Here is a 245,476-nt window from a genome sequence, read left to right on the forward strand (position 1 = left end):
AGAGATTTCTGTGAAAAACTTGAGTTGCAAAGAATGGAGATTGCTGGATGGGAGGAGGAGGAGAGAGAAATAGGAGTGATAAGACAAGAGGACTGGCAGTCAGTTAGAGGGAGGAATTGGGGGGGGGGGGGGGGGGAGAGAGGGGAGAGGGATTTTTTTTTCTCTCTCCCTCTCCCTCCTCCTTCCTCTCTCTATCTCTCTTCCTTGCCCATTTTTCTTCCTTATAGTATGTTACTTGGAGTTCTGTTTCAGGGGGCATGTGAAATTTTAAAGAGTTAATTAAAAGTTGGAGGGTACTGGGGAGGTGGGAGGGAGGAGGAGCTGTCCATGGGCGGAGTTTGACCCCAAGTATTAAATCAAAGGTGGGGATCTTGACCTACAAATGATTAATAGGTACATTAGTAGCCTAAAAATGGGAAGGGGGCGGTTGGGGGGATGGGAGGGGTATTAGGGATAACACTCTGCAGGATTGAGGGAGGTACAAAAGTAAGGGAAAAGAGGAGGAGGGATGGATGGGAGAGGGGGGAGGGGTAGTATTATTGTTAGGGTTAACACTCTGTAGGATTGAGGAGGGTGCTAAACCAAGGGGAAAAGAGAAGGAGAGTCGGAGGGGAATAGGAGGGACATAAGAAGGATGGAAGAACTACAAGTTGTTACATATAATGTAAAGGGGTTGAATTGTCTTGGGAAGAGATTTAGGTTATTTAAACAACTTCATCATAGAGTATCTTCAGTGGTTTTTTTTGCAAGAGACACATTTTGAGATAGAATCCAGGGTTAAGTTAAAATCAAGATATTATCCAACATGGTATTGAAAAGATGAACAAAACAGAACCAGCGCTCAAATCTTCATGCAAACCAAGGACATGTCAAAATGCCAACCGAAGAGGTGCTGCCCTTCTGAGATCGGGTAATCTGGCCACTGGTGGAAAAAAAAACAAACAAGGGCGCACTCTCATCATGCATTACCATGGTAATCCACGTATTTATTAATAAAAAAAAGGATTATATACTCACAAACCAACGTGATAAAAAGCAGTAAGGTGGTCCACAAAAACAGTCACAATATGGCTGTGTCTAATGATGCGGATATGCTAGCGCGTTTCGGGAGCTCATGGTACATGGTACTATGCAGATTCCCCGATTAGGAGAGGAAAAGGGGTGGCAATACGGTTCAAAAAAAATATAAGGTTTGAGTTGGAGGATAGAAAAGTGGACCCAGAGGGGAGATATCTGTTTTTGAAGGGTAAACTGCAGGAGGCGGAGTGTACAGTAGCAAATATATATTGTCCAAATAAGAAACCGGAGATATATCTAAGAGGGGTGCTAAAAGAATTGATGGACTTTAAAAAGGGTCGTTTGATATTGGCCGGGGATTTCAATTTTTGTATGGACCCAAAAAAGGATACAACCTCTCCTGTGCAGCGTGAGGGGAGTAGGTCTCTGAGAATATTAAAGAAGGTGATCCATGAGTCCCAATTGGTAGACACATGGAGAATTATGCATATGAAGGATAGAGACTATACATTCTTCTCAAGTGCACATGAGACGTATACGAGGTTGGATTACATATTGATAGAACACCGATTTATTGAATCAATGGTTGAAGTAGAAATAGGAGCAATGACTATCTCAGATCACGCCCCTGTAGTATTAAAGATGGGGTGGGGAAGGGAGAAAACAGGTGGTGTAGGATGGAGGTTGAATGAGGAACTTCTCCAGGATAAGGGTACTGTCCAGAAGATTGGGAAAGAAATTGAGAGATTTTTTGGAGAGAATGAGACAGAGGATGTGTCTGTCGATAGCTACAGTATGGGAGGCTCATAAGGCATATATAAGAGGTATAATGATCGCAATTGGGGCAAGAAAGAAAAGAGAAAGGAGAGAAAAAATTAGTAGACTTTTAAAAGACATATCTGATCTGGAGCAGACACATAAAAATAGTATAGCAAAAGAAATCAGGCAGCAGATGATAAAAAAGAAAGAAGAGCTGGAGACTTTAATGGAGGAGGAGAGATGGAGAGTCTATAATAAAGTGCTAAGTGAGAGATATAGGTGGGGAGATAGGCCTGGAAAACATTTAATGAGAGCCCTAAGGAAAAAGAAAAATAGGAATTATATTGAAAAAATAAAAAGCTTCAAGGGAGAACTGGTCCACTCAAATAAGGAGATTGCAAAGGCGTTTATGGATTATTATAGAAAGTTGTATAACATCAATCCCTATGACTCAGTAAATAATATGGAAACCGAAAAAAGAGAAAAAAGAAGGATATATTTAAAAAATGCGGGTCTACCGAAATTAAAGGAAGATCAATTAAAATCCCTAGAAGTAGAAATTACACAAGAAGAAATAAAAGTAGCACTTAAAAGCACAGAGATGGGGAAAAGCCCGGGACCAGATGGCTACACGGTGAGGTATTATAGAAAATTTAGCGAATTACTAGTTCCCAAGCTGGAGAAGTATATGAATGCTTTGGGAGGAGAGATGGACATGAGGAGAGAATCTATACAGGCTCATGTGGTGTTGTTACATAAGAAAGGAAAAGACGCTACACAGTGTTCTAGCTATAGGCCAATTTAATTGTTGAACTCAGATACCAAGTTATATGCAAAAGTCCTAGCAAATAGGTTGAAAGAGCTTATGCCTGAATGGATACATGAGGACCAGGTGGGTTTTGTCCCAGGGAGGGGAGGGACAATGGGCTGAGAACCCTGATGCTTATTCAGAAAAGTAGAAAAGGGGATGTACCGACTGTAGCTCTTTTGATCGATGCTGAAAAGGCCTTTGATAGAGTAGATTGGGGCTTCATGATGGACACCTTAGAAGCCCTCGGAATTGGAGTTAGAATGAAAGAATGGATTAGAAAATTGTATAAGGAGCCCTCCGCAGTAGTTATAGTAAATAGGGAAAAAACAGAGCCCATTGGGATGTCAATGGAACAAGACAAGGATGCCCTTTGTCCCACTTGTATGTCATGTCATTGGAGCCCTTATTGTCTACAATAAGGAAGAATATCGATATAAAGGGGATTCGGGTGGCAGATATAGAGCATAAAGTGGCGGCCTTTGCAGATGACTTGCTATTTTATGTGGGGAATCCCAGGTTAACACTCCCAAACTTAATGAAATCGCTGAAGGAATATGGGGAATTATCAAACTTAAAAATCAACCCAACAAAAACTGAGATACTAAATATAAAGATCCCAAAAAGTGAAAAAGAGAAAATACAAAAGGAATTCCCCTTCATTTGGAAAGAAAGAGATATAAAATACTTAGCAGTAAGGCTCGCCGTGGCGTATAACAACCTGTATAAACTAAACTATATTTTATTATTAAATGAAGTGAAGGAGGAATTAAAAACTTTAGAAAGAGGAGTCCCGTCATGGATAGGACGTATAAACCTGGTAAAAATGATAATTGTACCTACAATCTTATATAGGTTTCAAATGATCCCAATTAAACTCCCAGAAACATTTTTCAAGGTAATAAAAAGAATGATAAGATACATATGGAGAAACAAAAGACCGAGGGTGTCTTATGAAATATTAAGTAGAGATAAAAGGAAGGGAGGTCTGGGAGTTCCAGATATCAAGAGATATTACAAAGCAGTAATATTAGGGAGAATTTTTGATTGGACATTCAATTTAGAGGGGAAAAGTTGGGTAAAAATTGAAAACGCACTGAGTGGAACTAATTTGAATAGAATTATATGGTTACCGACACAATATAGAGGATTGAAAGAGGATCGAAGTATATACACTGTAAATGTATTAAGGGAATGGGATAAAGTACACAAATATATGAGGTGGGAATTCAATTCTATATTGATGCCACTAAGAAATATGGAATTCTTTCCCCCAGGTAGAGAGGCGATAACAGGTGGATGGTTTAATAAGGAAGATATCCAACTGAGAGATATAATGGGGGAGGGGGAATTAAAGCCCTTTAAGGATTTGGAAAAAGGAAAAGGGAAAGATATTTAATAGATTAGATGAGTGTCGTTATCACCAATGAAAAAGTTTTTGGGGAAATCTCCCAAAGCCTCTGAGAATGAAAAAGGATTGGAATTTGTTTGAAAGGTTGTTGGATTCACAGGGGGATGGGAAACACGGCACAGCTAAAATATATAGAATTCTCACAGAACTAGACACAAACACAAAACCAATGCACATAGTGAAATGGGAAAGAGATTTGGGGGTGGTATTAGATGACGATAAACAGCAGAAAATAAATAGATTAGTCCATGAAAATGTAAGTTTGAGGGATGTGGAAATAAATTATAAGTGTTTGATAAGATGGCACATTACACCAAGTTTAGAATATAAGATAAGTGGAGAAAAATCACCATGGTGTTGGCGAGGATGTGGAGAAGTAGGGACAGTTTATCACATGTGGTGGGAATAACCAAAAATTCAAGTATTCTGGAAAAAAATAGTACATTTAATTGAGATCATAACTGAGATAAAAATTGGGATAGACCCAGAGATGTGTTTGCTGCATAGTTCAGAGCTATCAGTTAGCAAGTATAAGAAATTAGGTTTAGGGTATTATTTGAATGCTGCAAAAAGTCTAATCCCTAAGTATTGGAGGAAAACAGAAGTACCGAAAGAGGAGGATTGGATAGAAAGAGTGAACTGGATTAGTAAGATGGAGAAGCTTTATTACATGCAAGAAGATAAGATGGAGATATACTATGCGAAATGGGAAAAATGGGAAAAATCTGGAGTAAACGTGAAAATGTGAAATGTAGGACGATATAGAGTGGGTGGATGGGTAGGATATTCTTCTTGCTTTGGATGAGATGCTGGCAAAGAATGCAGAGTGGGGGGTGGTGGGGGGAGGGGGGAAGGGGGAGAAGTTTTAAGAGAGAAAAAAGAAAAGAAATAAGAAATAGTTATGTGTATTTATTATGAATATGATGAAAGTGTTTGTTATTATTTTTGAAAAATGTATAAATATTTAAATTAAGAAAAAAAAAAAGAAAGAAAGCAGAAATAGAGGCTCAGGCTGCAGATAAGAAAACAGAAATGGAGGCTCAGGCTGCACATTAGAAAGCAGAGAAATAAGCTGAAGCCACATGTCAAAAGGCAGAAATTGAAGTTTTGGAAAAACAATGTGAGCATGCCACAGCCATGGCAAGGTTATGGGTCTTAGAACAAGCTGCTAGTGAAAATGAAAGAAACAACAGTTCCAGACACTCAGTTGTATCTTATGTCTCAGATTCTTCACACACCTCTCTAGAACGTCAACTTCCTGTCACAGCAGCCAAAGTACTCAAAGTCTCTTCTCTGCACCTTCTGTACCTCAAGACAATTTGCCTTTATATCCTCCAATACATCAGACTGCAGCATCTCAGCTAGCCGCAGACACTGGTATGTATTTAATAGACCGGCCACCTTACTTTGGCACCAACAGAGTACCTCCTAGCAAACGCACTACTCTACAAACTAACATGCCAATGGAATTTAAGCCAGTTCCAGCATTGAATGCCTTAGCAGCAACATATGTTCCCAAGTCATTCCACAAACCATCACAACCAACTCTGTTCCACCTGCAATCATGCACCCAAAATCTGAAAACACGGACATTTCACAGTTTGCTAAATACATGCTCCGTAGAGAGTTTGTTAAGACAGGCCTCACCAAGTTTGATGACAAGCCTGAAAATTAGAGGCTGGAAATTCACCTTTAAGGTCACAATGAGTGACCTAGACATCAATGCCACAGAGGAATTAGATCTGCTCATCAGATGGCTAGGCCCCCAGTCCACTGAACGCATCAAGAGGCTCAAAGTAGTTCATATAGACAACTCTGCTGCAGGCCTTAATGCTGCTTGGGGCAAACTTGAACATACCTTTGGCAGCCCAGAGGCCATTGAAGATGCTTTATTCAGAAAGTTGCAAAGCTTCCCAAGGATTTCTGCTAGCGACAAGCTAAAGTTTCAAGAACTCAGCGATGTTCTATTAGAGCCTCAACTTGCTAAGGCTGACATCAGCTTACCTGGTCTCAGTTACCTTGACACCTCATGGCATCAAATCTATTGTTCTCAAGCTACCATACGGAATTCAAGAAAGATGGGCAGCACTTGGATCAAAGTATAAGGAAGAACATAAAGTTGCCTTTCCTCCTTTTTCCTACTTCTGCGAGTTCATAAAAAGAATTGCAGACACTAAGAATGACCCAAGTTTCTCATATGGGGACTGTAACCTTCTCAGTATACTCTCTCCAAGACCTACAAACACACGTATGTCGCACAGAGACCATAGAGGTCCAGCGTTAGTGAAAAGGACTAATTTCTACCTGCGCCTGCTACAGTTCTTGAAAAGACTGATCAAAACAAGGAAATTGAGGACCCAAATCGCCAGTGTCCAATACATAACAAACCACATCCACTTAAGAAATGTATCGGCTTCAGAACGAAAACCCTCCAAGAACATAAGGAACTTTTGAGGAAATTTGGTGTTTGCTACAAATGCTGTGCCTCCACGGAACACTTTGCAAAGGACTATAAAGAAATCATCAAATGTATAGAGTGTGATAGTGATGACCAAGCTCTTCATGAATATTTGCACAACTCTACTATGCTCACAAACAGTCTTCCTGAGGCAAAACAAGGCGGGGAGCGCCCAGATCAAGCAGCACCCACCACCCCAGTGTTCTCTGTATGTACAGAGGTCTGTGGAGAAGGATTCTGCGACAAATCCTGTGCAAAGATATGCTTGGTACGTATATACCCCAAAGGTCAACCTGAAAAAGGCCATAAGACTGTATACTATTCTGGATGATCAGAGTAACAGATCTCTTGCAAGAACACAGTTTTTTGAATTGTTGAACATAACTGGAGATGCTCTGCCTTATACCCTAAGCACATGTTCCGGCACTGCAGAAGTCTTAGGTAGGAGAGCCAGTGGTCTTGTAGTTGCTCCTCTGAATGACACTGTGGAAATATCTTTGCCCACTATCACTGAGTGCAACCAGATTTCAAACACCAAAGACGAGATCGCTACTCCTGAAGCTGCTTTTCACCATTGTCACTTAAAGCACATAGCCAACCAAATACCAGCCCTCGATGAAAGTGCCGATATCCTGCTGTTACTCGGTTGAGACATCCTAAGGGTGCACAAAGTTCGTCATCAAATCAACGGTCCACACAATGCACCATATGCTCAGCGTCTGGATCTAGGATGGGTCATCATAGGCAATGTCTGCCTAGACAAGGACAGGAGGTCCTAATCAGTCGCTTCCTTTAAAACACATTTCCTGTCAAATGGACGAACTTGTTCTGCACAATGACCACATAAATATATTGTAAAAGAAAGACTGTTTGAAAAAGGTGCACAACAGCACATCATACAAGACAATAAGAAAGCTCTTAATCTCTGGGATGACAACATCGGCAACAAAGTGTTCGAGGTAACCACTAAAGACAATGAGTTGGCAGCTACCATAGAAGACAAAGAATTCTTGAAAACCATGAGTAAAGAATTCTACCAAGATGATTCCAACAGTTGGCTAGCACCTCTACCATTTTGTACCCCAAGAAAGAGACTACCAAACAATAGGGTACACACAGAATCACGGTTTGTTTCTTTAAATCGCAGTTTGAACCAGAAGCCTGAGATGAAAAAGAACTTTGTGAACTTCATGAAGAAGGTGTTTGAGAGAAATCAGGCTGAGCCTGCACCTTCTCTTACGGAAGGAGAAGAATGTTGGTACCTACCATGCTTTGGTGTCTACCATCCTCGCAAGCCTGATCAGATTAGGGTGGTCTTTGACTCAAGTGCTAATCTGAACAACAATCTCATAGGAGTTTTACTTCGCTTAAGACAAGAGCCAATTGCTGTTATGGCTGACATTTAGCAGATGTTCCATTGTTTCATCATCCGTGAAGACTACAGAAACTTCCTCAGGTTCCAATGGTACCACAATAATGATGTCAATGATGAAATCATAGACTACCAAATGAAGGTACATGTTTTGGGTAACAGTCCTTCTCCTGCAGTAGCAATTCATGGACTGAGGAAAACAGCTCAAGAGGGTGAGAAAGTATTCGGATCTGATGCAAGACAGTTCGTCAAAAGGAATTTCTATGTAGATGACGGTCTCAAATCTCTGCCCAATGAAGAAGCTATTGAGCTTCTTACTATAACCCAGAACATGCTTGCCACTGAAAACCTCAGACTTCACAAAATCATCGCTAACAGCGACAAGGTCATGATAGGCTTTCCTTCTGATGACCATGCTGGCAGTGTGAAGAAATTCCAACTAGGATCTGACCTTTCTGTTATACAATGGAGCCTTGGATTGCTTTGGAATGTTAAACAAGACACATTCACATTTCAAGCATCAGCCTGTGACAAGCCTTTCACAAAGCGAGGAGTATTGTCTGCAGTAAACAGCATTTATGATCCATTAGGTTTCATTACACCTCTCACCATTCAGGGTAAGATACTGCTGAGACAACTTACTTCTGAAAGCTCAGACTGGGATACCCCCTTACCCAAGGAGAAACAAAAAAGGTAGGAATCCTGGAAACAGTCTCTAAAAGCATTAGAACAACTCCAGATACCACGCTCTTACACCCAAGCATCCTTAAAGAATGCCACCAGAAGAGAGATTCATGTCTTCTCTATGCCTGAACAATGGCACTATGTTCCCACAAGCCTCAACCCTGCTGACTGCGGCAGTCGTGAAGTACCTACTTCTGCATTTTGGGACACATCTTGGCTATATCCACCATGAAAGAAGGTTCTGCACACCTTTACTTCAGGCCTATAAAGGAACTAGTACTTCTTTTGCCCAAAGAGGAAGACAAGTCATCAACCTGATTTAAAGGGAGGTAAGAAGGAATCGTGCATGTTGCTTACTTCCCATCTGAATATGGATTTCCAAGTCTCAGATGGACTTTCAAGACCAACATCTGCTAGTATTATGCTAAATGTTTGCATTGTTTTCCTTTGTTCTTTCCTTCCCTCTTGTTTTGCAGATGTTCATGGAAAGAATCTTCATTATATTGGACTTCATATTTCAGAAATCATAGATTTCTATTATAATAAACTTTATAATAGAAATCATAGATTTCAACGGAGAGTGTCATGTTTCACATGATTGTCATATTGACTGTCATATGCCTTTGGGTGTTTTCTGTGTTTTGTTTTTACTCCTCCCTTTCCTTTGGTTTAGTTAATGCTGTATAGATAGCCCTCCCCCTTTCCCAGAAATTCATTGCAGCTCTTGCCTCATGTCATGGAGCAGGAAACATTATGATCTTTTGACCTATCGAATGTTCATTGTTGTAAGATTCTCTCAGTTTATGGAATAAACTTCACAAGATCTACAAGATGTGTTATCGATTCAGTCACTGGCTGTGGTATCCAACTGAGCTTGAAGTTATCGCTATCTCATCACAACTGTAAGTTACAGAGATCACACTATCAATGCTTAGATTGGAGAGACAGAACAATTTCCATCATCCAATCATGTGCAAGCAAAAATGCTGTTTTTTTTTTATTTTCCTTGCATGTGATTGGATATTCTTTGCAAAGTGAAGCTTTATCTAATTTACTAAGCACTGGAGTAACTGCACTTGCAGAGTGCACAGTCTATTTGCCTGCATTATTAATTTTTCTGGCCGCCTTGCATTCAAACAATTTCTCCCCAGCAAGCGTGCCAGATATGGGGTCAAGATGTAGAAGACCTGTGAGAGGACAACAGGCTATACTTATAAGTTTCAGATTTGCGAGGGAAAAGATAGTCACATGGAGTCCCCCGGATGCCCAGATTACATGGGGAGCAGTGACAAGATAGTTTGGGACTTGGTGTCATCCTTTTTTTTTTTCATTCAGTCCACAAGCTGCATACAAAAAAAAAAAGAACATAGCATATATACCCAAGGACCAGCGACGTACTGGTACATCACTGAACTTTGAATGGTTATATCAGGATGATGCCTACAGCTGCAGGCATCATCCTGGTATAGTTTTTTTCAGCCAGCGATCGGTTTTCATGTAAAAGCAATCCTAGTGGCTAATTAGCTGCAAGATTGCTTTTACAAGCAGCAAGAGATGATGCCCCCTCCCCCGCTGCCTTCCACGGCCCTCTCGGGCAGTCCCGTGCCATCGGGGCAACCTGAGAATGCAGCCGGTGTTTCTGCTAGCTGACCATAGAACTGATTGGAGACTGGAAAGGTGCCAATCATCTCTATAATCTAAGAAATCGGCAGCTACAAGTATTTCAGCACTTCAGTTTCGCAGGATATAATATAAAAAATATAATGTTTTGGGGTTTCAATTAATTTCCTAGCAAAAAATACAGATTTTTTTTTATGTGAACAAAAAGGCCCTGATTTACTATTGTGCCTGGGCGCATATTCGTGGGCGAACGTCTACTTTATATGAGCGACCGTCTACTTTTACCCCACAACGAGATTTACTATTGAGCAGCGTCCATAAATAGACGCCCAATCAAATTTACTAACGAGACACAGACCAGGAATCAGACTCACAAAGCAGACTTGCTAAGAAGCACATCTAACACCATGAAAAATCACTGCAGAGACGTTCACATTGAAATTTGCTTTGCCAAATATCAGGACTTCATTTTAAACAATATCTGCCATTTCAAAAAAAATTAAGAATGTGTTAAAAATAGTTTTTTTAAAGCAAATCGACACAGTAAAAAACTAGAGGCCCGTGCAGTGTCTTTGGCCGATATAAATGCGCATGTGCAGAACACATTTTAGATGTCCTCTGTGGGTGCTTGCTTTTTAGCCACTGCTCAATAGTAAATCTCAGTGTGGATTCCTCTGACAGCCGATACTCGGTCGCGTCTCTTGTGTGTGGATTCCTCTGACAGCCGGCACTCGGTCGCATCTCCTGTGTGTGGAGTCCTCTGACAGCCGGCACTCGGTCCCGTCTCCTGTGTGTGGATTCCTCTGACAGCCGGCACTCGGTCGCGTCTCCTGTGTGTGGATTCCTCTGACAGCCGGCACTTGGTCGCATCTCCTGTGTGTGGAGTCCTCTGACAGCCGGCACTCGGTGGCGTCTCCTGTGTGTGGATTCCTCTGACAGCCGGCACTCGGTCGCGTCTCCTGTGTGTGGATTCCTCTGACAGCCGGCACTCGGTGGCGTCTCCTGTGTGTGGATTCTTCTGACAGCCGGCACTCGGTCGCGTCTACAGTGTTTAACAAACAGCACTCGGCATATCTTTATGTATTCTAATTTGATTTCCTTAGTTCTAGTGATTCTATTTTTGTTTCTTATCCTTTATAATTATTTCTGTAATGATTTTACTTATTTCGAAGGTCTAGATAATATTTATTTTGACAGCTGAATGTAAAAATAAAGGTCCGCAATAAAAAAAAAAAAAAAAAAAAAAACAAAAAAAAAACAGCGTGGGTCCCCCCTCTCATCCATACCAAGCCATTCAGGTCTGGTATGGATATTAAGGGGGAACTCCACGACGAAATTAAAAAAAAAAAACAGCGTGGGGACCCCCTCAATATCCATACCAGACCATTATCCGAGCATGCAGCCCGATAGGTCAGGAAAGGGGGGGGGGGACGAGCGAGCGCCCCCCCCTTCTGAACCATACCAGGCCACATGCCCTCAACATGGGGGGTGTGCTTTGGGGCAGGGGGGCTCCCCCCCCAAAACACCTTGTCCCCATGTTGAAGAGGACAAGAGCCTCTTCCCCACAACCCTGGCCGGTGGTTGTGGGGGTCTGCGAGCGGGGGGCTTATCAGAATCTGGAAGCCCCCTTTAACAAGGGGGCCCCCAGATCCCGGCCCCCCCCTACCTGAATGAGTCTGCGGTATATGGTCCTGCGACTCATTCACAAAAAAACAAAGTGTGGTGTAAAAAAAACACAGCACAGGGTCTTTGACAAGTCCTTTATTAAAACCAGATTCCAGATTCTGATAAGCCCCCCGCTTTTTTCGGGTCCCTGCCGCCGCCGCCGTGATTGACGTTGGATCTACTTCGAGGGACATTGTTTTAATAAAGGACTCGTCAAAGACCCTGTACTGTGTTTTTTTTACACCACACTTAGTTTTTTTGTGAATAAGTCTGCGGGACCATGTACCGCAGACTCGTTCACGTAGGGGGGGGGGGCCGGGATCTGGGGGCCCCCTTGTTAAAGGGGGCTTCCAGATTCTGATAAGCCCCCCGCCCGCAGACCCCCACAACAACCGGCCAGGATTGTGGGGAAGAGGCCCTTGTCCCCATCGACATGGGGACAAGGTGCTTTGGGGGGGAGCCCCCCCTGCCCCAAAGCACCCCCCCATGTTGAGAGCATGGGGCCTGGTATGGTTCAGGAGGGGGGCCGCTCGTTCGCCCCCCCCCCTTTCCTGACCTGCCGGGCTGCATGCTCGGATAAGGGTCTGGTATGGATATTGAGGGGGACCCACGCTGTTTTTTTTTTTTTAATTTCAGCGTGGAGTTCCCCCTTAATATCCATACCAGACCTGAAGGGCTTGGTATGGATGGGAGGGGGGACCCACGCTGTTATTTTATTATTTATTTAATTAACGGAAATAATTTAAAATCAGTGGGAAACCCCGATGACAACTGAAACATTCCTTCTGTCCCTGCAGGGAGCTCCGCTATTATATTTGACATTAAAAAGTATAGAGACTGCAGCATTGTATCTATTTGTATCCATTTCGGATATAGATGTTTTTATTCGGATACATATAGATACAATGTTGCAACATTTTATACTTTTTAATGTCAAATATAATAGCGCAGCTCTCTGCAGGGACAGAAGTAATTACTTCGCTATTATATTTGCCAGCCGTAGACGCGGCGAAAATCAGACAATTTTTTACCATTGGTGGTAACGTCGGCCCATTGAACAACCGATTTTTCGTTTTTTTTTTTTTTTTAAACGGTCAGTTTTCGCTTCATCTATGGCCTGCATTTTTCTTTTTCTTCTCTTTCTTATTCTTTTTTTTATTCTTCTTTTTCATTTTCTTTTTCTTCTTTTTCTTGCAGGTCATGGCTCATGTGCAGATTTTTTATCTGTTAAAAGATCAGCCAATTTGTCAATCATTGCAGCTAAAATCGTCCGATCTGCAAAATCGGCCAATTTTTATCCAAATTTACCAATTAAAAAAAGTGGCAAAATCCCCAAAAATGGCTGACCAATTATCCCACTAACAGAAGAGGCCCTTGTCCCCATTAACATGGGGACAAGGGGCTTTGGGGGGGGAGCCCCCCTGCCCCAAAGCACCCCCCCATGTTGAGGGCATATGGCCTGGTATGGTTCAGGAGGGGGGGCGCTCGCTCGTCCCCCCCTTTCCTGACCTGCCGGGCTGCATGCTCGGATAAGGGTCTGGTATGGATTTTTGGGGGATCCCCAAGCTGTTTTTTATTTAATTTTGGCGTGGAGTTCCCCCTTAATATCCATACCAGACCCGAAGGACTTGGTGTGGATGGGAGGGGGGACCCCATGCCGTTTTTTATTTATTATGGTGCTGGTTTTTAAATGTAATTCTCCCTTTTTTTTCTTCACTATAGCTCAGAAATTCACCTGTCACTTCTCCAGCTAAAAGAGAAAGTTTTCTTGGAATTTATATCCCTAAAGGAAACAATGTTTACTTTGAGTTTATTAAAAGATACAAAGTTTTCTGTAACTTCGGGGAAAGTGACTTCTAAGCTTGTGAACTATAGTGAAGAAAAAAAAAAAGGCTGGCATTTGCATTTGAAAATCGGTGCCGACATACACTTTGTATTGTGAAAAAAATTATTAACAATTGTGTAAACCGAGGCATTATTTTCAATGGATTTTCATTCGTAAACCAAAAATTACGATAACCGAGGTACGCCTGTATTAGTATTGAAATCCTTTGTATTGGGATACATAGAACCAACATACATCTGAATTGGCAACATAGCACAACATTTGTGTCTCATTTGAGATATCTGGCTAGTTACACTGACCTTGCCCAGGGACCTAGGATTGATTCACACCACTGAAATACAGGCAGGTTTAGTGTTCAACAGCTGCGTGGATTAGTGGTTAGCACTACTGTCTCACAATGCTAGGGTTGTTGGTTTGAATCCCAACCACAGCAATGAATTTGCATGATCTCTGTGTGACTACCCTAACATACATGTGCTAGTGGCAGCATCTTTGCTTTCTGTTTAAATGATCCCTAGAATGTGAATTAGAATGAGGCCTTGTCTGTTCAAACACCTTTAAAGTAGCACCTTATGTGAATATCAAACCATGGGATGAGATAAGGGCCTGGACTAATGATTGATTGGATAATGCTGGTTTGCACTCCACCTCCTTTTGGGAAATCCATAACAGACCCTTATCTGAGCATGCAGATACCACATGCCTTCAAAGATTTATTTCCTTTGTTGAATTGCCTGCTTGGTTCACACTAGATGTGATTTAAAATTGTGCTTTTTGTTGGCAATTTCACCGTGTTTTCTGTAGATTTACCAATGAGCTATTGCGTTTTCAATTGTGTTTTGCATTGCAATTTCTATTGTAGTCTATATGTGAAATCGCTGCAAAATGCTGAAAAAGATAGACGAGAACTACTTTTGAAATTGTGCTGCAGCAAATCGCTTACGTTAAGACACTCACATCCACATTCATTAGATCGGATATCAGGTACAATTTCAATTCCCAAATCGCACCTGAAATTGTGCACCCTGGATGCGACTGGGCATGTGATTTGCATGGCATGCGACTTGCAAATCGTATGCCAAGTCACACCCTATTGTCTGCTATTAGAGCAGTCACATGGGTGCGTTTCCGACACTGATTTCTAAAGTAGTACATGTACTACTTTTGTGATGATTTGCATAGATATCTGTGTCATATGTCTTGCAAATCGTAAGGAAATCAGCATCTTCACTGTACGTCGCACAATTTCTAAATCGGCTTTGATGTGACCGTGGTGTAAGGCCTTTTTATGTTTGATTTCCTGAGTGTTTTTCCGATTTATGGGAAATGCTGCATACTAGCAAAAGTGAATTGACATTTTCAGTATTGCATGCGAGATGTGGTCATGTGACTGCCTTAACTCATGCAATAATCTGGAGTGAATTGTGCCCATAGGGCCAAGAAATATTGCCAATAGGGTTCCCTTTCACATCCTTGTTCAATGTTCTGTTGTATGCTGCACAGGTACACGTCACTGTGGCTTTCTTTCTGACTCTGATTTGTGGGGCCTGTATACCAAGGGTTAACGCAGGTGGGAAGAGGATTCATCAGGTGCAAACACTTTCTCTGACCAAATGAATGACAGTGGTGGGTGTGGCCTACCTTATATATAGAGATGCAGTAGCAGCTGATTTTTTGCCTGGTACAGGCACATTATTTCTGCAAGTCCTTGTCTGTGGTGGTTTGGGGAGGAAGAGAAATTGTGGTGAATTGCCCCAGGCCACACTCACGCTGTGTTTTGATGTGGGCTGTAAATGTTTTGCATGTTCTTCCTTCTAAGGTGTTTGTGTGTTATTGTACAATGATTGTGTTTATTATCTTTGCGTTGTAATCCTAACACATGTCCATTGCTCTGCTCTTCCAAGTTTGCTTTATTTAGAATGAAATGCAGTTTTCAGACAAACATGGTGAGAAATGTATGTGTGGTGGATTTTGGGAGGGGGGAGGTGTTTATATTTTGGCATGTATGTTTTTTATATTGATATTTCGATCTGCAGCTGCTGTGAATAAGCCCAAGTGATTAATATTAACCGTTTGTTTCCTGCTGTAACCTGTGAAAGCACAGTTCATTATAAGTATAATCTTTTAGATTGTAAGCTCTTATGAGCAGGACCGTTCTATTTTAACAACATCAATCCTGCTTTTTTTTTTTCCACACCAAGATATTGAATGTAGCTTTTTGTTGCTGTCCAAATAAATGTGGAATGTGTATTTGATCAATAAACATTTGTACTATGTATTTTTTGGGGGGATTATTTCATGTTCTAGTTGTATGTTGCACAGTGGCTAAATGGTTAGCACTTCCACCTGGCAGTACTAGGGTCATTGGTTCAAATCCCAGCCACAGCACCTCCTGCCTGGAGTTTGCATGTTCTCCCTGTGCCTGTTTCCTCTGGGTACTCCGGTTTCCTCCCACACTCTAAAGAAATGCTGGTAGGTTAATTGGATCCTGTCAAAATTGGCCATAGTATATGTATGAATGTAAGTTAGGGCTCTTTTACACCCCTTGAGGGTTGGGGACTGATGTGAATTTACCACATCTATATGTAAAGCGCTGCGTAAATTGACAGCGCTATATAAGTATCTGAAATGTACTAGCAGCCCTAACACTTATTTTTGCTAGCTATATAATATGCCCAAATCTTCCTTGTTAGAGCGCACATGTGCAAGTATGTCCAAAATATCAAACCAAAAGCCCTCTATTGCACCACAAGACCATGTTCTGTACCAATGAATAGGTCGTGTTCAATGTGCAGCTAGCTATTCTTTTTCTACAATGCTCTTAACAGTAATAAATTGGGCCCCCAATTTATGTTGACTTTGGGTCTTTACTGGCAAATATATATTTACCAATGTCATATATACACAGTATAGCTGCAAGCATACATTCACCAATGTCATATACACAGTATAGCTGCAAGCATACATTCCCCAATGTCATATACACAGTATAGCTGCAAGCATACATTCACCAATGTCATATACACAGTAGAGCTGCAAGCATACATTCACCAATGCCAAATTTACAATAGAACTGCAAACATATATTTGCGAATGTCATATACACAATGGAGCCGCATGTAAAATTGCTATGGTGCACAAATAAACACCAAGACGGCTGTTGGAGGAGGCGCTAGAGCAGCTGTCATACTGGAAATACGTCATGACATTTGCGGAAGGACGTTTGCACACACCCGGAAGTGGGGAGTGTGAGTGGATAGGAGTATATTTAGGAGAGTTTGGTGGTAATTTGCAAGTCTATTTTTTAGTTTTGTGAATTGTTTTTGTGGAATTCCAGACCACATCTGGACATGGCGAGATCGCTGTTCTCCACCGAGGAGCTGATCCTGATTTGCTGGGGAAACATTACTAATAATTGTTGTATTTTCAGTTGAAAACATGTCCAATTCCTAGATCCATTGAGGTACATAGCAGAGGTTCAAGGTTCTTCCTAACCATACAGGTGGCACAGACACAAGCATACACCACTGTTAGATATCATGGGGCCCCGTACAGCATACCTGACAGCCACCCACCACCAGAGAAAATATCCAAATTATATTTATGGTAAAAATACACTAAAAACATTATTAATGGACATAATCCCAACCATATTCCTGTGAAATCTAAATGATAAAACTGTACTGAGTTCATAAATAAAGCTGTGTGTGTAATTGAGGTGTAATTGAGGTTTTGGGGCTCATGGGTGCTGTGGCCTGTAGAGTGGGAATCAGTGGTTGGTTTTTGTGGCTATCGCCGTTTGCAGGCAACCTATGTTACACTATGGAATTGCTGCAGTTCATAATTTGACAAGCATTAGAGTGCAGGTGTACAGCCCTGAACACAGACAGTGAGCATTCAGGGCAACTTCCCCACACCTTCACACCTGTCAGATTAAAACCTGTGTTCATACAGCTGCTGTGTCCCCATAGTGTAACAGGTGGCTCTAGCCACATAAACAACCCACTCATTCATGCTGTACAGGCCAGAGGACCTGTGTGAATGGGGCATTTTTTACTCTTTTTTTTTTTCCTCAGCTCGTTAATTTCAATGGGCTGCCTAATGTGTGGGAACATGCAAAAATACTGCAGGCATATTATTTTAAAAGTGTGTTGCACCTAACCGTGCACATCTGCAAAGGGCATTGCATTTCTTTGCTGTGCTGGAAAATGTGTGTTCTTGCATGCGTTTCTGCACCACCAATTGTGTGAACAAGTCCTAAGGGCCAGTTCACACTATAGAAACAGTCTAGATGTGTTCCTGATGCGTTTTTGCATGCCCTTTTGGCATGCATGTTTAGTGTGTTCCAGTACATTTTGGATGCGTTTTGGACATGTTGCATTGCATTTTTGTATCCCTTCCAGTTAGTTTTTTCTACTTTCTTTTTATTCAATTTAATTAGGGACGTGTGCGTTTTAGTACATTCAAGGACATTTCAATGTGTTCCAGTACAGTTCTGTGCAGAAACAATGCAGCGTGGTCAACTTTGTTTACAGCACCTGCAATGCACTGAAAATGCAAGCGCTGATGTGAACTATGACATTGACAACCATATAACCTTCTTTCTGTGCGTTTGTGATGCCGAAAAAGCAACTGAAACACATGTAGTGTGAACTGGCCCTAAAGGTTATTAGAGGTCAGGGAACGGGACTGACCAGGGATTGTGAATTCAATCAGACTAGTGGTGATATACAATCAGCAATCGTATAATAATGTGAGATCTGAGCTGTAGCTAATAGAAAATGAGACACATTCACTTGATCAGTAAATAGTTAAAAAGAGTGGGGAGGTGATCCATAGATTTGCATATGGGACAGGTGATGATGGGGTGGGGGAGGGGGTCAAGTTGTATAAGGAGACAGATTTAAAAGAAGAGCAAAAAGTTACAATGAAATATACACAGCATGAAACTTGCACATTTCCTAATTGGCAGAAGAACAGGACGCAGGTAACATTCATCCACTTTCTAGTCATTAGGCAAAATCATAATTGATAGATCAATATTCCTGGCACTGACACCCCAGAAAATTGATCTCCATTTTTTTAACGTTCATAAATGTCAAGGAGCTTATAATCTAAGGGCAGAAACTCAGCCATGTAACTAGGTCCAATGAACCTAACAGCATGTCTTTTAAGTGTTGGCAGAAACACATCCATACAGGGAAAGCATGCAAACTGAGATTCAAACCCATGACCCATCTGCTGTAAGTTCTGAGCTCTAACCACTAAACCACTGTGGGAGATACAGTTTGAGATACAATGTAGAATAGTTACATTGTTTAAAAATGATAAAGCGAGCGCTGGTCAAATTATATAGACTACTAAAATGGTATTACACAAGATAACTATAACCACGAACAGCAGTGCATGAACTCGTGAAAGGTCATCCACCCTTGTGACAGTGTACTACACTATTAAGCACCTTTCTGGCTCCTGTGGCTGAGCTAATTTCTCCCCAGGACCATTTGGGCACCCACCCTGATGGATGAATGGATGGATGGAGCTGGATGACTAACCCATAGCTGCCAGCATACCGCTGCACCCCCAGATGTGTGATGTGTATAGCCCATGCGCATTAATACTTTTGTTCTGGTGAGTGTAGACCAGTCCCAAGGGTGGTTTACCTTTCACGAGTTCATGCACTACTGTCCGTCACGGAGAGACCACACGTGCCATTCATGGGCACTCTCTGAGTTGGTACTCTCACACCAAGGACATTCCATTATTCAGGAATGATTATATGAACTTATTTTAGCACCATTTACCATTTTACATCATTGTTGCAATTCTTTGCACTTTTTGGTTTTTACATGCGTTCATTATTGATCACATGCATTTATAGCGCTGCACTTGTCTTTAACATAGAATAGTTATGTGATTAAAGAGAATGAAGATATATAATTATATTGGGAACTTAGAACTATCCAAATTATTTGAGATATAAGTGTGAAAATGTTTAACATTTGAAAATAGATTGTATGACATTCATTAGTAAATGCATTAGTTTCCTAATCATTTAGGAGAAACAGCAAAAAAAAAAAAACAAACAATTCTAATATAGGTGTACTATTTATTACATTCTAAAGATTCTCTTTCGCTAATACAAAAACGCCAATGTTAATAAAGCCCGCGCTTGTGCGCCATCTAGCGAACATATCCAGTATTGCACCTAAAAATGTGCCAGACGCGATTCCACATTTACTAATAGCAAAGTAGACGTTGGTTAATGAGATTGCTAGACGCCGCTCAGAAGACTGACAGGTCTTGATTGATTTAATTGAATCTACCTGAATGTTCAGAGTCTGCTAGTAGACTCACGTCTTAGTAAATCAGGGCCAAAGTGTCAGAAAAGGCTTGATCTTCAGGTGGTTAGAAGAGTGAGTGATGTGTGGCATAAACTTCTAATGCTGGGCATAAAATGCCCCCACCCCCCAAAACAACCCCTTTTTGGAAAGTAGACACCCCAAACTATTTGCCGAGAGGCATGTTGAATTAATAGAAGAATTAATTTTTTTACAAGTTTTTGCAAAAAATGACACAAAATTTTTTTTAAAAAAACAAAAACAAATTGTCACTTTAATAATTATTATAATTTATTGCTCACACATGCCATAGGTATATGTAGAATTACTCTCCAAAATACATTCTGCTACTTCTCCCGAGTATGGGGGTACCACATGTGAGAGATGTTTTGGCAGTCTAGCCAAGTACAGGACCCCAAAATACAGTAAGCACCTTCAGGTTTTTAACCTCCCTAGCGGTCTGATTATGTCAGTATTTCTGTGCTCAAAGTGGTACATTTTTTTTGCTTGGAAATATGTATTTTTTTTATTTTAGGCCTGTAATTTTTAGGAATAACTCACTGAAATCTGTCCGAACAAGAGTCTAGTAAACATCCCGGGGAGTATAAAACTTGAAACACGAAATCATAAATTATAATTCAATAAATAATCATAAAAAATAATAATAAAATAATACATTTAATTCAATAATATAATCAAACCAAAAACACTGAAATTTGAAATAGAGCGCCAAGTTCGCACATCGCTGAGCAAAGTCGCAAAATCGTTTTCAGTGTCTGATGAGGAATTTCCCCCACGAATCATTATCACTCAATTCTGCAAGTGGTTCTAATTTACTATCGCTGTTCTCTAGCCGGTCTAAAACCGCTTTTGACCTAAAGGGACGCTTTTTGGACGCCATGGACATTTCTCAGTTTCCAGGCAGAAAGAACAGTAAAAATGCAGGCAGGGCGCCGGACAAAGCACTCGGGACAAAATGTATGTGAAATGGTTTGATACAGGAATGTTATACTATGTGATTTTAGTGAATGTCACTTTTTGTCATTTTCAAATTTCCCGCCAGTTCCGTCCCCCGTACATCCCGACGTCGCAGGGGACGGAACCCAGAAGACAGATGCCGGCATCCGCCAGAGGACATTGCTGGGGACACTGCAGGGGACACATCGCGGGAGCGAAGGATTTTTCAGATCTCGTTTGTTGCCACAAGTTTTTGGAAAATTAAGAAAAAAACAAACATATTTTTTCTTTTCTTTTTTTATAATTGAAAACCTTGTGAGAAAAAATGAGATCAGCAAAATACTCACCATGCCTCTTTTTAAATTCCTTGGGGTGTACAACTGGAGTGGGCGGAGTAACTGGATGGAGTGGCTTGAGTAACTGTTGTGTGGTTGGAGTGGCTGGAGTAACTGTGAAAAGGTTGGACTGGGCAGTCCCACTCTACCCACTCTAGTTTTGAACATTCTGCCATTCATTCCCATGGGACAAATTTCACAAAAACGCCGCTATTTCGTGAACTATTTGGCGAAACGTTCCACAAAGTAATAGCACACCAATCGGGAACAATCCGCACGTTTCGGTATATTACTGTCTATGTAGTGTAAAAACTGTGGGAGGAGTTAGGGGGGTAAATTTGGCTATAATAATAAGAATATATATGTGAGATAACAGGAAGTGGTCTGCCATGCAGGAACACTTAATAATCACGTTGTTTTGGAGTGAGGTCTGATTTAGGATTAGAATATTGATTCTCATGATTATGTAAGCCTTAATTTGCTTAATTTTTGTTTGCCTGGAATTTGTTTTCTCTCAATTCAGCACTTTACTTGAAGTTTTTTTGTTTTTACTGGGTTCTCTCATCACAGTAAAATGTTGAAATCATGCTTGCAGTGCAAAAATGGCATCTTATTTTGACAACAGACCCACTTTAACTTTGCTTACCCATTAAATACTTTCTGCCTGGACTTTAGCGTTGCTCCTCTTCTTTTTGTATTTCTTTCTAGCTGTTAATAGAAATAAATCACTTGTTTAAACAGTAATTACATCACTAATGCAGTTGTTCAAAGATAAAAAATTGTAAGGGCTCATTCACACAGACAGCCTGTGTGTCCGGGCCTTTGCACTTTCTCCTTCATACCTGTCAAACTTGGGTCTGTTGGTGAGGCAGTTTAGCACCTGTGTGAATTAGCCCAAAGAGAGGAACTGAGATTCATTGCCTGCCCAATGTACTCATGAAGTGTGCATGTTTGTTCACTTGCTAAATAGTGTGTGCAGACTCGTGTGAACGCACACAGTCAGTAACTGTTGGGGATGCAACAGCATGTACTATATACAGTATTGTGTGTTAATATCACTTGACCAGTAGATGGCACTGTACACTAAGGTTACCAGTTGTGCATATCTGTAAAACTTGTTGGTTCTTTCCTCTCTCTCTCTCTCTCTCTCTCTCTTTATAACCAAGATGTCTGCTGTTACAGTTTGCTGAAATCTTTGCAACTTAAGCCACACAAGTAAACCAAGTTCTGCCTCATCACAAGCTACTAGTGTCTTCTCTAACACATAACCAACAGGTTATGGGCCCAGCTCCAGACACTGAAAAAAGGAAAACTACAAGCAAGTATGTGCTGCATTTCCAATCCTACCAAATCCTGTGTGAGGAAAAAAGAGCTGTATCCAATTCACTGAAAGATGGCAAGTGCTTCAGATATGAAGTTTACAATAGCAAAGCTCAACAATACCAACTACCAGCTATGGAAGTTTAAGCTTGAAATGCTGTTATCCAAAGATGACTTGTGGCCGGTACTAGATACACACAGACCCAATGACAACCCGGAAGAATGGGACAGAAAAAACAGGCAAGCAAAAGCAGTCATAAGCCTGTTAGTGGAGGACAATCAACTCATTCATATAATGAAAGAAAACACAGCTAAAGGTATGTGGACTGCATTACAAACACTGCATGAATGTGCAAACCTAAACAGTAAACTATATCTGCTACGCAAACTGTATAAGATGAGGTTGGAAAAAGGGCAGGAAATGGGTGAACATGCAAATGCTATGCTAGAAATTGTGGACCAGCTGGGTGCAATAGGTGAAGAAATGAAAGACAATCATGTAGTAGCACTAATGCTATGCAGCCTTCCAGAATCATACAGTGCTCTTATAAATGCTCTAGAAACTAGACCGGAAACTGAACTGACGCTAGAATATGTTAAGGGGAAATTAATTGATGAATACAGCAGAAGAAAGGAAAATTTGCATAGTGAAGAGAACGAGAGACCAGAGGCAGCTCTGAAGGTGCATGAAGGCAGAAGACAAAGCAAAGAAACTAGGGTATGTATTCGCTGCAAAAAGGCCGGTCACCTGAAAAAGAACTGTTCAATCTGGAAAGCTGAGCAGCGAAAGCAGGAGCTACCCACAAGAGAAAGAGCTAAAGCAGTCATGAAAGAAAATGAAAGTGCATCATGGAGTGGTACTTTTAAAGTGACTCAGAATAGTACCTCACATGGATGGTACATTGATTCAGGGGCAACAAGTCACATGACAAGCGATGAGACATTCTTCACAGAAATTGATTTTAGTGTAAAAGATAAAGTCTTCCTAGCAAATGGGAAAAGTATTACAGCAGAAGGTAAAGGTCAGGGATTTCTGAACTGCAAAACGCCATCAGGGGGCAAGCAGAGCATCCTTGTAAAGAATGTTCTATATGTTCCAAGCCTAGAAGGAAGCCTCCTATCAGTTAAAACCCTTGCAAGCAATGGACTCACTGTCCAGTTCAGAGGTAATGAATGCACAATTCAAAATGGAAAGCAAATTCTAGTAAGAGGAAGATTAAATGAACATCTGTACAAACTCGTCACTGAAAGTAAGAAGGCTAATGCGGCAACTCATAACCCACATGACAAGTGCATCCACCTGTGGCATAGAAGTTTGGGGCATCGAAACCCAGAAGCTATAAAGGACTTTGCAAAGAGAGGTCTATCAGAAGACATGAAAATATTGCCTTGCCACACACTCAGCAAGTGCACGTGTTGCATCAAAGCAAAGGCCACCCGAACCTCTCTTCCACAGACCAGTCAGAGTAAAACCATTAAACCCATGGAACTGATACACAGTGATGTGTGCAGACCAATGAAAACCATCACACCTGGCTGGAACAGATATTTACTGACTTTCATCGACGATTATTCCAGGTACACAATAACATATCTAACTAGAAAATCTACAATTTCTGGAGAAATTGTGTGAAGTGTTCTTGCATCCAACCGTAACCAAGTGATTGATGAAATGTAAGCAGTGCACATGGCAAGCCTGCTAGACTGAGAAATGAATTTCAACTTGGTGACTCAGCTGCCTGTGAGTCATCGTTGGTTGCTATAGCAACTCACTCAGTCAGGAAGCTGACAGGGGCTGTTCTAAACACACTGCTCCAACTTGCCAACTTCACTGGCGATTGCCATCTTCAAACGCTTGTTTTAAAAGTATAAATACTACTGTGAAGAGCTTGATATTGTGACAATCACAAGAAGCAGAGCTAAATTTTGATGTATAGTATGTCTCTGAAATATTAAAAATGAAGGCACAGTCGCAGTTTAAAAATGTCCCTTAACATTTCAGGTGGCTGTGAGTGAAGTTTCAATGAAAGTCAATGGGAGGGGTGAGTTGCAAACAAATGGTCATATTGTGAAAACTATCAGGACTATGGCTTAGCCGTGAACATTTTTAGTGACAGAAGGGTTAGCTGAACGTTAGCTGAACGTTTTGATATAAGATATGTGTAGGTGAAAATGACAGAGTGATGGCAGTTTACAAATCATGTTCTGATTTTTCCTTCCACACTGTAGCTTTGTCAGTTCTCACTGTAGTTGCTCCATTCATTCCTATGGTAAAATTTCACCACAAAAACTGCAATATTTCGGGAACGATTCGGCGAAACGTTCCACAAAGTAATAGCAATCCGATCGGGAACAATCTGCACGTTTTGATATATTACTTGTCTTTGTAGTGTAAAAACTGTGGGAGGAGTTAGGGTGGCAAATTTGGCTATAATAAGAATAAGAATATATTTGTGAGATAACAATAAGTGTTCTTTGCAAGAACACTTAATGAAGCACAAAAGTGAGACATTAGAAAAACTTCAAGATTTTGTAGCTATGACAAGCAACAAGTTTCAAAGGAAACCTGGAATAATACACACTGACAATGGAGGGGAATATATGAATAAAGAGATGGAATCATACCTAAAGAAACAAGGTATTATACACCAAACAACTGTACCATACACTCCTGAGCAAAACGATGTAGCGGAAAGAAAGAATCGCACTCTTGTAGAAATGACCAGATGTATGATTTCGGACGCTGCCTTACCTAATAAATACTGGGGAGAAGCAATAATGACTGCAACATGCCTACAAAACAGGCTCCCATCAAAAGCTATTGAGAGTACACCATATGAAATGTGGAATGGATCAAAACCTAACGTAGGACACATCAGAGTGTTCGGCTGTAAAGCATATGCCTACATTCCAAGTCAGAAAAGTTGGAGAACAAAGCCATAGAAGGCATTCTGGTTGGCTACAGTGAGCAGGGTAAGGGATATAGAATCCTTTGTCCAAAGACCAACAAGGTCACAGTAAGCCGCAGTGTTTATTTTGATGAAAGTGAACACCAGATAATACAATTCTTGAAAAATGTGGAGAGGATTTACGCGCTGAAATGGCAAGAGACACTGACCCATGCGAAGCAGGACAAGAGCCAGAACATGAAGTGGAACTTACAATCAACGAGCCAATAGAACCCACTGAACAACAAGAAATCAGAAAATCCTCTCGAACGACAAAAGGGATATCACCCCGCAGGTTATCATACGCTGCTAAAACACATCAAACACAGGAGCCAACATCCTGGGAAAACATAGAAACTTTGCCGAGAAGGGAAGCCGATCAGTGGAGAAAAGCAGCTGAAGAAGAAATAAAATCACTTCAAGAAAATAAAACTTGGTCACTAACAGAACTCCCTCCTGGTCGCAAAACCATCGGAAGCAAATGGACTTTTAAAGTGAAATATGATGCAGAAGGAAACATCTATAGATACAAAGCAAGATTAGTTGCCAAGGGATACTCCCAGAAATTTGGAGAAGATTACGATGAGACATTTGCTCCAGTTGTGAAACATTCCATCACAAGGACACTCCTTAGTATTGCTGCCGGAAAGGGAATGCAAGTAAAGCACCTAGACAAAACTGCCTTTTTGTATGGAGACATCAAGGAGGATCTGTACATGGAACAGCCACCAGGATTTGAGAAAGAAAAGAACCTTGTATGCAAACTGCAAAAGAGCATTTATGGGCTCAAGCAAGCGGCGAGAGCATGGAATGAAAAAGTGAACGAAACACTCAGAAAAGAAGGGTTCTCAAAAAGTAAAGCAGATCCATGTCTGTATTCAAAGAATCAAGAGAACAAATGAACATACATCCTAATATACGTCGATGACATCTTGACGTGTTTTGAACAAGAAGGGGACTATGACCAAATAGTTCACAAACTGAAACAAAATTTTGAAATTAAAGAGTTGGGGAACATTACTTACTACCTAGGAATTCAAATAGAGCGGGAAGAGGATGGAAGCTATCTTCTTAACCAAAGTCAAAAAATTACAGAAATGTTAGAACAGTTTCACATGCAAGATGCAGAGGAAGCGAAAACACCAATGGAACCAGATTATCCAAAAACCAATGGAACAGAAAACTTGTTACCTAACAATGATTATTACCGCAGGGCAATCGGAAAATTGCTATACATCGCCACCGTGACAAGATCAGACATCGCCCTAGCAGTGGGAATACTTTGCAGGAAAGTCGCAACACCGTGTCAACGCGACTGGAATGCAGTAAAGAGGGTAAATGCAATACCTAAAGGGAACAAATCGGATGAAGCTGCGACTTCCAGCATCTTCAAGCCCAAAACTGATTGGATATGTGGACACCGATTGGGCTGGAGACACCACTGACCGCAAATCTACAAGTGGTTACATCTTCCAGTATGGACAAGGAACCATAAGCTGGTCTAGTCGGAAACAAGTGACTGTTGCACTCTCTTCAACTGAAGCGGAATACATAGCAACAGCACATGCACGTCAAGAAGCCATTTGGGTTCGTCAACTTCTACTAGACATGGGACTGAATATGTCACAACCCACACCCATCTTTGAAGACAATCAGGGAAGCATAAAGCTTACACACTCTGAGAAGATTAACCCAAGAACCAAGCACATTGATGTAAGATATCATCTGCTCAGAGACATGCAAGAACAAGGGGTTATCGACATCCAGTACTGCCCATCAGAGGAGATGACTGCAGACGCACTCACCAAACCTTTGACAAGGGAACGTCATTGTTTTCTACAAAAGAGACTAAATGTCTTATAATTATGCACATGCCATTGAGAAGGGGTGTTGGGGATGCAACAGCATGTACTATATACAGTATTGTGTGTTAATATCACTTGACCAGTAGATGGCACTGTACACTAAGGTTACCAGTTGTGCATATATGTAAAACGTGTTGGTTCTTTCCTCTCTCTCTCTCTCTTTATAACCAAGATGTCTGCTGTTACAGTTTGCTGAAATCTTTGCAACTTAAGCCACACAAGTAAATCAAGTTCTGCCTCATCACAAGCTACTAGTGTCTTCTCTAACACATAACCAACAGGTGCCAGACATCCTATTCTTAACTTAGTGCCAGTGCTGATTGGTCTTCAGCTTGCTCTCTGTGTTTTGACCTCTGTGTCCTGCACATTCCTGTTACTGACCTGGCTTTCCCCTGACTTGATTTCAAATCTTGCTTGGTACCACTTCCTGCTAATTACTGACCTTAGCTTCATCCATGACCTTGATTCAGCTTATGATTTTGTACTGTGTTGCCCACTTGTTGCTAACTCCAGCTGTAACATAAATGTAAGATTCGGGCAGTTGAGATGTGATCAGTGGAAATATGTAATTGTATATCTAGCTTAGTTCCATGTTATTAAAGATAAGTTAAGTGTTCAGTAAGAGACATATGTTCACCAATTAGCATCTGAAAGGACAGAGCAGCTTCTAGACTGGAGGTGACACCTAGATGCCAATAAAACATTGTCACCTATGTAGTCACCTACAGTTGTGTCCAAAATTATTCAACCCCCACTGAAATTGAGTGTTTTGGCCAGTTTGACATTGCTTTTGATCATTCAGTCATCTTGCTTACATTTACATTAAAGAGGCACTTGTAGGTCAGACAAATATAACATAACAGTTATAATGAAATAACCACAAATGTCTTTTCTGTGCTCACAGCATTATCAGTTTTATTCAACCCCCAAGTGACATTCAATCTTAGTACTTAGTACAGCATCCTTTTACAGTTATAACAGCTTTTAAACGTGAAGCATAGCTTGACACAAGTGTCTTGCAGCGATCTACGGGTATCTTCGCCCATTCTTCATGGGCAAAGGCCTCCAGTTCAGTCACATTCTTAGGCTTGCGCACTGCAACTGCTTTCTTTAAGTCCCACCAGAGGTTCTCAATCGGATTTAAGTCTGGTGACTGCGATGGCCACTCCAAAATGTTCCAGCCTTTCCTCTGCAACCATGCTCTAGTGGACTTGGAGGTATGCTTGGGATCATTGTCCTGTTGAAAGGTCCAACGTCTCCCAAGCCTCAGGTGTGTGACGGACTGCATCACGTTTCCATCCAATATCTCCTGGTACTGAAGAGAATTCATGGTACCTTGCACACGCTGAAGCTTCCCTGTACCTGCAGAAGCAAAACAGCCCCAAAGCATGATTGACCCTCCACCATGCTTCACAGTAGGCAAGGTGTTCTTTTCATCATAGGCCTTGTTCTTCCTCCTCCAAACATAGCGTTGATCCATGGGCCCAAACAGTTCTAATTTTGTTTCATCAGTCCACAGAACACTATCCCACAACTTTTGTGGTTTGTCCACATGGCTTTTGGCATACTGCAGTCGACTCTTCTTATTCTTTGGAGACAGCAAGGGGGTACGCCTGGGAGTTCTGGCACGGAGGCCTTCATTACGCAGTGTGCGTCTTATTGTCTGGGCTGAAACTTCTGTACCCACATCTGACAAATCTTTTCTCAGTTCCTCAGCAGTCACACGGGGACTTCTCTCCACTCTACGCTTCAGGTAGCGCACAGCAGTCGAAGTCAGCATCTTCTTTCTGCCACGACCAGGTAGCGTTTCAACAGTGCCCTTTGCCTTGAATTTGCGAATGATGCTTCCTAAGGTGTCTCTTGGTATGTTTAACATCTTTGCAATCTTCTTATAGCCATTGCCCTTCCTGTGAAGAGAAATCACCTCTTCTCTTGTCTTCCTGGACCATTCTCTTGCCTTCACCATGTTTGTAACCACACCAGTAAATGTCTAGAAGGAGCTGAGTATCACAGTCATTTTAAAGCTGCCTAATTGGTGCTTATTATGCTTGATTGCTGCTCGGTGACATCCACAGGTGTTTTCAATACCTGATGGAAAGCACCTGTATGAACCTCTGTTCTTCAGAGTGGTAGTCTTTAAGGGGTTGAATAATTGTGGCAATGAAGAAACCACATAAGAACCATTTACTACTGTATTACATAAACAATTGATGTCATTTTAGTTGCATTTGGGTAGTTACAACGTCCTTGTAGGATTTGATTCTGAATACAATTCCAAATGTACACTATAGTCCCTAAACCCCTTTACAGCATTGGGGGTTGAATAATTTTGGACACAACTGTATTTGAAGTCTAAAAGAGGAGCTCCAGACATTTTGGCTTCAGTAAGCAGCAGGAGACCAGCAGTGGCTCCTTAGTGTCTGGGAGCTGAGGTATATACACAGATCAAAGGAATATATTTCATCTCTCATAAAATCTAAAGTATTAGTTGCAGAGAGATGAAAATACTTCCTTCTGATTGGACACACTGTAGGCTATATCTGCATGTAAAACTGTATTTGTAGCCTCTGTAAAATCTCAGAGAAATGCAGAAAATGGTTATATGGCGCCTGATTGCGACAGCTGAACAGCAATTGGTACTGCCGCGATTGGACTGATGCGCTGGTGTTGGAAATTCAATCCCTGACTTGGTGATTCAAACCGGTCCTGGTCCATTCAACTTCGGACACTTCAGTACCCAGAAGGTCCTGTGGGCTGGTACAGGAACACCCCCCAGGGTTGATTGGCCAAGGGCTAATGTCCAGCCTACGTCCATATCTCAATAAATTGAGGACCCTGAGATATGGACGTTGTGATTTGTACGGAGCCGGTTCTATTTGACTGGTGAATCACGGACTTTCTCTGACTTGCTCCAGTTGCAGGATATCTCTTGATAAAAGTTTTATTTCAGTTTTTATTCCCTTTTATTTTATAGTCAATAGCCAATTGTGTGTCTTTTTGCATTTTCTGTAATTGTTTTTTTCTTTGTACATATTTTATGCACTGCCCACTTTCGGGATATTAAATCATAAAATTAATAAGTGACTTCTGGGTACTTAAGCTCGGGCTCATATCTCCAGAGAGATTGTATTGCGGTGTCTTTATATGCTCGGTCAAGTTCATTGCCTATCTGTATGCAATTGCACTGCGTGTTGGCAGATTGCATGCAGATTGTAAAGTAGTAGATCTGCCAGATGGAGATCTGTGTGTGTGTGGTGGCCCAGCAGACCAGTCTGCGGATAAACTGTCAGGTAGTGGCAAGCTACCATTTGTGGTGTGTCTGGTGTGGGGGGGTGTGGACAGTGGAAGAGTGATTTAACACCGGGATTCTAGCTTGTAGGATAGCTGGAAATATTTTTATTCAAAAATAGATCTTGCAACCAGCAAACATATTTTTTACAAAAGTATGAAAAATAAATAAATAACATAACATAAACTTCCTACCAGAAATAAACAAATAAAAAAACTGGATACATCTCCAGGATATGATATGGCCTACCAGCATACATAAATAACATATCCCTTATGAGGGGAAACCTCACACACTTTAAATTATTCACCTATATGGCTTTAACAAAACTAGAAAACTTACTATACTACCCAACAAAGGCTAAGAAACCTAGACCTTCAGGTGTCCGTGACCATTCTCAAAAAGAAACCTTCAACCAAAATCTAAGGGGGTGAAAAAGAGGAGAAAAGCAGGAGAGCAACCACACCAAGAGACTGCCGCTACAGGCCTGATATTCCTCCACGCCTTTATCCAGACCCTTCGCCTCAGCCTGTCTTTCTCAAGACCCCGAATTTTCCCAACCTCACCAAGGATGTCACACACCACCACCTGAACAGGAAGGACTTTCTGCCGAATGGAAACCTGACACCGTGCATTCCAGGTGTAGTAACGAACAACTAAACAAACTAGAAACCGTGTGTCCAAATCAAAACCAGCATGACTTTCCAATGCCCCATATGCCCACTCTGCATAAGACATGCAGTGTAGGAAGGGGATGTCTAGAGCCCTCCCCACCTCTTTATACACCTCTACATTGAAGGGACATTGAAGCAAAAAGTGGTCCATACTTTCCACCTCGCCCCCACACTCCTCGGACAACCACGGTTATCCAGAGAACGGCACTTCAAATTTCCCCTCACGTAGAGCCTGCCGTGGAACGCAAGCCAGGCCTGGTCCCTAAACTTTAAGGGAATCCTCTCCATATTTAGCAATCTCAGACCCTCCCGCAAAATATGGCCTGGGCAATCCTTCAAGGCCAGAGGTGCATGCAATGCCGAGGCCACGACCCTCTCCCTCAGGAGCCTCCCAGGGAGTGACCGGACCTCCTCCGCAGTCACACACCACCGCCTAAGTATCTTCAAACAGGGGGCGACATAAGCCGGGAGCTTACTGTGCTTGACCCTCAGGCTTCTCACTGGCCCACCTCTCTCCCAACAGTTCAGAAAAGGCCTAAACCAGACTTGGAAAAAACCTACCCATGCAGGCGGTCTCTCTTTTAACATGCTACCAATATTATGTTTAATAAACAGCAGAGAGAAGAAAACAACTGGGTTGACCATACCTAGGCCATCCTCCCGCCTGGATCGGTACGTCACATCCCATCTCACAAGGTTCAGCCTGTTTCCCCACAATAGCTAGAAAAAACAGCTGTAGACTCTCGTATAGAGAGATTCTGGCAAGAAACAGACGAAACTGACGTACAAGAAAATGGGGACCAAGTACGTTTTAATTAGGTCAACCCTTTCCCTTAGGGACAAACGCCACCCCTTCCAGCATCTCTCTTTAACATCAGCATCTGACAGCTTGGATTCCCAATTTGCTTTGCTATAATCCTCCGGGCCAAATTCGATGCCTAGCACTTTGATCTTCTGTCGGGGCTCTGGGAAGACTTCTGGAATCTCGAAGCCCTCACCTTCCCTGCCCATCCAGAAAACTTCACATTTATCCTGATTGATCTTGGAGCCTGATGCTTCTGCATCCTGTTCCATCACCGAGACAACCTCCTTTGCCTCTCTGGCCCCGGAGATGAAAACAGACACATCATCAGCATAGGCCACGACCCTCAAATGCGGCTCACCAGTTTCACCCACTGGTACCCCGCCCAACACCCCGCCATCGAGCCTCCTAATAAAGGGATCGATGGCAAAGGCATAGAGCAGAGGGCTCAGCAGACATCCCTGGCGTACCCCCGAACCGACCTCAAAGGGCCGCCCAACCCAACCATTGACCAACATGAAGCTCTCAGCCCCTTTGTACAAAGTCTGCAACCAACCAATGAACCTCCCCTCCAGACCATACCTGTAAAGGAGATGCCAGAGATACTTGTGGTCCACCCTGATCAAAAGCCTTAGCTTGATCCAATGCCAGCAAGTACTTCCCACAGCCATCAGCCCTGCACCGCTCCAGAGCCTCCCGGACAGCTAACACCGCTGAGAAGGTGCTCCTGCCCTGGACCGAGCAGTGCTGCTGCTGTGAAAGTAGACCAACTGCCACTGACAAGCGCCAGAAAAGGATCTTGGCCAGGATATTTCTATCGACGTTGAGCAGGCTAATGGGGCACCAATTCTCAATCATCGTAGAATCCTTACCCTTTGACAGCAAAATCACAGCTGACTTCCTCATGGAGGGAGGGAGTGAGCCCTCTTCAAGACAGCAATTAAAAACCTCCGCCAGGAGAGGTGCCAAGCGAGATTTGAAGGTCTTAAAAAACTCCGCTGTCAAGCCGTCTGGCCCCGGTGTCTTTTTAATGGCCAAACTGTCTATCGCTTTGGCAACCTCTTCAACTGTGATCTCACCTGTCAAACTTGTAGACGGGGTGTTATTCTCCAACCCAGGTGTAGAGTCCAGGAAGCTTGACATCCCTGCCCGGTCAAGGTGCTTCTCACTCAGAAGATTTTCAAAAAAAGCCCTCGAGACCTCCAAGATCCCTGACCTGGATTTTGTCACGGATCCCGCACTATCTTTTAGACCACTGATCGTTTAGCTGCTATGCTCTGTTTGCAGTTCTGGTAAGGGTCGGGCGAGTGATATTTCCCATAATCCCTTTCCAGAACCAAAGAGGCATGCCGATCATATTGATGTTTCCTTAAGAGAAGCTTAACCTCTGAGATTGCCCCAGAATCTCCACCCACTGAGACAAGGCGGTCAAGCTTCCTCTGCAACTGCTGATAGGCAATGTATTTCACAAGTTGTTTCTTCTTACCTAGGGCCTTGAAAAACCTGCTGATCCGCACTTTGGTAAGCTCCCACCACTCCGACTTACTGCCGTAGAAATCCAGGATGGTCTCCTGTGCTTGAAGAAAATCCTCAAAGGATCGTCTCACTTTTTCGTCCTCCAGCAGAGCCGAATTCAACCTCCAGACACCCCTTCCCTTCAGCGGCGCATCTGAAGCATTCAAAGCCACAGTCAATAAAAGGTGGTTGGAAAACTCCACTGCCCGACACTCAGGTGCCGAGAAAGCAGAGTTCCCCTTTAAAAAAAACCTATCTATCCTACTCTCACATCTACCTCTTCTAAAAGTGAACCCTGTGCTGTCCGGGCTGCACTTAATCAAGGCATCCACCAGACCTGCTTCCCTGACTATCGCATTTAAAAAAATGATGTCATATCCCAGCCTGTCAGTGGAGCCTTTCCTGTCTTTGAGCCTAGTGATGGTGTTAAAATCACCTCCAAAGACAACCTGCCGGGACGTAAAAAGGAATGGCTTAATCTTTGTGAAAAGGCATTTCCTATCCCACGTAGACTGGGGACCGTATATATTAATAAGACGTAATTCCTGCCCCTTCACAAGGACGTCTATGACCAAACACCTTCCAATCTCCACCTCAAGGACCTGCCGACACATTACCATGCCGGAAAAAAGTACCGCAACTCCGCTGTAAAGCTCAGCCGCAAGAGACCAAAAAGATGGGCCACACCTCCACTCTCTTTTTGCCAGATGTAAATCAGCCAGGCAATTAAGCCGGGTCTCTTGCAAAAACAAAACATCAGCACCAATCTTACTGAGCAAAAATAAGGCTGTACTACGAGCACTTACAGATTTAATGCTGGCAACATTAATGGTTGCCACCTTTATCGGAGCGGGAACTGCCATTAGGATACTTGAGATGGCCGTTTCTTAACCTTTGTTTTCCCACCCTTTCCCAGAGGCCTAGACCTCTTTAGGGAACCCCCAGCATCCTCATCCTCCATTGGGGATAGGAACTCACTTATGTCCCCATCCTCCCCCGACAGAGTCCCAAACCTGTTGGTCAGATGTACCTCCTCTACATCTAAAGAGGAGAGGGAAGATGCAGGGGAAATTAAAGGCCTATTCCTATTTCCCTTCCCCACTACAGACCACCCATCCCCCTTATTCTCTGTCCCAGACCCCTCAACCCCAGGACCTGAGCCTGAACACTCCTGCTTACCTCCCGACACCCCATTCCCCTTCACCTTACTCCTCCGTCGACGAGGGAGCAAAACTGAAGAAGACTCTGAGGGCCCCGCAACCCCTGCTCCTTGATTTTTGATTGGCCGGAGGAGGGAGACACACGAGGAGGGGCAGATGACAACTGGGAAGAGACAGAAACAGGGGGAATACTAACAACAGGGGGAATGACAGACACATTGGGGGACACACTAGGCGCCCCTGAGGCTGGCCCAGCATCAACTGTTGGTTCAACCAAAACCCGACCTGCTTCTACTTCCTTAGCCTCCTCAGCCTCCATTCTAGCCAGCTCATCCATCACCCCTGGCAGGTTATGCAGAGCCTCTGGGCAATTACTGTAAGAGTGACCCAACTCCTGACACAGATTACATCTGATTTGATTGCAGTCTTTAGCTACATGACCAACCTCTTGGCACAATGAGCATTTCAGTACACCCAGAGTCAAAGTGCCCTTTGTTCCCGCATCTGTGGCATACTTTAGGCTGGCCCGCATAAAAAATGACCAGCCTATCTTTGCCAATGAAGGCCGATGATGGGATATGACTCACTATGTTACCCTGCACTCGCAGCTTCACCACCGCTGTCCATCCCCCCGTCCATATACCCCTGTCGCAAGCTGTTTTGTCAGTGGACTCAGCACTTCCCCGAAGCGACTCAACCATACTACCAGGTCTGCCGCCAGTATGGACTCGTTCCTGACGAGTATTGTGATGTTTTTGACTACCTGCTGCCTGGAGACCACCTTTGGCCTCAGTCCCTCCCACCTGGGGGTATCCCTCCACCCCCCTTCATACCTCTGCCAGAACAGATCAAGGCTCTCTGGCCTCACAAAGGAAACATTGTATTCACCTGTGCCATTGGGTGCAATAAAGGCGAATATGTCCCTGGCACAGAAGCCCATGTCCAATATACGATCAATAACCTCCCTTCTAGTGGGGGTGGGACTCCCACCCTCCCACTTTATTTGTACCACATTCCTTCTCTTTATTACAGTACCTGCCTCCCCAACTCTTGCCTCTGAGGTCCTCACTGCACTCTGCCCACCTCTCATGGGTGCAGAGTAACTCAACACTGGCTTGGGAGCTGTGACAGATGCAGGGTCAGAAGGATCAGCTGAGCCGTGAGCTGGGATGGGTGCAGAGACAGGACCAGGGGCGGGACCACGGGCGGGTGCAGAAGCAGGAGCCTGGCTGGGGGTAGGGGCAGGACTAGCAACGGGAGCTGAGACCGGAGCAGAGGCGGGATCAGGGGTGGGTACACAGACTGCTGCCTGCACTGTTGTAGAGACGGGAACATGGGTGTGAACACTGGCAAGAGCCGTGACCGGGGCTGAGGCGAGAACATGGGTGGGTACTGAGACGGGAGCCGCCATAGCAGAGGCGGAAACATGTGCGGGAACACCACTGGGAGCCATGACTGCAGCAGAGGTGGAAACATGTGCGGGAAAACCACCGGGAGCCATGACTGCAGCAGAGGTGGAAACATGTGCGGGAACACCACTGGGAACCATGACTGCAGCAGGGGTGGGTACTGAGATGGGAGCCACCATAGCAGAGGCGGAAACATATGCGGGAACACCACCGAGAGCCATGACTGCAGCAGAGGTGGAAACATGTGCGGGAACACCACCGGGAGCCATGACTGCAGCAGAGGTGGAAACATGTGCGGGAACACCACCTAGAGCCATGACTGCAGCAGAGGTGGGAACATGTGCGGGAACACCACCTAGAGCCATGACTGCGGCAGAGGTGGAAACATGTGCGGGAACACCACCGGGAGCCATGACTGCAGCAGAGGTGGAAACATGTGCGGGAACACCACCTAGAGCCATGACTGCAGCAGAGGTGGAAACATGTGCAGGAACACCACCTAGAGCCATGACTGCAGCAGAGGTGGAAATGTGTGCGGTAACACCACCGGGAGCCATGACTGCAGCAGAGGTGGAAACATGTGCGGGAACACCACCGGGAGCCATGACTGCAGCAGAGGTGGAAACATGTGCGGGAACACCACCGGGAGCCATGACTGCAGCAGAGGTGGAAACATGTGCGGGAACACCACCTAGAGCCATGACTGCAGCAGAGGTGGAAACATGTGCGGGAACACCACCGGGAGCCATGACTGCAGCAGAGGTGGAAACGTGTGCGGGAACACCACCTAGAGCCATGACTGCAGCAGAGGTGGAAACATGTGCAGGAACATCACCGGGAGCCATGACTGCAGCAGAGGTGGAAACGTGTGCAGGAACATCACCGGGAGCCATGACTGCAGCAGAGGTGGAAACGTGTGCGGGAACACCACCGGGAGCCATGACTGCAGCAGAGGTGGAAACGTGCAGGAACACCATCAGGAGCCATGACTGCAGCAGAGGTGGAAATGTGCGGGAACACCACTGGGAGCCATGACTGCAGCAGAGGTGGAAATGGGTGCGGGAACACCACCGGGAGCCATGACTGCAGCAGAGGTGGAAACATGTGCGGGAACACCACCGGGAGCCATGACTGCAGCAGGGGTGGGTGGAAACATGTGCGGGAACACCACCGGGAGCCATGACTGCAGCAGGGGTGGGTGGAAACATGTGCGGGAACACCACTGGGAGCCATGACTGCAGCAGAGGTGGGAACATGGGTGGGAACACCACTGGGAGCAATGACGGCAGCAGAGGTGGGAACACCACTGGGAGCCATGACTGCAGCAGAGGTGGGAACATGGGTGGGAAAAGCAGCGTCAGCAGGGATGGAAACACTGTCAGAGCAAAGACCTGGAGTAGACAGAGCTGCAGCTGAGTCCGGCACACACATAGGATCCAGGCCATCTAATACCACAATAGGCACAACATTACCAGCAGACATGACAGAACCGTCCATAGCTTTACTTACAGTCCCCGGTGCTTCCTGCAGCTTCACTGCCGCACCGCTCTCCTCACTCAAGCTGGCTACCTTCTCTATCTCACTGGGCAAACGCTCCAGTAGAACAAAAGCAGCTCTCTCCCTCCTCCTGGGTCTCACAGGTTTGGGAACCACATCATCCTCTGGGTCAGTGTCTGCTGAGGAAAATGCAAACTGTCTCCCCTGCAGGGGGGACTTCAGATCCCCAATAAACTCCATCACCTCCTCTGTAGCTTCATCTGGCACCTCTGAAGCCCAATCCCGCACCGGCTGCTGGGGAGGGATAGATCCCTGCTCCTCTTCCACCGTCACGGCATCCATGGCTTCCTCTGCATGCTGACACTCTGCTGCTGGGGCTGCTGCTGCATGATCGGAGGAATCCTCTGATGACAGGGTCTCCACCCGGCCTCTCCCAGATGCAAAGGACTTTTCCCAGGCAAGTTTAAATCGCTCCTCATTGACATACCGCTCTCTGAGGGCGCCGCTCGCAGCTTTGAGCGTGGCCACGAGGTCTCCTTGCACCCGGACGGCTCGCTCCATTTCCTCCAGCTTTGGCCGCATGGCCTGACGTTTTGTGCTCCATACACGATCATAGGCAGCCTTAAAATGCTTCAACTCCATCTTCATTTGCTTCAGCTTCTCCCCCTCTCTCCCAATCCTTCTGATATGAGATGTTACTCTTCCCCTGTAAGCCGCATAGTTTTCACCTGCTTTAGGACCTTTTCCCAGGTCCTCCACTGGCATAGCATCAGGACCGGTACTAAGTGTCCCTGGGGGGTCACCTCCACCCGGATCACGGCCGGGCTCCGCCATCCTTTTTGGGATAGGCTCCAAAATTGAGCCCCAGGCTCCAGATGAGGCATGTAGAGCTCAGGACAGTCCACACACACAGCAGTCTGCAACAACCACGCCCACTTCCTTCTAACGAGGCCCAGCTGTAGGATAGCTGGAAATATTTTATTGAAATAAAATCTTGCAACCAGCTTTCATTTTATACAAAAATACAAAAAATAAATAAATACATACAGTATTCAATAAACTGGAAACATAAACAAAAACAAGAACAGGATCCATCTCCCTAAATCAGATATAAACTTTCCACTGAATAATAACAGCCTTTATTGCTTTACTAACTGGGCAGGTAAGAAGCAGAAAAAGAGTAAAAAAACATCACCAAGACCCTTATGGCCTACTTATCAAGCATTAAATTTATCCTCCCCTTGTAGGGGAATCAACTTCCACTGAATAACAACAGCCTTTATGGCTTTAAAAAACACTACTTGTCTACTCAACCAAAGCTAAGGAACCTAGACCTTCAGGTGCACATAGCCTTTCTTCAAAAAGACTTCTTACCAAAATCTAGGGGAGTGAATGAAGAGGAAAAACAGGAAAGCAAACGCACGAAGAGATCAACAGATTGCAGCTACAGGCCTGATGTTCCTCCACGCCTCTATCCAGGCCTTTCGCCGCAACCTGTCTTTCTCTAGACCCCGAATTTTCCCAACCTCACCAAGGATGTCACACACCACCACCTGAACAAGAAGGACCTTCTGCCGAATGGAAACCTGACACCGTGCATTCCATGTGTAGTAGCAGGTCACTAGACAAACTAGAAAAAGAGTGTTCAAATCAAAACCAGTATGACTTTCCAATGCCCCATATACCCACTCTGCATAAGACATGCAGTGTAGGAAGGGGATGTCTAGAGCCCTCCCCACCTCTTTATACACCTCTATGTTGAAGGGACACTGAAGCAAGAAGTGGTCCATAGATTCCACCTCGCCCCCACACAACCACGGTTATCCAGAGAACGGTACTTCAAGTTTCCCCTCACATAGAGCCTGCCGTGGAATGCAAGCCAGGCCTGGTCCCTAAACTAAAGGGAATCCTTTCCATATTTATCAAACGTAGCCCCTCCCGCAAAATATGGCCTGGGCAATCCTTCAAGGCCAATGGTGCATGAAACGCAGAGGCCACGACCCTCTCCCTCAGGAATCTCCCAGGGAGTGATCTCACTTCTTCCGCAGTCACACACCACCGCCTCAGTATCTTCAAGCACGGAGCGACATAAGCCGGGAGCTTACCATGCCTGACTCTCAAGCTTCTCACTGGCCCGCCTCTCTTCCAACAGTTCAGAAAAGGCTTAAACCAGACTTGGAAAAGGCCTACCCATGCAGGCAGTCTCTCTTTTAACATGCTACCAAGATAATAAACATCAGAGAGAAGAAAACAACTGGGTTGACCATACCTAGGCCACCCTCCCGCCTGGATCGATAAGTCACATCCCGCTTCACAAGGTTCAGTCTGTTCCCCCATAATAGCTGGAAGAAGCAGCTGTAAACCCTCGTGTAGAGAGACTCTGGCAAGAGACAAACGAAACTGACGTATAAGAAAACAGGGACCAAGTAAGTCTCGATTAGGTCAACCCTTTCCCTTAGGGACAGCCGCCACCCCTTCCAGCATCTCACTTTAACATCAGCATCTGCCAACCTGGACTCCCAATTTGTTTTGCTGTAGTTGTCAGGGCCAAATTTGATGCCTAGCACTTTTACCTTCTGTTGGGGCTCAGGGAAGGCATCCGGAAGCTCGAAGCCTTCACCTTCCCTGCCCATCCAGAAAACTTCACACTTGTCATGATTAATCTTGGAGCCTGATGCCTCCGCATACTGCTCCATCACCGAGACCACCTCCTGCGCCTCACCGGTCCCAGAGATGAATACAGATACGTCATCGGCATAAGCCACGACCCTCAAAGGTGGCTCACCAGTAGTGCCCACCGGCACCCCACCCAACACCCCGCCATCTAGCCTTCTAATGAAGGGGTCGATGGCAAAAGCATAGAGCAGAGGGCTCAGCGGACACCCCTGGCGCACCCCCGAGCCGACCTCAAAGGGCCGCCCAATCCAACCATTGATCAACATGAAGCTCTCAGCCCCTCTGTACAAAGCCTGAAGCCATCCAATGAACCTCCCCTCCAGGCCATACCTGTCAAGGAGATGCCAGAGGTACTTGTGGTCGACCCGATCAAAAGCCTTAGCTTGATCCAACGCCAGCAAGTACTTCCCACAGCCATCAGCCCTGCACTGCTCCAGAGCCTCCTGGACAGCTAACACCGCTGAAAAAGTACTCCTGCCCTGGACCGAGCAGTGCTGCTGCTGCGAAAGTAGACCGTCTGCCACTGACGACAAGTGCCAGAAAAGGATCTTGGCCAGGATCTTTCTATCGACATTGAGCAGGCTAATGGGGCGCCAATTCTCAATCATCATAGGGTCCTTACCTTTTGACAGCAAGATCACAGCTGACTTCCTCATGGAAGGAGCGAGCGAACCCTCATCCAGACAGCAGTTAAACACCTCCGCTAGGTGAGGTGCCAAGCTAGATTTGAAAGTCTTAAAAAACTCCGCTGTCAACCCATCTGGCCCCGGTGTCTTTTTAATGGCCAGACTGTCTATCGCTTTGGCAACCTCTTCAGCTGTGATCTCACTTGTCAAACTTGTGGGCGGGGTGTTATTCTCCAAACCTGGTGTAGAGTCCAGGAAGCTTGACATCCCTGCCCGGTCAAGGTGCTTCTCTTTCAAAAGATCCTCAAAAAAGCCCTTGAGACCTCCAAGATCCCTGACCTGGATTTCGTCAGGGATCCTGTACTATCCCTCAGGCCGCTGATCGTCTTAATTGCTATGCTCCGTTTACAATTCTGGTAAGGGTCGGGTGAATGGTACTTCCCGTAGTCCCACTCCAGAACCAAAGAGGCATGCCGATCATACTGATACTTCTTCAAGAGAAGCTTAACCTCTGAGATTGCCCCAGAATCTCCACCCTCTGAGACAAGGCGGTCAAGCTTTCTCCGTAACTGCTGATAGGCAATGTATTTCTCAAGTTGTTTCCTCTTACCTAGGGCCTTGAAAAACCCGCCAATCTGCACTTTGGTAAGCTCCCACCATTCCGACTTACTGCCGCAGAAATCCAGGATGGTCTCCTGAGCCTGAAGAAACTCCTCAAAGGATCGTCTCACCTCTTCGTCCTCCAGCAGAGTTGAATTCATCCTCCAGACACCCCTTCCCTTCAGCGGTGTATCTGAGGCATTCAAAATCACAGTTAACAAAAGGTGGTCGGAAAACTCCACCGCCTGACACACAGGTGCCGAGAGAGCGGAGTCCCCCTTTAAAAAAAAACCTATCTATTCTACTCTCACTTCTACCTCGCCTAAAAGTGAATCCCGTGCTGTCCGGGCTGCGCTTAATTAAGGCATCCTCCAGACCTGCTTCCCTAACTATCGCATTTAAAAAAACGCTGTCATACGCCAGCCTGTCATTGGAGCTCTTCCTGTCCTTAAGCCTAGTGATAGTAATAAAGTCTCTTCCAAAGACAACTTGCCGGGACGTAAAAAGGAAAGGCTTAATCCTTGTAAAGAGGCATTTCCTAGCCCACGTAGACTGGGGACCATAGATGTTAATGAGCCTTAGCTCCTGCCCCTTCACAAGGATGTCCAAGACCATACATCTTCCAATCTCCACCTCAATGACCCGCCGACACGTTACCATGCCGGAAAAAAGTACCACAACTCCGCTGTAAGGCTCAGCCGCAAGAGACCAAAAGGAAGGACCACACCTCTACTCCCTTTTTGCTAGATGGACGTCAGCTAGGCTGGTAAGCCTGGTCTCTTGCAAAAATAAAATGTCAGCTCCAATACTGCTGAGCAAAAATAAGGCCGTACTTCTTGCACTTACAGACTTTATGCTGGCAACATTAATGGTTGCAACCTTTATCGGAGCGGGAACTGCCATTAAGGTAGTTGAGATGAGCGTTTCTTAACTTTGGTTTTCTCAGCTTTAGCTGGGGGTCTAGTCCTTTTAAGGGACCCTCCAGCCTCTTCCTCCTCCATGGGGAAAGAGACTCTCCAGTGTCTCCCTCTTCCCCTGAAAGAACCCCAAACTTATTCTCAAGAGATATAACCTCAACCTCCAGTGAGGAAACTGAAGAAGAAGGGGACAGCACTGCCCTATTTCTACCTCCCTTCCCCACTAAAGACCACACACCCTCCTTATTCTCCTTAGATGTTCCATCCTTCCCAGGGACTAAGCTCTCCTGCCCAGCCTTCACCTGACCCTTAGATGCCGCCGAGCCCCCTGTCCGACCTCTGCGACGCTGCGGGAGCAAAACTGGTGGGGGGACCACAAATAGTTTACACACCCCTGCCCCCTTAGCCGCCTCACCCAACTTGGAACTAACGGGGGGCACACGAGGAGGGGCAGACACCTGGGAGGACACAGAGACGGGGGAAGACACCACAACAGGGGGGGTTACAGGCACACTAGGGGTTACACACGGTGCACCTGGCACCAGGGCATCCGGAGCAGTTGCCCCATCAGGAGCTGGGCCCGCACCCGCCTCCTCTGCATCCATCCTGGCCAACTCCTCAGCAATATCAGATAAATTATGTAATGCTTCAGGGCATTGGTTGTAGGAATGCCCCAATACCTGACAGAGGATACACCGAATTTGATTACAATCACGGGCTACGTGACCAATACCCTGGCATAATGAGCACTTCAGGACCTCACAACTTGAGGCGAAGTGCCCCTTGTTGCCACACCGGTGGCAGACTTTCAGCTGCCCGGCGTAAAAGACTATTAGTCTGTCCTTCCCAAGGAAGGTCGAAGATGGGAGATGCTTCACCATGTTATTCTCCACCTGCAGCCTTACGGTCGCCGACCATCCCCCAGTGCAGATCCCACGATCGTCCAAGATTTTCCTAAGGGGGGCTAACACTTCCCCAAACCGATTTAGCCATACAATAATATCCGCCGAGGGGATCGACTCATTCCTGACCAGGATTGTAACATTTTTGACAAGGGGCTGCCTAGAAATAACTTTTGGTGTCAGGCCCTCCCACCTGGGGGTCCCCTTCCACTCATTTTCATATTTTTGCCAGAACAAGTCTAGGCACTCCGGCTTCACAAATGACACATCATACTCGCCGGTCCCCACCGGGGCTATAAAAGCAAATATGTCTACTGCTTTGAAGCCCATATCCAGAATTCTGTCAACAACATCTCTTCTATTTGGGGGGGGTGCTTCCTCCTTCCCATTTTAGCTGGACAACGTTTCTTCTTTTTATAGTTGGTGGTGATCCCCCTGCCTGACCCGCTGGTGGTCTTGCTACCCCCTGTCTATTTTTTAAAGCCGCTGAATAGCTCAGGGCTCCCTTGGCAACCGGGGCTGAAACTGGGCCTGCAGCTGGGGCTGAGACTGGGCCTGCAGCTGGGGCTGAGACTGGGCCTGCAGCTGGGGCTGAGACTGGGACTGGGGCTGAGACTGGGCCTGCAGCTGGGGCTGAGACTGGGCCTGCAGCTGGGGCTGAGACTGGGGCTGAGACTGGGCCTGGAGATGGGGCTGAGACTGGGCCTGGAGATGGGGCTGAGACTGGGCCTGGAGATGGGGCTGAGACTGGGCCTGGAGATGGGGCTGAGACTGGGCCTGGAGATGGGGCTGAGACTGGGCCTGCAGCTGGGGCTGAGACTGGGCCTGCAGCTGGGGCTGAGACTGGGCCTGCAGCTGGGGATGAGACTGGGCCTGCAGCTGGGGATGGGGCTATACTGGCCGCAGCAGATACTGCACCAACCAAATTGGCCTCACATGAAGCACCCATAAAATCAATATTTGCATTTGCTGCAGATTTGTCACACACAACCACACAAGTGTCCGACACATCACTTACAGTCCCCGCAGCCGGAGAGGCTTTCAACTGCGGCTGCACCACCTTCCCCTCCTGCGACTTGCAACTGTTTTCCAGCTTGCTGGGAAATTTTCCCCCTTTACAAAAACCGATTTCTCAGTCTTTTTTGGCTTCAGTGGCCTAGGGCACTTGTCTGCCTCATCACCAGTGTCATCAGTGAACTGCCGTCCGTGCAGGGGGGACTCTAATGCAGTCACAAATTCCATGGCACCAACCTCCTCCTCCTGCTCCACCTGGGATCCCCAATCTAGCCGCTGTTGCTGAGGGGGGATGGGTTCCGACTCACCCTCCGGTATTAAACATTCTCCAGCATGCTGAGAAGCAACTGTGCAACCTTCTCCAACCTCACCTGGGGGGTCTGACAGGTCCCCAGATGACACTGCCTCTCCGATCTGGCCCCTCGCGACCGCTAGGGATCTGTCACGGGCCTGCCTGAAACTCTCCTCATTCATGTATTTCTCCCACATGAAGCCACTGGATGCTTTCAGGGTCTCCACTAGATCACATTGCTGGCGCACTGCCTGCTCCATACACTCCAGCTCAGGCTTCATAGCTTGCCGCTTTGTGCTCCACACACGATCATAAGATGACTTGAACTTCCGGAGGTCATTTCTCATTCTGACCAGCTTGTCTTCCTCCTTCCCGATCCTTGCCACATGGGCAGCCACACGGCCCCGATAAGCTGCATATGATTCGACTCCTTTAGGGCCTTTTCCCAGGTCCTCAATAGCTGGCATGTCAGGACCGGTATCAGGAGCCCCAGGGGTCCCTCCTCCTGGATCATGGCCAGGCTCGGCCATCCTCTCCTGGGTAGTGCCAGAAATTTAGTCCCTGGCTCAGACTGAGGCCTAGCAGGACCTCACACACCACACACTGTCTGTGCTGCACCACGCCCACTTCCTCCTAACGACACTCAGCTGTAGGTAGCTGGAGGGACCCTAGAAGGGTGTGTGATTGCTGGACTGCTCCTCAACCCTTAGCATGCACCAGATTGTATGTAAGATTTGTATTTTCCTGTGTGTGGTCAGCCAGCTAGATTGGAGTGGGGTCTCTCTCTAGTGGTGGCCAGAGGTAGTGTGGGCTGGGAAAGTACAGTCAGGTCCATAAATATTGGGACATCGACACAATTCCAACATTTTTGGCTCTATACACCACCACAATGGCTTTGAAATGAAACGAACAAGATGTGCTTTAACTGCAGACTGTCAGCTTTAATTTGAGGGTATTTACATCCAAATCAGGTGAACAGTGTAGGAATTACAACAGTTTGCATATGTGCCTCCCACTTGTTAAGGAACCAAAAGTAATGGGACAGAATAATCATAAATCAAACTTTCACTTTTTAATACTTGGTTGCAAATCCTTTGCAGTCAATTACAGCCTGAAGTCTGGAACGCATAGACATCACCAGACGCTGGGTTTCATCCCTGGTGATGCTCTGCCAGGCCTCTACTGCCACTGTCTTCAGTTCCTGCTTGTTCTTGGGGCATTTTCCCTTCAGTTTTGTCTTCAGCAAGTGAAATGCATGCTCAATGGGATTCAGGTCAGGTGATTGACTTGGTCATTGCATAACATTCCACTTCTTTCCTTTATAAAACTCTTTGGTTGCTTTTGCAGTCTGCTTTGGGTCATTGTCCATCTGCACTGTGAAGCGTCCAATGAGTTGTGAAGCATTTGGCTGAATATGAGCAGATAATATTCCCGAAACACTTCACAATTCATCTGGCTGCTTTTGTCAGCAGTCACATCATCAATAAATACAAGAGAACCAGTTCCATTGGCAGCCATACATGCCCACGCCATGACACTACCACCACCATGCTTCACTGATGAGGTGGGATGCTTAGGATCATGAGCAGTTCCTTCTCCATACTCTTCTCTTCCCATCACTCTGGTACAAGTTGATCTCGGTCTCCTCTGTCCATAGGATGTTGTTCCAGAACTGTGAAGGCTTTTTTACATGTTGTTTGGCAAACTCTAATCTGGCCTTCCTGTTTTTGAGGCTCACCAATGGTTTCCATCTTGTGGTGAACCCTCTGTATTCACTCTGGTGAAGTCTTCTCTTGATTGGTGACTTTGACACACATGCACCTACCTCCTGGAGAGCGTTCCTGATCTGGCCAACTGTTGTGAAGGGTGTTTTCTTCACCAGGGAAAGAATTCTTTGGTCATCCACCACAGTTGTTTTCCGTGGTCTTCCGGGTCTTTTGGTGTTGCTGAGCTCACTGGTGCGTTCCTTCTTTTTAAGAATGCTCCAAACAGTTGTTTTGGCCACGCCTAATGTTTTTGCTATCTCTCTGATGTGTTTGTTTTGTTTTTTCAGCCTAATGATGGCTTCACTGATAGTGACAGCTCTTTGGATCTCATCTTGAGAGTTGACAGCAACAGATTCCAAATGCAAATTATACAGTTGAAATGAACTCTGGACCTTTTATCTGCTCATTGTAATTGGGATAATGAGGGAATAACACACACCTGGCCATGGAACAGCTGAGAAGCCAAATGTCCCATTACTTTTGGTCCCTTAACAAGTGGGAGGCACATATGCAAACTGTTGTAATTCCTACACCGTTCACCTGATTTGGATGTAAATACCCTCAAATTAAAGCTGACAGTCTGCAGTTAAAGCACATCTTGTTTGTTTCATTTCAAATCCATTGTGGTGGTGTATAGAGCCAAAAATGTTAGAATTGTGTCCATGTCCCAATATTTATGGGCCTGACTATATATCACGGCCGGTCTTAAATATATATTCAGAATAAGTCCCCCTCATTCCCTCTTCACCCCAAGTTACGGCTGGACGTGCACTCCTCGGTTAGCTAGTCGCTGTGGGCGTGTGCGTGTGGGTTGGATCCGTGACACTGGCTTTCTCTGTGATTCCACTACTGTCTCTTATTTTGTTCCAGGCAATCACATAGTACCAGGTCTAGTCTCCTCTAGAACCACCTACATTCATCTATGTGTTCATGTCACCTGCCTTCTGGGATCATTGGTGGAATCCTGAACCTGTGGCCCAACCAGAGTTCCATTGTAACTTGTGCCAGTTAACCTCATGGTGCTGCTGATCCATTAACTGACACTTCTGGCAGTATGTTCTATTGGATCTTCTTGATCTGAACTCCCCAGTCTGAAGTTCTGCAATCAACATCTTCCAGTGCTCGAGTTCCTCCTGTCTCTTGGCACTGTCCGTTCGTTTTCCAATGGTGCTTGGGCAGGAAAAACAAGAGAGGCCGCACTTGTCATTTCAATCTCCTATCAGGTATGTGACAGCCTCTATCTCACAATGCAAGCAGAATTCTAAAGAGCTTTTTGACATTTTCAATATCTTACTCTTAGACGTTATTGCATCTTTCCTTCTGTACCTACAATCTATGTCACAAATTGCTTCTGTATTATAAGATTGACAACCTATCCAGGGGCAGACTGACAACTCATGGGGCCCCTGGGCAGTAAGAGATAATGGGGCCCCCTGTGCCCCCACCTACACTCAAGCCACACCCACACAACACCCTGCCTACATATTGCAGCTCAGCTGCATAGAAGGGGCATTTAAATATTTACTGCAGCAAAGACTGCATGAATGTTCTCGGCTTCTTTCTGTAGAAGCCACTGGGAACTTCCAGGTTTAAAGATGGCTGCCACGTGGGGGAAGTGAAAGAGAGAGAGGAGTGAGAGAGAGGAAGGGATGAGAGAGGAGGGGTGTGTTTTAAATTGCACTAAAAATTGGGCATGGCTTAAAAGGGGTGTGGATAGTGACTGAATGACTTATATAGTGCAGAATGAGGTAATGTTAAATAGCGAATGTACAGTGTGGTGTGTATGACAGTGGGCAGTATGTACAGGGACAGGAGTGAGGACTGTATGGCTGTGGCACTATGTGTAAGGTGGTGTCAGTAGTTCTTTTTTATTAGTATTTTTTTTTGCAATTTTATGATTTTATTTACAAATTAATGTTTTATAATTTTTATTTTTTATCATTTTGTTTTCAAAATGCTTTTGGGTTGCCAGTGGATGGTGTCAGTAGAGCAATGATGAGGGTGTCAGAAGTTTTTAATTTTTATTATCTAATTTCTAAATTATTTTTTACAATTTATGTATTTTTTTTCACAATGCTTTTGTGGGGGCAGCGGACAGTGTCAGTAGGGAGTGAACAGGGATCACTAGAATATGTTGGGCTGTCATTATGAATGAAGGGAGGGGATAGAGGAAGGAAGGGATGGATGAAAAGGGAGGGAGGGAATGGATGGCGTAAGGAAGGAATGAAGAAAAGAAAGAAAATGGATGGAGGAAGGAATTAAGGAAAAGGAAGGAAGGAATAGGAGGGAGGGAGGAAGGAATAAAAAGGAGAGAGGGAATGGATGAAGAAAGAGGAGGGAAGGAAAGAGGGGTGGGAGGAAATGAATGAAGGGAGGGGATGGAGGAAGGAAGGGAAAGAAGAAAAGGGAGGGAGGGAATGGATGGAGGAAGGAAGGAAAGAAAATGGATAGAGGAAGGAAGGAAAAGGGAAGGAAGGAAGAGGAGAAAGGAAGGAAGGGGAGAAAGGAAGGAAGGAAGGAGAGAAAGGAAGGAAGGAAAGGGAGGGAATAGATGGAGGGATGAAGAAAGGGAAGGGAGGGAGGGAGGAAGGAAGGAAAAAGAAGGGAGGGAATGGATGGAGGAAGGAAGGAAGGAAGGAAGGAAGGAAGAAGGGGTGGGAGGAAAAAATGAAGGGAGGGGATGGGGAAAAGAAGAAAAGGGAGGGAGGGAGGGAATAGATGGAGGAAGGAAAGAAAATGGATGGGCAAAGTAATGAAGGTAAAGGAGGGAAGGAAGGGGAGGGAAGGAAGGAAGGAAGAAAAGGGAGGGAAAAGAATGGAGGGAGGAAAGAAAGAAAGAAAGAAGGAATAGTAGGGAGGGAGAGAGGAAGGAAGGGGAGGAAAAGAGAGAGGAAGGAAGGGGAGGGAAAGAGAGAGGAAGGAAGGAAGGAAGGAAGGAAGGAAGGAAGGAAGGGGAGGGAAAGAGAGAGGAAGGAAGGAAGGAAGGGGAGGGAAAGAGGAAGGAAGGAAGGGGAGGGAAAGAGAGAGGAAGGAAGGGGAGGGAAAGAGAGAGGAAGGAAGGAAGGAAGGAAGGGGAGGGAAAGCGAAAGGAAGGAAGGGGAGGGAAAGAGAGAGGAAGGAAGGAAGGGGAGAGAAAGAGAGAGGAAGGAAGGAAGGGGAGGGAAAGAGAGAGGAAGGAAGGAAGGGGAGGGAAAGAGAGAGGAAGGAAGGAAGGGGAGGGAAAGAGAGAGGAAGGAAGGGGAGGGAAAGAGAGAGGAAGGAAGGGGAGGGAAAGAGAGAGGAAGGAAGGGGAGGGAAAGAGAGAGGAAGGAAGGGGAGGGAAAGAGAAAGGAAGGAAGGGGAGGGAAAGAGAGAGGAATGAAGGAAGGGGAGGGAAAGAGAAAGGAAGGAAGGGGAGGGAAAGAGAGAGGAAGGAAGGAAGGGGAGAGAAAGAGAGAGGAAGGAAGGGGAGGAAAAGAAGGAAGGAAACGAAAGGAGGGCAGGGAGGAAAGGATGAAGGGAGGGGATGGCGGAAGGAAGGAAGAAAAGGGAGGGAGGAAATGGAGGAAGGAATGAAGGAAAGGGAGGGAAGGAAGGAGGAAAAGTGAAAGGAAGGGAGAGAGGGAAGGATAACGGGAGGGAATGGATGGATGAAGGAATTAAGGAAAGGGAGGGAAGGAAGAAGGGGAGGGAGGAAGGAAATGGAAGGAAGGAAGGAACGAAGGATGGAAGGAAGGAAGGAAGGAAGGAAGGAAGGAAATGAAAGGAGGGGAGGGAGGAAAGAATGAAGAGAGGGGATGGAGGAAGGAAGGAAGGATTAAAGGAAGGGGAGGGAGGGGGGAAGGAAGGAAGGAATGATTGAAGGACGAGGAGGGAAGGAATGAAAGGATTAAGGGAGGGAATGGCGGAAGGAAGGAAGGAAGGAACGAGAGGTAAGGAAGGAGGGGAGGGAAGAAGGAAGGAAGAAAAAGGAGGGAGGAAATGGACGAAGGGAGGAAAAAAGGAAGGGAGAAAGGAAGGAAGGCAGGAAGAGGAAGGGAAGGGAAGGAGAGCGAAAGGAAGGAAGGGAGAAAGGGAGGGAAGGAAGAAAAGAATAAAGGGAGGGGATGGAGGAAGGAAGAAAAGGGAGGGGGGGAATGGATGGAGGAAGGAAATGGAGGAATGGATGGAGGAAGGAAGGAAATGGATGGAGAAAGGAGAGAGAGAGAGAGCAAGAGAGGGAGAGAGAGGGAGACAGAGATGGAGAGTGAGGGGAGAGAGGGAAAGAGAGAGGGAGCGAGAGAGGGGGGGAGAGGGAGGGAGCAAAAGGGGGAGAGAGGGGGGGAGGGGGAGAGAGAGGGAGAGAGAGGGAGGGCGAGAGAGGGAGAAAGAGAGGAAGGAGGGATAGAAAGAGGGAGAGAGAGAGGGAGGAAGAGGGTGGGGGGGAGAGGGAGGGAGAGAGAGGGGGCAGAGAGAGAGGGAGGGGGAGAGAGAGAGAGAGAGAGAGAGAGAGAGAGAGAGAGACAAACCTGGTACATTTAGAAGCATCACAGAGCTGCCAGCTGATCTGGACAGGGGAGGCAGAGCAGATCCTCTCTCCTCTGCTGTGGAGGATGGGGGGAGGGGCTGGAGAAGACGAGGTATCAGAGACCTGCCAGGGGGGGTCTGAGGAGCACAGAAGGGGGGCCCAGGAGGGAAATCCGATGCACAGTCAGGGATGATCGGTGCAGGAGAGGGACACTGACAGCACCGCTCTCCCTGCATGGATTTCAACGAGGCAACTGGAAGCCTCTCTGTCCCATCGCTTTCAGCTGCTTCCTTGAAATCCATGCAGGGAGATCGGTGCTGTCACTGTCCCTTTCCTACACCGATCACCTCTGACTTTGTTCCTGATACAGATCATCCATGGGGGGTGCAGGGTGTGTGTGGTGAACACCCCACACCCATGCCTCTCACCTTCCCACTGGCTTCATCACCAGCACAGTGTCCGGACCCGTCACCCGACTCACTCTGCCCCCACTTGAAGTGACAGGTGAGCTACTTCTGGGTTGGCCTTCTCCTCCACTCCCCACACTGTCACTGAACAGTGATCCTGTCACGGGCCCCCTACCGACCCCGGACCCTCGGGCAGTGCCTGAATGGTCAGTCCGCCCCTGAACCTATCAGAAACTTGGTCACACTGCACCCCATCCATGTCAGTAGATCCATCCATTTCCTTCCTTCCTCCATCCATCCCTTCTTTTCCTTCCTTTCTCCATTCGTTCCACCTACAAAGTGTCCCTATTGCTTGGCAGCCCCATCAATAAATAGGGAGGCATAGCTTATTGACTTTTTTGGGATAAATCAACATTTGCATATTACTGTAGCTGCCTATATCTCTGGAATGACTGCTTTTTTGATATGTGTATTTAGCTGAAGGTAATCTCAACTTTTTTCATTATATATTCCTGTACTGGTGATAACATTGTCACCAAGGCACCAAGTGACAGTAAATCACTTTAATACTTGTAGCAGCCTTCTAGTTGCTAGGGGGAGCTAAATAATATTTTTTTTAGATTGAAGGCTGAGTAGCAGCCTGGGTGATAATCAGAAAGGTCAGGGTTCGGGCCTGAAAGGCTCTACAGATAAGCTCACTGATCCCCCCCCCCCCAATCTAGAGAAGTCTTTAGAACTCAGTGGGCGGGGGTGAGGAGGGGCGGATCTGCATATTTAGAGGATCCCAACCATTTCCTAGGCAGGAGGCTTGGAGTGGGGTTGGGACAGTATGTTTGAACCTGCTCAGTAGCAATAAGATTTCAGGTGGAAGATGATGTGAGAAGAAGAGTAGGAGCCTGGGAGGGGGCCCAGTGGGATGGAGCCTACCTAAAGGCAGTATGCTGGAAAGGAGGATCACTTAGACCTCACTGGTCCCCAGAGTGAGGAGCCAGCCCAGTGGAAGGCCAGAAAGCAGCTACTAACTCACCAGCTCATAGGAAAAGGACTGAGTGAGTAATCCTACACCCTATGGGCCGGACAAGGGGAAAGAGCATTTGGGTGGGAAACCTGACTTTCTCTATACCCAGGACTGTTCACCTCTATGGTAACAGCTACTGGATCCCCTTTCTTAGGGATTGCTCCAGATTGCTGGATAGAAGAGAATTTATCTAAGGTTTGGGGTGGTACACCAGGAGAGGCTGAAGACCTCTCCTAGAACAGAAAACCCTTCTTTGTGGACTTATACATAATTGTCACTAAGTTGTTATCAGTTTACAGTTCCTTGGGCATCCCATGCAACCCTCAAACCCATCCAAGTTTATTACCCCCAATAAAACCCCAAAAAACAAGTTCAAGAACTGTTTACTGTCTCTGAAGTGCAAGTCTGAAAGGAATTGCGTGTTGCCTGGCTGTGCAAGACCATAGGGGGACCCACATCTTCAACAACTTCTAAGGGGGTAGTGCTACATACTCATACAACTGCAATAATTAAGAGAACTGTATGACCATGTTTTGTACAGTACTTACTGTCATTTCCTTCAGTTCTCGAAGACAGTATACATGTGAGGCACCCCCCCCCCCCCGCCCCAACCACTTAACCTCATAGGACCAGTGAAGAGATAACAAAACAACAAAAAACTTCCCCAGACATCCCAGTATGTTCCAAGACTATGACCCTAATGTAGTCTACAGATGGAAATGTATGCTACAATGAAGATTTGTCAGTAAAGAAAAATTACATTTAGTGTGGTCAAACAATTTTTCCAACTCCATGGCAGCATACATGTGGGATCTAATCTTTAATAAGAGATGTGGGACAGGAATGTGGTCATACAACAATACATTTTAATTCTGGGCAAAACCGTAGAAAACCCAACTCACTGTCCTATAAGATTGATTTACTCAGCACCATAAATATTGCTGCCCATGAAGAAACCACTCTATGTTTGTGTAGTGCCCTCTAGGTAGCTAAGATTTATTATGTTGTTAAATAGAGACTCGGTAGCAGCCTAGGATGAGTCAGCCTGTGAGTGAGGTAATGGGTTCACCTCAGGATAGGCCTCTGTAGGTCAGAGCTTCTGGAGCCCTCCCACCCTTCTAGGGGAGGATACCTAGATCTGGATGTCTGAGGCTGGACATGGTGACCAAGGACAACCCTTAAATGTGGCAGAGCCTGTGCAGTTGTGATTAGAGTCAGGTGGAAGATAGACTGAAAAGAGATTGGAGTGCAAAGCCTGGGAGAGGGCCCCATGGAGGGGAGCATACCTACAGGCTGGTTGCTGGACAGAAAGATCTCCACCGTCCCACCGTCTCCATGGGAGGACATCCTGTGCAGCAGAGAAAGAGCCAGCCGACTGTAAGGCCTAAAGGCAGCCACTAACCCACCAAGCTAACAGTGTAAGTATTTCTACCCCTTGAGCCAGATAAAGGGAGAGGGCGGTCAGGTGCAATACCCTACTAGTTCTCATCTGGGACTACTTAACTGGCAGATCTTAGACTCCCTTGCCCAGGGATACCCTCAGTGCAGCCGGGTGAAGAGGAGGATTCATCTGGGGTCTGAGGAAGTACACCAATGGGACTTCAGTGCTCCTTAAAAGAGACAGTGCTATTTCTTTTGGATTCACATCTTTTTGTACAGTATACAGGTTGCTAAGAAGTTTGTCCTCAAGTCTTCAGTTCCTTGTGCATCCCATATACCCCCTAGACCCCATCCAACGTATCAACCCCTTAATAAAACCCTACAAACAAGCTCAAGGACTGTTTACTACCTCTGAGTGAGTAAAGATGGGGAAAAATGCTTGTTGCTTGGCCATGCAAAGCCTAGGGGGACCTAAAACTCAGGGGAGCCTCCAGAATATCTTTAGCCTTATATGCCAGACAGATGAGCTTCATCACTCATGAAATAATCATTCTGGTAAAGGCAAAATTCCCGTAGGGAATGCATAGAAATGATCCATTGCTCTTACAGGTTCTCTTCATATATACCTGAACAAATCTATAGACATAAAAAAGGATTGATCTACAATGGTTGGTCATATGAAAAAGTAGGATATAACAAGAGCAGTTTTCATTACAGGAGACACCCTAATAGTCTCTTCTGTCATATATGTCCCCCCACCTGTAAGTGGTGATATGATCTGGGTCATGCATGCACAACTTAGATGATATTTACAGCAACCGCCTTGGTGATCTGACATCCATGCACATGCGCAGGAGTGACACCATCACATCCCAGCCATTCAAGTAGCTGAAGAGACAGAACTCTGAAAGGAAGATAGAGTAAAGATAGAAGTGCTGGGGCCAGCAATAGCTATGGCAGTGTAGTGGTGGAGGGCTTCTTTTGACAGGTATGTCTGTCATAATGTGCTAGTATGCTGTGCATACAAGTAAATTATGGCTTTTTTTATGCTGAGATTCCTACCGCTTTAAGGAACAACTCCATTAATCTCTGTTTGTCAAATGGCCCAATACCTTTAACATTTTAATTATTTTCAACATAATAAAAGAAATGCATTCTGGCAAAATACTTCATTTTTTTTATTTTTCATTCTTATAGAGCATTAGCAGATTATGCAGAATCTTACAAAGTACAAATCATGTCAGTCCCTGTCTCCAGATGGAGCTCAGAGACCTATGTGCCTATGAATCCAACACATGCTAAAACTAACATAGGAAGGAAAACAATTAATTGTTCAATTTGGGTATTGAGGAAGAAATCAGCAGAATTATAGGGAGAACATACAAACCCAGGCAAAGGTACCCCTTCTTAAACCTACAAAGCAAATTTACTATCCACATAACCACCATTCCACCCATGTTTCCTGGAGTCTTCATGGCGAGGAGAGGAACCATGATTGATTGGTGATGGTCTAGAGCTTTCTTAGGAAGGTGGCATCAATGTCTTATGTCTTAACTCAGTTGGTGTCAAGATAAAGTCTGTTAAAAAAAGGGTATAAAATGATACTAGAAAACGAAAAGTTACTCTTATTCCATGAACCTTTAAAATCCAAATGGAAGCACAAGAATCACTGACTCAGATGTGCTAAAAGCCCAACCATGATTTAATGCATTTTGGTGATAAATCTGAATTTCATCTTATATATTCAAACTTGCCTCCAATGAGTGAATTTTTGGTGCATGTCAAGTGGGAGGACATTGGCACCCTCTATAATGCACTCCTTCAGCCTGAACTGTAGACACACAACAATTAATATTTGGAGTAACTACATAACCCAGCTCTTTAATTATAAAAGGTAAAATGAGATAAGACACAATAGAATATGTATAAAATAATTGTTGGGCTAATGTCATAAGCATTCACCTATCTCTTACAAATCCTGGCCTTATTTTGCCTAATATGCTGATTTCATCTGATCTTCACCTATATATAGTGGCCATAATAAACATATTTCCTGAAAAACCTCAATCTGGCAACCATATCATGGCCATTAAATGGAGGTGAGGACCATAGGAAATAAATATATTAGGCAAAATATGACCAGAATGCATTAGGGCTGAGCCCAGCTTGTGACACTGGTCCAACAATTGTTATAATACCAGATAGACCCCTTAGTATCAGTGTGTATGACCTACTCTAGAGAGAACATAGTATAACCATAAAGTGAATCGCAGCCATTTGCATGTAATTGGTGTCAGATGCATTCGCAGATATCTATGCGCCCCCAAAGTCATCTTATACTGATACCTCAAACAAAGCTGTCACTGCACCCCCATCCCGTCCTGTATATCTATATTCCTGTACTGACCCCTCGCACGGCGCTTTCACTGCACCCCCATCCCATCCTGTATATCTACATTCCTGTACTGACAACCCGCACGGCGCTATCACTGCACCCCCATCCCATCCTGTATATCTATATTCCTGTACTGACCCTCCACATGGCGCCGTCACTGCACCCCCATCCCATCCTGTATATCTACATTCCTGTACTGACCCCCCACACGGTGCCGTCACTGCACCCCCATCCCGTCCTGTGTATCTATATTCCTGTACTGACCCCCCACACTGCGCTGTCACCGCACCCCCATCCCGTCCTGTATCTCTATATTCCTGTATAGTTGATGGCATTTCTTAGATCTTACTTTGCAATTCTTTATAGTTTCATCTATAATTTACTAACCTGAGGTCCTTTGCAAGCTGTTTCTCACCAATTCTCTCCAGCACCAGATAAGTAATGCGCAGTACTCTATTTTCTGTGTAGCGTCTGATGAGAAGTGATGACACTTGAATGGTGGTCTTGTCCTTAAAGTCTGAAGTGGTCATTGCCTTAAGTTTGTGTCTTTGAAGAAATTCTTCATCCATCAGGCATGCTTTGAATTCCTCAAATTTATTCTTCTCCATCTGTTTAAGTGTCTTTAGAAGACATTCTCTTCGAGTGGGTTGGTTGGAATCCATTCTTGCCTGTAAGGAGTGTGTAGAGAAAGGTGAGGGCTCATTCACGACCACCATTACTGTGTGTGTCACCGCAATGCATGATAACTCTTGTGACACGTGTTTGTGTGATCTGGTGTCATATATGCTACATGGGACTGTAATGCATCTTCCAGGTATTGCGGTTCACTGAGTTGCTGGAGGAGATTGTAGCCGCATTAGTGCACTTGCGACAGAAACAACTGAGTACTGTCCATGGTACTTTTTTTTATTTGCACTTACATACAGTTTACAGGACAGGCTTTCAGGGCATGCCCTCTTTATCAAGTTCCGAGCAGTACTCAACTGAGTTGCTGGAAAGGTTGTAAAACAAATCCCTAGGTCATTCAGTTTCCTCCCATATACCTCAATATCCACCCCCACCTCCCGCTCACAGCGCCATCCTGCTATCCACTCCCCTCTCCCAGCTACAACATGGCATCCCACTCAGACAAAACACCCCCCATCTTTAGAATGTCTCCCTCTGACCCACCACCCACCATTTCAATATATACAGCATATATCCAAGGTGTCATTCAGGAGGTGCAATCCCCAGATGACACCTTGGATATGTGCTGCACATGTCACAATGGGATTACTGATGGTACCTTCCATTAATGAACATCAACCACCTTCCCTTAAGGTATATTTTCCCATTGTCACTCTTGATGGATTGCATGATCATGTTCCTCAAACATAAGTTCATCCTATAGTTTGTGTATGTCCACCAACTAAAGAACTAACCAAATAATATACTTATCTATGATGCCATTGTGGAGGCTGCCCTTAACCTTGGGGGGTTTGCATGCCTGGTTTCCCCATTTTGTTTGCCCTCTTGGATTATTCAGGCTAAGTGGTTGCTATATCTCTGGATGACTGCCAGAGCAACTATCCCCCCCTCTTGTCTTCTGAAGAAGTGGAATATAATCCAAGAAACACATAGAGCTACATGGACTCTATCCTTAATTGTCATGTAGGAAACACCAAGAAAAGCTATAGGTGGTACTGTCCACCTAGACCAGCCATATTCAACCTTCGTACTGCAAATGAACCTTTGAAATAATTTTCAGATTTTGGGGAATCCTTGCAAAAACCAATTCATTGGTGACCAGTGGGAAGAACGTCCCTGTTGCACTGGTGGTCACAATGCAACCCTTAAAAACAGCTTTGGGCTCATGGAACTGGAGCTCCCAAGTGGCGTTGGACCTAAAACTGTGCAGGGACCATCAAACAGAAGGTCAATCAGCCACACATCAAGGAACCCCTAGCAACCTCAGGAGGAACCCTAGGGTTCTACAGAATTCTGGTTGAGATTGACTGACCTAGACGCTTTTATGTTTATCATTTGATGAGTGATAGATCTTGACAATCGGGGGCTTTAGTGTAGTTTGTTTTTAGGATGTCAGTTATTTGTTTACTGATGGAATTATACAATATAATAAAATATTTGTAATTTTCTAAATATACTGTTGTGTGAGTTGTGCCTCAGAAAACCCTACTTTTTTTTTGTTTGAAAGTATAGCCTCACAATTTGGATACGTGTTTTTTTTTAATTGTATATGACACAGGAATACAAGCTCTTATGTATGAGAACATGCCAGTAAATTGGTAAGGCTGCTAATAAGAAGATATCTGTATTGTATGCAACAAAGAACATCCCTATATCACTGGCCAGATCCAGCTCTGGTCTGTTAGACTGGACAGTCTGCTGTATGGAGATGGAAATAACCGACACTATATTGCCAATCCCACTAACAGTTGAGCGTGGAATATTTAGTAGCCAGGAAATGTCACGGATGGACTTATTGCACAGGTGACCACCTATCACGGGACCACGCTTGGAGTCACTGAGCTCCTGAGAGCGACCCATTCTTTCACCAATGTTTGTAGAAGCAGTCTGCATGCCTAGGGGCTTGATTGTATACATCAGTGGCCATGGAGGGTATTGGAACACATGAATACAATGATTTGGAGGGCGGGGCCAATACTTTTGGTGATATAGTGTATGTATTATACATGAGTCGCTCAGCCTCCAGATCTAATATTTGGTGTAGTAGTTATTATAAATATAACTGATCATATAGGTATAGTGCCTAGAGGTACTTCTGATCACACTCCTCCACAGTTTGTACATTTACTAGATTCATAAGCAGCCACAAAGATTCAGAGGCAGTGATGTTTTTACATTTTGTGCTACCCTAGGCAACACAAAAATCGTTTGCCCCCACGGACACCAACACCCCCCCCCCCCTTTCCCCCTCCCACGGAGAGAGTCTGACATTGCTGACATTGACCAACAACGCCCCTACTCCCCACCCGGCAGAGCCTTCCACTAGCCCCCGCCCCAGTGATAGAGAGAAAGACACTCATCTTCACAGCTCCAGACATCCCCAGGAACAAGGGTCAGGCTCTACATACACCATCAAGCAGCCCACAGCTGCTCTCTAAGCCCACCTGGTTCTTATGGTGTGCGTGTCCTTTCTTTCATCCCTTCTTCTTGGGGGATGTGCTGCCCCCTGAAAACTGCCACCCTAGGCAAGTGACTTGTTTGCCTGGTGGCAAATTCGCCCCTGTTCAGAGGATATGTCATTCTTGTTATGGTATTGTGTCAAATCAGAATCACTCCTAAGGAAACATTCACTTATACAGTTCTTCAGCATGGCTCTAGGTCCTGCGTCTCTCTCTCTCCAGCTGTGTGTTCCGGCAATGGTCTGGGATCCATTATCTCGCTCACTTCATAAATTCAATCAAGGTCACTCCACATGCTGCTTTTCCATAGAATAAGCAGCTATGAAAGACATTTCACTCCAAACTTCCACTCAGAGCAAACTTACTCTACAACTAAGCCCCAGTAAGGAGCAAAATGCATCAGAGAGAAGCTGTGGGGTGGAGGGTCTCCTAAAGCTGCCTATGTAATAAAGTTTATTGTATTGTATGGCAAGGCGCGAGTGACCTCGATAGACGGCTGCTAAGGAATGTTAGAAAACACAACAAATCAGAAGACCCCTACATTGTGGACGGCTATTAAGGCATTTCTCAGGGGAAGGTAGTTCTGAATGTGAAGGAACATGCTGTCTGTACTGTGGAAGATCAGTCTGGAGTGACATGTGAGAAAGGAGTTGGATACTCTCCCATGTGTGGTGTGATGAAGAGCTCTGAAAAACATAATTATTGCTTACCAATCTTAGATGTGATCAGGGCCACTGTTACAAATCATTGGAGCCCCGTACAGCCTACCTGTCAGAACCTTGTATTATATGGCAAGGTGTGAGCAACCTTGATTGAATCTGCTGCTGAGGAATGTTAAAAAACACAATAGCCGTCCACAATGCAGGGGTCTTCTGATTCTTTTTTGTGTTTTTTAACATTCCTCAGCAGCAGATTCAATCAAGGTTGCTCACACCTTGCCATATAATACAAGACAATATCAATATATCCCAAAACCTGCGCTCAGAAAAAAAAGGTGAAAACTACAAAAAAAATAGCAGCTGAACACTATACCCTGATACCAGGCATTTCATATAAAGTGTACAACAGAAAGTGCAGTGCTCAACTCGTTAAATATTAACCAAATGAAATTTTACAATCAAATATCCTATAATAAGTTAAAATTATGTGAACATACAGACCCTGATTTACTATTGTGCCTAGGCACATTTCCGTGGGCAAGAGTCTACTTTTTAATAGCGACCATCTACTTTTAGACGGCAAAGACATTTACTAAAGAAAGCGTCAGCAAGTAGACGCCCAATCGAATTTACTAACGAGACACAGCCCAGGAATTCAGACCCAAAAAGCAGACTTGCTAAGAAGCACGTCTAACACCATGAAAAATCACTGCAGAGACGTTCACATTGAAATTTGCTTTGCAAATATCAGGACTTCACTTTAAACAATATCTGACATTTCAAAAATTTTTAAAATGTGTAAAAATGTGTTTTTTAAAAGCAAGTCGTCACAGTAAAAAACTAGACGCTTTTCCAGCGTCTATGGCAGATACAAATGCGCATGTGCAGAACACATTTTAGATGTCCTCTGTGGGCGCTTTCTTTTTAGCCACTGGTCAGTAGTAATCTGTGTGGATTCCTCTGACAGCCGGCACTCGGTCGCATTTCCTGTGTGTGACAACCAGCACTCGGCATATCTTTATGTATTCTAATTTGATTTCCTTAGTTCTAGTGATTCTATTTTTGTTTCTTATCCTTTATAATTATTTCTGTAATGATTTTACTTATTTAGAATGTCTAGATAATATTTAATTTTGACAGCTGAATGTAAAAATAAAGGTCTGCAATAAAAAACAAAAACAGCATGGGGTTCCCCCCAAAATCCATACCAGACCCTTATCCGAGCATGCAGCCCGGCAGGTCAGGAAAGGGGGGAGGAGATGAGTGAGCGCCCCCTTCCTCCTGAACCATACCAGGCCACATGCCCTCAACATGGGGGGGTGCTTTGGGGCAGGGCCCCAGGGCCCCCCCCCCCAAAAGCACCTTGTCCCCATGTTGATGGGGACAAGGGCCTCTTCCCCACAACCCTGGTTGGGGGGGGTCTACGGGTGGGGGGCTTATAAGAATCTGGATGCTCCCTTTAACAAGGGGGCCCCCAGATCCCGCCCCCCCTACCTGAATGAGTATGCAGTACATGTTACCGCTACTCATTCACAAAAAAAGCAAAAGTGTAGTGTAAAAAACCACAGTACAGGGTCTTTGACAAGTCTTTTTAATAAAACAAAATCCCCCGAAGTAGATCCAACGTCAATCACGGTGTCAGGCGGCGGCGACCCGAAAAAAAAAAACAAACCTTCCAGCCTTATGCAGTGAGCCAGGCTGACAGTTCTTAAATAAGTAGGGGGCGGGGCCAGCCGGGGACATCATCGGAGTGACCCTGCCCCATGTGACATCATTGGTGTCACATGGGGTGGGATCACATGCTTGGAAAAACTAGAAAAAAAACAACAACCTGGGGTGGAAATAAAGTTAGTTGTTATACTTGCCTTTCATCTACAGCACTTATAGATGGGTAATACCACTTTCCATCCGACAGGATCCCAAGGAATGATAAGTAGCCCAAATGTCACTATAAGATGTTATTACACTGTGTTGTAGTACCTTACATTGAGATTTGGGCTAGACTGCATGGAGTGCAAAGTCCGCTGTAACCACCTATAGACCGCATCATGTACATATTCATTGCAGCTTACCAGGGTGAAGTATCCAACAGAAAAGAAAACAGATAGGTCACCAACTTGTGGCAAATATTTAATATTTATGTAATATGAAAAAAGTATAAAAATTGTAACCAAACATATCCAGTAAACCTGGGTTATAGCCCCCCCCCCCCCCCCATCCCATACTAGCCTCTGGCCCCCACCCTCTTAAACAGTGTTGGCTGTGTGTCTATACCCTCTCTACCTGCACCCCCCCCCCCAGCAACCCTGCGAATGATCCCTTTCTTCCTGGTACACCCCCACCCCCCTCCTGCTGATGATGGAATACTGGACCTGGATACCCTGCAAGATAGATGGTGACAACGGGAAATGCACAGTATGCAATATGGCAATCCAAAAAGCAACACTAAAATCAGTTCACTATACATACACTGATACACTGAGGTGGGGCCCACTGTATGCGTGGGTGAGTCCTAAGTGGCATACAAGTCACTCCTATGACAGTGAGTCCAGCCTGGATTGGATTGCATGGGTCTCACCACTCCTTGGTGGTCCACATGAACTGGAGATTTAGCTGCCTGATACCACTGTGCAATGCTGCATGTACATTATCCTTGTAATATCCAGTGCAATGCTGTGTGTCCTTTGCATGCTAAGCTGGATTCTGGGTCCCCAACACCTACAGGTTTCATCCTGCTTCCTGACTGGGACTTCCTCAGGGTATGGTAGGGGATTGGCTTTGGGCTGTTTGCCCTATATACCCCCTTAAAGCTGCAGCCAATGTATCAGGACTTTTGTTTAGGTAATGGTGCAAAGCATTCATCCACATCTATTCTTCAGCACTTCTATAAAGTAGATTATTATTGCCCTCCAACCCTCTCCCCATCTGAGGGTTAAAGGGAATGATTCCACCATAGTAATACATTACTTTACAAGCAGCTGAAGGCATAATACCAATGTTGTTTTTTTTTCATTTTAGGCGATTCGTTTTTTGTAAAAGCCATCCTAGAGGCAAATTAGCCGCTGGACTACTTTTACAGGAGGCAGGAGGGGTCACCCCCCCCCCTACAAGAGGCAGAAGGGGTCACCTCCCCCCCCCCACACACACACACCGCTTACCACACTGCCATCCCACCAGCTTAACATAGAGCTGATCGAGGACTGAAAGGTCTCTGTGGTTGCATCTAAATTGTTAAAGCATCTGATCACAATGATCTTGGTGTGATCAGATGCTTTTAAGAGCAGAGGAGACATCTGGGGTCTAATAAACCCCAGATCTCTCCATAAAGAGTACCTGTCACTGCCTATTGCTGTTACAGGAGATATTTGCATTGCTTGTGGCAATAAAATGAATTTTAAAAAAATTAAAGAAACAGCATAAACATAAAAAAATGTAAATAAAAAAATGTAAACTGGTAACCTATAAAGGCTTTTAAAGCGTCACCTATGGAGATTTTTAACCGTTTCAATACTGTGCAATTTTACCCCTTCCTGCCCAGGCCATTTTTCAGGTTTCAGCGCTCTCACACTTTGAATGACAATTGCGCAGTCATACAACATTGTACCCAAACTAAAATTTTATCATTTTCTTCACACAACTAGAGCTTTCTTTTGGTGGTATTTAATCACCGCCGGGGTTTTTATTTTTTGCTAAATTAACAAAAAAAGACCAAAAATTTTGAAAAAAAAACACATTTTTCTTTGTTTCTGTTATAAAAGTTTACAAATAAATAATTGTTCTTCATAAATTTAGGCCGAGATGTATTCTGCTACATGTCTTTGGTGAAAATAGCCCAAATTAGGATGTATTTTTTAGTTTGTAGGAAAGTTATAGAGTTCACAAACTATGGTATAGATCTGAATATTGATCAATCCTGAAGTACTGACGGCCAATCTAATTTCTTGAGGTCCAAGAATGTCAGAATAGTACAGATATCCCCCAAATGACCCCTTTTTGCAGAGTAGACAGTCCGACGTACTTCATAAGAGGCATGGCGAGTTTTTTGAAGTTGTATTTTTTTGTCATAATTTTTTGGAAAATGAAAAAATTTAAAAAATTATTTTCACTATTTTTTTTTTTACATACTGTCACCAGTGCAGTACAGCGTCATCATATAACTGGCATGGCGGTGAACAGGGACACTGACTGGTGACAGTATGAAAAAAAATATACATTTTTTTTTAATTTTTTTTATTATATTTAATTTTTTATTACATTTTTTTAAATTTTTTTTAAGATTTTTTTTTCATATTTTACTATGACCAAAGTAGTACAATGTTACCATAGTAACATTGTACTACTTTGGGGAAGTGATCAGTATTTTTTTTTTTTTTTTACACAATTTGCTTATAGCAAAGAATTACTTTGCTATAAGCAAGCATTTACCTGAATGAAATCGATTCATTCAGCTTTTTTTTTTTTTTTTTTTTTGTGCTTAGCTGTGATTTGGTCACAGCTAATCACATGACATGTGCATGTGATTAGCTGTGACCATTCACAGCTAGGCACTAGTATACAATGGAAGGCATCATGAATGAAGCCATCCATTGTATACAACTGTCATGTGACCTGCTGTGATTGGTCACAGCAGGTCACATGGTACCAGCAACGGGAGCCGGTACTCGGATCTGTCATCGGCCGTGTCCGAGGTGCACGGCCGGTGACAGATCGCACTGCTGCGCTGCTCTGCATTAGCGCAAACTGCGCATGTGCGGGAGCACGCCAAATGGCGTGCACCCGGAGTGCAGAGACAGTTTTGAAGCCGCCAAACGGCCATTGGCCGGGCGGCTAATGGTTAAATACCATAATTTGGCGCCTTTCCACAAGCGTGTGCAATTTTAAAGTGAGAAATATTAGTTAGCGATTTATTTGGTGTAACATCATCTTTTATATTGTACCAAAAAGTGGGTGTTATATTCTGTTTGTGTGCATTAAAATTCATTAACCACCTCCAGTCCGGCCGTTGTATATAAACGGCTGGATGGTGGCAGTGCAGGATCAGGTGGCCATTTATAAACGGCCTCCCCGCACCCTGCTTGTGCGTGCTCCCTGGGCGTACGCAGAACCGCGATCCAATGCCCTCCGGACACAGTGGAACACCGATTGTCGGATGGGACCTCTGTGCGAGGTCCCGATCATGTGATCACTGATTGGCCAATCAGTGATCACATGCAGAGTGTTAGGGATCCGGGTGTGACCAGAAATGTGTGGACTGACACAGAGAAGTAGCAGGCTTCAAGATCACAGGCGTAGTCAGGGCTGGAGAGGTGGAATGGTCAGGCAGGCCGTTTGGTACTGTTAAGCCGCCTGGCAGAGTCTCTAGCAGCCCACCGCACGGACGCCCTCAGGGCGCGGGGTCTAAGTCCTAGCCTGATGTTCACCAGGGCCCCTGATGGTGGGGATGGACTTGGTGCAGACTGGAACCAGGTCGCGACCCCCGAGTGCGACCTGCGGTAGTAGAGAATACTGACAGGGGAGTGCAGGAACGGAATCTAATTTGGAAGAGGCAGACAGATACACTGGTCTGATCTGAGCCGGATGGATGGATGGAAGGTCGGGTACAGTATGCGTGGTCAGACAGGCCGGGTCGGTATTATGCGTGCAGCGAGGTACAAGAGGAGCGAGCTAAGAATGGTCAGGTCACAAGCCAGGTTCAGCAGGGTGCGAGCAAATACAGTACCAGGGATCAGACAGAAGAGTAGTCAGGCAAGCCAGGGGTTAAACAGGAGAAGAGCAGGATCAGTAACAAGCAGAGGTCGGCAACGGAGTATACAGCAACACAGGAACAGGATACAGGGGCTCATGGGAAAACATTTACACCAAGGCACAGATCACAGGCCTGGTCATTCCTTAAATACACCTGCTGTAATCAGCCCCAGGTGTTGGCTGACTGCAGAAGTGAGCTTCTGGCTGCTGAGAGCACCCGCTGGTCAGCCCTGGTACTGCAGCCCACACGGCAGGTGAGTCCCACCACCAGTGCTGAGTCCATTCCTGACACAGAGTAGTAAGCAAGATGTCACTTCTGACATCATTGCTTACTACGTGTGAAATCTGTGAATGATCACAGAGGTCACATGGTACAGGGCTATTCACAACAGCCTTGTACCATGTGACAAGCTGTGACCAATCACATCTCACACAGTAGTTCTCAATGGCTGCAAGAATGCAGCCACAGAGGAGAAATAATTGCTTTTACATCCTTTAGGGTGTAAAAGCAATCAGTGTAAAAAAAATAAATAAATCTTAATCACCCTCCACAAGTAGTACAGTGTAATATAAAAAATAATAAAAATAAAATGTAAAAAAAAGTTTAAAAGTTATAATTTTTGGTTATAAACTAATTTGTTTTTTTTTACTAAAAATATAACAGAATAAATTTTGGCCAAGATTCATGATGAAATACTATTTATTTGCAAAATTTTATAAGAAAAACACTTTTTTTCTAAAGTTTTGGACTTTTTAATTTACATAGCAAAAAATAAATAAAAATCCCAGCGGTGAATAAATACCACTAAAATAAAGCTTTATCTATCTAAAAAAATGCAAAAAAATTCATATGGGTACAGTGGTGCATGACCGCGCAATTGTCATTCAAAGTGTGATAGTGCTGAAAGCTGAAAATTGGCCTGGACTGGAAGGGGGTGAAAGTGTCCGGACTGGAAGGGGGGGAAAGTGTCCGGACTGGAAGGGGGGGAAAGTGTCCAGACTGGAAGGGGGGGAAAGTGTCCAGACTGGAAGGGGGGAAAGTGTCCGGACTGGAAGGGGTTAAAGCATATTTTATCTAAAAATTTGCATTTGAAAAAACTGCTGTGCAAATACCACACAACATAAAAAATTTCAAACCACACCATTTTATTCTCTAGGGCCTCTGCTAAAATATATATATATAATGTTTGGGGATACTAAGTAATTTTCTAGCAAAAAAAATGTGATTTTTACATGTAAACAAAAAGGAGTTTATTTACTAAAGCTGGAAAGTGCAAAATCAGACTCACTTCTTCATAGAAACCAATCAGCTTCTAACTTCAGCTTGTTCAATAACCTTTGGCAATAAAACCTGGAAGCTGATTGGTTTCTCTGAAGAAGTGAGCCAGATTTTGCAATTTCCAGCATCAGTTATTTAACCCCCAAGTGTCAGAAAAGGCCTGGTCTTCAAGTGGGTATAATCAGAAAGCCTTGTTGATGACTTTGCAATATTGCAATATGTCTGAAATTTGAGTATATATATATATATATACAGTTGTGACCAAAATTATTCAACCCCCACTGAAATTGAGTGTTTTGGCCAGTTTGACATTGCTTTTGATCATTCAGTCATCTTGCTTACATTTACATTAAAGAGGCACTTGTAGGTCAGACAAATATAACATAACAGTTATAATGAAATAACCACAAATGTCTTTTCTGTGCTCACAGCATTATCAGTTTTATTCAACCCCCAAGTGACATTCAATCTTAGTACTTAGTACAGCATCCTTTTACAGTTATAACAGCTTTTAAACGTGAAGCATAGCTTGACACAAGTGTCTTGCAGCGATCTACGGGTATCTTCGCCCATTCTTCATGGGCAAAGGCCTCCAGTTCAGTCACATTCTTAGGCTTGCGCACTGCAACTGCTTTCTTTAAGTCCCACCAGAGGTTCTCAATCGGATTTAAGTCTGGTGACTGCGATGGCCACTCCAAAATGTTCCAGCCTTTCCTCTGCAACCATGCTCTAGTGGACTTGGAGGTATGCTTGGGATCATTGTCCTGTTGAAAGGTCCAACGTCTCCCAAGCCTCAGGTGTGTGACGGACTGCATCACGTTTCCATCCAATATCTCCTGGTACTGAAGAGAATTCATGGTACCTTGCACACGCTGAAGCTTCCCTGTACATGCAGAAGCAAAACAGCCCCAAAGCATGATTGACCCTCCACCATGCTTCACAGTAGGCAAGGTGTTCTTTTCATCATAGGCCTTGTTCTTCCTCCTCCAAACATAGCGTTGATCCATGGGCCCAAACAGTTCTAATTTTGTTTCATCAGTCCACAGAACACTATCCCACAACTTTTGTGGTTTGTCCACATGGCTTTTGGCATACTGCAGTCGACTCTTCTTATTCTTTGGAGACAGCAAGGGGGTACGCCTGGGAGTTCTGGCACGGAGGCCTTCATTACGCAGTGTGCGTCTTATTGTCTGGGCTGAAACTTCTGTACCCACATCTGACAAATCTTTTCTCAGTTCCTCAGCAGTCACACGGGGACTTCTCTCCACTCTACGCTTCAGGTAGCGCACAGCAGTCGAAGTCAGCATCTTCTTTCTGCCACGACCAGGTAGCGTTTCAACAGTGCCCTTTGCCTTGAATTTGCGAATGATGCTTCCTAAGGTGTCTCTTGGTATGTTTAACATCTTTGCAATCTTCTTATAGCCATTGCCCTTCCTGTGAAGAGAAATCACCTCTTCTCTTGTCTTCCTGGACCATTCTCTTGCCTTCACCATGTTTGTAACCACACCAGTAAATGTCTAGAAGGAGCTGAGTATCACAGTCATTTTAAAGCTGCCTAATTGGTGCTTATTATGCTTGATTGCTGCTCGGTGACATCCACAGGTGTTTTCAATACCTGATGGAAAGCACCTGTATGAACCTCTGTTCTTCAGAGTGGTAGTCTTTAAGGGGTTGAATAATTGTGGCAATGAAGAAACCACATAAGAACCATTTACTACTGTATTACATAAACAATTGATGTCATTTTAGTTGCATTTGGGTAGTTACAACGTCCTTGTAGGATTTGATTCTGAATACAATTCCAAATGTACACTATAGTCCCTAAACCCCTTTACAGCATTGGGGGTTGAATAATTTTGGTCACAACTGTATATATATATATATATATATATATATACCCAAAGAACCCCCAGTGGGACTTTATTGCAGCAAAGAGGTCATACATATATTCAAGGAGACTTTATAGTAAAAAATATTTTTTTGTCAGCTTTATTACATATACATTTTTTTACAATGTCAGATACATGATTTCTAAAAGGGAAATTGCTCTGACAGTGTTCTTACAAAAGAACTCTTAATACAAAATAGGAGACCACACAGAAAAGAGAGAAAATACCCCAACGTGTTTCGATCATTCCACCGGAATATGGATTTCAGCCTCCCATCTTGGAAGCCATCTCTTTTTTGCTCTGGCATACGTTTTTGTAAGTATTAATTTTTGGTTATGTGATATTGTTTATTTTTGATTATTTGTTTATTTTTTGGTATAGTCATTTATGATTGTTCATATATTTACTAGAAAGCCTCCTGTTCTTTATGCCCCCTGAGGAAGATCTAAAATGTGGAATGATCAAAACGCGACGGGGTATTTTCTCTCTTTTCTGCGTGATCTCTTATTATGTATTAAGAATTATTTTGTAAGAAAACTGTCAGAGCAATGTCCCTTTTAGAAACCATTTATCTAACATTGTAAAAAAAATGTATATGTAATAAAGCTGACAAAAAATCTTTTTTACTATAATCTCTCCTTGAATATATGTATGACCTCTTTGCTGCAATAAAGTCCCATTGGGGTTTTTTTTGGGTGGGGGTTCTTTGGGTATATGTGTTCATATAGGGACGAGCAGCCAGATACCTGACCTTTTTTGGTGTGTGTATATATATATATATATATATATATATATATATATATATACACACAGATTATAGTGCCAAAAGTATTGGCCCCGCCCTCCAAATCATGTGATTCAGGTGCTTCAATCCCCTCCATGGACACAGGTGTATACAATCAAGCCCCTAGGCATGCAGACTGCTTCTACAAACATTGGTGAAAGAATGGGTCGCTCTCAGGAGCTCAGTGACTCCAAGCGTGGTCCTGTGATAGGTGGCCACCTGGGCAATAAGTCCATCCGTGACATTTCCTGGCTACTAAATATTCCACGCTCAACTGTTAGTGGGATTATAACAAAGTGGAAGCAACTGGGAACAACAGCCACTCAGCCACCAAGTGGTAGGCCACGTCACATGACAGGGCGGGGTCAGCGCATGCTGAAGCGCACAGTGCGCAGAAGTCGCCAACTGTCTGCAGAGTCAATAGCTAAAGACCTCCAAACTTGGTGTGGCCTTCAGATGAGCCCAACAACAGTGCGTAGAGAGCTTCATGGAATGGGTTTCCATGGCCGAGCAGCTGCATCCAAGCCTTACAACACCAAGTGCAATGCAAAGCGTTGGATGCCGTGGTGTAAAGCACGCCACCACTGGACTCTAGAGCAGTGGAGATTGGTCACTCCAGAGAACCTATCATGCTTCTCTGTCTGGCAATTTGATGGACGTGTCTGTGTTTGGCGGTTGCCATGAGAACGGTAGTTGCCTGACTGCATTGTGCCAAGTGTAAAGTTTGGTGGAGGGGGGATTATGGTGTGGGGTTGTTTTTCAAGGGTTGGGCTTGGCCCCCTAGTTCCAGTGAAGGGAACTCTTAAGGCAACATTTTGGACAATTTCATGCTCCCAACTTTGTGGGAAGAGTTTGGGGATGGCCCCTTCCTGTTCCAACATGACTGCGCACCATTGCACAAAGCAAGATCCATGGCAGCATTTGTATTTGGTCCCTCGGAGTCAGTATTTTGTAGGACCCCCTTTGGCTGCAATTCCAGCTGCAAGTCTTTTTGGGGACGTCTCTCCCACCTTTGCACATCTAGAGAGGGACATTTCTGCCCATTCTTCTTTGCAAAATAGCTCAAGCTCTGTCAGATTGGATGGAGGTGGTCTGTGAACAGCAATTTTTAAGTCTTGCCACAGATTCTCCATTGGATTTGGGTCTGGACTGTGACTGGGCCATTCTAACACATGAAGATGCTTTGATCTAAACCATTCCATTGTAGCTCTGGCTGGATGTTTCGGGACGTTGTCCTGCTGGAAGGGGAACCTCCGCCCCGGTGTCAAGTCATTTGCAGAGTCTAACAAATTTTCTTCTAAGATTGCCTTGTATTTGGCTCCATCCATCTTCCCATCAATCCTGACCAGCTTCCCTGTCCCTGTTAAAGAAAAGCATCCCCACAACATGATGTTGCTACCACCATGTTTGACTGTGGGGATGCTGTGTTTGGTGTTTGGTTTCTGCCACACATAGCATTTTGCTGTTAGCCCAAAAAGTTCCATTTTGGTCTCCTCTGACCAGAGTCCCTACTTCCACATGTTTTCTGTGTCCCCCACATGGCTTTTCACAAACTGCAAACAGGATTTATGGCTTTCTTCCAACAATGGCTTCCTTCTTGTCACTCCTCCATAAAGGCCAGATTTGTGGAGTGCACGACTAATAGTTGTCCTGTGGACAGATTCTCCCACCTGAGATGTGATCTCTGCAGCTCCTCCAGAGTTCCCATGGGCCTCTTGGCTGCTTATCTGATGAATGCTCTCCTTGCCCAGCCTGTCAGTTTAGGTGGATGGCCATGTCTTGGTAGGTTTGCCATACTCTTTCCATTTTTGAATGATGGATTGAACAGTGCTCCATGAGATGTGTAAAGCTTGGGATATTTTTTTATAACCTAACCTTGCTTTAAACTACTCCACAACTTTATCCCTGACCTGTCTGGTGTGTTTCTTGGCCTTCATGATGCTATTTGTTCACTAATGTTCTCTAACAAACCTCTGAGGGCTTCACAGAACAGCTGTAATTATACTGAGATCACATGACACACAGGGGGACTCTATTTACTAATTAGGTGATTTCTGAAGGCAACTGGTTCCACTAGATTTTAGTTAGGGGTATCAGAATAAAGGGGGCTGAATACAAATGCCGCCACACTTTGCAGATATTTATTTGTAAACAAATGTTGAAAACCCTTTCTCATTTTCCTTCCACTTCACAGTAATGTGCCGCTTTGTGTTGGTCTATCACATCAAAGCCCAATAAAATACATTTATGTTTTGGTTGTAACATGACGAAATGTGGAAAATTTCAAAGGGTTTCAATATTTTCTCAGGGCACTGTATATACACGATGTGGATTATTTCACCCCCTGCTGTCTGTCATTATGTGAACAAGATCCGCAGTGGTCCTAGAATATCAGTGTGTTATAGTTTACTCTACAGATTTCTACATTGCTTTTCAAAATGAGCTCGTCAACCATTTGATCTCTGGAAGGTTTTACCTCCTTCATGGCCAGGCCTTTTTTGCTATTCAGCACTTCGCTACTTTAACTGGCAATTTCTTGGTCATGCGACACTGTATCCAAATTAAATTTATATAATTTTTTCACACAAATAGAGCTTTCTTTTGGTGGTATTTGATCACCGCTGGGTTTTTTCATTTTTATTATATTAAAAAAATCCATATTTTCTTCTATAAAACATATCCAATAAAATAAAATTTAGACCAAAATATATTCTGCTACATGTCTTTGGTACAAAAAAAATCTCAATAAGTGTATATTAATTGTGTTGTGTAAGTGTTGTAGAGTCTACAAACTATGGGAGATACACTGTTCAAAAAAAATGAAAGGAACACTTTGAAAACCAGATCAGATCTCAATGGGAAAAAATCTCCTGCTGGCATCTACTGATATGGACAGGTAACGTGTGAGGAATGTAAGGACACCCCATCGTTTGATGGAAATGAAAATTATCAACCTACAGAGGACTGAATTCAAAGACACCCCGAAAATCAAAATGAAAAAATAATGCAGCAGGCTAGTCCATTTTGCTAAAATTTCATTTGAAATTTCAGTTCAGAATGGTCCTCAGTAGTTTGTATGGCTCCCACGTGCTTCTATGCATGCCTGAAAATGTCGGGGGAGGCTCCTAATGATACGATGGATGGTGTCCTGGGGGATTTTCTCCCAGATCTGGACCAGGGAATCACTGAGCTCCTGGACAGTCTGAGATGCAACCTAGCGGCGTTGGATGGACCGAAACATGACATCCCAGAGGTGTTCTTTTTGGATTTTGGTCAGGAACTGCCTGCATACTCTCCCCACATGAGGCCAGGCATTGTCATGCACCAGGAGGAACCCAGGACCCACTGCACCAGCGTATGCTCTGACAATGGGTCCAAGGATTTAATCCCAATACCTAATGGCAGTCAGGGTGCAATTGTCTAGCCTGTAGATGTCTGTGCGTCCCTCCATGTATATGCCTCCCCAGACCATCACTGACCCACCACCATAACGGTCATACTGAACCATGTTACAGGCAGCAGAATGTTCTCCACGGCTTCCGCAGACCCTTTCATGACTGTCACATGTGCTCAGGGTGAACCTGCTCTCATCTGCGAAAAGCACAGGGTGCCAGTGGTGGACCTGCCAATTCTGATGTTTAATGGCAAATACCAATTGAGCTCTATGGTGCCGGGCAGTGAGCACAGGGCCCACTTGAAGATGTCAGGCCCTCAGGCCACCCTCATCAAGCCTGTTTCTGATTGTTTGGTCAGAGACATTCACACCAGTTGCTGGCTGGAGGTCATTTTGTAGGGCTCTGGCAGGGCTCATCCTGTTCCTCCTTGCACAAAGAAGCAGATACTGGTCCTGCTGATGGGTTAAGGACCTTCTATGGCCCTGTCCAGCTCTCCTAGAGGAACTGCCTGTCTCCTGGAATCTCCTCCATGCTCTTGAGACTGTGCTGGGAGACACAGCAAACCTTCTGGCAATGGCACATATTGATATGCCATCCTGGAGGAGGTGGACTGCCTGTGCAACCTCTGTAGGGTCCAGGTATCGCCTTGCATCAGAAAAGATGAGTAGGGAAAAAATGTCAGTGGCCTTCTCCTGATAGCAGCTCATAAGCTGAGCACAGTAAGGAGGAACCTGAAGATATCTGTGCAAAATGGATGTGAAGAATTTCGGAGAGTCTGGTTCCCAAATCCAATAGGAACAGAGAGATGACTTCAGTATTGTGCTGCTTCTCTTTTCATTGTCCAGTCACAGACTTGGGGGAAGGGGAGTCCTGGATAATTTGGGCTTGGAAGAATTGGGCTGAATGAATGAGGTTTTGTTACTTTATCTTTTAATAGACTTTTCATTTTTATCTTGTTATTTTTGGCTAGAGCTCTGCTTCAAAATAGTATACCCTGCTGAAGATGAACTCCTGCTCAGATCATCAGGTGAAATAAAGGAAAAAGCCTAAAAATGGAAACTAATGCAGCCATCACATCTAATGATTGGTTAGTTGCAATATACAGTATTACATTTTTGGGTTAGGATTTAATATGGCTTTAACTGCATGCCTGTAGTGCACACCAGTGATTCTCCCCTCTAGGTCTGATAACATATCCATGGGCTAACAAACACCCAATGTTGGCACTTGGTACCTTATGCAATAAAATCTTCAAATTAAGAAATACTGGAATAAGTCCATTTCAGGAAAAACTTCCTATTTTTAGTTACCCCAAGTCAGCCTCACCTTCTTACTTTGCTGTGCCTGGTTTTCATCCTCCATATCCATCTCATCTGAAATGAATACAAAGCAAACTAATATCAACATTATGAGGATTGATTTGTAACTTTTTTTAAATATTTGCAAGTATGTCAGAGTAACAAATTAAAAGTACTCTTTCGGTTGAAATTAGTTTTTAGCAATTAATGGTGGGTCCATATGGTTGTTTTGGCCACTCTGTGCTCTTTAGTATCAGTGTCTTTTGAAGATGGACTGCTCAGAAGTTTCCAGCAGTGGAGGTGATAGGAAAGATGGATAGTTGAGGGGTCAGGTATTGTTATATTAGCATGGCAGCTTGTCACCTTCAGAATAACAGCAGGCCTCAAGTATCGGAGAACTTCCTGAGTGCATTTTCTTGCATTGAGGTACCTTGTATCCACTAGTTATGCAGTCCATTCAAACTAAAGAGGTTTTAATGCACTTTAACACCTGAATATTTTGGTTCCTCTGCATTTTATGCAATATACCGCAACGCATACCCAAGGGAAAGTTGGAGCCATCCATTGGTGTCAGCTACCACAATAACAACAACCACACACCCCCCCCCAGACTCTTCCCTGCATTGGTGATCAGTGTCTTTTACCCCCTCCACCCTTCACATTGGTGACCAGTGTCTTTTACCCCCTCCACCCTTCACACTTGTGATCAGTGCCAGTGCCTAATGTATTTTACCCTCCCCCCCCCCCACTAGTGATCATTTGCATTGTTTTTAACTCCCCTACCCCAACACTGGTTGTCAGATTTCCTTTACCCTCCCTAGTACAGTGGGGTTAAATTGACCTCACCTGTTCACTTGCTCCCACACCACTCTTTCTTCCCCCTTCACACACCCTAGTCATGAACAGTACCAGTGTTTTTTACCCTCCCTTCACAATGATGGTCAATGGCAGTGTTATTTGAAGGCCACTTTCTGTGCATTGGTGGTCAGGCAGCATTTTCTCTTAAATTGTGTTACTAAACCCACAACAGTACAATAGGTCTGTATACGCTGTAAAGAACACACTAAGGGGTTAATCCTCTGCAATGTGTATAAAGGCCGTTTGATCCTTTCTTCTCTGTTTCTCTCCTCTTTCAAGGGACCACCACTTATCTGCAGACTGAACCATAGCCATGCACATGCTCAGTTTGGTTTATATTGCTAGAGAGGTTTTTTTTCTTGAGAGAGTGCATGTGATCAGCACAGGGCCAATCAGCACTGTCCAGACAGAGGTCTGGGGTCCTGCATCCTTCTAGAGCATAAAGAAAACTCTTCCTACAAGCTTTAGCTAGTGCTGGGCTGGACACAGATAGAAATCTCAAGACTGCTATAACTCCTGATGAGAAAAGGTATTTAGCAGTATATATTTACTACAATAATTGCATTTCCATGTTCTGTGTACTGTGGGAGACCAGATATAATGAATGCAGGGTCCGGGGAGAGCGGATATAGTGAATGCGGGGTCCGGGGAGAGCGGATATAGTGAATGCGGGGTCCGGGGAGAGCGGATATAGTGAATGCAGGGTCCGGGGAGAGCGGATATAGTGAATGCGGGGTCCGGGGAGAGCGGATATAGTGAATGCAGGGTCCGGGGAGAGCGGATACAGTGAAGGCGGGGTCCGGGGAGAGCGGATATAGTGAATGCGGGGTCCGGGGAGAGCGGATATAGTGAATGCAGGGTCCGGGGAGAGCCGATATAGTGAATGCGGGGGTCCGGGGAGACCAGATATAGTGAATGCGGGGTCCTGGGAGACCAGTTGTAGTGAATGCGGGGTCCGGGGAGAGTGGATTTAGTGAATGCGGGGTCCGGGGAGACCAGTTATAGTGAATGCACGGTCCAGGGAGACCAGTTATAGTGAATGCGGGGTCCGGGAAGAGCGGATATAGTGAATGCAGGGTCTGGGGAGAGCGGATATAGTGAATGCGGGGTCCAGGGAGACCAGATATAGTGAATGCAGGGTCCTGGAAGACCAGTTATAGTGAATACAGGGTCCAGGGAGACCAGATATAGTGAATGCAGGGTCCCGAAGAGAGCGGATATAGTGAATGCAGGGTCCAGGGAGAGCGGTTATAGTGAATGCGGGGTCCGGGGAGACCAGATATAGTGAATGCAGGGTCTGGGGAGACCAGATATAGTGAATGCAGGGTCCGGGGAGAGCGGATATAGTGAATGCAGGGTCCGGGGAGAGCGGATATAGTGAATTCAGGGTCCGGGGAGAGCGGATATAGTGAATGGAGGGTCCAGGGCAAGCGGATATAGTGAATGCGGGGAGACCGGATATAGTGAATGCAGGGTCCGGGGAGACCGGATATAGTGAATGCAGGGTCTGGGGAGAGCAGATATAGTGAATGCAGGGTCCGGGGAGAGCGGATACAGTGAATGCGGGGTCCGGGGAGAGCGGATACAGTGAATGCAGGGTCCGGGGGAGCAGATATAGTGAATGCAGGGTCCGGGGAGACCAGCTATAGTGAATGCAGGGTCCGGGGGAGCAGATATAGTGAATGCAGGGTCCAGGGAGACCAGCTATAGTGAATGCAGGGTCCGGGGAGACCAGATATAGTGAATGCAGGGTCCGGGGTTTAGTAACATTTAACCTCCTAGTGCAGTGATTACTAAATTTACCCTCACTTGATCACTCTCTCCTAGGCTGCTCCCTCCCCCACCTGGCTCAATCTATACTTGTAGTGCCTAACGGTACTTTCTGTTGCAGCACCCAGCATTCCACTGCAACTCTGACAGCAGGGGCCCAAAAGGTGGTAGACACAGCCCAGGACAGGGTGGCCAACTTAGATATATGCTAACATTCAACAAATCTGATTCTAGATGTAGCACCCTGCTAGCGTAGGATGGTAGGCATATTTAGTTTTTGACTTCTTCCTTTGTTCTTCCCTCAGCAGGGAGGCTTACAAAGCCTCTGGGACTGCTGCCCTAGGAGGCAGCCTGTGGACTGAGTAGCTGCTATTTGAGGTCTCAGCTGTGGCAAAGCTGAGAACCTGAATCAATCTTTTTGGATGAGCTGTAGGACTTCACCATAATGGATCTGGTCTGGAGAAGGATTGTGTCCATCACTGGACCATGCCTGGAGGAAGCTGGAAGGTGTGCAGCTGTCCTGGGGACTTTTGGGTTCTGACCCTGAATTGTGATCACTGTGTGCTTTTGGGATAATAGTGCCAGAGGTATCTTGGACTGAGAGGACTCTCATAGAGTCTAAGTGTACAGGCCATTCCTCCTGTCCTCCTATCCTGAGCAAAATGCTGGAGTGGGAGCCAAGATGAAAGTTTCCTCCTGTTACTGTGCAGCGTTTTGGAGTATCTGACGCCCTCTCCTGTTTAAAATTCTTCAAGCAATAAATATCAAAAAGCCATCCCCTAGGCTGAGCAATTGGAGCTGGTGTGTATGGACTGGTGCTGGTCAGGGCAAGCAGTCCCACAAGCATCAGCTGGTGCTTTGGCAAGAACCTACATGGGTAGACCAACATAGGTTTTAATTCAGGCCTTGTTACCTTGTTTTGTTTTCTGTTTTTTTGTCAGAAGAATATACATCATACCTATAGTTCTTTTTAATGTTGGAAATGTTGATTCTAATGTTTCAATTTCTCCTATGAAAATAAAACACATTAGATATGTATGTACCATCCATTTCTGACACGTCAAATGCTTGTAGCAAGTAACAATTAATGCAAAATGCTGCGTTTATCAAACCAAAGAGAAGAGAAAAGTCTCAATCCATCAAAGTCAGCAATCCATCAAAGTCAGCAATCCATCAAACCTTTTGTTCTAGCACAGATTAAGAGATAACTGAAAATAACTGACTGGTTGCTAAGAGCAACACTGACACATTGTACTCATCCTATTTCAACAAATAAGTTCCAATACCTTACACTATGGAGACAGCAGGCCCACAGATAGAAAGAATGTAAATGTTATGGAGACTGGCAGCTGCTTATTTAATGGCTAAACAAATTGCCAGAGACCTGATTATAATGTTAAATACAAAAGTGAGCAATATAAAAACGTAAAGCAATATATACTTAAAGTGGTTGTAAGCCTCAGACATAAAATATGAACAAAGCACATCCCTCTATACTGTGTACCTGTCTCATTTAAGAGCACTAAGTGACATTTCTTTCTGCTTCTTCATTCCTCTGCTATGTGCAGATATCACTTTTGACAAGTTTTCCTGACACCAAGAGCTAAAAAGGTGATGGGGAGGGGCATCCAGCACACCGCCTGTGATTGACAGCCTCAGCTCTGTTCCTGTGTGGTGTGCTGTTTGACTCTCCTCACTGAGCTCTGCAGTGTGCAACTTCATCTCTCTGCCCCTTGTTTTCTGACAACTCAGGCAAGCTTTAGAAATTCTATACTTTGAACAGATGTAGAGAAGAGATGACTGCAGTTAAACAGGTACAACTTAACCTAAAGGATTAGTTTCATCTCTGTTTATCATCTGTGACCAGTCATTTAATTGGGCATATATATGTACAACCACTTTAATATAATAGTTTTAGGTATATTTTACTGTTGTTTTCATACGTTTTTAGTTTTCAAATTGTTGTTACATTATTTAGTATATAAAATGTTTAATTTACAGATAAACATTTAATTTATGACAAAGGATTCCCAGTGCACTATGGGCTGGCTAAAGAGACAGCAGAGAAGACACAGCTTGCTACAAACCTCTCTTTGAATAAAACCGTTAACTGGGATTTTCTAATTCCAGCAATACATGTAGTAGCAGCAGGAAAGGGGAACTGCCACACAGCCTCAATGTAGCTGTGGAACCTTTGAGAGCAGTGGAGGGATTGAACAGATCACAGCTGGCAGATTGTTTTGTTTCCCAGCCACATGAACCTTTTACTGGGAGTGTGAGCCTATTTTATGTTCCTGCCGTATATTATTATTATTATTATTATACAGGATTTATATATTATTATTATACAGGATTTAGGGCGCCAACAGTTTGCTCAGCGCTTTACAATATAAAGGAGACAATACAGCAACAATACAGTTCAATACAAGAGGGATAGGAGGGCCTGATCCTGGGAGCTTACAATCTAGGAGATGCTTTATTTGTGAGTATAATTTATTTATTTTTTGGATAGAGCTGTGTTGATGATTTTACATTAATGGACTTTTGTTTTTTATTGTATATTACACTGTGGGGTGTTATTTGGATGAATGTAGGGTTTACTTTATGTTGGATATATGAACCCATTGCGGCCCTCAAGTCAAAAAGTTTGCCCACCCCTGTACTAGTACATTGCTGAGCATGTGCACACTAGCGCACCCTCTGAGGAGTGCAGTGGCATGATCCTGTGACTTCTGTGTCCGGTGGACACTGCAAATTACATGCTTGGTACAGAAACTGGGGTATCAAGTGATTGCTATGATTGGTCATAGCAATCACATGATTACAATGTAAACAAAACAATCATGAATGGCTTCCATTGATGACTGTTTTTTTCTTGCTATCATGATGCTGTGATTTGCCCACAGCAATCTAATGGTTTCTGGGCCAATCACAGCAACCTGTAGCATGTGAATAGTTGTAGCCAATCACAGAGCACAAGCTCTCGTGAATGAAAGCCATTTATGACAGCTATAACAATTGCTTATAAAAGTGATCATCATTGTTATAAGCAATAATAGTGTAAAAAAAAATCCTGATCACCTCCACCAGAGTAGTGCAGTAACACTGATGAGAGGATATAAAAAATGTTTAAACATTTGAATTAAAAAATCCCTGATCACCGTCAGACTGGTCATATGATGATGCTGTCCTGTATTGGTGACAGCATGTAAATAAAATTGTGAACAAATTTCAACTTAAAAAAACTCACCATACCTCACACTAAATTCCTCAGACTGTCTACTTTCCAAAAAGGGTCATCTTTGTACTGTCCTGGCATTTTAGGGCCTTAAGAATGAGATCGGCCATCAGTACATCAGGATTGGTCAATATTCAAATATATATACCATAGTTTGTAGACTCTGTAACTTTCACACAAACCAATACATCTATTTTGATTTTTTTATTTACTAAAGATATGTAGTAGAATACAGTTTGGCCTAAATTTAATAAGAAATTTGATTTGATTGGATATGTTTTATAACAGAAAGTGGAAAATATATTTTTCTTTTTTAAATTTTTAGCCTTTTTTTCATTTACATAGCAAAAAATAAAAAAACCCAGTGGTGATCAAATACCTCCAAAAGAAAGCTCTGTTCGAGTGAAAAAAATTATATAATCTTCATTTGGGTACAGTGTTGCATGACCGCGCAGTAGGTAGCACAGTAGTAGCGCAGTGCTGAATAACAAAAAATGGTCTGGTCATGAAGGGGGGGGGGTAAAACCTTCCAGAAGTCAAGTGGTAAAGTCAGTTTTACACAGTGAGGGTTTACATATATTTTATAGGCAAAAAATGATGTGAGATTTTTTATTGGACTTTATATATGTCAGATGAAAACAATGAGCCACAACGGTAGACTGGTGTATTACTGTGTGCAAGATTTTACCTGTGGATATGACGCAGCCCCAAACAGTCTCCTTGCTGTCTGTTTGCACGAGACGTAATTCAATTATGTTCACTGGCGTATCTATAATGATATCTGCGACGTTGTCGAGTGGTGAGACGGAAAGCATTTCCAGCTCCTAAATCATTTGTTAAAAAAAAAATGAGTGTTTAAATATGGCAAGATGACACAATGCATATATTCAAAGAATATGGAGCCAGATTTATAAAAAATAGTATGCCCATCTCAGAGAAACAATCTATTCCAACTAATCACAAAATAAGAACATAAAAAGCATCCTGACCCCACTACACTCTCAACGTATGCATTTGTGATCTGCTGCCCCCTACTGTCAAATTATAAGTAGTTTTTATTTGGTAATTACCACAGAGTTAGTTGGTTACAGGCATGTACTTCCTGTTCCTGCGGTTTGGGTCAGGGAATACTGATTGGAGGACTATGATGTTATGGTAACCTCCCTAGCGGTCTGATTATGTCAGTATTTCTGTGCTCAAAGCGGTACATTTTTTTGCATGGAAATATGTCTTTTTTTTTATTGTAGGCCTGTAATTCTTAGGAATAACTCACTGAAATCTGTCCAAACAAAAGTCTAGTAAACATCCCGGGGATGATAAAATTTGAAACACAAAATCATAAATTATAATTTAATAAATAATCATAAAAAATTTTAATATAATAATAAATTTAATTCAATAATATAATCAAACCAAAAACACTGAAATGTGAAATAGAGCGCCAAGTTCGCACATCGCTGAGCAGTCGCAGAATCGTTTTCAGTGTCTGATGAGGAATTTCCCCCACGAATCATTATCACTCAATTCTGCAAGTGGTTCTGATTTACTATCGCTGTTCTCTAGCCGGTCTAAAACCGCGTCTGACCTAAAGGGACGCTTTTTGGACGCCATGGACGTTTCTCAGTTTCCAGGCAGAAAGAACAGTAAAAATGCAGGCAGGGCGCCGGACAAAGCACTCGGGACAAAATGTATGTGAAATGGTTTGATACAGGAATGTTATACTATGTGATTTTAGTGTATTGAGTGAATGTCACTTTTTGACATTTTAAATTTCCCGCCAGTTCCGTCCCCCATACGTCCCGACGTCGCAGGGCACGGAACCCAGAAGACAGATGCCGGCATCGGCCGGAGGACATTGCCGGGGACACTGCAGGGGGGACATCGCGGGAGCGCAGGACAAGGTAAGTGCAGAAGAGATCCCGGAGCAATGCTGCAGGGTATTCCCGAGTGTAGATCGAGGTTACCGCTTGTGGTGCTAAAACTTTACCCCGAGCTACACTCGGGAATACCGCCAGGGGGGTTTTTCTGGTTGAAAAGGGGTTTTTCTGTGTATTAGGAAAGTTTTTTCTTCACACGATTTTCCTAAAGGTCAGTTAGCAGGTTTCCGGGTAACCAGTGACCCCTAAGTAACATCCAAGAACCCCTCCTTTTGTTTTAACTTGTGTTAGCCACTGTGTGCAGGGAGAGAAAAGCCACTTTCATCATTGTGCAGTGTGTGGCCTGCAAAACACAGTGGGTGATGAGAACCACATAAATTGCGCTGTGCGAGTGGGCGGTCCAGGGAAGTGTAACGCTTAGCCTGGTTACCACAAACACTTCGGGTGGTCAGGATCACATAAATTGCGCTGTGGGAGGTGTGCTCTCAGTCTGACCGCCACTTGATGCGCTTCGGGTGATTGATAAAAATCACATAAATTACGCTGTGCTGGGAAAGTGGTGGAATCAGGCCTCTCGGTAGGATCCCACCGAGTGCTCCAAGGGGTAAACAGGTACCCAGACGCGGGATATATACCAGTGACTAGTCACAATGGGCAGTAGTCAGTCCATGAAGAGAGAGGGGGAACCAGCCCTCTTCAGGGTAAGGACAGCTGCACAACCGATGAGGGTGAGTTTGGGGGGGAAGTCTACAGAACCCCTCAAAAGATGGAATAAATGGTCGAAGGGTACCAGATGGGAAATTCCCCAGGAAGGTACATTTGACGCATGGAGGTGGGAAAAATTCATCTCTGAATTAGAACCACGGATGCAGGCGTCAGAACTAGAGATCGCACAGCTTCACAGGTCAATCCAATTAGGGAAGCAGGGCATACAGAAACTGGTGTCTGTCCGGAAGAACCAGGTGATGTATACCTGGCCTCCAGAGGGAATAAAACAGGAGAATCCCCCAGTCTGTGCAACTGTTACTCAGTGCCAGAGGCCGAACGAAGAACTCCTCCTGCTCTGCGATGACAGGTCCGTACTATTTTCTGTGTGGTTCGGCAGCCTATAGAACATTTCCCCAGAACGCGAAAGGTTTGTGTGCCCTCATAAAGCTAGTCCCCGCATCCTATGTAGTGATGGATCATGAAGAGAAATTGCCCAAGAACAATGGCAAATGGGAATTTTAGTGCTTCAGGAGAAGATGGCCCTTGATTACCTTTTAGCCGCCAAAGGGGGGTTCTGTGAGTTCATCGGAGAGGATTGTTGTACTTGGATAGAAGACACCGATGACAAGGTCCAGGCCCATATGGACAAAGTGAACTACAGGGAAAAGCTAGAGCTATAGCTAGTGAGGGTCGGAATCCTTTCAAGGGTTTGGGAGGATTGGGAGATTTCCTGTTCTCCATCGGATCTTGGTTGAAGGAAGTGGAAGTGTATGTCCTGATGCTTCTCTTTTTCCTTTGCCTCTTGTATGCCGCGGTGAGATGTTCCTGTTGCCTCATCAACCGTGTAAGCCAAGTTCGGGCAGACGACCACATCTCCATGCCCGCTCCTGGGATCCCACTCCAACCACTGATCGGAGGAAGACCTCACCAACCAGCCACCTTCTCTGCAGGTTACGTCCTGGCTTCCCTCTAATTTATCTCCCTGAAGACCATGTTCTCCAAGACCTCCAAGCAAGCTTCAAGCCTCATCGTTGTTTGTGTATAAAGCTGCAAGATCTGTTTGTTCCGCCTTTTTGGAAAACCGTCTGGGTCAAGACCAGCCTTGTATTGCCCCGTTTGCAGGGGCAATTTGAGAATCAGCTGCTGGATCTCCCCGGACCACCGTGGGATCACAAGCCCTGTTTATACCACAAGTCTGGTTCCTTTTTCCGGAACAGTTTGAAAAAGTTCTGTTTGTGGTTTTTGCAAGAGCCTTCCTGTAATGAAGGCTCCAACGCTCTTGAGGATCATTGCTTTAATCAAGCCTGTTTGCGTCGAGTCTGCGTCGGATCTTGTTGTTTCAGGTACCCCGTGGAGCTTTATTCTCAGGGACAACTACAGGAACTCTGGTCTAAGACCAACTCTTTAAGATTTTGAGACTACACCCATCAAGCTGAAGAAGATCAAGAAGGGACAGGAAGAGAATATGATAAAACAGGAGGGAATGTCATGGAAATTTTCTATTACAGGTTGTCCTTTAAATGTGTCATATATTAGTGTTATTCATATGTCTCTCGTGTGGCTTAATTAACGCTCTGAAGGCTGCAATTAGGCCATGCGCATTTACAATGTATATATTACAGTACTCAGCTCGCTAATGGATGAGATGGCAGATCTGCACTTATAGACTGGCGTTTATGCCACCATGGCATTCGATGCGAATGCCGCCGGCAGTAGGCCGCGGGCCTGTATCCACATATCAGCAGCATAGTACCACATGGACTTCGTATGGCCAGGCGCCGGGCAGTGCGAACTCCGCATGTAGGCTCATGTATATCTCTACAAGCCGCTACCGACCTGAACTGTATCTGGATGGATGTGTTTTAATAAAGATCATATCGGGGCCCATTCAGATATAGACTGGCACTGTTTAATCTAAGGGATGCTTGTACAGACAATGAACATACTGCTGGGAGCTGATAGCATGTAAATAATGGGAAACTCGCTCTCCAAAGAGAGCTTAAGGGGGAGGGGAGAAAAAACTGGTTTTAGTAAGAGGGAACTTTACACTCCAAGCAGGATGGACATTCTCGTGTATGGACACTCCCTATACATTGTTCTGTGGGAGGGGATTGACTTGGCCTCCGTGCGAGGGGGTGTGTTTTTTTGTAAGATAATAAAACAGGAGTCTGGAGTTAGAGCCAGACAGAGTGGATTCCAACTCCAACCTGAGAGTGTCGTCTGATCATTCCTGGATCACGGGAGCTCCATTTTCCCCACATCTAAAAAGAGCTAAACCTTTGCATACCGGTTGGAGGCGAGGAATCGGGGAGCTAAGCTGCAGTCGCGGTAAGTGGAGGGCGCAATACGGTTGTAGCGAAGTTCACACAGCTTTATGGGGGATTGCTGCACATCCAACTGTGGGTACTTACGGTAAGGAAAAATTAGTTGAAAGCGAATTTCCAAGACAATACTGTACATACAGGACCTGCTGTGACTGTTGTAATTTACCCAGTTCAGAAGCAGAGACTATTAGGCAAGTATTCCTATGTTCTAATAGATGTTCTAATAGCTGACCATGGCTTGTGGAGTGTAAATCTAAATCCTTGTATCTCTATCCTATTGTTATAATCTCACATGCAAAGTGCCAGATAGCTAATGTCCCTCCCTCTTAGACTGTAAGCTCCCAGGATCAGGCCCTCCTCACCCTCTTGTATGGAACTGTATTGTTGCTGTATTGTCTCCCTTTATATTGTAAAGCATTTGGCACAATATAAATCCTGTATAATAATAATAATAATACCAAATGTGAGTAGTGGTCAACTTCCAGTATATTAGTAGGTGAACCTGTTTATAGCAATAGAGATTTTATGCAGCACCTGTTATTTTTGTTAACCCTGTCCCTTCTGGTCTGGCATTCTATAGCTAGTTTTAGCTTGGGGCTCAATAACCAGCATATGTTAGAGGCGAGTTAGGCATTCGAAAGCCACTTGGGATCTAATCTATCTACCCTATAAAAGAAAAGATGCTTATACTTACCTATCCTGAAGCCGCTCTGGTATGGTCACATGACCAGCTTTCAGCACTGGATTCAGCCTGGGTGATGACATCGCCCATATGCTTACTATGGGGCAGTCATTGTTGGCTTTCCCTTCCCTACACTGATGTAGCACTACTCTTGTGCGGGCTGCTGTGTAAAATGGGTACCCCTAAGCTTCTCTCAGCACACTGAACTTAATTCTTAAGGAAGCCTCCACCTTCCATGTATTCTGGCATTGGTTCCAACATGGACCAAGACAGCTGGGTCATGCCCAGCCCCTCCCAGTAATTTATCAACCTGGCACCAGGGAGACAGCAAACCATTCGGTTGAGGCAATCCTGGTGACAAATCAGTCCTTCCGATTATAGAATCACCTACTACCACCAGCTGTCTAGGCCTTCCTGCACTACCCTCACCACCCCTCCCAGATGGTATGCCCTCCTGGCTGTTAGGGATAGCAGTGACATCCAGGGCTGCTACCCCTGAGCTTGCCACCCCCACATCTTCACCCAACTTGGCAAATCTGTTTGGGTGCACAAACCCAGGGCCGGTCTTCCTTTTCTGTGAGCCCCTACCACTCCCTCTCCTTACAGCAGTGTTTCTCAACTCCAGTCCTCATGGACCTCCAACAGGTCATGTTTTCAGGATTTCCCTCAGATGAAACAGCTGTGGCAATTACTAAGGCAGTGAAACTGATCAAATCACCTGTGCAAAATAATGGAAATCCTGAAAACATGACCTGTTGGGGGTCCATGAGGACTGGAGTTGAGAAACACTGCCTTACAGTAACCCATCTTCCTACCTGATAGTCCTGATTAGCCCCTCCGCCCTCCACATCAATCCCATTAGCTACTTGCTCAGAGAGCAGAAGACCCCTTTCAAGGTTGTTGGTTCTGCCCAGTGTTGCAACTTGCTCCTCCAGATCTCTAACGCAAGTTTCCAGAAGGGCGACCCACTTGCATCTGTCGCAGCGGTATCCATCCTGGAGCTGTTGCTTCATTCCTGCATACATGCGGCACACTGTGCACGGCACAAAACCTTCCACCCCGCTAGCACTCATATCCCAGTTACAATATTAACAGGAAAGATCAGTTGTCACTTACAGGTTAGGAGACTCCTGTTATAATCTCCTATTTTCAACTCTGGTTTTTAAGTCCACTTATCAAATGTCCACTTAGTCAAAGGTCCAGCAAGCAAAATACAGCTAGCAAATCTTCATGTTTTGTGAAGTCAAGTTTGTGATAGATTTACCTTTAGTCACTGTCAAGAGGCTTCAACGGGCAAATGCAGAGCACATTTCACATCAGGATAAGACACCTCTAAGATCACTCAGATTTAATTGCAGGTACATTTGGATTGCTTCAGGCTGTTCTTGTATTCCCCTACACATACATGAGGAGAGAAGCATCTCTGATGCTGCTGGGGAAGCAGCAGTTATCCAGGATAATTGTGGTGGATTTGACATCCACCTGGTTGTCATATTGGGATCATCATTACCTGTCTGCGATTTGCAGCATCCTTCTCTCTTTATAGTTTTTCCCAGAGTACTAATCTACTGCTATTTGATATCATGCCACAGAATGCCATGCCATTCCATCACACATTTAATTGGCACTTTAGATATATAGGTCCATGCAGCCTTGTGTAGCCAACCTTTTAAAATCAATTATAGAATGACAGCTGCATGAATCTTAGTTCATCTTCCCTTAGTGTGGGGCTGATGCATGGTACTGGAAACTGACAGACTGGGCCTCCTGAGCAGATAAGCACTGGGCACTGGCGTGTACTTGTGTGGATTAGCCCTTAGGAGTATAGGCTTCATCACACATACCCTACAAGCCTCCAGACTACAGAACCCATCACAGAACTTCTTAGGATTCTGAGAAAGCAAAAAGTCAGCCATAAATCCTGGAGCCTCTCACCATGTGTAGGTAAGAAACATACGTGACACATATACATCGTTCACAATCCATCCAACCAGTGCCTCACATACTCTCCCCCTCTCCTCAGACATGTGGGAAGGAGCACATTTTACAAGACATGTGACAGTCTATTAGAATTCCCTTTTTTGGGGCTCCTGGCTTGTGTTCTGTATAATATTTAAAAGTCTTGCAAAACTAGAAACCATCTTGTGACCCTTGCATTATTTCCTTTGTTCCAATCCTACCACCATGGTGGAGAATCGTCTTTAATCAATCAGAGCTTTCTGCACACTCACTTGTCATGGTGGGCATATCCCTGAAGGGGTCGTCAGGGTCTGAGAACCATAGAAATGGACCATGGCCTTAGACCTGTACAGTTTCCTGCAGTTAACTACACATGTTGCGCTACATGTCAAGGTGAGCATCTAACACATCATCTGATGCCCAAAGCAAGCATTATAGGCCGGCCCCACATATTGAGGTCCAAGTACAGTCCCCAAGGTACATACTGAAGGTAACTGATCCAGAAACTGCTAGATATTCCAGGGCAAAAAGCACTGAGATCTTGATAATGCATCAGAAACAAAATTAATGGTTTAGAAAGAAAAAATATTCAGAGGAGAACAGGTCAATAAAAAAACCCATCAAAAACTGGAGTCCACAGAGTGCATGGGGTTATATGGATGCACTCAGGCGGCAGTCATAGCAAGTTTTTTGCTTGAGTCTAATCAATTGAACGTTGTCTGCACATAGCCCATGGTTTATAAATACAAGCCTTGTTCTGTACGATTAAGATATAACTCTTATCTGGTGTGGTCTGTTAGAGCAAAAGGGCATTTAATTCAATGGAAATATACAAAATAGAGTCATAGAAAAATAACTTTTGTTTACCAAAGGCATAACATGAGTTATCTTTGGTCCCTTCACAATGAATTTTTTCTCAATGTAGATTCGGCTTGTGGTTCTTGAAGGTTTATCAATCTTCCTAAAACCATTGTTCTCCTTTTCCTTTTCAAAATCCTGCAACAGGTCAAAAGAGAAACAAAACAGCAAGTATTGCATGCTATATCCATACCTGGCACGTAAATGAAAATAGTTTCGTTGAGGATGATACTTGAAGTGAATTTTGAAAGGAACCCCATACTGTTTTTTTGTTGGATGAGGTCCCCCTCAAATCCATAGCAGACCCTTATGTAGGCATGAAGTGTGACAAGCCAGGAAAGAATGGAGGGCAGGATCATGTGGCCCTTTCCTTTTATGAAATATGCCAAAGCACAGCTCTGATAATTGGTTGGGAGGTGATGGACATACATTTTGACTTAGCTGGACTGACATGAAGACCCAAAAGGGAACTAATTCATCTAGTTATGATAAAGATTTGGGAGGGAGATGTGTGGAATGGTGGTATGTCATCTGTGAGCTTGTGATTAAACCCTAGCAGTTTCAATTCCTTTGATATCAGTTTGTATGTGTATTGCTTCTGCTAGGGGTTCAAGAGCTAATATGAATAGTATAGGCAAACATAGGCAAGTCTGTAGCATTCTCCTCTGACTATGGAATAAAGGGGATTTAAATCCATAATATTTAAGTTTGGCTTGGGGAGTGCTACAGAGTGCAGTAATCCATTTTGCAAATTGGAGACCAAAGCCTAAATACCAGAGTACTGTATCTTGATAAGGCCAGGGTAAGGTATCAAAACCTTTGGATCTGTCCAATGAAAGTAACAACACCTGTTGCAACCAGGAACATTCTATATGGTTAGATTGGAGATGATCAGATGGTTCGCTCCGAAACTGGTCCATTTGGACATTCAAACTCTCATACTCTTGCATGTTTGGCCCACTGATCAGCAGATGTTGAAAATCAGATATAGAAACAATAGTTCTACTGCTTCTATATATACGACAGTATCCAGTTATCACTGGTTGCTAAGCAAGCAGAGGGTGCTTGCATCAGTTGGATCCTTAAGAATCACTGACATCACTGGGAATCCCTGGCCACCAAAGGGACAAGGACAGCAGTGACATCACTGCCTAAATATAGCCAAGGCCATATTTGGTCAATGATGTCACCCTTATCCCCGCCCCTTCCCATATACAGCTGATGATAAGTTGGGGAGCTGTCATTTGTCTATGAGTACTGTTGGGATCGGTCATTTGCGACGGGTCATCTAGGGGTTTTTTTTTGGTATGTCGGCTGGCATTATGATTGATGATGGATTTACAATGAGGGACATTTTTTGGGTATCTTTATTTTTTAATTATGGAGATTTAAAAATGTTTGAGTGTCTTTAGTTCTAGGTGACATCTTTTCTATGTACCCCATACTTATTCATGTAGGGGGCGGTACCTGGAAGCCACCTTATAAAGATATAAAAGGTGGCCCTCTTAGTCTGAGCATGCAGCCTGGCTCACCACCTCCCCCATTCCTGGTCAGACAGGCTGCATTGCTGAGATTAAGGTTCTAGTATGGGTTTTTAGGTGGACCACACACATTTGTTCTTGATTTTTGTGTGGAATCCTTCTTAAAATTTGAACCAGATTCAAAGGGTCTAGTATGTATTTTGTGGGGGTCTATACAAATTTTTTCATTCTTGCTCAAGGATGTGCAAAAGTGGCATTTACAAAGAAATGGGGTTTAAAAAAAGAAGCCACGAGGGAGATGTAATTTTCCAGAAAGGTAAAACTTTTTTTTCCTTCATAAATGTTGGTGCTTAAAAAAAAAAACACTATTCCTGGTCTTGGTCTTGTTCTGGTCTTGAAATTTAACCATTTCAAGACCTTACTTTTTTACCACCTTCCTACCAAGGACATTTTTCAGTTTTCAGAGCGGTCACGCTTTGAATGGCAATTAGTTACATTGTACCCAAATTAATTTTATATACTTTTTTTACACAGATTCAGCTTTTTTTATGGTATTTAATCACCACAGTTTTTTTTATTTTTTTTCTATATAAAGGAAACAAGTTTCTGTTGTAAAATTTTGCAAATAAATACTCTTTCTTCAAATATTTGGGCCAGAATGTATTCTGCTACATTTCTTTAGTGAAAAAAAAACCACACCAGTGTATATTATTTAGTCTGTGTGTAGATTATAAAGTCTACAAACTGTGGGATATATATTTGAAATTTAATCAATCCTGATGTACTGACTGCCTAGTTCATTTTCTGAGGCCCTAAAATGCCAGAACAATACACATACCCCCCAAATTACCTCTTTTTAGAAAGTGGACAGTCCAATTCATTTAATAAGAGGCTTGTTTTTTCTTGAAAATTAAGAAATTCTTTTTTTTCCCACAAACTTGTAATGTTTCTCACACACAGCATAGACATACTTACAGAACTCCCTAAAGCACATTCTGCTGCTACTCCTCCTGAATATGGGGATATCAAATGTGTAAGACTTTTTCACAATCTAGCCACATAGAGATGCCCAAAATCCAAGGAGCACCTTAAGGCATTCTACGGAAAATAATTACACAATAGTTTCCTGACAACCTATCACATCTTTTTGGGGCCCTAGAGCACCAGGACAGTGGGAACACCAACAAAATGACCATATTTTTAAAAAATAAAACACCCCAAGGTATTCTCTAAGAGGCATGGTGAATCTAATGAAGACTTAATTTTTTGCCACAGGTTTTTGGAAAATTTGGAAATAAAATTATTTATTTTTTTTTTTTACACAAAGCTGTCAGTTTATATTTCTCATACACAGCATAGATATACATAGAATTACACATTCTGCTACTCCTCCCAAGTATGGGGATAGCAAATGTGTGAGTTTTTTTTTATTGTCATGGGCACCTCAGTATGAGTGGTCAGGGAAAAAAGCTTAGTGTAGTGTCACCTATAGCAGTTCATGTTCCTATAAGACAAGCAAGCCTAGCTTACTGGTACATTGCTACCCCCAGGAATGCTATGTTCAGTGGCCAGGAAGTACAGAAGGCTGAAGAAAGGAAGAACAAAAGACTTCCTGTGGTTCCAGTAGTACCTATGTCCACAGTGCATGGCTTGGACTGGTGTCTCCTAGGAATGTAGTCAGTTGTATGTGCAGATGGGTCTGTTCGGGTGGCAGGCAGAGGCATGGTCAGCAAACTGGCCAGATTCAGTATAGGTGGCAGTGGGTAAGAAAACTGATTTTGTCTGCACTTGTGTGGTGACACTGGGGACTAGTGTGTCAGCTATCAGGAACACTGTTTCTGACTTACACTGGTCTGATGACACTGGGACTGGTGTGGTAGTGATCAGGAAAGCTGACTGCACTGGTCTGGTATTAATCAGGAACAGTGATTCTAGCTACACTAATCTTGTAACACTGACTGGTGTGGTGATTGGAGGCACTGTGACTGGTGTGGTGATTGGAGGCACTGTGACTGGTGTGGTGATTGGAGGCACTGTGACTGGTGTGGTGATTGGAGGCACTGTGACTGGTGTGGTGATTGGAGGCACTGTGACTGGTGTGGTGATTGGAGGCACTGTGACTGGCTGCACTATTAGGGCTCGTTTGCTTGTGGCTGAGCCCCTCAACCACTATCGTCCTTAGCTACAGAGGCAGCGACTGGAGGTGTACACATGGTGATCAGGAAATTGTTGGTGGCTGACACTAGTACTTGAACACTGCACTGGATCAACTGGTAATTAGGACACTGGCGCTTGCTGACACTGGTACTAAATGGCACTGTACATATGCCCTTCGGATAGCAGAACACTGGTGCAGGCTGTATTGGTATAGAACACTGTACCGGTGCTAGCTGGCACTCAGGACACTGTTGCTGGCTCTCACTGGTACTAGATGACACTGTGCTGGTGCTGGCTGAAAATTAGGGCTCTGATCACGGCACTGGTTGTGCCCTACACTGGTATTAGAACATTGTACTGATTCTAGCAGGTGATGTAGACACTGGTTGCTGGCCAAAACTGGCACAAGAACACTGTACTTCTGCTCGCTGTAATCAGGACACTGGCTCTAGCTGAACTGGTATAAAACACTGTACTGCTGTTCACTGTAATCAGGACACTGGCTCTAGCTGAACTGGTATAGAACACTGTACTGCTGCTTGATGTAATCAGGACACTGGCTCTAGCTGAACTGGTATAGAACACTGTACTGCTGCTCGCTGTAATCAGGACACTGGCTCTAGCTGAACTGGTATAGAACACTGTACTGCTGTTCGCTGTAATCAGGACACTGGTTCTAGCTGAACTGGTATAAAACACTGTACTGCTGCTCGCTGTAATCAGGACACTGGCTCTAGCTGAACTGGTATAAAACACTGCACTGCTGCTCGCTGTAATCAGGACACTGGTTCTAGCTGAACTGGTATAGAACACTGCACTGCTGCTCGCTGTAATCAGGACACTGGTTCTAGCTGAACTGGTATAGAACACTGCACTGCTGCTCGCTGTAATCAGGACACTGGTTCTAGCTGAACTGGTATAAAACACTGTACTGCTGCTCGCTGTAATCAGGACACTGGCTCTAGCTGAACTGGTATAGAACACTGTACTGCTGCTCGCTGTAATCAGGACACCGGCTCTAGCTGAACTGGTATAGAACACTGTACTGCTGCTCGCTGTAATCAGGACACTGGTTCTAGCTGAACTGGTATAGAACACTGTACTGCTGCTCGCTGTAATCAGGACACTGGTTCTAGCTGAACTGATATAGAACACTGTACTGCTGCTTGCTGTAATCAGGACACTGGTTCTAGCTGAACTGGTATAGAACACTGTACTGCTGCAAACAGGGTACTGTTGCTGGCTCTCACCGGTACAGATAACACCACTGGTGCTGACTGGCAATTACATCTGGTGTAAAACATTGTACAAGTGCTGTTGGCAGGAACTGTGCAATGCTCTCCTCACAACTGATCACTGTGTGAGATGAATGGGAGAGCTGGCTGAAAACTGCAGTCATTGTTTACACTTTTGATGCACTGTCTTTCGTCACAGTGATCATGTGGTACAGGGCCCCTCTGAGTGGCTCTGTAGATTTTGCCTGTGATTTGCTATGACCAATCACAGCACAGTCACAGGACTTTGCTCACACAGGAACACACAGGAGCGGTTGTAGCGAATGTAGTACGTCCTCCTGGAACAACAGGACTGTGGACCAGCTGTGTGTTTGTATAATATGGTGGGTGGTCCACAAGTGGTTATAAATGGTTTTGGGGATCCTGTTCAAACTGGGTCTTGAGCAGCAACAAATTACTGTGAATCTCTTTTTTGAATCTGGGAATAAATGACAATGTAAAGTTGATTTATATATTTTACATCAGATTTTGGGGTCCTTTTCAAAATGGATTTTTAGCAGATTTAAGACTGCTAACTTAGGCAGAATATAATTCTGATTTAATTCCTGTGAATAAGCGACATTGTAATGTGTAAGCACGTAGCTAAATGTTCAGCACTTGCGCCTGGCAGTACTGGGGTCGCTGGTTCGAATCCCAGCCACGGCACCACCTACCTGGAGTCTGCATGTTCTCCCTGTGCCTGCGTGGGTTTCCTCCGGGTACTCTGGTTTCCTCCCACCACACTCTAAAGACATGATGGGAGGTTAATTGGATCCTGTCTAAATTGTCCCTAGTATGTGTATGTGTGGATGTGAGTTAGATACCTTAGATTGTACTCCCTAGGAAGGCCATCTTGAGTATAGGCAGACGACGGATTACGCCCTTGCAAAGGTGATATGCGTGGAGGCGATGTCCAGTGATGTAGTTTCCTGGCATTGGAACGTACATTGGTTCTACTATATGGGACAGCGACGACTCCAGAATACAGTCGCTTCATTGGATACACTGGGTGCTGGCTAAGCACTCTAGTATGTGAGTGGACCAGTGTTTTTTATTCTTTGTCTGGCATATACAGTACATTTTAATAAATGGGTTGTGTAATGATGTTTGTTTTATGGCTTTTTACCCCTACATCTGAGCCTATTTGGAGTTTAAAAGAGTCCAGTATTGGATGTCCTGGCCCTGGTTATGGATCTGAGTCCTGGAGTCTCACGGCCAATAGAGTGCATATTGACCCATTTGTTTTTATAGGGTCAGAAGTCTCTAGTGAGTTTTTACCTATATGGAGCATATGGCACTACAGCACTGTTAATTCAGTGGTCTGCACTGGAACACAGAGCCAATCCGTGTTTTGAGCACAACACTTTGTGGATCTGAAGCACTAATCACAATTTCTGGACACAAATGTTGGACACTGTATAGCATTCACAGCAGAAATTTCTTACTTGTCGTTTTTTATTACTTGGACTATTTCTGAACTGTTATGTACTGTTGCACAAGCACTTTTTTACTTTAGTGGTGTATTAATTCACTAAGCATTTTTAGTTTTTATTTATTTATTCATTCACATTTTTTATGTAGGATTACTTATGAATTAATAATCTACTTATGTAATATTTAGTCCTTTGCACTTTTTAGTCATGCGAGTTTTATATAAACAGTAAATATAATATAGTTTCCTATCTTGTTCTATTGTTAGCAGCATAAAGATTAAAAATAGTCAATGTTGACTGAGAGCGTTTGGCTTTAAATACCACTGCCAAAGATCTACAGTATCTGTCTTAAAAAACTGATAGAAAAAAATTAATGTGGGTATAGTGTTGCATGATCAAGTCATTTTCAGTACTGAAAACTGAAAAAATGGTGAGGACAAGGAAGTAAAGGAATTTAGGGATTGATTTTTACTTTAAGTTAAAAGGGTAAAAATCAGTTTTAATATTTTTTTATAAGGTTTTTCTATGTGAATGGGCATATGTAACAAATATACACTAGGTGCTATCCCAATTTGGCTGCAAAAATTAAAACATGCTTTAAATGAGTAAGAGCATAAACAACTAGTGTACACACAGTACAACCCATATAATCATCGTGTCAAATAAAACAATGGCTATATTTCCAAATCGATCACAGCAAGCCCTTATAATTTTTGCTGAACCTCCCTCCATGTGCCCCCAAACAATGCCTACAGCTTGGCTCTGTGATTAGGATTTTTTCAGAATGAAAGCACCACAGATCTGGTCTCATAACTACTAGCATCATTTACCTTGCTGGTTGTTGTAAAAATGGGCACCAGGTACAGATGAATTTGATATTGAACACATTTTTTTCCAACTATTCTGAAATAGAGAAGTACTTTGCCATGTATTGGTATATGCTTGGCCACCATACTTGGTAAATAGTCCCAAAAAGCCCCCAGGGGCGAAAATGAAGGATTTTCCAGGACGATGTGGAAAGGAAGAATTCTTGTTGGCTTTTCCACACTCAAAATTCCATCATTAAAATGGGCGCACGTGAAACAAGATGTGTCTTCATTCAGCTCTATAAACACAGAAAAATATTTATATTACATATTCATGCAATGGAAATTCAATAAAAAATGTTGACAGGTATCCTGCAATACCTGACTAAATATACCTTTATTAAAGGACAGGACCAAAAAAAAGTTCAAGTTTTGATAGATGCTGCAGCGTTAACCTACCTAAGGTTTTTTTTTTATATCTCTCGGCATCTGTAGTAACAAGACCTGTTTAGTTTTCCGAATCTGAACAGTACAACAATACCCTGTTAGATTTCTTATTTATTTTATTGATTAACCAGTTACCCTCTAGAGCGATTTTTTTCATTTTTTGCATACACGTTAAAATCTGCATTCTTCGCTATAAAATGAGTTAAACCCAATTACTTAGAACATAATATATATTTTGAAAGCAGAGGTCTTGTACAATAAAAAAAGATGGTATTTGCAATTATTTGTGACGCATGGTATTTGTGCATTTGTTTGTCAAATTTAGAGTTTCAGAGAAAAATGCACTAAAATACATTTTATTGCATACAAACACACGTTAATCCCTCTTTTTTGTACAGAATAAAAGATGAGGTAGTATAGAATAAACAGATGCCAAATGTGTCAGGCATAAAAACTGCGTGAGCCCATTAAATGACCAAAAATTACGGTTCCTAAAATTATCAATCAATTAAAATATCTCTACAGCTTATCATTATTTAGAATAAACCGTAATTATTATTAGTTTTTTTTCATTTAATATTATTATTTAGGATTTATATAGCGCCAACAGTTTGTGCAGCACTTTAAAACATAGTTCAGAAAGTACAGTTACAATGCAATTCAATACAGGAAGGGCCTGCTTGTTAGAGTACAATCTAAGGGGGAGCATCAAGAGATACAAAACGTAATAACTGTGGGGGATGGGCTAATGGAGAAAATAAAAGTACAGTTGTTAGATGGAGGCAGGATGAGCCTCTGAAGAAAATGTTTAGGAGAGTAGGAGATAGTTGGACAGATTGGGGTAGGGAGTTCCATAGGATGGGACAGACTCAGGAGAAGTCCTAGAGGTGAGCATGGGAGGAGATGACGAGAGAGCTAGAGAGCAGAAGGTCTTGGGAAGAACAAAGAGAGCAATTTGATTGGTATTTTGAGACTAGGTTAGTGATGTACAGGGGCAGACTGACCATTTGGAAACTCGGGCACTGCCCGAGGGCCCGGGGTCAGTAAGGGGCCCCATGAGATGCCCCTGCTACCTTTTTCATAGGCTTTTTTTGAGTTTTGCAAGGACACAGGGGCCCCATGATCCCCTATTGCCCGGGGGCCCCATGAGTTGTCAGTCCGTCCCTGGTGATGTAGCTGGGGGCCTAGCTGTGGATGGCTTTGTAAGTTGTTAGTATTTTGAATTTAAATTATTTTAAACATTTAACACAAGGCCCCAATGTGATAGCATGGGCAGGTCCACTTTCTGAAAGCATCAGAGGTCTATTAGACCCCCAATGTCTCCCCTGCCCTCTGCTTCAGCTGCCCAAGCACAGAATTTCCTCTTTCAACTGTGCTCCTGGCTTTCTAGCTGGTGTTTTGACAGCTCTGAACTGGAAGTGCCGAGATCTTCTGGTTTATGGTACTGCAAAGGGAATCGGCCTGGGTGACCACTCACCATCCTACCAGTATTTGTTGTGGTCTCGAGCTCCTTGTAGAAGAGCATAGGAACCACCGGGAGGGGTGCTGGGGAGGCAGGTAAAAGTGTTCAGGCAGTTGCACAGCCACCCAGAGCCCACTGATAAAAATTGAAACAGGATCATAGCTGCTACTGCAGCCATGACCTTGTTTTACCCTGTTCACCCTTTGGACATACCAGCCACATCAGAAGAGCTTAGCTAGTTATTGATTGAGTACTGGGACCACCCCAAGGTGGACAGGAACACCTCCAACCACAGTTGTGTTTATAAGTTACAAATCCTCTACACCATGTGATAAATATTATTATATCAAATTCATAATTCGGCACTTATATTATATTGATGGCAAGCTTGCAAAATATTTGGTTTTTATCATTAATCATAATGAATATTAATATGTGTGAATGGCCTTGAACCAGTGATAGTGTTAATTTCTTCAGTTAAACTGAGACAGGAGTTAGCTAATTAACCGGCTGAGAGCTGAGTATTCTATAATAGGGCATAGCTGGTTACAGGACTCTGGTGTAGAATGTCAAGGGTGTTAGAAGTGAATCAAAATAGAATAAGTATGACATAATATATACTAATAGTATCTGTGTGTATTTAGTTTGCTTTAGTTTGTTTTATATGTAGATTTCTGGGTATACAACATTATTGAGATGTTGTAAAGATACATTCTTAATTTATTTTATCATTTAAATATGAGCAGGCTGATGTAACGTGGTCAATTTATGGTCACTACATATGGGCCTATCAATCAAAAGACCATATATGTAGCGTCCCCTACCTTCAATGTAAGCAGTATTGTTTGCCATACAAGGTTCTAAGATCACGAATTATGATGCTTACAAGTATCATAAATAGGCATCCTAGGAGATGCGGACACACACTCACACACTATGGTGTCTGTTTATGACACAGAGAATAGCTGCGATTCAACGGATCTCAGCTATTCTCCGGTCATTCACAGTTTATAACACTCAGGAGATCATGTCAGCCCTTCTCTGGAGATCTGTGTTCTCCCTCCAGATTCTCCAGCCCAGAGCTGGAGAATCAGAGGGACCGAAAACTAAGCAGAGATAATTTACCTCTGTTTAGTAAACTGATCTTTTACTATAATCTCGAGAGATTATAGTAAAATGAGCCGTTTTTCAGAGTTTGTAGACCGTTCTCCAGCGTTTGGAGACCGTTCTCCCTTCGTTCGGAGAACTGCTTCACAAACTGCATTCACAGGAGAACTGTGTTCTCCGAGAATGCCGGAGAACTGAGCAGCGATCTATTACCGCTGGTTCACAAACGGACATCTAAAGACGCTGTCGTTATTCACATACTGAGAAGCTGAAACAGGTGCATTCTCTTAGAGACCTAAGATCACGTCACTTCCTTCTTCTTGCTCGGACTCAGCTGCGTTGAACAAGACAAGAACCACATGGCCGGGCAGCCATGACAATAAGGGTGACACATTTTTAAACTTCTGCTTTGATATTTCTGGAACTGTTCATGATACGCTTTACTTTGTTATTTTAAGCCATTGTGTGATAAAATAAAAAAAAATTTATTTCAACGGCTCTTTAATTCCAAAATCGCCTAAAGAAGTATTATACGTGTCTCAGAAAATTCTACACCATGCCTATGATGAAACATGTGGGTGGATCTCTGCTGTTTTAGGGGTGTGTGGGCTACAGCACCATAGGGAATTTAGAGAAATTGATAACAAGATAAATAAATCATGTTATCGAAAAATATTGGAGGAAATTTACATTCCTGGAGTTGCACAGGGGTGTGCTTGCACTTTCCGACAAGACAATAAACCCAGTTACAAGGCTAAAAAGGTTAAAATACCCTACAGTGGCTGTAGTAGAAAAAGGTGAAGGTTCTAGAGTGGCCATCCCAATCTCCTGACCTTAACATCATTTGGGAACTTTGGGGAGACCTAAAACATGTAGTTCAGGGAATTTACAGGACCTGAAGGGTTTGTGCAAAAAACGAATGGGTGACTTTACTGCATGATAAAATGAAGGGCCTTATTCACAACTATCACAAAAGACTATAAAAGGGGGCAATACATAATATTAGGAGCTAAAGGTGGCAGTAAAAAGGTTTAAGCCCACATAAACCCTTAGTTTAATTTGGCTAAAAAAATTTCAGTTGCATCAAAACAAAAGGTGAGCAAAGTGGTGTGCAAAGTCTTACACTTTTTCACTTTAGAAGACAGCCACAATCTGGGTAGAAAAGACTGTCTTCTGCCAGTATACTGCAGAGAAAGACCCTTGCTGTCTGTGAGGAACCAGTGGTCTGTCTGCAGGGATCATGAGATTTGCTTATTGGGGAGCCACCTTTTTGCCATCTGGTCCCATTAGGGAGCTTCAAACATCAAGAAGTGAGGGGAAAGCTTGGTCAGTTGTGGGAAACTCCCTCTTAGACAGCTGTCACTGAAGTAAAATCTCCCCTCTATTCCTGTTTTGGTAATTGGATTCACATCACTTTCTGTCCCAGTGTTAATGGTCAGGAGGACTAAGAGAGATGGTGAATCTACCCAGCAGAGACATAGACAGCAAAAACAAAACTACCAGGGTTAATGACAATACAAATATTTTGACTTTAAAATTACTTTATTTGAGTAGAAGTTTCTAGAGCAAATTTTTCAATGTAGGCTAAATTCCAGAGATAGTTGTAAGGACAAATGTAATGTCTAGAGTATAGTGAATTCACTTGAGTTATTCACTCAATATAGGGTAACTTATAGAAGTAGGGCACATAATATCCAGCGTTTGTAATTTTGTAATGTGTTTATTGAATTTAAAAGATTATAATTTGTGAACTTCCATAACTAGTACTCAAGTGTAAATGTTCATGTATTCCCAAATCCTCTGAGTAGTTCCTACATAGTCTACATATTGTAAGAGCACATATATAACACAGGACAGGTTATAAATCAGGTGTTAGTGCCCATAGACAAGCAGCTGCAAGTGAGAATTGAGATTTATCTGCTGCTGGGATATTTTTGTAACTTTAGAACATACCTTTCAAACACACATAATGAGGTAGGTACACAGCAGACACTATGTTTGGATCTTGAGGTGTCTTAATGTTGAACAGAGGTCCCAATACTTCCGATCCTTGATAATGGAGAAACTCTATGTAATTATACCAGGAATCCAATTCATATTCCATTGTTACTGGACGTCTCACTTGGAATTTAATTCCTGTCTCCGAACATCGGAAAATTCCAGCAGATTTCATTACCAATCTAGATACAAGAGTAAAAGAAATACAGCATTATACATGTATATTTAGATCCACTTAATGTAAATAATCTTATCAATGTCTATTTATACTATTGAAAAAACCTTTTTTCTATGTATAGTTTGCATTTACCTATTTACATGGGGGCAACCATATTTTTCACTTTATACACATACTCTGTTTCCTACTTGGTAGTGCTACACAATGCAATATTGTAATTTCTGCACACTAAATAAATTGTGTATATGAAAAAGGGATATCACCAATAAACAGTTAAAAAGTGATACACACTACTGTGCAAAAGTTTTAGGTGCAGGTGTAAAAAAAATTCAGTAAATTAAGAATGCTTTCGAATTAGAACTGTTTTGAATAATTATTATTATTATACAGGATTTATATATTATTATTATTATTATTATTATACAGGATTTATATATTATTATTATACAGGATTTATATAATATTATTATACAGGATTTATATATTATTATTATACAGGATTTATATATTATTATTATTATACAGGATTTATATAGCACCAACAGTTTGCTCAGCGCTTTACAATATAACGGGAGACAATACAGCAACAATACAGTTCAATACAAGAGGGATACAAGGGCCTGATCCTTGGAGCTTACAATCTAAGAGGGAGGGGCTGGTGGTCCAAAAGGTAATAACTGTGGGGGATGGACTGATAGGAGAAATAGAAGATTCGGCTATTAGCTGAAGGCAGGTGTCAGGGATCGCGGCTCCGTGGTCCACGATCGCGGCTCTGTCCCCCGCGCATGCGCATTGGCGGCAGATCGCGCCGGGACACAGGCACTAGGTCCCGGCGAGCCACGGCTGACAGGACGCCGCGCATGCGCAGTAGAAGCCGCGGGCGCGCCTCAGGCGTCCAATGACAGCCGGGGGCGCATCCTAGCCGGCCAATGACAGTGCAGGGCGCACTATTTAAAGATGCCCTGCACTGTCACAGATTGCCGCAAGGTCTTTCTGTGATTCTGAGTTCCTGCACCCGTCTAGTGACCCTGATTGACCCTGACTACGCTGCCTGCCCCTGTGATTGACCCGGATTGCCCTGACTATTCTGCCTGCTCCTGTGATTGACCCGGATTGTCCTGACTATTCTGCCTGCTCCTGTGTTTGACCCGGATTGCCCTGACCATTCTAAGGACTGACTTACCCTGCTGACCCTGCGTGTGACCCGACTACTCTTGCCAACCGATTCTGTACCCCGCTTACCCTCACGGGCCCACGATCCGTTACTACCCTGCTGGGGCCGCCATCCTCTTCACATCTGGCTCTCCCGGTACCTGTCCTCGGAGGTCTCCTCAGCCACTGGTGGGTCTGCTCAGAGGTCGTGACCTGGCCCGGGACTGTTTCAAGTCCATCCCCACCATCAGGGGCCCTGGTGAAAGCACAGCCCGGGCTTAGACCCCACGCTCTGAGTAGGTCTGTCAGTTGGCAGCCTGAGGCACCACCTGGCGGATCATAACAGTACCTTGCGGCCATGACAGAGCCAGGAAGTGGACCATCGTCCCTAGAGGATATTTGCCAGCACCTGGCAACTTTGACCCAGGCTTTCCAGAATTTCCACAGTCGCTGCGCCCGACTGGAGGACCGCATGGAGTCATTAGCTCCCCTGACTCCCCCTGCTCAGAATCCTCCATCTGCAGAACTTCCCGCTAACCCGGTATCCGGAGCGGTTGCCACACCCCTAGCTCCTGAACCCCGCGTTCCTCTGCCGGAACGATTCCGTGGTGACCGAAGCCGCTTCCGAGCCTTCCGGAACGCTTGCACCCTGTACTTCGACTTACAGCCCCGTACGTTCACCACCGAGACCGTCAAGGTGGGGTTTATAATCTCCCTCCTTCAGGATGAGCCCCAGGACTGGGCTCACTGTCTGATGGAGAAGCACGACCCCCATCTTGACTCCGTGACCGAGTTCTTTCAGGCCATGGCCGTTTTGTATGACGACCCTCAGCGGGCTGCTTCCGCAGAGGCTACCCTATACTCTCTGCGGCAGGGCCGCTGGGCAGCCGAAGAATACGCGTCCGATTTTAGGCGTAGCATGGGAGACACCAGATGGAACGATGCGGCCTTATGTCACCAGTTCCGCATCGGGCTGTCTGAGTCTCTCAAAGACGAACTAGCACGAGTAGGCCTACCTGACTCCCTGGAAAAACTGATTGAATTGGCCATTCAAATTGACCGTAGACTAAGGGAACGTCGGCTGGAAAGGAGCAGCCAGGGTCAAAGGGTGGCATGGATTCCATCAAGAGACACAGCTCCAGCCCCAGGGAACCATCCGTGAAGCACGGAAACAGGGGACAACTCGGAACCCATGCAACTGGGACTGGCCCGTTCCCACTTATCGGTCGAGGAACGTCAGAGGAGACGATCACAGAACCTATGTCTGTACTGCGGGGAAGCTGGTCACCAGGTGCGCTCCTGTCCTGCAAAAACGAGTAAGTCCACTCCCGTTTCTTTTACTTTACCTGCAGGCAGGGATGATCAGTCAAGTTACCTGGCCATTCCTGTGTCTTTACAGCTCCCCGGAGGAACATTGTCGGTGACCGCAATCGTTGACTCAGGAGCCTGTAGTTGTTTTATCGATCTGACTTTTGCCCACCGGCAAAAAATCCCTCTCCAGACCAAAGAAAGGGGGTTCAACATCTTCTTGGCAGATGGGTCCAGTATAAAATCAGGGGTGGTGGACCAGGAGACACCACCCATTTTCACCACAATGGCAGACCATCACCAGGAGTTCCTCCGTTTGGATGCCATCGCATCCCCCCTTTTTCCAGTCATTCTGGGGCTCCCTTGGCTGAGGGCCCATAACCCCCAGATTGACTGGGAAAAGGGAACAATTCAATTTCGGTCACCTTATTGTTTGAGTCACTGCCACGTCACAGGATCCGTGGTTCCCCGGTTCCTCCTGTGCTTGGATGGAGACACCAATCTATCCCAGGTTATTCCTCCGGCCTACCATGACTTCTTAGACGTCTTTAGTAAGCGGGGAGCTGACATTCTGCCTCCGCACCGTTCCTACGATTGCCCCATAGACCTCCTACCCGGATCTGAAATCTCATTCGGCCGTATCTTTCCCTTGTCCGAAACGGAATCGGGAGTGCTGAGGGAATATATTGACGAAAACCTTCGGAAGGGATTTATTCGTCCTTCCACATCCCCAGCCGGGGCCGGGTTGTTCTTCGTAGAGAAGAAGGACAAATCGTTACGGCCCTGCATAGACTACCGTGATCTGAACAAAATAACGGTAAAGAATCGTTATCCCTTACCCCTAGTCCCCGAGCTCCTCCAGAGACTGAGATCGGCAACAATATTTACTAAATTAGACCTGCGGGGGGCCTATAACCTTGTTCGTATCAGGGAGGGGGATGAGTGGAAGACGGTGTTCCGTACGAGATTCGGTCACTATGAATATTTGGTGATGCCCTTCGGGCTCTGTAATGCACCGGCGACTTTTCAGCACTTTATCAACGATGTTTTTCGTGATTTTCTCGATATTTTCGTGGTGGTTTATTTGGATGACATCCTAATTTTTTCCCCCTCACTGGAGGTTCATCGAGGTCACGTGTTACGGGTTTTAGAACGGTTGCGTCAACACGGGCTATACGCTAAGGCAGAAAAGTGCTGTTTTGAACAGCGCGAAATCACGTTCTTGGGACTGGTTCTCTCTTCCGCGGGGGTCGCGATGGATCCCCAGAAAGTCACGGCGATCTTAGATTGGCCAATACCCGCCGACAAAAAGGGGGTACAGCGTTTCATCGGCTTTTCTAACTTTTACAGAAAGTTTGTTAGGAACTTCTCCGGTCTGGTCTCCCCGATCACGCAACTGACGAAACAAGGGGTCCGCTTTAAGTGGACTCCCGAAGCTCAGTCAGCATTCGAAAAGCTCAAGAAATTGTTCACCTCTGCTCCCATTCTCTGCCATCCGGATTCTTCTCTCCCATATGTTTTGGAAGTGGACGCCTCCGAAAACGCGGTAGGAGCGGTTCTGTCCCAAAGGAATGGTACCAAGGAACTACTGCACCCTGTGGCGTTCTTCTCCAGGAAGTTGACACCGGCAGAACGTAACTATGACATTGGAGATCGGGAGCTCCTGGCCATTAAAACCGCTCTAGAAGAATGGAGGTATTTACTGGAAGGAGCCACACACCCAATCCTAATATTCACAGATCACAAAAACCTTGAATATTTAAGAACGGCTAAACGACTGAGACCGCGCCAAGCGAGATGGGCTCTTTTCTTTTCTCGATTCACATTCCATATAACGTACCGACCCGGTACTAAGAATACCAAACCAGACGCTCTGTCCCGCATGTTTGAGGACCCCGACGACGCCGTGGTACCAGACACAATCTTACCTTCTGGAAGCTTCCTCGCGCTACAAACGGAACTTCGCTCCCGGCTTCTCGATGCTTCTGTAGGACTACCCGTTCCGTCTGGGTCACCCCTCCAGAGCCACGGTGGGCTGTTTTGGAAGGAAGACCGGATCATGGTCCCAGAAGAAGTGCGAACCTTGGTCCTAGGGCACTGCCACGACCATCCAATGGCGGGTCACTTCGGGGTTACGAAAACTCTAGAACTACTACGGCGCTCGTTCTGGTGGCCGGACATGATCAAGGATTGTGAGCGTTACGTCCGGACGTGTCCCACCTGTCAAAGGAACAAACCCTCCAGGAGCAGGGCATGGGGATTGTTACGTCCATTACCTATACCCAAGCGGGCCTGGCAAATGATAGCCATGGATTTCGTGGTCGAACTCCCACCATCCCAAGGCTACACAGCAATAATGGTGATCGTCGACCGCTTCTCAAAGATGGCACATTTCGTGCCCCTGGAGAAGACCCCATCGGCACCGGAAACGGCACGGATCTTCATTAAGGAAGTGGTGAGGCTTCATGGGGTTCCCGAAGATATTGTGTCAGATCGGGGGGTCCAATTCACCTCCAGGTTCTGGAACGCCCTATGTAAAGCACTGGGAATCAAGCTGTCGCTTTCATCTGCCTACCATCCACAGACCAACGGTCAAACCGAGAGGACCAACCAAACGCTGGAACAGTACTTACGATGCTACACATCCTACCTTCAGGATGACTGGCTGACGTTGTTGCCTTCCGCAGAATTCTCATACAACAACTCAAGTCACTCAGCTACGGGTCAATCCCCGTTCTTTTCCAATTACGGGTATCATCCCACATTCCTCCCTGATCTAATGCCTGAAAATCCGGTACCGGCGTCTCAAGACATCTTGAACTTCTTTTCCGTCAATAACAAGACAATTCAGGAAGCCATCGCTAAAGCCCAAGAGGACAGTAAAAGGGCATTCGACAGAAAGAGAAGAGGAGAATTACTGCTTCAACCAGGGGATCAGGTTTGGCTAGCAACAACCAACTTGAAGATGCTGTGCCCTTCAAGGAAGCTGGGACCCAAGTACATTGGCCCATTCCCTGTAAAACGAATAGTCAACGAGGTGGCCTACGAACTCGAGCTTCCGCGGACTTTCAAGATACATCCTGTGTTCCATGTGTCTCTCCTGAAGCCATCCAGACCAGATCCCTTCCCGGACCGTGAATCCAGACCTCCCGAGGCAATCACCATAGGTGACCAGGAGGAATATGAAGTGGAGACTATCCTCAGTTGCCGAAGGAGGGGGGGCCAGACACAGTTCCTGATAAAATGGAAGGGTTATGGCCCTGAGGAGAACTCATGGGAACCCGCCCAGAACATTCACGCACCCAGGCTCATCCGGGAATTTTGTCGTAGTCACCCACGGTGGAGAGATCAGTGGGGCTCCCGGAGGGTGCCCATTGGGGGGGGGGCAATGTCAGGGATCGCGGCTCCGTGGTCCACGATCGCGGCTCTGTCCCCCGCCCATGCGCATTGGCGGCAGATCGCGCCGGGACACAGGCACTAGGTCCCGGCGAGCCGCGGCTAACAGGACGCCGCGCATGCGCAGTAGAAGCCACGGGCGCGCCTCAGGCGTCCAATGACAGCCGGGGGCGCGTCCTAGCCGGCCAATGACAGTGCAGGGCGCACTATTTAAAGATGCCCTGCACTGTCACAGATTGCCGCAAGGTCTTTCTGTGATTCTGAGTTCCTGCACCCGTCTAGTGACCCTGATTGACCCTGACTACGCTGCCTGCCCCTGTGATTGACCCGGATTGCCCTGACTATTCTGCCTGCTCCTGTGATTGACCCGGATTGTCCTGACTATTCTGCCTGCTCCTGTGTTTGACCCGGATTGCCCTGACCATTCTAAGGACTGACTTACCCTGCTGGCCCTGCGTGTGACCCGACTACTCTTGCCAACCGATTCTGTACCCCGCTTACCCTCACGGGCCCACGATCCGTTACTACCCTGCTGGGGCCGCCATCCTCTTCACATCTGGCTCTCCCGGTACCTGTCCTCGGAGGTCTCCTCAGCCACTGGTGGGTCTGCTCAGAGGTCGTGACCTGGCCCGGGACTGTTTCAAGTCCATCCCCACCATCAGGGGCCCTGGTGAAAGCACAGCCCGGGCTTAGACCCCACGCTCTGAGTAGGTCTGTCAGTTGGCAGCCTGAGGCACCACCTGGCGGATCATAACAGCAGGTGAGGCTTCCCTGAAGAGATAGGTTTTCAGAGATCGCCTAAAACTGGGCAAGTAGTCAATAGACAGATAGATTGGGGTAGAGAGTTCCAGAGGATGAGGGAAGCTCTGGAGAAGTCTTGAAGACAAACATGGGAGGAGGAGACAAGGGAGCTAGAGAGCAGGATGTCATGAAAGGAGCGGAGAGGACAGTTTGGGTGATATTTAGAGACAAGATCGGTGATGTGATTTGGGGCAGAGTTAGAAATGGCTTTATATGTTATTGTTAATGTTTTGAATTTTATTCATTGGGCAATGGGAAGCCAGTGGAGGGATTGGCAGAGAGGGGTGGAGGATACTGAGTGGAGGCCAGTAGAGGGATTGGCAGAGAGGGGTGGAGGACACTGAGTGGAGGCCAGTAGAGGGATTGGCAGAGAGGGGTGGAGGACACTGAGTGGAGGTCAGTGGAGGGATTGGCAGAAAGGGTTGGAGGACACTGAGTGGAGGCCAGTGGAGGGATTGGCAGAGAGGGGTGGAGGACACTGAGTGGAGGCCAGTGGAGGGATTGGCAGAGAGGGGTGGAGGACACTGAGTGGAGGCCAGTGGAGGGATTGGCAGAGAGGGGTGGAGGACACTGAGTGGAGGCCAGTGGAGGGATTGGCAGAGAGGGGTGGAGGACACTGTGTGGAGGCCAGTGGAGGGATGGTAGCCCAAATGGGGTAAACCTACTAATGACAACAGGGGTTTGAAATTTAAAGCATAGAGAACTGGGAATAGATGGAATTTGTACTCCTAAATACAGTACTTAATTGCAGTGGATTTCCATATAAAAAGGAAAAAAGTCACATAGAGCAGAAACATTAGAATCTGGTATAGAAACATTTAACTCTGTGGTCTTATGCATGTTTACCTTGCAATTGCTATACTGTCCAAAAATGTTAAATACATGTATAAGAGCCAGGAATGCCACTGAAGGGTTAGATATACATAACAATAAATCGTCTGCATATAGACTTCTCTTAATTTCACATTGTCCTATTATAAGCCCTTGGATAGTTTGGTTGGATCTGATGGCATTCACCAAATGTTCTACAGCCAGAATGCAGAGCACAGGCAAAAGAGGGCAGCCATGTTGCATGCCATTATGGATATAAATAGGGTGAGAAAGAATAGCACTTATCCTGACCCCAGCACAGGGCATTTCATATAAGGCAATATTTTAATTAACAGTCCTGATGGTGCCGATCTGTAAGAGGTAGAGATGAATTCCCAATAGACTCAGTCAAATGCTTTCTCAACATCAACTATGAGAAGGCATAAGGGATGGTGTTTTTCCTGGCATAATTAATAAGGGTGATTGTTTTGGTGGTGTTGTCTCTGGCCTCTCTAAAAGGGACAAACCTGACCTGATCTAAAGGAATGAAAGAGGACATATGGGGCTACAGTTTGAGAGCGATTACTTTTGCATAGTTGTTTTAGTCCACATTATAAGGGAAATAGGTCTGTAGTTACTACATGATGCTGGATCTTTTTTTGCTTTCGATATAACAGTTATGTGGGCTTCTTGGGAGTGTCTCAGGAAAGGACATGTTTCCTAAATAAGGTTATAAGCTTTTTCCATAACTGGAACCAAAGTGTCTAGAAATTGGGAATAAAAACTGAAGACAAAGCCACCCGGGCCAGGACTTTTCCTGAATGGAAGAGACTTAATTACATAAGTAATTTCTTTGGCCGTAAATAGCTTTGAGAGTTCCCCAATCACACCAGTTGATAGAGTTGGAAGGGGAGTGGAATGTATATAGTGTCCTAAAGAAGTTATAAAATGAACACACAAGAGTGTCCTTAGGGGTAGCTGGAATGTTATACAACGAGAAGTAATATAATTGAAAGGCCTTAGCTATGGCTTCAGAGTTATATACCAGACCCTGAGAAGGACATAATATCTTAGGAACTTACATTCAGGACTATCAGTGCTTAACTGAATGGGATAAAAGCTAGCTCTTTATGCCGCATATACTGTATGATTGGTTGAGTATTATACAGAGTTCTGTACCTTCGGATAAAAGCAACAATGGTTTGGCAGTAGGGTCCTGTATATAGATCATCTTAAAATCGTATTTCGCTGCCATGATTTCTATTTGTACTGCCAAATCTCTCAGTAGAGTCTCGTTCAGGTGCTAGGATGCAACAAGTTCAATGGTATTTGGATGCTGCCACTTTACTTGCCGGATTTACTTGTGAGCCTGACGGCAGAGGAAGGCCACTTGTACAGCTCTGGTTCGAGGGCCACTGAAGGTGGAACAGCAATTACAAGAGCATGGCAAGGTATGAATTCCTAGTCAGTCCTGTAGTCTATGCGGGGATTGCTGGCACTTCTCTGGCAGATAGGATGGCTGGACCGGTTGGTAGCAGAGCAGGCTGGTAGCAGAGCAGGCAGGCAGTGGAGCAGGCTAGTAGCAGACTGTATGCAGGGTCAGACAAGCCGGGTCGGTAACAGATAAGCAGAACAGGCATGAACGGCAGGCAGAAGAATGGCCGGGTCACAAGCCAAGGTTGGTGATGGTGGGAACAGATCAGGTAGATACAGAAGGCAGAGGCGGAGTCCAAGAAGCAAGCCGGGGTCAACACAGGTATCAGTCACAGGATCAGGCACAGGAATACGGGGGGGGGGGAGCTGCAGATCAGACAGCAATTCACTAGTGCAGCTGCTGCATGTCAAGGTCCTACCTTTTCTCAGAGACTGTGCGGCTTCATGTACTGGCGTCCATCTTGGGTTTCTGCAGAGCATGGTGGGAATCTTTTATGCCTTCAGGTCTCTGAGGTCCATCCCCCAGAGGGGTGTGGCTGAGTACATATAAGCCTGTGGCCCGCACATGCTCTTTGCACTTGTGTCTTGTGTCTTGGTCTTGCTACAGCTCTGTGTATACTCTCGTGACTCTTCTGGTATCTGACTCGGCTTGTGACTAGACCATTCTCTGTGTTTTCCTTTGATCTGACCTTCCGTTGCTGAACCTGGCCCGTGACCTGTGATTCTTGTCTACTGTTCTGTACCATTTTGTCCCGTTGTTGTCGACCCGGCCCGCCTGACTACGTCATTCTTACCAGCTACACGCCATTGGTGGTGGCCATTACCGCAGCCGGGGTGTCTTGGGGGCCGCGACCTGGTCCCTGGCTGCGTCAAGTCCATCCCCGCCATCAGGGGCCCTGGTGAAGGGCAGCCTGGGACTTAGACTCTGCGCCCTGAGGGACTTCGGTCTGTTGGTGGTGGTTGTCGTCAGTCAGTGCGTTACCCTGCCACTAGGCCTACCTGTCCATTCCACAGCCCTGCCCTGACACTGCACCTATATTGGTCAGTGGGCGCCAGAATTATTTAATGCACATTTCCGTGCATGTACGCCCGCGCATGTGCATATGCGCTTGGCCAAGCACAACAGTACGAGCCGGGGTGGACTGACAACTCATGGAGGGCAATAGGGGATCATGGGGTCCCCGTGTCCTTGCCCAAACTCAAAAAAGCCTATGAAAAAGGTACTAGGGGCATCTCATGGGGACCCCTACTGACCCAGGGCCCTCGGGCAGAGCCCGAGTTTCCAAATGATCAGTCCGCCCCTGGTACGAGCACCTGCAGGCCTGCGCCTGCGCATTCGCGTGCGGCTACAAGCCTCAGCTACGCCATGGCCAACATGTCCCTGACAGAAGCCAAAAAGAAGTACAGACTGGGAATTGATCTGACAATATACAAGAGGCTATTGTTGCTGTGGGAGACCAACTCAAAGCATGGTGAGATATAAAAATATAACCAATGCAACTATAAGAGGAATGGACCACTGAATAAAAGGTATAATTCTCAGCAATAGGATTAAGGGTATGCCAAAATATCTACAAGTTTTAGGCCACGAAGCTTACGACTGATAGAATGAAAAGCTGGAAAAGGGGTCCTAATTTTCCCTGAGGAAGAGTCCAATAGAGAATCAAATATAAAGTTAAAGTCATCTCCTAATATTATACATCCCTCCGCAAATTGTTCTAATTTTGTTAGGATGAATAGAAAACAGTTTTTGACTGAGAAGTAAATATTTGCGAGCATCAAAAGTTGATTGTAAAGTGTGCATTTAAGTAAAAGATACCGGTCCATGGGGATAGTGTCTTTCATAGTAAAGGGGACAGAAGTCCTATGACTACACCTTTGGTTTTAGTATCAGGACAATTACTCATGTGCCACTGTTTATAATAACGGTGGAGATTTTAGCGGAAGATAACCCCTTAAAGTGAGTTTCCTGCAAAAAAAATAGCACATTGGATTATTAAAACCCTGAACATTCAGGGAACTCACAGTAACCTTGGCCATCATAAAAAGAAAACAAATATGTATCCATCCTGGCCAACGAGCCCAAACAAAAGAAAAAAAAAAGACTAAAAAAACTAAAATTGCATGAAATGCTAATAAAAGAAGAGAGAATTTATTTAAAAAATTGGAAGAATCAAATCAGTTTATCAAAAGATCACAATTAAAAGTTGAAACTCCTGTGTGGTGTCCTCTGCTGGTGTATTTGTGTATAACACAACCAGAGAAGACTAACTATTGGAGGAGACGAGTGTCAAGTGCTGGCCAGCTTTCATAAATAATGCATAGATTCATAACCTGGAGATCTGGAAGTATACAGCCAAAGGTAAGAGAGTGTCTTATAGCTAATACCAATGAAGAGAAGAAGAAAAGAAAAATAGGGAGAAATTAGATGTGAAATCAGTGATTTCTATTCCCTTGTTTTTTTGTACAATTTGCACTTTAGGACTTTTGATTACCTGATTTTACTACATATTTTTCTATGTGGGATGCTATTTTTGCATATGTGGTTCAGTTTACACACTGCGAGGTGGCTTTCGAGTGTTCAGCATGACCCAATTCATTAGACAGGTATAGCAATCTCTCGTGATTAACTGTCTGCTGCCCGAGAGTGGATGCCGCATCAGACCCTTCCTATCAGCTCAGCATCACCTATTCAGACAGCTCAGTGTATCAGCTTGAGCTGAGGGGTGAAGCATCAGTGGATATAGCTGAATGCAGGGTCCGGGGAGAGCGGATATAGTGAATGTGGGGTCCGCGGGAGAGCGGATATAGTGAATGCGGGGTCCGGGGAGAGCGGATATAGTGAATGCGGGGTCCGGGGAGAGCGGATATAGTGAATGCGGGGTCCGGGGAGAGCGGATATAGTGAATGTGGGGTCCGGGGAGAGCAGATATAGTGAATGCGGGGTCCGGGGAGAGCGGATATAGTGAATGCGGGGTCCGGGGAGAGCGGATATAGTGAATGCGGGGTCCGGGGAGACCGGATATAGTGAATGCGGGGTCCGGGGAGAGCAGATATAGTGAATACAGGGTCCGGGGAGAGCAGATATAGTGAATGCAGGGTCCGGGGAGAGCAGATATAGTGAATGCAGGGTCCGGGGAGAGCAGATATAGTGAATGCAGGGTCCGGGGAGAGCAGATATAGTGAATGCGGGGTCCGGGGAGAGCGGATATAGTGAATGCAGGGTCCGGGGAGAGCGGATATAGTGAATCTAGAAAAAAAATCTAGTGGAACCAATTGCCTTCAGAAGTCACCTAATTAGTAAATAGCGGAATACTTTTTCAATGCACTCTAATTATGTTACTATAATTAGGTGTGTGCTATAAATTTCTTCCAGCATTGTTTCTGTTCATTCTTTCTGGAGGTGGCCATTTTGCTGAAGCTCAGTGCCCTGAACAGCAGTAAATCTTTAGTTTGTCAGCAGATAGGCCTCTACAGTTTCTGTATAGTGCCTAAAAATAGAGAGCAACTGAGCATGTGCAGAGCAGGGTGAGACAGTGTATTACTGGATTTTAAACAGTATACATACCTCCCAACGTTTTGAAATTGGAATGAGGAACACCTATTAGCAAAAGCATGTAAGCATAGGAAACATCTCCTGCCACGTCCTCTTAAAGGAGACTTATACGAAAAAAATTTAACTGACAAGTGTTTTTTTGGGGGGTTTTTACCACTACTTTTCCTTTGTATTGGCTTTTAAAATTTACAAATGCAGCAATTTAGAAATTAGAAGAAAAGTTGAGCACTGGGAAACACTCTTTAAAAGAAAAATGGTGCATTTTCTACACAACTATATAGATCAGACCAAAATGATGGACAAATGAGAAGGAAAGAGGGATAGAGGGGCTTTGTTCCAAATCAGGGACAGTCCCTCGAAATCAGGGACAGTCCCTCGAAATCAGGGACAATTGAAAGCGATGAGTATAGGCTCTTATGTTTAATGCTATAACTGCAAAAGGGGCCAGCCTGAGGAGATCTAAAAGACTGAATTTTCTGACTAAAGCTCCATTTTTATATATATATACAAATCCCACAATCTCTGGGTCTCTCATTCTGGTGCTCTGTAGGTGAGAGTTACACAGTAATTAGATCTGACACAGACAGGCAAAGCATTCACAGACACAAAAACAGCTCACAATGCAGTTTTTTATCACATCAGCACTCCTGCATTTGTGATGCAACATAGAGGAAATGTTGAGATATGGATTGGATGCTGTGTGACCCGAAACAGGAAGTTGCCTGTCCCTAAGCAAATAGGGACAAGCTGGTTGAAGGAATACATTTGGCATGAGGAATCCATCAGCTATGACACTACAAACTGCAGTCACAACATGTGGTCTATCATTACAAGGTAAGGCAAACACAAAGAATATAAGTACACTAATACCTAAATAAAACAACAAAAACTTTTGAATGTGTACAAAGCCTTTAACCAGTTCCCAACCGCGCTATAGCCAAAAGATACAGTGCGGTCGGCTAGTTCTGGGAGGGCGTCCACGGATGTCCTCCCAGAAGTGCTCCCCCCAGGGCGCACACTGCACGCAATCTGTGATCAGCTGTGTCCGAAGGAGAACTGGTAAGCGGCATTTCGCATGGGGACATCTACACTGATCATCAGGACACTAATCATCAGTGTCCTGGTGATCAGTGTAGTCCCATCAGTGTGATAAGTAGTGCCCATCAGTGCCCACCTGTGCTGGCAATCAGTGCCCATCAGTTGAATCAGTGCCACCTATCAATGCCCATCAGTGCCGCCTAACAGTGCCCATCAGTGCTGCCTATCAATGTCCATCAGTGGTGCCTAACAGTGCCCATCACTGCTGCCCATCAGTGCCGCCTAAGAGTGCCCAACAGTGCTGCCTAACAATGTCCATTAGTGCTGCCCATCAGTGCAGCCTATCAGTGCAGCCTCATCAGTGCAGCCTATCAGTGCCCATCAGCGAAGAAGAAAAATTACTTAATTACAAAACTTTATAACAGAAAGTAACAAAAACAATTTTTTTTCAAAATTGTTGGTCTTTTATAGTTTGTTTAGCAAAAAAATAAAAACCCCAGTGGGGATCAAATACCACCAAAAGAAAGCTCTATCTGTCTAAAAAAAATTATAAAAATTTAATTTCGGTACAGTGTTGCATGATTACACAATTGTCATTAAAATTGCAACAGTGCTGAAAGCTGAAAATTGGCCTGGGCAGGAAGGGGGTAAAAGTGCCCGGTAGGCGAGGGGTTAAAGGATTAATGGTACAAGAAACTACTCTTCAATGTTTCTATATGTTTACTATGTAATTATGAGAAAATAGATCACTAATTTCATGCATATTTAAACATTTTGCCTTTTTATGGGTTGGGTTTCATTATACTTTTTATATGAGGATTTTATAACAACAAGCCAATATTATTAGTGCCATTCATCAGAATGCTCCATGCACACTAGCGGTTTTTTTCTAACCTAGAAGCTGGTATTAGCATTTTTTCTGCTCCCAGAGGCTAAATAATGTTTTCCTATGTGTTCGTGCACACTTTAGGCACACTAGTTTAGGCTATTAGCGTTTTTTGAGCTTCAGCTTCTAGGAGCAGAAAAAAATGTTTTTATAGAATTTTTAGGAGAGTTTTTCCAGCAGAAAAAAACGCTAAACGCTGAAACACTGCTAAAAAAACCTCTTTTACCAGTGTTTTTTTAGCCTAAAAAATGCTAGTGTGCCTGGAGCCTTACACATTTAAGATAATTAAATCCCTGTTATTTATAAAATACCATAATAGTGAATATCGTTGAAGGCTGTTAAAATGTTGCTCTTACTTGTATGTATTTCCATGTATTTCTGGGACAACCAGGATATCATCAGGATCATGATCCTAGCAAAAAATAGAAAGTGTCAAGTTAAGATTAGAACAAAACAACATATATATTTATATTTTTGAGGCATTGGCACAGTAAAGGCTTTTTTCTGGCAACCATGCAGCTCATTTTTGTTCAAGTATCATGGTATTGTACTCCTTCAAAGCAACCATACCATCTTTTTCCTGAGCAGCCAGTATTTCTCCTGAGGAGACCTGTGGGTTCTATGTATCCCAAACAATTCTTCTGGCAGTTGTGGCTGCAATCTGACCTTTGCTTGGTATCATGGGATCCCTGAATTTTCCACTTCTTAATAAGCGATTGAACAGTACTGACTGGCATGTTAACTTCTCCAGAGCCTCTCCCATCCTCTGGAACTCCCTACCACAGCATGTTCGATCAACCCCCACCCTGACTGCCTTTAGGTGATCTTTGAAAACTCACTTCTTCAGGGAGCCTACCCCACCTCCAGCTAAGAACTGTACTTGAATCACCTCCACCAGATCATCCCCCGCAGCTATCACCTTTTGTATCACCTCCCCCTTCCTTTAGATTGTAAGCTCCACGAGCCGGACCCTCCTATTCCTTCTGTACTGAAATGTATTGTAATTGTACTGTCTCCCTTATATTGTAAAGTGCTGAGCAAACATATAAATCCTGTATAATAATAATAATAATGTTAAAGGCTATGGATATATTTTTATATCCCCTTCCATCTTTATAAAGTTCCATTACCTTGTTACGCAGGACTTTTGACAGTTCTTTTCTGCTCCCCATGGCTCAGTATCTAGCCTGCTCAGTGTACCCACATGAGAGCTAAAAACTCATTGACTATTTATACACTGACACTAATTGCAATTTAAAAAAACCACAGATGTGGGGAATTAACCTTTAATTGCCATTGTGACCTGTGTGTGTCACCTTGTGTGTCTGTACCAAGGAAGAACATTCCAGGGGCGGAGACTTTTGATCCGGGCCATTTGGATAATTTTTGTTATCATTAGGATTTGAAAAGGAGCCAAACAACTACATGATAAAAAATGACTTCATATGATTCCTATCCTTAAATAAAAGACAGTTTTTTGACATGACCAGTCAGATTTTCAATATCAATGCCAAAATTTCACCTTTTCTGCTAGGGGGTGCAAACTGTATGCAATGATGCAGTTGTTTGACGCGACGATCATTTCAGTGAAAAAGTTTCAGCTTTCAGACACACAGCTCCCTAGCTATGGGGCCATCCAAGGTGTTTTTAGGCTTGTCAACAATGGTACCTCATCTGGGTTTTCCTTTTTTTTTTTTAGCTGCAGTATGGCCAGTAGATTCAGAAGACATCTGGTCTAGGTGACTTGACTTGCTAACAGCCAATTATTCATCCAGCAATGCAGAGATTCAAGGTGTATTTATTCAGCAACAGTATATACTGGTCTCTGGTTCCCTGGTCTCCTCCTCCCATGCCCGCCTCCAGGACTTCTCCAGGGTGTCACCCATCCTCTGGAACTCCCTTCCCCAACCCATCAGATTATCATCTACACTCCTCTCCTTTAGGCGCACCCTGAAAACCCATCTCTTCAGGGAAGCCTACCCCACCCCCTGCTAACTTGACCGACCTCCTCCACTCTTCCTACCACCCCATCCCCCACAGCTATCTCCTCCTGTGTCACCATCCCCTCCCTCCTAGATTGTAAGCTCCAAGGAGCAGGGCCCTCGATCCCCTCATGTTTTGCATTGTATTGGTATTGTTCTGTCACATGTTCTGTCCCCCTTTGTAATGTACAGCGCTGAGCGAACTATTGGCCTTTATAAATACTGTATAATAATAATAATATACAAATGTGATTACAACAGTTCTGGACGTGCAGCGTCCTTTTTTTGAAAAAGTCTAATAAAGTTACTATTTGGGTGGTGCAAATAGTGGATGTCCAACGGCTTTTTAAAAGAAAACCTAACACAGCCTTTACAGTTGTATGCCTTAGAAATAGACATGAACAGCAGTAGATCAAACTACAAAGTCTAATTCGCCTATTACAGCAAAGCAGTAAATAATCGCAGCTAATCTGCAATTGCAGCTAGACATTCACTTTGCTTCACTGCGAATCAAAATTTGGATTACATTTTTGTCATTCGGAGATTCAGATGTATTCAAATTACCTAATTATAATAGTAACTAATTTAAATGAATTCAAAATAATAAAATAAAAATTTGAAGATAATGAATTATCTGAGTTCGAATTGAATTTGAAACGAATTTGAAAACAAATTTGAAATGTAAACATATTGCTGACTATTGCCGATTTCTTTCAAAGACTGTGTGTAGTAGAAAATTCCAAAATTCTAGTTTTGAAAATAATAGGATAGAGTTATAAAAGAAGAATATGAAAGCATAAAATAAAATAGAATGGAATATAATAGAATAGAATAGAATAAAATAAAATAGAAAGACTATAGCCATCATTCGAAATTGAACTTTCGAATAGAATAGAACCAGTTATTCTTCAGAATGAATAAACAAAAAAATATGTGATGCGCTAACTCCTCAATTGTGAAATGTAAACCTTAAAAGCACACAAGAAGATGCAATAATCAAATATTCGCATTTTTCCACCATGAAAATTAATCCATAGTGTTTCTCATCACCAAATAAGTGAACCATGCATTCACCTTCTCCCTTGACCTATAGGGTAGGTCACAAACACTTAGGGATAATGATCGACTTCTGCTGATCCACTGCTGGCTACCCTGAAGAAGTCACGTGATCAGTGACGCAACGCGCCAAGAAGGGCAGAGCCTAGTGACGCCACTTTTGGTATTGCGCATGAGTGATGTGAGGAACCATTTTGGTTGATGGCTATGTACATGCTTGCTATTGTATTATCTTTGTGAGTTCATTTTTTACTTGAATAAAGCGGTTTAATGTTATGGGGTTGCACTATGATCTGTTCTTTTCCCTCCTGATCATACACCATCCCATTGGGAATCCTGGAGTCCGTTCCCTTAAAGGGCCAGAGTCAAGGAAATAGCAATTAGTGTTTATATAACTAAAAAATGTTGCGCTCCCGATCTCTAACAAACTTATAAATTAGTGACTTCAAATTATATATCCATGAAAAACAAACAATATACCATACATAAATAAATGAATATCAAGTTAAATGTGATGTGAATCAAATAAAATAAAAAAACAGTCCCATTATTCAAATAATAGTTCAAAAAAGGGATTTGTGATGACGTGATCCAAACACACCAATTGTGACTTTTCATGAATCCTTAAATCATTAAAGATGTGCGCTCACCTCCTTACAAGCCTAACAGATAGGCTTAATACACTTTTTGTTCACATACATGGAACCTGCTAGAATTTGCTGCAGCATGGAATGGATGTTGGATGCCTCCTATGTATTCCAGAGGAATATTTTAGTGGCTCGCAAGTTACACAGCAATTAGTGTTTCCCATCACTGAAAAAGTGTACCATACACTCAACTTCTCCCTTGACCTATAGGGTAGGTCACAAACGCTTAGGGATAATCATCGACTTCTGCTGATCCACTGCTGGCCTTTAATGGCTATTTCCTTGACTTTGGCCCTTTAAGGGAACAAACTCCAGGATTCCCAATGGGATGGTGTATGATCAGGAGGGAAAAGAACAGATCATAGTGCAACCCCATAAAAATAAACAGCTTAATTCAAGAAAAATATGAACTCACAAAGATAATAAAATAGCAAGCATGTAGACGTGACTTCTTCAGGGTGGCCAGCAGTGGATCAGCAGAAGTCGATCATTATCCCTAAGTGTTTGTGATTATACTCTATAGGTCAAAGGAGAAGGTGAGTGTATGTTACACTTTTTTCTCAATGTGAGTGCATATCTGAGTGCATATATTACATAGTTTTTCAAAAACTGTGTTGAACTACGGTATATATTTTTGCTTTTTCATGCACATTTATGGAGCTAAAGGTCAAATGAAGATATAGCATGTTAGAAGCTTTCCTTAACCTAATATCTAATATCTTCCTATTATCAGTACTAACATATGTATGAATGAGTTGGATCTTAATAGAATAATTGAGTTATTATATTTATATTTGTTCTAGATTGGGAAAAGTAAGTACCGTATTTTTCGCTCCATAAGACGCACCTGACCATAAGACGCACCTAGGTTTTAGAGGTGAAAAACAAGAAAAAAAAATATTCTGAACCAATGGACTGCAGACACAGTACAGGGGATGACCAGAGACTGCGGACACAGTGCAGGAGATGACCAGAGACTGCAGACACAGTACAGGAGATGACCAGAGACTGCAGACACGGTACAGGAGATGACCAGAGACTGCGGACATAGTACAGGAGATGACCAGAGACTGCGGACATAGTACAGGAGATGACCAGAGACTGCGGACAAAGTACAGGGGATGACCAGAGACTGCGGACATAGTGCAGGAGATGACCAGAGACTGCGGACACAGTGCAGGAGATGACCAGAGACTGCGGACACAGTGCAGGGGATGACCAGAGACTGCGGACAGTGCAGGGAATGACCAGAGACTGCAGACAGTGCAGGGAATGACCAGAGACTGCAGACAGTGCAGGGAATGACCAGAGACTGCGGACAGTACAGGGGATGACCAGAGACTGCGGACAGTACAGGGGATGACCAGAGACTGCGGACAGTACAGGGGATGACCAGAGACTGCAGACACAGTGCAGGGAATGACCAGAGACTGCGGACAGTACAGGGGATGACCAGAGACTGCGGACAGTACAGGGGATGACCAGAGACTGCAGACACAGTACAGGAGATGACCAGAGACTGCAGACAGTGCAGGGGATGACCAGAGACTGCGGACAGTACAGGGGATGACCAGAGACTGTGGACAGTGCAGGGAATGACCAGAGACTGCGGACAGTGCAGGGAATGACCAGAGACTGCAGACAGTGCAGGGAATGACCAGAGACTGCAGACAGTGCAGGGAATGACCAGAGACTGCAGACAGTGCAGGGAATGACCAGAGACTGCAGACAGTGCAGGGAATGACCAGAGACTGCGGACACAGTACAGGGAATGACCAGAGACTGTGGACAGTGCAGGGAATGACCAGAGACTGCAGACAGTGAAGGGGATGACCAGAGACTGCTGACCTTTGGGGAGGGAGGGGGAGCGGGTACCTGAATTTGACAGGTACCCGCTCCCACTTCCGCGGAGCTGCCTTCCCTCTTCTTCCCGGGCCGGCTTCTGTGACAGCCGGGTGCCCACTGCGCAGGTGCGAGAAGCGCTTCGCTTTGTGAATGGCCTGGAGCCTTCTGGGACCTTTCATGTGTCCCAGAAGACACCGGATCATTCACAAAGCCCAGCACATGCGCAGTGGGCACCCGGCTGTCACAGAAGCCAGCGCGGGAAGACTGTGCAGCGCTGGAGCGAGGAACAGGTAAGGCCCTGCAGGAGAGAACAGCTGAGCGGCCGGCCCGGTATTCTGACACGGTGGCCGCAAAAATACCGGACCGGCCGCTTTATATTCGCTCCATAAGACGCACTGACATTTTCCCCCCTTTTTGGGGGGGAAAAAAGTGCGTCTTATGGTGCGAAAGATACGGTAATTAGACTTTATATAGTCTGTGTATACATATATGAACATATATCTTGGTTTTCTCTACATTCAAGCAACGTGGTAGTAATTAGCCATTCCTTCCCCCCATCCTCCCCCATCTATGTAAGAGATTATGTTTCACTAACTAGAGAATTGTTCAGTTTACAAGATTTATATTGTAATGTTTCTAGATTACGATATTTATATATGAGATAACTCTTAGCAAGATTACTTTTAGGAGAATATATATATATATGTGGGTTATACATCTAATGTATTCTAATTGATGGAATGTCAGTGAAGTTTTGTCTAGACCTTCTTAAGTTACACTCAGACTTTAGGAGAAGTAGACTGGAGGTTTGTTATATGTACACATCTGTTTCCAATTATCTTGGTGGGACTACAAGGAACACAAGAGAAGATCAGCCCATTTTTAGGAGATGGTGGGGGCTGGATTGCTCTTTTAAGAGCAGAACAAAGACTTTTTAAGGACACTCTTTGCTAGAAGCCTTGATGCCACACACACACACACACACACACACACACACACACACACACATACATATATACAATCTTATTATCAAGAACTTAACTATATTTTTGGACATTATTTAAACATTCTGTATTCCAATATTTTATTTCTAATTTTATGCAACATTATTATTAAATCATCTTTTTGAGTTTATGCAAGAAGTGGAAGGACTTTCTATCTGAACATTTCTCATCAATACAAGTTAATAAAATATCGAGACAATACAATATTTTACAGTGGCGAGCCTCCAGTTCGATTAGTTTCCGAGGATCGATTGTTTTTGACTTTTTTCTCTTTCACCTTGATGAGAGGGAAGATGTTTGTAAGTCAACAAAATATGAAGTCAAGCTTTCAGGAGAAGTAAAAGTCTTCAACAGATGAATCGTCGGCATAATCGAGAACCTAAATGCAGAATTGGTGAGAATTTTGCGCAACTGCAAGAAAACGCTGTTCCTTGGTGATGTCATTTCCCGCCAAGAGAGAAAAGACGCGTTATGTAAAGAAAGACCTTCTTAATCGGTAAGTAATGGATTTTATTGATGAATTATCTAGAGAGAGTAAGTTAGAATTCAAGCATCTGTCTACATTTGTTAAAGATGATGAACTTTGGCGGTACATGTATAATGAGTGCTTACAGGCTAATATTAAGATAGAAAAATCTAAGTTTTCCTTTAAGAAACTGAGCAAACAAGTTAGAAATGTAATGAAGTTAGTTAATGTTTTTAACGCCATGATTTTTGATGTTCCTAAGACTGCTGCTTGTGTAATGAAGCAAGATCAGAGCAGTGTATGTGCTAATTGTCAGACTTTGACTGAGCAAATAGATGATCTGCAAAGTGTAATTCAAACTAAATACATTCAGTTATCTGACCTGCAGGATGATGTAAAAAGAATTTGTGTGAATACTAAGGCAGAGAAACAAAAATCTTTTGTACCAGAGATCCAGTCTATAGAAGGAGATCCCGCCAATCAGGAAGAAATGTTTAAGAGAAAATTAAGGGATAAAGCTGCAGAACTTAATCTTAAAATCCTTGATCACCTCATGAAAATTTTGAAGGATATGCCAGCCTATGATAAGGAGGCCGATGCTTTCCATAACATGGAGGTTTATGAAAATTTTTGTAATAATTTTTGTTTAAATCAGGAGCAAAGAAATTTTCTATTCTGTTTATGGCTCCCCAGCGTTATGGCACGTAGATTAATCAAAACGCCATATATTGAGGATGATGAGGAAATGCATAGCAATGCATCAGACCGACTGCGTCAATTATTGATATTTACTACTGGAGAGGAAACTCCTTCTTTGGAAATCTTAGACTCCTTAAGAGCTACGATTAATGATGATCCTTTTGATTTTAAAAATAGATTTTCTAAAGTATACAAAATGATATTTAATTTAGACAATGAGACTCCTTCTATGGTAAATGATTTTGTTAAAAAATTCAAGTATCTTGATCCAGCATCTTTTATTATTTCTACTGGAAAAAATGATTTAGATCAAGCAGCCAAAGTTATAGATACAGTTAGAAGGCAACTTAAAGTAAACAATCAGAAGAAGGAAAGTTTAATTGTTCAAAATGGAGAACAGAGTGAGACCATGTGCTTAGCCACACCCAATTATGATGATGAACACGTCACAGGCAGGACGAGAGTCTCAGAGCAGACAGGAAATACCATTTGTTTCTATTGTAAATGATTTGGTCATTTGAAAAGAGATTGTATTCATTATAAATTAGATTTACAAAGAAAAGCTTTGGAATTAGAAGACCAAAATATAATTTCTGAACAATCTGCTCCTCCATGTTCCAACAATAGTCTGTCTGAGTTGCCTTATGCCTCAGAAGTTAAAAAGATCAGTTCACTGAGAGTTAACAACAGCTTAAACAATATGGTAAACAGTGCTGTTGTCATTAATAGGAGTGGTTTATTGCCATTGCCGAAATTTAAATCAGGATCAAATCGAGACTCTTCTTCCTTACCGTTGGAATATGTTGCTCCAATTTTATTGGATGAAAGTGGAAGGCCCAAATCAACATTAATTGATTCTTCCATGTACTGTAATGTTGGAAGTATTTGTACAGCAACTGCTGACATGTCTTCAGATCATAAATGGCCACATACAGGAACCAATCTTGAATTGGTTAGATCACATAAAGATCTTTGGAGTCAAAGCAAAAATGATGTAGGTTTGCTTAAAGATTTTGAAGTTGACATTGAAGGTAGAGACCCTAAGCCTCAACCTCAATACAAATTGCCATTAGAATCAATTAATCCAATTTCTTCCATTGTAGATGAGTTTTTACAGCAAGGAATTTTAAAGAAAGTACAATCAGTGGTGAATATTTGTATTTGGCCTATCAAAGCTGATAATTCATATTCTTTATCAGTTGATTTCAGGACATTGAACAAATGCATCACAAATAACAAATCTATTGTTCCTGATTGTAACATAATGTCACATCTGGATGCCAAGGCCAAAATATTCTCTGTACTTGAAATCGCCAATAGCCATTTTTCAGTACCATTAGCTAAGAGTTGTCAATATAAACTTGCCTTTAGCTTCAACAAAGAAACGTATACATTCACAAGATTAGCCCCAGGCTTGGATGTGAGTGATGGAATTGTTCATGAGAATTTGGGAAAAATATTATCTAAATTCTCTAGGCCAGAATGTATTGTCCAGCATGTAGACAAGCTTCTCTTGTCTACACAAAATATAACTGAACATATCACTCTTTTGTCTGAAATATTTACGTTGTTACAAACAGCAGGATTGAAATTGAATACAGAGAAAGTTAACTTGATGAAAAGACAGGTGGAATTACTTTATATGCAAATTAGTCATGGACAGAGACAGTTGTTGCAAGAAAAACTTAGAACTATTTCTGCTTATCCAATTCCAACAAATCGCAAGGCTTTGCATCAGTTTTTGAGTGAAGTAAATCATTGTAAAGATTTTATACCCAATTTTGCAGAGAAGTCTAGATCATTATTTGATCATTTGAGACAAAAAGATGACGTATTTGATCAATGGGATCAAACTGAGAAAGAGGTTTTTGAACTATTGAAATGGGATTTGCAGAATGCTACTACATTAAATACTGTTGAGTTTTGTAGTAAAATTCCTTTTGTTTTAGAAACCAATGTTTCCAATAATGCAATCTCAGCAACTTTGTCACAATTAAAAGAAGGTAATCAGAAAATAATAGGTTTCTTCTCAAGAACTTTGACAAATATGGAGAAAAACTTTGATGCACATATGAAAAAATTGCTAAGTGTTTTCTTTGCAGTCAAGGTAACTGAAAACATTGTGAGATCTAGTAAGATCATATTACAGACACCTGATTCGTCACTGAAACTCCTAGAGGAAGATGGTTCAACAGAAAAGTATCCTATATGGTACAAAACACTGTCTTCCAAACACATTCAGATAGATGTAAGAAAAATACATTTTCAGGAAAACATACCAACACATATTTGTACAGCTGTAGGTGAGAAGTTTGTACCTTATGTTTTCAACATAGGAACTGAGAAACATTTGAAACCAGTATGTATTACTGCAGATCAGTCTTACACTACAAGAAGTAAGCCAACACAAAAAACAGCTACGCATATTTACAATTTTATAGAGATAAGATCAAAGGCATAATCCTTTGTCATCTCTGGGTTGATACAAAACCTTTCTTTGGTTTTGAAACCAAGGTTTTGATTCATGACCAATAATGGAGATGTAGCGTCCTGTTATATTTATTTTTGTTTATTTCCGGTACTTATATAGCGCCGTTAAGTTGCGCAGCGCTTTTTACATATATATTGTACATTCACGTCAGTCCCTAACCCTAAAGGGGTGTACAATCTAAGGTCCCTAACTCACAGTCATACATACACATACTAGGGCCAATTTAGACAGGAGCCAATTCTCCTACCAACATGACTTTGGAGTGTGGAAGGAAACCGGAGTACCTGGAGGAAACTCACGCAGGCACAGGGAGAACATGTAAACTCCAGGCAGGTGGTGCCGTGGTTGGGATTTGAACCAGCAACCCTAGTACTGTCAGGCGGAAGTGCCCGCATTCTAAAATAGAACACTACAAGTCAATAAGAAATGTTATAATGAAAATATGTCTTCCATGTCATGACTAGCAATGTTAGTGATTGTGATATGTAATATTAACAGATAAATGTAAGAGGATTAGTCCATGTAAAATTATCAATGCCAAAATAATGTTACTGCATTTCTGTTACAGGAAATGACCTAAGAGTAACTGTTAAAGGAAGAAAATTCAAATATTTCTAAACCTTTCAGATGATAATACATTTTCCAAGAAGGAAATTTATTCTGGAAGAAGCTTTGTAACAAGAATTTCATTCATCATAGTTTTTATTGTTCTTTTTATGTTCAATAAAGTTATTTTAACTTTATACAGCGCTAGAAGAAGACAAGACATCTCAAGGCATCTCATAGAGGAAGAACTTATAAAACAATTGACTTTTGACTACTGATGAAATAATTCATTCATCAGATATATTGTTTTTTTGTGTGTACATTTTATTTTGACATGATATGTTTGCCATATCAAGATGAGATCAGTTTTCACATGAACATTTGCAATCACACCCTATGTACTTTCAGAAGTGAAAAGGTTAAACCTTTGTTACAACAGAGTCACTCTAATTAGTCAGAACATCTGTTTTTAATTAAGCTAGAGATAAGTTTTTCTAAGGTACATATAGAAAAACTTAGGCAAGCTTTACATTGTTATATGTATGTTTTAAAAATCATTTGATATACATGTATGGATTGAAGTTAGAGAACATATGTTATGTTTAAATGTTGACAAAGTAATTTGAAAAATGTATGAATTATAGAACTGTGTGCTACACACATTTTGGAGGGAAAATATGAAACATCTATTTTTTTAAGTGACATATTTTAAAGTATTGTACTATAATGTTACAGTTATACATTTATTAAGGGGATGAATTATTTGGTGAAAGGAAAGGAAAATAATAAGGGTAAAAATATTTTTATGTGATACATAACAAAAGGTTTATCAAAGAATTTGTTTTTCCCATTATAGAATCAAATTAAAGATATGTTCAGATCAATTATCTTAAGATCCAAAAACGCATGAATGGATACGAAAGTGACGAGAATGTGTATAAATGGATTAAGATAAGGAAAATGATTAAGATTCAATAAAATCGATCATTTTGAGAGGGAAATGTTAGAAGCTTTCCTTAACCTAATATCTAATATCTTCTTATTAACATTACTAACATAAGTATGGATGAGTTGGATCTTAATAGAATAATTGAGTTATTATATTTATATTTGTTCTAGATTGGGAAAAGTAAGTAATTAGACTTTATATAGTCTGTGTATACATATATGAACATATATCTTGGTTTTCTCTACATTCAAGCAACGTGGTAGTAATTAGCCATTCCTTCCCCCCATCCTCCCCCATCTATGTAAGAGATTATGTTCCACTAACTAGAGAATTGTTCGGTTTACAAGATTTATATTTTAATGTTTCTAGATTACGATATTTATATATGAGATAACTCTTAGCAAGATTACTTTTAGGAGAATATATATATATATATATATATATATATATATATATATATATATGTTATACATCTAATGTATTCTAATTGATGGAATGTCAGTGAAGTTTTGTCTAGACCTTCTTAAGTTACACTCAGACTTTAGGAGAAGTAGACTGGAGGTTTGTTATATGTACACATCTGTTTCCAATTATCTTGGTGGGACTACAAGGAACACAAGAGTAGATCAGCCCATTTTTAGGAGATGGTGGGGGCTGGATTGCTCTTTTAAGAGCAGAACAAAGACTTTTTAAGGACACTCTTTGCTAGAAGCCTTGATGCAATACACACACACACACACACACACACACACACACACACACACACATACATATATACAATCTTATTATCAAGAACTTAACTATATTTTTGGACATTATTTAAACATTCTGTATTCCAATATTTTATTTCTAATTTTATGCAACATTATTATTAAATCATCTTTTTGAGTTTATGCAAGAAGTGGAAGGACTTTCTATCTGAACATTTCTCATCAATACAAGTTAATAAAATATCGAGACAATACGATATTTTACATAGCACGTGGAAGGAATATCACATGGATTAGAAATTTGGTGGCTACACAGTCCTTCTAAAAGTGTATTTGACCTAATTTAATTTGTAGGTCAAGCTTCAAGGTGAGTAGGGAGTGGGGCAACAATTCAAGCACGGTTTTGGAAATTTTTGGATAGCACAACATTAGGACTTTATACATGTTGGATTGGACTGTTACAACTTCACCTTTCAATTTTTCTGGACTGATATTGTGTGTTTTTAAGGTTTACATTTGAGGAGTTCACATTTTTTGTTTAATTATTTAATTTGAGTAAGAGTACACTTGACCAGTGAGTGCAGCAATCTCCTCCTTCCTCTATTATACCTAGGGTGTAGCAGCATACAAGCCTATATTATTTGCATATTCTTCAGAATGAATTCAGATCAGATTTTACTTTTTCAATTAGAATAGTTCAAATCCATTGACAAAAAACTGAATCGGGTCAAAAACAAATAAACGAAATGAAACAAAACTAAACTAAACGTATTTTATTACTAATGCAACAAAATTAAATTAGTAACTTATCCAGAACAAAACAAATGTTTTCATTCTGCACGTCTAATTGCACCCTCTGGTGTGACATCTACTGGCTGCAAATGACAAACTTAAAGCAGAGCTATAGGCAAAACCTTTCTTGTTTTCATTTTGAACAGAGTAAGAGTGGGGTTATAACCCGTCAGATTTTTTTTTTTTTTGCCTTCTGTGTCTGTGACCCATTGGGGAGATTTTATTCCACTTCCTGTTTCATAGCCAAAACAGGAAGTGAAAGTAATTCCCTGCAAATTAGGGGAATCCCTTGGACCCCCCCAGAACCAGTGTCCCCCATTCAAAGATTTCCCCTCGTTACATTTCTGGGGACAACCCAAAATTTGAGATATTTTTACTTTCACTTTGAATGGTAATGGTAAACAGGACAAAGAGAGGGGGGATTTCCATCTCCACTCTATCCAAAACTAAAAAAAAATGCTTTTAGTTATACTTTTAAAGTTTGAGTGCAATATCTCATATCCACCCGACTAAAAAAGAAATAAAAAAAAATAAAAATACTCCCAAGTGATAGACAAAAAGATAATACAGAGAGAAGCTTTACCTTTCCACAGAGGTCACAGACTACCTCATCTAAATGTGAAGAATTGGAAGACTCTTTCAGAGCATGTCCTTGGGACTGAAGACTTTCCCTGGAGCCTGATGCCAACATTTTATCAGGATCATTGTTCTAGAATACAACAGAAAATGTCAAGTCAAGATTAGAGTAACCAGAGATATACAAGTGAACTCGTCAGAGCTCAGAAATGGTAGAGGCACCCATCGTACTGCTAAAACGTTTTGCCAAAGTCAAGCAACTTAAACTGGAAGGGTAGACGGTGCAGCCCTCCTCGGGGAGTTGGCACCTTCCTCAGAGCTGTGGTGTTTGCACCTTCTCTGTTTGTGTTTTGTGACATTAATAACTTTACTTAAGGTGGCTATAGATGAATCATCATTTTGGCCAGTTCAGCAGGGACAAATTTCAGTCCATGTGTGGCCTCTGCAGTTGAACAGAATTTGATCTACTGCTCGACTTCTGCTCAACCGCCCTGTCAGTTTAAAAGCCACTTGATCAGCAGATGTAGCCAATGGCTGCAGCACTGATCTGTGTATTCATACAGCGGGGAACTCCCAATGTTAGCATACAAAAGCACAGAGGAGAGAATTTCCCCATCCACCATGGATGTACAGACGGTGGGATCGGTTATTTTTTTTTTTCATTCAACCTGCCAGCTTTAGAAGCGATGCTGTAAATATTGAACTAGAAGTCACCTCTGAAAATATTAGTTTAAATAACTCTCTCTCTATATCTATCTGTAGACAGTATGTACAGTATTATACTGATACTTTGCAATGAATTGCAGTTTATGTGGTTAGGGAGAGTGGAGTGTAACCCTCAAGAACAAGAGAAATATTTGGTGCACTGAGAGGGAAAGACCAGATGTATTATGTGTTATTAGTATAGTAACCACACGAGTAAAGTCCTTAAAGTCCAAAGGGTGGTCGAGGAATAATCCGACAATGTGTGACTCAGTGGCAGCCGATTTGAAAAGAGCTAGAAGAGATTCTGTGTAAGCAATAAAAAAAGAGAGAAGCAGCGCCATCTAAGTGCAGCAATAAAGGCAAATATTTATATATTTTTATTTCCACAAAATTGGCAACTCACAATAGTAGTAGTCAAATGAGCGCTTGTCAAAGTGGTGCCATCCGCTGTGCAACTCCTGGCCGGTCCTTCTACAGGCAGGTCTCCCATGCACTGTCCTTGGCTGTGCTGGCGGTTCCCAGTACTTACCGGTCGCTGTGGATCCACTGGGCAGGCAGGAGTGATGTCATCTTCAGGTACAGCAGCAGTAGGTGTGGCACGCACGCATTCAGAGCATGAAAGGCCTGATGAAGGAGCATGCATGCTCCAAACACATTTGCCTTTATTGCTGCACTTAGATGGCGCTGCTTTTCTCTTTTTTTATGGAGTGTAATCTCAAGTAATTTCACCTACATTCACTAAAATTTCATAAAACCCAACAGTCCTATTTAGGACTATTTTTTTGTGTGTGTGTGTGTGTGTGTGAGCAGCAGGTTCTGTTGGTGTGTTACTGCTGTCCCCTCTTTTTTTTTTTCCTTAAAAATAAAAAAATAAATGGAAAAAAAGAGTTTTTTCCTATTTGGGTTTATCCAAAGCACGACAGTTTACAGTGCATCAAAGCACCACTACCCCTAAACAGCTCTTCTAATGGCTACAAATAAAAGTAAGGAAAAAGTTCCATATTATTATTATCATCGTGCCTGGCAGGCCTACAGGGAGAGGCAGAAGTTGTGGTGCAGCTACAGGGCAGCTCTGTAGCATCTACTGCCTTGGGAGCTCAGTGCCCGGTGGACTCAGTATTGCGTATTTCCGTATTCCAAAAGAAGAGACAAATTTTAAATTTCAAGCTGCAATTTAATTTCTCTCTTTGTTGAAAAATTGCAGCCTGATGAGGCTTAAAAGGAATCTTTCAAAACTGTTTCATTTTTCTGTCTTGAAATCTAGAACACGTAATTTTCCTGCTCACTCCCTCTGGAATAGCAAAAAGGCTCCAAGGAGGCTGCATGAACTGTTTGCAATTGTTTATGTACATGGTCTGAGAAAAAATACATTGTTTATCCAAGATCAGGTTTGCAGATCTCCCTCTAAAATCAAATCCTAACAAATAAGAAGTATTGTCCAATTGCGGCTCCTACTTTGGAAGCCCTTCCTACACCACACCTGACTTGCAAACTGCAGAGTAGCCTGAATGTGGCCTTCAGTCACTGGACTATGCATTGTGGCACTTCCCAAAGCTCTGTGTACTGTATTAGTTACAGACAGAGCCATGGCTTGGCCCCACCCCCTCTCTCCTCATTGGCTCAATGGTTGTGACTGACAGCAGTGGAAGCCAATGGCTCCCAATGCTGTCTCAGCCAATGATGAGGGAGAGACCCAGGAGAGCTGAGGTTTTCGTGCACATTACTGGACTGCGATGGGGCTCAAGTAAGTATTAGGGGGGCTGAAGCCTACTGAAGGTTTTTTACCTTCATGCATAAAATGCATGAAGGTAAAAAAACCTTGAGCCTTTACAACCACTTTAAGGCCCCTTTCACATGGGTGTTCCAATTAGGTCTGCCTGTCAGACTTTAGGCAGACCTGATCTGAAGGTCCATGCATAGCTATGGACAGGTGGGTTTAAAGGTCTTGTCTGTTTACAACTAACTCCAGGTCCAATCGACTAAAAAACGTGTGACTGTGTCCTCATCCATTTTGGTGGACCAGATAGAAGGTAGCTGGGTGTAAACGAACAGCCCATATAGCAGAGCGGAGTCGGTCTGTGTCCGCTCTGCTTAAACTGAGTGGACACAGATGTGACATCCGTTACGCTCTGCTCCAATCAGCAGAGGATCAGCTCAGAGATCCCCTTGCTGATCAGAACAAATCCTGCCATGTGTGAAAAGGGCCTTAATACTACTTTAAGAAAATTATATCTTTGTTAAAAACAAGATATTGTGAACACAGGAAGGAGGTTTAAGGCTGAAATCAGCAAATGCTTACATGTTGTTTCTAATCAGAAAATCCAGCACTGCTTTTACACTTCTTAAATGCCTCTTTAAAAATGAAATCCCATTCCTTTTACAGGGAAGCCTTACAGCAAAAGGGGTTGCTTGCCCAAGGAGCTGGTGAAGAGAATTAACATACAGTTCCCTAAATGACTGTAATCTCTCCCTATGCTATTTTTCATCTTTCTCTATCCTTTCACTACAGCCTCCAATACACTGACATTATGGCTGCGCTGTGCCCCCCCCCCCCCTCCTCCCACTTTATAGTGACGGAGCTGGCGTAATCAAAGCCCCTGTACTGGCCCTTCTAAGGCTGCTGGCTATAGTTCGAAGGCCATACAGTGCATTATGGTTAAAAAAAAAAATATGTTGTATGAAGCTACTCATAAATTAGCCAGGACTGCAAATCTCAAATACACAGGATTCACTTGGAACACATGGTAGCAGTGAACCCAAGCCTCATCTCTGGATAAATCTAGTAAAAAGTGCTACATTGTTTGTTAGTTATTTGTCTCCTTAGACCCCAAAACCCTTGATGGTGCATTACTTTTCATGCAGGCTTCATCCCTACAACTGTGCAAAGATATGAATCAATACTTTGTGTGACCATCCCGAGTTTACTACAGTTTCCCTGCAGTGGCTGATTGCATTAGGGTCTATGTCAGTGAGGTTTTTGCTCGTGTTAGAACAATTTCTTTATCCATACAAGTCAACAAGGCTGTAAAAGCAGCTCAAAGCAGGTAGATGCAGCTTAGAAGGAGGTCAAATTTACCTGCGATGAAACGGAATGATCTCAAACTGACATTAAATGCAAGCTGAAGGCACTTGAAGCATGTATTGTTACATATCTAACTATGAGCATTGCAAAGACCCTTAAACTGCTGTGAGCTACTTACACCTGAACTCAGCCTGAAAGTAGCAAATAGTAAAACAAAATTGACAAACGAGAATGGAACAGATATACAGTATTACCTCCTCAAGGGTGTTCCTGTCCATCTCAATTGAATTTGAAGAAGCGAGAGAAATTTCTTCTGAAACACTGTCCGAAGGTATACTTTCATCGGAGTCTGAGATAAAAGGAATATCACTATGCCAGTTCTAGGATAAAATAGAATGTCCCAGGTCAAGATTCCAAAAACCGTAAACTCTCCATAAAGAAGTTATTGAAAAAAAGAGAATGGAACAGATGTATAGAATTACCTTTCTGCAGAGGTCAGAGTCCAATTCATCTAAATCTCCAGAAGAAGTTAAAGAAATGTCCAAATCTGAAGAATGGAAACTTTCACCAGGGTATGAGACCAAAGTATCATCATTATACTGGCTCTAGGATAAAATACAAAGTGTCAAATTGAGATTCCGAAAACCATAAACTTTCTATAAAGAGATAATTAAAAACTATATTTAGAATTAATGCTGTGCAATGTGCAAACACTTATGCAAAATCGGGCTTTGTGGCTAGATTTTCTTTCCTCTGACATGTATAAACATTAATGTTGTAAGCCCGGGTTCACATATATGCGGTGCGGTAAATTGCATGTGATTCGTACAACCACACCGCATTTCTGTGCAAATCACATGTGATTTGTGTGCGGTGCGATCAGATTCATACATTTTGTATGGCTCTAATCGCACTTCACCCGAACGAAAAAAGGTGCAGGACCCTTTTTTTGGTCCGCACTAGAATCGGATCGCATGGGTATTCACACCTATGGGATCCGATTCTGCAGATCGCACCACGTTTTGCAGACCGCTTTCAGGGTGTTGTTAACTTAACATACACACCCGCAGGGTTTCACATGAACAGAGTGCGATTTTGATGCGGTGCGGAATTCGCACAGAAAATGCTCCAAATTCTGCAACGCATCGGAGTGAACCCGGGCTCAATGTAGTAATTCATCTAGATGTGCTTAAGTTTTAAGTTTCTTACTGAGGCTTGTTGACCAGGACATGTTATGTAAACACTGTGTTCGTAGATTATGTTGCCTTTATTGTACCCTTCTTTTTTCTCCTCCCCCTCTTTTTTATTTCTTGCGCAGGAAAAAGGGGACAAGATCCATTCTTTCCTCTGGTTATCCTCTTTCTGATATGCCCCCCCCCTTCCCTCCCACTTCCTACATCCCCTATGGCTTCTTTACTGCCTTAAGTTGGGCTTTCCATGGATTCCTGTTACTAGATGGAAGTTGTACTTGACCCATGTTGTATGTCATACTGTAATGTCTCTTTGGAGGCCATTTTGAACTCTTCTTTTGGGAATGTATGTACTGACTCCTCCCTTTATTTACATATGTGAAAATAAAGATTAAAAAAAAAAAAGAATTAAATTTTGAATTAGAAGTCATGTGAAGCTCAATTCCATTCCCTCTAATCCATACCAATTTATGGTAGTGCCACATAAACCATGGTCTAGGGTGCCACAGGTATTAGGGATGAAACTTTATCGACCAAGACTCCTGGATGAGATCCTTTTTTTTTTATACCACTAATACTTCCTGTGTACATGCTGCTACAGCAAACCTCTACCCCCCTTATCAACTGTGTGCACTGACAGTAACATGTACCACTGGGGTGTGGGGCAGAGTCTGTGTCTTCTGTGCTAAAGCTGGTTCTTGTTCAAGTATCAGGGTCCTGCCCACACTCCACTGGTACAACATGTGTTGTCAGTGCACACAGCTGATGTGGAGATGGGAAAAGTTTACTGGACCAGTGTGTGCAGGCGACATTACGGATAAACTTGCCCAAAAGTAAACATTTTATTATATGGCACCTTATAAATTCTTAGCTGTGAGGGCTACATTAATTTTCTTTTTTTTAGGCTTTACTTTCTTTATTTTCACTTAGTGATCTGGCTAGTAAGTCTGTTGTTTTCAAAAGAACACACTCTCCTGCAGATTCAGGAAGTCACAGGGTTGAGAAAAAACATTTACCGCTGACAGGGGTGCTAACAATGGTCAGATTTTATTTATATATGTAATCCATTATTATAAAAGGAACAAAACTGTTTGCTACAACTGCATATATAGTGTTAGCTTGAGTTTGTGTTCAATTTGTTGGCATGTTCAATAGCTTGCCTGCCACTAGATGGCTCTGTTACCATTATGGAATTGGAAGGATGTAAGCAGGTGTTAGCTCCCCTTTTAGATAAATCCCTCCTCTAGTGATGTAGTGGATGGAGGAAGTGCCCATATAAATGCTAGCTTGGGTAGGGGTCTTGAGAGTCTAGGGTATGCAATCTCCGCCTCTTCTAGGAATACACACTCTTTCTATAATCTGTACTTTCAGGGACTCTACACTCAAACCATGACGATGTACAAAATGTTTCTCTACGTTTGTGTACTTTTGGGTGTTAATGTTTAAAAGGAGATCCCTGACCCAGTCATAAAACCATCTAGTAGTTCTATCAACATATTGTATGTTTTGGTTCTTGTGGGTTTTGTGTGGGGGCAGCACGAGGTAGCTGGGCTAAGGGAGAAAAAAAAAGATAAATCTGATCCTGCATGCATAATGACGTTGTTAGGATAGAAAGAAAGGTTGTTGCATGGTTCCTGCAATAAACAAGCTCTTATACTAGTTTCTCCTACCTCCCCTCTCTTCCAGTGCTCCATTCTCTGTAAGACTCTTCAGCAATCATCATTTCCAGGATTGTTAGCTGCCTGTGTCTGCTGCCTCACACTGTTGTTCCTTCCTCCGATCCTCACATTATTACGGGACATTGCAGTAATGTAGGGGTTGGAGGATGGAGCTACAGGACAATGATTAGGACACAGGCATCCAACAATCCTGGAAGTGTTGAACCATAAAGTGTTTTATGGAGGTTGCTTCACTGAAATATAGGATGCCAGTGAGATTAGTAAACAAGCATTTATATTGCACGGACCATGCATTAAGATTTCTTTAAACCCTGACAGGGTCATTTTGAAGTGACTCTATCATTACAGGTTTCCTTCTAAAATGCTAGATTTCTTGTAGGGATGAGGTTCGGGTTTGCAGCAGGTCAGAATTTACTGCAAACGTAGGCTGTTCACGGTTCACCGAATGAGCATATAAAATGGTGTGTTCACCCGCCCACTGAAGCGAACCTCTGGCAGCTTCAGGAAGTTATTCATTTAATGGTAGTATACTAGCTAAAGGAAAATTACACATGAACTGTATCAGATGAAGCTTGGTGAATTGGTTAACACTGTCAAAGAGCAAAAACATTTGAACTGTATTCATACTTGGCACTGTCACCTTAGACACAGGAATCTTGAAACTATGACAAAACTAGCTGAAGATTGGCATGCCAGTGGCATAAATTGACCCATGCAGTCAAACAATGAACTGTCCAGTTGCATGATGGGAAAATAACTAGGAAATATTTTCCCAAATGTAGCAACAGCAGAGTTGACAGCCCATGGACTTAATCCGCTCAGATCTATGTGGTCCTATGAAAACTCAGAAAGCTCCAGAAAAGAAAAGATTTATACTCACATACATTGGTGACTGCCCAAGGTATACTATGCTTAATGTATTAAACAGCAAAGATGACATTCCAGATACAGTTGAATAATATGTTACCCAAGTAAACAACAAATTTGACAAAATGCCTAAAATACTCCAAACAGATAAAGGCAGATTACAGAAGTTGTAAAGCACAAGCTATTCTGAGGAAGTATAGAATTTTGTTCAAGACTGCTGTACCATACAATCCAGAACAAAACTGCACTTTATATAAAGGTGTTTCTCCCGTAATCTTAGTCATAGCTGACAGCTGAATGAAACAGAATAATTAATATGGTAAACCTCCACAGACACATTTTTTCTTTGGGAACCCTACAGTATCTGCAGGTGGAAACACCACATCTATAGGAAGATTCTACTGATAACCAAGTTTTGCCTTTATTCATCTTACAAGGATCAGTAAACAATGATGGGGATAGGAATGAGCTAAGCGTCAACACCCTACAGCTGACAAATCTATAACTTTTGGCCAAAATTTCATAGGTCTTAAGTTGGCCATAGATGGACACACACAGTTTGAAATTCAGCTGGTTCCTGTCAAACCAGATGTTTTTATCTTTAGGTTGGTTTAATGGCAACACAACATTCCCCTAAGGTCCTTGAGACAGGAGTCAATTTGGGTGGGGGGCCCATGGAACACAGCTCACTTTGGAGAGGTGGGGAGACCCCTGTCTCAGCTCCCCATATCCCTATTATGTGTAAGTCACCCTGTGTCTCTCAGGGGCACAGGGTGAATAATGGACGCTGAGAATGCGGTTGGAATTACTTCAGATATGACGGTAATATTTATCAGCCATATGAAGACTATTCCTGGTTGTTGATTCTGAACTAGACATGTGAATTGAAGGAGCCGGACCATCTGCTCTTTAGTGAGATCCTAATTCATCCAACCATTGTCTAGGTGTAAATTCCCATTCACCTTTGGTTTCGATCACCCAGCTAGCTAACCTAATTAACTTACTGTTTAGAGTGTTATGTCTATTTCTGTACATAGCTGCCTTTGCATATGATCATGTGATCAGTCTCAGTGTGTATTGTATAAAAAGCCTGTTTGAGTTCAAAATAAAGGTTTCCATGTTCAGACAAACGTGTGGTGTCCATGGATCTGTGTTTGGACAGGGAAGCGGGAGTCTAACAGAAATAACCTAGTGCAGTCGGGGTCTGGTTCCGTTACAGTCCTCATTTTAGCAAAGCTTAAAAAAAAAATAGTGAATTGAATAAGGTTTTGTTAGCTACACAAAAAAAATTATAATATTCAAAAGTATTAGGACAGCTGCCTTTCCACGCACATGAAGTTTAATGGCCTCCCAGTCTTAGTCTGTAGGGTCCAATATTGAGTTGGCCCCACCCTTCCCACGCACATGAACTTTAATGGCCTCCCAGTCTTAGTCTGTAGGGTCCAATATTGAGTTGGCTCCGCCCTTTTCAGCTATAACAGCTTCAACTTTTCTGGGAAGGCCGTCCACAAGGTTTAGGAGGGTGTCTATGGGAAGGTTGGACCATTCTTCCAGAAGCACATTTGTCAGGTCAGGCACTGATGTCGGGGGAGGAGGCCTGGCTCACAGTCTCCGCTCTAATTCATCCCAAAGGTGTTCTATGGGGTTGAGGTCAGGACTCTGTGCAGGACAGTCAAGTTCCTCCACCCCAAACTGGCTCCTTGATGTCTTTATGGACCTTGCTTTGTGCACTGGTGCGCAGTCATGTTGGAACAGGAAGGGGCCATCCCCAAATTTTCCCACAAAGTTGGGAGCATGAAATTGTCCAAAATGTCCAAAATGTTTTGGTATACTGACTCCTTAAGAGTTCTCTTCACTTGAACTAGGGGGCCAAGCCCAACCCCTGAAAAACAACCCCACTCCATAATCCCCTTCCACCAAACTTTACACTTGGCACAATGCAGTCAGGCAACTGCCAAACCCAGACATGTCCATCGGATTGCCAGACAGAGAAGCGTGAGTTTTCACTCCAGAGATTATGTCTCCACTGCTCTAAAGTCCAGTGGTGGCGTGCTTTACACTATTGCATCCGACGCTTTGCATTGCACTTGGTGATGGAAGGCTTGGATGCAGCTGCTCGGCCATGGAAACCCATTCCATGAAGCTCTCTACGCACTGTTGTTGGGCTCATCTGAAGGCCACACTAAGTTTGGAGGTCTTTAGCTATTGACTCTGCAGACAGTTGGCGACTTCTGCGCACTGTGCGCTTCAGCATGCGCTGACCCCGCTCTGTCATGTGACGTGGCCTACCACTTGGTGGCTGAGTTGCTGTTGTTCCCAGTTGCTTCCACTAACAGTTGAGCGTGGAATATTTAGTAGCCAGGAAATGTCACGGATGGACTTATTGCCCAGGTGGCCACCTATCACGGGACCACGCTTGGAGTCACTGGGCTTCTGAGAGCGAACCATTCTTTCACCAATGTTTGTAGAAGCAGTCTGCATGCCTAGATGCCTAATTTTTTACACCTGTGACTATGGAGGGGATTGGAACACCTGAATCACATGATTTGGAGGGTGGGGACAATAGTTTTGGCAATATAGTGTGTATATATATACAGTTGTATTCAAAATAATAGCAGTGGGTTGAAAAAAGTGAATAAAGCTGAAAATCCCTCTAATAGCTTTTATTTCCATCCACACAAATGCATTGGGAACACGACACATTCTATTCCAAATCAAAACATGAAGAAAAATCAAATTTGTGTTGTTCCTCTAAAAAAATTGAAGAAAAGTGAATATAAGACAGTTCAAAAAAATGGCAGTGTTTGTATTCTTCTTTACAAACTCAAACATTCACTATATAAACTGAGAAATGTTTGAAGATTTTGCTTTCCTTTGAATGACTTCATGAATATTTGGTTGTAGTCGCACTGTTTCTGAGAACTGCTGTACATCTGTGTTGCATGGAGTCACCCAACTTCTGGCCCCTGTGATCAGGTATTCCAGCCCAGGATGATTGGACCACATTCCACAGTTCTTCTCTATTTCTTGGTTTTGCCTCAGAAATGGCATTTTTGATGTCACCCGACAAGTTTTCTATTGGATTAAGATCCGGGGATTGGGCTGGCCACTCCATAACGTCCATCTTGTTGGTCTGGAACCAAGATGTTGCACGTTTACTGGTGTGTTTGGGGTCGTTGTCTTGTTGGAACACCCATTTCAAGGGCATTTCCTCTTCAGCATAAGGCAGCATGACCTCTTCAAGTATTCTGATGTATTCAAACTGATCCATGATCCCTGGTATGCGATAAATAGGCCCAACACCGTAGTATGAGACACATCCCCATATCATGATGCTTGCACCACCATGCTTCACGGTCTTCACAGTGTACTGTGGCTTGAATTCAGTGTTTGGGGGTCGTCTGACAAACTGTCTCCGCCCACTAGACCCAAAAAGAACAATCTTACTTTCATCAGTCCACAAAATGTTGCGCCATTTCTCTTTAGGCCAGTCAATGTGCTCTTTGGCAGATTGTAACCTCTTCAGCACATGTCTTTTTCCCAACAGTGGGACTTTGCGGGGACTTCTTGCAGATAGCTTGGCTTCACATAGGCGTCTTCTAATTGTAACAGTCCTCACAGGGAACGTCACACCTTCTTTCATCTTCCTGGAGCTGGTTGTTGGCTGAGTCCGCGCCATTTTGGCTATTCTTCTATCCATTCCAATGGTAGTTTTTCGCTTTCTTCCACGTCTTTCAGGTTTTGGTTGCCATTTTAAAGCATTTGCCATCATTTTAGCTGAGCAGCCGATCATTTTCTGCACTTCTTTATATGTTTTCCCTTCTCCAATCAACTTTCTAATCAAGGTACGCTGTTCTTCTGAACAATGTCTGGAACGACCCATTTTCCTCAGAATTTCAGCGAGAAATGCACTGTAACCAGCATGTACAACATTTGCTGCCTTCCTTCCTTAAATAAGGGCAATAATTGCCATCTGTTTCTCAAAGAATGAATGACCTCACTAATAGAACTCCACACTGCTATTATTTTGAACACGCCCCTTTCAATGAGTGATTCAATGACACAGAATCAGCAGCATGCATGTCATGACTGTTGGGTCTGTTGGATTTCTATTACTCTACTACACCTGCTAGGAAATTATTTGCCATGTAGAAATATCATTTCTACCAAAAACAGTGATTGATCCGGTTAGTGATGTCTGACTGCTATTATTTTGAACACAACTGTATATATTTTTTTCTAGTTATGTACAACATTGTGGGGGATTTTCTTTGGTTGGGAAGTGATGATACATGGAGCGTATTTACTATTTGTATTAGATTAAAAGTGTTTGAAATGATCATCTTGTAAATGTATTTTACTGTTATATGACGTTTTATGGTGTAAATTATCTGAGATTTTTTGGACAATGGGAACAAAACAGGGTGAAAATAGCAACTTAAAAAGTTAAACGTTTTGGTACAAAATAGTTTTTCCCTCTTTTTTGGGGGGTTTATTTAAGGGACATATTTATAATGCAGCGAATGTGATTTTAATCATTCATTCATTGGTGGTGAATCAGTTACTATCACTTAAAACATATTCACCCAGAACAATCACCTGCAGTAAATGTTTGATTAACTGCCTTACACATATGCCTCAATGTGTTATGTTTCCACTGTATCTTTACATTTTCACACATTTTTTTCATCTATTGTCTAAAACTCCCCAAGTAACAACAATCTCCACCCAAAAAAACACTCAGCGGGGGTCTATGGGGTGCTTGGGTGACTAGCAACCCTCTAAAGGGCGAAAACTGATCATCAAAAAACAGTACTTTTATGGCTTCAGTAAAATTTGAAATTTAAATTTCAAATATTTGATAAAATTTGAACTGATTCTTGGTCTGAACCTTAGCCTGAAATATGAGATTTGGAAGGTGATAGACTTTGCCATCTAAGTCTGCTTCAAAACGTGAAGAAGCAGCACCTCCTGACAATATGTCCATAATATCTTCATTAGCCTGGAAACTTTCACTGAAGCATGACGTCAAATGCATTTTCTCAGGATCATTACTCTAGGATGCAAAAGAACGTGTTAAATCCAGATGAGAAAAAAAACACATCTTTTATAAAGAGGTAATTAAAACTAAACTCAGGGGCTTTGCAGTTTGTGTCTGATCCATTTCTGCAGTGCTTTTTGTGGTGCATTTTGTGTTTTTGCACATGCGTTTACCTTTATGCTTTTTTTTTTTTGGACAGTTTGTTGTTGAGCAGATTAAGGCTCCTTGCACACTAGTAGCTGTAAAAAACGCTGAATAAAAAATACTAATACTTGCATTTTTCCAGCAGTTTTTGTGCTGGCTTTTAGTTGGTTGTTAAGAAGCGGATTGGCAAGTGGCCCCCCGTGTCCTTAACAACTGTTGACTTATCAGCTGTCAGCGGGGAACCCCCCTCCCCTAAATACTTACCCGACTCCTCCTGCCAGTCCAGCACTGTTCCCATCTGCAGCACCACCTCTCCAATTCCTGGTCTTACAGAAGACACAAGCAGCAGTGGGAGCAATAGGCTCCTGCTGCTGTCTATCAAAACCCGCCTGAGGGAGCATGGCTAAGATGCACTGTGTGTCTCTATGAACAGATTTGTAGGCAGGTGCAGTGTAATTTCTCTACTGCAGGTGGTGCTCCTCAGCAGCTGATCCGCAGCTGGAGAGGAATTCAAGGGGAATACAATTTCTCTATGGTTTCCTGAGTCACTGGAGAAGTACCTGTTTGGATGCTGACACCCCATCAGATTCCAGCAGCCATCTTGGGTCAGGCAGAGCCTACTTAAGGCCCTGGATTCCAGGCTTTTTGCAAGTTGGTAGAGTAGGGACAGGTCACTGCCTTTCAAGGACAGTATTAATGGTAGGGAAAGGTTTCTGACAATGAAGGAAAGTGTAGGGTGGCAATTCCTTGGAATTCGCCCCACCTGGGCATAAGACAGCCAGGCTGCATTTCTGCTCTCTTTACAGACGCTGTAACTCTGGCTGATACCTGTGCTCTTCACATCACTGGAAACTGTGAGTGCCCCCAGTAGATGACAATTCCTCAAAATGGTAACACAAAAATAATGCGGAAGGAAGGATTTAACACTTTCCTTTTGCTGGTAGTGAATTAGTGCAGGGTCCCCTTTAAGGCACTAGATAAAAGGGCAGACTTGAAATAGGGGAGGGTAACAACTGGCTTAGGAGTGTCTACAAGGACAACTCTCTCTGGGTGCCAAATGACAAAGACAACAGTAGTTGGAATCCCTCTCTGTTGGAAAAGGGAACTTCTTGTTTCAGTTGCACTACTGTGTTCTGGACTGCAACTGTATGTCCTGCGGTCAGCTTGGATGATGACACTGTAATGCAGATGTATCCCAACAAGGGTGCCTGGGAGAACTAGGCTGCATTCTGGGGCAACTATATGTAATGTTCACAACTATGTGCAGGTAGATAGCCAAGGTTATGAAACTGTCCACTTAGTTAGTGGATACATAGGACTCTCTCACCTGATCAATATGGTTTGGCAGCTTATAGAAGTCTGTCTTTTCCGGCAGATGGAGGGCCCCACACAGACTCTTTGGTTCCGATTTGGCATCCCGTTTGGTCTCCTGCTAACAGATTGACTCGCTTTACAGCGTGGCAGGACAGCCGATCAGTAGGCTCTTTCTGTACCTTCTCCCTCTCCAACTCTGGCTCTGTGGCTTAGTCCAGCACTCTGGCCATCAGCACACTTCCTCCTCTCTCCTCCACTTTACTCTCCCAGGCTTTGATATTTGTATGCCCCCGCCCACACGCTAACTCCCCTGGGAAATGTAGTCCCTGAGCACCCTGTTCACCATTCAAGTCCTGCTGTTCAGCATACAAGTTCCAGAGGGCTGTTCTGCCAAATGTGAATGACCCTGAATGGCAGGCCACCGCCATCTAATGTCCATTTTAAAGTAATGCACCTAACACCATTTCAATGGGTTACATGTGTTTGCTACAGTTTCCCTGCAGTTGGTGATGAGGTTATACCACTGGAAACTGCACCTAAGTGAACATACCCTGGATGCAGTAATTAGTAAAAAGTAAGAGCAAAAAACAATAAAACAGAGGTATTACCTTTTCACAGGGGTCCCGATCCACCTCATCTACATGTGAGGAAGATGAGGAAGTTTCTTTCGGCAACGTCTCCAAACTGCCTACAGTCTGACACTGAAAACGTTTATTAAAAAGTTCTAAGATAAAAAAAAAATCACAATGGGTTACAGTTGTTGCATCCTCTATTTTTATGTTGCTTACGCTAATATTTCAGTGTTTATTGGATGCTGGATACTAAAAGCGGAATTATACTGCATCTGAGCACCATAAAACCAAAAACACTGTTTAATTCATTTTTGAATAATAAGCAATGGTATAAAATGGAAGCAATGGTATAATAGTGGCCACTGCCAAATATGGGGCTAACGGTGCCGAGGTTTAGTAGTTACTGTCCTGCAGCTGCTTGAATTACATAGTAATAATACGTTTAGTGACAGTATCACTCAAACAAGTATAGATTGCAAATTCAGAGTGTGAGCAACTGTTGGTCTTAGCCACCACCGGTCACCTGGGTGAACTGGTAGCTCTAAGTCATTTTTTAATTACTTTTTGTTAAGAATGCAGAATTGCACTTGGAGCACCACGATCTGTGCCAGGCTTACTGTGCTCCTACAAGTCAAGCATTGCATGACTTCTCCTGTAGGGTGTCAGCCTACAGCCCTCTTACCCGAACACAGCTAACACACACACAGCTACACACGGCTTCTTTCCAGGGCCATTATATTTGCATCATGGGACCCTGAGCAAAGTAATGCACTGGGGCCCTACCAGCCTGCCTCAATTTACACATCTACTCTCAAGAATTAAAGCATAAACAGTTGATAGAATTAAACATATATAGTAGCACTTCATTTAATAAAATTGATTTTAACCAATAAGAAAATATGCCATAAATCAAAGACCAATCAACACAAAGGGCGCAGTAAAGGGGGGAGTCAGGAGGGCACAGTACAGGTAGTGATCAAGAGGGAACAATATTGGGAACAGGAGGCCACAGTACAAGTTCTGGGACACAACCATCCCAGGACAGCTTGGTAAAAAGTGTGACTGTCCCGACACAAACAGGACACTTGGCAAGTATGATGTAATGCAAAATTATCATGGGGCCCCCATGCAGCTGTCCACTCTTCTACAACACAGAGGGAAAAGGGCAGGCAGGATCAAATGGGGATCATTATATGTCCTTTTCCATCTTTATAAAGTTCCATTACCTTGTTATGCAGAACTTTTGACAGTTCTTTTCTGATCCCCATGGCTCAGTATCTAGCCTAGTCAGTGCTTCCACTTAATGGGTTTATTACTCACCTTTCTTTTGATCTTGCAAGAAAAGTGTTGGGTCAGTCTCCTGGCACATTTTAATAATACCATCTAATTTTTGGGACACCTGATTTCTCCTTTTCTCTGCCTTCTGGATGAGATCAGAGACTGAGAATGAAGCTTGACCTTCCTGCATGGACGTGTCACCAGGAACCTGCAGCTCTAGACACTCCAACCCTTGGTCAAACAGCTCCGTATCAGAAACCATTTGTGCTTCACTGCAATGATTTAGAAATTCCTCAATTTTCATTTTCTTGCAGGCTAGATCTTCTTGGACATTTCTCAGATCATTTTTCTTTTTCTCAGCTGCTTCTGTTACCATTTCCACCTGGTGGCCTTTGTGATCTCCATATATGCAGCATAAGGAGCAGACACAGACATCTTCATCAGCGCAGTAATGTTCAAGGACTTTATTATGAATGGAGCATTTTCTCTCCTTGAAGGAAGTGGTGGGTTCTATTAGGATGTGTTCCTCCTTCTTGCTGTGTACATTTAGATGTTCATCACAGAAGGATGCTTCACACAGCAGACATGATTTAACAGCATCTGTAATGGTTTCAGTACAGAAAGTACAGTTCATTTCTCTGTTCTTCGGCTTTGGCAACCTTGGTTTAATAATCCTCGCCACCTCTCGTAGGGCACAGTTAACTTTCAGCTTAGGTTTGTCTTCGAATTTGTGCTTACAGTTGGGACACAGATATTTTCCTTTCTGCTGACTGTTCCATGATTTCTCAATACATTTCAAGCAGAAATTATGTCCACACATCAGGGTTGTAGGGTCAGTGAAAACTTCGAGGCAAACTGTGCACTTCATTTCATTTTTCAAATCAGATGTCAGCCTTAAAAAAAAATTTCTCCAATTTAGCTCACTGTATTACAACATAGAATCCTATTGGTTTAAGCACAGTCTGACGTTGGGCTCACAAATGTATGGGTGGAGGATGTACAGATACAAAATAATTTGACAAGGAAAAAAAGTGATAATATTGTTATTTAAAAATACCCATTATGGACTCATCCTTAAAAATAAAATATTTAAAAATTTAACAATAAATTAATTAAAATATAATTAAACATTTTTAAACCCAAAACAGCAGCAGAAATTTGTATAAAAAACACTAAAATTAGCTAAGAATTTGGTTTCTTAAGGATCTAGGCCCTTTCTGACAATTTTTTGCTTACAAGTAAATATCAGTATGTTTTGCCAGAAAACTACATAAAACCCCCAAACATTAAATATTTTTTCTAGCAGAGATGCTAGATGATAATAATTAAATTTTTTTTATATCACATGGTATTTGCACAGCAGTTTTTCAAATGCAATTTTTGGGGAAAAATACACTTTAACCACTTGCCCTTCCTGACCAGGCCTCTTTTTGCTACTCAGCGCTGCACTAATTCAACTGATAATTGCGCGGTCATGCAATGCTGCACCCAAACGAAATTTACGTCCTTTTTTTCACACAAACGGAGCTTTCTTTTGGTGGTATTTGATTACCTGTGCGCTTTTTATTTTTCACGCTATAAACAAAAAAAGACCAAAACTTTTGAAGAAAAACGTTATTTTTTACTTTCAGCTTTAATTAATATATAGTAAACTCAAAGTTGGTTATAAATTTAGGCCAAAATGTATTCTGCTCCATGTTTTTGGTAAATAAAATTGCAATAAGTGTATATTGATTGCTTTGTGTGAAAGTTATAGCGTCTACAAACTATGGTATAGATACTGCAATTTACACCATTTTTTTGCTATACAGCGCTGCCCTAGTTTAACGGACAATTGCACGGTCATGCAATACGGTACATAAATGAAATTTATGTCCTTTTTTCACACAAATAGAGCTTTCTTTTGGTGGTATTTGATCACCTGTGCACTTTTTATTTTTGGGGCTATAACCAGAAAAAGTTTTAAAGAAAAAATTTTTTTTGAAAAAGACAATATTTTCTCATTTCGGTCATAAAAAATATCTAAAAAAACTAAAATTTTGTCATAAATTTAGGCCAAAATGTATTCTGCTACATGTTTTTGGTTAAAAAGATCCCAGCAAGTGTATATTGATTGCTTTGTGTGAAAGTTATAGCGTCTACAAACTATGGGAGAGATAATGGAATTTACACAGCTTTTACTTTCTGACTGCTCATCACATTTCTTGAGGTGCTAAAATACCAGGATAGTACAAACACCCTCAAATGACCCCTTTTCGGAAAGTAGACACCCTAAGCTATCTGCAAGGCATATTGAGTCCATGGAAGATTTATTTTTTTCCACAAGTTTCTGGAAAATGACAAAAACATTTTTCAACTAGTTGTCATTTAAATGATTTATTTCTCGCACAAGCCATGGGTATATGTGGAATTACACCCCAAAATACATTCTGCTACTTCTACAGAGTACAGGGATACCACGTGTGTGAGACTTTTTGGGAGCCTAGCCACATACAGGAGCCTGAAATCCAATGACCACTTTGAAAGCCTGAAGGTGCGTAACTTCTTCATTACACTTCCTCACTTCCTATCAGAGTTTCGAAGGCCCTGACGTGCCAGGATAGCCCCAAACCCCCCCAAATGACCCCTTTCTGGAAAGTAGACACCCCAAGGAATTTAAAAAGAGGCATGGTGAGTATTTTGCAGATTTCAGTTTTTCTCACAAGGTTTTGAAATATAAAAAAAGAATAGAAAAATATTTTTTTGTTTTTTTTCTTCATTTTCCAAAAACTTATGGCAACAAATGAGATCTGCAAAATACTTACCATGCTTATCAAATTCCTTGGGGTGTCTACTTTCCAAAAAGGGGTCATGTGCTACCCTGGCATTTTAGGGCCTCCGAAACTGTGATAGGTAGTCCGCAAGTGTAATGAGAAAATAAAGCCCTTTAAAAGCCTGAAGGTGCTTATTGGATTTTGGGGTCCTGTACTTGGCTAGACTGCCAAAACGTCTTACACATGTGGTACCCCCATACTCGGGAGAAGTAGCAGAATGTATTTTGGGGAATAATTCCACATATACCCATGGCATGTGTGAGCAGTAAATCATTTAAGTGACAATTTTGTTGAAAAAAAAAAATATTTTTTTTTTTTGTCATTTTCCAAAAACGTGTGGTAAAAAAATAAATTCTTCTATTGATTCAACATGCCTCCCAGCAAATAGTTTGGGGTGTCTACTTTCCAAAAAGGGGTAGTTTTGGGGGGTGGGGGTGTTTTATGCCCAGCATTAGACGTTTATGCCACAGATCACTCACTCTTCTAACAACCTGAAGACCAAGCCTTTTCTGACACTTTTTGTTCACATGAAAAAAATCAGTATTTTTTGCTAGGAAAATAATTTAAATCCCCAAACATTATAAATTTTTTTAAAGCAGACACCCTAGTGAATAAAATAGTGGGTACTACAGTTTTTTTATGGTACATAGCACTCGCGCAGCGATTTTTCAAAAGCAAATTTAAAAAATAAAATACACTTTTTTTACTTTTAATGCACAAAACACAATATATTGGCCAATTATTTGGTAAAATATAAAAGATAATGGTATGCCGAGTAAATAGATACCAAACATGACAAGCTTTAAAACTGTGCATGCCCCGTGCAATGGCGACAAACTGCAAACATTTTTAATATCCATAGGTAATGCTTTAAAAGCCTTTAAAAGCCACCATTTTAGATTTACAGAGGAGGTCTAGTGTTAGAATTACTGCCCTTAATCTGAGGTTCACGGCAATACCTCACACGCATGGTGCAACCACTGTTTACATACTGGCACAGAGTCAAGGCTTGTGCACAGGTGTGCGCGCATGGGAGGGGCAATTTTTTTTTTTTAGTTATTTAGATTTTTTTATTATTTTTACATTGTACCTTTCATTTTTTTTTTATCACTTTTAATGCTATAACAGGGAATGCAAATATCCCCTATAACTTCAATGGGCATTGTCATATATTCTTTTTTCAGAAATCTGGGGTCTATCAGACTCTAGATATCTCCTCTGCCCTTACATTATCTAATCAAACCAAAATCGGTGTGATTAGACGCTTTCCCAATTTACAAATGGCGCTGTTTATATCCTGCGAAACTGAAATGATGAAATGCTTGTAGCTTCCGAATTCTTAGACTAAAGAGATGATTGGCACCATTCTGGTCTCCAATCAGCTCTATGGTCAGCTGGCAGAAACACCGACTGCATTCTCAGGTTCCCCAGATGGCACGGGACTGCCCGAGTAGGCCGTGGAAGGCAGCGGGGAGGGGGGCATCATCTCCCAATGCTTGTAAAAGCAATCCTGCAGCTAATTAGCCACTAGGATTGCTTTTACATGAAAGCCGATCGCCAGCTGAAAAAACGATACCAGGATGATGCCTGCAACTGTAGGCATCATCCTGGTATAACCATTCAAAGTCCAGTGATGTACCAGTACATCGCTGATCCTTGTTGGGTATATATGCTATGTTCTTTTTTTTTGTATGCAGCCTGTGGACTGAATGAAAAAAAGAGAAGAAATCTCTGCCAGAAAAAGTGTGTGGTATGCCCACCATTAGAATATACCGCCTACATCCACCCACGTCTAATGGTGGGCACACATTAGGTCACACTTTGCCACAAGTGCCAGTTCCAAGATTGAACAAATGTCTATATAGTGGCACGCTTGAATAAAAATTGTCCACGTATAAGTGGTACCCCATATGGAGAAATGATGACACCAAGTCCCAAACTATCTTGCCACTACTCCCCATGCAGTCTGGGCATCCGGGGGGCTCCACGTGACTATCTTCTCCCTCATAAATCCAAAACTCTTCTACATCTTGACCCAATATCTGGCACGCTTGCTGGGGAAATTGTTTGAATGCAAGGTGGCCAGAAAAATTAATGAGGGTCTCATCAACGCAGAGGTTTTGCTGGGGAGTATAGACATCTGCAAATTTTTGGTTAAGGTGATTTGCGAGGGGCTGAATTTTGTGGAGCCAATCAAATTCAGGGTCCCCCCGAGGATGACAGAGTGTATTGTCGTTGAAATGCATAAAACACATTATACTCTCATATCTATGCCTGGCCATGGCAGCAAAGAACACGGGCATATGATGAATCGGGTCTGCGGACCAATACTATCACATACCTGGTGATGGAGGCCAATGGAGAGAGGGCATCCCTTGCGGCTAAGTTCCGGACTCCCCTGAGAGTGGGACAGCGGGAGTCAGGCCCAAAGTTGCACAGGTCGCCTGTAGGAGTGCTGGTTGGTGGTCCACTCAGGAGCACACCTGGTGCACGGAGATAGGTCTGCAGACTGGAGGCGCCTGTGCATGGTATGCAAGCCTTCCGGGATTTGGATGTTTGTTGGTTAGTCAGTTCGAGCCAAGGTCAGGTACCGGGTGGGGAACAGAACAGACGTGGTCAGGTGGGAAAGCCGAGGTCATGCATGGAGGACCGAGAGAGAGAGTATCCTTTAGCCAAGCTGAGGTCAGATCAGGGGGGTTAGTAGAGCAGACAGGTCCAAGTACAAGCCGGGTCGGAATCAGGAAGTCACAGGTAACAGGAAGCAGGAAACAGGAACAAACCACGGGGAGCTAGAGATCATCCAGCAACCAGAGGAAGTGATGAGTCTCCTTATAAAGGCCGTCTGGCACCATACTGAGGCTGAGGTGTCCCTCTGCGGTCATGTAGAGTATTGGCAGAAACTCCAGAACTTCTGCTGTGGACAGGACCATGACAGTGCCCCCCCCTAAAGGGCAGCCTCTGGATGCCCACCTGGGCCATCTTTTCAGGATACTTGGAATGAAACTCTTGGAGAAGCCTGGGGGCATGTATATTCCCTTTTGATTCCCAGGAATTTTCTTCAAGTGGGTATCCCTTCAATCTGACCAGGTACTGGATCTGTCTTTTCTGCCTTCTGCAGTCCAGAATTGCTTCAACCTCGTATTCCGTCTCCTCCCCAACTGTTATTGGCGGATGAGGTGGTTCTACTCTCCCTGGAAAAGGATCAGGAACAGCTGGCTTGAGTAGGGAGATGTGAAAAACTGGGTGGATCTTGTATGATTCCGGAAGAGACAGCTCAAAAGCCCCAGGATTTATTTCCCTCTTGATCTGGAAAGGGCCAATGTACCTTGGACCCAACTTACGTGACAGGCACGGGAGTTTTAGATTGGCAGTTGATAGCCAAACTTTGTCTCCAATCTTCAGGGGAGGATTTCCTCTCCGTTTCCTGTCGTAGTGCTTCTTATAATTGGTCTGGGATTTCAGTATAGACTCTCGGAGGACTTTACAGTTATTCTGTAACATGGAGAGTCTGTCCTGTACTGTGGGTACCGAAGCTTCGGGAATGGTGTCAGGTATGGAGGAAGGGTGGAATCCATAATTGGTCCAAAATGGCAGCTGGTTGGTGGCAGAATGGACTAAGTTGTTGTAGGCAAACTCTGCCAATGGGAGCAGGGATGCCCAATCATCCTGGGAGAAAGTAGAAAAGCACCGTAAGTATTGCTCCAAAGTCTGGTTTGTTCGCTCCATTTGCCCGTTACTCTGGGGATGGTAGGCAGATGATAGGCAGAGTTCTATGTTCAGGGCCTTGCAGAGGGCTCTCCAGAACCTGGAAGTAAACTGCACCCCTCGGTCTGAGACAATATCACTGGGCAGACCATGCAACCTGACAATCTCTTTGATGAAGGTCAGTGCAGTTTCTGGCGCAGATGGAGTACCCACCAATAGTAAGAAGTGGGCCATCTTGGATAGCCGATCCACTACTACCAGAATGGTAGTAAACCCATCAGAGGGTGGTAAGTCCACAATGAAGTCCATTGCAACCCTCTCCCAGGGATGATCAGGAATGGGCAGGGGCCTCAGTAACCCCCAGGCTTTGGTTTTGTCTCCCTTGTTACATAAACACACTGTGTATGATTTCACATAGGCTCTACAGTCTTGATTCAATTTGGGCCACCAAAAGGATCGCTGGATTAGCTCCATTGTTTTACGGGCTCCAAAGTGTCCAGCCAGTTGATGATCATGGAAGGCCCTGAAAACATGAGATCTTACTTTTTGGGGTACAAAGATCTTATCCTTGTGACAAATAAGGCCATCCTGCCTTCTTAACGAGTCTCGTTCGGGTTCAGGACATAGTGCAGAGGCTTGCTTGATCAAAGATTTTAGGCTGGGTTGGATCAGCAAAACATTTTGGGCTGACAAGATGGTGTTGGGGGGAGAAGGCTCCTCTGGGTCCGGGAACATACGGGAAAGAGCATCTGCCTTCCCGTTCTTGGATCCTGGGCGGTAGGTTATGTGGAAATTGAATCTGGAGAAGTATAGGGCCCATCTAGCCTGCCTAGATCTTAGGCGTTTGGCGGATCTTAGATACTCCAGGTTTTTATGATCCGTGAAAATCATAATTGGGTGACTAGCTCCTTCCAAGAGGTATCTCCATTCTTCGAAGGCTATCTTGATCGCTAAAAGTTCCCTATCTCCCATATCGTAGTTCCTTTCAGCTTGGCTCAGTTTCCTAGAACAAAAGGCTATTGGGTGAAGCAGAGCCTTTGGGCCCTGGCGCTGGGAGAGTACGGCTCCTGTAGCAACTTCAGATGCATCCATCTCCAGGATGAAGGGAAGCGTTGGTTCTGGATGCTGTAACACCGGAGCGGAAGTGAACTGACCTTTTAACTGCTCGAACACTCTTTGAGCTTCGTGGCTCCAGCAGAAACGTGTATGCTGGCAAGTGAGTTGGGTAATAGGGGCAATGATGGTAGAAAAGCCCTTAATAAATTTCCGATAGAAATTGGCGAAGCCCACAAATCTTTGGACCCCTTTCCTGTGTGAAGGTGCAGGCCATTCCAGGATAGCCGATACTTTCTGAGGGTCCATGGAGATTCCCTCAGTGGAAATTATGAGCCCCAGGAACTGAATGGACTGCTTTTCAAACTCGCACTTCTCCGCCTTTGCGTACAAGCCATGCATCCTTAGAGTGTTTAGCACCTTCCTAACATGATCCCGATGGAGTTCCAGTGAAGCAGAGAAAATCAGGATATCGTCCAGGTAGACAATTATGAAAAGGTCAAGGTACTCTCTAAAGATGTAATTTACAAAGTGTTGAAACGTAGCCGGGGTATTACACAGCTCAAACGGCATCACTAGGTACTCAAAATGTCCAAAGCGCGTTCTGAAGGCGGTCTTCCACTCATCGCCCTCCCTTATACGGACTAAATTGTAGGCCCCACGTAAGTCCAATTTAGAGAACACTCGGGCTGTTCGGAATCTCTGGAATAACTCGGGCACAAGAGGAAGAGGATACCGATTTTTAATGGTAATTTTGTTAAGCTCACGGTAGTCAATGCAGGGTCTGAGAGACCGATCCTTCTTCTCAACAAAGAAAATACCAGCCCCAGCGGGGGAAGAAGAGGGGCGGATAAATCCTTTAGCGAGGTTCTCGTCTAAGTAATGTCGGAGGGCTTCTAGTTCTAGCTCAGACAATGGGAAAATTCGCCCAAATGGTATTTCTGCCCCTGGAAGTAACTCTGTTGGGCAGTCGTAAGACCGATGAGAGGGCAGCGTGTCAGCCTTCTTTTTATCAAACACATCAAGGAAGTCGTGGTAGATAGAGGGAACTGATTGACTGGCCTCTGGTGAAGGTTGAACTGAGAGACATATGGAAGCCTTGGTGGAAGCAAGGGCACCAGTGTTGTAGACAATATTCCGATGAAAAGATGATTTCCTTCTTGGGCCAATTGATCTGTGGGTTGTGGGCTTGCAACCAGGGTATGCCCAGGATGGCCGGAAACATAGGGGAACTGATGACGTCAAAACGAATGAACTCCTGATGGTCGGAGTCAGTGGTTGCTAGAATAAGAATGGTTTCCTGGGTAACAGGTCCAGAGCTCGGAGCAGTGCCATCTGCAAGTAAGACGTCGAGTCTCTGTTTCTTAAGCAGAAGGGGGATGTGTAGGTCCTTGGCCAATTTGATGTCCAGGAAACAGCTACAGGCTCCTGAGTCAGTGACTGCCCATAACCTGACATTCCTTCCAGCAACCTGCAATGACATGGGTAGAATGACATGGGTGGTTAAAGTCCCGGATAACTGAAGGTACGAAGGATGGAGCTGGCTGGACTTACTTGGTCATACTGGGCAGCTACGCAGGAAGTGGCCCGTGGCCCCACAGTAGTGACATAGATTGCCTTGCTGTCTGCGTAGCCTTTCTTCGGGAGTTAGGGCAGGTCGGAGAAGGCCAATTTGCATTGGTTCTACCTCAGAAGTGCTGATGGGTTGTGGAGTAGGGGCAGGAGCAGTTGGTCCTGGAATCTTTGGCAAAACCCATGTGGGTCGAAAGGTCTGAGTACGCTCAGCACGTCTTTCCCGTAGATGCCGATCCAACTGGGTAGAGAGCAGGATAAGGTTCTCCAAGGGGGAGGGAGCTTCCACGCTAGCTAACTCATCCTTGAGTGATTCGGACTGGCCTAGGCGGAACTGGTACTTTAATGCCGCATCATTCCAACCAGTATTTGCTGACCATTTGCGGAACTCCACTATGTAGTCCTCCACAGGCCGCCGAACTTGTACTAGAGCATGGAGGGCGGACTCAGCAGTGGAGGTCCTCTGGGGATCATTGTAAAGGGCAGCCATGGCTTCAAAAAATTCACTCACTGAGTTGAGTGCTGGGTTATTTTCTCCAATAGGCTATGTGCCCAAGACTGAGGTTCTTCCGACAGTAGGGAGATAATGAAACCGACCTTGACCGCTTCCAGTGAAAAGGTTCTGTTTTGTAGAGCAAAATACAGTTCACAGGCATTTTTAAAAGCTCTGAACTTACGTCGATCCCCAAGGAAACGTTCAGGAGTAGGAACTCTGGGTTCCGGAAGTGGTAATAGCACAGCGGGAGATGTGGTAGGAGGCAGACTGGCAGACGCAGCTACTGGGTTAGGAAAGATCCTGTTCTGTCGAAGTAGAGAGCGAGTGAAGATGCCCTTCCAACTGGAAGTATCCTTGCTGAAGATCTTTCATTGCTTGAGTAAGTTCCGTCATTTGCTGGCACAGGGCCTGTAGTGCGGAAGCGCCTCTCTCGGCCTCGGACATACTGGCTGGATGATACTATCACGTACCTGGTGATGGAGGCCAATGGAGAGAGGGCTTCCCTTGCGGCTAAGTTCCGGACTCCCCTGAGAGTGGGACAGCGGGAGTCAGGCCCAAAGTTGCACAGGTCGCCTGTAGGAGTGCTGGTTGGTGGTCCACTCAGGAGCACAGCTGGTGCATGGAGATAGGTCTGCAGACTGGAGGCGCCTGTGCGTGGTATGCAAGCCTTCCGGGATTTGGATCTTTGTTGGTTAGTCAGTTCGAGCCAAGGTCAGGTACCGGATGGGGAACAGAACAGACGTGGTCAGGTGGGAAAGCCGAGGTCATGCATGGAGGAGCGAGAGAGAGAGTATTCTTTAGCCAAGCCGAGGTCAGATCAGGGGGGTCAGTAGAGCAGACAGGTCCAAGTACAAGCCGGGTCGGAATCAGGAAGTCACAGGTAACAGGAAGCAGGAAACAGGAACAAACCACGGGGAGCTAGAGATCATCCAGCAACCAGAGGAAGTGATGAGTCTCCTTATAGAGGCACCAGACTGAGGCTGAGGTGTCCCTCTGCGGCCATGTAGAGTATTGGCAGAAACGCCAGAACTTCTGCTGTGGACAGGAGCCTAACAAATACAACCACAGTTCATTTCTTTTAGTAATGCCCATGTTGAGGGTTAGGCCCAAAAAAAATGTAAATTCGAAAACCGTAATGAGTTTCCATGCGACTGGTCTGGCAAGGTTTGAATTTGGGTTGGTGGCGATAAATTGTTGTGCATATAAATTGCTTTGATCCCCAATCAATTCATACAGATCTTCCGTGAAAAACAGCTCCAAAAATCAAGGAGGTATGTGAAAAACCAGGATGCACTGGACCGCTGGTACTCACCAGTTCACCAAAAGGTAGCGCGGCACTAGTACTGGCACTCTGCTGCATATGAGAGTCATCAAAATTTACTGGCAAGTGCTAACAGAGATCATGCCTGATTCTGTGAACACTGCGGTTTTGTGTGCAATGTAACAAGTGACAGTGACCTACTGACACTGCACTTGCTGGGGGAGAAGGGGGGGGGTAAGCATAGGGGCTAAACGCAGGTGCTGGCAGGTGTCGGGGCTGATCCCGCTAACGCTGCGCTTTTGGGGATGCTATACTAATGTGAACGCTGGTATAGTGCTGATCTGATCAAAGATATTGACCCGTTCAGACACTATACTAGCAATGGAGGTTTATTGTGTATGAGTGTGTTCCTGGCAATCAAGGGGTTAAATGTGATGACTGGTGTACTGACGGGCAATCTGATGCTATCTGGGAGGGGCGTGAAAACCACGGGAGCGCGAATCACGTATATATATATGTGATTTTGCGCACCCATGCCGCCCTGTAGCAGTATTTCTGCTATAGGGCGGTCAGGAAGTGGTTACAGAAGCGGTTTGTGTTACGTCACTGCGTTACTTTGAATGACAATTGCGCGGTCATGCAACACTGCACCCAAATTAAATTTACATCCTTTTTTCACACAAATTGAGCTTTCTTTCGGTGGTATTTGATCGCCTATGCATTTTTATTTTTTGCGCTATAAAAAAAAAGGCTGACAATTTTGAGAAAAAGACACTGACACTGTACTAATTGCACTTTGCAGGAAGGGGAACTGGGCAGGGGAGTGTTTTACTAGGGGGCGGGGGGTGTGTTCTTCACTGTAAGCACTGTACTGTGCACAGCCATCCCAAGCAGTGTGCTCGAGCTGACAGGGAGGAAGATTGTAAACAAAACGGTGCCAGTGGGTAATCAACGGCCAGGACTTGGTGATTGACATCCGTGGTCATGAATGGCGGTGCGGGTAGGGCGCGCACGTGGCCCATGCGCGCCCCCTACCCAGAAACGCAAAATGACGTATATATTCGTGATTCTGCACACAGGTGCACCCCTGTAGCAGTATATCTGCTATAGGGTGGTCTTTAAGCAGTTAAGGTCCTTCTTAAGTTTATCTGAAAGTGGGTAGAGAGCGATGTGGGAGCACCAGAGTTTTAAGATTAGGCTGTGGTGAAACTATTGGTATACATCATACATACAAACATTTAGCAGTGGTAAGAATTCCACTGCTATATGTTTCACTTTCCATGACTATTGCACCAGAGATAGGCTCGTCCACTTCCCCATTACCACCATTACCGTTCCGCACCAACCCCCTTCCCCTTAACCAATTATACTAACAAAAGACATAACACCAATTTTGGAGTAAATGGCCAACATGGCCTTTTATTAACAACTCAAGTTACAATACACCAACCATTCCTTATAACAGAAACCCACATAATTGTTGTTGGTCTTCGAAGGCACCCCAAAACGATCCGAAATGCACCTGCGGACAACCATATACACTAGGCCTCCAGCCGCAACCAACCAGCTCGGAGACAACCATACCGTCCGCAGTACAGCACCACCACCTTCCAGTTAAACCTTGGTTAACTGGGAATGTCCCCGGGCATCCCATACCACGGATGGGTCCCACACCATTGTTGTTTACCTTCCAAATAAGAACCGCCTCCAAAGACCAACAACCGCCACAGCACGCTGGGTAAGCCCTTACCCATGCGTGCCACGCCACAAACGAACAGCCCGCTGCATGCCATCCTGCAGATCCAGGGACCATAAATCCGTCCCAACCGCATTCAAATGTACCCCATCGCACCTGAGATACCGCCAAGTATCCACCTCCAACTCCAAGCGCCAGACCACCAACCCCCCATGGTGACTATAGAAACGCCCCACCTCTCTGTTAACCTTAATCCGAGCCTTGTTGAGCCTCTCTACCGACCGCGCCCAACGCCAAGAGGCACGGGCGACAATGTCGGACCACACCACCACCATCCCCGGATAAGCCCGCCGCAACTGAAGAAAGTCCAGCTTGACATCTCGCACCAGCTCCCGCTCAGCGTGCCTGAAAAAACACCCATGCCCCACTGGACGACGGGACAAAAATTCCCGAACGCCCGCACTGGGCACACCAGCGAAGCCGGAAGAACGAAAAAACGCTTCCGACCACCACGTCCCAAGTGGTCCGTCTTAGACCGACGTACCAGCACCTCCACCCATTCACCGAAGCACCTGACTTCATCCACCAATAACCCCCCAAGAACCGATTTGGACGGGCTAACGAGCTCCCCAATACGCAACGCCCCAAAAAAGGCTACCGCAAAAGCCGCCCGAAATAAGCACACCTCAAAGTCCGAAGAACACACAGACCACCAATGCACAAACAAAGACCCCAACAACTCAAAAGACACCGGACGACGAGAATCCTTACATCGATGAGCGCTCCGGTAACCCCGGAGAGCCTGCCGAACCCAAAAAATCTTCAGTGAAATCCTGACACCCTTGCAACTTAAAGAAGAATGCCAAGCCCGCCAGTCGGCGATCCACCGCAGCAGCCGACACCCCCCGCTCAAAATTCCGCGCCACAAAGTACAATACCGCCAAAAACACCTCCGGCCCCCAGGGATCAATCTCAACCCGCTGTAGCAGATCCAGCCACTCCCACCAGACCCTAGAGTATGCAGACCAATTCGCCTCACTCACCGAACGCCGGATCCAGCCCGCAAGGACTCCAAGGCAATCTCCCACAGCCCGTCGGGACAAGGAACCCCGTGTTGCTCCGCCGCCGGCGCCACCTCTCGGAATTTGTCCCACTGAAAGCGAGACAAAGCGTCAGCCACGGTGTTATCAACCCCAGGGAGACGCACCGCATGGAGAAAAAACATTCAGACGCAGACAACGCAACACTAAATGGCGAAGCAAGGCCACCACCGGTCGTGAAGAAGCTGAGACCCGATTGATGACCTGAACCACCCCCAAATTGTCACAGTGACAACGCACGTTTAGATTTCGAAAATCCTCTCCCCAAACCTCAACCGCCAACACCGGAAAAAGTTCCAACAACACCAAGTTGCGAAGAAAACCCGCCTCCCGCCAGGAAGCTGGCCACGAGGCCGTACTCCATCAACCCTGGAAAAAGCCCCATAGCCCGCCGCCGCGTCCCTGAACCATTCCAAGTCAAAATTGCTAACAGGGCCAGACATCCAGAGAGCCCGCCCATGAAACGAATCCAAAAAGGTGTGCCACAAATGCAAGTCCTCCCGATGATCCCGAGTCAACCGAAGAAAATATAAAGGGGAGGTAATCCCTGCCGTCGCCGCCGCCAACCGGCGGCAGAACACCCGACCCATGGGCAGAATCCGACAAGCGAAGTTAAGTATTGCCCAACAACGACTGTAAGGCCCGCAGCTGAATTTTTCGCTTGCCCCAGCACCCCACGTAGTTCCCTTTGTAGAGCCACCAACTTAACCTCAGGCAAGCGGCACTCCATCGTGCCGGAATCCAAAACAATGCCCAAGAAAGTCATCTCCATAGCCGGGCCCACAGTCTTATCCACCGCCAGAGGAACCCCGAAACGTTCAGCAAAGTGTTGCAAAGTGGCCAGCAAAACTGCACATACTCCGGAATCTGGCGGACCCACGCAAAGAAAATCATCCAAATATTGGATGACCGAATTCACCCCTGAGACATCCCGCACCACCCACTCCACGAATGAACTGAACCTCTCGAACAAAGCGCAAGATATAGAACACCCCATAGGAAGGCACTTATCAACGTAAAAATAGCCCTGCCAATGACAACCCAAAAAACGAAAACTGTCCGGATGGACTGGCAACAGCCGAAAAGCCGACTCAACGTCCGATTTCGCCATGAGCGCACCGCGCCCATACCGACGGACCCAGAAAACAGCCACATCAAAAGACGTGTAAGACACCGAACATGACTCCGAATCAATAGCATCATTCACCGACCCCCCCTTTGGAAAGGACAGGTGGTGAATTAACCTAAACGCATTCGGCTCCTTCTTGGGCACAACCCCCAAGGGAGAAACAACCAAATCCGAAAACGGAGCGCAAGCAAACGGACCCCCCATGCGTCCCAACCCCACTTCCTTACGCAACTTAGCCGAAACCCCCTCCTCATGCCGCAAGGCCGACCGCAAATTCCGAGCTAAGGGAGGAATCAAAGTCAAAGTACACGGGATGCGAAAACCCTCCGAAAAACCCGCCGTCAGCAGCACTGCAGCTGCGCGATCAGGATCCTGATCCTTTCCACCTGCACCGGAGTCGTCCCTCTTACCAGCATGCTCTCCGGAAAGGCCTCGACCCCGCTGGAAACAGCGCGACAAGGGATGGGAGCCCCCGCACCCGGAACATATGTTCCTAAAACGGCAAGACCCACCAAATCAACACGTCCCCTCTTGGAACTGCCAGAAGAACCCCTGACGCCTGGAGGCCGATTGTCCCGGGGAGAACGAACCGCCGGCCCCGCTCTGAAAAAACAAACCAGGGGCCCTCGCCGGTGTCATGAGTCGCATCCAGAGGCCAACGTCCTTATGATCCCAACGCAACGACTGGCGAACCGCCCTCCGCTGCCTAAACTGCTCAACGTACCGAAGCCACGCAGTACCCCCAGAAACCCTGTGAGCCTCACCAATGGCATCAAGGTAACAGAACAGTGCCGAGCAATGTTCAGGAGCCTCCTCCCTAATCACACTAGCCATGATCGCGAACGCCTGCAACCAATTTGCAAAGGTACGTGGGATAAAACGAAAACGCCGCTGCTCCGCTTCCACCTGCCTACTCTCGTCAACCCGGGACCCTTCAAAAGGAAAACGCTCCAAAGGCAAGAGTGAGAATATATCAACGTACTCCCCACTCCAAAGCTACTCCCGTACCTCCGACTGTAAATGCGCACCCAAAGGGCCCTCAAAACACACGTACACTTCGCCCCTGGCCGAGTCCGCCAAGCCGACAGGCCCGGACACCCTCGAATCCGCACCCAACACCGCGGAGGGGGCCGCAGAACCCCGATCACCAGTCGTGGCCGGAACAACCCCTAGCCCAGACCCCGGAGGAGAAGAGACCCCCGGACGCCGCACGTCCCCGCTGTCCTGTACAAGAACCCCGAAACCTTCCCCACCATCCGGCGGGAGCCACGCAGAAGCAGGCCCAGGCGCCCCACTCAAGACGCCGCAACAGGTCCCGCAAACCGGAAATCACATCACCGAGACCCCCACCCATACCCGACGGGGAACGCCGACAGTGCACGCCGCAGAGGCCGCGCCCACCGTAGCGGCCCTACCACCCCCCAGCAGGTCCCGTAACGCAGAAGAAAAAGAGATAGACCCCAGAACAGGTAACTCACCAGGCTGCCCAGGAGATGCCCCTTCAGCCGCGTGCTCACGATCCACCGTTGTAGAGTGGCCAGCCGTCGCCCCCGCATCGGGTTCCGACAGCTCGCCCTCCGACCTCTCGTCCTCCGCACGCTGTTCAGATGGCCTCCCGGTCCCAGGAGCCACGGGTCCTGCTGGTCTGTGCCGCTCACGACTCCGCCTCCCGGCACCAGACACGCTCACCGCCGTCCCTGGGCTCCGACCTGCAGCACTGCCAGCTGCCCTCCGCCCAGCTCCAGTCTTCCGCTGATGCTGCTGTGGAGCAAGAGCACCAGACCGTCCAGGGGGCCCGCCGGCCGCAGCAGTAGACAGCCCAGCAGCCGCAGAACTCCCTGCTGCACTCCATCCAGTGCCGATCCCACGCTGCTGCCTCACTGGAGCCGGAGCCCCAGACTTCTCAGGGGGCCCGCCGGCCGCAGCAGGAGACAGCCCGGCAGCCGCAGCTGTGCGCCTCCCACGCAGGGCTCCCTCCCTGACCGGCACCTTGTCAGTGGAGGAGCCGCAGATTCTGCTTCTGCCTCCATGCCGTGTGGGCGGGGGGGAGGGGCTTCCCCCGCACGAGGCCCCGCCCACTGAGCTCCGCCGATGGCGGGGATTCCTCCCGGCTTCCCCGCTAGCAGAGGCAAGGGAGCGCCCTGCAAGCGGAGCCAGAGGGGCCCGAGCGGGGCTCCCATGGTGGTGCTGAGCTCTGGGAGGGGGGGGGGGGGGAGCCCGGGCTAAAGCGTTCCGGAGGCCTAGACCTCCGAGCACGTGGGCCCTCCCGCCCCCCTGCTGCAAGAGATCCGAGACACGGCTCTGCAGCCAGTCCATCCCCCTGTCCTCTGCTGCCTCCTGCAGCTGAGCCAAAAGGCTGTCCATGGCAGGGCTAAAGGTGGCCTGAAGCAAGGTGTGCTAAACAGACACCAAGCTCACACTCTTGCCGTCCAGCTAACTGACTCCCCCTCACAGAACCTCCCATCCTAAGGTGCAGCAAAACCCCACCTACACCAACCTCTACCAATCAGCTACCCCCCACTAACAATAACAAAATCCTCCTGGAGCTACCTTAACCCTTTCTGCTCTTCCTTCCCCCACTCTGGGCCTAGTCATGTATGCCCTGCGCTATTTCTTCTTTCTTTCGCTACGGGCATTTCTCTACAGTTGGAGGTTCGTTCTGCCGATTGCACAAGATTCTACATAGACTACACACAGTGCTGAGGTCTCCCTCATATTATTTCCCCAGCTGTTTGAATGTTTGTATAGTGTTAGGATACTTTCTCTGTTGGTGAATGTTAACTCTCATAGTCAAATGCTCTATTTCTCTTAGAATCGAACGTTAGGTAATATTACATTGGCAAATCATAACTGGCAACAAGGAAACTATTACACACATACTGTATTACAAATATAACAGGTATTATTTGTTATACTTGCACAAATGTTGAGACAATATTTTTGACTTTTTGCTATTAAACATGTCCAACATTTGTGCAAGTCAAACTCACATAAACTCCACTCTGCTAGCAATTATGTTTGGACATGTTTAGTAGCAAAAAGTCAAAAATATTGTCAAAAAAGTCAAAATTGTCAGTCTTTTTTTTTTTAGTGCAAAAAATAAAAATTGCACAGGCGATCAAATACCGCAGAAAGAAAGTTCAATTCATGGGAAAAAAAGGACATAAATTTAATTTGGGTGCAGCATTGCATGACCGTGCAATTATAAGTTAAAGTAACGCAAAAAAATGGCCTGTTCATTTTTTTTTTAATTTTTTGTTTTAGATTATATACAGGCCCCTAAACCTCAAGTAGCCATAGCAATGACAGGCAGGCAGACACCATGGTTGAACACATATAACACATGTGACCACACCTCCAAACATGTATGTCCAAGCAGTCCAGTTTGCGTCCAGAATGTGCGGTTCCATGAGTACGAGGCATCTGTCAGCCTGTCATTGATTTGTACAGACTGCTCTTTGTAGCCGTATGTAAACACCCATGACTCCCGGGAGCAGAACTCTGCTCTCTGTGTGGGTAACACTTCTTTTTGGGGGGCTGATGTTTCACTTTTGAGATACAAAAAATAGATTGAGGACACAGAGCCCTCCATCTCCCGCACCGCTGCAGCTACACTGAATGAATGAACAGGAAGTGCTCTCTTTTCATTCACAAACTGAAGACAGAAAACTATGCTTTACTACGCTTCAGTTATAAATGATTACAAGAGTGATTGCTACTGATCACTTACTGTGTTCATTCACTCATGAGAAATTTTTTACTGACCCCTGCTCTCTATTCTGAAACCCAATCCCTCATGAGCCCACAGATGCTGAAAGCTGAAGATGTTGGGAGTGTTGCAGGGGGGCGAACAACAGTATGATTTGAGTAGTGGAGGGGAAGCCTGCAGGGGAATTGAAGGACACAGGGAGCAAGGAGACAAAAGCAGGATCACAGTGCAGCCGTGGGAACACAGGGAGCATTATGGGCAGCCACTGATCCCAGCTATCCTTTTATTCAGCAGTGTCTGGTGGACAGTCTTGCTATAGGTTCATGGTCACTGAAGAAACCACGAGCTAATGCCACCAATGTGAGTCATACTAACCTGGACAGCTGGAAGCATTTCTGTGCTGCCATATGCCTTATGTCAGTGGCAGCGAAAGAGTTAAACACTGTTTTGCATTGTGTGTTAATGATAAATTACTTGCTTCATAGCAGCTTGTTTACACACTTTATTTGTTTTTAAGGGTTGTTTTTGGGCAGTACAGTGAGGGGAAACGAACTGTAACAGGTTTGCTTTTAATCACATCTCATCCGCTGTACATTTATAAATGTACATTTACAGGCGGTGAAAGGGGGTCCCACCACCCAACCCCCCCCCCCTTCTGCCGCTTTCGCCTTTACTGGGCTCTCCCATACAATTGGAGAGGCTGGCAAGGATGTGGCCAGTGGCATCCAGCTCTAGGCACACAGAGAGAGGAACAGATGTCATTCCTCCCGCTGTGTGACGTCAGAAACAGGAAGCGATGAGGATTTCATCACTTCCTGTTTCGGTTCTTTGTTAACCTGGACATTAACAGCCTGGGAAGTAACCGATCAGACCCATCTGTGTCTGATGAGCTGCATTGGAGGCCAGAGGAGAGATCTGGGGTCTAATAAACCCCAGATCTCTCCATAAAGAGGACCTTTCACAGCCCCTGTTGTTACAAGGAATGTTGCTCATCAATAACAAAGTTGATATAAAAAATAAGTTAAAGTGTTAAAAAAAATTACATTGGGGGCGCTCATGAGCAGCGTTCAAGATGACCGATCAGTAGGCGCTCTCCTTGCCCAGCAGACACATCAGCCGATCCGCCGGCTCTCAGTGGGGTCAGACATTTACCCACCAACCTCCCCTCGAGATTGCTGCCACCCACCCACCCTGATGGGTAAAAAAACGGAGGACGCCTGCGCCTGCAGCGCTCGGCAGGCTGCGCCGGAACTTGCAGCCTACCCACTGGAGGCTGCATCTGAAGCCCTGGCCTCGATTTTGGATCCGCCGCTGTTGCTACTCACGGATAAACCGGATCCCGCTGATGAAACGGATAATGCGTCAAAGGCACCCCTGCAGTCCACCAGCTCTGCGGGATGCTTAGCTCCTGGGTCACTTCAAGTCCATGGTGCAAACAGGATTACTTCCAGGCTGGCAGAACATCTCTCACAAGAAAGTAGGGAGCTGGGCACTCGGATGAATGATCTTGAGGATAAAATGGACGCTGCGATCATTGAAAGCCATGAGCAGGATCTGTGCGACCTTAAGAAAGAATTGTCCGAGACGCTGCTCCGGCTTAAGGATTTCAAGAACCGTTACCGCCATGGCAACTTATGCTTATGGGGTATTCCGGAAACCGTTACAGATCTCACCTCAACCGCTACTGCCCTTTTTCAGGAGCTGGCTCCCGCCATTCCCATTGACCGACTCGAATTTGACCACATACACCAAGCATTGGGTACCAGACGGCCACAGGGGCCCCCAAGAGACATTATCATCAAATTTACCTATTATCGCACTAAGGAAACCATTCTCTTGGCGGACAGGAACAACCCAGACCTCAGTTTCCAGGGGCATCCCTACCAGCTCTTCTCTGACCTCTCCCAAATCACTCTCCAGAAGCGCCGCCAGTTGAAGCCCTTCACCTCGGTCCTGGTAAATTGCAGAATTAAATACACATGGGACTTGCCATTCTGCCTCACCTTCGACTACCAGGGCCGCAGCCACTCTGTTGCCAGAGGAGGCCCACTCTCTCCTGGAATCCTTACACCTTATCCTGCCAGGAGGCGCTGCGTAGAGTCCGATATGGGGCCGCTTCCTCTGGGCCGCCTCTGGGAGAAGGCATTCAACAGGAAGAGGGCCCTCCCTCAGACCCCTCTATGACCAAGTCCAACCTGGGCTGAAGTTGTATCCAGGACTTCCTCCATTGTGTTGCACCCTTGAATCCTTGTGACGGGACCGTGAGTTTGGCCTTTTAGGCATTCCAAGTTTTGATAGTGTTATATGATTGGGCCCTGCCCGGCCGATTCCCTTGGGGTTCCGTCTTTGAGTTGGGGGTCACCTCCTGGACATGATGTCTGTGACTTTTTGCCACTAAAGAATGCCACGAGTCTCAGCGACATTGGTTGGGTTCCTGTTAGTGGAACAGGCCGATAGTTCCCCCCGGGCTCTAGGGAGGGAGGTTGGCTCGAGTGGGCCCTTATTCGGTGCTAGGATGACAGCTTTGCTGGGGAGCTGGGGTAGGGGACCATCTGGGCTGAGTTGTTTGGGTTCCGTTGTGGCCTGTAGTCATCCCTCCAGAGGGGGTTGGGCCCAAAAGCCTAGCTGGGTTTCCTATGAGAGGGTTTCCACTTCCTGGGGACTCACATATCTAGCAATGTGGGAATGTTATTTTATGTTTGTTGCCTTTTTGCCCCCTGGGGGCCTATGTTTTTGATGTATCCATTTGCAGCCATGTGTTTGGTGGTAGAGCCACTCCCAACTGGAATCCTTTAAGTGTAGGATGCATTTCACCATAGGTGTGATACTACTATGTCATTGTACATACTCTCTGTGTCTTTTTTCTCTTTTCTTGTCTTCTTTTCTTTTCTAGTTTTATACAGGGTTTTGGGACGCCATGGACCGACTGTCCTTGGGAGTGGAAATTGTTGGCTGACTTATGCCTTTTCTGCTGAGTAGATTACACTGATCCCGCCATGGCTTCGCCCCTTTGGAAAGTACATTCACAAAATATAAAAGGCTTTAATTCGCATCAGAAGCGGTCAACAGTTTTTCATCACAATTGCAGCAAATTGATGTGGTATGCTTGCAGGAAACCAGGTTTGCCGAGTCCTCTGCCCCATGGTATCTTTCACCTCCTTATCCTACTTTTTACATGGCCTCAGCTCCTGAGAAATGAGGATGTGTTCTGTCTTCAAACGCAATCTCCCTTTCACCTGTGCTCAGAATATAGCGGACCCTACAGGCAGGTACCTGCTCCTGCAGGGCATCTTCTGGGATCAGGAGGTCACTTTTGTCTCTTATTACGCCTCCAATCGCTTTCAGCACAACCTTTTCTCACATCTTTGTACCATCATTTCCCAACACTCCAAGGGCCTTCTTCTTCTTTTGGGGAATTCAAATGTTACCTTGGATTTTGCTCTAGATAGGCCCCTTCTCAGGACTTAGTGCAGGAAGAACGCATGCGCTCACTCCTGCAGTCTGCGGGGCTGGCAGATGTTTGGAGGGAACTTAACCCAACTGAGAGCAACTTTACGTTCTACTCAAATCCCCATAACAGTTTCTGCAGAATTGACCATGTATTTATGCATGTCCAACAGCTTCCTTTAGTCAGGTGGATGTCTATCCCTTCCTTGCCCTGGTCAGACCACGATCCCCTGGTTGTACTTCTTGCACTTTTGGGGTTGGCACAGCGCCCTTTTCACTGGCGCATTAACGAGTCTTTATTGACCACTCAGGTCACCTGCCAGCAAATTGAATCTTTCATACGAATATATTTTACGGAGAACTCGGGATCTGTTTCTTCAGCAATGCCCCTGTGGGAGGCGCATAAAGCTATGGTGTGGGGCCACATTATACAGCTGGCTGCAGCTCGGAAGCAGGAGCGTCTTTTGGACCTTCACTCTCTACTAGCCTCTGCAGATGCTCCTTAGAAATCGCACTCGTTCGCGGCCCATAAACGAACGCGAGACGCCCTGGATGCAGAATTGGATTTGCTTGCATCTTCGTTGGGCCTGACATAAATTTTATACCTGTTCTAATAAACCTGGTCCGAAACTGACTAGGAAACTCAATTCTGTGGGGAAACCCCAGAAACCGGTCTGGTTGCAGCTCTCTGCGGGGGGGCTGCACTTCCAATCCCCAGCAGATCGTCTCACATTTTGCGGACTTCCTTTCACATCTGTACACCAAACCAGATCCCTTTCCTGTAGCTCAGGCGGAAGCGTTCTTTCAAGATCTACAACTCCCTAGATTGTCCGAAGCGGCGCTGGTAGCCCTTAATGCAGATGTAACCATATTGGAAGTACTTCAAGCTATTAAATCTTTATGGTCGACTGCGGCCCCGGGTCCTGACGGCTTTTCCGGTCTCTATTACAAGAAATTTGCAACCCTGTTGGAGCCCTTTTTGGTTGGTTACTTCAATGAATTATGACAAGGTTCTTTGCCCTCTCCAGACATGCTTAGAGCTCATATCTCAATGATTCCTAAGACAACGGAAGACGTGCAGGAACCGCAAGCCTTTCGGCCCATTTCTCTTCTTAATGAGGATTTGAAGATATTGGGCAAGATTTTCAGTTTTTGTATCAATAAATATTTGCGTAGTCTGGTCCTCAGGGACCAAGTGGTTTTCTTCCCAGGGAGGCAGGCGGGTGATAATGTTCGTAAAGTAGTCCACCTTATACACCTTCTGCAACAGTAAAAAATTCCAGGATTCTTACTGTCTTTAGACATATACAAAGCTTTTGATTCCCTATCCTGGGAATACCTGCAGCTCACGCTGTCCTGCTGGGGCTTTGGGGATTCTATCCTTTCTTGGATTCAGGCTTTGTATTCTTCCCCTTCGGCTAAGTATGCAGGGTATTTCTCAGATCCCTTTCCTATTTGGTGAGGGACGAGACAGGGATTCTTCCTTTCTCCAGCTCTCTTTGTCCTGGCCCTCAAGCCACTGGCTGATTGTAATATATCAGGTGTCCCTTACATGGGACAGGAATTTAGGTTGAACCTTTTTGTGAATGATGCCCTCTTGACCCTCACTAATCCATTGACGATGCTCTCAAATCTGCAACAGGTTCTTGCGCGTTTCTCATTGATTCCGGGCCTTCGTTTTAATTTAGACAAGATTGTCGCTTTCAATATAACTTTGGCCTTGGATTTTGTTTCATGCCTACAGACCCACTTCCTTTACAACTGGGCTTCCTCTTCGCATGAATACTTGGGCATTCGCTGACCCCCACCTATGACTCTGTTTGCTGCAAATTATTATCCATTGCCTTGCTCTGTGTCTTCTCTTATGCACTCTTGGCAACTCCCGCACCTGTCCTGGATAGGACGGGTTAACTCGGTGAAAATAACTATCCTGCCTAAATTGTTATATTATTTTCGCACCCTCTCAATGAGGGTTCCTCATTTCCTTCAGTTGATTCAGGTGAGGAGTATGTGATTTATCTGGGCTGACAGACGTCCCAGAGTCTCCAGAAATACGCTTTTTGTCTATAGACTCCAGGGAGGTATTGGGGTGCCTAATGTATTGTAATGTAATGTAAGTATTACCAGGAGAGCCAGATTACCCCACTGTCTATGTTGCACACTTCCTCTGATGTGCCTCTCTAAGTCCTTTTGGAACTACCTAACTGTGCCCCATTGCGACATCAATGCTTTTAGGGCTCCCCCCTGCCCTACGCTCGATGACATTGAGTCCAATTTTGCTCCATGGCCTACAAGTGTGGGATTCGGTATGCTACTCCAGTGCCTTGATGTCACCCTTCCTAGTTTTACTCCCAATTATTAATAATCCTCTTTTTCCACCTGGTTTAGATCAACCAGGGGTGTTCTCTTGGTGGGTGGCCAATGTCCCAGGTGCGACACTTTTTGACTTCTCAGTCCTTCCCTACCTGGAAATCTGTTTAGAATCTCGGGATGTCCCTCAGGCGGAATTTTTTTGTTACCTTCAATTGCAGCACTGGCTGACCTCATTGCATGGCACTTCCGCCTTTCCATATCAGAAATCTGCCTTTGAACAGCTTTGCCAACGGGTCTTTTTTCCCTACTCTATGCATCTTTGAATAGGCGCTCAACGCATACTTGTCTTTCATATGTCGCTCATTGGGAGCGCAACTTGGGGGCGGTCGTGGATCTGGAGTGCTAGAATAAGGCCTGGTCATTGATAGCTAAATGTTCATTTAATACAGCCACGCTGGAGGTCGGCATACAAAGTATTGCTTCATTGGTTTTGGGTCCTGGTTCGTATAGCCCAGGCGAACTCTGCCTGTAATGATCACTGCTTTCAGGGTTGTGGCCATCATGGAGATGTGTTGCATATGTGTTGCAGATGTGGTGGTCATGCCCGAGACTGATTCATTTTTGGTCTTGTGTATTTGGCCTTCTTTACACCTTGTTCCATCTCTCCATATGCCGGGAAACTTGGTATGCTTTGTTTCATTGTCCCATACTGGGTCTGTTGGCTCACCAGCAAAAGTTGGCTTCCTATTTGTTCTTGTCAGCAACTAGAACAATTGCTCAGACATGGAAAGGGCCATCTGTCCCTTTTCAGGGGGCGCGGGACCATGTGACCACTCTGATGCTCAATGAACAGGGTATCTGAATACCCTTGAGGGAGGTACCCTTTCTCATGGAATACTGACTGCATGACCTATTGTTTACCTCAGATGTAAGTGTTGATCCTTTTTTATCTGAATCTTGATGTTACCCCTTTTTTTGATCATTAAACATACTACACTATTGGAGTTTTGTTTCTTCTGGGCTCATTTTTTGGCACATTGAGCCCTCTTCCCTGGAAGGTTCTTATCTGGATTCACACCTGAATATATGATCCCCCGGATGGCTGGAATATGCACTGCTTGATGCAGCTAACCTAAGATGTTCACACATTGATGGAGAGAGGAAACCTGCCCTGGATAGATGACACCTGGTGATGCACCCCCACCTGATGACCTCATCCGCATGCAGAGTTCCTACCCCCTGAGTACCTATGAGTAGGTCTTGTATACTCCAACGCATAATAATAATCTGTGCTATCTGGTTAGTGCATAGTACACTCATTTTTTCAGCCACAACAGTCACGAAAGCTAATTATTGCTTATTGTGTCACTACTGTCACGCCATACCTCATGAACTATACTCAAGACTGAATTCCTGTTGTTTGTGATATTATTTGTCCACCATAAATATGTTATAGCGCCGCATTTTTACTATTACTTTTTGTCTTCAGTTCCTGCTTGTTCTTGGGGCATTTTCCTTTCAGTTTTGTCTTCAGCAAGTGAAATGCATGCTCAATCGGATTCAGGTCTGGTGATTGACTTGGCCATTGCATAATATTCCACTTCTTTCCCTTAAAAAACTCTTTGGTGTCTTTTGCAGTCTGCTTTGGGTCATTGTCCATCTGCACTGTGAAGCGGCGTCCAATGAGTTGTGAAGCATTTGGCTGAATATGAGCAGATAATATTCCCGAAACACTTCACAATTCATCCGGCTGCTTCTGTCAGCAGTCACATCATCAATAAATACAAGAGAAGCAGTTCCATTGGCAGCCATACATGCCCACGCCATGACACTACCACCACCATGCTTCACTGATGAGGTGGTATGCTTAGGATCATGAGCAGTTCCTTTCCTTCTCCATACTCTTCTCTTCCCATCACTCTGGTACAAGTTGATCTCGGTCTCATCTGTCCATAGGATGTTGTTCCAGAACTGTGAAGGCTTTTTTAGATGTCGTTTGGCAAACTCTAATCTGGCCTTCCTGTTTTTGAGGCTCACCAATGGTTTCCATCTTGTGGTGAACCCTCTGTATCCTCCTGGAGAGTGTTCTTGATCTGGCCAACTGTTGTGAAGGGTGTTTTCTTCACCAGGGAAAGAATTCTTCGGTCATCCACCACAGTTGTTTTCCATGGTCTTCCGGGTCTTTTGGTGTTGCTGAGCTCACCGGTGCGTTCCTTCTTTTTAAGAATGTTCCAAACAGTTGTTTTGGCCACGCCTAATGTTTTTGCTATCTCTCTGATGGGTTTGTTCTGTTTTTTCAGCCTAATGATGGCTTGCTGCACTGATAGTGACAGCTCTTTGGATCTCATCTTGAGAGTTGACAGCAACAGATTCCAAATGCAAATAGCACACTTGAAATGAACTCTGGACCTTTTATCTGCTCATTGTAATTGGGATAATGAGGGAATAACACACAACTGGCCATGGAACAGATGAGAAGCCAATTGTCCCATTACTTTTGGTCCCTTAACAAGTGGGAGGCACATATGCAAACTGTTGTAATTCCTACACCGTTCACCTGATTTGGATGTAAATATCCTCAAATTAAAGCTGACAGTCTGCAGTTAAAGCACATCTTGTTCGTTTCATTTCAAATCCATTGTGGTGGTGTATAGAGCCAAAAATGTTATAATTTATTTTGATGTCCCAATATTTATGGACCTGACTGTACTTCTTTTCTAAACTAGTTTGTGTAAGATAATCATAACTGGCTGATACCGCCCACAGACTGGTTAAATCTGCACACTCTTACCTGCACTGTGTGTTTTCTTTCTTAGAAGCCACTTGAACTTCAGATCCTAAAAAATAAATAAAATCAGCACATTATAAATACTATTTATTTAGCTTTCATGGTGTTCTACTTTGCTATAGTGTCACATCACTGTTACTTTCCATCCTCATTTCTGCGGCTCCATCTCTTTCTACAAATATATGTGAACAAGTGTGCCAGCCAACAAAATCTTACCCCCCACCATTATGTACAAGGAATTCTTTTACCCTGACCTACAGACAAACATACAGAGTATCTATGTGAGGGACAGCCCTCCAATTCATGTGATTCAGGTGATCCAATCCCCTCCATGGACACAGGTGTATACTATCAAGCTCCTAGGCATGCAGACTGCTTCTACAAACATTGGTGAAAGAATGGGTCGCTCTCAGGAGCTCAGTGACTCCAAGCGTGGTCCCGTGATAGGTGGTTACCTGTGCAATAAGTCCATCCGTGACATTTCCTGGCTGCTAAATATTCCACGCTCAACTGTTAGTGGGATTATAACAAATTGGAAGCAACTGGGAACAACAGCAAGTCAGCCACCAAGTGGTAGGCCACGTCACATGCTGAAGCACACAGTGCGCAGAAGTCGCCAACGGTCTGCAGAGTCAATAGCTAAAGACCTTCAAACTTGGTGTGGCCTTCAGATGAGCCCAACAACAGTGCGTAGAGAGCTTCATGGAATGGGTTTCCATGGCCGAGCAGCTGCATCCAAGCCTCACAGCACCAAGTGCAATGCAAAGTGTTGAATGCAGTGGTGTAAAGCACGCCGCCACTGGACTCTAGAGCAGTGGAGACGTGTTCTCTGGAGTGACCAATCACACTTCTCTGTCTGGCAATCCGATGGACGTGTCTGGGTTTGACGGTTGCCAGGATAATGGTACTTGCCTGATTGCATTGTGCCAAGTGTAAAGTTTGGTGGAGGGGAGATTATGGTGTGGGGTTATTTTTCAGCGGTTGGGCTTGGGCCCCTAGTTCCAGTGAAGGAAACTCTTAAGGCGTCAGCATACCAAGACAGTTTAGACAATTTCCTGCTCCCAACTTTGTGGGAAGAGTTTGGGGATGGCCCCTTCCTGTTCCAACATGACTGCACACCAGTGCACAAAGCAAGGTCCAAAAAGACATGGATGAGCAAGTCCTGACCTCAACCCGAAAGAACACCTAAGGGTTGATTTAGGGCAGAGACTGAGCCAGGCCTCCTCCCCCGACATCAGTGCCTGACCTGACAAATGTGCTTCTGGAAGAATGGTCCAACCTTCCCATAGACACCCTCCTAAACCTTGTGGACGGCCTTCCCAGAAGAGTTGAAGCTGTTATAGCTGCAAAGGGCGGGGCCAACTCAATACTGAACCCTACGGACTAAGTTTGGGATGTCATTGATGTTTATATACATGTAAAGGCAGGTGTCCCAATACTTTTGGCAATATTGTGTATGTACACAGTGACTTCTCCCATGTGTGTATATATATATATATATATATATATATATATATTTAAAAATGTATATTCAGACCGGTAACATGCATTGTGGTGGTTGACAAGAACCATATGCAATATTCTGTTCCATATGCATGTCTGTGTCATCACCCTGCAGTTCCTACTGGACCACCTGTCCTTTATAGGGATGGAACTGATGATTTCTAATAATCCCAAACAAAAAATATATGATACTAATACCACTACTACTGATAATAATAATAATAACTGTATGTGTGTAAAACAAAGACCCCCCTAAAGAGCAACTGGATTAGTCAAGCCCTCCATGCCAACTTAATGGTACATCTTAAGTAGAAAGTGACAGTAGCAACTAAGTTATATAATTTTTAGGCCTGTTCAATTTTTAAGTGTTGCCATAGTAGCCACATATGCTTAATGAAAAGAAAAAAAACCCAAACCAAATGGGTAAAGCCCAGAGGTTGGGTGAAACGTGGGTACAAAAAATGGCAAACGAGGCTTACAGGGGTAAACTTATGCATATAATTTATTAATTGTATCAAAAACAGCAAAAGCTACTATCAAAAATAACTCTATAATAGAAACACACCGTGCTTGTTTCACCATTAATGTCTTTCTATCATATGGTTATTTTTGATAGTAGCTTTTACTCAACCTCTGGGCTTTACCCATTTGGTTGGGATTTCTTTTTTTTCTTTTCATCGTAATGATACGCTGATTTACTGCTGCCCCAAAAACATTCACTGACCCACTAGCAGCACCATCAGCCACACAGTCAATCTTCGCTTGCAGATTTATTAGTGCAGTGTCTAGAGGAGCTAGGGATGGGTTTACAGGACAAAAATTCAGGCACTCAAAAGATAAATAACTTTAGTCTCTCTGAGACTAGAAATTCTTCATAGAGCGCCTTTACACTGAAATCAGCAATTTATTTATTTATTATTTCAGGTACTTATATAGCGCCGTCAATTTACGCAGCACTTTACATATATATTGTACATTCACATCAGTTCCTGACCCTCAAGGGGTGTACAATCTAAGGTCCCTAAGTCACATTCATACATATACATATTATGGACAATTTAGACAGGAGCCAATTAACCTACCTGCATGTCTTTGGTGTGTGGGAGGAAACCGGAGTACCTGGAGGAAACCCACGCAGGCACAGGGAGAACATGCAAACTCCAGGCAGGTGGTGCCGTGGTTGGGATTTGAACCAATGACCCTAGTACTGCCAGGCGGAAGTGCTAACCACTAAGCCACTGTGCCGCCCCAATTGAGGTAGCAAGCTTTCTGAAGGTGCTTCCCTTTTCTAGGCAACTTCCTATTTTTAAGACCCTAGTATAGGCCCATTTCCCATTCTCTGGGGCAGGATTCTCTGGTGAGCCTCTCCCCAGGCAGCAGGCTTGAGAAGCAAAAGGCTCTTCACAGTGAATCTCCTTCCTTTTCTCGCAGTGATTGCCCAGGGCAGATTATTCATAACTCACAATATAATTTTTCTCCAAATCTATCTACTGGAGGACACTTCCCAGCAACAGGCAGAAGTAAACAATATTCTCAGCTTAGGGGAAAACCAATAGATTAAGAAAACAATAGAAATCAGAGACTAAGTTTGCTTATAGCCTAGCTGCACACTAATTTTGTTTTCTGTTTTCTGCCACGGCTTCCATTCACCATTCCCTTGATTTTGTGTTTCTCCTTGGGTTGTGCTCTGAGCTGAGCATCCTGCCAAGGCAAGGAAGTGGTGGACCCTCCAGTTCTTGCTGTTCCTCTCCTTTCTCTGATGGGGGTTCCACTGGACAGAGCATCCACATTACGATTCCTATTTACAGTGTACCAAACCGTAAAGGTAAACTTAGCCAAACTTGAGTCCCATCTTTGTTCCTTCCCTCCCTGTTCATGAATTTTAAAGATCTCCACATCTTCTATTATGGAAACTTCTCTACTGGAATGCTCCTTCCTAGAATTTGGAATCCTTTTCTGAAGGGACAGGTTAACATTAGAACAGAGCACTGCTGAGAAAAGGAAAGGTGCTGTGACCACCATTACGGGGAACTTGTTAATTTTCCCTACATCCAGCTGTTCCTTCAGTCTTGCACAGTTGTATTCCTTTCTTCTCAAAATGTGTATTAGAAGCTGCAGAAAGTCAGATAGAGCCTGCATCATTTTCTTGCTGAGGGTGTCCAACATAATCTAGACCTTTTCTCCCCAGCCTGACTATACCTGGCCTCATTTATTAATTGTATTTCAGTTCTTTCAGTCATGGAGGCTCAGCAGTACATGTATGTTTTCCTTAGGATTGTCTGCATGCAAATACAGCCTACCAAGGAATGCCCACTCCTCCATCAAGACATTTTAATATTTGCATAGCTCCTCCCAAGAGTCCACCCACTGCTTGCATCAGGTCTGAAGGCACTTGAGAGGAGTACAGAGGCAGGGTGCTGTGATGATCTGCCTGCATTGCATAGAGAAGCTCAGATACCCAGAGATGACATCACTAGGTCTAAAAATAGCTATGTAAAGAAAACATAAAGAGCAGATGAAATGTATATATACTGTATGTGCTCCATAGTAATAATGTGTGTGACATCTTTACCTGTCTGGGAAGCTGAAGTTGGCTCACTTTGGTCAGGGTTGGCCTTCTCACCCACCGGCAAATCAAAATCTTTGCTACTTCCTGTAGAATGAATGTAAAAAAGAAGCATAAACTGGTAACAATAACAAAATGTATAGAACGTGTGTACTGCAGACTCCAGACTGTATGGGGGCGGCCATTAAAAGTTATGGTTGCTGCCTATAGTGTCTGCTGGAGCATTCAAAAGGCAGGAGTGTTGGTCCCAACTTAAAGGTCCTTTCCTGTGAAGCTGTAGTATCTGAAGTCCTGAAGGTCTGCTAAAGTTTGGAATATCTGGAAACCGTATACCTCTCTGTTGTAATGTATGTGTAATAAACCTACTCTTTATTGCATCTAAAGTGATCAGAAAGTGCTTAAACTGAAAAGAAAATTTTATATCTGAATAAGGTAGGAAAATCTGGGAAAATGAATGTACTGACATTTTCCAAACACTGCAGGAAGGGTTAAACACAGGGACAAGGTTAATCAGGGGTGCATTTACCACAAGGCAAACAAGGTGTTTGCCTTGGGCAGCATTTTTCAGGGGGGAGGTGAAACATCTAGAGAGGCGCATAAATTCCTGTGTCCACTATCCACTGTCACTCTATCCTCAACTTTTGTCTTTCAGTTTGACACTACACTCCCGTTCCTACCACCACTCTTCATAGTAGCCTGAGGTTCTGAGCCTGCCCAGAGCTCAGTGAAGGGTGCCCCGTGGCTGAACGGGGTCACAGGCGGCAGCATGGCTGACCTGTGGGTGATTGCTGACAGCACAGGCGCAGATGCTTGCTCCTGCCTCACTACCTGAGCAGGTGAGCATTGCTGGGGAGTGGACACTGTCTGGGGGGAGGAGGGAGGTCAGCTGTGTGGTGGAACAGCTACCAGCTGATGTAGTCGCTGCCTCATGTTCCAACAAAATCTGTATCCCAAGACCCGGTAGCGGCGGCAGCAACTGTGCATGTGCTGTTTGGCTTCATTTAGAGCATGCGGAGCTGCTGCAGCTGAAGAGGTCAATTAACTCCTTACATGCCCAATGTTCAGCAGGGGCACAGGCAGGGTCATCACTCCCTACCTCCCCTCTCTCTCCCTGCACTCTCTCTATGGGCGCCTGATTATTGTGTTGCCTAGGGCAGCACAACACCTATGTACACCAATTGGGTTAATGATACCTTATGTAAATTAGGGATATATTTAAAAAGCTGCAGAAACTTTACTACATATTTATAAAGCACAGCTATGAGATTTACAAATGTGCTTTGCATTCTCTAGCTTTGAGATTCTAAAGGTGGTACAGCACATTAAAAATAAAAAGGAGAAAAGATTAAAAAAACGGTTTCTGTGTTTTGCTATTTTTAGCTTTTTGGGGTATATTCATTACAGATTCACTGGGATGTGCCAGGAATGCAGATGAGGGGGTGCTGGTTGACGGTGGGGAACCTAAATTAGCAGTCACCCCCTCCCCTTTTGAACTGGTTTCAGGGGTCCCTAACCAGCTCACTGTACATGTTGGGTAAGAGTGTGATAACAATAAACACATCACAAAACTAAGCTTAGTATTATTCTTTTTTAAGTATTATTTACCTTTGCAGGGACCAGTGATGTTTGAAGATGTCCCACGTGGTCGGCTCAGGAAAAGGTAGGAAGGAGGAGTAATCTTATATTTTTTTATCTCTTTCAACAATCAGTATAAAGAAACAAATGAAAATAATTCCAGGTAGGACATACTGTATCTATAGAGGAAGATGAAAGAAAGAGCGCACAAACATTGCGCATTACCTCAATAAATAGTGACTCATTTTATTATTAAGGAAATATACTCACAAAGTGACGGTATAACAGGCATAAGTAACCATAATCCACACAAGGTTACAGGTAAATCGAAAAGGATGGGGGGGGGATGAAGGCTAACGCGTTTTGAAGGGTGCTCCCTTCTTCATCAGAGCTGGGTTGAGCAGATAGAGACTTCAGTATGGCAGAGTTCACATGGCAAGGAGATATTCAGCCACTGAGTGTCAGGATTACAGCAGTTCAGCCTTTTGGATTTACCTGTAACCCTGTTTGGATTATGGTTACTTATGCCTGTTATACCATCACTTTGTGAGTAATTTCCTTATTAATAAAATGAGTCACTATTTATTGAGGTAATGCACAAGGTTTGTGCGCTCTTTCTTTCATCTTCCTCTACAGTTTTATTAAGCTTCCCCAGCTTCATGATAGAGCTGCACAACCTCTGATCACCAGCGGATGAACACAAAACACGCTGCTTGTTACTAACGCCCGTTTCATCTGAGTCTTTGAGCGCAGGAGATAATGGATCTTTCATACTGTATCTATTACCAGAGACTTTACATGTTATATTACAGAATAAACTAAAGTATCTGTCATCTTTGGATCTTGCCTTGTCCCCGTTCCAGCGCCAGACCTTCTTTCAGGTGTACAGCTGCAAGCACTTGTGGATTCCACCTGGAGTACTGGCACTACAGCCAATCAGCACTCTGGTGTTGTCCTGAAGGGCGAGGAGACACATTCCTTGCCATTCAAGCAATGGGTGTCTAAGCCAAGCCCGCTTTGTCTCCAGTGTTCCAATGACTTTGACCCCCATATACTCTAGTGAGCTCTGCCTTCCTGTCCTTCTAGCAATCCCTGCACTCCTGTGCCTGCACTGCCCCTACACTCTGTGGTCTCATATGAACCCTGTGACCCAGTGCTCCATGCTCCAGTGCCTCCAGTTAGAAGTTGTATTGTATCTGTTAAACTCCTTACAGGCTCACCCACAGTGCATGTAGGGTGCTGTAGTGAAATGGTGGATGGTGCCACCATATAATCTGGGAAAAAAAGATCACCAGCACATGCTGGTATAGAGATAATATTGTCCTTTATTCACATAAAGCGGGGGTCTCTAAACTTTCTAAACAAAGGGCCAGTTTACTGTCCTTCAGACTTTAGGTGGCCAGACTAAGGCCAGTGGCAGTAGTGTTAGTGGAAGGAATAGTGCCCCATATTTGGCTTTATGTGGATGAATAGTACCCCACCATTGGTTCCAGTGGGAGGCAGTCTTGTATCAATGGAGGGAATAGCTCCCCAAGGGCCTGATAAAGACAAGCAAAAGGGGCCACAGACATAAAGTAACAGGCATCACAGGTCAATGTTTGAGGACCACAGGTTGCAGGACAAAAAAGTATTTGATTCCCCCATCAAGACAGTCAGTGTTGATGGGGGAATCCCTCCCATGGAGCTATTATGTTCTCCCGGTGGGGTACCATCCCTGCCAGGAGAACACAGTAATTATTGCTATAATAATTATTGCTAAAATCGCATTCTAGAAATCTGAAAGGCCAAGTCATACAACAATTGATTTGGGTACAATCAGCTTGCCCATAGATGGTTAGAATCTAGGCCGGTCCCTGCTGAAGGCCAGCTTAAGTCATAGAAAGACATTTATCTCTGTGTACTTACTATAGCTAATAACAGTTACTGCCATTGCCATATACTGTACACACCTTGAGGTGAGATCCAGTTATCTAAATCCCTTGTTAATCTTTCTATTTTTGCTGATCTTTGTAATCTATGGAGCGTCCAAAGTATTTTGACAGTCACACGCATAGCCTCTTTTTCACCATAGATCCAAATGAGAAGATCGGTTGTGGTAATCCTGTCGGCAGAATCTACTAGTCTCTTTGGAATGGGATGTTTGTCTTCTTTATGGAGCTCAAATAATTTGTCTTTGAATAGTTTGAAATCAAACTGTTCCAGTTCATCCAGGATAAATGTTAGAATGACTTCAGGTCTTCTCAAACCTGTAACCAGATCAAAAAAGAGAAATATTTTTCAAAACATTGGATGCGACTGACAACTCACTATGATAGAAGCATATCTGTGGAGAATAACATAAAATCCTATATTCATTTATACATTGTATTTCAATCATTTCCAGCCTACTCTTTTTAATCAGAATGATCTTGAAGTTTTGTAAACTTACTTTGTGAAGACTCCCATACATTTACTTTCCTGATTTCTGTGACATGTATTCATTATGCCCAGTGAGTAGCACTGTTGTGTCACACATTTCACAGAGCCTTCCTGCTGAACTACAGAGGTGCTGAGGGGAGGAGTTTCAGGAGGCGGAGATAGAACAGGAATCACTGCTTCCAGACAGCAAGATACCATGGGATATGTAGTCCTTAGAAATGGAGACGCTGCAAAGCATGTTGGGAATCCAGGAAGTTGTAGAAAGAGACCAACAGACAGGCAGAGTTCACAATATGAAAGGAGATTTTTCAAGTAAGATTATATTAGATTGTCATACACTGTATATCTATTGTTGGTATTGTTATTACAATGTGGTGTAATAAAACAAAAGTGTAACCCTTTGAACTCCATTTAACCTATGGCCACTTCATTTTTACTTTAGACCAAATCCCTGTATGTCGTTTCCTTTGTTTTTTTGTAATTGTTACTACTGTACATACTGTGTTTGACAATGTATCCCATGGAAAATCATCCTCTTGCTGGAGCTAGGGCCTCCAGGGGGATGGCAGGAGACCTCTGGCTGGGACCAGGGTGCCAGCGTGGAAACACTTTAACTGGGCACTCAAAGTTGGCCAGTTTCATGTGCCCCATGGGAGAATATCTCAAATGCTTCTCTGCATATGGAGCAGAGCTGTTGCAGCCAAACCTGTTCTACCAAGTAACTGCATATGCTTGATGGCAAGTCCAGGGAAGACTGGGACCTATATGTATCTAGCTTGTTGATTGTAAAAATCTCATGTTTATGAAGGAAATGTCTTCATGGAAAAAAAGGAACAAAATAGAATCCCAGTTTGGATTCTGCAGTCCTAATGCCTTCACTCTAGGAAAAACCTGAGACTGTGTTAGCAGATCAGGGTTGTCCACCAGCAGAAGCTATTTTATATGTGTTACATCAAGTTTCCTACCCATACAGGCGGCACTAATATGTAATGGTCAAGATTTGCTAGTCTTTGCTATGTCCTTCAATGAACAAAAAAGAAACAGGCTATTTTAAAGGAATTATTTATGATACCGGGTTTCAGCAGACTAAGTGTTATCTTGTTGGGATTTACATCTACTTTAAAAATTAGATTTGACAAAATGTTAATTTTGCTAATGTGAAATGCCAACCAATTTTTTTTTATTGTGAGATTTTTGTTGCTGTTTGTCCGGCCATTGGTTATCTTTACCCTCTCTTCCTGTTGTGTCACAGAAAGACAAAAAGAGATAGAAAATCTCTCCAGTGGAAGCATAGACAACAAAACCTTCAGAGATTCTAGCCATTCCCCAACCTATCCAAAACTAAAAACGGTTCCCAGAACTGAATAAGAACAGAACTCACCACACAAATGTATGCCATCCTGTAGCTCTGCTGCAAACCCATTTAAACCAATTGATTTGAGCACCTGGCTTGTCACATCCAAAGCAGTAAACTCTCCATAATGGCTCATAAGTTTGTCACTTATAGATGTACAGTCTTCATTTTCTAGCTCTCCAAATGGGATGGCCAGTCTCTCGTTATACATAAAACCAGAGAGTTCCTTTTTAAAACTTTTGAATTCATCAGATAACAGATATTCTAAAGAATAGAGCAGGAGATTTTTGTGTGTCCATTTTGACTGATTCAGAGACATAGAGAAAAATCCTGCAAAAAAGAAGGCCAACATTCAGTAGGTGTTAGGTGAATAAAAGGAATTGATAGTTTTAGATACTTTTTTTTTTCTGACCAAATTTAAGAAAAAAAAAAATATCTTTTTAAGCCAGGATAATATAACATTTTGCGCATTGTTTTTTTGTATTCTTATATTTAGCCAGCAAGTGGATCTCTAAGCTTTCTTATAAATGCTTTCCTCTGGCCCCATACTACCTAGTGTATAACACCTCTTTGGCAGACATCTTTTACTGTAAATTGGCTTTATATAAAACATAGTGCTGTGCAAATTCTTTGTCATGTATTAAAACTACACTCCAGGCAGTTGTCTAAATGCACAAATTAAATAAATATAAGGGAGCTGTTTTACACACCAGAAATTTTGAATATCTATTCTTTATTCCTATGATTTACACACCTCTGCCACACAGTACATCCTGAGGAATGACACCACTTTCTCTGCGACAGTTATACATTGTTGAAGGAATTCATTTGTACCCCTACATAGTGAAGCAGCAACAGCAGAATGATAAAGCCCAACCTTCTGTGCCCAACCTTCTGTGCCCAACCTTCTGCGCCCAACCTTCTGTGCCCAACCTTCTGTGCCCAACCTTCTGTGCCCAACCTTCTGCGCCCAATCGTCTGCGCCCAACCTTCTGTGCCCAACCTTCTGCGCCCAACCTTCTGCACCCAATCGTCTGTGCCCAACCTTCTACGCCCAACCTTCTGTGCCCAACCTTCTGTGCCCAACCTTCTGTGCCCAACCTTCTGCGCCCAATCGTCTGCGCCCAACCTTCTACGCCCAACCTTCTGTGCACAACCTTCTGTGCACAACCTTCTGCGCCCAACCTTCTGTGCCCAACCTTCTGCGCCCAACCTTCTGTGCCCAACCTTCTGCGCCCAACCTTCTGCGCCCAATCTTCTGCACCCAATCGTCTGTGCCCAACCTTCTACGCCCAACCTTCTGTGCCCAACCTTCTGTGCCCAACCTTCTGCGCACAACCTTCTGCGCCCAATCTTCTGCGCCCAATCGTCTGCGCCCAACCTTCTACGCCCAACCTTCTACGCCCAACCTTCTGCGCACAACCTTCTGCGCCCAACCTTCTGTGCCCAACCTTCTGTGCCCAACCTTCTGCGCCCAATCTTCTGCGCCCAATCGTCTGCGCCCAACCTTCTACGCCCAACCTTCTGCGCACAACCTTCTGCGCCCAACCTTCTGCGCCCAACCGTCTGCGCCCAACCTTCTGCGCCCAATCGTCTGCGCCCAACCTTCTGCGCCCAACCTTCTGTGCCCAATCGTCTGCGCCCAATCTTCTGCACCCAATCGTCTGCGCCAACCTTCTGCCCCCAATCTTCTGCTAACTTTGTTTTCCCCTCATTTCATCATATTCCTTGTCGGCATATTTGCATATGACATTCCGGATTGGTTCCTTGCCTTGCTGCTCCCTCCCAGTCTGAGCTCTGTTGTACACAGATTGTTACAGGCTAATACCAAGTCAAATTCAGGTACTTACATTCGACTTGTTATTAAGCTGCATTAATTTGTGTCTTTATTATGGTATCTGATGACAATAGAGTTTTGATTTTAATGTTTATTTAGTAGAGAAAAAAAAGCTATTATTATACAAGATTTATATCGCGCCAATAGTTTAAGCAGGTGTTTACAATGTAAAGGGGGGACAGTACAATTACAATACAGTTAAATACATAGGGAATAGGAGAGATACCAGAAACATGAGTTAAAAAACAAACTTTAAATATGTTAAAATATTTCCATTGGAAAGTTAAATGAAAGATGTCTTGGTTCTTACCGAATAAAAAAAATGGGAGCATTCCTGAATGATACCATTCACAAGTTCAAACACATCTGGACATCTAGGATAGAGCATTGCTCTCCCAGCAATTTTGACCATTCACGATTTGCCTAGAACCTGATGTGATACCCCAATGCTCCCAAAACACTTAGTGGTGAAGCAGTTAGATTACCCCTGACAATCATCCTATCCTTTGACCCTCTTCCCTTCCCAAATGTAGTTGTCACTACCCTCTTCCTTCCTCCCTTGTTCTCTATTCCTCTGTCTGTTTCTTGTCCCTAATTTCTATCCGTACATCTAAGTGTTATTCATGTGACTCTCATCCTCTATATCATCTGCCAACTGTGCCATGAGCTATTGGGGGTTTAGGACCCAAACAAAAAGTGCTTGAGTACTCTCTGAGCAAGCCCAGTCTAAAGTTCCTATAATAATTTGAAATGTTACTAAACCCACAACAGTCCAATCAGTCTGTAGATGCAGCAAAGCATGCTTGTTATACTCACTGTGGAACCTAAGGGGTTAATCCACCGCATTGTGTAAAAAGGCTGTTTGATCCTGTCTTCTCTGATCCTCCCCTTCTTCTACTTTACCCAATCCATCTTCTGAGAGAACAGAGCCTTGGGGGCAAGCTACACATGCTCAGTTTGGTGTGTATTGCTAGAGGGTTTTTTTTTTCTTGGGAAAGTGGATGTTATCAGCACAGGGCCAATCAGCACTGTGCAGACAGAGGTAGAGATGAGCGAATCGAACCAGGCGAACCGGAATTCGATACGAATTTCAGGAAATATTCGATTCGCGTCGAATCCAAAATTTTGCCTACTTCGGGTGCGCGAATCGAATATTTCCCGATCAGCCGGCAAAAGTGTCCCTGCAGTGAGCTCCACTATTTCTGACAGTTCTCTGACAGAAGGAACACATGTTTAGCGGTTGAAACATTGTATCTATTAGTTTACATTTAGGATACAGATGTTTCAACCGCTGTACATGTGAAGAAGCTGTCAGAGAACTGTCAGAAATAGAGGAACTCTGCACATACACTTTTTGCCGGCTTGGAATTATTCTTATTTTCATCCTACTTCTTCTTCTTCTTCTTCTTCTTCATCCTCATCCTCTTCTTCTTCTTTTGAGGATGAGGATGAGGATGAAGAAGAAGAAGAAGTAGGATGAAAATAAGATTAATTCCAAGCCGGCAAAAAGTGTATGTGCAGAGTTCCTCTAAGTGTATCTGCAGAGCTCCTCTAAGTGTATCTGCAGAATAGCGGAGCTCTGCAGATACACTTTTTGCCGGCTTGGAATTAATCTTATTTTCATCCTACTTCTTCTTCTTCTTCATCTTCATCCTCATCCTCAGAAGAAGAAGAAGAGGATGAGGATGAAGAAGAAGAAGAAGAAGTAGGATGAAAATAAGAATAATTCCAAGCCGGCAAAAAGTGTATCTGCAGAGTTCCTCTATTCTGCAGATACACTTAGAGGAGCTCTGCAGATACACTTTTTGCCGGCTTGGAATTAATCTTATTTTCATCCTACTTCTTCTTCTTCTTCTTCTTCTTCATCCTCATCCTCAGAAGAAGAAGAAGAGGATGAGGATGAAGAAGAAGAAGAAGAAGAAGTAGGATGAAAATAAGAATAATTCCAAGCCGGGAAAAAGTGTATGTGCAGAGTTCCTCTATTCTGCAGATACACTTAGAGGAGCTCTGCTGATACACTTAGAGGAGCTCTGCAGATACACTTTTTGCCGGCTTGGAATTAATCTTATTTTCATCCTACTTCTTCTTCTATTTGGATGGATCCATTTATGGAAACAAATAGATACAATGTTTCAACCGCTGTATGGAGTGAATGTCCCAGAACTGTCAGAAATAGACAGAAACTGTCACAGAACTGTCCTTCTTCTCATCCTTCTCCTTCTTCTCATCCTTCTTCTCATCCTTCTTCTCATCCTTCTCCTTCTTCTCATCCTTCTCCTTCTTCTCATCCTTCTCCTTCTCCTTCTTCTCATCCTTCTCCTTCTTCTCGTCCTTCTTCTCATCCTTCTCCTTCTTCTCATCCTTCTTCTCATCCTTCTCCTTCTTCTCATCCTTCTTCTCATCCTTCTTCTCATCCTTCTCCTTCTTCTCATCCTTCTCCTTCTCCTTCTTCTCATCCTTCTCCTTCTTCTCATCCTTCTCCTTCTTCTCATCCTTCTCCTTCTCCTTCTTCTCATCCTTCTCCTTCTCCTTCTTCTCATCCTTCTCCTTCTCCTCCTTCTCCTTCTCCTTCTCCTTCTCCTTCTTCTCATCCTTCTCCTTCTTCTCATCCTTCTCCTTCTCCTTCTTCTCATCCTTCTCCTTCTTCTCATCCTTCTCCTTCTCCTTCTTCTCATCCTTCTCCTTCTCCTTCTCCTTCTCCTTCCTCATCTCCAAGGGCATTTAAATTAAAGGTACAGTGTTCTGCACTAATTTAAAGGCTCTCTGAAGCCTAGAAACCCTTTTTATAAGTTAACTTCGTAGCGAATTAATTTGCATCGAATCGAATTTCATACTGGAATTCGCCGAATCAGCCGAATCAAATTTTTGAAAAATTCGCTCATCTCTAGACAGAGGGTCAGGGGTTATGCAGCCTCATAGGACAATCAGGGGAGATATGAAAACTCCTACAAGCTTTAAACAGTGCTCAGCTGGACACTGATAGAAGTCACAAGACTGCTATATACTACTAATGAGAAAAGGTATTTAGTAGTTTATATTTACTAACAAAAAAAAATCATTTCCATGTTCTGTGTACTTTGGGAGACCAGATATAGTGAATGCGTGGTCTGGGGAGAGCAGATATAGTGAATGCTGGGAGACCAGATATAGTGAATGCGGGGAGACCAGATATAGTGAATGCAGGGTCCGGGGAGACCGGATATAGTGAATGCGGGGTCCGGGGAGAGCGGATATAGTGAATGCGGGGTCCGGGGAGACCAGATATAGTGAATGCAGGGTCCGGGGAGACCAGATATAGTGAATGCGGGGAGACCAGATATAGTGAATGCAGGGTCCGGGGAGACCGGATATAGTGAATGCGGGGTCCGGGGAGAGCGGATATAGTGAATGCGGGGTCCGGGGAGACCGGATATAGTGAATGCGGGGTCCGGGGAGAGCGGATATAGCGAATGCGGGGTCCGGGGAGAGCGGATATAGTGAATGCGGGGTCCGGGGAGAGCAGATATAGTGAATGCGGGGTCCGGGGAGAGCGGATATAGCGAATGCGGGGTCCGGGGAGAGCGGATATAGTGAATGCGGGGTCCGGGGAGAGCGGATATAGTGAATGCAGGGTCCGGGGAGAGCGGATATAGTGAATGAAGGGTCCGGGGAGAGCGGATATAGTGAATGCGGGGTTCAGGGAGAGCGGATATAGTGAATGCAGGGTCCGGGGAGAGCGGATATAGTGAATGCAGGGTCCGGGGAGAGCGGATACAGTGAATGCGGGGTCCGGGGAGAGCGGATATAGTGAATGCAGGGTCCGGGGAGACCGGATATAGTGAATGCGGGGTCCGGGGAGAGCGGATATAGTGAATGCGGGGTCCGGGGAGACCAGATATAGTGAATGCAGGGTCCGGGGAGACCAGATATAGTGAATGCGGGGAGACCAGATATAGTGAATGCAGGGTCCGGGGAGACCGGATATAGTGAATGCGGGGTCCGGGGAGAGCGGATATAGTGAATGCGGGGTCCGGGGAGACCGGATATAGTGAATGCGGGGTCCGGGGAGAGCGGATATAGCGAATGCGGGGTCCGGGGAGAGCGGATATAGTGAATGCGGGGTCCGGGGAGAGCAGATATAGTGAATGCGGGGTCCGGGGAGAGCGGATATAGCGAATGCGGGGTCCGGGGAGAGCGGATATAGTGAATGCGGGGTCCGGGGAGAGCGGATATAGTGAATGCAGGGTCCGGGGAGAGCGGATATAGTGAATGAAGGGTCCGGGGAGAGCGGATATAGTGAATGCGGGGTTCAGGGAGAGCGGATATAGTGAATGCAGGGTCCGGGGAGAGCGGATATAGTGAATGCAGGGTCCGGGGAGAGCGGATACAGTGAATGCGGGGTCCGGGGAGAGCGGATATAGTGAATGCGGGGTCCGGGGAGAGCGGATATAGTGAATGCGGGGTCCGGGGAGAGCAGATATAGTGAATGCGGGGTCCGGGGAGAGCGGATATAGTGAATGCGGGGTCCAGGGAGAGCGAATATAGTGAATGCAGGGTCCGGGGAGAGCGGATATAGTAAATGCAGGGTCCGGGGAGACCGGATATAGTGAATGCGGGGTCCGGGGAGAGCGGATATAGTGAATGCGGGGTCCGGGGAGACCGGATATAGTGAATGCGGGGTCCGGGGAGAGCGGATATAGCGAATGCGGGGTCCGGGGAGAGCGGATATAGTGAATGCGGGGTCCGGGGAGAGCGGATATAGTGAATGCAGGGTCCAGGGAGAGCAGATATAGTGAATGCGGGGTCCGGGGAGAGCGGATATAGCGAATGCGGGGTCCGGGGAGAGCGGATATAGTGAATGCGGGGTCCGGGGAGAGCGGATATAGTGAATGCAGGGTCCGGGGAGAGCGGATATAGTGAATGAAGGGTCCGGGGAGAGCGGATATAGTGAATGCGGGGTTCAGGGAGAGCGGATATAGTGAATGCAGGGTCCGGGGAGAGCGGATATAGTGAATGCAGGGTCCGGGGAGAGCGGATACAGTGAATGCGGGGTCCGGGGAGAGCGGATATAGTGAATGCGGGGTCCGGGGAGAGCGGATATAGTGAATGCGGGGTCCGGGGAGAGCAGATATAGTGAATGCGGGGTCCGGGGAGAGCGGATATAGTGAATGCGGGGTCCAGGGAGAGCGAATATAGTGAATGCAGGGTCCGGGGAGAGCGGATATAGTAAATGCAGGGTCCGGGGAGAGAGGATATAGTGAATGCCGGGGTCCAGGGTTTAGGAACACTTTAAAGTGATTTGTTGTGTTTCAACTCCCATTTTATCCCACAATGTTATGAGAATGTTTAAACATTTGTTACTGACCTCTAGGGATAAGTTCTGGATTTGAACTGAACCTGTTTTTGGTTCGAAGCTTGCTTAGAGTTTGAATGACCAAACTAACTGAGCCAGAAGTGAGAGCGGGTACCTGTCAAAACCAGGTATCCCCTCCCCACAAAAGGTGCCAAATATGGCAGTGGAGAGGGGTAGGAGACAAACAAGCGGAGCTTCCGCTTTAATTATTGTTTTTATTTTATGTCATGTTTCAGCCCTGAAGAGGGGGATGATTTTTTGCCCAAAACCATGTTTTTTTTAATACTTACCGTATTTTTCGCTCCATAAGACGCACTTTTTTCCCCCCAAAAAAGGGGGGAAAATGTCAGTGCGTCTTATGGAGCGAATATAAAGCGTCCGGTCCGGTATTTCTGCCCCCACCATGTCAGAATATCGGGCCGGCCCCTCAGCTCTTCTCTCCTGCAGGGCCTTACCTGTTCCTCGCTCCAGCGCTGTACAGTCTTCCCACGGCGGCTTCTGTAACAGCTGGGTGCCCACTGTGCATGCGCGAGAAGCGCTGCGCTTTGTGAATGGTCCGGTGTCTTCTGGGACACATGACAGGTCCCAAAAGGCTCCGGGCCATTCACAAAGCGCAGCGCTTCTTGCGCATGCACAGTGGGCACCCGGCTGTTACAGAAGTTGGCTCGGGAAGAAGAGGGAAGGATAACTCCGTGGAAGTGGGAGCGGGTACCTGCCAAATTCTGGTACCCGCTCCCCCTCCCTTCCCAAAGGTCCGCAGTCTCTGGTCATCTCCTTTACTGTCTGCAGTCTCTGGTCATCCCTGCACTGTCCGCAGTCTCTGGTCATCTCCTGTACTGTGTCTGCAGTCTCTGGTCATCTCCTGTACTGTGTCCGCAGTCTCTGGTCATCTCCTGTACTGTGTCTGCAGTCTCTGGTCATCTCCTGTACTGTGTCCGCAGTCTCTGGTCATCTCCTGTACTGTGTCTGCAGTCCATTGGGTCAGAATATTTTTTTTCTTGTTTTCCGCCTCTAAAACCTAGGTGCGTGTTATGGAGCGCAAAATATGGTAGTTTATGTTTGGAATAAACATTTATTTTACTAATGTTTGGATCCAACTTTTTTTTGGACTCAGTTTGGTGTAGCGCATATGTATGAAATGTTAAAGTGGTTCTAAAAGTAAAAATTAAAAAAAAAAATAACAAACATGTTATACTTACCTGCTCTGTGTAATAGTTTTGCACAGAGCAGCCTGGATCCTCCTTTTCTTGGGTTCCCATCGGCGCTCTTGGATCCTCTCCCCTGCTGAGTGCCCCCATAGAAGGCCACTTGCATAAAACACAGAGTGCGGCCACACCTTTGGCTCCTGACAGCAGCAGGAGCCAAAGGAAACCCACGCAGGCCCAGGGAGAACATGCAAACTCCAGGCAGGTGGTGCCGTGGCTGGGATTCGAACCAATGGCCCTAGTACTGCCAGGCAGAAGTTCTAACCATTTAGCCACTGTAGGGTCATTGGTTCGAATCCCAGCCACAGCACCACCTGCCTGGAGTTTGCATGTTCTCCCTGTGCCTGCGTGGGATTCCTCCGGTTTCCTCCCACTCTCCAAAGACATGCTGGTAGGTGAATTGGCTCCTGTCTATATTGTCCCTAGTATGTGTATGTATGAATGTGAGTTAGGAACATTAGATTGTACGCTCCTCGGGGGCGGGGACTGATGAGAATGTACAATATATATGTAAAGTGCTGCGTAAATTGATGGCGCTATATAAGTACTTGAAGAAAAAAAAAAAATAAAGGTCAATGAAAATGAAGAGAGCCAAAAGAGCCTCTACTCTCAAGCACAGGGAGGGAGGGAGGTTGAGTTTAGGTAAGTGTTTAGTGGGGGCTGGTGGCTTGCTTTTTTTTTTTTTACCTTTACGCATAAAATGCACTAAAGTAAAAAAAATCTGACTTTATAAGCACTTTAATTTTAAATACATTTACTATTTTATATAAATAGTACAAACAGATATAAAATGTCTGTTTAAAAATGTAAAAATAAAATAAAACTAACCCCAAACCATGACAATTCTCTTCAAAATATCAGTGAAACTTACTAGATAGTAGGGGCCACTCCATGTCCTTGTATTCCAGGTCTCTAATGAGCAGTCTGTTATATTTTCCTAGCAAATCATATAGCTCATCCTTGTCGCCAACATCCCAGCCTCTGACTAAACGGTACAGTTTTTTCATCTTCTTCTGAGGAGTTGCTTTGCTAGATATGGAGTCATATTGCCCTTTTGTCAGGAGATTTTGTTTCAGAAGACCATCAAAGGTGGGCTGCAATTCATACACCCAATGTGTCAGCTCCTGACAATGTCTGTCCACAAAGTGGTCTGAAAAATATAAAGAAAATATCGTTAATATTTTTGTTTTGTAGCGCTACTACTGTAAAAAGATGCTAGAATACTGTCCAGGCTTCCCAAAAATCTTCGACCCGCAGCCAGGCACACAGTTTATTCACTCATTTCTTTCAATAATCCGTCTAGAAGTGTTGTTTTTATGTTGTTTTATTTTTTAGAAACTTGTATAGGCATTAGGGATATATGTGAGATACTCCAGAATTTGAAACTATATATAGCACTACCCCCCTAGGAGTTGCTGAAGATTTGGGTACCCATATAGTCTTGCACAGATAGACAACATGCATTTCCTTCCAAACTTGCACTCCAGAGACAGAGAACAGTCCTTGAACTTGTTTTTTGGGGGGATTTTATTAGGAGTAACAAACTTGGGTGGGGTTAAGGGATACCCAACTTCCTAGCAACTATGTACAAGTCCAAAAGAAGGGTTTTCTCTTCTAGGAGAGCTCTCCAGCCTCTCCTGGTGTACCATGCCAAATCCCACGTAGTCCTCCTCTGTCCAGCAATCCGAGAGCTTTTCCCTGGATAAGGGGACCCAGATTCTGTCACCTCAAATGCACAGTCCAGATAGGGGCTAGTCAGGTTTCCCACCCAAATGCCCTCTCCCCTTCTCAGGAGGTGTAAAAGTACTTACTGCTCCTCTCCTGTAAGCTGTTTAGGTTGGTAGCTGCCTTCAGGCCTTCTGCTTGCCTGGCTTATTCCTTAGCTCTACTGGTGACAATGATTTTTCTGGACTCCACAGGTCAAAATTGGTCATTGAGTGGTTTTAATACATACTCCTGTCTTTGTCTTTTTGTCAATTTGTCGATTTAAGCTAGTTCAGTGTTTTACATGTTTCCTTATTTTTTAGTTTTAGGCAAATTGTAGATAGTAACTCTAAAAGTTAAAAAAAAAAAAAACTTCCAAGTCATCTATATACAGCTCAGGCTATGCAAAACATCAGATCTGATAGCAACACATTTCAAACCTCAGGTGCTTAGGAATTTGGATGGTTCAATGGTTATTGTCAGTGCTGGATTAACAAATAAGCAGGGTAGGCACCTGTATAAAGAACCCACGCTGTTATTGGGGCTATGTGACATGGCATCAAAATACAATCGATTTGATCATGATAGAAAATTACAATGAAACTTTGTTAAATTGTTTACAAGGTATAGAAAAAATGAATCAACGCAAAGGAAAGAAAACTTTACAATAAAGACTCAGAAAATAATTAATGTAATATACCCAATAACAGCTTAAAATACATAAAACATAGGCAACAGGTTCACATTACAGTTTGTATTTTAAAAGCTTGTCTTCTTTCAACTGTCAGTTTGTAAAAACAATTGGTGCAACCTGCGTACATGTAATGTACAGCAGTGATGGTAATCATCTAGTGGCCAACATGCACACTACTTAGTTCAATGTTATCCCACTAGAGTGTGTGTGTTAGAAACCTCCAGAAACCTGCAAGGAAGGCCTCCAGGTTTTGACTGCCTAGGGGCCTCCAAAGAGTTTAATCTGGCACTGGTGATGGTGATGAAGAGGCAAATCAATACACAGCTTTAAAATTTGTGTTTAGACAAATAGCACACTTATATGGAATAGGTATTGCTAAGAGAAATCAAATAGTTTACACTACAACTAGTTGTTTCTCTGTTTCTTCTCCTGACCATCAATCCTGAAAGGTTTGACAATGCTGTGCCATTTCACGGTGTCAGAAGGGTTAGATGTCACCCATGATTCTCATTTATGCAAGTTGAGGGACTCCTGGATGTCTGTCCTTAGTGGAGAAAACAGGTTTTGCCGTTTTCTTCAGGATTGATGACTCCTAGATTGGGTTCTGCAGTCCAGAGGCTTTGTAGAGAATTGGGAGGGATGAGGGGCTTTTAACCTTTGGTCCAGGTTTTGTAAACAACTGGCACACTGATTGTGCAGGTGTGTGCAAGGCTCTTATTAGAGACATGACTAGTTTTCAAGGCTCCACTCTGGCAGACAAAAGAGGTCTTGATCCAGGAGTCAGGAGAGCCCCCCCTTAGGAGACATGGAGGAGCCAATATCACTGTGTGCTGCTAGCTGGGTGCATCGAGTTTGTGATAGAAGTACATCTGGAGGAGACAGGCAAGGACCTGCAGATTGAGACTAGAGTAGTCGTGTGCATTGAGTAAGCCAGTGAACAGTTGTCTTGTGGCAGAGAAATGCTGTAAAACCCATGTGAGGAAAACCCTGTGTGAAATTGGAACCTTGTATGAGTTGTGAACTTATCTTTTATTAAAAATGTGCAAAAACAGCTGGATTTCATAGATGACTCTAATAACATAAACACACACATATACAGTGGGTATATAAGATAATCGCCCCTCCCCCCATTAAAATAATCACATTTTGTTATTTTGCAGCCTGAAATGAAGACAGACACAGTTTTTGTTTTATCCAGCTGCATTTACTCAGTGCAACATATAACATCCAAGTGAAATATATAACACCAACATGTCAGAAAAAAAAAGTAAAAAATTCAAAAACAGAATCACTGAGTAGAAAAAAGAATTTCCCCCTTCTAAAAATTACTTGTAATCGCCTTCTCAATGGCACACAAATCCATATGACTTTCAACTGTGATCAGCTGTGGTCATTTTGATTAGCTCAGCATGAAAAGAGCTTTCCTGGAGCATTTCAGTCCATAGAAGTGCAACAAAAACAAACAATGAACTATAGGTGGCAATTAGAGATAAGCGAATTATTCAAAAATTCGATTCGACTGATTCGGCGAATTCGTGGAAAAATTTGATTCGAGTCGAATATATTCGCTGCGAATTTAACTTATAAAATGGTGTTTCTAGGCTTCAGAGAGCCTTTATATTAGTGCAGAACACTGTACCTTTAATTTAAATGCCCTTGGAGTCTGCTGGGGAAGAGAAATAATACTGTCAGTCAGTATGACATGCAGATGAGTGCCGTCGATCTTAGAATCACCGCACACTTCACTCATTTGGCCAGTCACGGGGCCAAAACCAGAGTGTGGAGCCACAGTGTGGCGGTGGAGGCAGCAGCAATGGGAGGCCATACAGCACCCTATGACAAAATGGAACCCACCAGCAGTGTGAGGAGACCTGAAAGTGGCACATGGCAGAGTGTGGCGATGGAGACAGCAGCAATGGGAGGCCGTACAGGGACCCATGACACACTCTGGACCTGGCAGCAGCATGAGGAGGCGGTACAGGGGCCCATGACAGATTACGGGCCTGGCAGCAGCATGAGGAGTTGGTACGGGGGCCCATGGCAGATTATGGGCCTGGCAGCAGCAATGGGAGGCCGTACAAGGACCCATGACACACTCTGGACCTGGCAGCAGCATGAGGAGGCGGTACAGGGGCCCACGGCAGATTACGGGCCTGGCAGCAGCAATGGGAGGCCCGTAATCTGCCAGCACCCTATGACAAAATGGAACCCAGCAGCAGTGTGAGGAGACCTGAAAGTGGCACATGGCAGAGTGTGGCGATGGAGACAGCAGCAATGGGAGGCGGTACAGGGACCCATGACACACTGTGGACCTGGCAGCAGCATGAGGAGGCGGTACAGGGGCCCATGGCAGATTAGGGGCCTGGCAGCAGCAATGGGAGGCCCGTAATCTGCCACCACCCTATGACAAAATGGAACCCACCAGCAGTGTGAGAAGACCTGAAAGTGGCACATGGCAGAGTGAGGCGATGGAGACAGCAGCAATGGGAGGCCGTACAGGGACCCATGACACACTCTGGACCTGGCAGCAGCGTGAGGAGGCGGTACAGGGGCCCATGGCAGATTACGGGCCTGGCAGCAGCAATGGGAGGCCCGTAATCTGCCAGCACCCTATGACAAAATGGAACCCACCAGCAGTGTGAGGAGACCTGAAAGTGGCACATGGCAGAGTGTGGCGATGGAGACAGCAGCAATGGGAGGCCGTACAGGGACCCATGACACACTCTGGACCTGGCAGCAGCGTGAGGAGGCGGTACAGGGACCCATGGCAGATTACGGGCCTGGCAGCAGCAATGGGAGGCCCGTAATCTGCCAGCACCCTATGACAAAATGGAACCCACCAGCAGTGGAGCTGGTGCTCTACTCCGTGGCCGTTTGCCTCCACTGACACTGCTGCGACCCTGCTGCCTCCTGGGCAACCCACCGACTGTTTTGCTCGCTGCCAAGCTGGCACCCTTTTCTCCTGATGATGCGGAAGCAATAGCCTGATGACGACGAGGCTGCCAAGTGCGATCAGCCTCATCATCATCAATTAGGGTCTCCGCCTCACTACTAGCCCCATCGGCTGCGTGTGGGTCAGGAGACAGACCTGTCTCTAGACCGGCTACCGAGCCACTCTCCTCGCCAGTACTTCTTCGCCTGGCTGCTGAAGAGGCGGATGTCTCCCCCGGTTCCTGACCGCCCTCTGTTAGCTCTTCCTCACTGTACAGTGGGGCCAAGCCCACAGCATGCGATACTTCGCTTGGTGAGGGAACACCAAAGGACAGGGGCAGGTAGAGGACACGTGATTTCAGTGGGCTTGCTCCCGGGCCATGCCAACTAACGGTTGTGTCTGACGTACCCACCGACCGTTGGCTGTAGGTGTCAGAGGTGACCTGGGAAGAGGAAGACGACCGAGCCAACCAATCGATGACGGCAGGGTTGTCGGTGGAGACACGACCGCTGGATGACACCGGGAGCACTGGCCTCTGGCTGCGACTAGTGCTGCCTCGACCCCTTCCTCTGCTGCCACGTCTGCTCGCTCCTGAAACATTGCCTTCTCTGCCACTCCTCTGCGTGTTGTCTGACATACTCTTTAATTCAACGATTCTGTGTCCCTGAGTAACAGTTCTGTGTCCCTGAGTAACAATTTTGTGTCCCTGAGTAACAATTCTGTGTCCCTGAGTAACGATTCTGTGTCCCTGAGTAACGATTCTGTGTCCCTGAGTAACGATTCTGTGTCCCTGAGTAACAGTTCTGTGTCCCTGAGTAACAATTTTGTGTCCCTGAGTAACAATTCTGTGTCCCTCAGTAACAATTCTGTGTCCCTCAGTAACAATTCTGTGTCCCTCAGTAACAATTCTGTGTCTGTCCCTGAGTAACAGTTCTGTGTCCCTGAGTAACAGTTCTGTGTCCCTGAGTAACAATTCTGTGTCCCTGAGTAACAGTTCTGTGTCTCTGAGTAACAATTATGTGTCCCTGAGTAACAATTATGTGTCCCTCAGTAACAATTCTGTGTCCCTCAGTAACAATTCTGTGTCCCTCAGTAACAATTCTGTGTCTGTCCCCGAGTAACAATTCTGTGTCCCTGAGTAACAGTTCTGTGTCCCTGAGTAACAATTCTGTGTCCCTGAGTAACAATTATGTGTCCCTGAGTAACAATTCTGTGTCCCTGAGTAACAATTCTGTGTCCCTCAGTAACAATTCTGTGTCCCTCAGTAACAATTCTGTGTCTGTCCCTGAGTAACAATTCTGTGTCCCTCAGTAACAATTATGTGTCCCTCAGTAACAATTCTGTGTCCCTCAGTAACAATTCTGTGTCTGTCCCTGAGTAACAATTCTGTGTCCCTGAGTAACAGTTCTGTGTCCCTGAGTAACAATTCTGTGTCCCTGAGTAACAATTATGTGTCCCTCAGTAACAATTATGTGTCCCTCAGTAACAATTCTGTGTCCCTCAGTAATAATTCTGTGTCCCTCAGTAACAATTCTGTGTCCCTCAGTAACAATTCTGTGTCTGTCCCTGAGTAACAATTCTGTGTCCCTGAGTAACAGTTCTGTGTCCCTGAGTAACAATTCTGTGTCCCTGAGTAACAGTTCTGTGTCCCTGAGTAACAATTCTGTGTCCCTGAGTAACAATTCTGTGTCCCTCAGTAACAATTCTGTGTCCCTCAGTAACAATTCTGTGTCCCTGAGTAACAGTTCTGTGTCTGTCCCTGAGTAACAATTCTGTGTCCCTGAGTAACAGTTCTGTGTCCCTGAGTAACAATTCTGTGTCCCTGAGTAACAGTTCTGTGTCCCTGAGTAACAATTCTGTGTCCCTGAGTAACAATTATGTGTCCCTGAGTAACAGTTCTGTGTCCCTGAGTAACAATTATGTGTCCCTGAGTAACAATTATGTGTCCCTCAGTAACAATTCTGTGTCCCTCAGTAACAATTCTGTGTCTGTCCCTGAGTAACAATTCTGTGTCCCTGAGTAACAGTTCTGTGTCCCTGAGTAACAATGCTGTGTCCCTGAGTAACAGTTCTGTGTCCCTGAGTAACAATTCTGTGTCCCTGAGTAACAATTCTGTGTCCCTCAGTAACAATTCTGTGTCCCTCAGTAACAATTCTGTGTCTGTCCCTGAGTAACAATTCTGTGTCCCTGAGTAACAGTTCTGTGTCCCTGAGTAACAATTCTGTGTCCCTGAGTAACAGTTATGTGTCCCTGAGTAACAATTCTGTATCCCTGAGTAACAATTCTGTGTCCCTCAGAAACAATTCTGTGTCCCTCAGTAACAATTCTGTGTCTGTCCCTGATTAACAATTCTGTGTCCCTCAGTAACAATTCTGTGTCCCTCAGTAACAATTCTGTGTCTGTCCCTGAGTAACAATTCTGTGTCCCTGAGTAACAGTTCTGTGTCCCTGAGTAACAGTTCTGTGTCCCTGAGTAACGGTTCTGTGTCCCTGAGTAACAATTCTGTGTCTGTCCCTGAGTAACAATTCTGTGTCCCTCAGTAACATTTCTGTGTCCCTCAGTAACAATTCTGTGTCCCTCAGTAACAATTCTGTGTCTGTCCCTGAGTAACAGTTCTGTGTCCCTGAGTAACAGTTCTGTGTCCCTGAGTAACAATTCTGTGTCCCTCAGTAACAATTCTGTGTCCCTCAGTAACAATTCTGTGTCTGTCCCTGAGTAACAGTTCTGTGTCCCTGAGTAACAGTTCTGTGTCCCTGAGTAACAATTCTGTGTCCCTGAGTAACAATTCTGTGTCCCTCAGTAACAATTCTGTGTCCCTCAGTAACAATTCTGTGTCCCTCAGTAACAATTCGGTGTCCCTCAGTAACAATTCTGTGTCTGTCCCTGAGTAACAATTCTGTGTCCCTGAGTAACAGTTCTGTGTCCCTGAGTAACAATTCTGTGTCCCTGAGTAACAGTTCTGTGTCCCTGAGTAACAATTCTGTGTCCCTGAGTAACAATTCTGTGTCCCTGAGTAGCAATTCTGTGTCCCTCAGTAACAATTCTGTGTCCCTCAGTAACAATTCTGTGTCTGTCCCTGAGTAACAATTCTGTGTCCCTGAGTAACAGTTCTGTGTCCCTGAGTAACAATTCTGTGTCCCTGAGTAACAATTCTGTGTCCCTGAGTAACAATTCTGTGTCCCTCAGTAACAATTCTGTGTCCCTCAGTAACAATTCTGTGTCTGTCCCTGAGTAACAATTCTGTGTCCCTCAGTAACAATTCTGTGTCCCTCAGTAACAATTCTGTGTCCCTCAGTAACAATTCTGTGTCTGTCCCTGAGTAACAATTCTGTGTCCCTGAGTAACAGTTCTGTGTCCCTGAGTAACAGTTCTGTGTCCCTAAGTAACGATTCTGTGTCCCTAAAGTATCTGTGGCCCTAACTCTGTCCCTAATACAGAGAGGTCTGTCTCTCTTGAATGACCGGAGGCAAATGGAGAATTGTAAGATGGCCGCAATTTATAGCTCCACCATTACACAGTGCTGGCTGGCTGGCTGCTGATTGGCTAATGCGATCACATGTCATGAATGAATGCATTATGGGTCAGCGCGCCTTGTCTGCGCGCCTTCCCAGAGATCCCCGCTCCGTCGCCACACATGTCGCCGCCATTTTTGGAAAAATTTTGATTCGCGCATCCGAAGTCTGCTAATTTTCGGATTCGGCGCAAATCGAATTTTTCCTAATATTCGAAACGAATTCCACTTCGCCAAGTTCGATTCGCTCATCTCTAGTGGCAATGCACTGTCAAATGATCTCTGGGATAAAGTTGTAGACAGGCACAAGTCAGGAGATGGATACAAAGAAATTTCAATGAATTTATCAATGCCTAAAAGCACATGGAAGTCTATTTTTTTTTTTAACCTTAAGAGTTTAATGGAGCAGAGAGTATTTAGTCAAGGGAAAGGCTGCAGTGGACCAGGGGGTCAGCAATCATTAGAACAGCAAAAAAAGTGGGGTGGAGCACGGATCAGCAGTAAAGAGGAGATCAATGTTATGGTAATGGAGAAAGGGGGGTCACCAGTAGATTTTACTTCAAAATGAGTGATGTATGATTCAGACCCATTTTTATTAATTCAGCTGTCCCAAGGCAAATCTGAATTGCAGCGCTAATTTTGACATGTCAGATTCCAAAATCCTTCTTGAAGAAAGGGACTAAAGGCTGCTCCAAAAGCTTTCTGCCTTATCTGTTTCTACTGTTGCCTAGGCACCCTTAGATAAAGGTGGCCATAGATGGATCAGAATTCGGCCCATTCAGCAGGCAGGGAGGGGGATGGCAGATTCCTCTATCCACATCCTTTTTTGTGAATGGTGGATTTTTTTTGTCTCATCAGATAGGGTTGCCTGGAGCTTTCCAAACCATTATGTAAGCTCCCAGGATCAGGGCCCTCCTATCCCTCTTGTATTGAACTGTATTGTTGCTGTATTGTCTCCAGTTATATTGTAAAGCGCTGAGCAAACTGTTGGCGCCATAAATCCTGTATAATAATAATAATAATATTATTAAGTGGAAGGTATTTGGTACAGCACAGACCCTCCCTGGATCAGGACGTCGCTCCAAACTGGAAGAAAGAACCAGGAGGAAACTGGTCAGAGAGGCTACCAAGAGGCCTCCAGCAACCCTGAAGCCGTGTCAGGAATTGATGACAAAGAGCGGTCATGGTGTGCATGTGACAATAATATCACAAATTCTCCACAAATGTGGCTTGTATGGGAGGAGTGCAAAAAAAAAGGTGCTCTTCAAGAAAGGCCACATGCAGTCACCACTGAGCTTTGCCAAAATGCACCTTGAAGGTTCTGAGGCCACATGGAAAAAGGTGTTCTGTCAGGTGAGACTGAACCGTAATGATTTGGCCTCAACACTATACGATATGTCTGGCGGAAATCCAATCCAGCTCCCCATCCAAATCCCTCCATTTCTACAGTAAAGCATGGAGGGGGAATTTCCTGTTATGGGGAGTTTCTCTGCAGCAGGGACTGGAGCACTTGTCAGGATAGAAGAAAAAATGGATGGGGCAAAATATTGTCACATTTTGGAGGAAAATCTGCTGCCCTCTGCCAGAAAGCTGTCAATGGGAAGAAGGATTACCTTCCGACATGACAATGAGCCAAAGCACACAGCAAAAATGGGCACATAGTGTGTGACAGGAATCACTTTGGGTGGGGGGCCCATGGAACTCAGCTCACTTTAGAGAGGTGGGGAGACCCCTGTCTCATCTTCCCATGTCCCTAATATGTGTGAGTCACCCTGTGCCTGTTGGGGGTACAGGGTGATCTGTCCTAATATTGGGGTGGGGGGTTATTGATTGTTTGATGCCATGTGGTTGCATCCCATTGTTCTATTGTGTGTCTTGCTTGGGAGCAAACTATTATGGGATGTATGTGTTTATGTGTATTAGCTTAGTGGGGGGGGGGGGGTGTCTCAAGCAGCCCTCCCTCCTGATGGGACAGTCTGCTGGTGTGAAGTTTGAATACTTGTGTGTCTCTTGTTGCTAAGTGTAGATTGCCCCGCCCTGTGTCCTTGTGCAGGGAGGGGGGATTGCCTCCTGGGTGTATATCTCTTGTATCTGTGTTCAAATAAAGTAGTCTACTTTGGTTTACTTCAAGACTGGTATAGTCTAGTCTTGTTTGGTCGGCTGTAGTGTCTGTTGGGTGTTCAGACGGGGAAGCGGTATTCTAATGGAAGTACCCAAGTGCAGCCTGGGTCGGTTCCGTTACACAGTGGTTGGAGGAGAAAAGGGTGAATGTCCTTGAATGGCTTAGTCAGAGCCCAGACTTCAATCACATTGAAAATCTGTGGAATGACTTGGAGACTGCAATCCACAAATGGTCATTATCAAATGTACCTGAACTTGCAGTTCTGCAAAAAAAGAACGGGCAAATATTGCAAAGTCTAGATGTGCAAAGTTAGTAGAGACATATCCCAAAAACAGACTAAAGTCTGGAATTAAAGCAAAATGTGGTTCAAAAAATACTGACACAAAGGGTGATCCTTTTTCCAACTCAGTTATTCTGTTTTTGAAGTTTTCCTATTGTTTTCTGACATGCTGGTGTAATATCTTTCGCTTGGATGTTATAAGTTGCACTGAGTAAATGCAGATGAATAAAACAAAAACTGTGTCTGTCTTCATTTCAGGCTTCATAGGAACAAAATGTGATTATTTTAAAGGGGGGGGGGGGTTGATTCTTTTCACACACACTGTATATTGAGATGTCCTTAAGCTGTATGTGGGCAAGGACATCAAAAGTTTGGTCAACATCCAAATACCACTGGCAATTAAGCTTAGGTTATATGTGGTGAGCTGACTTGGCGGCAAGTATAAAAAAAATATTTTAAAGTTAATGAAGAGAGGCCATTTGAGAGCAGCTGAAAAGGCAACATGAATAAAGTTCTTTTAAATAGCATGCTTGGGGGATGCCTTAAAGCTTGGGGCATATCTATTCATTGACCTTACTTTTACAGAATTGCATGGCTTACATACAGCAGCAACAACCCAATATGATTGATCTACAACCCAAAAGAAATCTGTAATAGGTATTTTTGGCAGAAAAAAATGATTTTTTTATGCAGAAGTAATAATCGTGCATTGGAAAAAGTTTTTGGATGTATTGCCTCTTTTTTTCCTGAGGTATACACTTTAAAACAAAAAAAGCTAAATTTATCAATTTGGTTCTCTCTGCCCTGAAGAAACCACCCTTTGAGCCCTTCAATGATATTCCGCTAGAAAATCTCTCCTGCAAAAGTAGCCTTTTTGGATTTTATCATGCCAGTCAGACAAGTCAATGACTTGGCAGCCCTCTCCTGTATGAAGCAATTCCTCATTCTTCACAGACAAGGTTTTTTTATGCCCAAGACCATCCTTTCTTCCTTCGGTGGTATCAGTCTTCCACCTTAATAAGAACATAGTCCTTCCATCCTTATGCCCTGCTCCAAATCATCCCAAGGAAGTTTCTTTTCATTGCCAAAATGTAGCCAGAGCCATTAGAGTATATATTACAGCTACATCTTCAGTCAGACAAATGTATTCTCTTTTTGTCCCTATTTGTCCTGTTCTCAGGACTTTGCAAGAGACAGCCTGCTTCCAAGTCCTCCACCGCATGATGGATTAGATATCTGATCACTCTTACATTCTTAAGGACAAATCAATTCCTGTGTTTTCACGTGCCCATCCCACCAGATCAGTGGGAATTTCCTGGGCATTTGGAACGAGACCTCAGTACCCCAGCTGTGCAGGCTGCCACCTGGTCTTCTGTTCACACCTTCTCAATATTTTATCAGCTGGATGTCCAATCTTCTGTGGATGCAGCTTTAGGCTGCAAGGTTCTTGTAGTGGCAATCTGAAGTTGGGTCCTTTCTGACGCTTACTGTTGTTGGGTCTGTTGGCACAGTTCTGTTTGCCTAGTTGTAGTCTGCCCTTCTCATTCATTGCTTGGGGACATCTCAGGGTCTATGAATATTTTGCCTGTGTCCTCTACTGTATGATTAAGATAAATTTTCACTTACCTGTAAATTTAATATCTTGGAATACAGTTCAGGACATCCTCATTTCCAGTCCTTGATTACTCTGAATTGCTTGCACCAAAACTGAGAATTCTCAGAGTGAGGTAGGTTTATAGGGGAGATGTCCTGGGGGCATGTCCTTGAATGCTTTGCTAGTGTCCAATCTCCAGGGTCTATGAACACTATGCCTGTGTCTTTTACTGTACGCCAAGGTATGTAATTTACAGGTAAATCAAAATTCCTCTTTTCCACCTCCACAGAAGGCACTTCCTAAAAAGCTAAAACTTGGTTAGATGATATCGATTTTCTTTCTATAAGGATCAGCATCAGAAAAACTTTTCAAGGATTCAGTCTACAAAGTAGAGTATTTTTTAGGGCAGGGGGTCCAAACTCAGTTTCATTGTGCGCTGCATCAGCCCCTCAAAGGGCCAATTGTATCTGTAAGACGATATACAGTAAATTTATTGTATCTATTCTTTATCCTATTAAATAATTGCCTATGAATTTGATTATTACTAGTTTTAGTAAAAACTTAAGTAATAACTAGTCCTAAAAGTAGAAATCTAGGAAAATAAAGGCAAGTAGATATTCAAGTGTACAGCTATTGTACAATTTATTGAAAAATGATAATCATCAGACAAATATTACCAAGCACTGTTTATTACATTAACTTTAGTTAGCTTTTTGGTCCTAGTTGAGACAGGCAGAACTAGAACCAAACAAATAATTGTACTCTGATCTAATGTGCAATCTGTTGCGTATGAATTTGTAAAAGGTTCAGTGTCTGGCTAAGGACCACAGGAGGGTCTGAGTTGGCTGCTGGGGTCTGCTGAATGCTGAGATTGGGGGAGGCAGAGACGAGGGGGTGCTTCAGCTGCACAGAGAGGCACAGGATCTGTAGGAGGAGTTCTATCTTTCTCTCTGCTGCAAACTGCTGGGGGGGGGATTTCAGAGATGAGTGTATCCGCACCTGCACGAAGGTGCACAAATTCTGTTGGAGGAGTCCTGTCGTCCTCACTGCTGCTGACTGCTGAGATAAGGTGGGGGGGCAGTTGCAGGAAAGATGTGAGGGCAACATGAAATGGCCTGGATTCGGCTTGTGGGCCTTTTGTTTGACACATGTGTTTTAGGGTTTTACTACCACTTTTTTTCATCTAAGACAGAAAGCACAAACATTACCCCTGGAGGGGTTTGTTCCAGCGTATTACAATCATGAAACAGCTTCCAGCCTACTGGTTATTTGGTCACCCAATATGGTCTGGTTAAGCCCTGTATCCTATTTTAACACCATTTCACATGCTAGACAGTGAACCACTGGCACTGGTGTATCCCTAATGTTCGCCTGCAATGTACACTGGCCCTGAAGAGAAGAGTCCCACTGTGCATTCACTGTACACACTGGGACTTGGATTCATAAAGTGCTTCTCGCTGTGATGCTAATGTCACTTGTGGAAGCAGCTCAATGGAGATCCAAGTCTGTCCTAACATGTGCTGTGTGTGAGGTAGTCCCTTCCAGGGCTAAGGTATGTCCTTACACATAATTTTACTGTGAAATGGAGAAAACAAACAAGTAAAGTTTTTTGTGGTGGAGTGAGGTAAACTCCAGATAATGTGGGCTGCCATTATCATTGGCTGTGTGATTCCCTGAAGGAAGAAGAGAAGACCATGGCCTGGACCACATGCCAAGTGGTGAAGTGCTTGACTTGTGTGGGAGCATGGATAGGCAGATGCATGGATAGGAGAGCATGGATAGCATGGATAGGAGAGGAAGGCACTGGCTGCAGGTCATGGGCAGATACCCTACTTGTCACCAGGCCACACATAGAGAGGAGGTGATGAAAGGCCAGGGGTAGAAGAAAGAGCCCCTCCAGACTGCTGCTGTTTGCCTATGACAACATGTCTTCCCAAGTCAGTCAATTTACCTGCTCACACCCTATTTATTTATTTTGGATATTTATTTAGGCAGGCAGTTCTTTAGTTTTGCAAGCCTGTCAAATTCCACGAGAGGTTGCAAAATGGGGTGACTGGATGGGGCTGGATGTTGTACCGAGTGGTACTCATAAATAGGCTGTATGCACTGGGATGGGAAGAATTCTTGGAATACAGAATTATGGAATGCTATACCTGTGCCTTCCATCCACAGGAAAACACTGAGATAGGATACATTGTGGCTAAACACCCAGTGTGCATGAGGCCTAATAAAACGGGGATAAACAAACACTGCTGGGCTAATGCTATTGACAGACTGAATCATATATATGTCATTTTTTATTTTGCCCATGGCTCCATGGTTTGTTTAGTAAGATACTTGCTAACAGACTGGCAATCATTGGGCCAGGACATCCTTAGGAGCAAGTCAAGGATGCTTCTGAAGATCTTTACGGATGATGAAATGAGTTGGGCACACCCTGTATATGAGTACAGTGGTACTTCTTTATACAGGTGATCCATGTTTTTTCACATGTAAGTGCATTGGCTTTTACTCCAGCAAGTTTCCCCTTCTCTCCTTTACATTGGTAAATTTATTTTTTTATGTGGAATATGAGTAATTGATGCCACATAGGGAACAATGGTGTCTGACTTGTTTGGTAATACAGGGGGTCAATTACATCTGGTAAGTGTGGGTCACCTGGATTGCACGGATGAGAATATCATCCTAATAACTGGATGAATCTTTACACATGTCACAGTTTTTTTGGGAACAGCAGTAGCACTGAGCACTTTATTGTACTGGACTTCACAATGACACTGTATTTAATAGTTGGTTGAGCAGCGCTGCATCCTATGGGAGGGTTTTGTTTATTCATCCTTTTCTGTTTTCATGGCTTCCTTTGTGTGAAATACCTGGTGATCCTACCAGCCCCCTACTTTACTATTTCAAGCTGACCACACTAGGGATTGGGTGGGATGAGAGCACATTCCTCCCAATGTGGTCAGTTTTCTGACCACTGCCTATCCTCCAGTGGTCAGGCTTGTGCTGCCATGCCTTCCTGCATAGCCATTCACTGGGAAGATCAGTGTACTGTTGTATTTCTTCCTCCTGCTGACACACCCCTCCCTGCAGTCACTGCCACAGCATCTCCAGGCCCCTTATGCAGCTGAAAAGAGAAAAGGCCTGTGGGCTGAATGAAAAAAAGAACCTAAAAGAGTCCTCCATTCACATTGATTGATGTGGATGAAGAAATCTCTGGCAAAAAAAATTAAAACATAAATATGCCGAAGCATAGACGTGATCCACCCATTGGCCACCCCAAGCCCCCATGCTTGGGCATATATGTTCTTTTTTTAACTCCAGCAGCGCTGCACACACTCACGTAAATTCTGAGAGCAATACCCTGTTGCTGTCAGAATAGACAGATTGGTGCTGCAGCTGAATGATGTTCCTGCAAAGCAAACAACAACGGTTAACAATAAAACACAGTAACAATAGCGCATCAACCCAATAACAGGAAAACTCTGTGCCAAAAAATTAAAAATATATATGCCAAAGCATAGGGGCAATCCACCCACTGACCACCCCTGGCCCCCATGCTTGAGCTGTATGAACTGTATGTTCTTTTTTTAACTACGGATGAAAAATCTCATCCAGCAGCCCTGCACGTACTGACGGATATATTCTGAAAGCAAGACCCTGTTGCTGTCAGAATAAACAGATTGGTGCTATAGCTGAATGGTTTTCCTGTAAAGCAAACAACAGTTAGCAATAAAACACAGTATCACTAGAACTAGAACTAGAACTAGAACGTTAACTCAATGAAACAACAACTGAATAGTATTCCTATAATGCAAACAACAGTTACCAATAAAACAAAGTAACAATAAAACATTAACTCAATAAAACGACAACTTTTTTTGGAGGTTTTCTATTTTTATTTTTTTACATTTTTTATTTTTAAAAACTTATTTATTTATTTAAACTTTTTTTGTAACAGCCTCTAATTTTTGGATCTCTCAAAATGCAATAGACAGTTTTCCAACTATATAACATCTTTCGAGATCCTGTGTGAGAATGGTGAGTATGTGCCCTAGATTGTGCTGTGCTGTACCCTATACTAATACTCCACTAGTGTGTGGTAGTGACTGAAGTAGTTGGCCAGGTTGGCCAGGACAGGAGGGACTTATTCCGTGTCTGCTACAGACACATCTTCTTTTGGGTGACCTTTGGGTTGGGGTACATCAGGAAAATGCCTCTCATATAGCCAGCTCACTGCATCTGGATTTGGAAATTGGGCCACAGCACCTTCTGGATACAAAAGAGCCATGGTGACCTCTTCCTGGAATTTTAGGAAGGATCCACTTCGTCCAGTTGCTTTCTAAATTACAAAAGCATTATATATAGCCAATTTAAATAAATAGACACCTTTTTGTACCAATTTCGAGCTTCCTGGAAAACTAGGTATGGATTCATCATTTGGTCGTTGAAGTCCTCCCCTCGCATGTTAAGGTTATAGTCATGGATACAGAGGGGCTTCTCAACAATATCAGATGCCGTGGTAATTGGGATGGTCATGTCTGCGTGAATGGAAGACAGGAGGAAATCCTCCCGTTGGTCCTTCCACTTCACTGTGAGCAATTCATAATTTCTCAAGCAGGCTTTCTCCCCTTTTCTAAGTCGAGTATTTCAAGTTGTTGGGGGAAGCCCTGGCGATTCTCAGTGAGGTGGTTTATGAGGGGCCGAATTTTGTAGAACTGGTAATGATCAGGGTCACCATGAGGATGACAGAGTGTGTTATCACTGAAATGCATAAAGCGCATTATCATCTTATACCTATGCCTGGTCATGGCAGCAGAGGGCATGGGCATATGATGAATTGGGTCTTTGGACCAATACAACCGCAACTCATTCTTTTTTGTAATACCCATTTTGAGGGTTAAAAATGTGTATAATTAATCCTGCGCCACCAACCTAGGTATTATCTATTTCTTCTAATCATGGGTGGCTGCTCGCAAAAAAAAATCAATATACCAATATATATATTGATGCACCTCCCTAAGTGCAAAAATTTTCTCAAATAATAAAATAACTTAGAAATTATGTGAAAGTGCTAATAACAAATTGCAAATGCATGAATTACATAAAATCATATCCCCACATGTGCCAAAGTATAAATCTCATAAATCACATTAAAATTAGAATAAAGTGCTCATTCTAAAGTGCATATATAATTTATAATTTATAAAAAAAGTCCATAAATGCACGCAATAATTATGAAATAAAGTCCATGTGCTGTTCCAAGCTCATGCATAGAAGAGCAGAGCAACATACGGGTACATCGCTTTGCCTGTAGCTACCGCCCAGGGGCAGACTGACCATTCAGAAACTCGGGCACTGCCCGAGGGCCTGGGGTCAGTAAGGGGCCCCATGACATGCTCCTGGTACCTTTCATAGGCTTTTTTGGGTGTAGTTTGAGTGTGGGCGAGGACACAGGGGCCCCATGATCCCATATTGCCCAGGGGCCCCATGAGTTGTCAGTCTGCCCCTGCTACCGCCCATAAAAACATTTTTGGAGAAAGGATACCCTGCACCCCGTATTCAAGAAGCTTTTCAGCATTATCAAAATAAACCAGCTTGAAAGTCTGAAAAATCAGCCTCAGAAGAAACCATACAACCTATTCGTTTCATCACCCAAATCTACCTAGAAACATCAAGAGCAAAATAGCCCCCAGTACGATTAAACATATCTCAAATGTTAAACCACAAATCACACTCATCCCTTTGATTGGCATGTATCAATGCAAAAAGGCTTTATGCCTGACATGCCCCTTTATCCAACATGGCCAAAAAACTTACACCATCAAAGGGAAAACATATCCTATTAAGGAATTCTACAATTGTTCCACAGAATATGTAATTTACTGTTTGACATGCCCATGTGGATTATCCTATGTAGGAAGAACCATCAGAGCTTTACGGAAACGCTTCATAGCGTTGAACATAGGCATCTCATAGCAGCTGGGTCTGACAAGCAGTGTCCCAAGGCATTTCACAGAACATCACCAAAAATCCACCACGGGGCTCCAAGTATGGGTCATAGAACACATCCCTAAATTACCATCCATGGCAGAACATTTCAAGTTACTCTTATCCGAAACCCATTGGATATATACATTCAGTACCCTTGCCCCAGGGGAGCTCAATGAAGAAATCGAGATACACACAGTACTCTAATTTGACCGTATTCAGTTTATCTACATATGTAGTACATCATACCTTCTTTTCCATTTAACTTCATGTCATCACATAATAATAGTAGTGGACCCTTATAGTCTATATGTTGTGTGAATCCTACAGTTCCTATTCTCCTTCTCCCTTGGGGGCCCCTTTGGCATGAGCCACAGTCTTTGTTGATATTTGTAGTTAGTATCAATACCACTTCTGATTTTACCATATAATATCAATCCCTTATTTATATTCTTAGCCAACGCACCACATACATGCATGTGTATATATGTACACTAATGTGTATACACACATGGTGTCTTGGAGATTTTCGCGTAGTCTATTTCCTCCTAAATAGGGCTCTTCTTATAATAATCTGTATAACATTGTATTTTATCTTGTTTTACATTTTGTTAAACAGATGTTCACTCCTTTACTTTTATTTTTATATACATATTTTTTTATATATACCTCCTTATATACTGTTAAAATAGATGAGTCTTTGTCTAGCGCTATCACTTTGCTGTCCCTTTAATGTTGTCGGGTTTTTTTGTCCCACGATGACAGCATGTTGCTACTTAAGCAGGGGCGGACTGACAACTCATGGGGCCCCCGGGCAATAGGGGATCATGGGGCCCTTGTGTCCTTGCCCAAACTCAAAAAAGCCTATGAAAAAGGTACCAGGGGCATCTCATGGGGCCCCTACTGACCCCGAGCCCTCGGGCAGTGCCTGAGTTTCCAAATGGGCAGTCCGCCCCTGGACTTAAGGTTCCACTTATTGCATGCATAGTCAGGCTTGTAGAAGGAGCTAGAGGCTCCAAACACCTAGCCTGCGTTCTCTGTGTCCCACATCCAGCCCACTGCCTATACCAGTAATGTAATTTCCATCAGTGCGTTCCACACTGGTAAGCGTGGACTCTTCCTGGTCCAGGCGGCATTTGACAGTTTCAGCTGCATCTCCATGGTGTCCTTGATTTTTTTTACCAGCTCACACAGCTTCACACTGTTCCAGCTTACACCCTGGGCTCCCTAGGTGAATGACCGGCGGTACCTGCAGGTTGGAGAGGAGTGGCTTCATACCCTTCCAAAGATGAGCTTTTTATGTTCCTGTCTCCTGTGAGTGTTTTTAATTGTATACCAATAAATACAGCGTTTAACTACTGCAGTTAGCTGGCACCTCCTGTTCTTTTCTCTTTTGTTTTGCAAAGTAAAGGTCCACAAATATTTTAAGGCTACTTTAACTATTTAATTTTACTATTTTATCAATTAAAAAAGTGACAAACAAAAATAAATAATAATTTCAGGAAACAGAATCACAAGACAAACAACCAATCCCAGGCTCCCTTTCATTTTAATCTGACTGGTTGCCATTGGCAATATGGTGAACTCTGAGCACACTGCAAGACAAAAAATGTGATGGTGAAATAGTGGTGAGACTTACATGGTTTTAGTGATTTCCTCTTGCCTTTCCCTTCCAGGAGACTGATTACAGAACCATTCAATTCCTTACATTTATTATAAAAAATGTTCTTTTGTGTATTATCCCAGTGTCTGATAAAGGAGTACAGCATTTCCATTTTCTTAGGCTTATCCTTGGTGGATATTTGATCAAACTCCTTTTTATTCAATAGACTCTCTTTCTGCAGATGACGTAAAATGGACTCAACCATAGGTGTCATATATTTTATCAGTTCCTGCTGATATCTGTCCACAAAGTGCTCCTTTTCTGTCAAAGGGAAAACCAGTTGTAAACATTTTTAATTTGTTATAAAACTTTACTTTTTTCTCGTTCCTTTTTTAATGTCAAATATTAAATAATAGAATGCAGGCTGTACTTTAATTGTCAAAAAATGCATTTTCTTACAATGTTTAGAAACAATACACATTTTACTGTAACGGTAATTTTTAGCTTTCATAACTATTCAGTCCAATGTGTGGGGCTTTTGGCACTGAAAGTAAGTATAAATAAAGTTTGAAAATATTCATGACTTATGACCTATCCCTAATAGTTAATCTGACTCTAACTCTTTTACCCTAACATCATGCCCGGACTGGGACAAAAAATAGGCCCAGGCATTTTAGACTGAGCAGCCCAAAGCCCGGGACCCTTTCCTCGGAGACCGGTTGTGGAACGTCAAGGTCTGGCCACAAGAATGACATTTGCGATCTGGGTAGCTCTGCTACTAGTGTCAGTAGGAAAGAAAGAAAGAAAGAAGAGACAGAGAGAGAGAGAGAGAAAGAAAGAGGAAGAAAGAGAAAGAGAGGAGAGAAACAGGAGAGAGAAAGAAAAGAGAAACACAGGAGACAGAGAGAGAGAGAGAGAGGGAGAGAGAGAGAGAGAGAGAGAAAGAAAGAAAGAAAGAAAGAAAGAAAGAAAAAAAGAAAGAAAGAAAGAAAGAAAGAGAAAGAAAGAGAAAGAAAGAAAGAAGAGACAGAGAAAGAGAGAAAGAAAGAGAGGGAGAAAGAGAGGAGAGAAACAGAAGAGAGAAAGAAAAGAGAAACACAGGAGAGAGAGAGAGAGAGAGGGAGAAAGAAAGAAAGAAAGAAAGAAAGAAAGAAAGAAAGAAAGAAAGAAAGAAAGAAAGAAAGAAAGAAAGAAAGAAAGAAAGAAAGAGAGACGGAAAGACAGAAAGGAGAGAAACCGGAGACAGAGAGAAAGAGAGAAAGAAAGAAAAAGAAAGAAAGAAAGAAAGGGAGAGGGGGAGAGAAGTGTGGGCAGGGCAGACAGAGGAGGAGAGGCAGATGGGCAGCTGTCTCTCTCCTCTCCTGTCTGTGGTGGGCAGGGAACTGTCAGCACTGGGCACAGAATATGCTGACAGATCCCCCGCAGTGGTGCAGGAATTGGGGGACATGGGGGAGCATACAGGAGCCTAGAGCTGCAGGAGATGGATAGGAGGGGAGGCTGGGCGGAACATAGAGGAACAGAGAAATGCATGGTTCTCTATTAGCCACCCAGCCACCCCTCCTATTCAGGCAAAATCCTGGTGTGCCCTATGGCCAGTCCAGGCCTGCTTAACACTCACTGGAATGCAAACACTATTGGGCATATCTTGTTGGTGAATGTGTTTTAAATTTCAGGGAAATGATTAACCACCTGTGAATGTTTGCTGGATTTTCATATTCACTGCTCTATAAATATGACACAATATTTAGTGTTATACACTCATTGGCCACTTTATTAGGTCCCCCTGTTCAATAGCTTGGTAATACAAATTGATAATCAGCCAATCACATGGCAGCAACTCAATGCATTTAGGCATCTAGACATGGTGAAGACAACTTACTGAAGTTCAAACCGAGCATCAGAATAGGGAAGAAAGGGGATTTAGCCCTGGTTCACATTGGTGTGACTGCAGATGTGACATGCGATTTACAAATTGCACCTGAAGTCATATCTAATGTATTTCTATGGCACTGTCTTAATCAGTGCAATTTGAAGTAGCGTGATTTAAAAAATAGTTCTTGCGCTACTTTTTTTGCCGATTTCACTGCGACTTGCACTGACTTCTGTTAAGTTAAGTTGCAAGCCAAAGTGAAACCGGAGGTACAAATCGCACTGATCTGCAGATTCAAAATCGCACTACTTCAAGTGAAGCAGCACGATTTCAAAGTTGCATTCAGTCTGAACCAGGGCTTAAGTGACTCTGAACGTGGCATGGATGTTGGTGCCAGACCGGCTGGTCTGAGTATTTCAAAAACTGCTGATCTACTGGGATTTTTACACACAACCATCTCTAGAGTTTATAGAGAATGGTCTGAAAAAGAGAAAATATCCAGTGAGCAGCAGTTGTGTGGAAGAAAATGCCTTGTTGATGTCAGAGGAGAATGGGCAGACTGGTTGCAGTGACATTCAGATGTAGGGTCAGAATTTGGTGTAAACAACATGAAAGCATGGATCCATCCTGCCTTGTATCAATGGTTCAGGCTAGTGATGGTGTAACGGTGAGGGGGAAATGTTCTTGGCACTAGCAAGGTGTACCTAATAAAGTGGCTGTCAGTCAAAATCTTAAAAGGTGGAGCAGGGAAATGGCTTGCAGTCGCCCTTCCGAGCTCCCTGTACATGTCAGTGCATAGAGCATGGACCCACCAAGCTGGTATTCTCTGCTGCAAGCATGCTTATAGGGGTGTCTACAGCAGGGCTCCATGAGACCCAGCAAAGAGAGGAAACACTGGTGTGACACAGGGGCCTGCCATGTATTTTGAGGGACCATTTGAGGTTTGTGAGGCATTTTTTTCTTATAAAGCCGGGTGGAGAGGGGTGTGATTGCATTTTTCAGCAATTTAAAACTCTTTTTCCTTTGTAAATGACATTGCTAAAAAAAAATCACTGCTCCTGGCTGTATGTTATTTTTAAAATGTTCTTTTTTTTTTGCATTGGTGCATGCTTCCCAGGGTAGTGCCCACCCCATGGCTATTAGCTCAGAAAATGGCTTTTTTAATTTTTTATAATCAATCTGTATTAACATTTTCAAATTATACAAAAGTGTCATCAATTACATTCACATTGGCCAGGCAAACAGACAAAAGAAAATAAGGCATCAGATATAAACCAAAAATATTGACCATAGGCTGCACATAATCTGGGTACCAATGGTACCCAGGAACTCCAGTACTCTAAATAAAAGAAGAGAGACGAAAGAAAGAAAAAAGAAAGAAGGGGGGGTAGAAAGTGTGTGGGATAGGGGAGAGAAGGCAGAGGAAAACAAATCCCTTGCCCACAAAAAATAATAAACACTAAACAGTAAACAATACCCGGGTGGGTAGAAACATCAATATAGGGGTATACCAAGTATCAGATCTACAGAAAAGAAATCAGTCATCTGATATCTAAGTAGTACATCCATCCTTGCCATACAGCTTTAAATTTCTCCCTCCAATTCTGAACCAGGTGCACCCATTGCTCAGATTCCATAAGTGCATCTACTTTCCTATTGAAATCAGAGAGTGTTGGGCAAGCAGATTGTTTCCAAAACCTGGGAATTAAGGATTTAGCTGCATTCAATAGATAAGTGACGCTTTTCTTATATAACTTCATAGAAGAAGTAGTCACATGAAAGAGGAGGCAGAGGGGAGATCTCTCTATGGCTTAATGTCAGTTTCTGGATCCAAGCAATGATTGCATCCCAAAAGGCCGCAATTTTGGGGGCAGGTCCACCAATGGTGAAGAAAGGTACCATGCTGATCACAGCCTCTCCAGCATTGGCAGTAGGGAATATCTGCGCTAAACAGGATGGGGTTTTACACCATTGAGTGAGAACTTTATAAGAAGACTCCTCAATACGGGAGCTGATGGAGGAGGTATGCGTCAACGTAATAATCCTATGTATCTGTGGAGGGGAAAGTTCCAAATCCAATTCCTTCTCCCATTTCCTTATGTAATACAGAACCAACATCGAATGCGTACTCAAAACTAATTTATACATTGGGGATAATAAATGTGTAGAATTGGGGAGTTTATTGCACATAGATTCATATGGAATAAGGGCATATCTAGGTCACGGCTTAGGGTTCAACCCAGTTAAGAAATTAGCCAGTTGACGGTGCCTCCAATTCGCAAGGTGAAAAGTCCCATATTTAGATTGTAAAACATGGATAGGCAGGGGGATACCCTGAGGAGCAAACTTAGCACAGGAAAAATCATCATCCACTCCCCAAGAGCGGAAGAATCCAAGATCCTCTCCCAGAGGGAACCAAGGATAACCTTCCAGTGGAGCTAGTGGGGATGTCCCAGGAGCATACAATCTGGACCCATTCAGTCTATCCCAAACTGCCAACGTGGCACAAGTCAGGGGTGAAGTCCAGTCAGAAAGTCCTCTGTAAGCCGTCGGGATCCATGGGGCACCTGCTAGATTCCTCCCCACCACTGTTTTCTCTAATGAAACCCACAATTTAGTCGGGACATAATGCTGCCAGTTTAGAATGTGCACCATAGCCATGGCTCTATAATATAAAGTCACGTCAGGGAGACCCACCCCACCATCTTATGCCTACATAAGATATCGCCTGCCAATCTAGGGTATTTATCATGCCAGATAAAAGTAAAAGATGCTCCATGGAGTTGCATAAAGAAGGTCTGGGGAAAGGTAAAGAAAATGGCATTTTTATTTGACAGATTTGGCTCCCATGGATTTAACTGGGGTTCGGGTTCTGCATCCGAATTTCTTTGAAGTTTGGCAAACCCCTGCTGAACCAAACAGTCCCTCATCACTAGTCTTGAGGGTGCCAATGAACCTCTCGCAAAACCAATTTGTTTGAGGATGGTAAGGGGTGGAGTGTCTACATTTTAACCTAAAGCACTGCCATAGGAAATTGATCACCGGTAACCTAACCTTCGGGTCCTGATCCTTCTCTTTCAGTGACTATTGGTTCCTTATTTCTCCCAGTAAGATTGAGACAGAAAGTGAAATATAATCCCTCTCATCCTCTCCTTGGCCATCTTTGCCTCCTCTTTAGTCTGGCCCTTGTACAGGCAATAAAGCTGGTACAGTGGGCAAGTGTCTGATATATAACAACCTCAGAACCATAGTGTCACTGAAAAAAATAATGGGTACGATGTTTTCTTTCCTGTTTAGGCTTGTGCTTTAAAATGGTTGAAATCGGAATAATTTTTGTGGAGAACATACAATGTAATATGATTTAAAACATTCTGCATATGAAATGAATATAATTTACAACTCACGTAGGGTTGGCAGTTTGTCTTGATGTTCCAGGTATTTGATGAGCTGATTGTTATGTTTCATTAGTGACTCGTAAAATTTTACCTTGCTGCCATCATCCCAGTCAGTAACAAATTTGTAGAGCTCTCTCATCCCCTTCTGGGTGGTGGTATTACTACAGAGCTTGTCATATTGATCTTTTCTTAGCAGTTTCTGACTCAGAAGATCAATTAAGATGGGATCCATGAAAGTCACCTCTCTTATAAGATCCAAAGCATGTTGTTTAACAAATCGCACTATGCCTGTAAGGGCAGACAAGGCAATTACAATACCATTTAATGCAGTAGGAATCAAAGGTTATGCCTGCACTCACAAGATTATTTATTAGACCAATCCAAAAACTTTACAGAAAGACTAGATGTAATCCTTATCCTACAGAATATACTGAACATATGACCGTACTGTCTTACAAAATCAGATCAAGCCCTCCATTTCAAGACATGTGTAGTGTGTACAGTATACTGCATGTGCTTGTAACTTAGGTGAGATGTTAAAAATACATATATGCCAGCAATAACCGTGTATTTATTGATTATATGGATGCTGCATGACCAATAATTATATAAAAAGACTTTGGAGGTGGGTTGAGAGGTGCCCAAAAATAGTGATCTGCCTTTAGCACTTTGAATACAAGAAAATTTATTTTGTGATATAACTGACACGTTGTACCTTCATATGCACTGTGTAAATAATAATAATAAAAATGGTAGCTTCTGAGAATGCTTAGGTTTTAGTATTGTATTGACTGCTTTCCCGCCGCCCTATAGCATATAGCAGAACTACTGCTACGGGGCGGCAGGGCTGTGCAAAATCACGTATATATACAGTATGTGATTTTGCATGTCTCGGTAGCTACAGATTGATGGCTACAGATGTCAATCACTGGGTCCCGGACGGAGATTCCCCGCCAGCACCCGGTGATCGCCAAGGCAGAGTGACTGTATGTAAACAACACAGGTCTCTCTCCTGCCAGCAGTAACATGCTGCTGTGTACTTCTCTGCACAGCAGAGAAATACACAGCAGCATGTTTCCCTAGTACAGCACACACAGTAAAGCACAGCACACAGTTAACCCTTTGAGCGCCCCAAATGTCAACCCCTTCCTGTCAGTGCCATTAGTACAGTGTCAGTGTTTTTTATTAGCACTGATCACTGTATTGGTGTCACTGGGGATGTCAGTGACAGTTAGTCAGTTCCCACCCAGTGTCAGAATGTCTGCCTCAGTCCTGCAGCCCCACTATAAGTCACTGATCGCTGCCATTACTAATATAAAAACATACAAATACAATTCCAGTATCTATACCGCCATTTGTAAACGCTATAACTTTCGCGTAAACCAATTCATTTCCACGTATTGGGATTTTTTTTAGCAAAGACACGGAGCAGAATACTTTTTGGCTGACATTTTTGACAAAATTAGATTTTTTACATTTTTTTACTGGATATGTTTTATATGTCAATGTTTTTTATTAGGAAAGTGCAAAAAAACAACTAAAACAGACTAGCTGACGTCAGTACACAAATAACTGATATCATAGTAATGCAGAATTCCACATCCAAGTGGCAATTGAAGTGTTACTAAACCCACAACAGTAAAATCAGTCTGTAGATGCAGTAACCAATCCAATACCGGGCAATTTTACACCTTCCTGCCCAGGCCAGTTTTCAGGTTTCAGCGCTCTCACACTTTAAATGACAATTGCGCAGTCATACAACATTGTACCCAAACTAAAATTTTAGCATTTTCTTCACACAACTAGAGCTTTCTTTTAGTGGTATTTAATCACCGCTGGGGTTTTTATTTTTTGCTAAATTAACAAAAAAAGACCAAAAATTTAGAAAAAAAAAAAGTTTTTCTTTGTTTCTGTTATAAAAGTTTGCAAATAAATAATTGTAGGCCGAGATGTATTCTGCTACATGTCTTTGGTGAAAATAACCCAAATTAGGATGTGTTATTTAGTTTGTAGGAAAGTTACAGAGTTCACAAACTATGGTATAGATCTGAATATTGATCAATCCTGAAGTACTGATGGCCAATCTCATTTCTTGAGGTCCAAGAATGTCAGAACAGTACAGATATCCCCCAAATGTCAGAACAGTACAGATATCCCCCAAATGTCAGAACAGTACAGATATTCCCCAAATGTCAGAACAGTACAGATATCCCCCAAATGTCAGCACAGTACAGATATCCCCCAAATGTCAGAACAGTACAGATATTCCCCAAATGTCAGCACAGTACAGATATCCCCCAAATGTCAGAACAGTACAGATATCCCCCAAATGTCAGGACAGTACAGATATCCCCCAAATGTCAGGACAGTACAGATATCCCCCAAATGTCAGAACAGTACAGATATCCCCCCAAATGTCAGGACAGTACAGATATCCCCCAAATATCAGAACAGTACAGATATCCCCCAAATGTCAGGACAGTACAGATATTCCCCAAATGTCAGCACAGTACAGATATCCCCCAAATGTCAGAACAGTACAGATATCCCCCAAATGTCAGGACAGTACAGATATCCCCCAAATGTCAGAACAGTACAGATATCCCCCAAATGTCAGGACAGTACAGATATCCCCCAAATGTCAGGACAGTACAGATATCCCCCAAATGTCAGAACAGTACAGATATCCCCCAAATGTCAGGACAGTACAGATATCCCCCAAATGTCAAAACAGTACAGATATCCCCCAAATGTCAGGACAGTACAGATATCCCCCAAATATCAGAACAGTACAGATATCCCCTAAATGACCCCTTTTTGCAGAGTAGACAGTCTGACGTACTTCATAAGAGGCATGGCGAGTTTTTTGAAGTTGTATTTTTTTTGTCATAATTTTTCGGAAAACTAAAAAATTAAAAAAATTAGTTTCACTATTTTTTTTTTACATACTGTCACCAGTGCAGTACAGCGTCATCATATAACTGGCATGGCGGTGATCAGGGACACTGACTGGTGACAGTATGAAAAAAAAATATATATATATTTTTTTTTTTTATTATTTTTTATTTTTTTATTAAATTTGTTTTCTTTTTTTTAAGATTTTTTTTACAAATTTCATGACCAAAGTAGTACAATGTTCCCATAGTACTTTGGGGAAGTGATCAGTATTTTTTTTTTTTTACACAATTTGCTTATAGCAAAGAATTACTTTGCTATAAGCAAGCATTTACCTGAATGACATCGATTCATTCAGGTTTTTTTTTTTTTTTGTGCTTAGCTGTGATTTGGCCACAGCTAATCAAATGACATGTGCATGTGATTAGCTGTGACCATTCACAGCTAGACACTAGTATACAATGGATGGCATGAATGAAGCCATCCATTGTATACAACTGCCATGTGACCTGCTGTGATTGGTCACATCAGGTCACATGGTACCGGCAACGGGGCCGATACTCAGATCTGTCATTGGCCGTGTCCGAGGTACACGGCCGGTGACAGATCGCGCCGCTGCGCCGCTCTGCAGGAGCGCAATCTGTGCATGTGCGGGAGGACGCCATATGGCGTCCACCCGGAATGCTGATGACATTTGCCGCCCGCCATTCGGCCATAGGGCAGGCGGCAAATGGTTAAAGCATGCTTGTTATACTCACTGTGGGGTTAATTCTCTGCATTGTGCAAAAAGGCCATTTCATCCTTTCTTGTCTGTTACTCTCCTTTTTCAAGGGACCACCACTTATCTCCAGACTGAACCGTAGGCATGCACATGCTTAGTTTGGTATGTATTGCTAGAGAGGTTTTTTTTATTGTTCTTGGGAGAGTGCATGTGATCAGCACCGGGCCAATCAGCACTGTCCAGACAGGGGTCAGGGGTTCTACATCCTCCTAGAGCAGAAAGAAAACTCCCCCTACAATTTTAACCCATGCTCTGCTGGACACTGACAGAAGTCACAAGACTGCTATATACTGCTGATGAGAAAAGGGATTTAGCAGTTTATATTTACTAAAATAATTGTACTATAGGAGATCGGATATAGTGAATGCGGGGTCCAGGGAGACCGGATATAGTAAGTGCAGCGACCAGGGAGAGCGGATATAGTGAATGCAGGGTCCAGGAAGACCGGATATAGTGAATGCGAGGTTCGGGGAGAGCGGATATAGTGAGTGCAGGGTCCAGGAAGACCGGATATAGTGAATGCAGGGACCAGGGAGAGCGGATATAGGGAGTGCAGGGTCCAGGGAGACCGGATATAGTGAATGCAGGGTCCGGGGAGAGCGGATATAGTGAATGCAGGGTCCGGGAAGAGCGGATATAGTGAATGCAGGGTCCGGGGAGACCAGATATAGTGAATTTTGGGGCCGGGGAGAGTGGATATAGTGAATGCAGGGTCCGGGGAGACCGGATATAGTGAATGCGGGGTCCGGGGAGACCAGATATAGTGAATGCGGGGTCCGGGGAGACCGGATATAGTGAATGCGGGGTCCAGGGAGAGCGGATATAATGAATGCGGGGTCCAGGGAGAGTGGATATAGTGAATGCAGGGTCCGGGGAGACTGGATATAGTGAATGCGGGGTCCAGGGAGAGTGGATATAGTGAATGCAGGGTCCGGGGAGACCAGATATAGTGAATGCGGGGTCCGGGGAGACCGGATATAGTGAATGCGGGGTCCAGGGAGAGCGGATATAATGAATGCGGGGTCCGGGGAGAGTGGATATAGTGAATGCAGAGTCGGGGGAGACCAGATATAGTGAATGCAGGGTCCGGGGAGACCAGATATAGTGAGTGCAGGGTCTGGGGAGACCAGATATAGTGAATGTTGGGGCCGGGGAGAGTGGATATAGTGTATGCAGGGTCCGGGGAGACCGGATATAGTGAATGCGGGGTCCAGGGAGAGCGGATATAGTGAATGCGGGGTCCGGGGAGAGCGGATATAGTGAATGCAGGGTCCGGGGAGAGCGGATATAATGAATGCAGGGTCCGGCGAGACCGGATATAGTGAATGCGGGGTCCGGGGAGAGCGGATATAGTGAATGCGGGGTCCGGGGAGAGCGGATATAGTGAATGCGGGGTCCAGGGAGACCAAATATAGTGAATGCGGGGTCCGGGGAGAGCGGATATAGTGAATGCGGGGTCCGGGGAGAGCGGATATAGTGAATGCGGGGTCCGGGGAGAGCGGATATAGTGAGTGCAGGGTCCTGGGTTTAGTAACACTTTAAGACATGACTCATTGTCAAATATACAAACAGGAAAGATACTTATGGATTCAGATGCAGATTATATCATTGTTGGAGGTAATGACAATCAACTATAAATGCAAAAGGACTAACCCAGCCCATTAAAGGCCAGACAGAGATAACCTGGTAATGATAAAGCAACATAGATCAATAACAATATAAAAAACGGTAGCAACAACCGCAAGTTGGGGAAGAAGAACAGGGGCAGGGGATGGAAGAAAGGGGGGAAAGGGGAAGGATTGCAAAGTTGTTCTGAGATTATGAGTGGACCAAAAGCCTTAAGAGGTACCAGAGACCTCCACTTTCAATTTCTGTACTGTGAAAAGAAAAGAAGAACAAAGGAGAAAAAGAAAAAAAGGAAAGGAAAAGAAGAACAAAGGTATAAACGAGGGTTTACTCAAGGCTTCTAAGGAACCGTGATATAGCGGATCCATGGATATCAGATTCTTTCACATTTCCCAATATTGAAGAATGCAGGTGAGTCTATTAGTGACCATAATCCAGTTTAATGTAACCTTGACATAGTCAAGCGGGACCACCAACTCTTACCAATATTTGGCTATAGTGATTCTCGCTGCCAAAAACATATAGGAGACTGGATATGTTTTATAGCAAACAGTAAAAAATATTGTTTTTTTTTTCTTAAAATTGACAGTCTTTTTTTTTATAGCACAAAAAATAAAAAATTCAGAGGTGATCAAATACCACCAAAAGAAATGTCTATTTGTGGGAAAAAAGGGACGTACATTTATTTTGGGTGCAGCATTGCATGACCGCGCAATTGTCAGTTAAAGTAACGCAGTGCCTTATTGCAAGAAATGGCTTGGTCAGGAAGGGGGGGGGGGGGGTAAATCCTCTGAAGGACAAGGGGTTAAGATATGTCATCTTACTGGCTGCAAAAAGCAAAATCTTTACAATCTTTACAAATGGAAGAAAAATAATATTTTGTGTACAAGCAATGAGGGTATGCTTGGTGCTTGATACTCTATGTCCAGATTTTCTCTAATGCTTGGGAATGATAAATGAAAACACAGTGGTAGAGATATTTTCCTGAATTCTCTATCAAAAAATCATATTTCTCTAATTTTGCACAGACTCTGATCAAGAGGGGGGAACCTATTTTCCCATGGGCCAACATGAGAAAATGGGACTGTTGTGGAGGCTGAAAATAATTTTGCTCAATATTAATTTTGGACCTGGGAAGGTCTGTAAGTATTTAAACATATAGAAAACAAGCACCTGGTGGGGGGGGGGGGGGGTCATCTGTCATTACCTGGTGGGGGAGATGGGGGGACATCCGTTATTACCTGGTGGGGAAAGTGGGTCATCTGTCATTACCCAGGATGGTCATCTGTCATTAACTGGTAAGGGAGGGGGTGATCTGTCCTTACCTGGTGGGGGGAAGGAGGCCACCTGTCATTGTCTGTTGGGGGAAATAAGTAATTTGTCATTACCTGGTGGGGGGTGTCATTTGTCATTACCTGGTGGGAGGGGTCATCTGTCATTACCTGGTGGGGGGGGGGCAGCTGTCATTTCCTGGTGGGGGGACATGTGCCATTACCAGGAGGGGAAGTCATCTGTCTTCAGGAGGAGGGGGTCATCTATGATTAGCTGATGTGGGGGTCTCTTGAAGGAGGGGTCATCTGTCAATACCAAGAGGAGGCAGGAGGGAATGTGTCATTACCAGGAAAGGGGATGTTACTTTTCCCTAATATCCTGCACCTCCATATCACTGCAGCCTGGCCATGAGAGAGGTCAACAAAAAAAGAAAGGTGTGCTATCTGTAGTGGCACACCCTCTGATCAGCCCCCCACCAGCCCAGTACAGTACCCCCCTCCTGCCCCTGCTCAGTTCTGCACGTGCACGTGGGGGCAGGCAGGCCACACTGTGAGCTGCTAGGTGAAAGCGGTGGGCTTGTACGTGGATCTGGAAGTTAATGGGCCTGCTGAGTTTCCTCTTTTACATGCAAACCTGCCACCTTGTGTGCACGTGCAGATGGCAAGAGAGAGAAGAGAGAGACAGCCACCATACAGCTATCATATCTTGGCGTGTGGTGGAAGGTAGTGGGGGGCCCCAGGTCAACCTTTGGGGGCCCTACAAGCTTCAAGCTACGCCTCTATTTCCTTTTTGGATAGGCCATTCAAGAGGGAGAAAGCAGACAGGCTCCTTCTATAAACCCAAAAATGATTCTCCTTGAGACAAAGGATAATAATGTTTTGAGGGATTGGGAACTTAAAATCACATTTTATAGGCCAGAATTACCAGGGGTAAAGATTGAGGCCATACAGCACTTGTTAATTTTGAATATGCCACTACTTTCCCACATTATATATATATTTTTTTATATTGTTCACTGCAACAATTTATCACATATCTATATAAAGTGCAAAATCAACATAAATATAAATACATCAATTCTAAAGTGCAGTATAATATCACAATAAAAATAAAGTATAGTGATATGAAATCACATAAAGGGCTGACAAAGTGCAAACAAGTCTTATAAAGCCCATATGTATTAAAATTCCTTTACCAACAACTCAGATTGTGCAAATAAGCACCAACCACCACCTATGAAAATCTGCTACAAAATGTGCAGCAAGCTTAACACGTCATCAGGTAAGTGTCATCAAGGGTAGCCAATGCATCTATCCACAGTACTCTTCTCTCTGGTTTTCAGCTAAACCATTCTGCCCAAAATGGTAAAGTTTGGCTACATACATCCCCACATACATCAGACCCATGACTTGGAATAGATTGCCACCACTTTGCAGTTTGTAAGTTTACTGGTCTGCTAGGTAATTATACATACACACAGATTCCTGTCTGGCAGATCTGCTATCTTACACTGATAATCTGATCTTTACTCAATCATACTTGTCCCATTCTCTGGCAGGCAAATGATTTTCTGGATGCAGTCTCATGCAGAAAATACAGTGAATTTAGGGCTGAGCACACAGATGCAGGTGACACAATACAACAATCTTTCAAACAAGATGAAGATTAGAAAAATAATGACTAAGAACTTAGATAATTTTGGATATTGGCTATAAAATAAAAGAGGAGAAAAACAGACAAAAAAAATTCAGCAAACCACCATGTTCAGAATAGATACAGTTGCAAGAAAAAGTATGTGAACCCCTTGGGATTAAGTGGAGTTTTGCATGAATTGGGCATAAAATGTGCTCTGAACGTCATCTAAGTCACAACAATAGAAGAACACAGTCTGCTGAACATAATACTACACAAACATTAGATGTTGCCATGGTTTAATTGCACATAACATGTAAACATTCACACTGCAGGGAGGAAAAAGTATGTGAACCTTTGGACTTAATAACTGGTTGACCCTTGTTTAATATCTTGACACTTATATTATTTAAGTGTCTGTCTTAGGCGTTTGAGGTAAAGTGTTCTAGTGCCAGGCTGATTTAAAACAGTGTGACTTTTATTTAATTCACACTTGGCATCAACATAAAATGAATACAAAAGATAAAATAAAATACAGAGTAAAATATAACAAAAGTTGTAGATTATGGAAAAAGAAATAAGCTTTGGAGAAATGTCTAATCTCTTGTCTGTTCTATGACAAGTGTTTCAGTCTTGGCAAGGAAGACAACAGGTGTATCAAGGCTTTGTAGGCCTTAAGAAAACAAAAATGTCAGTATGTGTCAGCTGTATAATGTATTGATGTGTGTCTGTGAGTGTGTGTATGTGTCTCTCTATCTCTAAGGCACATCTTATATATATTTTACCAGACCAACCCACTAAACAGTTATTTCCTAATTCAGTGTGAGCTAAATAAGTAAAAGCCTTTTTTGTACATCATTTATACTTATAACTCTTAGTGTCCATATTTGTAAACCTTCTATACTTATAAGTAGAGATGAGCGAAGTATTCAAAAATTCGATTCGGCTGATTCGGCGAATTTCAGGAAGAAATTTGATTCGATGCGAATTTATTCGCTACAAAGATGACTTATAAAAAGGGTTTCTAGGCTTCAGAGAGCCTTTAAATTAGTGCAGAACACTGTACCTTTAATTTAAATGCCCTTGGAGATGAGGAAGGAGAAGGAGAAGGATGAGAAGAAGGAGAAGGATGAGAAGAAGGAGAAGGAGAAGGAGAAGGATGAGGAGAAGGAGAAGGATGAGAAGAAGGAGAAGGATGAGAAGAAGGAGAAGGATGAGAAGAAGGAGAAGGAGAAGGAGAAGGATGAGAAGAAGGAGAAGGAGAAGGATGAGAAGAAGGAGAAGGAGAAGGATGAGAAGAAGGAGAAGGATGAGAAGATGGAGAAGGAGAAGGATGAGAAGAAGGAGAAGGAGAAGGATGAGAAGAAGGAGAAGGAGAAGGATGAGAAGAAGGAGAAGGATGAGAAGAAGGAGAAGGATGAGAAGAAGGAGAAGGAGAAGGATGAGAAGAAGGAGAAGGATGAGAAGAAGGATGAGAAGAAGGATGAGAAGAAGGAGAAGGATGAGAAGAAGGATGAGAAGAAGGATGAGAAGAAGGAGAAGGATGAGAAGAAGGATGAGAAGAAGGAGAAGGATGAGAAGAAGGAGAAGGAGAAGGATGAGAAGAAGGAGAAGGAGAAGGATGAGAAGAAGGATGAGAAGAAGGATGAGAAGAAGGAGAAGGATGAGAAGAAGGATGAGAAGAAGGAGAAGGATGAGAAGAAGGAGAAGGATGAGAAGAAGGATGAGAAGAAGGAGAAGGATGAGAAGAAGGATGAGAAGAAGGAGAAGGATGAGAAGAAGGAGAAGGATGAGAAGAAGGAGAAGGATGAGAAGAAGGAGAAGGAGAAGCAGAAGGAGAAGGATGAGAAGAAGGAGAAGGATGAGAAGATGGAGAAGGAGAAGGATGAGAAGAAGGAGAAGGAGAAGGATGAGAAGAAGGAGAAGGAGAAGGATGAGAAGAAGGAGAAGGATGAGAAGAAGGAGAAGGATGAGAAGAAGGAGAAGGATGAGAAGAAGGAGAAGGATGAGAAGAAGGATGAGAAGAAGGAGAAGGATGAGAAGAAGGAGAAGGATGAGAAGAAGGAAAAGGATGAGAAGAAGGAGAAGGATGAGAAGAAGGATGAGAAGAAGGAGAAGGATGAGAAGAAGGACAGTTCTGTGACAGTTTCTGTCTATTTCTGACAGTTCTGGGACATTCACTCCATACAGCGGTTTCAACCGCTGTATGGAGGGAATGTCATAGAACTGTCAGAAATAGACTATTTCTGACAGTTCTGGGACACTCACTCCATACAGCGGTTGAAACATTGTATCTATTTTTTTCCATAAATGACATTCTGCAAATACACTTAGAGGAGCTCTGCAGATACACTTTTTGCCGGCTTGGAATTAATCTTATTTTCATCCTACTTCTTCTTCTTCTTCATCCTCATCCTCATCCTCAAAAGAAGAAGAGGATGAGGATGAAGAAGAAGAAGAAGAAGAAGTAGGATGAAAATAAGAATAATTCCAAGCCGGCAAAAAGTGTATGTGCAGAGTTCCTCTATTTCTGACAGTTCTCTGACAGCTCCTTCACATGTACAGCGGTTGAAACATCTGTATCCTAAATGGAAACTAATAGATACAATGTTTCAACCGCTGTACATGTGAAGGAACTGTCAGAGAAATGTCAGAAATAGCGGAGCTCTCTGCAGGGACACTTTTGCCGGCTGATCGGGAAAATTTCGATTCGCGCACCCGAAGTAGGCAAAATTTCGGATTCGACGCAAATCGAATTTTTCCTGAAATTCGTATCGAATTCCGGTTCGCCTGGTTCGATTCGCTCATCTCTACTTATAAGTCTTAGTTTCTATATTTGTAAACCTTCTATACTTATAACTCTTAGTGTGACGTTATCTTCAAACCTCTTAGACGACAGAAATACATGATACTGTTACATGATATACAATGGCTTCACATATCTTTAGAAAGGGACAATTGATCACATAAATGCATATAACCAACAATAATTGATACTAAACTTATCACACACTATTCCTAACTAATAAATTAATTATATGAAATAATTATCCAACTAACTATATTATAGATTAGACATGATTTTCTTTATAAAAGACATATACTTTCTTTGCTCTACTGCATACCAATATCTTTTTACATTCCAATTTGCTATTCTTAAAAGAAGCTTATGACCTGCTGACCTCTTAGACATGAATATACCATGGTTCATCTTTAACACCTGTTTTTCAAAGCCATCGTACACACGCAAAGTTAAAAATTGTACTAGCTCAGTGACTTTACTTGTCATTTTAGAGGAGACACTGATATGAAAAGATACAGACGTCTGTTTTATGCTGAATTAATTTCTTACAATATTCCCCCTAAATATAATTTATCATATAATATTATATATACATTCATACTTCATTCATGGCCCAGCTATACACGCTCTGAATCAGTTGTTCCAGATGCACCATTTTCTATTACCAGGTCAGTTAAGTCAGAGGTAACCTTCCTTCTAATAATACCTGAAATTATTTTTTCACCTTCTTTCATTTGTTTCTTAATCAATTTGTAAAATTGTTTCATTCTAATCATAATACAGATTTGAAATAAAATGCATAAAATCATAATATTAAATATAATAATTAATGGGTGTAATAATATATTTCCAACAGCTGCTGTTACTGAGGTTTTTCCCCACATTGATACAGTATTTTTAAATTTTGACCACCATGAACGACCTGAAAATTCAGACCAATCATGTTCTATCTCTAGTAGATTTCCTTGTTCATGCTTAAATATTATTTCTGCTTTCTGAAGTTCTTCAGACAAAGCAATTAATAATCCCTTATCCTTTTGTATGATCTCTGCCCATTCCTTCCATGGAAATTCATCTACTTGAGATATATTATATTGTATAGGTAGAACACTCACATTTTTCATAAGTATATTAGTTAAATTTACTCTAATTCCATTTAAACTAATTCCTGTAAGATCTCCTTCTATACAATACAAGCCTGGACTCAGGATATCTGTATGTGTGCAGGATAGGAAGAAAGCTTTTACTGTTTCAGTGTCTGTCTTGACTTGAAAACAAACTTTCCTCTTTCCTACGACAGTGACTAGGTCAAATGAAGTTTTTACTTTTTCTATTCTTGCTGTACATAATGAATGATTATGAAAACAAGAGTGAAAAATACCTTTGTCCTGATTAGGCAAACATATTTACTTTTGATTGAAAATGTAAACAAGAAGATAAATCTAGTTGTTCTGGTTCAGATGTATTAGTATCCAAAGCAAAATCTACAAATTGTAATTGATAATATAACAACTGAGTATTACTAACTGGCAATCCTAAGACTGTAACTGGAACTAACGTTTGTTCTTTCCCAGCAATGGGAATCATTGAGGTACCAAAGCATTCATGTTGATTAAATCCTACCCATTTATTTACCCATAAATCTATATGATTTTTTGCAAATACATATTCATTAGGTAAACTTTGCAAAAGACTTAGAGGAGTTATTCCACTTTGGAATGCTTGTGCAATTATTTTAAAATTGGTAGAATACTCTGTATTTCTAGACATGTTCTGGCTATGTGGGAATGTTGTTCTCTGTCCATTAAATTCAAAGTAACATCTTGTAAGTGGACTACAGCTGGGCCTATAACCGTAGCTGTCTTCATTAACATATTTTCTAATATTTGATTTACATTTCTTTGAACTTTAATACTTTTACTACCCACTAAGCCCGCTGTTTCCAGATCAGACTTTAATGTATTAATATCCATACTATTGGCAATACTTCCAATAGTACCAACTCCTCCTAGAATTCCTTCTACGATACCTCGTTTATTCCTGTTGTTATTTTTATTATTAGTTCCAAACCATTTATCCATACCCAATTCCATATTAATTAAGTATTCTTGGCATTGAGGATACTTTGATGAAATTTTCCATTCGGAAACATTAAATTTCCAAAGTATAATCACAAAATGTCCTTCTCTTAAGAGATGTCTGGGTTGGAAATGATTAATTTGAAATGGACTAGAAGGAATACATTTTTCATCAGTACACTTAATTTTCTCAGGAGATGAAATTATAACATTTGCAGTATCACATTTCATTGGATTATTTTCTAATGATATGCAACATTCATATATGCCTCTGTTATTAAGATTTGGACTATTGTGTTGATAAATAAAGTTATTATTAGTCCAATCTACATTTCCAAGATTACTCTTACGAATTATATTAGTAGAGCTATGGAAAAGACTACCCAAAAATTCACCATTTCTTTTCCAAGTTAATAGGGAATTTTGAGGTAAATATATTTGTGTAGTACATATCAAATTTAAATCATCCTTTCCTTCAATAATTTTAACAGCTTGAGGAGATACTTTTATATCTGGAATAATCAAGTCTACAATTGAAATAGTCACTCTCACTTTAACGTGAGCTGAACCTCTTGTTATTTGAAAATCCCATACTCTAATTACATCTCCTTCTTCATCTCCTGTAATCTTTAAGTGTTCAGGATCCATAAACTGTAAATAATATTGGGTGAAAAACCAAATATCTGTTTTGGATCCTCCTACAGAAGAAGAACCTACTCTATCTCCAGTTACATCGCCAGTCCAAATTGTAGACTCATTTCCTTTTAAAACTATGGACCAGAATCCCATCTCAGTTAAATTACATTCATATGTACCAGTTTTATTATTATGTACATATGATCCTTGCATTTTTGTAAACTTTGTTTTAGATTCTATTCTAGCTTGTATTTCAATAGAGTTACTATGAAGAAAATAAAATTGCATACAACAAGTAGCTCCATGACCTATACAAGCAAGTCCATACAAGTCTACGGCTGTGTCAATGTCACTGTATCTTGGAAAATGTCTCTTGTTTCTGGATAAAGGCAATTCTCTTTTATGCAGGGTCTCAGTCTTGTTCTTTTCTGCTGGGCTGGAAAAAGATATATAAGTTTTTAGGAATAAAAATGTCATTAATGAGAAAAGGAGTTCTGTGATGACGAATTTTCTCCTTTTAATGTTCTTTCTTTCTTTCCAATTTTCTGATGTTGTCAGTATTTCTTTTTGGAGATTGATGTTCCTCCATATTTGATTATCAGATGTCATTTCTGCAAAAGAAATGCAGTATCATTATCGTGGCATAAACAACTTGCATTGATCAGTGTAAACCCATATTTTTTGTTGTCTCCGTGCATTTTTAACAGAATTGAGAGGTCTTTGGACTTGTATCATTACACCAAGTGTGTCCAAAATTTCAAAAGGACCCTCCCAATTACTTTGCCACGGCCCACTTTTTCTAAAAGTTTTAATCATGACTTGTCCACCTTTCTCAAATTTTGAGGAGTGTGGAGGGATCATTTTCTGCATGTGAGCAGCTGCATGTGGCAAAATGGCGTTTAGATTGTCTTGCAACACCTGTAACCATTTGGTTTTCTCAATTGCTTCTTTCTGCGGAGTCGACAAAAAAAACGGTTCATGTGGAAATACAAGCGGCATTTTTCTACCGGTCATCAGTTCAAATGGACTGTATTGTGTAGATGAAGATGTTGTACTTCTGATAATCATCAGAACAAAAGGTACGGCATCTACCCATGTATGTCCTTTGTCTAACAACATTTTAGCAATTCTGGATTTGATAGTCCTGTTCATTCTTTCCACAATACCTGCAGATTGCAGATGGTATGGAACATGAAATCTTTGCTGGATTCCCAAAATTTTATACATTGCCTGCATTACTTTACCTGTGAAATGAGTTCCACAATCTGAACTGATGTCAATTGGGATCCCCAAGTTGGAAAAACATGATTAATTAACATTCTTGCAGTTGTTAGTGCATCATCTGTGCGTACAGGTAAAATCTCAACCCATTTTGAGAAAACGTCAACAATTATGAGAGCATATTTGAATCCGTTTTTTCCTGTTGGTAATGGTCCTATATAGTCAAGTTGTAATGTGGACCATGGACCGTTAGCTGGAGGAGTTCTTTGTAAAGGAGGTTTCTGTCCTTTTGGCCTGGGGTTCACTTGAGCACAAATAAGACAAGATTGAATTACATTGTCTGCAGTTTCATCCATTTTTCCCCAGAAAAATTTCTCTTTGAGAATCTCTAGCAATCTCTGCTTACCTACATGGCCTACATGGCCTAAAATTTCATGATTGTATTTTGTGAAGTCCACTTGTAAATGTTTTGGTATGACAGGACGCAGAACCCCAATTAAGTCATGAAACAAAATCACGTTTTCAAAAACAAAGGAAGATTCTGTATCAACCTGAGAAGCAGAAAGGGACGGGTCCTTTTTCTGTTCTTCTGCAAATGAGGGGATCTGTGTATCTGTTTTTCTGACTGTGTTTACTGAAACTACTTCAGATGGAATCTCTGACTGTTCATTAACAGCTGCTTCTTTTGCTAATGTGTCAGCTATCATATTTCCTATGCTCAGTTCATCATTGTCTTTCCTATGCGCTGGTACTTTAACAATTGCATAGGCACAAGGGTTTATCCCTGCTAGTGTAAAAATTGACTCTAGTATTTCTCTGTGTGCTAAAGCTTTGTTTGAAGCATCTACAAAACCTCGTCTTTTCCAAATTGGAAGATAATCAGTAAGAGAACGCACAACATATGAACTGTCACTATAAATCACTAGTGGACCTTGATTCTCTTCTTTGTCTACAGTTAACACTGTCTCAATGGCTATCAGTTCTGTTTTTTGTGCTGAAAAGTCTGTGTTGTATGGCATATCCTCTCTTTGGAAACCAGATTGCATAACCTGAAAAATACTCCCCTGAGACACAATAACGTGAACCATCCACAAACACAGGTTCATCAGTCTTCTCTGCGTCTCTGCGAAACAGAGGAGAGTAAATGTCTTGGACTTCACATGAACATTCATGCTCTGATCCATTATATTCCATCAATTGAGGGAGTACATATTTGGCATTATGTTCAACCTGGATCTGTTTGGGTGATAAAGCCAACAACCATTGTGAAAATCTTTGATTGGAAACACCTGGGATGTTTTTTTCAAGGAGAAATTTCAGGGTGGAATGAGGTGTTTGTAAGATAATTTTGTTGAATCCTACAATGTGCTCAGTTGCTTTCACTGCATAGTGAACTCCTACCAATTGTTTAACACATGTGTCAAAACCTTTCTCAACAGGTGTTAAAAGCCTAGAGAAATATGCTAGGATCCTCCAATTTCCTCCTTGTAGCTGAAGCAACACTGAAGAAATAGCAGTTTCAGATGTATGTACCTGCAAAGCAAACGGTGCTTGCTTTTCTACTGTAGTTAGGGCTGGTGCTGTCTGCAAATCTTTTTTCAAAGATTCAAAGGCCTTTTGCTGAACTTCTGTCCAAGGACCAAAACCATTTTCCTCATTATTATTTAGAAGTTCATACAAAAGGTTTTGCTTTATCAGCAAATGACTCAATGAACTCTCTAGAAAAATTCACTAATCCTAGGAATTGTCTTAGTGCTTTGAATGTTGTTGGTACAGGAAGTGCAGCAATAGCATTAACCCTTTCTTGCAAAGGTTGACGTTTACCCGGACTGATCTGAATACCGAGAAACTTGACCTCGCGTTTCATGAGCTGAACCTTACGAGTATTCAGCTTGAGACCTGCATCTTGCAGCAGATCAAACAATTCTGCCAAAAGGGTGAAATGTTCTTGCTCATTTTCTGTTGACAACAAGATATCGTCCACATATTGTATGATACAATCTGGCCTAGAAAATTTGGATAGGACTTCCGCTAAAGCTTGATGAAATACGCTAGGACTCAAATGTAGGCCTTGCGGAAGACGGTTAAAGGTATACTGCACGTTTTCAAAGCAGAAGGCAAATTTATATTGACAGCTTTTAGATAAAGAGATTGACAAAAATCCATTTGCAATGTCAATCACAGAGAACACTTTTGCTTTTGCATCAATTCGGGACATTATATCTGGTGTATCTGCCACTATTGGAGCGCAGCTTAAGGTATATTTATTCAGCATTCTGAGATCTACCAGAAGCCTGAATGATTTAGGGCCATCACGTTTAGGTACTACCCATAATGGATTGTTTGTTACAGAATTTGTTTTCCTGATAATACCTTGTTGCAGAAGCTCCTGTATGACTATTGATACTGGTTCAATAGATTCTGGTGGCAATTTGTATTGCTTCTGTGGGGGCGGATCCTTGCCTTGCACGTCTACTTCTATGTCTTTAAATAGACCTGCTTCATTTTTGCCTTAGCTCCAAAGATTTTTGTATGATTTGACCAATTGTTCTAATTGTTGATTGTCACCACTATCTGGCCATTTATGGTCTGCAGCAAGCACTTCTGTTAAACAGATGCTGCCGACCTCACAGTAATCTGCTGGGTCAATTACCACAGGCTTACGATTAATGGAACCTTTCCATACAATGCCATTACCAAGGTCAATTATCCAACCTCTTCCTTGAAGGATATCTGTCCCAATGATATTCTCTGCACCTTGACAATACCAAATATCAATCTCAGTATCCAAATAATCAGGGATTTCAAATGAAACATTTTTACACATTGAAGCTTTCGAGTTACCTGATCCGTTAAATCCAACAACTGTACATACTGCTGCATCTGTCAAAAGAGGTAATCTTACACCGGTAATAGAGATTTCAGCACCTGTATCAATTAGAAACTTGAGCTTTTGTCCATTCAATTTTGCTTTAATGTAAGGGCGTCCACATTTATCTAGACATATTGGTGTTACATATTCTAGATGATGAGACTTTATTTCCTTTTTATTGTCTAGTCACGGAGTAGGCAATAATGGAGCTGAATTAACAGTGGTTGACTGCAAGTTCTTTTCAGTCAAACCGCTGCTGACCGATAACTCTCTGATTTGTTTTATCAGAGGAGCATAGGGAGAAGAAGATTGAGTTTCTTTCTGACTAGGAGGAGCAGATGGTTCAAGAGAAATAAGTCCATTTTCTTTACCTAAATTTCTTGAATCCTTTATCTGCATATCCTTTAAGAATTTTTTAGACTTCCATTTTAAATGTCCAGGTTTTTGACAGTAGTAACATGTTATTGGCTCTCTCTGTCTCACTTGCTTGTATCTGTCACTTTTAAGAGCAGTCATTCCTGTCTTGGCTGTAGTCTGACCGTTCATATTTAAAGTGTCATTTTGAACTAGAGCTATCTTAGACTTGAGATAGTTCTGTTTCATTTGTCTTCTGATTTTATCAATGAATGAACAAGCATCTGTAATCAAATTTTTATCTTGTACAATGGCCAAAGAAGTTGGATCAAGATATTTAAATTTTTTTACAAATGCTTTTATCATACCTGTATCGTTTTCATCATCTACACCCAAGACCATTTTGTATGCCTTTGTGAATTTAATTTTAAATTCATAAGGTTCCTCTCTAAGTGAAGTCTGTAATGAGTCTAGTACTTCTAAAGAAGGTACTTCCTCACCTGTGGTACATAACAACAATTGTCGGAATCTGTCTGATGCGTCACTATGTATCTCCTGTCCATCATCGTCAATAACAGGTGATTGCACAAGTCGTCTAGCAAAATGTGCAGGTATCCATAAATAATAGATACGGTTACGCTGTTCGTCAGTCAAGTGATAACGATCTGTATAAGACTCGAAGATGTCCGCATTATAAAAGGCATCGGCCTTTGAGTCATACACTGGAATATCTTTTAAAATTTTAATTAATTGATCATGAATTTGTAATTTAATTTAGCTGCACGGTCTAGTAGTTTTTTCTTTCTGACTTCGGTTTCGTCATCCGCCCCCATTTCAGGAATGCAGGAAGCTTGAGGCTTTGACTTTTTAGAATGAATCTTTTTACCACCTTTTGTTAATACAGAAACCTCTTTTCTGTCATTCTGTAGTTTTAACAAAAGATTTGTTTTAGAATCAATTTGCTCCTCAAGATTTTCTATGTAGTTACAAAGAATGTCACAATTTGGACAATTAAGAGGATCTTGAGGCAAATTTTCATGCATTTCTGTGTTCTGTACAGTGCTACATTCTGTCTGCTTTAGTGTAGAAACACTTTTAGCAGGTAAGTCAATATTCAGAATCATTTTGTTGAATATTCTTACCAACTTTAAGATATTAGATATCTTCTTATGCTGTTTGTTTACAGTAAATTTAGATTTATCTATCTGAACATTGGCCTGTAAACATTCCTTGTACATGTACTGCCATAATTTACCATCATCAGGATATAAAGAAACATCCTTAAACTCTAACTTGCTTTCTATAGCTAGTTTATCAATAAATTCCATGACTTTTACTCACCGTAATCAGATGATTTTCTTTTTTTGCAGCCGGTGGCTCAGTCACTGGACCTCTTGTCCACGTCTGACAAAACACAAACGCCTTCACTTCTAGGTTCTTTTCACCGTGTTTTTCCCAAGACTTGATCAGTCTGGGCTTTCTCCCCCTTATCAAGGAATGAAAAACCGGAAAAAACTGTGGCGGAGGCTTGCTTAGCCAAATGTTAAATATCGAGACACTTATATTATTTAAGTGTCTGTCTTAGGCGTTTGAGGTAAAGTGTTCTAGTGCCAGGCTGATTTAAAACAGTGTGACTTTTATTTAATTCACACTTGGCATCAACATAAAATGAATACAAAAGATAAAATAAAATACAGAGTAAAATATAACAAAAGTTGTAGATTATGGAAAAAGAAATAAGCTTTGGAGAAATGTCTAATCTCTTGTCTGTTCTATGACAAGTGTTTCAGTCTTGGCAAGGAAGACAACAGGTGTATCAAGGCTTTGTAGGCCTTAAGAAAACGAAAATGTCAGTGCGTGTCAGCTGTATAATGTATTGATGTGTGTCTGTGAGTGTGAGTGTGTGTCCCTCTATCTCTAAGGCACATCTTATATATATTTTACCAGACCAACCCACTAAACAGTTATTTCCTAATTCAGTGTGAGCTAAATAAGTAAAAGCCTTTTTTGTACATCATCTATACTTATAACACTTAGTGTCCATATTTGTAAACCTTCTATACTTATAACTCTTAGTGTGACGTTATCTTCAAACCTCTTAGACGACAGAAATACATGATACTGTTACATGATATACAATAGCTTCACATATCTTTAGAAAGGGACAATTGATCACATAAATGCATATAACCAACAATAATTGATACTAAACTTATCACACACTATTCCTAACTAATAAATTAAATATATGAAATAATTATCCAACTAACTATATTATGGATTAGACATGATTTTCTTTATAAAAGACATATACTTTCTTTGCTCTACTGCATACCAATATCTTTTTACATTCCAATTTGCTATTCTTAAAAGAAGCTTATGACCTGCTGACCTCTTAGACATGAATATACCATGGTTCATCTTTAACACCTGTTTTCAAAGCCATCGTACACACGCAAAGTTAAAAATTACACTAGCTCAGTGACTTTACTTGTCATTTTAGAGGAGACACTGATATGAAAAGATACAGACGTCTGTTTTATGCTGAATTAATTTCTTACAACCCTCCTTTGGCAGCAATAACCTCAACCAAACGTTTCCTGTAGTTGCAGATCAGACCTGCACAACGATCTGGAGTCACTTTGGACCACTCCTCTTCACAAAACTGTTTCAGTGTAGCAATATTCTTGGGATGTCTGGTGTGAATCGCTCTCTTAAGGTCATGCCACAGCATTTCAATCAGGTTGAGGTCAGGACTCTGACTGGGCCACTCCAGAAGGCGTATTCTGTGCTGTTGCAGCCATTGTTTTGTTGAATTACTTGTATGCTTTGGGTCATTGTCCTGTTGCATCACCCATCCTCTGCGGAGCTTCAGTTGGTGGACAGATGGTCGTACGTTTTCCTGCAACATGTCTTGATAAACTCTGGAATTCATTTTCCCATCAATGACAACAATCCGTCCAGGCCCTGAGGCAGCAAAGCAGCCCCAAACCATGATGCTCCCTCCGCCATGTTTCACAGTGGGGATGAGGTTTTGATGTTGGTGTGCTGTGCCTTTTTTTCTCCACACATAGTGTTGTGTGTTCTTCCCAAACAACTCAATCTTGGTGTCATCTGTCCACAGTATATTTTGCCAGTAGTGCTGTGGAACATCCAGGTGCTCTTTTGCAAACTTCAAACGTGCTGCAATCTTCTTTTTGGACAGCAATGGCTTCCTCCGTGGTGTCCTCCCATGTACTCCATTCTTGTTTAATGTTTTCCTTATTGTAGATGTGTCAACAAAAATGTTAGCATGTGCCAGAGATTTCTGTAGGTCTTTAGCTGACACTCTGAGCTTCTTCTTTACCTCATGCAGCATTCTGCGCTTTGCTCTTGTAGTCATTTTTACAGGACGACCACGCCTAGGGAGAGTAGCAACAGTGCTAAACTTTCTCCATTTGTAGACAGTCTGTCTTACCGTGGACACATGAACATCAAGGCTTTTGGAGATACTTTTGTAACCCTTTCCAGCTTCATGCAAGTCAACAATTCTTGATCGTAGGTCTTCTGAGAGCTCTTTTCTACGAGGCATGGTTCACATCAGACAGTGCTTCTTGAAACCAGTAAACCCAAAACAGGTGTGTGTTTTTTAAGGGCAGGACAGCTGTCAGCAACACATCCAATATCATCACACTGATTGGAGTCAAGGTTGGCTCACTCCTGGCTCCAATTAGCTCTGGGAGAAGTCATTAAGCTAGGGCATCACATAAATTTTCCTCCCTGCACTATGAAAGTTTACATGTTATGTGCAATTAAACCATGGCAACATCTAATGTTTGTGTAGTATTATGTTCAGCAGACTGTGTTCTTCTATTGTTGTGAATTAGATGACGTTCAGAGCACATTTTATGCCCAATTCATGCAAAACTCCACGTAATCCCAAGGGGTTCACATACGTTTTCTTGCAACTGTATTACTCAGTTTGCTCAATGTATGGAGGTATGACTATGGGCTGAACCTATGCCCTTTGGCCAATCAACTCTGGGAATGTTGCTTTACCTGCTGTTCTACATTCTCAAGTGGCCCAAGGTTATATGGAATCATAATTTTCGATGACAGAGTCAAGGCAAACATGCTTGTGTACAAAGAAGAAGTCAAATGATTCTGAAGAATCTCTTTGGGACAGAGTGATTTTAGTGGGGAAAGTGTAGTAGGTGCTTACTTCTTAGTGGAGGTATCAAGACAAGAAGGCAATGCAATTGTTTCTTTAAGGGAGCTTTTATCAAAAGAAACCAGCACATACAGCAATACTCCATGTCTTCAAATCTACTTCCAAAACAGTAGGGAACAAATAACAGCAGATACAGGTTACAACAGGAGTCCAGAGTTTACATAAAGGAGACCATGTAAAGCATACCTTCCTTAAGCTCTTAAAGTGGTACTAAACCCCAGACCCTGCATTCACTATATCTGCTCTCCCCGGACCCCGCATTCACTATATCTGCTCTCCCCGGACCCCGCATTCACTATATCTGCTCTCCCCGGACCCCGCATTCACTATATCCTCTCACCCCGGACCCCACATTCACTATATCCGCTCTCCCCGGACCCAGCATTCATTATGTATATCCGCTCTCCCCAGACCCTGCATTCACTATATCCGCTCTCCCCGGACCCCGCATTCACTATATCCGCTCTCCCCGGACCCCGCATTCATTATGTATATCCGCTCTCCCCAGACCCTGCATTCACTATATCCGCTCTCCCCGGACCCCGCATTCACTATATCCGCCCTCCCCGGACCCCGCATTCACTATATCTGCTCTCCCCGGACCCCGCATTCACTATATCCTCTCACCCCGGACCCCACATTCACTATATCCGCTCTCCCCGGACCCCGCATTCATTATGTATATCCGCTCTCCCCAGATCCTGCATTCACTATATCTGCTCTCCCCGGACCCCGCATTCACTATATCCGCTCTCCCCGGACCCTGCATTCACTACATTCGCTATCCCCGGACCCCGCATTCACTATATCCGCTCTCCCCGGACCCTGCATTCACTACATTCGCTATCCCCGGACCCCGCATTCTCTAAATCCACTCTCCCCGGACCCTGCATTCCCTATATCCGCTCTCCCCGGACCCCGCATTCACTATATCCACCCTCCCCGGACCCTGCATTCACTATATCCACTCTCCCCGGACCCCGCATTCACTATATCTGCTCTCCCCGGACCCCGCATTCACTATAACCGCTCTCCCCGGACCCCGCATTCACTATATCCGCTCTCCCCGGACCCCGCATTCACTATATCCGCTCTCCCCGAACCCCGCATTCACTATATCCGCTCTCCCCAGACCCCGCATTCACTATATCCGCTCTCCCCGTACCCCGCATTCACTATATCTGCTCTCCCCGGACCCTGCATTCACTGTATCCACTCTCCCCGGACCCCGCATTCACTATATCCACCCTCCCCGGACCCTGCATTCACTATATCCACTCTCCCCGGACCCCGCATTCACTATATCTGCTCTCCCCGGACCCCACATTCACTATATCTGCTCTCCCCAGACCCCGCATTCACTATATCCGCTCTCCCCGGACCCCGCATTCATTATGTATATCCGCTCTCCCTGGACCCTGCATTCACTATATCCGGTCTCCCCGGACCCCGCATTCACTATACCTGCTCTCCCTGGACCCCGCATTCACTATATCCGCTCTCCCCGGACCCCGCATTCACTATAACCGCTCTCCCCGGACTCCGCATTCACTATATCCGCTCTCCCCAGACCCCGCATTCACTATATCCGCTCTCCCCGAACCCCGCATTCACTATATCCGCTCTCCCCAGACCCCGCATTCACTATATCCGCTCTCCCCGGACCCCGCATTCACTATATCCGCTCTCCCCGGACCCCGCATTCACTATATCCGCTCTCCCCGGACCCCGCATTCACTATATCCTCTCACCCCGGACCCCGCATTCACTATATCCGCTCTCCCCGGACCCCGCATTCACTATATCCGGTCTCCCCGGACCCCGCATTCACTATATCCGCTCTCCCCGGACCCCGCATTCACTATATCCGCTCTCCCCGGACCCCGCATTCACTATAACCGGTCTCCCCGGACCCCGCATTCACTATATCCGCTCTCCCCGGACCCCGCATTCACTATATCCGCTCTCCCCGGACCCCGCATTCACTATATCCGCTCTCCCCGGACCCCGCATTCACTATATCCGCTCTCCCCGGACCCCGCATTCACTATATCCGCTCTCCCCGGACCCCGCATTCACTATATCCGCTCTCCCCGGACCCCGCATTCACTATATCCGCTCTCCCCGGACCCCGCATTCACTATATCCTCTCACCCCGGACCCTGCATTCACTATATCCTCTCTCCCCAGACCCTGCATTCACTATATCTGCTCTCCCAAGACCCTGCATTCACTATATCCTCTCTCCCCAGACCCTGCATTCACTATATCCGCCCTCCCCGGACCCCGCATTCACTATATCCGCTCTCCCCGGACCCCGCATTCACTATATCCTCTCACCCCGGACCCCGCATTCACTATATCCTCTCTCCCCAGACCCTGCATTCACTATATCTGCTCTCCCAAGACCCTGCATTCACTATATCCTCTCTCCCCAGACCCTGCATTCACTATATCCGCCCTCCCCGGACCCCGCATTCACTATATCCGCCCTCCCCGGACCCTGCATTCACTATATCCGCCCTCCCCGGACCGCGCATTCACTATATCCGCTCTCCCCGGACCCTGCATTCACTACATTCGCTATCCCCGGACCCCGCATTCTCTAAATCCACCCTCCCCGGACCCTGCATTCACTACATTCGCTATCCCCGGACCCCGCATTCCCTATATCCGCTCTCCCCGGACCCCGCATTCACTATATCCACCCTCCCCGGACCCCGCATTCACTATATCCGCTCTCCCCGGACCCCGCATTCACTATATCCACTCTCCCCGGACCCCGCATTCACTATATCTGCTCTCCCCGGACCCCACATTCACTATATCCTCTCACCCCGGACCCCGCATTCACTATATCCTCTCTCCCCAGACCCTGCATTCACTATATCTGCTCTCCCAAGACCCTGCATTCACTATATCCTCTCTCCCCAGACCCTGCATTCACTATATCCGCCCTCCCCGGACCCCGCATTCACTATATCCGCTCTCCCCGGACCCCGCATTCACTATATCCTCTCACCCCGGACCCCGCATTCACTATATCCTCTCTCCCCAGACCCTGCATTCACTATATCTGCTCTCCCAAGACCCTGCATTCACTATATCCTCTCTCCCCAGACCCTGCATTCACTATATCCGCCCTCCCCGGACCCCGCATTCACTATATCCGCCCTCCCCGGACCCTGCATTCACTATATCCGCCCTCCCCGGACCGCGCATTCACTATATCCGCTCTCCCCGGACCCTGCATTCAATACATTCGCTATCCCCGGACCCCGCATTCCCTATATCCGCTCTCCCCGGACCCCGCATTCACTATATCCACCCTCCCCGGACCCCGCATTCACTATATCCGCTCTCCCCGGACCCCGCATTCACTATATCCACTCTCCCCGGACCCCGCATTCACTATATCTGCTCTCCCCGGACCCCACATTCACTATATCTGCTCTCCCCGGACCCCACATTCACTATATCCTCTCACCCCGGACCCCACATTCACTATATCCGCTCTCCCCGGACCCCGCATTCACTATATCCGCTCTCCCCGGACCACGCATTCACTATATCCGGTCTCCCCGGACCCCGCATTCACTATATCCGCTCTCCCCGGACCCTGCATTCACTATATCCGCTCTCCCCGGACCCCGCATTCACTATAACCGCTCTCCCCGGACCCCGCATTCACTATATCCGCTCTCCCCGGACCCCGCATTCACTATATCCGCTCTCCCCGGACCCCGCATTCACTATATCCGCTCTCCCCGGACCCCGCATTCACTATATTCACTCTCCCCGGACCCCGCATTCACTATATCTGGTAATATTTTATTTGTAATTTGTGCTTACAAACCAACCAGCATTAATTTTCTATAAAAATACAAAAGATAAATATGAATAAATAAGCGTAAACATAAGCACATCCTTCATGCAGGAAACGTAAAAGTCCGGGAACTTCCTGAAAGAAAAGGAAGCCTTTATGGCCTACAACACAAAAGTCCATACCTGGGAAAAAAACACAGAACACCAGGCTTTTATGGCCTGCAACAGATAAGTCCATACCTGGAAAAAAATAACTTTTGCTTTTAACAGGCTTTTATGGCCAAGACACAAACTATATACAATTTCCATCCTCCACAAATGGCCTGTATGGCCAAACACTACAAGGCTTTACAATAACTAAGCTTGAACCAAACAAACATTATATACATACCCTAATGAAGATTAAGGAACACAGATTTTCTATACCTGCAGCCTTCCATCAAAAAGAAACATACTTCCAAAATCTAGGGGGGTGATAAAGGGAAACTAGGGACAGATACCACCACCCGAGATCAACAGGCAGCAGCTACAGGCCTGATGTTCCTCCACGCCTCCATCCAAGCCTTTCGCCGCCACCTGTCTTTCTCAAGGCCCCGAATCTTCCCTACCTCACCAAGAATGTCACACACCACCACCTGGACAGGGAGGACTTTCTGCCGGATGGAGACCTGACACCGTGCATTCCACGTGTAGTAACGGACTACTAAACTGAATAAGAACAAAGTGTCTAAATCAAAATCCAGACGACTTTCGAATGCTCCATACACCCACTTCGCATAAGACATGTGGTGCAGGAAAGGAACACCCAGAGCCCCACCCACCTCTTTATACACCTCTACGTTAAAGGGGCACTGAAGCAAGAAGTGGTCCATAGTCTCCACTTCACCCAGACACTCCGACCTTGGACAATTACGGTCATCCGGAGGACGGTACTTCAAGTTACCCCTCACGTAGAGCCTACCATGGAAAGCGAGCCAGGCCTGGTCCATAAATTTCAAGGGGATCCGTTACAGATTTATTAAGCGCAAACCCTCCCTCATAATATGGCCTGGGCAATCTTTCAAGGCCAGCGGCGCATGGAAAGCGGTTGTCACAATCCTCTCACCCAGGAGCTTCCTAGGGAGAGATCTGATCTCCGCCGTCACATGCCACCGCCGGAGTAAATTCAGGCTCGGGGCCACATAAGCCGGGAGCTTGCCGTGCTTGACCCGCAGGCTTTTCACTGGCCCGCCACTCTCCCAACAGCTCAGAAAGGGTCTGAACCAGATCCGGAACATCCCTACCCATGCAGGCGGTCTCTCTGCCAGCATATTACCAAAGTTATGTTTCATGAACATCAGAGAAAAGAAAACTATCGGGTTGACCATACCTAGGCCACCCTCCCACCTGGATGAGTAAGTTACATCCCGCTTGACAAGGTTCAGCCTGTTCCCCCATAACATCTGGAAGAAGCAGCTGTAGATCCTCGTATAGAGTGATTCTGGCAAAAGACAGACAAAGCTGACATACAAAAAGATGGGAACCAGGAAAGTCTTAATCAAGTCGACCCTTTCCCTTAAAGAGAGCGGCCACCCCTTCCAACACCTCACTTTGACCTCGGCAACAGACAGCCTAGCCTCCCAATTTGACTTGCTGTAATCAGCAGGACCGAAATTGATGCCTAGGACTTTTATACTCTGCTGAGGCACTGGGAAGGTGTCCGGGAGTGAGAAGTTCTCACCATCCCTACCCATCCAGAAAATTTCACATTTATCCTTGTTGACCTTGGAGCCTGACGCCTCAGAATACTGATCCATCACCGAGACTACCTCCTGCGCCTCCTCAGTCCCGGAGATGAAGACAGACACGTCATCAGCGTAAGCAACGACCTTCAGAGAGGGACCCCCAGCAGCACCCACCGGCACCCCGCCCAATGTCCCACCATCCAACCTCCTGATGAAGGGATCGATGGCAAAGACATAGAGCAAGGGGCTCAGCGGGCACCCCTGGCGCACACCAGATCCGACCCCAAAAGGCCGCCAAACCATTCACCAACATGAAACTTTCAGCCTCTCTATACAGTGTCTTAAGCCAGCCAACAAACCTCCCCTCTAGGCCATACCGGTCCAGGAGGTGCCAGAGGTACTCATGATCGACTCGATCGAAGGCCTTTGCCTGATCCACTGCCAGCAAGTACTTCTCCCAGCCCTCAGCCTTACACCACTCCAGAGCCTCCCGGACAGCTAACACCGCTGTAAAGGTACTCCTACCCTGGAGCGAGCAATGCTGTTGCCGTGAAAGCAAACCGTCTGCCACTGACGACAAGCGCCAGAACAAGATCTTTGCCAGAACCTTTCTATCGACATTGAGAAGGCTAATGGAGCGCCAATTCTCAATAGCCGAAGGATCCTTACCTTTTGACAAAAGAATTACAGCAGATCGCCTCATGGAGGGAGGGAGAGAACTCTCATCCAGACAGCTGTTATAAACCTCCACAAGATGGGGTGCCAAGCTGGATTTAAAAGTTTTAAAAAACTCAGCTGTCAAACCATCTGGCCCAGGAGTCTTTTTAATGGCCAGACTGTCAATAGCTTTCATCACCTCTTCTGCTGTAATTACCCCTGTCAAACTTGCCAGCGGGACATTACCTTCCAAACCCGGTGTAGATTCCAAAAAGCTCAACATCCTTGTCCGGTCAAGGCTCTTCACACTCAGTAAGTCCTCATAAAAGGACCTAGAGACCTCCAGGATCCCTGACCTGGATTTTGTTGAGGACCCCATACTATCCCTTAAGGCAGAGACCGTTTTAACCGCTGCGCTCTGTTTGCAGTTCTGAAAAGGGTTGGGCGAGTGATATTTCCCATAATCCCTCTCCAGAACCAAAGAGGCGCGCCGGTCGTATTGGAACTTCCTGAGGAGAAGCTTAGCCTCCGAGATTGCCCCAGAATCTCCACCGCTAGAGACAAGGCGGTCGAGCTTCCTCCGCAACCGTTGGTAGGCGTTGTATCTATCAAGCTGTTTTCTTTTCCCTATGGCCTTGAAAAACCTGCCAATCTGCAACTTGACAAGCTCCCACCACTCTGACGTACTGTTGCAAAAATCCAGCAACGTCACCTGAGCCTGAAAGAACTCCTCAAAAGATCGTCCCACCTCCTCGTCTTCCAGTAGAGACTAATTCATTCTCCAGATGCCCTTCCCTCTCAGTGGCGTGTCTGAAACATTCAAAGTCACAGTAAGTATAAGGTGATCAGAGAACTCCACCACTCGACACTCATAAGCCGAGAAGGCAGAGTCCTCCTTTAAAAAAAACCTGTCTATCCTACTCTGACTATTACCTCTCCTAAACGTGAAACCCGTGCTGTCTGGGCTGCTCTTAACCAAGGCATCCACCAGACCTGCTTCCCTGACTATAGCATTCAGAAAAACGCTATCATATCCCAGCCTGTCATTGGAGTCCCTCCTGTCCTTGGGCCTAGTTATGGTGTTAAAATCACCTCCAAAGACCACCAGCCGGGACGTAAAAAGGAAAGGCTTGATCTTTGTGAAGAGACATTTCCTGTCCCATTTGGACTGCGGTCCAAAGATATTGATTAGGCGCAGTTCCTGACCCCTCACAAGGACATCCAAGATCAGACTTCTTCCAATTTCCACCTCAATTACCCGCCGGCATGTTACCATACCGGTAAAAAGCATCGCAACTCCGCTGTAAGGCTCAGCCGCAAGAG

The 245,476-nt window shown here is 44.0% G+C and overlaps 2 protein-coding genes across 2 annotated transcripts; both read right to left on the reverse strand.

Annotated features, from left to right (window-relative positions):
* Positions 1–55,391: 55,391 nt before the first annotated feature.
* LOC149441576 (uncharacterized) lies at positions 55,392–207,247 on the reverse strand. The gene is made up of 12 exons (XM_089657154.1): positions 207,108–207,247; positions 204,273–204,283; positions 190,760–191,021; positions 129,195–129,282; positions 115,781–115,836; positions 100,821–101,047; positions 95,876–96,150; positions 88,710–88,838; positions 80,981–81,116; positions 74,455–74,501; positions 56,619–56,899; positions 55,392–55,413 (listed from the first exon to the last, which is right to left on the reverse strand). The coding sequence occupies exons 1-12, from the start codon at positions 207,245–207,247 to the stop codon at positions 55,392–55,394; spliced, it is 1,674 nt and encodes a 557-aa protein (XP_089513280.1).
* Positions 207,248–228,306: 21,059 nt separating this feature from the next.
* LOC149441577 (uncharacterized) lies at positions 228,307–229,899 on the reverse strand. Its single transcript, XM_089657155.1, has one exon. It carries the CDS (start codon positions 229,897–229,899, stop codon positions 228,307–228,309), a length of 1,593 nt encoding a protein of 530 aa, XP_089513281.1.
* Between the last annotated feature and the right edge of the window lie 15,577 nt (positions 229,900–245,476).

The sequence above is a fragment of the Staurois parvus genome, unplaced genomic scaffold, assembly GCF_062004578.1.
Source record: "Staurois parvus isolate SC_StPar_1 unplaced genomic scaffold, SC_StPar_1.0 ptg000972l, whole genome shotgun sequence".
In the NCBI taxonomy this organism is placed as follows: domain Eukaryota; kingdom Metazoa; phylum Chordata; class Amphibia; order Anura; family Ranidae; genus Staurois; species Staurois parvus.

Excerpts from the sequence above, each read along its gene's own strand:
- LOC149441576 (XM_089657154.1), bottom strand. The coding sequence starts at position 207,247 with ATGACCATCCCAATTACCACGGCATCTGATATTGTTGAGAAGCCCCTC. Across the intron at positions 88,839-95,875 it reads TTTTTACAACAACCAGCAAG|GATTTTGAAAAGGAAAAGGA; the intron begins GTAAATGATGCT and ends GACCTGTTGCAG. Across the intron at positions 55,414-56,618 it reads CAGCTTGCAAAGGACCTCAG|ACTTTATCTTGACACCAACT; the intron begins GTTAGTAAATTA and ends TTTTTTTAACAG.
- LOC149441577 (XM_089657155.1), bottom strand. The coding sequence starts at position 229,899 with ATGACATCTGATAATCAAATATGGAGGAACATCAATCTCCAAAAAGAA.